The sequence below is a fragment of the Homo sapiens genome, chromosome 11 (assembly GCF_000001405.40).
Source record: "Homo sapiens chromosome 11, GRCh38.p14 Primary Assembly".
Taxonomy (NCBI): domain Eukaryota; kingdom Metazoa; phylum Chordata; class Mammalia; order Primates; family Hominidae; genus Homo; species Homo sapiens.
The window spans coordinates 58,000,683-58,266,367 of NC_000011.10; the positions used below are offsets into that span (position 1 = coordinate 58,000,683).

The 265,685-nt window shown below is 38.9% G+C and overlaps 7 protein-coding genes, 2 long non-coding RNA genes and 9 pseudogenes across 9 annotated transcripts, besides 4 other annotated features; 7 read left to right on the plus strand and 11 right to left on the minus strand.

The window, feature by feature from the left end:
* CYCSP26 (CYCS pseudogene 26) lies at positions 4,637–5,221 on the plus strand (annotated as a pseudogene).
* Positions 17,339–23,737, minus strand: LOC107984331 (uncharacterized). Its single transcript, XR_001748218.1, has 3 exons — positions 23,405–23,737; positions 22,158–22,342; positions 17,339–17,920 (listed from the first exon to the last, which is right to left on the minus strand). It is a non-coding gene; the product is annotated as an uncharacterized LOC107984331 (long non-coding RNA).
* Positions 23,199–180,934, plus strand: OR9Q1 (olfactory receptor family 9 subfamily Q member 1). The gene is made up of 3 exons (NM_001005212.4): positions 23,199–23,422; positions 55,188–55,265; positions 178,749–180,934. Exon 3 carries the CDS (start codon positions 178,763–178,765, stop codon positions 179,693–179,695), a length of 933 nt encoding a protein of 310 aa, NP_001005212.1. The 5' UTR covers positions 23,199–23,422; positions 55,188–55,265; positions 178,749–178,762; the 3' UTR covers positions 179,696–180,934.
* Positions 26,024–26,130, minus strand: RNU6-899P (RNA, U6 small nuclear 899, pseudogene; annotated as a pseudogene).
* OR6Q1 (olfactory receptor family 6 subfamily Q member 1) lies at positions 30,271–31,224 on the plus strand. Its single transcript, NM_001005186.2, has one exon. It carries the CDS (start codon positions 30,271–30,273, stop codon positions 31,222–31,224), a length of 954 nt encoding a protein of 317 aa, NP_001005186.2.
* Positions 40,026–40,978, minus strand: VN2R9P (vomeronasal 2 receptor 9, pseudogene; annotated as a pseudogene).
* On the minus strand, positions 46,456–57,253 carry LOC124902674 (uncharacterized). The gene is made up of 2 exons (XR_007062672.1): positions 57,001–57,253; positions 46,456–46,865 (listed from the first exon to the last, which is right to left on the minus strand). It is a non-coding gene; the product is annotated as an uncharacterized LOC124902674 (long non-coding RNA).
* Positions 57,350–58,030: an enhancer, noted in NCBI's record as "H3K27ac-H3K4me1 hESC enhancer chr11:57825504-57826184 (GRCh37/hg19 assembly coordinates)". NCBI's record gives its function as "activates a minimal SCP1, AML or CMV promoter by ChIP-STARR-seq in naive and primed H9 embryonic stem cells {active_cell/tissue: H9 hESC(naive and primed)}" and the evidence as "EXISTENCE:reporter gene assay evidence [ECO:0000049][PMID:30033119]".
* Positions 58,031–58,710: an enhancer, noted in NCBI's record as "H3K27ac-H3K4me1 hESC enhancer chr11:57826185-57826864 (GRCh37/hg19 assembly coordinates)". NCBI's record gives its function as "activates a minimal SCP1, AML or CMV promoter by ChIP-STARR-seq in naive H9 embryonic stem cells {active_cell/tissue: H9 hESC(naive)}" and the evidence as "EXISTENCE:reporter gene assay evidence [ECO:0000049][PMID:30033119]".
* Positions 58,335–58,629: a silencer, noted in NCBI's record as "tiled region #8721; K562 Repressive non-DNase unmatched - State 24:Quies". NCBI's record gives its function as "represses a minimal TATA promoter and a strong SV40 promoter by Sharpr-MPRA in K562 cells {active_cell/tissue: K562}" and the evidence as "EXISTENCE:reporter gene assay evidence [ECO:0000049][PMID:27701403]".
* Positions 66,383–66,882: an enhancer, noted in NCBI's record as "H3K4me1 hESC enhancer chr11:57834537-57835036 (GRCh37/hg19 assembly coordinates)". NCBI's record gives its function as "activates a minimal SCP1, AML or CMV promoter by ChIP-STARR-seq in naive H9 embryonic stem cells {active_cell/tissue: H9 hESC(naive)}" and the evidence as "EXISTENCE:reporter gene assay evidence [ECO:0000049][PMID:30033119]".
* On the minus strand, positions 71,506–72,951 carry LOC100421793 (tRNA methyltransferase 11 homolog (S. cerevisiae) pseudogene; annotated as a pseudogene).
* On the minus strand, positions 76,668–77,924 carry OR9L1P (olfactory receptor family 9 subfamily L member 1 pseudogene; annotated as a pseudogene).
* OR9I3P (olfactory receptor family 9 subfamily I member 3 pseudogene) lies at positions 108,038–108,979 on the minus strand (annotated as a pseudogene).
* On the minus strand, positions 116,060–124,848 carry OR9I1 (olfactory receptor family 9 subfamily I member 1). Its single transcript, NM_001005211.2, has 3 exons — positions 124,592–124,848; positions 123,756–123,957; positions 116,060–118,784 (listed from the first exon to the last, which is right to left on the minus strand). The coding sequence occupies exon 3, from the start codon at positions 118,760–118,762 to the stop codon at positions 117,818–117,820; it is 945 nt and encodes a 314-aa protein (NP_001005211.1). The 5' UTR covers positions 118,763–118,784; positions 123,756–123,957; positions 124,592–124,848; the 3' UTR covers positions 116,060–117,817.
* OR9I2P (olfactory receptor family 9 subfamily I member 2 pseudogene) lies at positions 144,167–144,652 on the plus strand (annotated as a pseudogene).
* Positions 170,408–171,040, plus strand: OR5BL1P (olfactory receptor family 5 subfamily BL member 1 pseudogene; annotated as a pseudogene).
* A 7,453-nt stretch (positions 180,935–188,387) lies between the features above and the next one.
* Positions 188,388–193,371, plus strand: OR9Q2 (olfactory receptor family 9 subfamily Q member 2). Its single transcript, NM_001005283.3, has 2 exons — positions 188,388–188,426; positions 189,637–193,371. The coding sequence occupies exon 2, from the start codon at positions 189,809–189,811 to the stop codon at positions 190,751–190,753; it is 945 nt and encodes a 314-aa protein (NP_001005283.1). The 5' UTR covers positions 188,388–188,426; positions 189,637–189,808; the 3' UTR covers positions 190,754–193,371.
* Positions 202,522–203,460, minus strand: OR1S2 (olfactory receptor family 1 subfamily S member 2). The gene has a single exon (NM_001004459.2). It carries the CDS (start codon positions 203,458–203,460, stop codon positions 202,522–202,524), a length of 939 nt encoding a protein of 312 aa, NP_001004459.2.
* OR1S1 (olfactory receptor family 1 subfamily S member 1) lies at positions 212,038–215,402 on the plus strand. Its single transcript, NM_001004458.4, has 2 exons — positions 212,038–212,155; positions 214,047–215,402. The coding sequence occupies exon 2, from the start codon at positions 214,102–214,104 to the stop codon at positions 215,038–215,040; it is 939 nt and encodes a 312-aa protein (NP_001004458.2). The 5' UTR covers positions 212,038–212,155; positions 214,047–214,101; the 3' UTR covers positions 215,041–215,402.
* An 11,797-nt stretch (positions 215,403–227,199) lies between these two features.
* Positions 227,200–228,236, minus strand: OR10Q1 (olfactory receptor family 10 subfamily Q member 1). Its single transcript, NM_001004471.2, has one exon. It carries the CDS (start codon positions 228,191–228,193, stop codon positions 227,234–227,236), a length of 960 nt encoding a protein of 319 aa, NP_001004471.1. The 5' UTR covers positions 228,194–228,236; the 3' UTR covers positions 227,200–227,233.
* A 12,924-nt stretch (positions 228,237–241,160) lies between these two features.
* EIF4A2P3 (eukaryotic translation initiation factor 4A2 pseudogene 3) lies at positions 241,161–242,447 on the minus strand (annotated as a pseudogene).

Below are 265,685 nucleotides of genomic sequence, written 5' to 3' on the forward strand. Positions count from 1 at the left end.
TCACCATGCCTGGCTACTTTTTTTGTATTTTTAGTAGAGATGGGGTTTCACCATGTTGGCTAGGCTGGCCTTGAACTCCTGACCTTAAGTGATCTGCCTGCCTAGGCCTCACAAATTCCTCGGATTACAGGCCTAACTCACCGTGCCCAGCCTTAAATGTTAATTTCTTCTGAAACACTCACAGACATAACCGGAATAACATTTGAACAAATATCTGGGCACCCCATAGCCCAGTCAAGCTGATACGTAAAATTAACAGTCACACCCTGATTTAAGGGTATTGAGGATTTGTTATCATCAGTTGCTATGGGGCCAGTTCCTCACTGTTTTCTGATGAATATCAGGTCAGAAAATCAAACTTGATATCCTTTACCTTATCTAGTACCTGTCTGCAGAAGACGTGCTGGCAGTATTTGTTGCATGTAAATAAACGTAGTTATAAATTGGAAGATCAGGTCTTCTGTAAGCTGACTAGGACAGATATCATGTGACTTCTCCAAGTGAGAAAACAGAGGCTGAAGCTGGGGCATACACTCCTTGGTTCTCCAATCCCACACACAATGAGATGGGGCTGCTGTGACATCATCTGACAATTCATATCCTGCTTTGACCTCTGCAAGTATTGAGATCAGTGAATCCCACCCAGCCCTCATCCCTGTGCCTCTAGACCATTGCTCTGAACTCTCTGATGCTATGCCACCACCTCAAAAGCATGCCCGCTCTGCAGCCTTCTGCCTGGAGGCAGCTCATCCTCCTGTTTTCCTGAACCACAGAGCTTTATTGTCATTGGTGCCCTGGAGTAAGTGGCAATTCAAGCTCCTCTAATTCTAAAATTAAAGCAAATTCCTGGCCCATTTTATATCTTTCGGGGTTATAACTGAGTTGGAAATTGCAGTAAACATGTAAGTGTTGAGTGTTAGCAATAGTGGAGAGGGAGTGGGCTTGAAGTCTGACCTAGGTTCAAGTCATAGCCATGCCATTAATTAGCTGCGTGATTCTGAGCAAGTTTCTTAACGTTTCCCTGCTTGATGTCTTCATTTGAAAGTGGATATAATAGTTCTTACCTTGCAGGGTGGTTTTGAGGGTTAGGATGGGAGTCCACTCTTCTTCCTGTTCCTATTTCTGAGTATTGAGCCATGTAAGGATGTGTGCTCTTCTAGGCTGGACCTGTCTCTTACTGCTTCTTACTGGTAAGAAAACAAAATGCTGCTGGTTCACTGGCCTGAGAAGCCTGACTCTCAGTTCACTGATTCTCTATCTTGAATTGCAGGTGGGTCCTTTTTTTTTTTTTGAGATACAGTCTCGCTGTGTCACCCAGGCTGGCATGCAGTGGCCGGATCTCAGCTCACTGCAAACTCTTCCTCTCAGGTTCAAGTGATTCTCATGCCTCAGCCTCCTGAGTAGCTGCCATTACAGGCGCCTGCCACCATGCCTGTCTAATTTTTGTATTTTTAGTACAGACGGGGTTTTGCCATGTTGGCCAGGCTGGTCTCGAGCTCCTGACCTTAAGTGATCCACCCACCTCAGCCTGCCAAAGTGCTGGAATTACAGGCATGAGCCACCACACCTGGCCAAGCACAGGTAGGGTCTGAATTTCAGTTTTCTAAGAAGGTCCCTTTAGGGTCATGATCAGAAAGCATCCCTGAAATGCCCCTAAGTTTCTGTGAGGAAGAAATGCTTAAGAGGGTGTTTGGGAGGTACCGGATGGGCTGTCTGCTCTCTACTTGCTGGATCATCTACTTTGCTTTAGAATCTTGCTTCTTTAGGCATTGTGTAAGGCTGAATAGTGGTCCTCCATTGAATTCTTAGATCCAATGAATCTGTTACTTTCCATGGCAAAAAGTGCTTTGCAGATGTAATTAAGGTTATAGAACTCAAGATAGAGAGATTGTCTTGGATTATCTAGGTGGGCTCAATATAATCTCTAGAGTCTTTAGAAGCAGAGAAATTTATCTGGTTAGAGTCAGAGAGAAGTGGTAGGGGAGGAAGCAAGAGAGATTAGGCAGAAAGAGAGGTCCTATAGGCGACAGCAGGCTTTCTAATCCTCAGCCCCTGATTGAGAGCATCCATTCAACACTGCAGGCATCTTTCAAGCAAAGGCAGAGAGAAGAACAGGGAGAAAAAAAATTCCTAGGGAAAACATTGAGAAAAGATAACCAGAGGGGGCTGAGACATGCATTCTCAGAGCACCCACCCCCTTCACCTACCTGCCATGAGGTAGAATAAATGCAGGAGTGAGGTAGAGGCAGAGATATTCTGGGAGGATGGAGCATCTATCCTGTCTTTTCCATGGAAATATAAGTATCTTGGGGTAGCAGAGGCGGGGAATGTAAGAAGGTGTGGAGAAGGGCGGGGGGTGGTCAACATTCTTCTTTAACATACATCAAAAAATTGTGTTTACATGTGGGTGTGTGGCTGGGGTGCTGCATTTCCTCCTCTTTTATGGAACATTTTTGTCTTAGTACTTGGATTATTGGAAACTTTCAGCAGCACCTGTGCAGGAAGAATGCCTAAGGCAGGAGGAAGGAAATGAGGATGATATTAAAGTGAAACAAAACATGAAGTTCTTGAATATGAGGTCATCTGGTCCAACCTCCTATTGTCTCTGCAAACTTCCTTGGCTCTGGGGTTGGGCATGCATGTCAGACGAAGGGAATAAGACCACCCTATCTCTCCAGCCACAGTGGTCGAGACTTAGGATAGTGCATCTGCCCCCTTTGGAAGCAGTGAGATGCCATCTCAGGACTCCCACTACTCCCACTACTACTGTGGGAGAAGTGTGCCCTTTTTTCCACTGGACTTATACAAATGAAAATTTAAGTCCAGAGCTGGTAACAGTCACTCTGCCACCAAGAGGAGAGGGCTTGTTGAGAGTGAAGCCCACATAGGGGTGGACAGAGCAGGGGGAAGGAGAAAAAATTGACCTTAGGAGTCTTGTTTACATGTTAGAATTCTTCAGTCATACTCACCCATCAATGAGAATGCTTGATTGAGCTTGAGTTGAGTTTTCTATTTGCAGTCAGAATATTCCTGATAGACATGGTTTCACTATGTAGATATAGGGAATGTGAGGACTAGAGTAGGGGAAGTGACATCTCCAATGACACATGTATAACAAGTAGGATTTGTCATCTCAGCCATTCACTTCTATGGAACCTCAGAATCAGGAAACCAGCTACATTCTGAATACATGGAGTTTGCACAGATAGCCCTGTAATCTATGCAACTTATTTCTGAATTCCCTCACAATTGGTTTTAAGGGCTGTTCCTGGTTGTCATATTCTCCTATTCTAGTACTTCTGGTAATAGCTGGAATTGAGTCAAACACTCTTACCATACAATTGAATTAACATGTTTAATTGACAGGGAACATAATATCTCTCTCACACACACACACACACCCCACCACATTTAATGAGTGATGCTTTACATCTGGAGAGAGGGCTACTATTTTTTTTTTTTTTTTGGTAGAGATGGGGTCTCACTATATTGCCCAGGCTGGTCTCAAACTCCTGGGCTCAACTGACCCACCTGCCTAGGCGTTCCAAAATGCTGGGATTATAGGTGTGAGCCACCATTCCCAGCTGAGATACTTTTTAGTCCAGATGTCACCATTTTCCTGTTTTGAAGATATGTCCCTGAATGCTCCCCATGGTCAATGTTGGTCATTCATTTATTTGGTTTGGTTCTTCCCTTTTTGCACTCTAATGGTACCAAATCCTGGAAGTGGAGAGGATATTCTTTTTGCTGATTTGCTACCTCTCTGTACCCACAGTATACATTTATTCACACAGGTGCTGGTATTGGAATCTGCTATGGAAACTCCTTTCTGAGAACCTTTAATGTATTCATTCATTCAACAATTATTGAATGCTCACTATGTGCTAGACACAAAGGTATGAACAACAAAGATGACTCTCAGACCTCACAGAAGGTTCCAGTACATTCCAGAGGGTCTGGGAGCTATGTTGTCTTTCTTGTAGCTTCTCTGGATTTACACAGCCTGTGGATTTATGTTGATAATTCTTTGCTTATTGTGTACAGGGTGAAGGTTGCTGGTAGGGAGGGAAACATCATTTCACTGGTGATAATCATCTTTCTGTTTTTAATCCTTCCCCCTGTCGGCTGGAGAGTCATTTCCTGTTCCCCTTTGTTTCTCCCTTCCTGTTGATCCGCTAAAGACCTCTCTACCCACTGACTCCTCTGGCCCCTTTGTAGTGCATTCTAGTACCAAGTGTATGCTAGCAGACTTAATACGTGCTGAACAGTGTACTAAGCGCCTTACACGCACCATTCGTTTAACCCTTACTACAACACTGTGAAGCTCTGCAGTTGTGTCTCAGAAGTGGATTTTTTCTAAGGTGAATTAACATCAAATATTTATTTCAATTTTATTCAATTTCACTCTATTAGTATTTGAATTCTGAATGTTCAGAATTAGATTTGGTTAATATTTAGCCTTGACTGCCTCTTAGATGCCTGGTGCTTCAGTAATATGCAATAGACAGAGACAACATTAAGCCTAAGGTGCATTCATACCACTGCTGACCTGGCCTGGCCACTTTGGGCATCAACATTATGAGCATGGTTGAGGTCTACACACTTCAATGATCTAACTTCAGGAATACCTACTGAGGAGAGCGGGACATCCGGCTTCTGAGTAGGAAGCTCCGTAATGCCAGCAATGAAAGAGAAAATTAAATATGGGTGATGTTGAGAAAGGCAAGATTTTTGTTCAGAAGTGTGCCCACTGCCACACCATGGAAAAGGGAGGCAAACACAAGACTGGGACTAATCTCCATGGTCTCTTCATGTGAAAGACAGATCAGGCTGTTGGATTCTGTTAACACAGACGCCAATAAGAACAAAGGCATCACCTGGAGAGAGGATGCACTGATGAAATATTTGGAGAATCCCAAGAAGTAGATATCTGGAACAAAAATGATCTTTGCTGGCATTAAGAAGGCAGAAAGAAGGCAGAAAGGGCAGATTTGATAGCTTATATAAAAAAAAAGCTACTATGAGTAATAATACATCACTGCCTCATTTATTACAAAACAGAAATGTCTCATGACTTTTTTATGTGTACCATAATTTAATAGATTACATACACCAGAATTCAGATCATGAATGACTGAAAAAACATTTTCATTGGGCAGTCCTGATTTAAAACTAAGATTGTCTTGTGGTTAAATTAATATGTTTGGGTTTTTTGAATTTTGTTTGTTTTGTTTTTTTTTTTGAGATGGAATTTTGCTCTTGCTGCCCAGGCTGGAGTGCGATGGCATGATCTTGGCTCACTGCAACCTCTACCTCCCGGGTTTAAGTGATTCTCTTGCCTCAGTCTCCTGAGTAGCTGGGATTACAGGTGTCTGCCACCACGCCCGGCTAATTTTTGTATTTTTAGTAGAGACAGGGTTTCACCATGTTGGCCAGGCTGGTATGAAACCTGGTATCAAACCTGTTGGCCAGGCTGGTATTAACCTCAAGTGATCTGCCTGCCTTGGCCTCCCAAAGTGCTGAGATTACAGATGTGAGCCACTGCACCTGGCCTCATTTGTCTCTTAAAGGCAAGGGCTGAAGATAATATAGCAATGTCTTTTTTATATTTTTGGCCTTAACTATGCCAATCTAATTAGAATTCACTGTATTTAAAATGGTTCCTTTTACTTATTGAAACACATTTTAGTGTGGTTTATGTGTAATATCAAATGAAGATTATTTAACTCTTCTCACATTTTATAGATGATCTATAAAGTCAGATGTCTTTAAAATAGTAGCAAGTTAAACTTCACTCTTGAATTCTTACTATCTAAGTCAGACTACATTATAATTTAAGATTGTCTTTAAACAGCCATCCAGGAACATAAAACTGTAGAACTACTGTGTATTTGTGATTGGGAATAGTGCTTTTGCCAACTTATAAGGATTAGAGTAGAGGAGATATACACAAATTTAAAAATTATGTGTGATCATAAGACTTAAGATAATTAAAAACAAAATCACAGATCAAAAAAACAAAAAACAAAAAAACCTACTGAGAGCCAGATCAAGATGGAGTAGTAAGTTCAAGAACTGCCTCCACTCTAGAAACATAGGCCTACTGAATAAAGTAAAAAGAGAAAACAGAAGGTGGCATAGTCAGGCCCAACTACAAGACAAGCGCTTTTGAAGATCCAGGCTGGCACAGAAACACAAACTGTGATCAGGGCTGCAAGGCTTGGTGGACTTGCTGGGTTTTGGATGCAGTGGCAGTCAGTGGTGGCAAAGGAGTCAAAAGTGTTCCCTGAGAGATGGGAAAGCAGAGGCAGGTTCTCAGCCACGGAGGCCCAGGGCTAAGGTGAGTTTCATGTCTCATCTCCTATCCTTATAGAAGGAGGCTGGAAATGAACATGTGCCAAGTGCTGAAGGAGCAGTGGCTTCCATCCAGCTCTAGACTGGGAGAGAAGGATGAGACAAAGCCTTGTGACCAAGAACTGAGTTGAGCTTCCCCTGTGACTCATCCTGGGATTGCCATGGCCCAGTGGTTCTGCAGGACTGTTCCTCTCACTGCCCTTACCAGAACTGAACCTGGATTGGAGACCCCCAAAGCTTTCAACAGGATAATTGAATATGGAGGTGGAGTAGGGGGAGTGAGAGGGAATGAAAAACAAAACGAAAAGAGCAAAATACTTCAAATTCCAAATGGGACTATAAACTAAATACAAAACTGAAGGAAAAAAGCTAATGCTAAAAAAAAGTCAACAAACTCTCTGGGCTCGGTGGCTCACGCCTGTAATCCCAGCACTTTAGGAGGCCGAGGCGGGCGAATCACTTGAGGCCAGGAGTTCAAAACAGCCTGGCCAACATGGCGAAACCCCGCCTCTACTAAATAAAAAAATTAGCCAGGCATGGTGGCGGGCGCCTGTAATCCCGGCTACTCGGGAGCCTGAGGCAGGAGAATCACTTGAACCGATGAGGTGGAGGTTGCAGCGAGCCGAGATCTCACCATTGCACTCCAGCCCTGGGTGATAAGAGCGAGACTCCGTCTCAAAAAAAAAAAAAAAAAAAAAAAAAAAAAAGTCAACAAACGAACAATCAACATGGATTCACTTCAGATAAAATTAATTTTACAGAATGATCAGATAAAACTTTAAAGTAAATGTATTGATTATTTCAAATAAATAAATGAAATCAAAACTTCCATTGAAAAATAAAAAATTTTGAAAAAAGAGGCTGAAAACAGAATGAGGAGATATGAAAAGGACCAATTAGAAAATCTGAACATTAAAAAATATAGTCATTGAAATAAAAAAATGTGGAGCCTTGAGTTAGAATGGCTGTTTGGCTACCTGTGCTTAATTTCACTATCATTCAAATGCATAGTAGAACTACAATAAAGGGATGAACAAACCAACAAGAATGGGGATAATAGGTGAAGAGACAATGGTAACAGTATTTTGGAATCTGGAAAGGAGATGGAAGAGTGGTAACTGATTAGTAGAACTGAGAAAGCCAGATCTTAAGTTATTACAGTCTCAGAAAGCTGAGAAAAATCCAGTTAATGCTGAGAGTCCTCTAAGTTTCATGAACTAGCACTTCTAGAAACCTCTAGACCTGGAGTAAAAGGCCCTGAGTAGCTGGGACTACAGGCAAGTGCCACCAGGCCTGGCTAATTGTTTTTTTTTTTTTTTTTTTTTTTGGTAGAGATGGTGTTTTGCCATGTTGCCCAGGGTGGTCTTGAACTCCTGAACTCAAGCGATCTGCCCACCTCAGTCTCCCAAAGTTCTAAGAGATTACATGCCTGAGCTATTGCGCCCGACCAAGATATTGTATTTATGAAGCAGACGGAATGTTAAAAATTCAGATAATCTTTTAAAAAAATAACATTTGGAAATTGAAAACATGATGGCAGAAATGAAAAAATTCAGTCAAAGTGCTGGAAGTCAAAGTTGAGGAATTTACCTAAAAATTAGAACAAAAATATATAGAGAGGAAAATAAGAGAGAGACACAAGAAAATTGGAGGATCAGTCCAGGAAATTTAACATATGAACAACACGAAGTTCTAGAGGAAAAGAACAGAAAAAGTACATGGCAAAAAATTAATAAAATAATTCAAGAAAATTTCCCAGATTAAAACACATGGATTTTGGATATTGAAAGGGGTTAGCAAATGCCCAGTAAAATGGATGATAATAGACCTACACCAAGGCATATCCTTGTGGAATTTCAGAACCTAGGGATAAAGAGAAGATGCTAACAGCTTTTAGAGGACAACACCACCACCACCACCAACACATATTCAGAGGACGAGGAATCAGAATGGCTTCTGTATTCCAACAAGAACACAGAAGACAGTGGAGCAATTCCTTTTACATTATAAATGGGAAGAATAGAATTCTACATTTAGACAGCCTATCAATAAAGTATAAATTTTCTAAAACTCAAAAAAACAATCAAAATCTCTACGGAAGAATATGCTCCACAAATATGAAATAGTAAACCAAGAAAGGGAAATAAATGGGATACAGGAAACATGAGATCTAATCCAGAAGAGAGGTGAAGGCAACCTCTAAAATGATGGTGATGAAGAATCTAAGGGTAGGTCTGAGGGGAATCGCTATGTACGAAGAATAAAAAGTAGTTCATATTAGGGCAAGTTTGAAACTTTTTGTCCAAGCAGAATGCAGTTTTTATCTGTGTTGTTCCAGAGTGAGCTGAAAGGCATTGTGAAAACTGAAGGAACCATTACTTTTACTGACAGTATCCACAATGATGAGGCTTTATGGCTGAGACAGAATAATAAGACAATAAAACATATGCCTTAATGTGAATGATTATACTAAAGTTTGATGTGTCTTTTTTTAATCATCAGCAAGGAGAAAGCCTTCATCAGAAGGAGAGAGCCATCTGATTTCCATAGGCTCCAATGCAGAAGAAAACATTAACTGATCTTAATCAAAGAAATATTCCTGTATATACAGATATGCCCATATATACATGCAATAACTCTAGAAGGATATACAGTATAATAATCTGATATTTACACTTTTGTTCCTTTTGAATTTTGTACTGTATGCATGTATTACTTATTCAAAAATTGAATACAATAAAAGTTTTTCTAAAAATTTAATTCAAATGCCCACAATTTTATTTTATTTTATTTTATTTTTATTTTTATTTTTTTAATTTTTATTATACTTTAAGTTTTAGGGTACATGTGCACACTGTGCAGGTTAGTTACATATGTATACATGTGCCATGCTGGTGTGCTGCACCCATTAACTCGTCATTTAGCATTAGGTATATCTCCTAATGCTATCCCTCACCCCTCCCCCCACCCCACAACAGTCCCCAGAGTGTGATGTTCCCCTTCCTGTGTCCCTGTGTTCTTATTGTTCAATTCCCACCTATGAGTGAGAATATGTGGTGTTTGGTTTTTGTTCTTGCGATAGTTTACTGAGAATGATGATTTCCAATTTCATCCATGTCCCTACAAAGGACATGAACTCGTCATTTTTTATGGCTGCATACTATTCCATGGTATATATGTGCCACATTTTCTTAATCCAGTCTATCATTGTTGGACATTTGGGTTGGTTCCAAGTCTTTGCTATTGTGAATAGTGCCGCGATAAACATATGTGTGCATGTGTCTTTATAGCAGCATGATTTGTAGTCCTTTGGGTATATACCCAGTAATGGGATGGCTGGGTCAAATGCTATTTCTAGTTCTAGATCCCTGAGGAATCGCCACACTGACTTCCACAATGGTTGAACTAGTTTACAGTCCCACCAACAGTGTAAAAGTGTTCCTATTTCTCCACATCCTCTCCAGCACCTGTTGTTTCCTGACTTTTTAATGATTGCCATTCTAACTGGTGTGAGATGGTATCTCATTGTGGTTTTGATTTGCATTTCTCTGATGGCCAGTGATGGTGAGCATTTTTTCATGTGTTTTTTGGCTGCATAAATGTCTTCTTTTGAGAAGTGTCTGTTCATGTCCTTTGCCCACTTTTTGATGGGGTTGTTTGTTTTTTTCTTGTAAGTTTGTTTGAGTTCATTGTAGATTCTGGATATTAGCCCTTTGTCAGATGAGTAGCTTGCAAAACTTTTCTCCCATTCTGTAGGTTGCCTGTTCAGTCTGATGGTAGTTTCTTTTGCTGTGCAGAAGCCCTTTAGTTTAATTAGATCCCATTTGTCAATTTTGGCTTTTGTTGCCATTGCTTTTGGTGTTTTAGACATGAAGTCCTTGCCCATGCCGATGTCCTGAATGGTAATGCCTAGGTTTTCTTCTAGGGTTTTTATGGTTTTAGGTCTAATATTTAAGTCTTTAATCCATCTTGAATTAATTTTTGTATAAGGTGTAAGGAAGGGATCCAGTTTCAGCTTTCTGCACATGGCTAGCCAGTTTTCCCAGCACCATTTATTAAATAGGGAATCCTTTCCCCATTTCTTGTTTTTCTCAGGTTTGTCAAAGATCAGATAGTTGTAGATATGCGGCGTTATTTCTGAGGGCTCTGTTCTGTTCCATTGATCTATATCTCTGTTTTGGTACCAGTACCATGCTGTTTTGGTGACTGTAGCCTTGTAGTATAGTTTGAAGTCAGGTAGCGTGATGCCTCCAGCTTTGTTCTTTTGGCTTAGGATTGACTTGGCGATGCAGGCTCTTTTTTGGTTCCATATGAACTTTAAAGTAGTTTTTTCCAATTCTGTGAAGAAAGTCATTGGTATCTTGATGGGGATGGCATTGAATCTATAAATTACCTTCAAATGCCCACAATTTTAAATGCATGTGTTTAGAAACAATAATTTTACTTGTAGGGATATATTGTACAGACAAAACCTCACATTTTCAAAATTATGTATATAAGGTCATTTAATACAGAATTAATAACAAAACAGTGGAAACAACTTTTACAAGGGACTTGTGAAGTAATAATTAATGTTCATCCATTCAATGGGACAGTATGAAGGCTTTTAGTAGATGATGAGGCTCATTATGTATTGATGTGAATATTTTGTCAAATGAACAAAAGCAAGATGAAGAAAAGTATGCAGAGTATGCCACATGTGTGTATAAAAGGAAGAAAAAACTTCTTGGGTGTGTGTCTCTCTGTGTGTGAAAATGTGCATCCATTTTCACATATATGCATAGAATAAAAGAATCAGAAAAGCTATCAGAAAAAATAAACATAATTGATAACATTGTTTGCCTTCGAGAAGAGAAACTGGGTGGCAAGAAGAAAAGTTGAACTTTTCATTGTTTACCCTGTTTAACCTTTGGCTTTGAACCATATGAATGTACTCCTTATTGAAAATTAGGCTGGGCGCGATGCCTCATGCCTGTAATCCTAGCACTTTGGGAGGCTGAGGCGGGCAGATCACTTGAGGTCAGGAGTTTGAGACCAGCCTGGCCAACATGGTGAAACCCCACCTCTTACTAAAAATGCAAAAAAATTAGCTGGGCATGGTGGCATGTACGCCTGTAGTCCCAGCGTCTCTGGAGGCTGAGGCAGGAGAATTGCTTGAACCTGGGAGGTGGACATTGCAGTGAGCCGAGATCGCACCACTACGCTTCAACCTGGGTGACAGAGCAAGACTCCATCTCAAATAAATAAATAAATAAATAAATAAGTTTTAAAATACATAATGAATGGGATGAACTCAACATCAGACACAGGAAAATAAATAATTAGAGAATTGGAAGGAAGAATATAAGAACTCACTGAGAATGCAATACAGAGTGTAGAAAAATGAAAACTATGCGAGAGGAGGTACAGCAGGGGAATGACAGACTGACAGCACACTTCTTATCATAATAACATATATTAGAAGATAATGGAATATTCACTTTGAAATACTGAAGGAAAAAGCTGTCAACCTAGAATTTTGCCATCAGCTAAACTATTATTCAAGAAAGAGGGTTAAATAAAATCATCTTTAGACATACAAATACTAAAAGATTTGTCACTACACAGTATAAGACTATAAGACTATTAAAATTTGTTTCAGAAACAGAAGCCTGCAGAAGATGTGGAATACAAGAAGCAAACTTCTCTCTCACCTCCAAAACAGTGGAGTTGTTCTAGTGAACACAGAGATTGATGAAAAGTGTTGGAAATCTTAATTAATGATTAGAGCCTAAGAATTATAACTTAAAAAACAATAATAATGCAGTGGAGAAGTTGTTCAAGGTAGGGGGGCACTTAAAGCGCAGTAAAGATCTTACTGCAGTTGGAAGAAATTAAATGTCTGTAAACATTGACAGAAAAATTTTTAGTTAAGTATGTCATTTAAAAAATTCAGTGTGGCTATTAAAATAATAGAAATAAAAGTTATGGCTTCCAAATCAGAATGGAATACACATTATCAAACAAAAGAAGGTAGAAAAGAGGAAAAACACAGGATGGTAAATAGAAAACACAAAATATGGTACTGTGATTAAGTCTAAATAAACGACTACATTAAAAAAGTGTAAATGGATCAGATTTATCTATTAAAAGAAGCAATCAAATGAACAAAAAAATGCAACTCTATGCTTTCTACAAGACACAGAATGAACGCACACACATACACACATATGGGCTGAATATAAAAAAATGGAAAATGATGGGAAGTCCTAGCCAGAGCAAACAAGCATGAGAAAGAAATAAAATATATTGAAATAGGAAAAGAAGAAGTCAACCTATCTTTCACTGATGATATTCCACCCTTCGAAAACTTTAAAGACTCTGCCAAAAGGCTCATCCTAGAATGGATACATAACTTCAGTAAAGTTTCAGGATACAAAATCAGTGTACAAAAAATCAGCAGCATTTCTATACACCAATAACATTCAACCTGAGAGTCAAGTCAAGAACATAATACTATTTACAGTAGTCACACACACACACACACACACAAATACTTAGGAATACATTTAACCAAGGAGATGAAAGATCTCTACAAGGAGAACTACAAACTCCAGCTGAAAGAAATCATAGGTGATATACACAAATGGAAAAACATTTAATGCTTTTGAGTTGGAAGAATCAATATTGTTAAAATGTCCATACTGCCCAAAGCAATCTACAGATTCAGTACGATTTCTATCAAACCACCAGTGTCATATTTCACAGAATTAGAAAAAACTAAAATAGTTCATATGGAGCCAAAAAAGAGCCTGAGTAACCAAAGCAATACTAAGCAAAAAGAACAAAGCTAGAGGCATCACATTACCTGACTTCAGACTATACTACAAGGCTATGGTAACCCAAACAGCATAGTACTGGTACAAAAACGGACACATACATTGTATTAGTCTGTTCTTGCACTTCTATAAAGACCTATCTGTGACTGGGTAATTTATAAAGAAAAGAGGTTTAATTGGTGTATGGTTCTGCAGGCTGTATAGGAAGCATGGCTGGGGAGGCCTCAGGAAACTTATAATCATGGTGGAAGGTGAAAGGAAAGCAGGCATATCCTACATGGCTGGAGCAGAAGGGAAAGAGAGGGGGACATTGCCACACACTTTTAAACAACCAGATCTCCTGAGATACTCACTCACTATCATGAGGACAGCAAGGGGGGGAATCTACCCCCAGGATCCAGTTACCTCCCACCAGGCCCCACCTCCAACCTTGGGGATTACAATTTGACATGAAATTTGGGCGGAGACACAAATGCAAACCATATCACACACCAATGAACAGAATAAAAAACTGGAAATAAAGCCATACGTCTTCAGCCATCTGATCATCAACAAATTGACAAAAATAAGCTAAGGAGAAAGGACTTCCTATTCAATAAATGGTGCTAGGATAGCTGGCTAGCCACATGCAGAAGAATGAAACTGGATCCTTACCTTTTGCCACATACAAAAATTATCTCAAGATGAATCCAAGATTTAATATGACACCTCAAACTATAAGAATCCTAGAAGAAAACCCGGAAAACACCATTCTGGACATCGGCCTTGGGAAAGAATTTATGGCTCAATCATGAAAAGCAATTGCAATAAAAATAAAAATTGGTAAGTGGGACCTAATTAAAGAGCACAGCAAAACAAACTATCAGGCAGAATAAACCCACAACCTACAGAATGAGAGGAAATTTTTGGAAACTATGCATTCAACAAAGGTCTAATATTCAGAGCCTACAAGGAATTTAATTCAACAAGCAAAAAACAAATAACCCCATCAAATGTGGGCACAGGCTGGGCGTGGTGGCTCACACCTGTAATCCCAGCACTTTGGGAGGCTGAGGTGGGTGGATCACGAGGTCAGGAGTTCAAGACCAGCCTGGCCAAGATGGTGAAACCCCGTCTCTACTAAAAATACAAAAATTAGCTGGGCATGGTGGTGGGCGCCTGTAATCCCAGCTACTTGGGAGGCTGAGGAAGATAATTTCTTGAACCCGGGAGGCGGAGGTTGTAGTGAGCCGAGTTCACGCCACTGCACTCCAGCCTGGGTGACACAGCGAGACTGTGTCAAAAAAATAAAAACAGTGGGCACAAGACATGAACAGACACTTATCAGAAGAATACATACAAGTGGCCAGTAAACATATAAAAAAATGTTCAACATCACTAACCAACAGACAGAAGCAAATCAAAACCACAGTGAGGCCAGGTTCAGGAGCTCATGCCTATAATTTCAGCACTTTGGGAGGCTGAGGCAGGAAGTTAGAGACCAGGCTGGGCACCATAGGAAGAATTCATCTTTACAAAAAATTTTTTAAAAAAATTAACCAGGTGTAATGGCATCTACCTGTAGTCCCAGGTACTTGGGAGGCTGAGATGGGAGGATCGCTTGACGCCAGGAGTTTGAGGCTGCAGTGAATCATGATCACACCACTGCACTCCAGCCTATGTGACAGAGTAAGACCTTGTCTCAAAACAACAACAACAACAACAAAAACACCAAAACCAGAAACCTCCCAAACCCCTGATAAGATACCATCTCATACCAGTTAGAATAGCTAATACTAGGTTGGTGCAAAAGTAGTTGTGGTTTTTGCCACTACTAATATTAAAAAGTCAAAAAATAACAGATGCTGATGAGGCTATGGAGAAAAGGAAACATTTATACACTGCTGGTGGGAATGTAAATTAGTTCAGCCACTGTGGAAAGCAGTTTGGAGATTTTTCACAGAACTAAAAAAAGAATTGTCATTTGATGCAGCAATCCCATTACTGAGTATATATCCAAAAGAAAAGAAATGGCTGGGCATGGTGGCTCACGTCTGTAATCCCAGCAATTTGAGAAGCCGAGGTGGGCAGATCACTTGAGGTCAGGAGTTCGAGACCAGCCTGGCCAACATGGTGAAACCCCATCTCTACACAAAAATTATCTGGGAGTGGTGGCGCATGCCTGTAGTATCAGCTACTCGGGAGGCTGAGGCAGGAGAATCGCTTGAACCGGGAGGTGGAGGTTGCAGTAAGCAGAGATTGTGTTATTGCACTCCAGCCTGGGTGACAGAGCAAGACTCTATCTCCTGAAAAAAACCACACACACACACAAAAAAAAAACCCCACAAAACAAAACAGAAAGCAAAAGAAAAGAAATAATTCTATCATGGCAGTATTCACAATAGCAGAGACATGGAATCAACCTAGGTACCCAACAACAGTGGATTGAATAAAGAAAATGTGATACACATGCACCGTGGAATACTACACAGCTATACAAAAGAATGAAATCATGTCCTTTGTAGCAACATGGATGCAGCTGGAAGCTATTATCCTAAGCAAATTAACACCGGAACAGGAATACTGCATATCGTCACTTTTAAGTGTAAGCTAAACAATGGGTATTCATGGACATAAAGATGGCGATAATAGACACTGGTGACTACTAAAGAAGGGAGGCATGGAGGAGGGATAAAGGGTTGCAAAACTATTTGATACTATGCTCACTACCTGGGTGGGGGATAAATTGTACTCCGAACCTCTGCATTATCCAATATACTCATGTAACAAACCTGCATGTGTACCCCTGAAACTAAAAAAAAAGTTGAAATTATAAAAACATTTAAAAGGAATAGTAAAAAAGAAAACCATGCATTCGTGTATAACACAAATACTAACAAAAAAGTTAATGTAGCAAAATTAACATAGGACAAAATAGTTCTTAAGGCAAAAAACATTTCAGGAATAAAGAGAGAAACCACACACACACAAATGTAACCACAGATCAAGAAGATATAACAATAATGAAATTACATGCTTCTAATACAATTATCATACATTGCAACACTGAAAGAAATGAAGTAAACGTTGACAGAATTATAAGGAGAAGGTCAAAAAACCATAGTAGGAGATAAACACAACTTACAAATCCAGCAGACAAAAATTAGAATGGCAATAGCAGCTTTGAATAATAAAATTAGCCAGTGTGATATATGTATATGTATATATCTAAAAACTTTACACTCAAGTGCATATGTTATTTTCAAGTATAGACAGAACCTTTGTAAAATTTGAACATGAAGGCAAAGAGGAAATCTCAACAACTTTCAAAGAATTGCTATCCTACTGATCACAATATCTTACCACACAATTAAATTAAAAATAATTTAAATGATAAAAAGTAGTTTAGCAATCCTACTCTCTTTCTCTTCTTACTTATCAGGAAACTGAAGAATGACACTCTGAATAACTCATGAATTAAAGAAGAAATAAATACCATATTAATAACATTTATAACAATAATATATAAATATTTGATCTAATTAAAGTGATGTCTACAGGTAAATATATAGCTTAATTGCATTTATTATAAACAAAAAATGAAAATAAATGTATGGTATTATATTAAAAATAGCTTTAAAAGAATAATGAAGCAATCTATGAAGGTGGAAGGAGGGAAATAATAAATATAAGAGCAAGAATTAATGAAATAGAAAATAAGATAGAAAACCAAAGTTTGTTTTTGGAAAAAAGGAAAACAATAAAATAGGCAAACCCTAGCAAGATTTACCACTAAATAAGAAAAGATATATGGGTAAGTAATATTAAGAACAAAAGCTTGGTCAACACACAGGATCTTAAATATCTTGAATATCTGGATTTATGAGAGGTGGCATTACCAATTGATGGAGAAGGATATTATCAATATGAAAAAAGCCCCTAAATTTAAATGTCTACTTCATAGCATACACAAAGATCAAGTCCAGTTACATTAAAGACTAAGTATAAAAATCAAAATCCAAGCATTTTTTAGAATACATTTTAGTCAAGGCGCAAAAGCACAAGCCATACAGGAAAAGATTTGTACATTTTACTACATAAAACTTAAAGATGTTAAATGAAAACAACAACAACAGCAAACTCAATATAAACAAAGTTAAAAGACTGGGAACATATTGATTATAAAACAAAGTATGAGTTTTTAGAAAACACAAATAATGTCTACAAATTATTAAAAAATGGTTAAAAACTACTGAATAGAAAACTGAAAGTGCATAAGAACGGGAATCCATTTGGCCAATAAACATTTGACAAGATGCCTAACCCACAGATGGCGGAAACTGTCAGAGGGTTGTAATTACATCGTGCTGGTTTTGTATGAGAAATTGGTAACTCTCAAACACTGCTGGTGGGAATATAGTTGGGGCAACCCCTTTGGAGAGTAATTCAGCATTGTTTAGTGATGTGAGATGTGTCCATTTAGGTCACCCTCAAGCAGCAGTTCTCAAACTTTAGCTTGATTCAGCATCACCCGGAGGGCTTGTTAAAGCATGTATTGCTAGACCCCACTCCTAGAGTTTCTGGTTCAGTAGGTCCGAGGAAGGAGTGGATTTGCATTTCCAACATGTTCCCAGGTGATGCTGCTGCTGCAGGCGACCACACTTTGAGAACCACTCCTTTAGACAGCCTTTTGCAGATGCGCACAATAAGACGAGTCATGAGAATGTTTATTGTGAGGAATAGTAGAAAATTAGACACATCTTCAATGCCTATTAATGAGAGAATGAATAAGTATACAGTTTTAAAAAATACAACAGAAGATACATGGAAATTAAAATGAATGAGCTAGAGCTGCAAGTATCAACATAAAAATATTAAAAACAACGCTCTAAGAAGAAAGCAAATTGCAAAGTGTAGAGGTTAATCCACTATGCCTATTTTAAAATATGCAAAATAAAATAAAATAATGTTCATGGATGACAAATAGTATGAATCATTTGTGAGCATGATAAATACTGAATTTACCATATTGGTTAATTTTGAGGAGGAGGGGAGGGTGCAAGGGTGATGGGACTGAAAACAAACAGAAGGCCTCAACTGTATCTACATTTTTATCTGTCTATCATCGATTTATCTATCTATCTTCACCATTATAATCATGATCATCATCATCTATTAATATATATATGTCTTTGTTTCTCTCAGTCTATCAATCATATTTTTACAAAAAAAGGATGTGGAATAATTATTGCCAAAAGTTAATAATTGATAAAGCTGGATAGCAGTAAACATTATATTATGTTCCTTCTTGTGTATAAAGTTGATTATTTCATGATAAAAATACAATGAAAAGAAATGCCTGCAAAAAATACTGTGCCAGACTCTGTTTCTGAATGCTGTTAAGGCTGAAAAACAACATGTTGAGATTGAGCCTCTACTGTGGAATGAGATTTATATATGATCTTGTAGACCTCATCATCATCATCATAATATATTAAAATTGGAAGTACAGTGAATGATTTCAAATCTCTTCTCAGAGGGGTGGTGAAGGTTCTTGGCTTTTTGTTCTAGTCTGTGTTCTTCCTTTGCCAGTGTTGGTTCTGTAGCCCCACTTCCTTTGCCAGTGGGGTTCTGTAGCCCCAACATTGGAGGTTGGGATATTTGATTCCTCGGGCAAGAGGAAAATAATAGGAATATGATCATTCAAAGCCTCTTTTATTACTTTCACACACACAGGAGAATTCTGCCTTTAATTGCTCAGTTTCTGAACTTTTGTGATGTGAAACTGGGACAACAGATAGAGTGGCAAAACTCAAGGAGCTATCAAGGCTGTACTGGTTTACACTGTAAAGCCAGAAAGACATAGTGTTCCAGAAAGGAGAGGAGAAAGGCAGGAACCAGTGGGGCCTGGGCTGGAGAGCAGAGGTTTGGAGTTTGCCTCTATTTCCTTTGTTCTCCAGGTGGCTGTTTCCCTCTGAATGTCCTTGGCCTGAAGACATGGTGTTCTTCCTAGTTGCTTTTGATCAGCCTTACATGTGAATGCAGAAGAGGATTTTTTAATTTTTAAATTTTTTTTATTTTTTAGATTTGCAGAGTGAGAGTCATTGACAGATTGGGTCAGAGCTGCAAAGAGGTTTTTCCATTGAGTGGGAATGCAGATACGGCACGGTTCAACATCCTTCCTGCCTAGAGCAGCCTGAAGTGTCGTGGTATAATGATCTTATGTCTACTGTCAGGTGGACAAAGCCCTCAACTTTGTTTCCTTATTTATCTCTAAGTACATCCTTGTCATGTAGTTTTATTTTCCTAATTTTAGAAAGGTAGCAGGTCTATGAAGAGGCTTATGTAGGATTCAAGTCCAAGTGTTAAAGCAAACTAAATATGGCCTGAGAAGGACTCTGTACTTCTATAGCTGAGTCCTCGTGGATGAGCTGTAACCTAGCGTAATAGATTACAGTGGAACAACAATTATATACAATTTTGTAGACCTCATCATCATAATATATAAAATTGAAAACCTAACTTACTAGTGTGCACCTGTAACAATAGCTGCGTGTTGGCTAATCCTAGCGGCCATACTTCAACCACTCACAGACTGTTGAATATTACTGCCTTCAAATAAGGCAAACGTCCAGCTGTAACCAATCTCACTGTTTCTCACTTCCGATTTCTGTATATCACTTTACCTTTTTTGTCTATACATTTGTTCTGATCACGAGGCACCCCTAGAGTCTCTGTGAATCTGCTGTGATTCTGGGGGCTACCCAATCCACGAATTGTTCATTGCTCAACTAAACTCCTTTAAATTTAATTCAGCTAAAGTTTTTCTTTTATCACAAGTCTGTGATGTTTTACACTGAGCAGTACTGCACTAGGCTTTTTGGGAATGCAGAAAATATAAGACATGGCCCTGTGGTAAAAGATCTTTATTGTTTAGTTGGGAAGACAAGATATTTGCACCTGATACATTAAGGCTGGACCCAAGTCATACAAAATCAAAGAAAATGATCCTATGCGTTGAAGATGTGTTAAAGAACAAGTCATCTATATTGCCTTTGGGCTTTGCCAGCTTTGGTCCAGCTGCCTTCTGTGATCAAACACAGTGGATACTCACCATCCTTGATGTTCTTTTTGCTTTATATTGAAATAACACTGTATTTCCCTTTTGGAGAAAACAATTGCCCAGCCTGTAAACAATCATCAAATGCCCCAGATTAACTCTTTGAAAGGAAGGCAATTTGGCACAGCAACATTCAGGTTAAAAGTGACCCTAAGTCACAGCCTCTATGGAATTGTGAGCTCCTTAAGGGTTGAAGCTGGTACTTCACATCTATATTGCACAGAGCCTGGCCCAGAGTGGCTACTCAGTAATGTCTGGTGTTATCATTGCAGATTATTTTCCAGAAGTGGGGGATAGGGGGCAGGTAGGTGGATGGTGATATCTGACCCACTCTATTGAGGAAGGCCTCACTGCATCTGTGATAAATCTGAACTCTATAGATTTCGTGTCACCATATTCTAGAGTAGTTTGGAGTCAGAGACCTTGGCAAAGAGTCTAGCTGTCACGGAATCTTCCCTGGTTGGCCCCTCATCCTCCACTCTGAGGCATCCGTCGTCCTAATCTACAGATTTGGAACTCCCACGTAGCTTCTGCATACCCTCTGGGACAAAGTTTTTCATAATTTATTATTTTCTTTTCTTTGTTGTCTGAGAGCTTTAAACCTCCATGGAGAAATGGTCCCATGGGTCACCCCTGGGAGAGTTACAGGCACATACGTGGAGTATGAGGCATCTTATAGCCAGCTACAATTCTTGTTACTTCTCTTTCCAGTTCAGCCAGTGGCAGATCTGTGCCCTCTACCTTTGGTTCAGAGAAACTGTGCTCCTTGAATTTGGGGTCTCTGTTCTTCAGTGGGATTCAATAACCTGTCCTGGCCACCAGTTCCAAGGTTCTGGGCATGCTTGGCCTTGGTGTTTCACCCAGAGAAGACACTAGGAAACTAGAGAAGCAGTGGGAGGCAGGTACGTGGCTCCTCTAGAGGCCTATATCCAAAGAGCATGCAAGGCGTGGTGTATGGAAGGAATGTTATCAATCAAATGGATACCAAATCTAGAGGTATGATTCCTGACTTTGGTATAGCCCAATCTTTTCTTCAGAGTTTTCCCAGTTTGTAATCTCATTTTTTGTTGTTCAAAACCTCTTTTTTTTTTTTAAAAAAAATTATTTATTTTATTTATTTTTGAGTCAGAGTCTCATTCTGTCACCCAGGCTGGAGTGCAGTGGTGTGATATCGGCTCACTGCAACCTCCACCTCCTGGGTTCAAGCAATTCTGCCTCAGCCTCCTGAGTAGCTGGGATTACCATGTGTATGCCATCATGCCTGGCTAGTTTTGGTATTTTTAGTAGAGACAGGGTTTCACCATGTTGGCCAGGCTGGTCTCGAACTCCTGACCTCAAGTGATCCACCCACCTCGGCCTCCCAAAGTGCTGGGGTTACAGGTATGAGCCACCACACCCGGCCCAAAAGCTCTTTTACAGAGTCATTGTGGTTTTAAATATCAATTCAGTTTTCAAGTGAGAAAATGGAGGCACACAGAATTCAACTGATTTGCTTAAGCTCTTATAGAGTAGGGGTGCCGAGGGACTTTGTGGGGTTTTAGTTCTCCTTCATCTCCATCTGCCTCCTCAAGCCACCTCAAACCTACAATCTAAACAAAATCAATTTGCTTTTGTTATTCCAGGGCAGCTTCATGACCATTCCCAGAGTCCCACCAGATGGCCATTCCCATGCTGTCCCTTTATTGAAATTCTGTGGTCATCGCATAGTCCATAAGCAATAGAAGCAAAAGAGTAAGCAGGTTTTACCAGAGTGTACCTTTAAAGTTTCAAAGAACCCGCACATCCACTATCTCATCAATTCACAGAATGTTCTGAGAGACAACAAGAATAGATATTATTGCTGCCTAGAGATTAAGAGCTAGAAGCTCAGAAAGCTTGATTCTCACCTTGGTTCCTGTCTGCTATAGTGGACTCTCTGGCTTGGTTTGGGTCTGGGGTCTCTGTCACATATATGGCTGGAGAAGCCTCCCACTTATTTTCTTATACCTCAGTTTCCCATTTGTTCCCATCATAGGCAGACTATATGTCAGTAGCTTTGAGGAACAGATTGTATCTGCTCAGTATTGAAGTCCTGGAATAATGAGAGAAGCGCCCAGTTAATTGATCAGATTTTATTTTAGGAATATCACCCTCCCTGGGGAGGTGGTATGATGGAAAGATGGTGGGCTCTGGAGTCAGACTGGGCTGGATTCTCATCTGGACTCTGTCACTTACTAGCTGGTTGAAGCAGGGATTTTGAGAGCCCCACATACTAGGTCCTTTCCTCTTCCCAGCTACCTGGCAACTAAGCAAACCTAGGGCTTGGTGGAACAGAGTTTGAAAACAGCTGATAGAGTACAGCTTTCCGGGAAATTTAGAATTAAATTCTGTAGCTAAGAAAAAGAAATTATATGTAGAAATCAATTCAATTTGCCTCCCACCCAAGGCCATGAGAGCAGGCTGCTCCAGATATACAAGACATCATTCCTGCAGGCATTGTCAGTCTTGTAGTCCGTTGACAGTAATTGCATGGACAACACCCAAATTGATTGACTTTTCTGTAAGTATTGTTGAACTTCCTTTTCCTTAAATTTCCTTAAAAACAGGTAGCTAGAAATGGAAAGGAAACTAAGTACGCTGCCAACGTACAATCAGGAGCATGCAGCCACCCTTTTATTACATCAGTATATATTTATTGCATGTAGACTACATGTCAGTGACTTTGGCATTAGCAACACAGTAATGAACAAACAAACAAAGGCACTATCTTCAAGGAGCTTCCTTTTGTGTGTGTGTGTGTGTGTGTGTGCGTGATGTTATAGACAAACAAATAAATATCTACCAGATGGCAATGAAGCTGTGACCCAAAAAATCAAACTGAGAAGAGGGTCAGAGAGTGAAAGGAACTGCGTTTTCAGATAGGTGGTCAGAAAGGGCCTCTCTGTTAAGGTGGCCCTTGTGCAGGGAATTGAAGAAGTGCAGGAGGATGCCACACAGAGATGGTAGAGGGAGCGAAAGGAGCAAAGGCCCTAACTTTCCCTTAATGATGTCTCCTTCCATCTTTAGTCCAGCCCAGCAATGTACATGTTATCCTTCCCGTTTGAAGATGAAGACACTGAGGCTCAGAAAGATCAAACGCCTTTCCCAAACTCACAGCTACGGCCTGACGGAGGTAGGGTCAAATGCAGCTCCACTGATTTCAGAGACGGTGCTGTTAACACAGGGGGCTGTCTGCATGTTGGAAAGTGAGATGTGCTGTTGCTGTCACGTTGCAGTGGGAGTGGGGAAGCAGGCTGTGATGAGCTAGACCCAAGAGGAATCAGAGAGCAGGTCTCCGGGCTTCATCCTGGGCATCTCCTAGCCCCGCTGTCTGTCTCATAACACCCACCCACTGCGCCTGCTCACCTCGGTTTGTTGGCTGTTTTTTTTTGAAATCATTTCCTGGATCTTAGTAAGTTTATTTTCCAGTTCCTTTCACTTTTTGGGACTAGGCCCCCAGATGCCAGGTGGAGAGAACTGAAAGAGGGAGAAATCCAGCGTTTCTCACCAGGCTTGTCACGTAGCTACACAAGCAAATAGCTACAGGAACCAAGTTTCAATTTTCGTGCATGGGCCTCAAACTGTTTTTCCATATTTGTTAGGGAAAATCTTGGCCAGGGAGCACCGTCTTTTGAGGACACCAAATTGGGCCAAGTTCCTGTGCGGCCTTTCTCCTTATTTAGTGATTGCCCCGTGTGACCCTCTCCTCTCTGGCTGACCTCTTTTTTCCTGCATGGCACTTGGTGGATAAAGTTCCCTGAACCTTGGAGAGGAAGCGGATGCTGTTAATAGCCCTGGGAGTGTGACTGTGCTTTGCAGCTCACTGGAGCCTGTGGGATATTCCTCCAGCCTTGGCGGGGCTCCGAGCTGCAGGGAAATTAACCTCAGAGTCAGGGCAGGGAGCCAGGGTTGCAGGCACGTTGTCATTGGGTGAAATGAGATGGCAGAGGAAAATGGCACGGTGTGGAGGCTTTTTTTGTCAGAAGCTCTGGGGTTTGGCTCTTCTCTGTGCCATGTAGTTCTTTGATCTTGCCCAAGTTTACTTACTGTCTCTCTGAGCCTTCAGTGATTTCAATTGCGTGAAAACCAAGACAAATAACACCTCTATATCAAGAATAGTTCATAGGATCATAGTACAATATTGTGGGGATTAAGCCAGATGGTATCAGCCCATCAGAATCTAGCCCATGGGAGGGGCTCCGTAAATGACCCTTTCTTTTTGAGACGGAGTCTTGCCCTGTCGCCAGGCTGGAGTGCAGTGGCGCGATCTCAGCTCACTGCAACCTCCGCCTCCCGGGTTCAAGAGATTCTCCTGCCTCAGCCTCCTGAGTAGCTGGGGTGCCCGCCGTGCTACTATAGGGTGTGTCCTACAGGCGCACGCCACCATGACCAGCTACTTTTTGTATTTTTGGTAGAGACGGGGTTTCACCGTGTTGGCCAGGATGGTCTTGATTTCTTGACCTTGTGATCCGCCCGCTCAGCCTCCCAAGGTGTTGGGATTGCAGGCGTGAGCCACTGCGCCCGGCCTCCTTTCTCCCTTTTTGGAGAGAAGCTCATCTTCCTACCAACACATGACCCGAAGACGTGTTGGGGCAGGGGGGAAGAGGAGTAGAATTTGGATGCTCTGGAACTCTCGCTCAGAAAGAGTTTCTCATTAGACTTGTCTCTGATGACTTCAATGATTCCATCAGATATTCATTCCGTTGGGTTAGGCATTGCCTCCCATCTAGGTTGCTTTCATTTGATTTCAGTTAGAAGGTGGTGGAGCTGAGATTTGAAGGCATCAGGTGGTCTAATGCCTGAATGTAGCCTTAACCACTGTGCTCTCCTGACTCTCTCCGTGGACCTCACAACCTCTTCTAACAATTCCTCTGGGCATATTACCTACTTCCACCTGTCTCTCCCCTGGCTTGCTGGGGTGCCTCCCCCTCCCTCTACTGCACTTGGTTTTGTCAGTTAAGGATTGCCTTCTTTCCACCGTCCCCCACCCTCAGTGTGATTTAATTGGGAAATTGTTTCTTGATCTTACCTGTCCTGTCTTCCTTGTATGCCAACTTCACTGCCCCCTACTTTGTTCTACCAGACACATTGCAATTAGCTCATCACATCTCTGTTCTAACCCTTGAGTACTTCTCTATCTTTCCTAAAAGACACAGTTCTTAAAAGGCAGGACTTGCAACTCATTTTGGGTTAGAGGCCTGATGCCTGGTACCATGCCTAGAACTCAGGGTCTCCTTGATGAATGCTTGAATGAGGAACTGGCAGGCATAGAACTGTGAGTAAACCACTTCACTGAGTTAACAAATTAATAGGTTCAAAAATTTCCAGGAGTTAGATAGTTGTGAAATTCTGTCTCTCAACCTTTTTATTTTTTCCCAACTTTTATATTCAATGGTACATGTGCAGGCTTGTTAAAAATATGGAACATGGCTGGGCATGGTGGCTCATGCCTGTAATCCCAGCACTGTGGGAGGTCGAGGTGAGTGGATCATTTGAGGTCAGGAGTTCGAGACCAGCCTGGCCAATATGGTGAAACCGTGTCTCTATTAAAAATACAAAAATTAGCTGGATATGGTGATGCGTGCCTGAAATCCCAGCTACTTGGGAGGCTGAGGGAGGAGAATCACTTGAACCTAGGAGGCGGAGGTTGCAGTGAGCCGAGATTGCACCACTGCACTCCAGCCTGGGCAACAAAGCAAGACTCTGTAACCAAAAAAAAAAAAAAAAAAAAAAAAAAGATATGGAATGCTTCACAAATTTGTGTGTCATTCTTGTTCAGGGGCCATGCTAATCTTCTCCGTGTCATTCCAATTTTAGTATATATGATGCCGAAGTGAGTACTATCTTAATCTTTTTAATGAATCAGTGTGAATTAATATACACTAGAGAAAGAAGTAATGAGACATTTAAAAATTATTTTATTCTTTTAACTCTTTGAATGTTGTTCTCCATATATCAATCCAATCTATTTGACAACTTGAATTCATTTCTTGAGTCTCTCAAAGAATGCAATTTGGTGTCAGGCAGTAGAGGAAGAACTGATGGCGATTCAAGCATTTTTCTAGAATCATTCAGTTTAGATTTTGGGTTTCTGATTTGGAATTCAAGAAAAGCTTCCCTTGCAGTTTGTTAATTAGCATTAGGGTAGGGGGAGCAGTAAGGACTCACTGGGCTTCTGTGCAGGTGCAATTGCCCACGCATGCCCAACCAAACCCTGGGTATCAGTTGTCCCCCGTCTCCCATTTCTCTGCAGAACAAGAGACAACAGATAATTTGAGGACAGTTTGGCTGCTTGGTGGTGGCAGAGGTGGTATGTGTGTCCATAAAGTAGGGTAACTACTGCTTGACACAGTAAAGTGGTGTTCTTTTTCGCTCATGTAACAGTCCTGTGTGAGTCTAGGGCAGGGATTGGCAAATTACAGCCCATGGTCCAAATCCAGCTTGTAGCCTGTTTGTGTATGGACCATGAGCTAAGAAAGGGTTTTACGTTTTAAAGAGTTGCAAAAACAAACAAAATAAACCCACAGAGAAGAATATGTGGCGGAAACTGCCTGTGGCTCATAAAGCTTAAACTATTTAAATCTGATCCTTTACAGAAAATATTGGGTAATCCCTGCTCCAGGAAGAAGTGAGTCGTTTTCTTCAGGGATCTAGGATCCTGCCAGCTGTTGGCTCTATGATGGGGAAAGAGATAGTGGGGAAACTGCTCCTGCTTCTTAAAAAAATCTCAGCCCACAGGTGAAATGCCTCATTGCCTAGATGCAAGGGGATAAAAAGCCGTCGGCTGTCCCTCTCTCCTTCTCTCTTATATCCTACTTCTTTACCCCTCCTTCAGCTTTTGAGAAACAAGAGCAGATCCTTTCAATGTAGCTAATCTGGGCCTGATACAAAGGCCACAGGTTCTGGCACTCTCTCTCTAAGCCATGGATCAGAGAGCTGAAAGTATTAAAAAATAATACCTGCTCTGTACCAGGCCCCAGGGTGGATGTCGGGGGGGCATCTGTACCAGGCCCCAGGGTGGATGCTGGGGCACCTGCTCTGTACCAGGCCCTGAGATAGATGCTTGTGGCCCTTGCTTTGTACCAGGCCCTGGGGCAGATGGTGGGAGAATCTGCTCTGTGCCAGGCCCCATGGTGATGCTGGAGAAACCTGGTCTGTACCAGGCCCCAGGGTGGATGCTGGGGGCACCTGCTCTGCATCAGGCCTCAGGATGGATGTTGGGGGTACCTGCTTTGTACCAGACCCTGGGGTAGATGCTGGGGGCATCTGTACCCTCCACCGTGGTTCCTAGGTCAGAGCAGGTGCCCTCTGCATTTGTTTGCTTGACCTGCATACAAGTTTGGAGGAATGAGATAAGGAAAAAGCCTTCCTAGTGAAGACAGGACTATCAAACCTGAGTCACAGATGAAAGGACAGGTAAGATTTAGAAAAATAGTAAGAATTTATAGATGACACAAGAGAGCTAGTAAATTGCAGACCCAGGGCTTGATCCCAGAGCTGTTTGACTCTAAATCTCATCCTCTCCATGACTATGAAAAATAATGAATTTTTCAGAGAATTTGACTGTGAAACTGTCTAACACCGTAAGTCAAGTCAAACTTCTAGAGCATCTGTGTGCAGTATCTCCACTGGGAAGGGTGATCATTGTTTGGAGGCTGCTACATTGTAAGTGAGGTTGCAAACGAGATAAATGGGTGGAAATTGCATCCTGAAATTTCCTTGAGCCAACAGAAGCATGAAGTGTCTGGGGCTGCAATGCAATTATGTGAGAGGAAGCCAATGTTTATAGACTTCCCACTGTGGGGATGTTAGGCATGGCGAAGACGCACGCAGAAATCTGAAAACTTTGGACTTGTTTATTTCTGATTTTTTATCTCTACATGCTTTCATTGCCAGGAATTCTGAAGCCAGAAGGAACTTGCTAATTATTTATAGGGGAAAGAGCAAGGGCTTTAGACCTTGGCAAACCTGGATTCAAATTCCAGTTCAGGAATCTGTGACTGTAGCAAAACACTATTTCTTTTTCTCCAAAGGGTCAGAAATAGTGAATAATTTGCCCAAGTTACACAACTAGGGTATAACTGCTTTATTTATGTTACTGCATAACAAAGCAGCCTAAAACTTAGTGGTTTAAACAGCAATCAGTTATTTAGCTCACAGATTTTTAATTTGGGGAGGGCTCAGAAGGGAAGGCTGGTGTCAGCTTGGCCAGCTCAACTGGGGGCTGAATGATCTATTTCTCAGACAGCTTATTCATCCGGCTGGTACGCTGCTGCTGGCTGTCAGTGGAAGCTTGGCCAGGCTGAGGCCTGAGGGACTTAGTTCCTCTCCACCTAGGCCTTTCCACAGGCTGGATAGGCTTCCTCACACTACTGTCACTGGGTTTCAAGAAGCAAGAAGAGGAAACTGGGGTTTCCAAGTCCCGGGCCTGGAACCTGGCACAGCATCACTTCCCCCTTATTCTGTTGTTAAGCAGTCACAGAACCCAGATTCAATGGGAATAGCCATAGACCTCACTTTTGGATGGGAAGAGTGTTCAAGAATTTGGGGCTGTATTTTAAAACTGGCACAAAAATGGAGATATTATATTTTCTCATTTAATTCTAAAATGAGATAGGAAGTAATCTCTTTGGAACTCTTGTATTATCTGTTTTTTAAAAAATGGGATTATTTAGTGATTCACTCATGGTCACATATTTCAAGTTGATATTGGAGCTTAAATTCAAACCCAGTGTGGATTCAAACCCAATTATGTTGATTCTATCTCTTAATAGTCATATTCAGTCTCCTACTGGCATTTCTGCAGTTAAAGTCACCATCACTCCATGCTATACTTGCAACAACCTCCTAACCCAGCCTTCCTGCCTCCTCCTTTTTTTTTTTTTTTTGACATTAAGTCTTGCTCTGTTGCCCAGGCTAGAGTGCAGTGGCATAATCTCAGCTCACTGCAACCTCTGCCTCCTGGATTCAAGTGATTCTCCTGCCTCAGCCTCTTGAGTAGCTGGGATTACAGGTGCCCACCACCACGCTGGGCTAACTTTTGTACTTTTAATAGAGACAGGGTTTCACAATGTTGGCCAGGCTGATCTTGAACACCCAACCTCAGGTGAGCTGCCTGCCTTAGACTCCCAAAGTGCTGGGATTACACATATGAGCCACCGGGCCCGGCCTCTGGCTCTTATCTTGTTCCCCTCCAAACCTGCCCCTTCTAAGGGGTAAAAAGAATAGCATTGCTTCTCTGCTTATAATTCTTAAAGTCTCCCTGTGACCTTTAGACTGAAGCTCAGCTTTTTCCTTTCCCTTAATTTGGTTGCTAGCCCTTCATGGTGTCCCAGCCTACTCCTCAGGCTCAGAAACAGTCATTTTCTCTCTGTATCTTATTCCAGGAGATGTCAACATGTAGATTTCCCCCTTGACATTTATTGACTCAAACATGATGCTAAGTGCTTTACAGGAATTATCTAACTTACATTTTCACAACAAATCTGTTAGGTTCTCTTTTATTTGAATCTAGGTATGCTTGCTTGGGAAATCAAGCTCTTGAACTCCATGGTAAACTGTCTCTACTTGAAGTTTCCCCAATGCACAATCTCCTCTCTGATGTCTGGAATTTTATACTTGTGATGTCTTCTCTCTATCTCTACCTTTTGTCTCACTAACTTATACTTCCTTTTCAGGTTCAGCTATAGACAGTCTTCCCTCCAGGAAGATTTCTCAAGACTGGTTGAGCTTCCCTGATATTTCTGCTCATAGTATCCTGCCTTATTCTTAGCCAGTGCATTTCATTTTGTACTAATATTATTTGTTTTCTCATGTCCCTCATGAACTGTGAATTCTTTGAGGGTAAGAACAGTGTGTTGACATCATGTTTCTCTTCTGAAGTGAAAGGCATTTTAGTACAACATCCTCCAACCTCACAGGTTCTCTTTGAGCTCTCATTGTCTATGAGGCTATGAGTTTGCTGAGCTCTCACTGCCACATATGCAACCATATACCAAAAACTGGACCCAGGTAACTGAATTTGTCATGATGGGCTTTGCTGGCATCCATGAAGCACACCTCCTCTTCTTCATACTCTTCCTCACCATGTACCTGTTCACCTTGGTGGAGAATTTGGCCATCATTTTAGTGGTGGGTTTGGACCACCGACTACGGAGACCCATGTATTTCTTCCTGACACACTTGTCCTGCCTTGAAATCTGGTACACTTCTGTTACAGTGCCCAAGATGCTGGCTGGTTTTATTGGGGTGGATGGTGGCAAGAATATCTCTTATGCTGATTGCCTATCCCAGCTCTTCATCTTCACCTTTCTTGGGGCAACTGAGTGTTTCCTACTGGCTGCCATGGCCTATGATCGTTATGTGGCCATTTGTATGCCTCTCCACTATGGGGCTTTTGTGTCCTGGGGCACCTGCATCCGTCTGGCAGCTGCCTGTTGGCTGGTAGGTTTCCTCACACCCATCTTGCCAATCTACCTCTTGTCTCAGCTAACATTTTATGGCCCAAATGTCATTGACCATTTCTCCTGTGATGCCTCACCCTTGCTAGCCTTGTCGTGCTCAGATGTCACTTGGAAGGAGACTGTGGATTTCCTGGTGTCTCTGGCTGTGCTACTGGCCTCCTCTATGGTCATTGCTGTGTCCTATGGCAACATCGTCTGGACACTGCTGCACATCCGCTCAGCTGCTGAGCGCTGGAAGGCCTTCTCTACCTGTGCAGCTCACCTGACTGTGGTGAGCCTCTTCTATGGCACTCTTTTCTTTATGTATGTCCAGACCAAGGTGACCTCCTCCATCAACTTCAACAAGGTGGTATCTGTCTTCTACTCTGTTGTCACGCCCATGCTCAATCCTCTCATCTACAGTCTTAGGAACAAGGAAGTGAAGGGAGCTCTGGGTCGAGTCTTTTCTCTCAACTTTTGGAAGGGACAGTGAGGAGGCAGGTGGGAACCCAGTTTCCTTGCCTTGGATATTTAAAAACAGGTTAGTCAATAACATTTAAGCTGAGACCAAATCAAGAATGCAGTTCCATTTATAACAGCCACAAAAAATACAATACCTAGGAATACAACTAACCAAGGAAGTGAAAGATATTTATAAGGGGAACCACAAAACACTGCTAAAAGAAATCAGAGATGACACAAACAAATGAAAAAACATCCCATGCTCACAGATTGGAAGAATCAATATCATTAAAATGGTCACACTGCCCAAAGCAATCCGCAGATTCAATGCTATTCCTATCAAACTATCAATGTCATTTTTCACAGAATTAGAAAAAACAATTCTAAAATTCATATGAAAGCAAAAAAGGAGCCCAAATTGCCAAAGCAATCCTAAGCAAAAAAAACCAAAAAAATAAATCTGGAGGCATTATATTATCTGACTTAAAACTATACTATAAGGCTACAGTAACCAAAACAGCATGGTGCTAGTACAGAAACAGACACATAGACCAATGGGACAGAATAGAAAACCCAGAAATAAAACTGTACATTGCTACCAACTGATCTTTGAAAAAGCTGACAAAAATAAGCAATGGAGAAAAGATTCCCTACTCAATAAATGGTGCTGGGAAAACTGGCTAGCCATATGCAGAAGACTGAAACTGAACCTCTACTTATCACCATATTCAAAAATTAAGATGGATTAAAGACTTAAATATAAGACCTCAAACTATAAAAAAATCCTGGAAGAAGACCTAGGAAATACCCTTCTGGACATTGGTCTTGGGAAAGAATTTATTACTAAGTTCTCAAAAGCAATTGCAATGAAAACAAAAATTAACAAGTGGGACTTAATTAAATAGCTTCTGCACAGTAAAATAAACTGTTGACATGACAAACAGGTAAACTACCAAATAAAAGAAAATATTCGCAAACTATGCATCTGACAAAGGTTTAATATCCAGAATCTATAAGGGACTTAAATCAACAAGAAAAAAACAATTAATCCCATTAAAAAGTGGGTAGAGGACATGAACAGACACTTATCAAAAGAAGATATCCAAGTTGTAAACAACCATATGAAAAAATTCTCATCATCACTAACCATCAGAGAAGTGCAAATGAAAACATAATGAGATATCATCTCATGCCAGTTAGAATGGCTATTATCAAAGAGTCAAAAAATAACAGATGTTGGAGAGGTTGCAGAGAAAAGGGAATGCTTATGCACTGTTGGTGAGAGTGCAAATTAGTTCAGCCACATGGAAAGCAGTTTGAAGATTTCTCAAAGAATGAAAAATAGAACTGCTATTCAAGCCAGCAATCCCATTACTAGGTATATACTCAAAGTAAAATAATCGTTCTATCAAAATGACACATGCACTTGTATGTTCATCATGACACTATTTGCAATAACAAAGAGATGGAATCAGTCTAGGTGTCTATCAATGGTAGATTGGATAAAGAAAATGCAATACATATACACCATGGAATACTATGCAGACATGAAAAAGAATGAAATTGTATTATATGCAGCAACATGGATGTAGTGGGAGGCCATTATCCTAAGCAAATTAATGCAGAAACTGAAAATCAAATATTTTGTTTTCTCACTTGTAAGTAGGAGCTAAATCTTGGGTACACATGAACATAAAGATGGGAATAAGAGATACTGGGGACCTCAAAAGGAGGGAGAGAGGGGAGGGGGCAATGGCTGAAAAACTGCCTGTTGGGTACTATGTTCCCATCTAGGTGACAGAATGAATAGAGTCCAAACCTTACCATCCCACAATATATCCTTGTGACAAATCTGCACATGTACCCCCTGAATCTAAAATAAAAATGGAAATTAAAAAAATAAAAGGACAGTGGTGAGGACTATGGAAGGGAGCTATGGTCTGAATAGTCAGGAGTTATGGACTATATATTAGATAAAGTAAAATGCTAAGTCTCTATAACAAGAGAGACTTAACTATAGTGTAGCTTAAAGAATGAAGGAGATTTTCTTTTTCTGGCAAGAGTCCACAGTGAGTGTTCCAGCCTGGTGGTGGCTCTGTTCAACTTTAAGGATGCAAGTTTATTCTATCTTGCAGGATCAACATCCCCTAGGATGTTGGCTAAGAAAGTTCTGCTGGCCAAATCCAGCTCAGCACTTGCTTTTTTTTTTTTTTTTTTTTTTTTTTAGACAGAGTCTTGCTCTGTCGGCCAGGCTAGAGGGAGTGCGGTGGCGTGATCTCGGCTCACTGCAAGCTCCGCCTCCCAGGTTCATGCCATTCTCCTGCTTCAGTCTCCCGAGTAGCTAGGACTACAGGGGCCCGCCACCATGCCTGGCTAATTTTTTTTATATTTTTAGTAGAAATGAGGCTTCACCGTATTAGCCAGGATGGTCTCGATCTTCTGACCTCGTGATCTGCCCACCTCGGCCTCCCAAAGTGCTGGGATTACAGGCTTGAGCCACTGCACCCGGCCAGCACTTGCTTTTTTAATTGCCTGTGAACTAATAATGATTTTTACATTTTTAAATGGTTGAAGACAAATTGAAAGAAGAATAATATTTCATGACACACAAACATTTGAATTTTATAAAATTCAAATTTCAGCGCCCATAAATCAAGCTTAATTAGAACATAGTCACACCTATATGTATCATCGGTGGTTGCTTTTGTGCTACAATGGCAGTAGTTGTGGCAGAAACCATTTGCCAACCCTTGTCTAGAGCCTTCTTGTTATTTACATGGTCAATACTGGGTCCCAGTGGGAAAGAAGGGTGAAGATAGAGCATGGAGGAGACACACTGTCTGTCTTAAGGTTTCTTTCTTTCCTTCCTTCCTTCCTTCCTTCCTTCCTTCCTTCTTCCTTCCCTCCCTCCTTTCTCCCTTCCTTCCTTCCTTCCTTCCTTCCTTCCTTGCTTCCTTCCTTCATTTTTTTTTTTTAGGGTCTCACTCTGTCACCCAGGCTGGAGTGTGGTGGTGCGATCTTGGCTCATTGCAACCTCCACCTCTTGGACTTAGGTAATCCTGCCACCTCGGCCTCCTGAGTAGCTGGGACTACAGGTGCACAGCATCAAACCTGGCTAATTTTTAAATTTCTTGTAGAGATGGGTTTCGCCAGGTTATTTTCCAGGCTGATCTCAAACTCCTGGGCTCAAGCGATCTGCCACCTTGGCCTCCCAAAGTATTGGGACTACAGGAATGAATTAAGATTTCTTGATTAGATGTAGCAGTCATCACTTCCTCTCACCTCTTTGGTGAGAAGTGAGCCTTAGGTCAAATCTAATTGCAAGGGTAGTAAAAATAGTCCATAGTTAGGTAGCCAGATGCCCAGTCACCATTTAATTATTGCAGAAAAAGAAAAAAAACAAATTGTGGTAGACAATCCACAGTTTTTGGCACAAACTAAGTCCCCAGAATAAAAGCTGATTTTTCATGTGGTCCATGCACTTAATCATTTTTTGTATCTATATTTGCTTATTTGATATATAGACTGCTCCCCTATGTCAGTTGGTATTTTGGAAATTGAAGGAGCTCTTTATGGCAGTGTCAACTCTTTTGAAGTAAGGCTTAAAAAGACAATTATAATTCAGGTATTTCTTTACATGTAGGTAGATGCACTTAAAAAGACATTTATAATAATCATTTCAATGTGGATTCCAGAAACTATAGAATATGGAAGAGGAAAATGTTGAGCTTGGGACTGAATTGGGGGAAAGACATATTTTCCTTAGGGGCCAGTAATGAGCATATTGCAATATGGTGCCCCTCATTGTCACAGTCTCCCTGAATAGGGTCTGACCTATCGCATTTTCCAAAGTTAACAGGAAGGGCACATTTTGAAAATCATTTCATTTATTGACTATTGTATCAAGAATGTGCTTTAGATTCTTTTGGATGACAGCAAGATGCAAAAACAATGCAGAGGTGAGAACCTTTCCAGATCAAATATAATAATCCATGTGAATGAAATACAAGTAGTATATGAACATACTTTATTTTATTATGTTTTGTGTTATTGTGCTTCACTGGTACTGGTTTTTTTTTTTTTTTACAAATTGAAGATTTGTAGCAATTCTGTGTTAAGTCTATTAGTGCCATTTTTTCAATAGCATGTGCTCACTTTGCTTCTTTGTGTCACATTTTAGTAATTCTCGCAACATTTTAAACTTTACTGTTATTATTATATGTGTCATAATGATCTATGAGTAGTGATTTTTGATGTCACTATTGTCATTGTTTTGGGGAGCTATGAACTGTGCACATATAGGACAGTGAACTTAACTGATAAATATGTGTGTTCCGACTGCTTCACTGAGTAAACATTTTCCTGTCTCATGCTGTTTACAGCATGGTTTACTGAATATTTTCAGCCTACTATTGAGACCTACTGCTCGGGAAAGAATAGTTCTTCCAAAATATTACTGCTCATTGACAATGCACCTGATGACACGAGAGTTCTGATGGAAATGTACAAGGAGATTCATGTTGTTTTCATACCTCCTAACATAACATCCATTCCATAGCCCATGGTACAAGTAGTTTTTGATTTCAAGTCTTATTTAGGACATACATTTGGTAAGGCTATAGCTGCCATAGATAGTGATTTCTCTGATGGATCTGGACAAAGTAAATTCAAAATCTTCTGGAAAGGATTGATCATTCTAGGTGCCATTAAGAGCACTCATGACTCATGGGAGGAGGTCAAAATATCAACATGATCAGGAGTTTGGAATAAGTTGATTCCAACCCTTATGGATGACTTTGAGGGGTTCAAGACTTTAGTGGAGGAAGTAATGGCAGATGTGGTGGAAACATCAAGAGAATTAGAATTAGAAGTGGAGCCTGAAGATGTGACTGAATTGCTGCAATCTCATGACAAAACGAATGGATGAAGAGTTGCTTCTTATGGGTGAGCAAAGAAAGTAGTTTCTTGAGATGGACTCTACTCCTGGTGAAGATGCTGTGAACATTGTTGAAATTACAATAAAAGGATTTAGAATATTCCATAAACTTAGTTGATAAAACACCATCAGGGCTTGAAAGAATTGACTTGAATTTTAAAAGTTCTACTGTGGGTAAAATAGTGTTAATTAGCATCATGTGTTACAGAGAAATTTTTCACAAAAAGAAGAGTCAATCAATACAGCAAACTTCATTGTTGTCTTGTTTTAATAAAGCCACCTCAATCATCAGCAACCACCACCCTGATTGGACAGCAGCCATCGATATTGAGGCAAGTCCCTCTATAAGCAAAAAGATTAAGATTCTCTGAAGGCTCAGATTATTGTTAGCATTTTTTTTAGCAATAAAGTATTTTTAAAATTAAGGTATGTACATTTTCTTAGACATAATGCTATTGCACACTTAATAGACTACACTATAGTGTAAACATACTTTTGTATGCACTGGGAAACTAAAAATTTGTGTGAGAGCTTGCTTTATTCACTTATTTCTGTGATCTGAAACCAAACCCACAATATGTCTGGGGTATGCCTGTAGACTTTCAGGCACCTGACCTGAGTAGATATGAACACAAAATGAGTTAGACTTTTAGGTTTCCGAACAAAATGGAAAGATGAAAAGAAAGCAAAACATACTGGGTTATGTAGTTTTCATTTATTGTAGCAGAAAAAATTCAAATTCCAACACAGGGAATGTTTTCTGAATTTTGAGAACTACTCTAAGGATAACTATATGGGAAGTGTCAGTAAAGTTTACCATTTTGAGCTTCTTAAAGAATAACTATATATATATATATATATATATATATATATATATATTTTTTTTTTTTTTTTTTTTTTTTTTTTTTTTTTTTTTTTTTTTTTTGAGACGGAGTCTCACTCAGTCGCCCAGGCTGGGATGCAGTGGCGCGATCTCGGCTCACTGCAAGCTCTGCCTTCTGGGTTCATGCCATTCTCCTGCCTCAGCCTCCCGAGTAGCTGGGACTACAGGTGGCTGCCACCACGCCTGGCTAATTTTTTTTGTTTTTTTTTTTTTTTTTTAGTAGAGACGGGGTTTTACCATGTTAGCCAGGATGGTCTCGAACTCCTGACCTCATGATCCGCCTGCCTCGGCCTCCCAAAGTGCTGGGATTACAGGCATGAGCTACCGCGCCCGGCCAGAATAACTATATTTTTGAGATAAATTACATAAAACGGTAAAAAGTCTGATGCATACCCATAGAAAGGATCCTAAACATATTAACGTGAATATTGCTTTAATAAAACTTGATACAAGTAATGAAACTGGGAAAAACCCAGTTTTGTGAATGTGATTATTTACATTACAAATTAAAACAATAACTCCCTTAAAAACCAGTCCTACCTACAAGAATTTGAGGTGCATGATATGTGCAGGTATTGATAGCTAAATTTTTAAAGCCACTACTAATGGCAGATCAATCTGCAATGAGATAAGCTATACAATCATGTTGTAGGAAATGCACATTTTTGTAAATAGGGAGTTTCTAAAAATATAGTTTCTTCTTTGGGGATATATCTATTATAGAGTGAAACATTGTCATATGAAGGATTAACCTAGCATAGATACTACTCCACTGTTACTCAGAGAATGTCACAGGGAGTAATTCTGGACAAATAAGACTTATTAAGATGGAATTCAGTAAGGAGTGATGCTTGTCTTACTCTGACCATTCTGGGTATTAGGATACTGATTTGTTAGGTAGAAACTACCTGGTAACCACCCTTGGGAAGGTCCTTTGACTTGGGACTTGGTGAGAATGACTGGATCTACACTTTGAAATCAGAACCCTACAGTTTTCTGTGAGCCATTACATCACCATTGTCAAAAGCTCTGGTATAACTCTCCTTCACTGACATTCTTCTGGTCTCTCTTTTATGGCTCCATGTTTTTCTTGTCCCTTGTACCTGTGCTGGGATTTCTATTTCGTTTTTCAGGGTTCTTAGTCTTTTTAGTTAGTCTCTTATTTTTCCATTTTTACATGCCAAGTCCTTAGCAACTGATTTTTAGGGTGTGTCTGTCAAAATGTTGGCTTTGGCTGTGGAATGCTACAGCTTTGTTCCTCTAAATTGAATCTTCTTCTTTATTTTTAAATTATTTATTTATTTATTTATTTTGAGACAGGGTCTCACTCTGATGCCCAGGCTGGAGTGCAGTGGCACAATCTTGGCTCACTGCAATCTCTGCCTCCCAGTTTCAAGTGATTCTCCTGCCTCAGCCTCCCAAGTAACTGGGACTATAGAAGCACACCACCTCACCCACCTAATTTTTGTATTTTTAGTAGAGATGGGCTTTCACCATTTGGCCAGGCTGCTCTCAAACTTGTGACCTCAGGTGATCCACCCGCCTTGGCCTCCCCAAGTTCTGGGATTACTAGCGTGAGCCACTGCGCCCGGCCTAAATGGAATCTTCTTCATATCCTTGCTTTCTTTGGTGGCTTCATTCTCATTGGTTCCAATAACATCTTTGGCCAGCCTTGTCAAGGTAGGATTTTCAGCACCTTTTGGTAGGAACTTAAAATGAATCTCATTGCCCAGAAATGTGGTTGCCTTGATACGTTGAGATATTTTGTGTAACGAGAGTAAAGCTCTGTTTCTCCCCAGGGAGCAACCCAGGAGCACTTTCATTTAATCAGTTGATGCCCAGTATTTTGTGGGCTTCTTTAGCATCCTCACACTCTCATGGAAGTGGAGAGGCTTCCTTTAGAGCAGACTTTGCATAGGTGGTCACTTCACTGGGTCTGTGACAGTCACCTGTCCTCATTTACTCCAAGGCAAGCAGCTACAGGTTATTTACTTATAAAACAGTTTCACAATAGATATGTTTAGTCCACTCCACTCAGGTTAGGTTGGTGATGGCAGATCACAAACTCTTTGCTAATAAGGATTATAGTTTAGCCTCTCTGAAGGTCCCTTCCAGGACATAGCTTAGAGCAAGTGTCCTGTAAAACTTTCAGTTATTTGGCAATAAATCAAGGTAAAGGTTTTGCCACTGGGTATGATTTTATTGATTTATTTAACAAATGCTTGTTTAGTGTTTGTTCTGTGCCAGGTACTTTCCTAAATGTTTTACTAAATTTATTACTCCTAAATTTATTAACACCTCATTGATAATATCATGAAGTCAGTGCTATTATTATCCTTCTTTATAGAGGAGAAAACTGAGGGACAGAGAAGCTAAGTAACTTGTCCAAAGTCACCCAGCAAAGTAGGTGGCAGAGCTAGGGCTTGAAACCTGTTCATTGACTCTTAACCTCTGTACAGTGATACCCTGAGTAAATTGGTTCCCTCTCCTGGCATCAGTTCCCTTATCTGTAAAAGGACAGAGTGGACTGGGTGACTTTAAATATCTACCTTTTGAATGTTTATCATGTGCTGAGATGTTTCATACAGTTTCTTGTTTTATCACAACAACCCGAAGATGAAGTCTTAGTCTCATTTTACATTGCAGCAAACTGAGGCTCAGAGAGGTGAGGTAACATGCTGAGGTTTATATAGCTATGACAGCAGGAGGACATGAACCAGGTCTGGCTGGCTCCACTCAACCACTCTACCTGTCTCCTCTCAAAGACCTTTTCCAATGCTAATTTTGCATAAGTTGATTCATTCATTTACCAATCACGTATTCTGTCTCCTCACTGTATGAGGTGCTGGCTGGGTGCTGAGAGGCCATAGAATGAATTAGACCAGATGCTTCTATCAAGGACAATATTATTTGCAAACATGTCTTCTCTCCCCTTGATAGAATGAAATATAAAATAGAAGCAGCTCAGGGACAGGGAGGGGTTCAGACCTGTGTGATGGGGCTCAGAAGAAGGCTCGTCCTCCTGGTGGGGAGTTCAGGAAGGCATCCCTGAGAAAGCCACGCTCCCTATGGTTCACTTCAGTTTTTCCCACTTGCGATGATGCCGGCCAAACATTTGGTCTTTTGTGTTCTTTTCAGGATGGAGAAGGATGATGTAGCATTTGGAAAAGAAGAGGGAGGACATGAGGCCTCCTGCTGATGCCAAGATGACAAAGACCTCCATGGCCATGGTGTCTTTGCTGTGGGCATGCATGTGGGCAGGTATGAAGGACACCCAGACACAGGAGCAGACAACATGCTGAGAGTGATATGCTTTGCTTCATTGAAGGTGTCAGGCAGCCGGCAGGTGGGGAAGGTCACCAGCAAGCTGACCAGATCTAGCAAACTCAAGTAGCCCAGTTCCAAGAGAAGTTCCAAGGAGCCTTTATCACACTTTACAGTCACTGTGGGCCAGGGTTCTGTAGAGTTTCACAGGCTGAGGGGGCCATCTGGTCACCCAGAGTGCACACAAGGCTGCCTGGGTCAGGGAACAGTGAGGATGGTGCTGAGGAGGACTGTCCCCGCCCACCCCCTAAGCTGGGTGTCTGCCTGGGTGGCATGGAAGGCTGCCACCACCACGATGGTCTTGGCCAGCACAGTGGATGTGCAGACCATGAAGGTGACCCCAAAATCTGCCTGGTGCACAGCACAAGTGATGGGGTCTGGGTGGCCAATGAACATGAAGGGGCAGAGGAAGCTGAGGGCCAAGGAGGACAGCAGGAGATAGCTGAGCTGGCAGTTGTTGGCTCGGATGATGGGAGTGTGGTGGTGTCAGACGAAGATGCCTAAGATGGCCAGGGCAAGGAGAAAGAGCAGGGCTGTGCAGACAGCCAACGCTGTGTCAAGGGGCTTGTGATAGAACAAGAAGTCAAGGGTTTTGGGGATGCACTCGCCCTTCTGCACATTGGGCCACTGGTTGTCAGAGCACTTCTGACATGCAACACTATCTGAAGGGAGAAAGAGAAACTGGGTCAGACAACAGAGTGGGGAAGCTTTTGGAAATTTTTCCGTGGTCAAGCAGTTCTACAACTTGTGATGGCTTATCTAGCAGGCTTTGGTGCATTTCAGTCTCAATTGGATGGGCCTTCCAGATTGTCTGATGTCCTCGGATTCAGGGCCAAAGACACAGATGGCAGAAATCCTGACAGCAGCTGCTTATCATGCATCAGACTATCATGAAATAACACTGAGACAACCACCTATGGAAGCTCCAACTCCTGTCTAGGATCCCTTTAAATTGACCAACCATTGTGGTAATGTTGTAATTCATAGCCACAGCTAATTAATTTACAGATTTATTCAGGCATCAGCCAATTTAGTTTAAGGAATGTTTATGGAGTGCTTAGTATGTACACAGATTCTCTTTTTAAACCGTGCTACCCTTCTCTAAATAACAATATTAACAAAACTTAACAGTTTTGTATTCCATAGTGATTTTAAGGATGTATTTTGTGGCCTGAGCCCTGGAATAGTCATTTATTCTTATTTGATCTCTTTCCTGGATGGTAATGCCTAGGTTTTCTTCTAGGGTTTTTATGGTTTTAGGTCTAACGTTTAAGTCTTTAATCCATCTTGAATTAATTTTTGTATAAGGTGTAAGGAAGGGATCCAGGTTCAGCTTTCTACATATGGCTAGCCAGTTTTCCCAGCACCATTTATTAAATAGGGAATCCTTTCCCCATTGCTTGTTTTTCTCAGGTTTGTCAAAGATCAGATAGTTGTAGATATGCGGCGTTATTTCTGATGGCTCTGTTCCGTTCCATTGATCTATATCACTGTTTTGGTACCAGTACCATGCTGTTTTGGTGACTGTAGCCTTGTAGTATAGTTTGAAGTCAGGTAGTGTGATGCCTCCAGCTTTGTTCTTTTGGCTTAGGATTGACTTGGCGATGCGGGCTCTTTTTTGTTTCCATATGAACTTTCAAGTAGTTTTTTCCAATTCTGTGAAGAAAGTCATTGGTAGCTTGATGGGGATGGCATTGAATCTATAAATGACCTTGGGCAGTATGGCCATTTTCACGATATTGATTCTTCCTACCCATTAGCATGGAATGTTCTTCCATTCGTTTGTATCCTCTTTTATTTCCTTGAGCAGTGGTTTGTAGTTCTCCTTGAAGAGGTCCTTCACATCCCTTGTAAGTTGGATTCCTAGGTATTTTATTCTCTTTGAAGCAATTGTAAATGGGAGTTCACTCATGATTTGGCTCTCTGTTTGTCTGTTATTGGTGTGTGAGAATGCTTGTGATTTTTGTACATTGATTTTATATCCTGAGACTTTGCTGAAGTTGCTTATCAGCTTAAGGAGATTTTGGGCTGAGACAATGGGGTTTTCTAGATATACAATCATGTCGTCTGCAAATAGGGACAATTTGATCTCTTTCCTTGATTTGGATATATTTGTAGGGTCCTAGATACTTTGATTCCATGTCTTCCTAGTGTCTAAGTTCAAGGATTTCTCATTTGTGTCATCCTCTCTTCAGCACCTGGTGGTTCCTTCTCAGCTTCATTCGGTGGAAACTTTCTCTTCAAAAGGGCAAAAGGTATTTCCAAAGTCTCTACTTTCCCAGGGAGAGTTTTGAAGAGACTTCATCCAAACCTGTGGCTTCAACAATTACCTGGATTCTGAACCTGGTCTTCCTGCTCCAATCTCCCTCCTTTGTCTATTTGTCTATTCATTTCCCCAAGACACACACTGAAATACACATTGCTTTTATACTGAAGTAGTTCAGAGGCTCCTCCCCATTTTCTATAGAATAGAGTCCATGCTCCAGAGTCCAGCAGGTAAAGTCCTCTATGATCTGACCACCTGCTTCCTATATCTTGCATCACAATTGATGCTGAAACCACTCTCAGCTCCTTATTGCTTTCATGCCTTTACTATAATAACTTCCTCCTTGGCCTGGAATATCCTTATTATGCTTCATTGCCTTTGAAACCTTGCTTGTTGTTTAAGGCCTGTGTCACATGCCACCCCTTGCATTGCCAAGTCTCCCTGCCTATTTGTTAGAATTAATTGTTCCAACGTGCTTTCACAGCTCGATGCTTGAATATTTATTTATTTATTACAGTATTGACTTCACTTTATAGTCTAGTTTCTTTATTGAGAGATGAGCTGTGCTAGGTGTAGGGGTCCAGTATCATTCTCTTTTAATATATCCTGAGCTCTGTGGGTCCAGGACCATGGCTTATTTGTTGTTGGTACCCTTGCACCCAGCACAGTGGTTGTATATGGTTGGTGCCAGTTGATATCTGTTGAATGAATGACATCTTAGTAAAATAAAGATTATGTCATTAGGGTAATTCTTTTTAAACATTTATGAAATGCCTACCATATGGCAAATGTTAAACTAAGTACAGGATTTGAACAAACTCATGGTTGATAAAAGAAAGAATGAATTTAATAGCCTCAAATGGCTTTAATGTAGCATCTAGGAAGGTCACATTGACATCTTCTTTTTGGTCTCGACTTCCCTGGACTTTTCCATTGAAGGAATTTCCTTGATGTGGACACAGCTTTCATCTGAAGTCTACTCTGGCTGATGGCTGGCCACCCTCTGACCAAGAACCAGCCTCCCTCCTTACCTGGTGACATTGCGATTTCTCTTCTGGGTCAGGGAAGGCTTTTGTAGCAGCATTTTGACTTCTCAAATAGGGTTGACTTCCTGGTTTCCACAGGACGTTTTTCGTTGCAGACAGAGGAAGGGACCTACACACAAGAGGTGGGAGAGTGGAGGGGAGAGAGTGCTGGGGAGACTGCAGGGGGAATTGAGCGACATCTGTGCAGTCAGGTCGTGGAGGAATAAGCCTCATCGTTTTCACTTACTAGGTCCCTCTCTCTCTTTCTTTCTCTTACTCCTTCCTTTATTAAACCCCTCTTTATCACGTTTTCCTTTTCTACTCTCTTTCATTTTCCTCTTTCTCCATTTCTTGCTCAGATAATTAAAAATGTGTTCCGTATATCAGGTACTGTACAGGGTGTTAGGGAAACAGTGATAGGTAAGAATAAGCTCTTCCGGATTTCGAGTGTGGTGGGAAAACAAGACATCTTGATGGTTGGAATTCTGGTTCTGCCCTTTATGGTTTGCGTGCCTTGGGCTTAACATCTCTAAGCTTCAGATTCCTCTTCAATAAAATGGAGATATAGATGGGGCATCCCTAATTTGAAAATCTGAAATCTGGAATGCTCCAAAATCCAAAACTTTTTGAGTGCCAACATGATGCCTCAAGTGGAAAATTCCACACCTGACTTGACATAAACAAACTTTGTTTCATGCATGATATAGTTAAAAATATTGTAAAAAATTACCTTCAGACTATGTGTATAAGTGGTATATGAAACATAAATGAATTTCATATTTAGACTTGGATCCTATCCCCAAGATATTTCCTTATGCATATGCAAATATTTCAAAATCTGAAAAAATCTGAAATCCAAAACACTTCTGGTCCCAAGCAATTCGGATAAGGGATACTCAAGTTGTAGTAATAATATGTATTTTTTGTTTGTTTGTTTTTTTGAGACAGGACCTCACTCTGTCACCCAGGCTGGAGTTCAGTGGCACAATCTTGGCTCACTGCAACCTCCGCCTCCCGGGTTCAAGCGATTCTCCTGCCTCAGCCTCCCAAGTAGCTGGGATTACAGATGCGTGCCACTACCGCCGGGCCAATTTTTGTATTTTTAGTAGAGACAGGGTTTCACCATATTGGCCAGGCTGGTCTCGAACTCCTGACCTCAAATGATCCATCTGTCTTGGCCTCCAAAAGTGCTGAGATCACAGACGTGAGCCACCACGCCTGGCCATAATGATATGTGCTTTGAAGGTGGTGTTGGGATTAAATAAGACAATGTAAGTGAAGTCCATATCATAGTGACCAGAATCATGAGTGCATGACAAGTGCTAGTGAGCTGGGATCATATTCCGAAGTGTTAACTGAAGAGTCTGTCTTTCACTCTAGGCTCATCAAATCCCTTTGTTTATATTTAAGGGACTAATTTTCCCCTAGCCCCAACAGAACTGGGTCATCCACAGTGAATCAGAAACAAAGACTACAAACACTACCTAAGCCTCAGCACCACTCTAGGGTTCCTTGAGTCCAGGGTGTCTAAACCTCAGCACTACTGACACAGGGGCTGGATAATTCTTTGTTATGGAGAACTGTCCTGTGCATCTTAGGGCATTTAGCAGCAACCTTGGCCCCTGCCCCACTGGATGCCAGCAGCACTCCCTCAAGTTGTGACAACCAAAACTGTCTCCATACATTGTCATTGTCCCATGAGAGGCAAAATCACTCCAAGTTGGGAGCAACTGAGATTCAGATCATGCTTGCAGAATGAATTTCCTTAGAAAGGTCTGATGCATGGATTCTGTGGTCTGAGGAAGGAGAAGCAAGAGAGAAGATAAGTACCTGGGCTGCGAGATACCTGAAACAGTACTGAGTGAAGATCTCAACAGGTGGGGTCAGCCCCTTGCCTGTGGGGCGACAATGCTAATTTCTTCCCTGGAACTCTATTCTGCTTCCTTGTTCATAAGCAACTTTGTTCCCTCCTCTCAGGGTGGGATGATTTGGACATTGAGGTGTGATAGTCATGGGAATAAAAAACCATATGCCTGACTAAGGTGAGACCAGTGGGAACAAGTTTGAAATCACGGAGAAAAGAGATAGAACGTATTATAGAACATATTATACCAGTTATAGTCATTTTCTTACTCTTATCATAGAGGTATGTGAAAAATGCTATTGTTGCTCAGTGAAGGGAGTGTTTAACCCTGCCTACACAAGTTAAAGGAAACTGCAGGAGGCATGATGATAGTTGAGATGTAACTGCACTTAAATTAGAATTTCTCAGCTGATCGTGGTGGCTCACACCTGTAATTCCAGCACTTTGGGAGGCTGAGGCGGGTGGATCGTCTGAGGTCAGGAGTTTGAGACCGACCTGGCCAACATGGTGAAACCCCGTCTCTACTAAAAATACAAAAAGTTAGCTGGGCGTGGTAGTGGGTGCATGTAATCCCAGCTACTCTGGAGGCTGAGGCAGGAGAATCACTTGAACCTGGGAGGCAGAGGTTGCAGTGAGCTGAGATCACGCCATTGCATTCCAGCCTGGGCAACAAGAGGGAAACTCCATCTTAAAAAAAAAGAAAAAAAAAGAATTTCTCCCTCTGGTGACCTTAGATACTTAGGGGTCTGGGAAAGGACTAATGGGATTCCATGGGTTATTTTCCACTGCTTAAAAAAGCTCAGCATCGATTGCCTATTTCTTGACATAAGTCTGCAAGGCTAAATCAGTAGTATCTCTAGGTATCTGGAGTTGACCATCTCAGGGTAAACTTGAATTGACAATTGTATCTAATTTGTTTTCCCATTTGCTCATTAGTTATCTTTGCCTTTAGCAAGGTCCCTAATTTTGGGAGCCAGGGAGTTTGGAAGGTTTTATTTACTGAACAGCCTCAAAGTTGTGTAAGTCAATAATCCACCCCTTTTTGACCCAGTATCCTAAGTGAGTTCAATATGACAAATACTCCTGGAGCTTGGGATGTGAGAGGTGCTGTGTGGTCTTGGTTCTTAGGGTTCTCTCAGCTCTAATCTTTAAGGGTCCTTCTGCCCAGACAATTGCGCTGTCATCCAACAGAAGCTCTTTTCCAGAAGGTGCTCTGAAGTCAAAGTGTCCAACAATGGCTGTCTGTCCTGACAGGTCTGGGAGAACATAGATGTTTTTAATGTCAAACGTTGTCAGCACTTCCCCATCTTTGGCGAAGAAAACCTCTTCTTGGGCTTTGGTGGTGAAGTTAACCTTTCAGGCATAATGGAGCACCTGAAAGAGGGATGGAAGATAACAGTAAAAAATTGATTAAGAGCAGCTGGGCACAGTCACTCATACCTGTAATCCCAGCACTTTGGGAGGCAGAGGCAGGCAGATCACGGGGTCAGGAGTTTCAGACCAGCCTGGCCAACATGGTGAAACCTCATCTCTACTAATGATACAAAAAAAAAAAAAAAAATTAGCTTGCCGTGATGGTGGGCACAAGTAATCTCAGCTACTCAGGAGGCTGAGGCAGAAGAATCGCTTGAACTCAGAAGGCGGAGGTTGCGGTGAGCCAAGATCTCACCACTGCACCCCAGCCTGGTGACAGAGAGAGACTCCGTCTCACATTAGGAGCCCTTCCTCCACATCACTGGACAGTTCTCCCATATCTATGCTTGTTTGTGCCTTGGAGGGAGGCATCTTATCTCTGCACACTTTATGAAAAAAGAGCTCTGTTTTCTCATGTTCCAAGTTTGTGTTAATCTATAGGGGCCAGGGTAGGGAAGTGAAAGACAAGATAATGGGGATCTGAAACACTAGATCTTGCCTAAGACTGCTTCACAGATAGGCTGGTCTTATGAATAGGAACCTATCCAGTTTTTTACAATCCATCCATACGAATTACTTAGCATCCTTCTTTGTGCCAGTTAGGATTGGTACCTAGGATAGAAAAACTCAGTCCTGCCTTCAAGGCACAAAGAAGTGTGGCTGATAAAAAAATGTGTTTTGACTAAAAGCAGATATGGATTTGCGAATTACCCTGATTTGATCATTACATATTGTATACATGTACTGAAATATCACACTGTATCTCATGAATATGAATGATTATTTCAATATATCAATTAGGCTGGCCATGGTGGCTCACGCCTGTAATCCCAGCACTTTAGCAGGCCGAGATCAGGAGTTTGAGACCAGCGTGGCCAACATGGTGAAACCCCACCTCTACTAAAAATACAAAAAAAAAAAAAAAAATAGCCGGGCATGGTGGCACATGCTGTAGCCCCAGCTACTTGGGAGGCTGAGACAGAAGAATTGCTTGAACCCTTGAACTCAGGAGGTGGAGGTTGCAGTCAGCTGAGATCGCACCACTGCACTCCAGCCTGGGCAATAGAGCAAGGACTCCATCTTAAAAAAAAAAATATATATATATATATTTTTTAGCAAGACTAATAAAAAAAGAGAGAAGAATCAAATAGACACAATAAAAAATGATAAAGGGGATATCACCACCGATCCCACAGAAATACAAACTGCCATCAGAGAATACTACAAACACCTCTACGCAAATAAACTAGAAAATCTAGAAGAAATGGATACATTCCTCGACACATACACTCTCCCAAGACTAAACCAGGAAGAAGTTGAATCTCTGAATAGACCAATAACAGGCTCTGAAATTGTGGCAATAATCAATAGTTTACCAACCAAAAAGAGTCCAGGACCAGATGGATTCACAGCCGAATTCTACCAGAGGTACAAGGAGGAACTGGTACCATTCCTTCTGAAACTATTCCAATCAATAGAAAAAGAGGGAATCCTCCCTAACTCATTTTATGAGGCCAGCATCATTCTGATACCAAAGCCGGGCAGAGACACAACCAAAAAAGAGAATTTTAGACCAATATCCTTGATGAACATTGATGCAAAAATCCTCAATAAAATACTGGCAAACCGAATCCAGCAGCACATCAAAAAGCTTATCCACCATGATCAAGTGGGCTTCATCCCTGGGATGCAAGGCTGGTTCAATATACGCAAATCAATAAATGTAATCCAGCATATAAACAGAGCCAAAGACAAAAACCACATGATTATCTCAATAGATGCAGAAAAAGCCTTTGACAAAATTCAACAACCCTTCATGCTAAAAACTCTCAATAAATTAGGTATTGATGGGACGTATTTCAAAATAATAAGAGCTATCTATGACAAACCCACAGCCAATATTATACTGAATGGGCAAAAACTGGAAGCATTCCCTTTGAAAACTGGCACAAGACAGGGATGCCCTCTCTCACCACTCCTATTCAACATAGTGTTGGAAGTTCTGGCCAGGGCAATCAGGCAGGAGAAGGAAATAAAGGGTATTCAATTAGGAAAAGAGAAAGTCAAATTGTCCCTGTTTGCAGACGACATGATTGTTTATCTAGAAAACCCCATCGTCTCAGCCCAAAATCTCCTTAAGCTGATAAGCAACTTCAGCAAAGTCTCAGGATACAAAATCAATGTACAAAAATCACAAGCATTCTTATACACCAACAACAGACAAACAGAGAGCCAAATCATGAGTGAACTCCCATTCACAATTGCTTCAAAGAGAATAAAATACCTAGGAATCCAACTTACAAGGGATGTGAAGGACCTCTTCAAGGAGAACTACAAACCACTGCTCAAGGAAATAAAAGAGGACACAAACAAATGGAAGAACATTCCATGCTCATGGGTAGGAAGAATCAGTATCGTGAAAATGGCCATACTGCCCAAGGTAATTTACAGATTCAATGCCATCCCCATCAAGCTACCAATGACTTTCTTCACAGAATTGGAAAAAACTACTTTAAAGTTCATATGGAACCAAAAGAGAGCCCGCATCGCCAAGTCAATCCTAAGCCAAAAGAACAAAGCTGGAGGCATCACACTACCTGACTTCAAACTATACTACAAGGCTACAGTAACCAAAACAGCATGGTGCTGGTACCAAAACAGAGATATAGATCAATGGAACGGAACAGAGCCCTCAGAAATAATGCCGCATATCTACAACTATCTGATCTTTGACAAACCTGAGAAAAACAAGCAATGGGGAAAGGATTCCCTATTTAATAAATGGTGCTGGGAAAACTGGCTAGCGATATGTAGAAAGCTGAAACTGGATCCCTTCCTTACACCTTATACAAAAATCAATTCAAGATGGATTAAAGATTTAAACGTTAGACCTAAAACCATAAAAACCCTAGAAGAAAACCTAGGCATTACCATTCAGGACATAGGCGTGGGCAAGGACTTCATGTCCAAAACACCAAAAGCAATGGCAACAAAAGCCAAAATTGACAAATGGGATCTAATTAAACTAAAGAGCTTCTGCACAGCAAAAGAAACTACCGTCAGAGTGAACAGGCAACCTACAACATGGTAGAAAATTTTCGCAACCTACTCATCTGACAAAGGGCTAACATCCAGAATCTACAATGAACTCAAACAAATTTACAAGAAAAAAACAAACAACCCCATCAAAAAGTGGGTGAAGGACATGAACAGACACTTCTCAAAAGAAGACATTTATGCAGCCAAAAAACACATGAAAAAATGCTCATCATCACTGGCCATCAGAGAAATGCAAATCAAAACCACTATGAGATATCATCTCACACCAGTTAGAATGGCAATCATTAAAAAGTCAGGAAACAACAGGTGCTGGAGAGGATGTGGAGAAATAGGAACACTTTTACACTGTTGGTGGGACTGTAAACTAGTTCAACCATTGTGGAAGTCAGTGTGGCGATTCCTCAGGGATCTAGAACTAGAAATACCATTTGACCCAGCCATCCCATTACTGGGTATATACCCAAATGACTATAAATCATGCTGCTATAAAGACACATGCACACGTATGTTTATTGCGGCATTATTCACAATAGCAAAGACTTGGAACCAAATGTCCAACAATGATAGACTGGATTAAGAAAATGTGGCACATATACACCATGGAATACTATGCAGCCATAAAAAATGATGAGTTCATGTCCTTTGTAGGGACATGGATGAAATTGGAAACCATCATTCTCAGTAAACTATCGCAAGAACAAAAAACCAAACACCGCATATTCTCACTCATAGGTGGGAATTGAACAATGAGATCACATGGACACAGGAAGGGGAATATCACACTCTGGGGACTGTGGTGGGGTCGGGGGAGAGGGGAGGGATAGCATTGGGAGATATACCTAATGCTAGATGACGAGTTAGTGGGTGCAGCGCACCAGCATGGCACATGTATATATATGTAACTAACCTGCACAATGTGCACATGTACCCTAAAACTTAAAGTATAATAATAATAAAAAAAAAGAAAAAAAGGAAAAAAAAAAAAAAAAGAAACTACCATCAGAGTGAACAAGCAACCTACAAAATGGGAGAAAATTTTCACAACCTACTCATCTGACAAAGGGCTAATATCCAGAATCTACAATGAACTCAAACAAATTTAGGAGAAAAAAACAAACAACCCCATCAAATAGTGGGCGAAGGACATGAACAGACACTTCTCAAAAGAAGACATTTATGCAGCCAAAAAACACATGAAAAAATGCTCATCATCACTGGCCATCAGAGAAATGCAAATCAAAACCACTATGAGATATCATCTCACACCAGTTAGAATGGCAATCATTAAAAAGTCAGGAAACAACAGGTGCTGGAGAGGATGTGGAGAAATAGGAACACTTTTACACTGTTGGTGGGACTGTAAACTAGTTCAACCATTGTGGAAGTCAGTGTGGCGATTCCTCAGGGATCTAGAACTAGAAATACCATTTGACCCAGCCATCCCATTACTGGGTATATACCCAAATGACTATAAATCATGCTGCTATAAAGACACATGCACACGTATGTTTATTGCGGCATTATTCACAATAGCAAAGACTTGGAACCAAATGTCCAACAATGATAGACTGGATTAAGAAAATGTGGCACATATACACCATGGAATACTATGCAGCCATAAAAAATGATGAGTTCATGTCCTTTGTAGGGACATGGATGAAATTGGAAACCATCATTCTCAGTAAACTATCGCAAGAACAAAAAACCAAACACCGCATATTCTCACTCATAGGTGGGAATTGAACAATGAGATCACATGGACACAGGAAGGGGAATATCACACTCTGGGGACTGTGGTGGGGTCGGGGGAGGGGGGAGGGATAGCATTGGGAGATATACCTAATGCTAGATGACGAGTTAGTGGGTGCAGCGCACCAGCATGGCACATGTATATATATGTAACTAACCTGCACAATGTGCACATGTACCCTAAAACTTAAAGTATAATAATAATAAAAAAAAAGAAAAAAAGGAAAAAAAAAAAAAAAAGAAACTACCATCAGAGTGAACAAGCAACCTACAAAATGGGAGAAAATTTTCACAACCTACTCATCTGACAAAGGGCTAATATCCAGAATCTACAATGAACTCAAACAAATTTAGGAGAAAAAAACAAACAACCCCATCAAATAGTGGGCGAAGGACATGAACAGACACTTCTCAAAAGAAGACATTTATGCAGCCAAAAAACACATGAAAAAATGCTCACCATCACTGGCCATCAGAGAAATGCAAATCAAAACCACAATGAGATACCATCTCACACTAGTTAGAATGGCAATCATTAAAAAGTCAGGAAACAACAGGTGCTGGAGAGGATGTGGAGAAATAGGAACACTTTTACACTGTTGGTGGGCCTGTAAACTAGTTCAACCATTGTGGAAGTCAGTGTGGCGATTCCTCAGGGATCTAGAACTAGAAATACCATTTGACCCAGCTATCCCATTACTGGGTATATACCCAAAGGACTATAAATCATGCTGCTATAAAGACACATGCACACGTATGCTATTGTGGCACTATTCACAATAGCAAAGACTTGGAACCAACCCAAATGTCCAACAATGATAGACTGGATTAAGAAAATGTGGCACATATTCACCGTGGAATACTATGTAGCCATAAAAAATGATGAGTTCATGTACTTTGCAGGGACATGGATGAAATTGGAAATCATCATTCTCAGTAAACTATCGCAAGGACAAAAAACCAAACACCACATGTTCTCACTCATAGGTGGGAATTGAACAATGAGAACACATGGACACAGGAAGGGGCACATCACACTCTGGGGCCTGTTGTGGGGTGGGGGGAGGGGGGAGGGATAGCATTAGGAGATATACCTAATGCTAAATGACGAGTTAATGGGTGCAGCACACCAGCATGGCACATGTATACATATGTCACTAACCTGCACATTGTGCACATGTACCCTAAAACTTAAAGTATAATAATAAAATTAAAAAATATATATATATATAAAATATATATATATATAAATTATATATATATAAAATATATATATAAAATAAAAATATTTAATTCACAGTAAAGCGGATATAAACTAAGAAGTATCTTTTCAGTGTATTCTAACTCTTCATGGCTGAGACACTCTTGGATTATGTGACTATCAAAACCCTGTCAACATTCTTTTTCGGAACAGCTTAAAAAGCAGAAAAGGGAGTTTGCACCAATATTTCCCCATCTCCTTCATCCTCCATCCCCCATCCCAACCACCAGTTCTGGGGATCTAATATCCACCATAGTGACTGTAGTTAATAATACAGTATTGTTTACTTGAAATTTGATAAGAAAGCAGATTTTGAGTGTCCTTATTTCCCCTCACCCTCCCACACAAATGGTGACTATGGGTGGTGATGGATGTGTTAATTAGTTTTATTATGGTAACCATTACACAATGTATATGCCTATCAAATCATCACATTGTGCCCCATGAATACATACAATTTTTATTTGTTAATTATACCTGAATAAAGCTGAAAAAGAAATAGTAGAAAAAGGAAGATAAGCAGAGTGCCTTCAGGAATCCCTCTAGTGACTTTAGATCCAGTGGTTTGATCTTCAAACATCTTTGGAAAAGGTGGGATTGGCTTTGATTTTGTAATTAGGAAAAGAGGTGGTCATCTTTTCCAGAAACCTGGAACTCTTTAAGAAGACATTTGAGGTTCTTTATAATAGAGCTCCTACCCGCCTTTCCAACCTTTCCTTCTACTGTTCTTTTCCATTGGCCATCCCATGCTTTGAATTAGCTATATCACTTTCCCACTCCTGCAAGTGCCATTTTTACCAATACCAATACCAATATTTTTGCATATTTATTACTCTTTCAACTACAATATAAACATCTTGAGGCAAGCACACATTTTGTACATTTCTGTATCCCTCATTACTCCAAGTGCATGAAAATACTTGTGCTTAGTATGTAAAGTGCATGAAAATACAAGTGCTTAGTAAATACTTGTGGCATAAAAATGCATGCGTTGAGGCCAGGTGTGGCGGCTCATGCCTGTGATCCCAGGCCGAGGTGGGCGGATCACTTGAGGTCAGAAGTTTTGAGACCAGCCTGGGCAACATGGTAAAACCCCATCTCTACTAAAAATACAAAAATTCGCCAGGCATGGTGGTGCGTGCCTGAAGTCCCAGTTACTTGGGAGGCTGAGGCAGAAGAATCACTTGAACCCAGGAGGTGGAGGTTGCAGTGAGCCAAGATCGCACCACTGCACTCCAGCCTGGGCGACAGAGCAAGACTTTGTCTCAAACAACAACAAGAACAACAAAACACAATTATTTTTGCACCAGTCAAATATATGTGTGTGTGTTGAACTGGGCTATGAAAATTCATAAGAACTAGAGGATGAAGTTTGAGCAAATGACTTGGTTGGGAGGAACTGGTTCTAGAGTCCTGAGCCAAGATTCCTGGTGACATTCCTCACTCTATCTGAATCAGTGATGTGACTTTGTAGATCTTGCTCTTTGTAGATCTTAACCTTCTCATCTGTAAAAAGGGGACCTACACCATAGGATTATCTTGAAAATTAAATGCATTAATACATAAAAGTGCTTAGCATATAACTCAACATAAAAAACACTAAAAAGGTGTTTACTGTTATTTTTCTTAGAGCCCTTAAGAACTTATACTACATAAGCACCGATGAAATTACCTAAAAGCCTTCTTAAAGAAGCTGAGCCTAGTTTGAAGATCTTTGCTATGGTTTGGATGTTTGTGTCTCCTCTAAAATTCATGTTGAAACTTAATTATCATTGTGGTGGTACTAAGAGGTGGGGCAGTTTCAGAGGTGATTAAGTCACCCTTATGAATGAATTAGTTCTTTGTAAAAGGGCTGGAGGAGGCTGGATGTGGTGGCTTACGTCTGTAATCCCAGCACTTTGGGAGGCTGAGGCAGAAGGATCACTTGAGACCAGGAGTTTGAGACTAGTCTGGGCACCATAGTGAAACCCCATGTTTGCAGAAAATACAAAAATGTAGCCAGGCATGGTGGCATGTGCCTGTAGTCCCAGCTACTCAGGAGGCTGAGGTAGGAGGATTGCCTGAGCCTGGGAGGTAGAGGCTGCAGTGAGCCATGATCGTACCACTGTACTCCAGCCTGGGCAACCGAGCGAGACTCTATCTCTAAAAAAAAAAAAATGCTGGAGGCAACTACTAACTTAGGCCCCTTTTGCCCTTCTACCTTCTATCTTCAGCCATGTAAGCACCAAGAAGACCCTTACCAGACACTGCATGCTGGTGCCTTGATCTTGGACTTCCCAGCCTCCTGAACTGTAAGCAATATATTTCTATTATTTATAAGTTACCCAGTCTGTGCTACTTTGTTATAGCAGCACAAATGGACTAAGACAACCTTCTTTTAATATTAAAAGGATTTTTGCTCTACTTTGACTTTATTTCTAAAACTTTGCATGGCTATTTGCAATATGTACTTAATGTTTAACAACTGGCTCTCTAAGAAAGGAAGCCAGTCTTTTTGGTGTTTGCTGATTTCCCTGGTGTAAATACTCCCACTATGGCTAGATTGAAGCTACCAGTGGTTTAACAATGACTTGCACAATTCCTGAAAATTTAACAGTTGACCTTCGCTGTCAGAGCCAGTTCTCTCTGTTGGACCTAGACCTCTGGTATCTTTAATAAGAGTCTTATGAATGCTATTAAGAGGCAGCTGTCATCATCTCCCTTCCTTCTGCTGGAGATTTTCTAGTCCACAGGTAGGCAAACTACTGCCTGTAGACTAAAGTTAGTCTGGCACCTGTTTTTCTGTGTGATGTGTGAATTAATAATGACTTTTACATTTTTAAGTAGTTGAAAAAAATTAAAAGAAGAGTAATACTTTATGATATATGGAAAATACATGAAACTCCTATTTCAGTGTTCATAAATAAAGTTTTGTTGAACACAGTCAGATTGATTTGTTTGTGGATTTTCTATGGCTGCATTTGCACTACAACAGCAGAGTTGAGTAGTTGTGATAGAGGCTGCATGGTTTGAAAATCTGAAAACATTTACTATCTGGCTCTTTACTGAGAAAATTTTTGACCCCTTATCTAGTCCATTAGTTGCTACTTTTCAAGAAAAATCTTATGCTTCACACTAATATATTAGGCAGAGAAAATAGAGCATCTCTGGTTGGTGTAGGCAGCTATGGGGTCCAGAGCCCCATCCCCAAGCCTCTCACTGCCTGAAGAAGTGTTCCATCAGTGGGGGCACCTAAGGCTCCCTGTAGAACTCTAAGGCTCCAAGAAGCACACTGTAAAAATTACTGATCTGTACCCACTTTCCTAAGGCTTCCATGGTTATACAATTCAGGTTTTTTTTTTTTTTTTTTTTTTTTTGAGATGGAGTCTCACTCTGTCACCCAAGCTGGAGTGCAGTGGTGCCATCTTGGCTCACTGCAACCCTGCCTCCCAGGTTCAAGTGATTCTCATGCCTCAGCCTCCTGAGTAGCTGGGACTATAGACAACGCCATTACACCTGGTTAATTTTTGTATTTTTAGTAGAGACAGAGTTTTACCATGTTGGCCAGGCTGGTCTTGAACTCCTGACGCTAAGTGATCCACCTGCTTCCCAAAGTGCTGGGATTACAGGTATGAGCCACTGTGCCCAGCCCAAGGTCTTTTTGATTAAAGTACCTAATGACCAGAGAGGAAAAAAGACCTCGAACACAGAGAAGGCTGATGACTAGGCCAAGCACTCAGACTCAGCTCTTCCTCTAGCTGAAAACCTAGTGTTCTTCTCTTGGTGTTGTTGGTTGAGGCCTTTGTCCTCTGAACTCTATTTCATCTCTTTGAGCTTGTTCTAGCATTACCTCTCTGACTACGAGGAAAACACCACCTCCCTTCCCTTCCTGTCCTTATCCCTGAGCAGCCCATGAAGAATGGGTGTCTGTGCTGGATTGGATGTTTTACATTGCAGATTTACCAGTTTTCTAACTTTGTGGTTAACTCTTTCCTACTGTGAATCTCATATGGTTTTTGTTGCATATCAGCATTGGCATGTAGTGACCTGGATGGCAGGACAGCTGTGTTCTCTTCCAGCTCTGCCTCCCCTTTTTGGTGATCTCCCTGCTTCGTGCTGGACCAGCAGATTTCTAAGGCCCTTGGCAGTTTTGATGTCATCACCATTATTAGCAGCAGCGTCACACCACCTGGAGAAAAGCTGTAGCCCATAACATGCATTAATCACCAGCCAGCATTTGTATGCATGATCTCTTATTTTCATAACAACCTACCACGTATATATTATTATACTCAATCTACATAGGAGAGAACTGAAGCTCAGGAAAGGTAAGTGACTAGGCCGCAGAGAAATCCCATATTGAGATTTGAGCCCATATCACTTTTGTTCTAAATTTGATGCTCCTTTCATTAGGCCACACTGCCTCTCTGCTAGTCTAAAGCTCACAGAAAGCTGGAATGGACAGGGACTGGGAAAGGCTTCTTGGCCACTCACCTGAGAAAGCCTGGCTTCCCATGCATTGGCATACGTGCCTCCCAGGAATGGTCCCTCTCTCTCAGAGCAGGACATCAAGTTCTGATAGGCAACCCACAGGGCTTTGGCTGCCAGGTAGGCTTGGTAAGTGGCAGTTAGATCAGGAAGTTTGAAGGCAGACAGGTGGGCAGTGGTCATGTTCTCCAGCCCTGTGCGATGCCAAGCCCCTTCTCTGGCACTTTGGATGGAAGCCCCTAATCCAGACCACCTGTATCCCTGCACTCCTCCCACAGCTTCCTCATCAGACTGTTGCCTGGCTACACGGCTGGGCGCAGCGCCAACAGGAAGTCCTTAAAGGCAGGTATTATTCCTAAGTGTATGGTCAGGCTCAAGCTGCCATTCAGCAACTCGTGGGCTTTGGGACCCAGCACCGAGGGGTTATATGTGAAGGAGGTGGAAAAGATCCACATCCTCCCATTCACATTGTTCTCCTGAAGGGCCCCCGCCAGGAGTCTGAAGTGAAAATGGTAGCAGTCACAGACAATGACGGTGGCAGCAGGGGTTTAGGCAATGACGGTGGCCATGCTGTTGATGCTGTCATCTACACTGCTGATCTTTGAGAAGGCCATGCAGCCACCCTCGCCCCCGATCTGCTTCTGCAGCTGCTGATCCAGCCACTCAAAGTTGCTGTTGTCATAACTGACCAGGCCTACTCAGGTCCAGTTAAAGTAACTCAAGAGCTTGGCCAGGACTCAAGGCTGGTGGGTGCTGCTGGGCACTGTGCGGAGGAAGGATGGGAACTGGAAACAGTTGGAAAACTGGGGGCGCTGAGATCCATGGCTGATCTGGGGGAAAGGAACAGAGCTGTACATTCCTGGCCTGAACACACTTGCTCAGGATCCACAAATGTTCTCACCAGCCTTGTAACTTGGCCTCATTTTTCCCTCTCTGGCTTTTATTTCTAATTATTATCTCACTGGCCTTTGATATATGCTGTTTCCAGGTCCTTCGAAAGCCTGTGGGCTCAGGCCTAAGAAACCAACTGACGTTTTTAGAAAGGAATGCAGCGGACTAAAGAATGCCAACATATCTTCCAGTGGGGGTGGGAGAAGCAGAGAGGTAAAGATGTGCTAACGGCTTTGTTTCTCTCTATACATTGTATAATTCTTGGCATTATTTGAAAGATAAAGGCTCAAGTGAATTAAAAGCTGTATAATTGTTAATAGAATAAAAACAAGATATATAAATTCCAAAGCAGCAGAAGGAAAATAATTGGAAAAAATGATCAAATTAAAAAAAATTCAGGGCCGGGCACAGTGGCTCATGCCTGTAATCCCAGCACTTTGGGAGGCTGAGGCGGGCAGATCAATTGAGGTCAGGAGTTCGAGACCAGCCTGGCCAGCATGGTGAAACCCTGTCTCTACTAAAAGTACAAAAATTAGCCGGGTGTGGTGGCGCATGCCTGTAATTCCAGTTACTTGAGGCAGAAGAATTGCTTGAACCCGGGAGACAGAGGTTGCAGTGAGTCAAGATTGCACCACTGCACTCCTGCCTGGGTGACTGAGTGAGGCTCTGTCTCAAAAAAAAAAAAAAAAAAAAAAAAAAAAAGGAAAGGGAGAAAGCATAAGAACTAGAAAACTAAATAAAAATCTCTATTATTTCTATTATTATAGTTTTATTAACAGAAAGCAATGACCCAGCATAATAAATAGAAATTATATAAGATGGCAGAATACCATCAAACCATATCAGCAGTCAGCTTAAATGATAGGTTACATTACCCTACTTACGAAGAGCGTGCTGTATTCTCTACTTGCCTGTCTTGACACACTCTCCAGGCTTCTCTGTAATAGCTCTGAGCTCCAGAAGGGCTGATCTTTGTGGATTGTGTCAAAGAGCTGCCCTGCCCTCTGCCTTCTGGTAGGAGACTTGCTGGGAGACTTGGGGTAGGGGGAAAGTGAGGTTGAGGTATTCATTTCTCCCTGCTTAGCCATGGGTGGGCAGTGGCTGCCTTCCTCAGCTCTGCTTCCTCTCCCAAGGATGGAAACAGCTTCCGACTGTGGCTGTCCTTCAGGTGTTTCACCATTATCCCTTCCCACTCCTTTGAAAGCAGCCCCTTCATCTGGGTTTTTCCTTTTCAAAGGTAAAGAGGGGAGAATTGAGCTCTCCTGTCATGGGGCAGCTGAGTAAAGATTTTGACTATAATAGATGGGAAATTTTCAAACTGGATAAAAATCAAGCCGGTTATTTGCTATTTAGAAGAAACACAAGTAAAGCAAAATAACAAGAAAATCTAATATCAGGGGATGGGTAACATAAAAATCTTAGGTGAGTCCACTTGACCTGGAGGCTCTCCAGCCCTCCTGCCTAAGGAAAGCTGGGAGGCTTTTGGAGCAGAGGGGAAGGGGTTGTCAGTGTAGAGTGTGATTTCTGGTGGGCAGACCTAGTGGGTGCCCATATGATGTATTAAGTTTTCTTTAACCTGTTTATCAGCAAAAAATATTTCAGGAGCTATGGTCAGGAGTTCGAGACTAGCCTGGCCAGCATGGCGAAACCCTGTCTCTGCTAAAAGTACAAAAAGTAGGGGGGTGTGGTGGCTCATGCTTGTAATTCCAGTTACTTGGAAGGCTGTGCTATGGTCAGTTGAATATTAAACTTAAGAAAGAGTCATGAAATTAAGAGAGCACTTTTTTTTTTTTGATAGAGGAGGATAAGAACAAAACACAGTGTGGCCTGTTTATTGAGGAGTCCCAAACCTGCCGTACAGCCTTCCCTGATCCCTGCTCCTCAAGCTGAGATCTAGTTCTTAATTCTTGGTTCATGCCAGCCCTGGGATCATCGCCTTTGTCACATCATTGCTGAACTCTTTCTACTTCAGACTGTTCGAGTTCATGCCTTTTCCTCTCCAATCAGATTCTAAGCAGGATCCATTCAATTTATCTTAGTTGTTGAGTGCATGAGTGAATGCCTGTTCTTTTCTCTTCTCTCCTGCTCATCTTCTTCCTGCTTTCCTTCCCCTACAGGCTCCTCAGGTCAGTGCAGGGGCTCACTGTCAGACTTTTCCCAGCCTACCATAAGGAAGCTGTCCTACCAGATATGTGCAGACAAGTTCTTTTACTTCAAAGTTTTTGGTGAGTCTTTGGCCCTATATTGGGCAAAATTACACAGAGGACGTGGGAGCCAGCTTTTCTCCAAAGTTAACTGCTCCTTCCAGGCTTGCATTGTATCATCATTATCACTAATAGCAATTCCAACTAACAGTCATTGAGGGTTTAAGTACCAGGCCCTGGTTATTCCATTGTTAATATCCACAATGACTCTAAGAGGCAAATACATTATCATTAACCTTTGTTACCTTCGTTTTGTAGATGAGGAATGTGAAGCTCAGACAGATGACTCAATTTGTCAAGGTCACATAATCAGTAACTAGCGTTTGTAAGATCCAGGTTTGCTGACTGTCAAGCCAGTGCCCTTCATTGTTTCTAGCTCTTCGGCTTCCCAGCCCACCTCTGTCCAGTGATCTCTGTTGGTGAGTTGTATGAAATGAGGTGGGTCCTTTGATTTTTAGGGACTCTGGGGTTTTGGAAAACCAGAGTCGGCAACAGCAAGGGCTATTGCAAAATGCTCAAGAATTTCTTAAGATGTAACACATTTGGAGCTCCCTTGGATTTTTAGCAAGTTAAAGGTAGCACTTAGCATATGTTAAGCATTGAGGTGCCAGCGGTGGTTACAATCTGCTCTGTAGCTTCAGAAATGTCTCGGTTCACACCCATTCAACAGATGCGATCTGAACAACAGCTACATGCCAGTTCGTATACTAATATGAGCAAAACCTACTTGCCAATCTCAAAGATCTCCTGGTGAGTGGTACGTGAGCAACAAGATGATGTCATAGTTTCAAGAAAGGGGAACTCACCCAGAAATGACTAGTATAGGTAGGAATGGTGCAGGCTTCCCAAAATCATTGCCAAGACCAGACACCACTTACTAAGAGTGAGAAATGTAACTTTCAACGTGACCAACATTGTGTTGGCTGGTCAGTGTATTCTCTCCCTACAGAAAGTGTCTATCTGAAGCCAAATTATTCTCAGAAGGATTATCCATAAGCCTAGCATTGTGGCACAAAGAAATAACTGGACCATTGTGGCTCTGAAGTCAGACCTGCCTAGACAAACAGAGTTTAGCTCGGCTGAGACATCCTCTCCCTTATAAAGGACGGAAACACCCACGTAGGTTGAGCCACTTTTTAGTTGATTGGGTTATCATCTATCTAGGAGAGAGACTCCCTTAGTTACATTCCAGTCCTAAGGATATGCCTGGCTCACCTCCCACATCTCCCCAGCATCAAGCCCAAGGGTCCTTTGTGAAGAGGTTAACCTCAGGCAATCTAAATTCGTTTTCCTAAGGATCAGCCTTGGAGGTCACACACTCCTAGGTCTAGATCCCCTAAAAATTGAACTCACTTAGGATGTAGGCATCTTCTCTCTAGCACTGTGGGGAGAATGGTCTTGGGTCTAATACTACCTGCTGTGCTGAATGAGAACTCAAAGCAGCCTGCAGGCATGGGGATTGTACTAATTTCATGCACTTCAGCTTTTTTAGTTAAGGCAATCAAGATCTTAAAAAAGTAACTTATTTTCATGCCTTTGTAAGACTTTTCATGTAAACAAAAAACTAGAAAAAGCAATCCTGTCAATTAGATGTCTTGAGGTTTGACTTAGAAGACATCATTCTAAGCCACTGTAACCTAACATTCTAATTTGGAGGCTTGAGGCTGCGTTGTTCTGCCCTGAGTTCTCTCAAGATAGGCCTTTTGAGAGCCATGTGGGTGCCCTGGAGTTATGGTTATATGAGTTCATGCTTGCCTTCTCTTCCAGAGTGCGAGCATCCCTGAGGATAGGGCTATGGCCTCACACGTGCCTCATGGTACATGTGGCTATAGCACAATTCTCTACACCACTGGTGGTGGTGTGCTCAGTAAACATTTGGAAATAGTAACCAGTACAAAAAGAGGGAGCAGTTTCATATAGGGCAGTTTCCCTACTATTTGCTTCTGTACTTTCTTTTTCCCCTGGAATCAAGGTCCCTGGGTTTTAATCTCAAAATACTATTTATTAGCTATGTGACTTTGGACAAGTAACATTTCTTCTCAGGTTCAATGTCATCATCTGCAAAATGGGACTAATTATAGTATCTATTTCATAGGGTTGTGAAGATTAAATGAGATAATAAAAGAAGATAATAGCAATAGGAAATACTGATATTGCACTTACTATAAGCCAGGCATTTTTCTAAATGTTTTACATGTATTAATTTATTTAATCTTAAGGATTTGAACACATGCAAAGGATCTAAAAATCACCTTTCTACTAGTAAATATCCAGTAAATGATAGATATAGTTATTATTAGAGTTACTCTCAGCCAATATTGCAGAAGAAAAAAAGCATGTGATAAACTCATTTCTACTAGGGTGTGACTGACTGACGATAGGTACATATCACTCCTCCTAGAGAATAAAGTGTTTGCATCTAACTGGATATTTTTAATTGTGGCATTTGAAGCCTCAGTGGAATTTACAAGGGAAGATATTTAATTTTTGGGGGGGTGAGTTTTAAAGGTCACAATCAGGCAGTCAGGTACCGTTCAGGCATGCCAAGGGAAATAAATATTCTTCACCTGGGAAATAATTTCATAAACATTGCCTCCCTGCCTAACAGATTTAATATATACTGAAGATCATACTGAAATCTAGGCAAATGTTTCAAAGAAACATCAAGAAATCCAGTGGAATGGTTTGTCACTTGTTCAACTTTCCAAATTTCTGGGAAGGCTGCAAAGGAGGAATGAGATGATCCTAGCCTGGGTTATAAATCTTAGATGCTGTCATCAGCCCTCAGATCATGGTTGGTTGGCGAGTGCAGGGCCTCCAGGGATTATTAATCCTGGGGATTCCAGCCTGTTTAAGACATCGATAGGACAATTATGGGAGTTTAGCCTAAGTTTGCCAAATTTTTATTTTGCCACAAAAAGTTAGTGATAAAACCACCATCTAAGGAGGGTTGGTGACCTCACACCAACATGCGCATACACTGTGTCATTTCTTTGTCATTCTGTTGCAAATCAGAGAAAGATAGCCGCAAACCAGCACTAGTCCATGGACCAGCATTCAGAAATGTTCTAGTCCAATACTCGTCTCCCGTTTTGTAGAAAGGGAGAATCCCAGGCCCAGGGAAGTAACCTTTTTGAGGTCATAGCTCTGATCTTTCTACCAGGCTGCACTTTGTCATTGTGTGCCCAGCCAGAGTATTTAAGTGGTTTTCTCTTTCCAGGCATGTCTCTCACCTGAGGGACTCTGTAGATGGAGAGCAGCTCAGACATGGGCTCTGACTCCAGGAAGGTCATCCCTCCAACCACGCCCAGGAGATGTTGCTGGGAGCCACAAGCATAGTTGGTTGTGGGTGGAAGCTGATTGGACAGCAGGGCCAGGGTGCTCCCCAGAGCCTGGATCCCTGAGATGCAGGAGTCATAAATCTGCAGTCCCACAGTGATGTCGGGCAGCCCCTTCTGCCTCAGCCACAGCAAAGAGAGGGGACTCAGGGCATTCAGGAAAAGGAGGACTTTGAATCTTAGAGAGGGTCAAGGACAGAAGGAGTTAGATTTGGCCAGTAGCATTCTAAAGAGCCACAAAAAACAGCCCCAGGGAGTCCCTCCTTGGGAGGAGCAAAGGAGAGGTGGGACTGAATGTAGATGTACATTTGCTTAAAGAAGCATTGGGGTAGGGGAGAATTCTAGAGATTTAGACACATACACACACACAACACACACGCACACAAGCAGATAGACTTAGAGAAAGGCTGCAGTTTCCTAGAGTTGGACAAGGAGACACACAGAGTGACAGGTGGGCAGATAGACACACACAGACTCATTGTAGTGCAAAGAGAGGCTGACAGCAATGGAGGCACATAAACAGCATCGGCTCTACAAACTCAGGCAGACACCTGACAGAGGGGCTATGGAGTGGACGGGACACGTAAACAGGAAGACACATGGACTGGGATAGGTTATTCAGATGCAGAAACAGTCAGATACACACAGAGACAGGCACTCTGATGTAGAAGAGATAAGGACACAGGTGACACAGACACATAGAGAGACTGGTAGTCACATACACAGGCAGACAGATGGGTGCAGGCCTAGGCAGACAGGCAGATATCTGCATAGACAGACAGAAGCAGAGAGTGATGAGTAGAGGCAAAAGACACACAGCACATGCCTTTGACAAAAACTCAGGCATGCCTTTGACAAAAACTCAGGAAGAAATAAGACAGACGTGGGGCAGGTGATGTAGGAGTCTAGCTAAATACTTCCTGGGCATCTTTTTGGAGAGGAACTGCTGGCTCACAGATTGAAGTCTGGTTCAAAACTAGTTAAGCCTTGGAAACAGTTCAGATATGCATGAAAGCTGAATTTGTGGGCTCATGTTGCTGACAAGGGTGGGTCTGGGGCTACCTTCTCTGTGAATGTGCCCATGAAGATACATCTTGCCTCTCATGGCTTTAGTTGCCGTGATTTTGAAAACACGCCCAGGCAGAAGTTGCTGGGCTCTGCTGTCCAGCAAATTTAAGGAGTGTTAGCATTGTGCAAAGGGGGGCATTGAGACCCAGAGAGAGAAAAGGCCTTGCTTGCAGTTGCTCAGCTGCTCAGAGAGAACTAGGACTAGAACAGACCCTCTAATGCTCAGGTGCGTGTTCCTACTGCCGGGTCTTGGCACCTGTGACAATGTCTTGAAGACACACAGCCTAGTGTGGATTCAGTCCCTCACTGTGGCTTCCACCAACTTACTTCTCACCCAACCCCCAAAGACTCTGAGGGAACTCACGGAGAGGGGCGCTGTCCTGGCCAAGGGTCTCCCTGTCAGGAGCCCTGTAGTGGGTATGACAGGTCTGGAGTCCCCAGCTGCCTACAGTGATTGGGAAGGTGGCTCCCTCCCCTCCCTCCCTCCCTCCTTCTCTCCCTCTCTCCCTCTCCAGGGATTAAAAAGCATGACCCACTGTCAGCATAGTGGCTGCTCCGGAGGCTGCTGGAACTTGACTTCTGTCTGGTCCAGCGCTGTGTGTAAGGGGTCGCAGCCCGGATGAACATATCTCCTTTGGTGGAGAAGGTGTCTGCAGGTCTGGACGTTGGCAGGTAGCTGGGGGTCCAGATAGTGTCCACCATGGACACTGTGAGAGCAAGACCACAAGGACCGCAGGATAGGACATGTGGATTGTCCTTCTCTGTGGGCCTTTGGCTGGGGGTCCTTTGTTGTCAGAGCGTCTGTGCCTGCTTCGTTTGCGAGGATCTAGGCACACCTGCTGGGGCTTCCATGGGACCCCAAAAAGAAGGAAATTGACTGTAGTTGAGCTCTCAGCCTTTGCCTTACATGGTGATATCTTCAGCGTTCTCCAGGTCTCCGAGACTTTCTTATTTCCCTGGACCCCCAGCAGCCCCCATCCTTGCCTCTAGCACCCTGTCAACTACTAATTTTCCTTACTTTCAGGCCGAAGTTGACTGGCAGAGACAGCCCCAGGGTATAGGAGTGGGAAGGATGCCCTTCCCATCCACACCTCTGTTCTTCTGGTGACCCTGCACCAGGGTCTGTGTTTATGAAGAAGTCAGACTTCCTGTCCCTGGGCCTCCTGGGCCCACACCCCATCATCTTCAAAGTCAGAAATAATCCGGTGATGCACAGGAGAGGCCGGGGGTCTCCAGGGAGAGGCTGTAAAACAAGCCAGCAAAGCAGGTTTCCCGAGTCTGTGGCTGAAGGCCCCCTCTCAGTCTCACCGGCACTGGGGAGTGTGTGCTGTCCATCGTGTCCACAGTGGGGCACAGGCTAAGGGAGGGCTGGCTGCAGGGTTCAGCTGTAATTTGTTTTTGGCTTGAATTCTTTTTTTTTTTTTTGAGACAGAGTCTCGTTCTGTCGCCCAGGCTGGAGTGCAGTGGCGTGATCCAAGCTCACTGCAAGTTCCATCTCCCGGGTTCACGCCATTCTCCTGCCTCAGCCTCCCGAGTAGCTGGGACTACAGGCGCCTGCCACCATGCCTGGCTAATTTTTTTGTGTGTGTTTTTAGTAGAGACAGGGTTTCACCGTGTTAGCCCGGGTGGTCTCCATCTCCTGACCCCATGATCCGCCCACCTCGGCCTCCCAAAGTGTTGGGATTATAGGCATGCGCCACCAAGCCCGGTCCTGTTTTTGGCTTGAATTCTATTCCCAAATCTGCTGCGAATTCTCGGAGTGATCTTGGGCAAATCACCTTCTCTTTTTGGGCCTCAGTTTCCCTCTCTGTGATGGGAAAATATTGGATTCAACTGTTTGCAAACTCTATTTCAATGGCAAAACCCTTTCATAACATACTGTACAGTGTGGATTGAAATAATGGACTCTGAGACAAACACAGTCAAGGTTCCAGAAAGGTCCAGTTGAGCACCTGAGGGCAGTAAGAGGAGGGCTGGTGCCAGGGCCTCAGAAGGCCAGTATTGGGATTGTAACAGTGGTACAGTGTACAAAGCCTCCTCCAACCTACTTTCCTATTTGGTCCTCATGATAGTCCACATACAGCAGGAATGCTCTTTCTCATTTTACAAGTGGGAAATGGAAGTGTGGAGAGGTGGGGTGATTTGCTCCAGGTCACACAGGCAGTAAAAAGGACTCGAGTCTCCTGGATCCTGCCCCAGACCTGCACTGACTTATAAGGTGGCCCTGCAGAAACGGGGAAGGGCATGCTCTGCAAGGGCCACCTGCCAACTTGCTGGATGAGGCATTGATGCAGCTGGGCTGCTGAGTGTTTTGAAGTATTTCCCTATGGGGGAGGGTAGGAGGACCATGCACCATGTCCTTTCTCACCCACGCTGCCTCACAGAGCAAGAGAGACAACCTGCCATGAGCTCCAATAAAGCCCAGGACACCCAGCCGGGCATGGTGGCTCACGCCTGTAATCCCAGGACTTTGGGAGGCCGAGGTGGGTGGATTACCTGAGTTCAGGAGTTCAAGACCAGCCTGATCAACATGTTAAACCCTGTCTCTACAAAAATACAAAAAAAAAAAAAAAATTAGCTGGACATGATGGTAGGTGCCTGTAAATCCAGCTACTCAGGAGACTGAGGCAGGAGAATCACTTGAACCTGGGAGGTGGAGGCTGTAGTGAGCTGAGGTTGTCATTGCACTCCAGTCTGGGTGACAGAGTGAGACTCTGTCTCAAAAAGAAAAAAAAAAAAGAAAAAAAAGGCCCGGGAAACCCAATGCCATGGTTTCCATGCCAGGTTGGTGGCTGAAGCCTGAAATTCCTCTGTTACACAGCAACCCTCCAACAGCCCACGGGAATGAGCCCATGCCATGTAGGAAGATCGTCTTAGCATGAACCCTCAGACACTTCCCAAGTTACACCAAAAATAGTCCCCAGGATTCAAATCCTGACCCAGGGCCAGATATTTAACATCTGTGGGTCTCACCTTTATCTCACATAAAATGGGAGTGATTGCCTTCCCTGCCCACTTGGCTGTTGAGAAGCTTCAGTGTGATCATTTAGGTCATCAAAAGAGCTTTTCCAATTTTCAAGTGCTGTGAATAATAAGAGGTGGTTATTCCAGGATTGGTAATTCAGTAACAACAGCATAGTGGTGTGAATAGCGGCTCTCAGGGGCACTCCAGAGAGCAGTTTGGTGGGGGGCAAGTGGGGAGATTATGGGCAGGGACTATACACTGGTTGGCCTGAAGGGAGCACCAGGGAGCGGGAAAAGTGCAGCGCTGGAGATTCGCATCCATGAATATAAATTGTCCAACACATTATTCTGCCCATGCCAGCCCCGAGAACATGTTCAGGAACCTCAGAAAGGGAGAGCAAATGGCCCAGGGGAAATTCTGCTTGTTAGTTCAGCCATGTGGGGACTGTCTCCGCCTGTGAGTGACAGTCCAGTGCCTCTAATGGCTGCTTGAAGGTTACCTGGGGGTGTCCACTCACAGGGATTTGCTTTGTGACTGTTACTCAAGTGAGTCCATGCCTCACACATGGGAGACTCCATGCCTCACACATGGGAGACTCCATGCCTCACCTGGAGTTAACACCCTGGATTTGTGGCCCTATTGTCCTTGCCAGCTTCATAGCAGACTTGAGGGCCAGTCTCGTAGCCTCTAAACTGTCTGGGAGGCCCCAGTGGGTGTTTCATATGTGGATGGAATGAGTTCACTGTCCCCTTCCTCTCTGCCTGTGACACCTGCAGTGTGCAAACCTCTGGAAGGAGGCATATTCTCTTTCTCAGCTACACCTGAGGAGGCTGGTTCTGCTTGGATTGTGGCTCTCTTGCCCTGAGTACTGGTTCCTTGCCCTGAGTACAAGGCTACCTAAATCTGCAAGATGTGAGAAGGATCTTTTCTTAGTTTCAGTCCTCACTGCATTTGGGCTCTGCTATGTCCCCTGAAGAAAGGGCTATACAAACTTTCTCCTCAGGCTGGGCGCCATGGCTCATGCTTATAATCCCAGCACTCTGGGAGGCTGAAGCACGAGAATTGCTTGAGCCCAGGAGTTTGAGACCAGCCTTGGCAACATGGTGAGATCTTGTCTCTGTGAAAAACTAAAAAATTAGGGTGCAGTGGTACATGCCTGTAGTCCTAGCTACGGGGGAAGCTGAGGTGGGAGATCGCTTGAGCCCAGGAGGTTGAGGCTGCAGTGAGTCAAGATGGCTCCACTGCATTCCAGCCTGTGTGACAGAGTGAGACCCTATCTCAAACAACAAAAAACCAAACCAAACCAAACCAAAACAAAACAAAACACCTCTCTCTCCAAACTCTGGGTCTTGTTTTATTAGCTGGGCCTTGCAGCAGAGCTGTGTGTCCCAGCATCACTCTTTTTTTAATTATTATTTTTATTTTGATTTGAGATGGCATCTTGCTCTGTCACCCAGGCTGGAGTGCAGTGGTGCCATCTCGGCTCACTGCAACCTCCACCTCCCAGGTTCAAACTATTCTCCTGCCTCAGCCTCCCGAGTAGCTGGGACTACAGGTGTACGCCACCATGCCTGCATAATTTTTGTATTTTTTTTTTTTTTAGTGGTGATGGGTGGGGGTTTCACCATGTTGGCCAGGCTGGTCTTGAACTCCTGACCTCAAGTGATCTGCTCGCCTTGGCCTCCCAAAGTGCTGGGATTACAGGTGTGAACCACCATGTCTGGCTCCAGTATCACTCTTAAAACTCTTGAAAACAATCACTTCAGATGTACATTATACTTTTCCCCCCTCTAATAGAAGCTTAAAAGTAGTCCTGGCGTGTACACCGTGTCACCCACCACCCCACACACTCCTAGGTGTCTGAGCAAAAATCTCCCCCATCCTACCTTGAGGTCCCAATGCTCATGCACATCAATTTATGCAAATTGGAACTCACTGGTCTCATGTGGTTGGTTTCCCGCAGGCTCCTCCAGGACCACCCTACTATTTAACAAAGAAAGGCAGCACTAACATTGGAACTTCAGACTTCAATGGCATAAATTCTGTGGACATGGTGGCCCTTGAACCACTCAACACAGATAGTAGAGCACATGAGTCATCTCTTGCCCTGTACAGGCACTGAGCCATGGCCACAGTGTCTTCACTATCAAGCTCTAGCCATAGATGATTGGGCACTGGGTTAGTTGAGGGGCTAAGAGACAGGATGTGCCTGCCTCACATTCCATCTGGGTGGACAGTAGGTTACTTTGTTTGTCCTCTGGGCCTCTTGAGAGAAGAATGCTAACCAGTTCCCTCTGTGTCAAAGAACCAGTCCAGCCCATTCCCTTCTGCTACCCACAGATGTCCCTAGTCTCATGGCTGACGCTGGCCTAGAAGTCATGGGTTGATCTTGTCAGGCAGGGATCACAGGGTTTCCTCAGTTCAGCTCCACAGACTTTCTGATCCAAACAAGGAGAAGTGAACTTCTTTTATTTCCAGGGGCCTAAGATGCTTTATATCCAGCAGCAATTGGGAGAAGAGAAACTCTTCTCTCTCTAAGGTCTGCCCTTGCCTTGTTCCCAAATGGGCTGCATATGTATTTCCTAAGACACTTAATTTTTCAAGAAGCCAGACAGGGGCTGGGCCTGTTGGCTCACGCCTGTAATCCCAGCACTTTTGGAGGCCAAGGCAGGCAGATCACTTGAGGCCAGGAGTTTGAGACCAGCCTTGCCAACATGGTAAAACCCCATCTCTACTAAAAATACAAAAATTAGCCAGGCGTGGTGGTGCATGCCTGTAGTCCCTGCTACTTCAGAGGCTGAGGCAGGAGAATTGCTTGAATCTGGGAGGCAGAGGTTGCAGTGAGCAGAGATGACGCCACTGCACTCCAGCCTGGAAGAAGACAGAGCATTAAAAAAAAAATAAAATAAAAATAAAGAAGCCAGCCAGACTTGTGTTTCTCCTAGGGGAAAGAGCCTAGCGAAGTAGAGTTTGCATTCCTTTGATTAAATCTACCCTGCAAAGGGCCAATGGCGTAAAAGGACTGGGATAAGAAGAGGGAAATGACCAAGGGCTGTGGATGAGCCTCACAACAACATACTACGAGAACAAACTTCTCCAGATATGAGTGGTGTTATGGTCTGAATGTTTGCATGCCACCCAAATTTATTTACTTATTTATTTAGAGATTTTTAGTAAGATTCACTAGTGGCAATGTAAATAAACTACAATCCAAAACAAAATTAGACAAATCTATCTAATAAATAAATTCATAACCATTACTACTTGCTTATAACATATCTGGCAGAGATGTTTAAAATGTCAACAATATTAATTTTTTGAGGGTGGAGGGTAGGAGGAGGGAGAGAAGCAGAAAAGATAACTATTGGGTACTGGGTCTAATTCCTGGGTGATGAAATAATCAGTACAACAGACCCTTACGACATGAGTTTACCTATGTAACAAAACTTCACATGTACAATTGCACTTAAAATAAAAGTTAAAAAAATTACTTTTCTTGTAGGTTAATTGTAAAAATATAACAGTTTTGAGTCAATCTCCATTAATACTTAAAGTACAAATATTTATTAAATGAGGTTCAAAAGACTTATAATACATACAACAAAAACATCTATAAAACAAAGACAACTTTAAAAGAATTGCTCAATTTACTTCGTAGTGTTTATTTTTTTCATGTAACACATTTTAAAATAGTATTTGTATCCATGTATTTTTGGATACATGAAATTCACATCTAGATGTCTATTCTATTAAATCATTATTCTTTCTTCAGTGTCAAATCTTAATTTTCATTTCTGGCTGGATTTTTCTTCTTTAGCAATACTTTTTGTTACCCCTTTACTATATTTCTCATGGAAGAAATTATGACCTTAGTATGTCAGAAAATGATCACTTAGCAGATGTGAATGCTGGTCCTGGTTTTCACATTTCTTCACATTTTCTGTTGTAATCAAGCACCTTGATGTGTGGCTGAAAAGCTTCTGCTTACAGTTGCTAATGAGCTTCAGACGGGTGTGGGGTTGTCATCTCTTCAGTGTATTCTGCTGTATATACTGGTAACCAATAGATTAGTCTTCCAAATAACATGAGAGTCTCAGCTGCAAAGTTTAGCAGGTCAAAAAGCATATTACTCGGATGATAACTCAAGGAAACAGGAATGTGGCTTCCTGGACATTTTTCTATCCCCTTTGATATTTCCTTCTGTGAACCTATTCTTCTTGCAGATGCTTTAATACCATATGGAGGATCAGTGATTACTGCATTAAAATATGTGCCATTCTCCAGGAAAGTTTAGATGTATCTGAAACCAGGACATTTAATATGGTCAATCATATTTGTCAAAATGTATTAGAGAAAGTATTACCTTCTCTAAACCATACTGACAAAGATTTGCCCTAATGTTTTCATCTGGTCCTCTCCATTTCTGGTTTTTCTTACCTGCCTTTCCTGAGCCATAAACTGTGTTGTAGTTGATGCCTGTCTCATATACATATGCATCGAAATGAGCAGATGCTATCAGGAGGCCTCCTGTTCCAGCAAATGGATCAAAATCAGTATCATTTTCTCTTTTCCATAATTAGTCACAATGAATGACAAACCGGCATCCATGCTTGTATTTCCAATAAAGTGTCTCATTTTGACAGTGTATGACTCAATAAGCTCTCTCTGTCCATCTGTGATCTATCTACTAAAATAAATATTATGCGAATTCTTAGGGATGCAGTTTGGGTCCAAACCATAATTCTCCAAAATATAGAATATATGTTGTGGCATCTTTAAATTTACAGAATTTAAATGGCAGAAATCCAACTGCTTTATTCATTTGACTTTTTCTTCTTATGTCAATGTTTTATTACATGTGTGAATCTTTATTTTATACACAGAGTATGAATATACAAATAGAACTTAGCACACACTGTACGTTTCGTTACATTTCTTGCAATACCTTCAGAAAGAATGCTAAGAATCCAAAATGGCGACTTTCTGTAAGTTTCCTGTCTGCAGGTGAACTGACCTCCAAAAAATGATAGCGAAGACTTTGTTTTTATTTTATTTTTTATTATACTTTAAGTTCTGGGATACATGTGCAGAACATGCAGGTTTGTTACATAGGTGTACATGTGCCATGGTGGTTTGCTGCACCCACCAACCTGTCATCTAGATTTTAAGCCCCTCATATATTAGGTATTTCTCCTAATGCTATCCCTCCCCTTGCCCCCCATGCCCTTACAGGCCCTGGTGTGTGATGTTTCCCTCCCTGTGTCCATGTGTTCTCATTGTTCAACACCTACTTATGAGTGAGAACATGCAGTGTTTGGTTTTCTATTCCTGTGTTAGTTTGCTGAGAATGATGTCTTCCAGCTTCATCCATGTCCTCGCAAAGGACATGAACTCATTCTTTTTTATGGCTGCATAGTAGTCCATGGTGTATATGTGCCACATTTTCTTTATCTAGTCTATCATTGATGGGCATTTGGGTTTGCTATTGTAAATTGTGTTGCAATAGTCTTTGCTATTATAAATAGTGCTGCAATAAACATATGTGTGCATGTGTCTTTAAAGTAGAATGATTTATCATCCTTTGGGTATATACACAGTAATGGGATTGTTGAGTCAAATGGTATTTCTAGTTCTAGATCCTTGAGGAATCACCACACTCTCCACTTCCTCTCCAGTATCTGTTGTTTCCTGACTTTTTAATGATTACCATTCTAATTGGTATGAGATGGTATCTCATTGTGGTTTTGATTTGCATTTCTCTAATGACCAGTGATGATGAGCTTGTTTTCATATGTTTGTTGGCCACATAAATATCTTCTTTTGAGAAGTGTGTTCATATCCTTTGCCCACTTTTTGATGGAGTTGTTTTTTTTTCTTGTAAATTTGTTTAAGTTCCTTGTAGATTCTGGATATTAGACTTTTGTCGGATGGATAGATTGCAACAATTTTCTCCCATTCTGTAGTTTGCCTTTTCACTCTGATGATATTTTCCTTTGCTGTGCAGAAGTTCTTTAGTTTAATTAGGTCCCATTTATCAATTTTGGCTTTTGTTACAATTGCTTTCGGTGTTTTAGTTATGAAGTCTTTGCCCATGCCTATGTCCTGAGTGGTATTGCCTAGGTTTTCTTCTAGGATTTTTTATGGTTTTAGGTTTTGCATTGAAGTCTTTAATCCATCTTAGTTAATTTTTGTATAAGGTGTAAGGAAGGGGTCCAGTTTCAGTTTTCTGCATATGGTTAACCAGTTTTCCCAACACTATTTATTTAATGGGGAATCCTTTCTCCATTTCTTGTTTTTGTCAGGTTTGTCAAAGATCAGATGGTTTTAGATGTGTGGTGTTATTTCTGAGGCCTCTGTTCTGTTCCTTTGGTCTGTATATCTGTTTTGGTACCAGTACCATGCTGTTTTGGTTACTGTAGCCTTGTAGTATAGTTTGAAGTCAGGTAGCATGATGCCTCTGGCTTTGTTCTTTTTGCTTAAGATTGTCTTGGCTCTACGGGATATTTTTTGCTTCCATATGAAATTTAAAGTAGTTTTTTTCTAATTCTGTGAAGAAAGTCAATGGTAGCTTGATGGGAGTAGCAATGATTCTATAAATTACCTTGGGCAGTATGGCCATTTTCATGATATTGATTCTTCCTATCCAGGAGCATAGAATGTTTTTCCATTTGTTTGTGTCCTCTGTCATTTCCTTGAGCAGTGGTTTTTAGTTCTCCTTGAAGAGGTCCTTCATGTCCCTTGTAAGTTGTATTCCTAGGGATTTTATTCTCTAGCGAAGACTTTATTAAAGCAGACAGAACTTCAGGAGCTGCCATGAGCAGCAGACACCTGTTTAGGGTGCACGGCAGCTGTGCCCCCCAAATCCATACATTGAAACCTGATCACCAACGTGATGGTGTTAGGAGGTGGAAATTTTGGGAGGTGCTTAGGTCATGATAGCAGAACCTTGATGAATGGAATTAGTTCCTTTCTGAAAGAGGCTTCAGGGAGCTGCTGGTCTCTTTCTTTGACTTGAAGGCACAGCGAGAAGGTGCCACCTATGAACAAGAAAGTGGGCCTTCACCAGACATGGAATCTGCTAGCACCTTGATCTTTGACTTCCTAGACTTCAGAACTATTAGAAGTAAACTTCTGTTGTTTAAAAGCCACCCAGTTTATGGCATTTTGTTACAGCAGCCTAAAGAGGCTAAGACAAGTGATGGCATGGGATGCAGGTAATTGCATCCAATGATCATGGGCCAGAATCAGTGTGATCCAGTCTCTTCTTTTAATAATTATGATTACTAAAGGAATCATCACTTACTATGTGCCAACCTCTGTACCAAGTACTGGATATGCATTAACTCAGGGATCAACAATCTATGACTCATAGTACAAATCTAGCCTGCTGCCTGTTATAAGTCTATTGCAATACAGTCACACTCGTTTGTTTATGTGTTGCCCCGTGGCTGCTTTCTCACTAGAATGGCAGACATGAGTACCTGTGAGAAAGATCATTTGGCCTGAAAAGCCTAAAATGTTTACTCTCTGGCCCTTTATGGAGAAAACTTTTTGGCCTCTGCTTTAAACCTAACTTTTAGTTTACAAGTAATTTTTTGTTGCTGAATAACAAATTACTACATTTAGCAGCTCAAAGCAACACAAATCTTATAATTTCCATGAGTCAAGAGTCAGCATAGAGGTTATCTGCTCATGGTCTTTCATGACTGAAATCAGGTTGTTGTGTGGGGCTTCAATCTCATCTGAGGCTCAAGGTCCTCCTCCAAACTCTTTCAGGTTGTTGGTTGAATTCATTTGCCTGCTGTTTGCATAGCTGTGGTGCCCATTTCCTGGCTAGCTGTCAGCCAGGGACTGACTTAGAAGCCACCATTAGGTCCTTGCCATGTGGCCACATCTCTCACAACAAGGCAGCTTACTCCTTCAAGACAAGCAGGAGAATGTGTCTTCTGCTTCAAATCTCTTTTATGGGCTCACTGACTTTTGGCTTATATTCTAAAGGTGAGATAATGACAGAACTTTGAGATACCCACCCAATATATAACTTTAGAATAGTTTTTAATTATTATTATTTCTTTTTTATAGAGACGAGGTCTCACTTTATTGCCAAGGCTGGTCTTGAACTCTTGGGCTCAAGTGATTCTCCTCCCTTGGCCTCCCAAAGTGCTGGGATTACAGGCATGAGACACCATGCCTAGCCTAAGAACAGTTTTAAAATCAATGAAACAATAATTTTAGGAAATGTTATAATTTTAGCTTACTAAACTGACTTTTTCACTATAGAATAAATGAATATATGTGAATCCCTACAGATCCCAAATCTTGAGTTATGCAAATAAAATAATTGAAATCTTCCCCTTTTAACACTTAGTGAAAATTTTCAGGATAAAGAGAATGACAGTTCTGACAAGAGAAGAGATGGGAAGGGAAAAACAGTAGTTCTGGAAACATTAGGTAAGGATGTTTGGACTTGGAGAGGAGTAGTGGAGTAGGGTGGACAAGATGACTTTAAAAGTCACTTCCAATGTTGAGATTTCTATAACTCTTGGAAAACAGGTTCCAGGAAGGTTCTGAGAGGCTTGGGATAGAGAATAGATTAAAAAAGGCAGACATGAATCAGGTGGAGGAGCAGGATGTTCACAAATGGGAAACAACTGATCTTGCAAGTTTGTCAAGGAGCTACTGGGGAAGTCACATCCTGCTCCTCCTTCAATAGCTTAAGGACTTTAAGAGGAGACTGGTCAAGAAGTTTCAGCTAGAGTTACAGCCTCTCAAAAACCCAGAAGTTACCTATGGCCTTTTTGAAGGCAACTTGTATATCCTTCTTTAGACTTTGGATCAAAAGTTCTAGCATAGGAATAAAGATGGTGCAAGTCATGATGCCAACTTGTCTTCTGTCAGTGATTTATCTGAGGTACTTCACATGTCTGAAGATGGGGATCCCAAAGGAAGGTCATAGCAGTTAGGTGGGAGGCACAAGTGGATGGATAAAATTATTGGCTTTGCCACTCGATGATTTCATCCTCAAAGCCCTGATGATTAGCAGGTAAGAGATCAGGATGACCCTAGTGCCAGCTATAATCATAAAAGCTGTCAAAGATCACAATAATTATCTTGCTGTTTCCTGAAGTATTTCAAATGAGCTTCAGCAGGGGCAGGATGTGACAGAATTTGATCTAATTGTCATCACAGAAGAAGCGGGCAAATGTGCAGATGGTGTTGAAAGTGGCTCCTGATAGTCCTCAGGTGTAGGCATTCACCACGTTCACCATCAAAACCCAGCATGTCAGCCAGGCATGGTGGCTCATGCCTGTAATCCCAGGACTTTAGGAGGCTGAGGTGGGCAGATCATTTGAGGCCAGGAGTTTGAGATCAGCCTGGTCAACATGGCAAAACCTCATCTTTACTGAAAATACAAAAATTAGCCAGGCATGGTGGTGCATGCCTGTAATTCCAGCTACCTGGGTGGCTGAGGCATGAGAAACGAGAATCGCTTGAACCCAGGAGGTGGAGGTTGCCGTGAGCTGAGATCGTGCCACTGCACTCCAGCCTGGGTGATGGAATGAGACTCTGAAAAAGAAAAACAACAACGACGACAACAACAAATCCCCACCAAAAAAAAACCCCAACATGTCTTGAAGTTCATGGCTTGTAGTGTGGGGCAGTGGGCTGCTTATGGTCATTGCTGTTGGCAGGAAACACTAAGTTCCTACACAAATGAAGAAAAAGGACCTCATTGCTTTTATTAGCGGCCATAGGAAATGGTTGTCTTGCCTGTGGCCAGAATGGCCAGGATCTGAGGCATGATGACTGAGGTATCCCAAAGGGTGACATTTGTTAGGAAGAAGTATATAGGGTGAAGAGATGCACATTCACTTGGGTCAGAATGACCCATTCCATATTTCTCAAAATAATGGCCAGGAAGCAACTGAGAAACACTAAGAACAAGGGCATTTCCAACTCTGGGTAATCAGTGAAGTTCATAAACCCATTCATAGAGATGAGATTCTTTTCAGTTGTAGGTTCACTATTGCTTGCTCTCTGAGATTGGAAATAGAATATTACCTCTAGAACTGTGGACAAGGTATTATTCTTCTACAGTAGTTATTGTGAGGATGTCCTAGGCATATCTCAACGAGAAAGTAAATGGTTGCCCTCTAGAAGACCCATCATTGGTATTTTCTCTTGAGCATCTCCTCTCTTTGAAAACATCGAATGGAGCTGATATGGAGCATTGTTCCTGGTTAAAATCCACCTGTTGGCTCATAACTGGAGTCTTCCACAAAGATGACAGGCTCTGAGAATCTCAGAATTGGAAAAGACTTGGCAAAGACATTCACCTTACAAGTGATGAAGCAAGGACAGAAACAGAATTCTTTTAACTCAATCTCATTTCTTTTTCCAGGAGACAGCACTGATCCTTGTAGACCATTTGACTGTTTTGTGATAGAGAACTCGAGGAAAGACTTCCCAAGGAACTCAAGTAAAGGGTGTTTATTCTACGTCAATGCATGTGAAAACTTCAGCTTCACAGAGGTTGAAGATGCAGGGTAGGTCCTACATCAGGAAGGCCCTAGAGACTACAGCAGAAGGAAGTCAAGGATCTTTGCTTTGGTGTACCACCGCAACCATCACTCAGTTGTACTCTGAGTTCTGAGTCTTTTTTTTTTTTTATCTTGCTGGTGTCATTTCTCTCAATTTTAGGGCTTTGCAAAAAGATTCCTTGGGCTCCTGAAGGAGTTATGGAATGGCTTGAGGAGATCCATTATTATCCAAGTAGTGAGTGAATGAAAAGCATTCTAAAATAAATTAAAATTATATACTTTTTAGAGTATTCATTAATCAGTAAATTGAATTTTTATATTGGTAGAGCTCTAAAATAGTTTGTAGGAGATTGCAAAAGTGGCCACAATACCTCGAAGCAACTCTCATCGAAAGACTGAATTTATCTCTCCATTTCTTGAAACTGTATGGTCTCATGACTTACTTTGATAGAGTGTGGTGGAAGTGATGTCATGCCAGTTGTAGCTCTAGGCCTCAAAAGGCTTTGAGCCTGCTGTTTTTGCATTTTTGGAATCATGAGAATGCCATGTGAATGAGCCTGGATAGCTTACTGGAGAACAGGAAACCATGAGAAAAGGCGCCCCAGTTGCCTCAGTTGTACCAGATGAAGTCATTATTGACCATTCAGGCTCATACATATTGACAATTCAGGCTCATACCTGGCAGAGAACTACAGGCAAATGAGCATATCCAACCAATATCAGCCAAGTCCCACTCAGACCAGAACTGCCCAGCTGAGCCAACACAAACTGCTGACTTGTAGAATAGTGAGTTAAGTGAATGGTTGTTGGTTAAACCCACTGTTTTTTAAGTTTTAAGTTACGCAGCAAAGAGTAATAAATACCTAGTTCTACAAAAACGATTTTCTTTTTCTAAAATGTCAACTTTTATTTTAGATACGGGGGTACATGTGCAGGCTTGTTACATGGGTATATTGCACCCAGGTAGTGAGCATAGCACCCAATAGGTAGTTTTTCAACCCACACCCTCTCCTCCCTTCCCCCACTAGTAGTCTGCAGTGTCTATTGTTCCATTGTTTATGTCCATGTGTGCTCAATGTTTAGCTCCCATTTATGCATGAGAATATGTGGTATTCAGTTTTTTGTTCCTGTGTTAATTTGCTTAGGATCATGGCTGCCTGCTGCATCCATGTTGCGGCAAGGGACATGATTTTATTCTTTCTTAGGGCTGCATAGGATTCCATGGTGCATATGTACCACATTAAAAAAATCCACTTCACTGTTGATGGGCACCCACATTGATTTCCTGTCTTTGTATTGTGCATAGTGCTGTAATGAACTTAGGAGTGTATGTGTCTTTTTGGTAGGACAATTTATATTCTTTTGGGTAGATACCTAATAGTGGGATTGCTGGCTTGAATGGTAGTTCTATTTTTAGTTCCTTAAGAAATCTCCAAACTGCTTTCCACTGTGGCTGAACTAATTTACATTTCCACCAACGCATATAAGCATTCCCTTTTTCCACAGCCTCACCGGCATTTGTTGTTTTTTGACTTTTTAATAATAACTATTCTGACTGGTGTGTGATGGTATCACATTGAGGTTTTTGATTTGCATTTCTCTGATGATTAGTGATGATTAGCATTTTTCCATACGTTTGTTGACTGCTCGTATGTGTCCATCTGAGAAATGTCGGCTCATGTCCTTGGACCATTTTTTAAAAATTATACTTTAAGTTCGGTTACACGTGCACCACCTGCAGGTTTGTCACATAGGTATACATGTGCCATGTTGGTTTGCTGCACCCATCAACTTGTCATTTACATTAGGTATTTCTCCTAATGCTATCCCTCCCCTTGTCCCCCACCCCCCGACAGGACCCAGTGTGTGATGTTCCCCGTCCTGTGTCCATGTGTTCTCGTTGTTCATCTCCCACCTATGAATGAGAACATGTGGTGTTTGGTTTTCTGTCCTTGTGATAGTTTGCTTAGAATGATGGTTTCCAGCTTCATCCATGTCCCTACAAAGGACATGAACTCATCCTTTTTTGTGGCTGCATAGTATTCCATGGTGTATATGTGCCACATTTTCTTAATCCAGTCTATCACTGAAAGACATTTGGGTTGGTTCCAAGTCTTTGCTATTGTGAATAGTGCTGCAATTAACATACATGTGCATGTGTCTTTATAGTAGCATGATTTATCATCCTTTGGGTATATACTCAGTAATGGGATTGCTGGGTGAAATGGTATTTCTACTTCTAGATCCTTGAGGAATCGCCACACTGTCTTCCACAGTGATTGAACTAATTTACACTCCCACCAGCAGTGTAAAAGTGTTCCTATTTCTCCATGTCCTCTCCAGCATCTGTTGTTCCTTGAGTTTTTAATGATCACCATTCTAACTGGTGTGAGATGTTATCTCATTGTGGTTTTGATTTGCATTTCTCTAATGACCAGTGATGATGAGCTTGTTTTCATATGTTTGTTGGCTGCATAAATGTCTTCTTTTGAGCAGTGTCTGTTCATATCCTTTGCCTACTTTTTGATGGGGTTGTTTGTTTTTTTCTTGTAAATTTGCCTAAGTTCTTTGTAGATTCTGGATATTAGCCCTTTGTCAGATGGGTAGATTGCAAAGATTTTTTCCCATTCTGTAGGTTGCCTGTTCACTCTGATGATAGTTTCTTTTTTTTTTTTTTTTTTACTTTTGTTGACTTTATTGATCTAAATAATATGCTATTAATGTAGTCAACATTTACATTGGCTTTCTTAAGATATTAGTTACAGTGTTGACTTAAATTGACCTTTCTATCAGATAAAATGATCAGGGCATTTTTAAGAAACATTTTGTATTGTTAAGTTAGGTCTTCTTCATTTATGCAGCCAAAAGACACATGAAAAAATGCTCATCATCACTGGCCATCAGAGAAATGCAAATCAAAACCACAATGAGATACCATCTCACACCAGTTAGAATGACAATCATTAAAAAGTCAGGAAACAACAGGTGCTGGAGAGGATGTGGAGAAATAGGAACATTTTTACACTGTTGGTGGGACTGTAAACTAGTTCAACCATTGTGGAAGTCGGTGTGGCAATTCCTCAGGGATCTAGAACTAGAAATAGCATTTGACCCAGCCATCCCATTACTGGGAATATACCCAAAGGACTATAAGACACATGCACAAGTATGTTTATTGTGGCACTATTTACAATAGCAAAGATTTGGAGCCAACCCAAATGTCCAACAATGATAGACTGGATTAAGAAAATGAGGCACATATACACCATGGAATACTATGCAGCCATAAAAAATGATGAGTTCATGTCCTTTGTAGGGACATGGATGAAATTGGAAATCATCATCCTCAGTAAACTATCGCAAGGACAAAAAACCAAATACCACATGTTCTCACTCACAGATGGGAATTGAACAATGAGAACACATGGACACAGGAAGGGGATCATCACACTCTGGGGCCTGTTGTGGGGTGGGGGGAGGGGGGAGGGATAGCTTTAGGAGATATACCTAATGCTAAATGACGAGTTAATGGGTGCAGCACACCAGCATGGCACATGTATGCATATGTAACTAACCTGCACATTGTGCACATGTACCCTAAAACTTAAAGTATAATAATAATAATAATAATAATAATAATAAAAAGTTAGGTCTTCTTTTTTTAAAATTTTATTATTATTATACTTTAAGTTTTAGGGTATATGTGCACAATGTGCAGGTTAGTTATATATGTGTACATGTGCCATGCTGGTGTGCTGCACCCATTAACTCGTCATTTAGCATTAGGTATATCTCCTAAAGCTATCCCTCCCCCCTTCCCCCACCCCACAACAGTCCCCAGAGTGTAATGATAGTTTCTTTTGCTATGCAGAAGCTCTTTAGTTTAATTAGATCCCATTTGTCTATTTTGGCTTTTGTTGCCATTGCTTTTGGTGTTTTAGTCATGAAGTCTTTGCCCATGCCTATGTCCTGAATGGTATCGCCTAGGTTTTCTTCTAGAGTTTTTACGGAGTTAAGTCTTACATTTAAGTCTTTAATCCATCTTTAATTTTTGTATATGGTGTAAGGAAGGGATCCAGTTTCAGTTTTCTGCATATGGCTAGCCAGTTTTCCCAGCACCATTTATTAAATAGGGAATCCTTTCCCCATTGCTTGTTTTTGCCTTTGACCATTTTTTAATGAGGTTATTTGTTTTCTGCTTGTTGATTTCTGTTCCTTATAAATTCTAAATATTAGCCCTTTGTCGATGTATATTTGTGAGTATTTCTCCCATTCTGTAGGTTTTCTGTTTACTGTGTAGATAGTTTCTTTTGCTGAGCAGAAGCTCTTTCATTTAATTAGGTCCCACTTGTCAATTTTTGGTTTAATTGCAGTTGTTTTGAGGACTGAGTCATAAATTCTTTCCCAAGGCCAGAGGGTATTTCCTAGGTTCTCTTCTAGATTTTTTTTTCTTAAATTTAAGGTCTTACATTTAAGTCTTTAATCCATCTTGAGTTAATTTTGTATATGCTGAAAGGTAAGGGTCCAGTTTCATTCTTCTGCATGTGGCTAGCCAGTTATCCCAGCACCATTTATCGAACAGGGAATCTTTTCCTCATTGCTTGTTTCTGTCGACTTTGTTGAAGATCACATGGTTGTAGGTGTGTGGATTTACTTCTGGGTTCACTATTCTGTTCCACTGGTCTATGTGTCTGGTTTTGTACCAGTACCATGCTGTTTTGGTTACTATAGCCTAATGGCATAGTTTGAAGTTGGGTAGTGTTATGTCTCCAGCTTTGTTCATTTTACATATGATTGCTTTGACCATTTGGTCTCTTTTTTCTTCCATATGAATTTTAGAATAGGTTTTTCTAATTCTGTGAAGAATGATGTTGATAGTTTGATAAGAATAGCATTGGATCTGTAGATCGCTTTGGGCTGTATGGCCACTTTAATGATATCGATTCTCCCAATCAATGAGCATAGAATGTTTTTCCATTTATTTGTGTCATCTATAATTTCTTTCAGGAGTGTTTTGTAGTTCTATTTGTAGAGCTCTTTCACCTCCTTTATTAGCGGTATTCCTTGGTATTTCATTTTCTTTGTGGTTATTATAAATGGGATTATGTTCTTAATTTGACTCCTAGCCTGGATATTATTAGACATGCTACTGATTTTTGTATATCCATTTTGTATCTTGAAACATTATTAAAATAGTTTATCAGTCCTATTAGCATTTGTACATCTTTAGATGTGCAAAGAACTGGTACCAATCCTGCTGAAGCTATTCTAAAAAATTGAGGAGGAGGGACTCCTCCATAACTGATTATATGAAGCTGGCATCAGCCTAATATCAAAATCTGACAGAGACTAAAGGGAAAAAGAAAACTTCAGGCCAATATCCCCTATGAATATGCATGCATAAATCCTCAAGCAAATACTAGCAAACTGAATTCAGCAGCACATCAAAAAGTTAATACACCATGATCAAATAGGCTTTATTCCTGGGTTGCAAGGCTGGTTCAACATACACAAATCAATAAATGTGATTCATCACATAAACAGAATGAAAGGCAAAAATCATATGATCATCTCAATAGATGCAGAAAAAGCTTTCTATAAAATGCAACATCCTTTCATGTTAGAAACCCTCGACAGACTAGGCATCAAAGGAACATACCTCAAAATAATAAGAGCCATCTTTAACAAACCCACAGCCAACATCACACTGAATGGGAAAAAGCTGGAACCATTCCCCTTGAGAACTGGAACAAGATAAGGATGCCCACTGTCACCATTCCTATTTAACACAGCACTGGAATTCCTAGCCAGAGCAATCAGGCAAGAGAAAGAGGTAAAAGGCATCCAAACAGGAAAAGAAGAAGTAAAACTATCTCTCTTCACTGATGATATGATTCTATACTTAGAAAACCCTAAAAACTATTTTCAAAAATAAAACAATGTAAGTCCATGTACGTTAAAGCAAATCACCTTGTATTGATTCTCTGATTATTAAGCATAATTATAATTTAATTATTTAATCAGTTTCTTAGTCACCTGCTTCTAATATTGTGTTAGAATTTTTCAGAATAACACATTTTTCTATATGGCCTTATTTCTGAAAACAGCTTTGTTGAGGTATAATTAATAGACAATAAAAACTATTTAATGTATTTGATGAGTTTGACATATACATACCTGTGAGACCATCACCACAATCAAGGCAATCAATGTATTAATCATCTCCAAAAGTTCCTTTTGTCTCTTGGTGAGAGTTTTTTGTTTTTTGATGGTAAAAATCCTTAACATAAAATCTACTCTTTTAACAAAATTTTAAATATCCAATATCATATTTTAAGTTGTAGCCACTCTCTTGTACAGCAGATTTCTATAAGTTATTCATCTTGTTTCTGAAACTTTATGCCCGTTGAGCAAAAACTCCTTATTTCCTCTCCCCCAAAACCTGGGCAAATACCTCTCTATTCTATGCTTCTATAAATTTGACTACTTTGGATATCTTATATAAGTGAAATCAAGTAGTATTATTTTTATTCTTTTTTAAAAAATTATGTGCACTCTCCCTCAAATTTGGATTTTATGTTTGATAAATATAAAACTAATAATCTTCAATGGGCTCTTTACTATAGACCATAATATTTTTAAAAATGTCATTGACATTGGGATGACATCAGTAAGATGGAAGAATGGATGGTCAAACACATGTATCCCCCACAATAACAAGAACCCCGCACCCATCCACAGGCAAAAGTGTTTCTGTGGGAGCCTTGGAATTTAGGTAGGAGGTTATAAAGCCCTGGTGGATCCTAGGATGGTCTGAGTGGAGACCAACACCCAGGTTGCAGACTTGCTTGGCTACAGCTCTGTTTGGTCTTGAACCTGCTATTGAAACAATTTACCAAGAGCTTCAGGAGGAATCATGCACACTAATGCCTTGGCAGACAGACAACACACAGACTGGGAGAAAATATTTGCAAATCATACATCATATCAAGGGCTAGATAATATCCAAAAACATAAGGAACTCAACTCAATAGCAAAAAACCAAATAACCCAATTAAAACATGGACAAAGGACCGAAATATACATTTCTCAAAAGAAGACATACAAATGACCAACAGATATGTGAAAAAATATTCATCATCGCTAATCATTAGGTAAATAAAAAGTGAAACCACAATGGAATATCACCTCGCACCTGTTAGAAAAGATATTAAAAAGATAAAAGATGAGTTTTGGTGAGGGTTTGGAGAAAGGGACCCCTTGTGCACTGTTGGTGGTAACGTAAATGAATACAGCCATTATGGAAAACAGTATCAGAAGTTTCTCAGAAAATGAAAAATAGAATTACTATGTAATCCAGCAATCTCATTTCTGGATATATAACCAAAGGAATTGAAATCAGTATCTTAAAAAAAATCTACCATCCCATGTTCATTGAATCATTCTTCACAATAGCTCAGATATGGAAACAACCTAAGTGTCCATCATCAAATAAATGGATACAGAAAATATGGTACATATATACAATGGAATACTATACAGCCCTAAAAAAGAAAAATAATTTAAAATTTGTGACGACATGAGTGAAACTTGAGGACGTTTATGCTAAGTGAAATAAGCTAGGCACAGAAACAAAAATACCACATTTGTATGTGGAATCTAAAAAGGTAAAATTCATAGAAATAGAGAGTAGAATAGTGATTATCAGAGGCTGGGAGAAGGGAGTAAATGGGGAAAAGGGAGATATTGATTTAAGAGTACAAAATTTCAGTTAGGAGGAATAAGATTTAGTGACCTATTGCACAGAATGGTGACTATAATGAATAATAATGCATCATAGATTTCAAAATTGCTTTAACAATAGATTTTAAATTTCACCACAAAGATGAAAAATATGTGAGGGAATGAATTTGTTCATTAGATTGGTTTAATAATTCTGCAGCATAAACATGTATCAAAACACCACATTGTACTCCAGAAATATATAATATATAAATTATTGTTAATCAATTGAAAATAAAGACTATCAGACAAGAAAAATAAAAAATGTCATTTTTGAAGTATAACATTCAGAAAAATTCATATCTATATGAATTTTTACAAATTTAATGCATCTAAATCAAGACTCAATACATCATCAATCTCTGAAACCTCTCTTGTGCACCCTTCCACTGATTATTCCCCCAATACTAATAGCATTGATTAGTTTACTTGCTTTTTTTCCTTTATATACCTGGAATCATACAGTATGAAGTCATTTGTGTCTAATTCCTCTCACTCAATGTTATGTTAGTGAGATTCATTCAGATGATTGTAGTAAACTATTATATTTTAAAATGGAAGCACTACTTTCTCATCATAGAGGTATTTAATAAGCTCTAAGTATATTTTGTTAAATGAAACGAAGGATATTCTTCTTAATTAATTTTTATCTTACTTTAAGTTCTGGGATACATGTGCAGAACGTGCAGGTTTGTTACATAGGTATATATGTGCCATGGTGGTTTGCTGCACCCATCAACTCGTCATCTAGATTTTAAGCCCAGCATGCATTAGCTATTTGTCCTAATGCTCTCCCTCCCCTTGCCCCCCACCCCCTGACAGGCCCCGGTGTGTGAGGTTCCCCTCCCTGTGTCCATATGTTCTCATTGTTCAACTCCCACTTATGAGTGAGAACACGTGTTGTTTGGTTTTCTGTTCCTGTGTTTGCTGAGAATGATAGCTTCCAGCTTCATCCATGTCCCTACAAAGGACATGAAGTCATTCTTTATTTTTTGAGATGGAGTCTCACTCTGTTACCTAGGTTGGAGTGTAGTGGTGTGATCTCGTTCACTGCAACCTCTGCCTCCTGGGTTCATGCAATTCTTGTGCCTCAGCCTCCCGAGTATCTGGGATTACAGGGGCACACCTGTAGAGGCCAGGCTGGTTTCGAACTCCTGACCTCAAATGATCCACCTGCCTTGGCCTCCCAAAGTGCTGGGAGTACAGGCATGAGCCACCGCACCCGGCCTGACATGAACTCATTCTTTTTGATGGCTGCATAGTATTCCATGGGGTATATGTGCCACATTTTCTTAATGCAGTCTATCATTGATGAGCATTTGGGTTGGCTCCAAGTCTTTCCTATTGTAAATAGTGCTGCAATAAACATATGTGTGCATGTGTCTTTATAGTAGAATGATTTATAATCCTTTGGGTATATACCCAGTAATGGGATTGCTGGGTCAAATGGTATTTCTGGTTCTAGATCCTTGAGGAATTGCCACACTGTCTTCCATAATAGGTGAACTAATTTACAGTCCCATCAATAGTGTAAAAGCATTCCTATTTCTCCACAGCCTCACCAGCATCTGTTGTTTCCTGACTTTTTAATAATTGCCATTCTAACTGGAATGAGATGGTATCTCATTGTGGTTTTGATTTGCATTTCTCCAATGACCAGTGACGATGAGCTTTTGTTTATAGGTTTGTTGGCCGCATAAGTGTCTTCTTTGGAGAAGTGTCTGTTCATATCCTTCACCCACTTTTTGATGGGATTGTTTGTTTTTTTTCTTGTAAATTTGTTTATGTTCCTTGTGGATTCTGGATATCAGACTTTTGTCAGAAGGGTAGCTTGCTAAAATTTTCTCTCATTCTGTAGGTTGCCTGTTCACTCTGATGATATTTTCTTTTGCTGTGCAGAAGCTCTTTAGTTTAATTAAATCCCATTTGTCAATTTGTCAATTTTGGCTTTTGTTGCAATTGCTTCTTTTTTTTTGTTTTTGAGACGGAGTTTCGCTCTTGTTGCTCAGGTTGGAATGCAATGTCATGATCTTGGCTCACTGCAACCTCCACCTCATGGGTTCAAGCGATTCTCCTGCCTCATCCTCCTGAGTAGCTGGGATTACAGGTGCCCGTCACCAGGCCCAGCTAATTTTTTTTATTTTTAGTAGAGATGGGGTTTCATCATGTTGGCCAGACTGATCTCGAAATCCTGACCTCAGGTGATTCACCCACCTCGGCTTCCCAAAGTGTTGGGATTACAAGCGTGAGCCACCATGCCCAGCCGTTGCAATTGGATTTAGTGTTTTAGTCGTTGAAGTCTTTTCCCATGCCTATGTCTTCAATAATATTGCCTAGGTTTTCTTCTAGGGTTTTTATGGTTTTGGGTTTTACATTTAAGTCTTTAATCTATCTTGAGTTAATTTTTGTACAAGGTGTAAGAAAGGGATCCAGTTTCAGTTTTTTGCATATGGCTAGCCAGTTTTCCCAGCACCGTTTATTACATAGGGAATCCTTTCCCCATTGCTTGATTTTTGTCGGGTTTGTCGAAGGTCAGATGGCTGTAGATGTGTATGTATGGTGTTAATTCTAAGGTCTCTGTTCTGTTCCATTGGTCTATATATCTGTTTTGGTACCAGTACCATGCTTTTTGATTACTGTAGCCTTGTAGTATAGTTTGAAGTCAGGCAGCATGATGCCTCCAGATTTGTTCTTTTTGCTTAGGATTGTCTTTGCTATGTGGGCTCTTTTTTGGTTCCATATGAAATTTAAAGTAGTTTTTTTCTAATTCTGTGAAGAAAGTCAACTGTTGCTTGATGGGGATAGCACTGAATCTATAAATTACTTTGGGCAGTATGACTATTGTTGTGATATTGATTCTTCCTATCCATGATCATGGAATGTTTTTACATTTGTTTGTGTCCTCTCTTATTTCCTTGAGCAGTGGTTTGTAGTTCTTGAAAAAGTCCTTCACATCCTTTGTAAGTTGGGTTCCTAGGTATTTGATTCTCTTTGTTGCAATTGTGAATGGGAGTTCAGTTATGATTTGGCTGTTTGTCTATTATTTGTGCATAGGATTGTTTGTGATTTTTGCACATTGATTTTGTATCCCGAGACTTTGCTGAAGTTACTTATCAGCTTAAGGAGATTTTGGGCTGAGATCATGGGATTTTCTAAATATACAATCATGTCATCTGCAAACAGAGACAATTCAACTTCCTCTCTTCCTATTTCAATACCCCTTATTTCTTTCTCTTGTCTGATTGCGCTGGTCAGAACTTTCAATACTATGTTGAATAGGAGTGGTGAGAGAGGGCATCCTTGTCTTGTGCCGGTTTTCAAAGGGAATGCTTCCGGCTTTTGCCCATTCAGTATGATATTGGCTGTGGTTTTGTCATAAATAGCTCTTATTATTTTGAGATACGTTCCATCAATACCTAGTTTACTGAGTGTTTTAGCATAAAGGGTGTTGAATTTTATCAAAGACCTTATCTGCTTCTATTGAGGTAATCATTTGGTTTTTGTCATTGGTTCTGTTTATGTGATGGATTACATTTATTGATTTGCATATGTTGAACCAGCCTTGCATCCCAGGTATGAAGTCGACTTGATCGTGGTGGATAAGCTTTTTGATGTGCTGCTGGATTTGGTTTGCCAGTATTTTATTGCAGATTTTTGCATCAATATTCACCAGGTACATTGCCCTGAAATTTTCTTTTTTTGTGGTGTGTCCAGATTTTGGTATCAGGATGATGTTGGCCTCATAAAATGAGTTAGGGAGGAGTCCCTGTTTTTCTATTGTTTGGAATAGTTTTAGAAGGAATGGTACCAGCTCCTTTTTGTACCTCTAGTAGAATTTGGTTGTGAATCCATCTGGTCCTGGGCATTTTTTCGTTGGTAGGCTATTAATTACTGCCTGAATTTCAGAACTTGTTATTGGTCTATTCAGGGATTCAACTTCTTTCTGGTTTAGTCTTTGGAGGGTGTATGTGTCCAGGAATTTATCCATTTCTTCTAGATTTTCTAGTTTATTTGCATAGAGGTATTTATAGCATTCTCTGATGGTAGTTTGTATTTCTGTGGGATCGGTGGTGATATCCCCTTTATCATATTACATTGTGTCTATTCGATTCCTCTTTTTTCTTCTTTATTAGTCTAGTGAGTAGTCCATCTATTTTGTTAATTTTTTTTAAAAAAAACAAGCTCCAGGATTCATTGATTTTTTGAAGGGTTTTTTGTTTCTCTGTGTCCTTCAGTTCTGCTCTGATCTTAGTTATTTCTTGCCTTCTGCTAGCTTTCGAATGTGTTTGCTCTTGCTTCTCTAGTTCTTTTAATCGTGATGTTAGGCTATTGATTTTAGATCTTTCCAGCTTTCTGTTGTAGGCATTTAGTGCTATAAATTCGCTTCTTAACACTAATTTGGCTGTGTTCCAGAGATTCTGGTATGTTGTCTCTTTGTTCTCACTGGTCTCAAAGAACTTATTTGTTTCTGCCTTAATTTTGTTATTTCCCCAGTAGTCATTCAGGAGCAGGTTGTTCAATTTCCATGTAGTTGTGTGGTTTTGAGTGATTTTCTTAATCCTGAGTTCTAATTTGGTTGTACTGTGGTCTGAGAGACTGTTTGTTATGATTTCTGCACTTTTGCATTTACTGAGGAGTGTTTTACTTCTAATTATGTGGTCAATTTTTGAATATGTGCAATGTGATGCTGAGAAGAATGTATATTCTGTTGATTTGGGGTGGAGAGTTCTGTAGATGTCTATTAGGCCCTCTTGGTGCAGAGCTGAGTTCAAGTCCTAAGTATTCTTGTTAATTTTCTGTCTTATTGATCTAATATTGACAGTGAGGTGTTAAAGTTTCCCAGTATTACTGTATGAGAATCTAAGTCTCTTTGTATGTCTCTAAGACTTGTTTTATGAATCTGTGTACTCCTGTATTGGGTGCATATATGTATTTAGGATAGTTGCTCTTCTTGTTGCATTGATCCCTTTACCATTATGTAATACCCTTCTTTGTCTTTTTTGATCTTTCTTGGTTTAAAGTCTGTTCTATCAGAGACTAGGATTGCAACCCTTGCCTTTTTTTTTTTGCTTTCCATTTGCTTGGTAAATATTCCTCCATCCCTTTATTTTGAGCCTATGTGTTTCTTTGCATGTGAGATGGATCTCCTGAATACAGCACGCCAATGGGTCTTGCCTCTTTATCCAATTTGCCAGTCTGTGTCTCTTAATTGGGGCATTTAGCCCATTTACATTTAAGGTTAATATTGTTATGTGTGAATTTGACCCTGTCATCATGATGCTAGCTGGTTATTTTGCACATTAGTTAATGCAGTTTCTTCATAGTGTCGTATATTTTTGTGTGTTTTTTAGAGCGGCTGGTACCAGTTTTTCCTTTCCACATTTAGTGCTTTTTAAATGAAGGATATTCTTAATTCTAATTTTTTTTTTTACACTGAACTGTAAAAAATTTTCAGCTTCTGTATTTTTGATGTGCAATTTTTTTGCTTTCCAGTTAGAATGTTTTTCATTAATTTTATAAGACATAATAATATATATTTTGAATGTTTCATCAAATTTAGATATGAAAAAATGATTGTTGCTATCAACTATTTTATTTTAATTCAAAATATAAGTTCATTCAATTAAAATTGGGAACTATATCAAAAGATACAGTTTTCTTGCTACAAGTCGATATATTCTAAGCCACAATTATGCATTTTCAGAATTACATGTCATGCACTGCTTTTGCTTCTTTTTTCGTTTCTCCTTTTTATACAGGGGATAAATTTTGATGCTTTCCAGTTTGCAAGATCAGTTTTCAATATTTGGAATTTGCTAATGTCTTCAAAATTTGAATGTTTTTGTGCTTTATTTACCACAATTTGTGACAAAAGACTAAAGATTTCTAACTGATTTTGAAGAAAATACAACTAGAATTTTGAGAAAATGTTCACGAGTGGATTCAATACTATTGTAGGTTAGTTACAGAGTCATATTTTAAAAGCTTAAACACTTCTCCGGTCCTGTGGATTAGAGGCAGGAAAGCAACAATGAGTTGCAGCACTGCCCTGCAGAAGGGTTTATTGTTTATTTTTGTTTTTTTTTGTATCTAATTTCATGTTGATAAAAAAATTTGGTAACTCAACTTCTCTAACTCTGTCTATTCTAAAAATGTTTGTAAATTTGAGCAATTATAGCTTCTATTTTGATGGAAAGACAATCATAACTTGTTTAGATGCACTTCAAAATTATGCATACCACACTGATTCCAAATATATGTATTTCATAGATTTCATAATTCAATAAAAATATTTTTTATCATGATGTTATATTTCACTGAAATTTGAATTTAAAATATTTACAAACTATGCATCTGACAGAGGACTAATATCCAGAATTTACAAGGGACTCAAACAGCTCAACAACAACAAAAATACCAAATAATTCCATTAAAAAGTGGGCTAAAAGCCTGAACAGACATTTTTCAAAGGAAAACATACAAATGACCAACAAGCATGTGAAAAAATGTTCAACATCACTAATCATCAGAGAAATGCAAATTAAAACCACAGTCAAATATTGTCTCATACCAGTCTGAATGGCCACTATTAAAAAGGCACACTTTGGGAGACCGAGGCAGGCAGATCACGAGGTCAGGAGATTGAGACCGTACTGGCTAACACGGTGAAACCTTGTCTCTACTTAAAATACAAAAAATTTGCTGGGCATGGTGGTGGGTGCCTGTAGTCCCAGCTACTCAGAAGGCTGAGGCAGGAGAATTGCTTGAACCCGGGAGGTGGAGGTTGCAGTGAGCCAAGATCACACCATTGCACTCCAGCCTGGATGACAGAGCGAGACTTCATCTCAAAAAAAAAAAAAAAAAAAAAAAAGACAAAAAATAACAGATATTGGCAAGGGTGCAGAGAAAAGGAAATGCTTATACACTATTAGTGTGAATGTAAATTAGCACAACCTCTAGAAAAATATATGAAGATTTCTCAAAGAACTAAAAATAGCACTATCATTTGATCTAGCAATCCCACTACTGGATATCTACCCAAAGGAAAAGAAATATTTACATCAAAAATATGCCTGCACTCATATGTTTATCACAGCACTATTCACAAAAACAAAGCTATGGAATAAACCTAAGTGTTCATTGACATATGACTGAACTAAAAATGTGGTATATATACACAAAGGAATACTACTCAGCCATAAAAAGGATGAAGTCATGTCTTTTGCAGTGACATGGATGGAACTGGAGGCCATTATCTTAAACTAAGCAAGTCAGTCACAGAAAGACAAATACTGAATGTTCTTACTTATAAATGGGAGATAAATAATGTGTACACATAGACATAGACTGTGGAATGATAGACATTGAGGACTTGGAAGGGTGGGTGTGGTGAGAGCAGAATGGATGATTGAAAATTACTTAGTACAAATTATTCAGGTGATATATACTCTAAAAGCCCCAATTTCACTGCTACACAATCTATCCACATAATGAAAATTACACATGTACCTTTTAAGTTTATATAATACCGCCCTCAAAATACATCTACAACAAAACAGTGTTGTTTCTAAGGTTGATGTTTTCCAGCTGAATTTAAATACTCACAATAATGTCAGATATTTTATCTCTGACAGAATGAACTTTCAACCACTTTACTTTGAATTGAATGCAAAAATCAAATTATTGGAATAACTTAAATGATTTTCTGTTTGAAACATTTAGTGATATGTTATATGACTGTCACCATTTCACTGTGTCCAAAATATTATTTTTGCTATTAGAACCAATATTTTACTAAGTATTGCTTTATTCTTTTTGAACACAAAAAATTGAAATTAAAAAATGAACAAAATTGCCTTTGATTTCAATGAAAAGTCATGGTTCACAGAATGACGTGTAAACACACCTGCTATAGTTGTGTTTTAAATCATTATCATCAGGCACAGTCTTTGAAAGCAAATCCTCATGCATCTTCAACAGATTTTTATCTTCTAGTTTTCAAATCCTCATGGACATTACTATTACTTCCACAAGGGATGATAGACTCTGACAAACATTTTGTGCAAAATACATGTTCGTCAATTTTGTTGAGTAACATGCACTTCTATCTCTTGAGTTTACTGCTATTGAGAGTATTTATTGCAAAATTACAAAAGGTTACCAAACAAAATATATTGCTGTGGCTTTGTATCATACAAAAACTGACCAAACCACTGTAGCAAGAGCTTTCAAACTACCCTCTAGATTTTCTACAGCAGGGCTTTTTAGTTCTTGTTTTCTGCACATTTTTCATTTATACCTAAAAGCCTGCCAATGGAAAACCTGTCAGCTTTGTGCATCTTCCATGCTATGGCATGGGCCATAATACAACTGGCTGGTACACCAGGTGGCTGCTAGGAGCAGCAGCATAGATATTCTCTTACTGCCACCCTAGACCACAGAAATTAGCCCTCCCTAGATCCTTGTGTCTGACATATACATATTTTTAATAGAGAGCATCTTGTGTGCTTGTATTAGTTCGTTCTCCTGTGGCTATGAAGAAATATTCGAGACTGGGTAATTTATAAAGGAAAGAGGTTTAATTGACTCACAGTTCTGCATGGCTGGGGAGGCCTCGTAAACTTATAATCATGGTGGAAGGGGAAGCAAACATGTCTTTTTTCATATGGCAGCAGGAGAGAGAGTGAGTGCTGCATGAAGGGAGAAACCCCTTATAAAACCATCAGATCTCATGAGAACTAGCTCACTATCATGAGAACAGGATGGGTGAAATCACCACCATGATTCAATGATCTCCACCTTGTCCCTCCCATGGCGAGTGGGGATTATGGGAACTACAATTCAAAATGAGATTTGAATGGGGACACAAAGCCAAACCATATCAGTGCTCTCTTAAGACAAGAGATTTTAGTCTGGAAAGAATCAGGAAAATCAAGATAAGATATGATTGATTTGTCATTTAGACTTAAATACGCATCAAAGTGACAACTCTGTTCCATGCATACATGTCTCACACCATACTAGGTCTCAGTGTGGTAGAAGCTGGAGGTATAAACTGAAAGTTACAAAACTAATAATAAAAAAAATGAAAAATTTGGGACAAATGTTACATTGACTGGAATGCCTGGACAACATATGTATTTAAAGACTATTCTGGAAAGCCATGAAATTGTAAATATACTTTTCCCTCCCTCTCTTTCTTTCTCCCTCATTTTCTCTCTCTCTCTCTTCCTTTCCCTTTTTTTTTTTTTTCAGGAGAACCAACTACCAAATACAGGTTTTCTGTTTTATGCTGACAGCACTTTATTGAGGTATAATTTACATACAGTAAAATACATTCATCTTACATGTATAGCTGAATGAATTTAAAAAATATGTATGCATGCATATCACCACCACACAGATCAAACTATTAAAGATTTCTGCACTCCAGAAAATCCCTTCCTGTCCCTGTCCAGACAATCATTCTTCCTCCACCCTCCACAGACAACCGCTATTCTGACATCTATGACTATAAATTAGTTTGCCTACTTAAGCTTCGTATAAATGAAATCATGGAGTATGTTCTCTTGTGTTTGGATTCTTTCTTCTTTTGGTAATATATAATGTTTTAATTTTTAGAGATGGAGTCTTGCTGTGTCACCCAGGCTGGAGTGCAGTGGCACTATCAGCTCACTGCAGCCTCTACCTCCTGGGCTTAAGTGATCCTCTCACCTCAGCCTCCTGAGTAGCTGGGACTATAGGCCTGCACCATACACACCGGGCTAATTTTATTTTTTTGAGACAGTCTCTTTTTTTTTTTTTTTTTTGAGGTGGAGTCTTGCTCTGTCACCCAGGCTGGAGTGCAGTGGCGCAATCTCGGCTCACTACAACCTACATCTTCCGGGTTCAAGCAATTCTCCTGCCTCAGCCTCCTGAGTAGATGAGATTCCAGTTGCCCATTACCATGGCTGGCTAATTTTTGTATTTGTACTAGAGACAGGGATTTACCATGTTAGCCAGGCTCGTCTCGAACTCCTGACCTCAAGTGATCCATCTGCCTTGGCCTCCCAAAGTGCTGGGATTAGAGGTGTGAGCCACTGTGCCCTGCCTAATTTTTAAATATTTTTTGTAGAGATGGGGGTCTCACCATGTTGCTCAGGTTGGTCTCAAACTCCCATCTTTAAACGATCCTCCATCTTGGCCTTCTAAAGTGCTGGGATTACAAGTGTGAGTCACTGCACCCGGCCTTGGCTTCTTTCATTCAACATAATATTTTTTGAGATTTGCCCATGTCGTTGTATGTATAAATATGAATATTCTACAGTTTGTTTATCCATTATTCTGTCCATACACATTTGGGTTGTCTTCAGTGTTGAGCTGTTGTGAATCAAGCTTCTGAGGACATTCTTATAAAAGCCTTTTTGAATGAGTATGTGCATTCATTTCTCTTGCATATATACTAAGGAAAGGGAATTACTGGGGCATAGGTTAGATGTGTATTTAACATTATAAGAAACTGGCAAATACTTTCCAATGTCATACAATTTTATATGGACCATGCCAAGTGTTGGAAGCCATACGAAGAAACTGTAACTCTCTATTGTTGTTGTAATGTCAAATGTAAAACCATTTTGGAAAATAGTTTGGCAGTTGCTTAAACATTTAAACATTTGTCTACCATAAAACCCTAGGTATTCCACTCCTAGCTATTTGCTCAAGACAAATAAGATGGCGTCATATATCCACACACAGACTTCTGCATGAATGTTCATAGCAGCCATGTTTGTATCAGGCAAAAATGTAAAACAATCTAAATGTTCATCAGCAGGTGAATGAGTAAACACATTCTGGTATATCCATTTAAGGAAATTCCATTCAGCAATCAAAAAGAACTAATGGTGCATGCAACAACATGGATAAATCCCAAGATAATTATGCTGAATAAAGCCAAACAAAGATGAGTTAATACTTTTGATTCAATTTGTGTAAAATTGTAAAAAATGCAGAGTGATCGACAATGACACAAAGCAGATAAGCGTTTGTAAGGAAATGGAGCATGGGAGAGAGATGGATTACCAAGTTGCATGAAGAAACTTTTTGGAGTGATGGATATGTCCTTTATGTTGATTACGGTAATTGTGTATATATGTGGCAAAACTCTTTATATCAATTAAATCTCAATAAAGCTAACTAAAAAAACAAGTTGAACATTGCTCTTTCCTCTTCTATTTTTTGAAGAAATATGTATAGAACTGGCATTTCTTCCTTAAATGTTTGAGAGAAATCATCTGCACCCGGGGTTTTTTATCCCGTCGTGGGGATGGAGTGGGAGTGAAGTGTTCTTAATTATAGATTCAATTTCTTTAACAGGATATATGACTCTTTAACAGATATGTGACTATTCAGATTCTATTTCTTCTTGTTTTAGTTTATGAAAGTTAACTTTATTAAGGAATTTGTTTCTTTTGACTTGTCAAATTTTTTTGTCATGCTAGTTACAATATCTCATATTTTATGATATCAATAGAATCTGTAGTAATGCCCTTTTTCATTTACATTATTGGTAGTTATGCCTTTTACTAATCTTTTCAAGGGACAAAAATTAACTTTGTTGGAGTTTTAAAAATCTATTTTTAGGCTGAGGCAGGAGAATGGCATGAACCCAGGAGGCGGAGCTTGCAGTGAGCCGAAATCACGTCACTGCACTCCAGCCTGGGCGACAGAGCGAGACTCCGTCTAAAATAAACAAATAAATAAATAAATAATCTATTTTTATTAGCAGCTTTGTTGAGGTATAATTGACATTCATCTGTTTTCTGTTTTATTGATGTCTTCTCGTTCTTATGTCTTCTTTGATTTTCTTTGGATTTAATTCGATTTTCTTTTTCTAGCTTCTTGAGTCGGAAGCTTGGATCATTGATTCTAGATTTTTCTTTCCTACTACAGTCATTTAGAATTCTAAACACTACTTTAGAATCATCCCATTAAGTTTCATGTTTATTTCACTAGTGTTGATTTTAAAGTATTTTCCTATTCCTATGCATGGTTTATTCATCCATGCATGAGTTATTTAGGAGTGTGTTGTTCAATTTCTTTTTGTTATTAATTACTTGTATTACTAGTTTCATACCATTGTGGTAAAATAACATATTTGGTTTGATTTCAATCCTTTGTGATTTATTAAACCTGACCAACATGTGATCCATTTTGGTGAATATTCTATATACACTTGAATGGAATTTGAAGTCTGCTGGTTTGGGATGTAGCATTTCCTATATATCAAATAGGTGAGGTTGCTTAATAGTGTTTTTCAAATCTTATTTATCCTAAATGATTTTTTGCCTACTCTTTCTATAAATTATATATTTCTATACATTATATATAATATATAAAATAATATAAAATATATAACATAATATAATATATAAAACATATAACATAATATATATAACATTATTTCTGTACATTATACCTTATTGTATTTTGAAGCTATGTTATTGGGTGCACAGATATGTAAGGTTGTTATGGTCCATCTGATAAATTCATCATCTTGTCATTATGAAATGTTTTTCTTTATCTCTGGTTATATTATTTGTTCCAAAGTCTCTTTTGTCTAACATTAATATAGGCACCCTGGCTTTCTTATGCTTAGTGTTTGTGTGGCATATAATTTTCCGTTCTTTTATTTTCAACCCATTTGTGTCCTTTTCCTTGAACTGTGTCCCTTGCAAGTAGCATATAGGTGGATCTTATTTTTAATAGTATGGCAGTCTTTGTCTTTTGGTTGATCGGCTTCATCCATTTACATCTAATGAAATTACTGATGTGACCCAGTTTAAGTTTTTTATCTGGGAATTTCCTTTCTATTTGTCACATTTTCTCTTTGTTTTCTTGTTTCTCTTTTCCTTTCTTTTGAATCAATCATGTTTTTTCCTTACTATTTTGTTTTAGCTTGTCTTTTGGCTTTTTAGCCATACTTGTTTGAATCATTTTTTAAAATAGCTGTGCTTAAGTTACAACATACATCCTTTTGGTGACTATCAACTACTCCCAAATTTAGTTACTTAAAATGACACACACTTATTGACTCGTAATATTTTGTAAATCACATTAGATGGGGTGCCTTAGTTTCTGTTCCACATAGTGTAGGCTGGTTACAAAGCTAGGTGGGCTGGGTTGGCTGGCTCTCCCACGCCAGGTAGTCTCTCATCCTTAAGAATGCTAACCCTTGGAGCAGCATTTCAAGAGAGTGAGAGCAGAAGCTGTAAGTCTTCTTGAAACCTTGGCTCAGAACTCATACAACATCACTTTGCCACATTTATTGTAGACTCTAACTCTCAATGGAAGGATCTCTAGACAGCATATGGCTATTTTTTGTTCATCCCATAGTGGCTGCTCTAAAAATGGCAACACATACCCTTAATTTATTATAGATTGCCTTGAGTTAATTTTATACCATTTCATGTTCAATGTAAAAACTTGCAATGGTATAATTCCGTTTACTTTTTCCCTTTGTCCTTTGTGCTATAATTGTCATATATGTTGCTTTTGTATGTGTTATAAACTTTATCATAAATTGTTATTTTAATTAGACATTCAGTAGTTCCTTAAAAATTTGAAAAAGCAGTATTTTATGTTACACATGTTTACGCTTTATGGTGTTTTTCCCCTTCCTATAGATAAAAGTGTTCATTTGCCACTATTTCTTTTATATTTATATTTATTTTCTGTATGTTTATATTTATATTGAATATTTCTTATAGTTTGTGTCTACTGAAACTATTTCTTTCAGCTTCAATTTATCTGAAGATGTCTATTTAGAATTCATTATTGAATTATATTTTTACAGAGTATAGAATTCTAGGTGGTCATCAATGGATGAATGGATGAAGAAAACATGGCATATATACACAACGGAATTTTATATGGCTGTTCATCCATATAAAAGAATGAAATTTTTTCATTTGCAGCAGCATGGATGGAACTGGAGAACGTTGTGTCAAGTGAAATAAGCCAGGCACAGAAAGATAACTATCACATTTTCTCATTCATATGTGGGAGCTAAAAAATTGGTATCATGGAGGTAGTGAGTTGAATGGTGGTGGTTATCAGAACCTGAGAAGTGTAGTGGGGTTGGAAGGAAAAGATGGGTTGGTTAATGGGTACAAAAATACAGTTAGATAGAATAATTAACTCCTAGTTTTTGATAACACAATAGAATGACTATACATATATTTATATTTTTATGAATAAATAAACATATATATAGTATTTATATATAAGAAAGAGTCTTGTTCTGTTCCTTAAGAAATCTTTATACTGTTTTCCATAGAGGTTGAACTAATTTACATTTTCACCAGCAGTGTGTAAGCATTCCTTTTTTGCCACATCCATGCCAACATTTATTGTTTTTTGACTTTTTAATAATGGCTATTCTGGCTCTGGTAAGGTGGTATCTCATTGTGGTTTTAATTTGCATTTGTCTAATGATTAGTGATGAACATTGTTTCATATGTTTGTTGGCTATTTGTATATCTTCTTTTGAGAAATGTCTATTCATGTCATTTGCTCACTTTTTGATGAGATTATTTACTTTTACTTCTTACTGATTTGAGTTCCGTGTAGATTCTAGTTATTAGTCCTTTGTTGGATACATAGTTTGTAAATATTTTCTCCCATTCTGTGGGTTGTCTGTTTACTCTGATGATTATTTCTTTTGCTGTACAGAGCGTTTTAGTTTAATTAGGTCCCATTTATCTATTCTTGTTTTGGTTGCATTTGGTTTTGGGGTCTTAGTCATAAATTCTTTGCCTAGGTCAATGTCCAGAACAGGTTTCCTAAGTTATCTTCCAAAATTTTTTTTTCTTTTGTAACAGAGTTTCATTCTTGTTGCCCAGGCTGGAGTGCAATGGCACAATCTCAGCTCACTGCAACTTCCGCCTCCCAGGTTCAAGAGATTCTCCTGCCTCAGCCTCCCGAGTAGCTGGGATTACAGGTGTGCACCACCACACCTGGCTAATTTTGTATTTTTAGTACAGACGGGGTTTCTTCATGTTGGTGAGGCTGGTCTCAAACTCCCCACCTCAGGTGATCCACCCCCCTTGGCTTCCCAAAGTGCTGGGATTACAGGTGTGAGCCACCACGCCCGGCCATCTTCCAGAATTTTTACAGTTTTGGATCTTAGATTTAAGTCTTTGATCCATAGACTATAGTTAGGTCTTTTGTTTTTTTTCTGATTTGGCTAGTGTATACTTTTTAATTAGATAATTTAATTCATTTACATTCAAGCTTACTATTGGTAAGTGAGGACTTCTGTCATTTTGTCAATTGCTTTCTGGTTGTTTTGTAGTTGTTTTGTATACCCTTTTTACCCTTTTTAACTTTTTTCCTCTCATTATTTATCTTTGCAGTTTAGTGTTTTTCTGTATTGATAAGGTTTGATTCCTTTCTCCTTCTGCTCTTTCTGTGAGTTTTATACTTTCATGTGTTTTCATGATGGTAGTTATTGTCCTTTCACTTCCAGATGTAGGACTCCTTAAGTATCTCTTGTAAGGCCAGCCTGGTGTTGATGAATTTCCTCAGTCTTTCCTTTCTTGAAAATATTTTATTTCTCTATCATTTCTGAAGCAAAGCTTTTCTGGGTATAGTATTCTTGGGTGGCAGGTTTTTTTTTTTCTTTCAGCATTTTGAGTATATCATTTCATTTTCTCTTGGCCTGCAAGGTTTCTTCTGAGAAGTCTTCTGTTAGTGGAACGGGGATTCCCTTATATGTGACTTGACATATTCTCTTCCTGTTTTTAGAATTCTCTTTGACTTTTTAAAGTTTCACTAAAATGTGCTCCAGAGAGGATCGGTTGGGTTGAATTTATTTAGGGACTTTTAAAGTTCCTGGATCTGGATGTTCATATCTCTCTCAAGACTTTGGAAATTTTCAGCTATTATTTCATTAAATAAGTTTTCTACACTTTCCCCCATCTCTTCTTCTTTAGCATCCATAGCATGTATATTTGTTCACTTAGCGGTGTCCCATAAGCCCTGGGAGTTTTCTTCACAAGTTCATAAATTCTTTCTTCTGCTTGATCTAATCTGTTGTTGAAGCTCTCACTTGTTTATTTGATTTGATTTCATTCACTGAATTCTTTGCATCTATATTAGTCCATTCTCACGTTGCTATAAGGGCATACCTGAGACTGGATAATTTATAAGGGAAAGAGGTTTAATTGACTCACAGTTCCACAGGGCTGGGGAGGCCTCAGGAAACTTACAATCATGGCAGAAAGGGAAGAAAACACGTCCTGCTTCACATGGCGGCAGCAAGGAGAAGTGCAGAGTGAAGAGGAGGAAGCCCCTTATAAAACTATCTGATCTCATGATAATTCACTCACCATCATGAGAATAGTATGGAGGTAACCGCCCCTGTGATTCAATTATTTCCTACTGGGTCCCTCCCACAACATGCGGTGATTATGGGAATTACAAGTTCAAGATGAGATTTGGGTGGGGATATAGGCAAATCATATCAGTATCCAATATTTCTTTTTCATTGTTTTTTATGACATCTATCTCTTTGTTAAATTTTTCACTCAGATCATGAATTATTTTCCTGATTTTGTTGAATTATATATTTATATTTTCTTGTATCTCACTGAATTTCACGAAGATTAATATTTTGTTTTTTTTTACATTTCATAAATTTCATTTTTTGAGATCTGCTAAGGGAAAATTATTGTGTTCCTTTAGAAGTGTCATGTTTTGTTTTTGTTTTTTACTTTTTAATGTTTCTCATGCTGCTACATTATCAGTGCATCTGGTGGAATAGTCACCTCTTTCAATTTACTGGAGTAGCTTTCATAAGGAAAGAATTATTACCATAGATGGGGCCTAGGATGTCAATTGGGCAGAGTGCATTGGCTTTTATTCTGGGTAAGCACAGTAGTGTGTTTTAGCAGCTTCTTCAGCTATAATCCATATTAGTAGTGTTTGTGAGTGTCTCAGTGGGTTAGACTTTGGGAATTTGTAGTAGCAGAGGTGTGGCTTTGCTGGGGGTGGGCTCACTGGACTGGTTCTCAGGCCAAGGGTGTGCATGGGCATGCACTGCATCAGTAGCATGGATACTTTTGGAGTAGTCATTTTGCACAAAATATTCTTTTCTACCAGGCCAGATTTCATTCAAACATGCATTGGCATCTAAGCCAAACTCAATTAATCAGAATCCTTCTCTGGGAATATTATTAGTGAAATACAATGTAGCCTAAAACACTTTACTATCTGAAGCCAAAAATATGAAAAAATATATACTGAGTAAAACTAAAATATATGAAGCTTGTATTTTGTACAAGGCCATGACCTGCCATATGAACTGAAGGAGTGGAGAAGAAAGAAAAGAAAGAAGCCCATGGATAAAGAGGAAGAAGGATAAGAGAGAGAGAAAGGCCAATTCTCAGTTGGATGGTAGTTTTTTTTTTTTTTAATGTAAAACATTCCCAGAACAGAAGTCTTCATTCCCTACCCCTAAAATTGCTTTTTCCCAAATCTTCTCCAGTACCATCTGAGGTATCCAAAAATAAGTGTATTTTGCCTATACAAAATAAGCTTTTGTACAGGCAAAACATAATAATTTCCCCGAATATGGGAGGAGTGATTTGTAGGAAATAAAATGAACAATAAAAAAGTAATCTGATTATTCATGATTTTTTGGAATGTTAATAATTGTAACCGCAGATAATCTCTAGGAGAGTCAGTATTGCTTAGCCAATGCAACACTTTTCTTTTATCTTTGATGGGCTCCTTTTAGTGAGGCAGGACTATGTGACTAGTTTTAACCAATGCACTGAAGCAGTAAATGTTCATGTGTGAATTTGTAGTTTTTTATCCTCTGCTCTGGTGATTGAGGAGATTGCATGTTCCGGACAGTATAGCTATTAAAATGGTGGGGCTTCTTTAATCCTGGGTGCCTGAATGGCTACATGAAGCAGATCCCCCTGTCAATTTGCCTGAGTCAAGCATTGTGAACAATAAATAACATATTTTTTTGGAGTCGATTGTTGCTGCAGAAAACCTAACCAATTCGGACTAATCCAAACTTACAAATTAATTTTCATCATCTTTAATTTTTATAACAATTCTTTCAAGTAGGAAATATTGTTCTTTTTTGATTTGAGGAAACTGATGTTCTGAGAAGGTAGATTTTTTTTTTTTGTAGTTTACAGAGTTATTAAATAGCAGAGAGGATACAAGTCCACTTTTATTATAAATTCTATGCATTTCTGCATCTACACCCCTGGTTAACCAGATATTATCTTTAAGAAATTGTGTAGAGAAGGTAAGATAGACACTAATAATACTTTATTACTCAACCATTTGAGTTGCCATGACATGCAAATGAAATGACGACAATGCTCTGTAAGATTTATTCTGAAGCAGCAATTAATTTATACCTTTATTGAGGTATAATTGATATACCAAAAACTGTACATATTTAATATATAAAATGTGATGAATTTGGTCATATGCTTACATATAAAACCACGACCAAAATCAAAATAACAAAAATATTCGCCACCTTCAAAAGTTTCCTTTTGTCCCTTTTCCTTTTTTTGTGGGAAGAACAATTACATGAGATCTACCCTCTTCATAAACTTTTAAGTTTACAAAACTTTATTGTTAACTATAGGCTCTAGGTTGTGCAGTAGATCTCTGGGACTTATTCATCTTTTTTAAGTGTAACTTCATATCCATTTTCCCTTCCCTTCATGCCTTGGCAACCACTATTGTATTTTCCGCTTCTATAAGTTTAAATATTTTAGATCCCTCATAAAAGTGGAATTATACAGTATTTTCTGTCTGTGACTTATTTGACTAAGCATATGTCTTCCAGGTTCATCATCTTGTAGCAAATGGTAAAATTTCCAGTTTAAGGCTGACTAATATTCTGTTTTTTTGTCTATACCACATTTGGTTTACCCATTCTGTTGATGGATGCTTGGATTGTTTCCATATCTAGGCTGTTGTGAGTAATGATGCAACGAATGTGGGAGTGCAGATCTTTCTTCGAGATCCTAATTTAAACTCTTTTGGATATATGTCCAGGAGTGGGACTGCTGGATCATTTGATAATTCTATTTTTAATTTTTTGAGGAAACTCTCTACTGTTTCCCATAGTGGCTGTACCATTTAACATCCCCACAAACATGTTCCACCCCCTTGGACACTGGAACACATCCAAGGGTTCCAATTTTTGTACTTTCTCACCAACATTTGCTATCTTTTTTTTTTTTTTAATAATGGTCTTCAAAATAGGTGTGAAGTGGTATCTCATTGTAGTTTTGATTTGCATTTCCCTTATGATTTAGTGATGCTGAGCACCTTTTAATATACCTGTTGGCTGTTTGTAGGTCTTCTTTGTATAGATATATATTCAGTTCCTTTGTCCATTTTTTAATTGTATTATTTATTTTATTACAATTGAGTTGCCGGAGTTCGATATATATTTTAGCAATTAACTTCTTATTAAACAGATGGCTTGCAAATATTTTTTCCCATTCTTTGGGTAGCTTTTTCACTCTGATGATTGTTTCCTTTGCTGTGCTGAAGGTATTTGGTTTGATGTAGTTCCACTCATCAATTTTGGATTTTTTTGTTTGTGTTTTTGGTGTCATTATCTATGAAATTACTGGCAAGACCAATGTCATGAAGCTTTTCTCCTATTTTGTTTAGGAGTTTTACAGTTTCAGGTCTTACATTTAAGTTTTTAATCTGTTTAGAGTTAATTTTTGTGTGTGCATAACGTAGGGTCCAGTGTCATTCTTTTGCATAGTGACATGCAGTTTTCTTAACACCAGTTATCGAAGAGACTGTCTTTTCCCTCATTGTGTATTCTCGGCACCTTTGTCAAAGATCAGTTGACCATATATGTGAGAGTTTATTTCTGGGCTGCCTATTCTGTTCCATTGATGTATATGTCTATTTTTATGTCAGTACAATACTGTTTGAATTACTATATTTTGAAATCAGGAAATGTGATGCCTCTGGCTTATTCTTCTTTATCAAGATTGCCTTAGCTATTCTAGGTATTTTATTGTTCCATATACAATTTCTATTTCTCTAAGAAATGCCATTGGGATTTTGATGGGAATAGCATTAAATTTGTAGATTGCTTTGGATAAAATGAATATTTTAGTAATATTAAGTTTTCCAATTAATGAATGTGGGATGTCTTTCTTTTTTTTTAAATTATACTTTACGTTCTAGGGTACATGTGCAGAATGTGCAGGTTTGTTATATATGTATATATGTGCCATGTTGGTTTGCTGCACCCATTAACTCGTCATTTACATTAGGTATTTCTCCTAATGCTATCCCTTCCCCATACCCCCACCCAATGACAGGCTCTGGGGTGTGATGTTCCCCACATTGTGTCCAAGTGTTCTTATTGTTCAATTCCCAGTATGAGTGAGAACATGCGGTGTTTGGTTTTCTGTCCTTGTGATAGTTTGCTCAGAATGATGGTTTCCAGCTTCATCCATGTACCTACAAAGGACATGAACTCATCCTTTTTTATGGCTGCATAGTATTCCATGGTGTATATGTGCCACATTTTCTTAATCCAGTCTATCATTGATGGACATTTGGGTAGGTTCCAAGTCTTTGCTATTGTGAATAGTGCCGTAATAAACTTACGTGTGCACGTGTCTTTATGGTAGCATGATTTGTAATCCTTTGGGTATATACCTAGCAATGGGATCTCTGGGTCAGTTGGTATTTCTGGTTCTAGATCCTTGAGGAATCACCACACTGTCTTCCATAATGGTTGAACTAGTTTACACTCGAATGTGGGATGTCTTTCTATTTATTTGTCTCTTCTTTAATTTCTTTCATAAATGTATAGTAGTTTTCAGTGTACCAGAAGCAGCAATATAGAAGAGAGTATTAAATGAAGCATTATGACCCTGTCCTCAGGAGTTCACCATCTGATGTGGACAATAATTACTTCTATAATCATAGAGGCTATTTTTACCTGAGAAAGTAGTATCAATTGAGACTACTTGCTACAGGTCTATCATTGTTGACTTTGCAGACCCTGGGAACAAGCCTGAGAGCAGTAATTGTCATGAGGCAGGCACTGTGTTTAGGAGGAGAAAAAAAGAAATTGGAGATTCAGAATCTAGAGAACTGTCACTTAAGAAGAAGATATTATAGTCCTGCAGATATTAGAAACCATTTAGGAAGACATTAGAGGAAGAGTAGCCAAAAGAAAGCACCCTTTCCCTATCTATTCTAATTTTTTCTGATTAGAAATTTCACTGAGTTCATAGGTTCTTTTCATTCACTTTATAGTGAGTTGGTAGGTTATCCATACCACAAAAAACCCTTATTCTCCAATTAGTACAATTTATAGCTATAATTTTCTACAAAGAGTAAAGTCAGTGTCAATGAGCACAGTAACAGAAGAATAAGTAAGGGCAACTAAGAAACCCAAGCATGGCTGAGTTGGGGAGTGGGAGGTTGGATATGGTAATCAGTTCGCTTATGACTATGCTACTTTTTATCTCTGTGATGCCAGAGAGTAGCCCTAGAATCCAGAAAGTTTGGGAGGGCTAAGGAGAGAGCGGGGAAGAAAAATGGAGGTAGAGGAAGTCATCCAAACCAACATCATGAAACTTGCATTTTCCTCTACAGGACAGGTAGTTCCTGCCCACTTACAGGCACTGAAGAAAACTACCTACTGTACATTGTTGAGGGAAATCACCATCTGGTGATGATGCCCACCAGAATATGAAGACCTGGAGAAAAGATGGGTCATGATGAAGGACCCTCATCAAAAGCTACATTCGTTGGAAATTGGAATTTACCAACGAGTTTTCCAAATGCAGCTTTTACATCTTTGTTCCTCAGACTGTAGATCAAGGGGTTCAACATAGGGATGATTACAGTGTAAAAGACAGACACTATCTTGTCTTCCTCTGAGGATTTGGCGGAGTTACTTCTCTGGTACATGAAGGCAAGTGTCCCAAAGAAGAGGACAACAGTGGTGAGATGGGAGGTGCAGGTGGAGAAGGTCTTGGCTTACCCACCTGCCGACTTCACCCTCAAAATGGCTCTGATAATGAGCATGTAGCAGATCAGGATAACCATGACATTGGCTAGGAACATGCATTTTGCACAAAGGAGAATGACAATCTCAGTTTGTGTCATGCTGCTGCAGGCGAGCTTCAGCAGGGGTGGGAGGTCACAGAAGAAGAAGTTGATCTGATTGTCACAACAGAAGGAGAGGGTGAAGGTGCACGTGGTATGCAGAATGGCCCCTGACACCCCACAGATGAAGGCACTGGCCAAAAAGACCCTGCAGGTACCTGGAGTCATGGTCATGTTACAGTGCAGTGGATTGCTAATGGCAACAAAGCGGTCATAGGCCATCACTGACAGCAGGTAACACTCTGTGCCTGCACATATGGTGAAGAAAGAGAACTGCACAGCACGGCAGCCATAGGAGATAACTGTCTTGTCTGTGGCCAGTGTGGCCAGAATCTGAGGGGTGATTACTGAGGCACAGCAGGCATCCAGGAAAGCAAGGTGGCTCAGGAAGAAGTACACGGGGGTGTGGAGTTGGGCATCCACTTGGATTAGAATGATCATCCCCCCATTCCCCAGAAAAGTGACAAGATAGAAACTGAGAAACACTAGGAAGAGTGGAACTGCCAGTTCAGGGTGATCTGTGAAGACTACAAGAATGAACTCTGTCACAGTGCTGAGATTTCTTTTGGCCATAGGCTCAATATAGCTGGTTCACCTGAAGAAGATAATGAAATTGAGATTCCAGAACTAAAGGTCTTTGCTTTCTTCAGCGTCAGATGTTAAGTAAATGTCCCAGCCTCTGCTCAGAGAGAAAAAAAGTATTTACCATCTTGAGTCCACAACTGGCAGTTACTATGGAGAGCTTTTATCTCTCTCTGCATCCCACCTGAAATTGGACCTTGGTGCAGTTTTTCTTCAAATTCACTTGCTTATTGTCTGGGATGTTTTCTTTAAGACCAGAGAATGTTAGACCATCAAGACTGGAAGGGACCAATATGGGGTCCCTCTGTGCTAGAATAATCTCCCCAAATTGTTATCTAGCTCAGGTGTGCATGAGGGCTGCCTCTATGTGGCTTCTTAGGCTGTGGCTGCATGACTCCAGGCAGGGCCATTCATACAGATGTCATGTGAATGGTGCCTCCAGGGTTGTCAGTGGCAGAGCTCTTTATGTGATGGAGGCTTTCTGTCCACTCTGCCTTTGGAAAATCTACTTGTTGAGTAAGCTAGATTGCTCTTTCTATACCTCCTACACATTAGTATTATGCTTGGCTCTGTGTGTTGGGTAAAACCAACTCTCTTCTAAGACAGATAGTGGTAATGCCCACTTTTATATAGTTTCTTCTTCTCCAAGTCAAACATTCCCAGTTATCCCAACAATTCCTTGTGAGCACTTTCGTAATCTATTTTTGCTCTCCTATGAACTATGTCATCACCTGCCTTGAGTTTCTTTTCTTGAGGGACCATGAAAGACAGTGATTCTGTGAAACCATTAGGTTTATGGAGCCTTTATTCTGTGTTAGACATTTCCACATTAATTTAGTGATTCCTCCCAATAATCCTGGAATAGCTCTTATGAGTTTCACTCTTGAAATGAATTATCTGAGGTTCAGGAAGTTAAGGTGACTTGTCAAAGAATAAATTGCAAGTGCTGAAGCCAAGATTTAAACCATTGTGTCATAACAGCAAGACATTTCTTGTTTTGCTATCCTACACTGGTCCTTCTCGACAGTACGCCTTCTACTTTAATTGTTACCTCTGTACTCTAGAGGTAGTTCATGGAAAGGGTTCATAGTGTTTGGTAAAATCAGTTTTCTATAGAAATCAGGCTGATTATTCCCTTTCTGGTAGTGGAAGTTCCTTTGTCAGCTACTGATTGTTCTGGACTGTGATCTCCAGGATGAAGTCCCTGGAGAGTGGGTGGAGTCGCCTCCATCAGCAATTGCAAGACTCACTGGGAGGCTGTCTGGAATCAGGTTTAGGGACTTGTTTGTGAAATATGGGGTCCTACCAGTCACAGAACTTCCACAGAATCCTTCAGGGCTGCCTACTGATTTTGAGCCTAGGGATTTCATGGCTCATGAGGCAAACCCAAAGTTCTGGTATTCCAGACTTGGAAAGAATACCAGATTCACCAAATTCCTAATAATTAACAACTCCACTAATGTGTGGAAATTGATGCATATAAAATCTACTGATGAGTGTTAGCATGGGCAAGGACAACCCTGGTTTCACCTATTGCTCCCACCTCCTTTAGCCTAATGGAGGTGGGTCTAATGGAAACTGAGAATGGAAGGGAGTCCTAGAGTACTGAATTTAAGGAGATGCTCAGGACCTTAAGAGCAGGAGTTTATGCATCTTTACTCCAGAGCACTGCTTTTACTGTGATTATTCTGTGCTTCAACTGTCTGCTCCTTTCTAATCCTCTGTCAAAGGAGTTTCCTATTGTTTTAAAACCTTCTCTGCTTTCTCATGAATTTGACTTATACATTGCTGTGGCTCATCACCTCATGGAGGTCCATCGCCTTTAGTTCTGTTGAAATAGAAAAATTATTTCAGGGTTTCTTAATTCAAATCTCTTCAAAAGAGATTTTGATTTATCCAGCTGCTTTTTTGGAGTGGCCAGTACATAAATTAGAACGTTGAAGGTATGTAGCCATCCTACATATTAACTCTCTACTGTGTTCAAAGGGACCATACATGACACAAAACATGGCTCATGCCTTCAGCCTGGGTTGCAGTTGGGGCTGACACAATGGCATCTCTTCTGGACTTGTCCTTATTGTGACCATGACTCATTTTGGAACTTTCTAGTATAGACATCTTGAATTCTCACTCCAATCTACTATCCTATTCTATGACTTAATAACTCTTCTTGAGGTAGCATTTTACATGATTATTTAGCCACGAGTCCTTTTTGGGGGGGGTGGGCATGGAAATTTTGAGGTATGTAATCTATGCTTCAGGACATGCTTGACTAGATGATCTTCCAGTACTGTTTCTGCTTTGTCTGTCTCTGAATCATAAGATTATAAATATGGGCCAGGTGTGGTGGCTCATGCCTGTAATCCCAGCACTTTTGGAGGCAGAGGCAGGTGGATCACCTGAGGTCAGGAGTTTGAGACCAGCCTGGCCACCATGGTGAAACTCTGTCTCTACTAAAAACACACACAAAAAATTAGCCAGGTGTGGTGGCCTGTGCTTGTAATCCCAATTACTTGGGAGGCTGAGGCAGGAGAATTTCTTGAACCCGGGAGGTGGAGGTTGCAGTGAGCTGAGGCCACACCACTGCCCTCTAGCCTAGGTGACAGAGTGAGACTTCGTCTCAAAGAAAAAAAAAAAGATTATAAATATGTTTCTTTGAGGCGCTTAGAAGATTACTTTAAGTGATTCAATATGGGAACTAAATAAACCACAGATTCAGATTTCTAAATAATCATATGCTTTACAAACTGATAGCTATGTCTCACTACCTATTAGGATTTATGTTGTTATGATTGGCCAACCACAGTACCTTTTTTTCCTAGAAGGGCCATACCTTTTAGTCCAGCCCTGGACATGTCCCGTTGGACTTGCATAACTTTGTTTATGCAGCCTGAGAATAGATGCTGTCATACTCTCTCTGATTGACCTCTTTTGCCTAGAGGGATGCATTCATCTGTCAGCTTTCTCCTGGAGAGTGGTAGCTACAACTTGCAATGTCCCAACCATGAACGTCAATGATTTTCTCAATGGGAAAACCTACACAATAAGAACATTCCTGGAAACCCCAAGCTTATCCGTTAGTTTCTGTGCCCATATATGTCTGATGCCCTACATTTGGATGTGGCATTATGTCAGGCAAGCATCTGAGTGACTTGTTTTTCCAGTGTTTAGGGATCACTCATTGTGCACATGGCTGTCAGAGTGGGCTCAGCAAATCCTGACACACTGGTAGTGGTGGCTCACTATGCTCCTCTCAACACTTGTTGAAAATACCCACGATCACCCTCAGAGACCCAGGACTTATGGACACACAGAACCCTAGAGTTGGAGAGGACCTTGGTGATGTGGTTCTGTGGTTTTCTAGCTATGTTCCTCAGCCTCAGCTCTGGAAGAGCTGTCTCAAGGAGACACAGCAGTGGGATGTGAAGGGAAGGCTCAGCAGGTGGGTGCTGCCATTTCAGCCTCAGAATTCTTATAAACAATGAGGTGCTTCATTTCATTTTGCTTAGAAGCAGGGCTCTACTGTTAAAGAAAATTTTAATGCACCTGGTCTACTATATTTTCTTCATTTTGCAAAAGAGAACAATGAAGTCCAGAGAAGTGACTTTCACCCAGTAAGTCAGAAAACATTCCCTCCCAAGTCAATCTTGATGGGACCTCAACACTAGTGTCCCATTTGGTGCCTCAGGAAAGGCAACAGATTCATGAAAGTACAAACCAGAACTAACAAGTCCAGGATGGGACCATGGGGGTGGGAGGACTGCTGCAGGACAGCCAGAGGCTAGGAGACACTTCCCAACTCATTACCCCCCTCATTGTACTCTCTCTTCCTGTAACAACCATTTCCACATTATCTTCTCAAAAGGTTCTTGTTGCAAATAGCTTTCTTACAAATATCACCAGTGGGGACAACCTACTCAGAGCTGGCTAGCTCATTCGCAGTTCATGCTTTGAGCAGTTGGTGATGGTGTTGTATAGGGGGGTAATAATATAACTCTATGCCAACTATTGTCCCCTGCACTTGACATATTTGTTCCTGATTATAGCCTCTGCAAAGTGTGCCTTTCTGTGCCTGTTTTATGGAAGACAGAACTGAAGGCTGGGGAAGATAAATAACTTATCTAAAAGGTCACACAGATAATGTTTAAATTATGTTCAAAAATTGGAAAGCACATTGAATAGTCTCTGGAATGTATTTTATTTCCAAGCATAATATAATTATAGAATTTACATTACCTCATAGGGAAAGAGCTGGTCCTTGTGCTCCTGTGAAGAGCTTCTGTGAAGAACTGTTAATATTTCTTCTGTTTCTGAGCAGGTCCAAGGAGAATGAGATTGCTGCTGTGAGAATCTGAAACCCACAAAAAATGCAATCACCAAATCTTCTTCTGGCCAATTTTATGCATATGCTAGAAACCCACCTTTGAACCCACCCCAGCAGGTAGCAGGGCCAACAGTACGCCTAGTTTTACACAGCATTGCTGGGTAAAATTCAGAGCCTTGGACCTCATAGGTCCTCCAGGTGCCCAGCTGTTTTGCCTTATTTCCCAAACAACCCAATTAAGACCATCTTGTTTCTGAATCACTGAATTTTCTGATCCAATTGTATCCTTGGGTGGTTTTATCATTTTGTCTACATCACCTAAGATGATGCTTATGTATGAAATTGGTAATGATAAATGAAAGAGAGACTCTCTCCTTTTCTCTGCAAGTCACTGTGATGATTTACCTCCCCTTAGTGGGGGTTGTGTGAGCCCAGTCTTGCCTGCAAACCATAAATTAATGAGTATGACAGGGCTTCCAACTTCTGGGAGAAGCCTGTTACCTTCAGTTAGAGCTGACTACAGGGATATTAAATCCTCCTTTCTCTTCATCTAGGTAGGCAAACATTGGGTCTGGGGATGAAAAGGCTCAGGAGGGTAAGTGGCAGACCCTGAATGATATACTTTCCCATGCTTCTCTGTTGCTCTTTGGGGAATGAGCACTGTCACCTTCATGCCACTTCCTTCAGAGTTAGAAAGAAATGAGATGATCCAGATCTATTAGATTGGTGCAAAATTAATTGTGGTTTAATACTTTGACACATTACAGATGAGGAAGCAGACCCAGAGGGGTTGTGTTGTATGTCTTGCTTGAGGTCACACAGCTTCTCCAATGCCAGCTAGAGGTTGTGTGGGATGGTCAGAGTGGTGGTGAAGGCAGTCAGGAGGAGGAAACTGGGACTTCCGGCTGCAATGGGTTTGAGCAGGTTGGTCTCATCTATTAGCCTGGATTCTAGGAAGCCTGGCTGAACTCCTCATAGGCTTGCCTGTCCACATGGCTTACCTGTCCGTACTATTCTGTGCGGAGCCTTAAGCACCAGGCATTCTTCAGTTTAATCACCTGCCTTCTAAATGTTCCCTGGGATAAGCGTTCAGTTGTACAGGATATTTAACTTTGACATAAAGAAAAGCTGCTTTGAGAATTGAAACTTGAAAATAGCTAAGAGAGTAGTTTTAAATATTCTCACCACAAAAATATTTATCATAATTAACAATAACATATGTATTGATATACGTATGCACTGTAGAACTGCTAAATCAAGCTAATTTACTTGCAATAACAAAAATGTTATTTATTGTGAGACTTTGGGTAAATAATTTAATTTCTCAGATCTAAAGCAAATAAAGCAATTCCTAATTCAAGAGGATATTGTACAAATTAAATAAAATGAATAAGATGTAGCCAAGCACTCATCTGGTATATGCATGTTATTAATAATTAGCTGGATTTAGTAGTTCTACAATGCATACATATATCAAAGCATGATGTTGTACACCACAGGTGCGTACAGTTTTTGTCAATTAAAAATAAAGAAAAGGAAGGCTGCTTTAATGGTGGAAAATCAGTCAAAACAACAGAGCAGGGAAAAGCCATAACTGAGGAGGAGTCTCCTAACTTCCCTTGAATCCCACTATGTTGTTGCCAAGGAAAGAGAGGTGTGTGCCACTGTCTGACATGGGCGTCGAACCCATGACTCAGGCTTCCATGCTAGTTTAGGGGTGCAATGGGGGTCTGCATATCTGTTTGTATTTTTAAATGAAATATAATACATATACAAAGAAGTACCTTAAAATGAATACAGTTTAATAAAAATCTTTAAAAACAAATACTCAGGCAATTGCTATCAGACAAAGATAAATAGAATACTTCCTCTCTCCAGAAGTTCCTATGAAGTTCTCCCCTTTCACAACTCCCCTTGCTCCTATATCTTGGCTGTGGTTATAACCATTTACTTGTGTGATTTAAAGCTTTGTCATATGTGTATATATCCCTATATTGTGACTTTGTTTAGCCTATTTTAAAAATTATATTGTTTCTAATTACTTTCTTTAATAAGATGAATGTTTCCTTCTCACATAAAAGAAGCCCGAGGATAGGCAGCCCAGGGCCCATAGGGTGGATTAAAAATGTCATCAGGGACTTAGGCTTCTCTTTTTCCCTGCTCTGCTGTTTTCTATGCATTGCTTTCATCTTTAAGGTCAACTTATGGTCCACAATAGCTGCCAGGGCTCCAGCCATCACATTCATTCCCCAGGCCAGAAGAAAGAAAAACCGAAGGAAAGTGTTTTGAGTTTTGTGCTATTACAACAATGCTTCATGAACATTCTGTACCCATATCCTAGTGTGCATGGGCAAGAGTTTCTCCAGTGTGTATAGCTAGGCCACTGGAATAGCTGGGTCACTGGTTATATATTTTTTATTTCTAAAGGATTGCCAAATTGTTTTATAAAGTTGTTAAACCCATTTATACTACTCATTTTTCATATCCTTGTCAACACAGTGGTATCATAGTTTTAAATTCTTGCTAACTTAGTGAACTTATTATGGTTTTAAGTATGCATTTCCTGATAAAATTCTTACGAGAATGATGCTTATTATTCTCATTTCCTAATGAGAATAAGCAGCTCTTCATACATTTAGTAGCTATTTGGATATTCTTCACCTTGGTCAACCTGGTTTTCTATTCTGAATCTCTTTTACATGTTCAGCTTCACAATGCTGATGGAAAATTTTTATTAGCTCAACATGGGTCAGGTGCTTATTTCTGAATCAGTCAACTACAAGATATTTGGTGAATTATTTTAATAAAATTGTTGTTTCCATATGGAGAGGCAATGAGGATCAACTTTTCATAAAATCAAAGCTGGGTAGAGGAGTTCATATATTCATAAAATAACATATTCACTTACAAATACATCCTTTTATTATTCTTGACTATGTGGGATATAGATACATGCACTCCACCTTTCCAGGTAAGTACTCGTTTGTTTTATTCCTTGGTGCAAAGGATTGAGTTATACATCTTCCTCAGTTCATTGCTTTCATTGACTTTTATCATCATTGGTTGGTGATCTATTTTGCTTTTGTCAGTGGCCATTAAATTCTAGCAAGGGTCCAGGGTTGACATCAGAAAGTGAGGGAAAGGGAAGAGAAGATAAGAGAGCAATCTATATTGAACATCTGATTAGTGCTTGGCTATTTCTTATTCATCATTTTATTTAATTTTTACAATATCCTCTTGAATTGGGAATTGTTATACTTGTTTTAGGTCTGCAAAATTAAATCATTTACCCAAAGTCTCATAATAAATCAGTGGTGGAATCAGGATTCTGATTCAAGCCTGACTCCATCCCTTGTCTACTGCTGTATACTCCGAGTACTCTTTGACTCATGAGGAAGTACTTCCTTAATTGCAAAATGGGAATTTTACATTAAACTATGTTTTTCCCATTTGCCATAGAGTTGCCAGAAGGCTCAAATAGGAACAAGCATGTACCATACAAATTCTTTCAAAAGGCTTTGGACTCAATAGTGAAGAAAACATTCTGTTCTCAAGGGTTTTACAGTCTGGTACAGGAGTCATGATTACTTCCCCTCTCACCAGATCTTCATTAGAGAAGGTAATATGGGGTTCAGTTGTCTTTCTATTTATCTGTTGGTGCTCTCTGATTTGCTCTTCCTGGAAATGGGTTGCTTGGTAGGAGAGAACTGTTCCTGAGACACGCAATAGGGTGAGGAGGAGAAGCAATGTACCATGGCCTTCAGAAATGAGAGAGCTTGAGGAGACATTCCCAAAGGTAGGATGGTTCATTTCATCTTGAAGATACCAAAGTAACATTAAAAAAAGGAACAACAAAACCAGTAAGGTACCAAGTGATAAGGAAAATTTCAAGTTCTATTGTTCTGGCCTGAGCAAGAAGGAAGACACTCTAAGCGGGTGACACAAGTCTCTTCTGAAGAGAGAAGTTCATTTCTCAAACTTCCTTCCCTTGGCCAGTTGGAGACTGAGTTTTTCCTTATACAATACTCCCTGCTTAGTGAGGTGATCAGTCCTTCATATTAAAAGAAAAAAAGGCCAATTTGTGCAATTCGCAGAGGTCCCCAGATATAATCTTTGACACAGAGATAAAAGTGGGATTGATGGGAGCAAAAACAAGAGGGAAAGGATGGCAAGCCCAGGCATGAGTTGAGAGAGTATTGGGTTGGAATGAAATAAACTCAAGACTCCTGGGATCTGAGATTCTATAAGTTGTGACATTAGAGAATATTAAGAGACTGCCCAGTGCTAAGGAATGGATTGAAAGTGGAAGAAGGGGATAAGAAGAAAGAACATGGAATTGCTGGAAACTAATTTCACCACAATTGTAGTTTTTCCTGTGTGCCTGGTGGTACCTATCTTCTGTCTTCTCTGTTTGTGGGTATAGGTTGCATATAGTAATGGTGCCTATTAGGATATATTCATATGGGAAGAAAGTGGACTAAAACAAGAATTCCTCTTACTTAGATCTACATGCTCAGGGACACCTGGAGTCTCCTAGCGACCTTTCTGAAGGCGTCTTTTACATCTTTGTTTCTTAAGCTGTAGATCAGAGGGTTCAGCATGGGGATGACCACTGTATAGAAGACAGACACGACTTTGTCTTCCTCCAGAGATTTGCCTGAGCCACTTTGCAGATACATGAAGATAAGGGCTCCAAAGAAAAGGGCCACAGCAGTGATGTGAGAGGCACATGTGGAGAAAGTCTTGGCCCTGCCACCTGAAGACTTCACTTTCAAAATGGTCTTGATGATGAGCAGATAGGAAATCAGGATGACGGAGGCATTGGCCAAAATCACAAAATTGCCAAAGAAGATGATGACAATCTCGATGTTTGCTGTGTCACTGCAGGCAAGCTTCAGCAGGGGTGGGAGGTCACAGAAGAAGAAGTTTATTTGATTGTCCTTACAGAAGGAGAGGGTGAAGGTGCAAGTGGTACGCAGGATGGCTCCTGACACCCCACAGACATAGGCTCCTACCACCAGGCTCCAGCAGAGCCTGGGATTCATGGCCACGGTATAGAGCAGTGGGTTGCGAATGGCAGCATAGCGATCATAGGCCATCACTGCCAGCAGAAAGCACTCTGTGCCTGCACAGATGGTGAATAAAAAGAACTGGGCAGCACAGTGGCCGTAGGAGATGACCGTTTTGCCTGTGGCCAATGTGGCTAGGATCTGAGGGGTGATGACTGAGGTGTAACAGGCATCCAGCAGGGAGAGGTGGCTCAGGAAGAAGTACATTGGGGTGTAGAGTTTGACATCTACTTGGATTAACATAATCATCCCCACATTCCCAAGAAGGGTGACTAGGTAGAAACTCAGAAACACCAGAAAGAGGGGAATCTCCAATTTGGGGTGGTCCATAAAGCCCATGAGAATGAATTCGGTTACTCTGGTGAGATTATTCTTGGCCATGGAGACAATGTGGACTGTTGGTCTGAGGATGATAATGAAATAAAAAGAATCTCAGAATTGAAGGACAGAATCTTTCCCTCTATGGTGGAAGTTTTGGTTTTAATTCTGGGTCTATTTGTAGAGTTTGTTTTTAAGAAATTCTGAAACTGGCTGATTTTCCTTGGGCATCTCTTGCATTTTATGGAACTGAGCCTTAAGCTGGTATTTCTGATTCAAACTAATCCTAGTTTACATTTGGAAATTTCTGTAAAGATAAGAGGCATACAATTCTTAGGTTTGGAAGAGACCTAGACAGTATCTGTTCCAGTCCCATCTGGGGCTGGAGTCTCACTTACCATATACCCACCACACGGTCACTCAGTTGCCGTATGAGCCTCCATCTGCAAACAGTTCCACCTGTTGATTCTCTTTTTGGACCTAGGGTTTCTCCTTCTGTACCTTTCACACACTGGCCTTAGTTTTACCCCTTCTAGATACAGCAATTTTAATCACTTCTTCTTATGAAAGCCTTTCACAAGTTGGAACTGATGAATCTGCTCTTCCTGCCCACCATTCCCTTATAGTACACATTGATATATTTTCCGTCTTACTATATAATTATTCAATGGGCAGTAAAAAAATTGCCTAGTCGAATAGTATTAGCTGATAACAAAAAGTCTTTCTTTCTACTTTAATCATCACCACCCCAGCTCAGGGGCCATCATCTTCAACATATTGCATTTTATATTTTTTAGTTACTTATACATCATGATTATAAATAATATGTTCAAACTCGTGGACTTGCTACTTTTTTATGACCTTGGGTAAGTTAACTAACCCCTTTGTGCCTCAACTTTTCATAAAATCAAAGTTGGGTAGAGTTTATACATTGTCCAAAATCAAAGTTCATACATTCATAAAATAACATATTCACCTATTTGTAACATAGAAAAATATGCTTATGTCATAGGGGTCTTTTAATTTTTTTAAGGAAAAGAAAATTTATTATCTTTTTTTGAATTTGAATATGTTTTTATTTTTTATTTTCATAGGTTTTTGGGGAACAGTTGATATTTGGTTCATGAATGAGTTCTTTAGTGGTGATTTGTGAGATTTTTGGTATATCCATCACCCGAGCAGTATACACTGAACTCAATTTGTAGCCTTTTAAGTATTAATAAGTTAATACCTGTAAGAAGTGTAGATCAGTACCCAGCACATAAAGCTAAATAATGTTGGCTACTTTTGTTGTTGCTATTATCATCAATTTTAGTTGGTAGCTATTGATTTTCTGTACTGAAACATAATCCATTTAACCCGCATGAACTTTGTTAATATTGCTATCTTTGTGTAATATATTTGTATCTTTATTTCAATACCATATATATATATATATATATATATACATATATTCTTGTTTTTTGACTGAGTAAATTTGACCTTCACTAAGTAAGATGAAGAAATTATTCCCTTGTTCTTTTCTCTCTTCTCCCTTCCACCCCCTTAACAAAAAAATCAGTCTTTTATCCCATTCATATGGGAATGCTTGCTAATTTAAGTCTTCTCTATATTTTGACTACGGGTTGATTCTACTATCAGTAATTTGTGTTTCTCTATTATGACTATGTACATGCCATACACAAAAAGACTAAATATTGTGATTGGATACACAGAAAAGGAAATGTCATTAAACTTCTGCTTCTGGGAGAATCTTTCAAACATCAAGTCAAATAAATGCTCCTTTCTTTTGATCTAACAAATTGGTTAAAATAATTATGTTTAGTTTGCTTTATATTTGAGTCATGGAAATTTTGCATTTCCTAAGATTTCCTGTTGCCATATGGTACAGATTTGAGTCACCTCGTAATACTGCATAATACCATGTTCCAAGTCCATCCAGGATACTCATTAAAATGCCTAAAGCCTTCCTTGGGAGAGTGTGCATGGAAGCCTAGGTTCCCATCTCTTTTTTTTCCCAAAGTCATCTCTACTCTCCCAGGACCTGCCAGAAACCTGGCAACAATCCTACTGGACAGGTGACATTAGTTTGTTTGTGTTTGAGAAGTGGAGATTGGAGAAATGAAACCATCCGTTGACCCACATGTAGAGGAGCCAGGATCCACAACCAAGTCTCCAGATTCCATTATCCTACACTGCTCCCCTTGAACCATTTGCCTGGCCTCCTTAATCTTACACCCCCAACTTCCTCAGGTTGGAATCTGCCAATTCAGAGTCCTTGAATCTAGAACTATGTTTGATGAAGCCATGAATATAGAAATTAGATTGTTAAGAAACTCTTTTCCTTGTAGCACAACTGGGAATTTTCTTTGCTGTGGCAACATGGGGATTGCTATTTTTGATAAAATCCATAGTAGTAAAAACTCATCATAATACCTCTTTCTACCTTCTTTCATACATTTTATATCCATAAATGTCTGTGATTGCCTCCACACCCCTGTAAAGTTGACTTGATTGATATTGTCATTATTTTGGCATTGAGACAACTGACAGAGGTTAATGACTTGTCCAAAAGTCAAATAATTAGCTATTTGCAGACTTGGGGATAACAGGCAGGTCCTCTGGCTTCCATGGGATCCCTTTTTTTACTTCTCTTTCACCTAAGGTCTAATTCCACTGGGACCTGCCAGGAAGAGGTTTTGAACTTGTGATGAGGCCCCATCTCTAGAATCATTGTGACTGCTTTATTCACTACATGGGTAGAGAGAGACAAGCAGCACACACTTTCATGAAAGGGCTCATGGTAGCTGTTCTTGGGTCTGGAGCTTACTTCAGCTCTAATCAGGGTCCTAGTGGGAGAGAGACATTGACAGATCACGTCAAACATGTCCCAGGGCTATTCCATCCACCTTGCTCCAGCAGCAGGGTCTGGGGACGAGTCAGCTTCTTTGGAAGGCCTTCATGGTATGGTTCAAGCTCTGTGGTTGTCACCTCTATGACAGGCACTCACTAGCTGAGTAAACTTCAAACGTTTATTTTCCCTTCAACATGGACTTCGCTTTCTATTCTATGAAATGGCAGAGCTAGGTTATATGACCACTGAATCTTTTGTTTCTCACAATCCATGATTTATATGTCTAGGTATTTAGGCTCTGTATCTACTAAATACTGAGTATATAAAGCAATGCAGGCACTATTTCAAGTGATTTATAGTTACTTAAACATAATATTTTGGGGCCTTAGGTAGAAAATTGAATGGCCTTTACTCCTCAGTTCCTGATAAACCATCATCATTGGTCAGGGCAAGGCTCTTCTTCATTTTATTTTATTTTATTATTTTTGTTAGTCCTGCCTCATTCTTACTCCTTCCCCTGTTCCTCTTAAGTGTGCACTCCAGTGTATTCAAAATACATATCCTTCTATGTTTATTCTTTTCATATTTATTTAGAAATATATGTATATTAAAATATAGTGGCTGTGGTGTGTTTTAAAATTTGTGTACATGATATTGTGACATAAATCTCATTTTTTAGCATACACCGTATTTTTGTGATTTGTTTATGTAATTGTGGTAAATTTTGTTTTTTTTTTCGGATTTTGTTATGGTCTTGCTTGGTATGCTTATAACATATTTTACTTATCAATTCTACTAGAGACTGTGAGTGCTTTGCATATATTATTTAATTCTGAAAGCAGCCCTTTAAGCAGATATTATGACCTTATTTTTACCAATGAGGAATTTAAATCTTTGGGAGATTAATTTGTCTAAAATTACCTCCAAGTGAAAGTAGAAGCAGAAGAGTTAGTTGATGGCAAATCCTCTGCTTTCAGCTATAAATTTGTTTTGTTGTCTCCCTCCATTTTCCTATATCTTTATAATCTATGGAAACAAAGAAATCTCCCTGCAGTTAATCAGAGCTTTTTTACCTTCAAATCATGAGATAACTTGGTTAATTTCAACACCTTTCTCAGTATCTACTTCTGAAATTGTTGTAGGTCATATTACATCTATCTCATGGCTAATTCCTGGGGGTCTCTCTGATTAGAGACACAATTGTTCAAGGCTCCTGACCAGAGATTAGGTGGCAGATTGTTGGGGTGCAGATGCAATCACACTGAGTTTGTGGCACATGCATGCAAGGCCTGTTTCATACATTAGCTCTAGTCCTTCCTGAAGCCCTCCAAGTTGGGTATAGCTATGACTATTTTATGGATGAACAAAGCAGAGTTCAGAGAAGTTAAGAAGGTTGTCCAACTTATTATACACCTAGGAAGGAACAGAACAGACATTTGAACCTAGGACATTCTAATTCCAAATTCTGTATTCTTTCCATCTTATCATGTTCTCTTTTTAGGGCATGAGAAAGACCCTTTATGCAGATCCAAGCCCCAAACCTTTAAAATCAAAGCGCCTCTCTAAAACCATTAGGCAAATACTCAACTTCTGTGGGCATCAAGTATAAAGATTGATGTTGGAGTTCTTTGTGGTCCATGTTTTTTCTTCTTTTTCTTTCTTTATAACTTGAGAGAGACTTAGTTGGACCATATCCCTCTTGATATACCCTTGGAAAACTGCTCAACCAATTGGAACCTCAATTTTTTCAATAATAAAATGAGAATATAGTAACGATTCTTGAAATAGAATGGATGTTTATCTAATATGGTAGAGCTTGCTTATTTTTCAGACAGGCAATTTCCAAAATATTTCCCAGAGGGAAAAATTTTAGGAGCAGACTGGTGACACCCAGTTTTGTGTGATCTTGTTTAAGAAGGAGATTGGGGTACCATCAGCTTGGGTGAGGCCAAGAGTAGAGAGAAACAACCAACTCCCCGAACCCAGGACAGTTTATGAAAGGGAAAGCAACGGTTTATGGCCAGTGACTCTTTTAAGAAAGCCTAGGAACATTTATAGGTTGATATTATTACTTGTGATATATTTAAATTATAATATGTGACATAAAAGAATATGTGACCTCTGGAGGGGATAGGGAAAAAGACTCCTCTAATTCAGGAGGAACCCTTTACAGAAGAGATGGTCCCTAACACTTGTACTTACTTTAACTTGGGATGTTCTCCATACTCTTCTTCATTTTCCTCCAAAGATTGAGTCCCTTGGGGAGGGTGAAGGAGCTCAACAAAGTTAATGTTTCTCACCTTACTGAAATCAGTGTCTTGAAATATTGTTGTTAACATTTGCTGAGCTCTTGCTCCAAGTCAGGTAGATGCTAAGCACTTTAAAGGCTTTTATTTCCTTTCAACTTGACAATAACATAATGAGAGAGAAATATTTTATTTTACAGATGAGGAAATGAAGGTTTAGAGACATTAGATGTTTTGCTTGAGGTTTCACAGCTAGAAAGAAAATATGTTTAAATTCTAACCCTGGTTCTCTGACCCCAGAGTTGGAGTGTTGAATCAACACGCTGTGCTGCTTTTCCTAATCCTGGCAACCATTTATCGAACATCTTCTCTGCGCTGATCACAATACTATGCATTGTAGACACATTAGTTCATATAATTCATACAATGATCCTACAAAAAAGGTATTATTTTGTCCTGGAAGAGACTAGGACTCGGAATAGTTAAGTACCTTGTCCAAGGTCACATGACTAGTCAATGAAAAAGCCTGGAGTCTAATCCAGGTCTGTCTTATTCCAAAGCCAGAGTCCTAGTACATATGACTAATTCTACTCCAGCATAATTACAGAAAGTAGAGTCATTTACAGGAAAATATCTTGTCTAAGCTCTGCAGTCTAGTACCACGCCTCCCACATGAAACTATTTATATTTTCTGAAATCTACTTAGTGACACAAAAGCCCAAAGAGATTAAAGCTGTAGATTCCCCCCTTACCCACCGCCCCCCCCCCAAAAAAAAGCTGATCCAGTCTTACTTGTATATTTCACATAAGAGCTGAAATCCCAGTCTGGTCATGGTCCTATCAGATGACAACTTCTGATGACAAAGGCAAGATTCTCTGCCCAGTTACACCTTCTCTAGTTTGTGTGGACCTTACTTCAGAGCCAAGGTAATAATTAAGTCTTAATTACCTGGTGGAATAATTCAGTTGGATTTATCTTGGCCTTGTAGTCAAGCTAAGCTAAGGTTGTTTAAGCATTTTGTAGAAAGCAGCTAAGATTGCTCAAATAGACGTATGTAGCTGACTGACTTTAGGTTTTCTTCTTACTAAGCAAACCAGTGGGATATTTAAATTGCCTTTGGGGATAGTTTTATGGGAGGGATGCAGTGATCTCAGTGGTTTTCCTTGAATCATGAATCAGGACCTGGGACAGCCCCTGGGACTCCAGAGAATAGCCGGCCCGGTCAGGGAGACCACACTTCAGCAGAGGCTCATTATCTCAGCTTCTGCACACTTCTGAGAGAATAAAAACAAATCTTATGGGAGCTCATGAAAACTCGTAAGCCTTGTTTGTCTCAAAGCTCAACTGCAGACTCTGCTGGGAATGAACTTGGTTTTTCTTTGCCACTGGCTCACCATTCCCAAAGTTACTCAGTGGTAATATCAGGACTGGAACTCAGATCTTAGGACTCCTGGTAAAGTTCTCTTTACAACACACTCATCCTTAGTCCTGATGTCAAGTCCCATATCAGGGGCTGAAACCTGGCTGCATTGTCTGCTCAGAATTTCAAGGAAGAGTGATTATTGGCTCAGGAAGGTATGAGTCTGGTGTGGTCTAAACATACTTCATTCATGTCTATACTGAGGAGCTTGTCAGCTCACCTTCCTTAAAGATCTATTTCCAGGGTTTCCATGGTCAACTCTCTAACCACTCCAGCTCTTGTCTCTTCCCTCGTCTCTGAAACCCATGATCTCTTTGTTAGAACCACATAATTTGGCACTGAACTCCACTTGTCTTACAGTGTTCATAGTTATTCTTTAGTGAATAGTCTCATCTCCTCTGCTGGATTGTGGGTTCCTGGAGAACCTATCTTTCTTCCTACTAATAACTTGGTTCCTGATTCAGTAGAACCTCTCTGTGTCCTATAAGCTTTCATCAGCTTTTTATTGTAGGATCAGAACTTTTCCAGCAGAAGAAATCTCAAAGAGGCCATGTGCTCTGTTTGCTTCTAAGTAACATGGCTGGGATAAAAAACCTTTGAAAATTAGCAAGCATTCAGGCGAACTAGGGTGGTTTTCATAATTGCAGATGCCAGATGCCAGTTGATACAAGAATATATTACAAAGAAGGGTGGCAGCCACAGATCAGGACTCCTGGCAGTTAGCACAAGAAATTCTACCTTCCAATACATTTTTGGACAATATTTATTATTTCCTATAATTAAATATCTATTGAAATAACTGTGTGGTAAGAGTATATGTAGTGTATTCTAATACTTCCTGGAATGGTATAGAAGGTAGAGTGGTAATTGGGACAGGGTGAAGGAATATGCCAGTAATAAGAATATTCCATTCAACATCCCCTGGGGAACTTGTAGAATGGGGTGACTATACAGTAGATATTACCTTCCTTCCTTTTGACACATTGGGGGATCTAGAGTGCTTTGATGTATAACATAATCATTACTATTGTTATCTTTAATATTGTTATTGTTATTGTTAAGCATTTCACCAGAGTCTTGCTCTGTCGCCCAGGCTGGAGTGCAATGGCATGATCTTGGCTCACTGCAACTCCACTTCCCGGGTTCAAGCGATTCTCTCACCTCTGCCTCCCTAGTAGCTAGGACTACAGGCATGTGCCACCACGCCCAGCTTATTTTTGTAGTTTTAGTAGAGACGGAGTTTCACCATGTTGGCCAGGCTGGTCTTGAATTCCTGACCTCGAGTGATCTGCCCGCCTCGGCCTCCAGAAGTGCTGGGATTACAGGCATGAGCCACCGTGCCCGGCCTCACTCCAGAACTTCTGTTTGGACTTTTGGGAAGAGATGCATCTTAGGTTAGCTTCCTTAAAAAAAGACCCGGGACAGAATTTTGGGCAAGTGCCTCACTGAGGGAGTGCTTGAAGGAGAAACCTGTAAGGGAGTGAATGAAACAGGAAATAGCTAAGCAAAGATGTAGGATGTAGTTTCAGCTGGAGGCTAGCTTTGGCCTGATTCTTAGAGTAACTCTGGAATGTGAATTATGCCATGGGCCTAGTTCTGCCTCCAGACAAGGGATTTGGCTTTTTGCAGCCCACACCAACCATCCATTGACTGTGGGCTGCCTCCAAGTGGTGTGACTTCCCAGGCATTCTGGGAAAAGTGGATCCCTTAGCTAATGGCAATTCTCCAGAGAAGGAGAGCTGTGAGCTCTTAGCAGCCAATACTCATAGCAGCTGCAGGTGGGTGTACTGATCTGTTAACTGGGATACTTAAAGATGCTCTTTTTTCCTGATAGAATTTTGAGTGTTTATATCTGGGGCTTCTGATGCCACTGAATGAGTGAAAATAGCCCAGAGAGAAGTTAAGAGAGGAAGAAAGGAAGACTGAGGTCTAATGAAGTTTGGACTTTTGGAAAACCCCAATGTCCAAGACTGCAGCCTGAGGATATTTGAATTTCTGAAGCAAGTCTTGCCTGGAGCTATCCAGATAAAGTGTTTTTGGTTACATCAACAAATTTCATTTTTTAATTTTTAAGTCAATTTTATTTGGCTTTCTACCATTTAAATTGAAAAAAATTTTTGACACTAACTCTGAAGTATTCATGGTTTTGTATGTTTGTATAGGCACTGGAATATCTAGAAGAATGTATACCAAACTGTCAAAATGAGCATCACTAGATATTATGAAAAGGGTATCACTTTCATAATCTTTGTGTAAGGATTTGTTAGAAAAATAATATATTAATAGAAAAAATATTTCAATATTTATAGTAGAATAGTAGGGGCAAACAGGTGAAAACAGCCAAGAAAAACTAAAAAAAAAAAAAAAAGAACAGTAGGAAGAGAGCAATTAACCTGCCTGATATAAAAGCTTACTATAAAGCTTTAATAATTAAAGCAATCTTTTTCAGATGTAAGAATTGGTAGATACATCAGTAGGACAAATGGCAAAGCTGAGAAACAAATCCAAGTATCCACGAGGAATTAGTATATAATAAAGGTGGTATTTTGCATTAGTGGAGAAAGAAATATTTATGGAATCATTGATAATGAAATGACTGGTTACGTATTTGAGAAGTTTGAACAGTATCTCACAGCTTATATCAAAACAAATGTCAGATCTATCGCGTTATAAAGAAAATATAAGTGAATCTTTGTCACTTTGTCATCACTCAGAGTGGGAAATTTACTTAACATTAAAAAAAAATTTTTGTGGAAGTGCCCATCAACAAGATGAATGGATAAAGAAAATGTGGAAATGTACTTTTTTAAACCTAAAAATACAGAAAGTTAGCATAAAGGCATATGTATGTGTCTACATAAAATGTTAAAAATTCCATATGTCAAAACATCGCATAAAAATAAAAAAGCAAATATAATACTAAAGTTTATGTGTCTGTAAAAATGTTAAAAATTTCATATGTCAAAACATCACATAAAAAAGGCAAATCAAATACTAAAAAGGTATTTATGACATACATGGAAAGCATGTCCTGTTAGATTTACTTCATACCATCTTAAATTCACTCGTTTCTTTTCATTTCCCACTATTCAGGTATTTTAGCTAGGTTATCCTTGGTTATGCTGCACTGTTAAATAACATAAAAATCTCAGTGCTTTAAAACAGCACAGATTTATTTCTTGCTCCAGGTACATATCTCTTACAGGTTTGCTTATCAGAGTATCTCAGGAACCCAGGTGGATCCACCATCTCCACGGCCCATCCACCATCTCAACGGTGGTGGTTGCCACAACGTCCGATTAAACCAACCACAAAGGGCCAGGCAGAGCAATTCGTGTGTGTGTGTGTGTGTGTGTGTGTGTGTGTGTGTGTAAGTAGAACACTAGCACTACCTCTCCTGGTGTCCCTCATCTCTGGACACTCCCACAATAGCCCCCTAAATGTCTTCCTGCTTTTACTCTTGCCTCTCTATAATCCATTTTTCTCATAGAATCAAGAGAAATTGTTTAAAACCTACATCAGATTCTGTAAGTTCCCTATTAAAAACCTTCCATTGGCTTCCCATTGCACTTAGACTCAAACCTGATATTTTTACTGCGGCCTATATGATTATCTGTGATCTACCCCCAACCTCCCTCTGGTTTTGATCTCCTACTGGTCTTCTATCTGTTTCTTGAGACCCCAGCATATTCTGGCCTCAGAGCCTTTGGATTTACTGTTCCTTCTGCCTGAAATGCTACTCACTCGAGAAGGTGCGCTTGTGTCTTCTTTTCATGCAGGTCTCAGTGTAAATACCCCATCACCAAGACCTTTTCTGACCTCCAGAAGTTCCCTTTCTCTGTCGCTACTCCAAATAGTTTCTGTCACAGCACCCTTCTCTATTTCTTTATAACATGACTCTCTCTGTTGCTGCCTATTAGAATATAAGCTATAAGAGGGCAGGGCTTTTTTTTTCTGTTTTTTTCAAATTATTTTTTGCTTATTTTTTCCTGGTATATATAAATACAGGTGAGTTTATTTTATTTTTGTTTTACTTTAAGTTCTGGGATACATATGCAGAATGTGCAGGTTTGTTACATAGGTATACCTGTGCCATGGTGCTTTGCCATACCCATCAACCCATCATATAGGTTTTAAGCCCCGCATGCATTAGGTATTTGTCCTAATGCTCTTCCTCGAGTCTGCCTTGTTCACTGCTGCATCTGTAGGGCCTAGAACAGCTCTTGGTTTACACTAGGCACTCAATAAATATTTGTTAAACAATGAGAGGAGAGAGCCTTAATGTTTCTACAATTCAATCAGAAAAGTTAAACACTTCAATAGAAAAACTGGCAAAATATAAGAGTGCTGAGTTTACAAAGAAATAGAAATGGCTAAATATATGAAAAAATTTAACATAGTAGGCAGGAAAAATTACAAAAAAAATGTAGTCATGAGATACTTTTTGCCTACATAATCATCAAATATTTGAAAGAAAATTATAATATTCATTATTAACAGGAGTGATGGCAAACATTTCCCTTCCTACACTGGAGTGCTGGGGAGCATCTTGAAGTCAGTTGGCTAATTCACATGAAGGCCCTTAAAAATAAAAGTGCCCTTTTCCTGGCTGGGTGTGGTGGCTTGTGCCTGTAATCCCAGCACTTTGGGAAGCCGAGGTGGATGGATTGCTTGAGGCTAGGAGTTCGAGACCAGCCTGGCCTACATGGCGAAACCCCATTTCTACTAAAAAATTACCAAAAAGTAAAACAGAAAACACAAGAAGAAAAATTAGCCAGGTGTGGTGGTACATGCCTGCTATGTTGGGAGGTTAAGTGGGAGAATAGCTTGAACCCAGGAGGTTGCAGTGAACTGAGATCACGCCACTGCACCCCAGCCCAGGTGACAGAGTAAGACTGTCTCAAAAAAAAAAAAATGCCCTTTTCCCCCATTGTTCTGTTTCTAGGAAATTACTCCTAGGGTAAAATCATTAATGTCTATAATCATTAATGTCTATAATAGGACATAATTATTAATGTCTATAAAGGATGTAATTATTAATATCTATAAAAATCTATAATCATGGTACTGTTATTTCATAATAAAAAATTGAAAATACCAAAGTGACCCAAATTACTTTGGTGCGGTAGGATATTTTGGATGTGAGGAGCCTGGAGTTTGAATGCTATAAACATCTCCCTGTGCACACATGTGCTTTTGGCTCTTAAATGCTGCAGGGCTAGAGCTCAGAAGGACCACTGATCTACATAGCAACCTGGGGAATTTCCCCTGAGTTAGGGGATTCAAACTCAGACCTCCACAAAGGTTCAGGGATGTAAATTATTCTCAGCTGGCCTGGGTGGGGAGCTGGCCTGTGTGGAAACCACCGTAAAGGACTGAAGGGTCTTCCTGGTGGACAGGACTGTGTCATCAGTGGTGGCTGTTAGTGTTAGACACAGCAAAATAGCAGGATGAGGAATATACATTTTTTGGGATATAAATTTTCTCCATCACATGTAAGGATAAGAAATATATATATCTTTATTAATAAGTCTTCTAAATTAAATGTGTCATAATTGCCTATCTGTTAAGATTAGAAGGATGTATATCACAGTGTCTTATATAATATTTATAACATTATATAACAATGTTTTATATAATTTTATAAATATAAAAGATTTTTTCGTTTGTGGAGGTTTCTCCTTTACCTAAGAGTTTTGAGCATTCTGACTACCCTTGAGTTTGTTCAACAGCATGTGGTATGTTAGAAGGAAATCTCACCAGCGTTACGGCAAGATTGGGGGTTAGTTTTTTCTTTTCCTGTGGTCACCTAGACTTTCAGGGTATGGAGTCTCAGAATATGGTGTTCAATGCCCCCAACACTCACGAGCTGTCCAATGAGGAGTCTCAATACTTTTCAGGGTATTGGGGTGGCTTATAGGCCTCTCCCACTTGAGAAACTTTATAACAGTTATTTTTCTTCTTATTAACTCACCCCAAGGGAACAGTATAAAAAGGCAATATAAACTTTGATTTCAATTTAAAAAAATACCTAGAGTAGAAAATTCTGGAAGGATATTAATAGTATTAATAGTGGCAAAACTGCAATTACTTTTGCACCAACCGAATGCTAGGTCCAGTTCTGAGTGTTTTATATGTATCATCTTCTTCAACTTTCTGACTATCCCAGGAGGTGGGCATATAGAAGTGATATAACTCACTTAAATCCACAAGGTAGAGCAATCTACTTGCAGAGCTTATGTTTTAAATAACTCTGTTCTAGTGTATTTCCTCCAACTGTTAACAGTGCTTGTTGGAATGGTTCAATGGTTTAAATTTCTTCTTTTAGACTTTGACATTGTCCAAATTTTCTATATGAAATAATTTGTATTTACAATCAGCTAAATTACACTAGGCCACACAGGATAGTGGTTAAGAGTAAGGAGTCTGGAGCCAGCCTCCCCTAGTTCCAGTCTCAGCTCTTCTTCTTACTACCTGTGTGACCATGAGTGGTTACTTCACCTTTCTGAGCCTCGGTTTCCTCAGTTGAGGCATAGAATAAAAATAGTATCTACCCTATAGGATTGTTGTAAAGACTCAATGAGTTAAACAGAGATAGAAAAAATATGATGTGCCAGACATTGCTCTGGGTACTTTATCTATAGTTAATTAAATATTAGCTGAATAAATGAGTGAGCAGATTGCTGGGACCTCACACAGTCACATTTCACTCAGGCTCTGTAAATGAGGTTGGTCAGAAAGGGTCACCTTGGGTTGATGACAACTCCTCAAAGAGCAGAACACAGAGGTATCTCCCTCATCCCCAGGGTGAGGTTGGATTATGGAGGAGGCCGCCAGACAAGATGAAGGTTGAGTGAGGAGAGATTGAGAAAGCAAACTTTGCAGAGGCCCTTTTCTGAAGATTTCTTTCCTCTGGGCATTGGAGAAGCCTAATTAGAAGCTTAGGGCTGATTAGAAACCCCAGTCAGTGGCAAATCCCTTTGCTCCAGTCTTCTAATTGCCTTCCTGGAGTGAAGGATCCAGTCTAGGATAGGGCAGAGCTCCAGCTCCTATTAATCCAGCTCCCCTGGATGCCAGGCCTGTGAGTTACAGGTGCTGAAGATGTCTATTTATCTGGGCCTCCAAAGCCCCACTTAGACACCACATTCTACCTGCGCTCAGCCCAGCCTTCCAGACTGGGGAAGGACCTTTTGGTCCTGCTGAAGGTGAGCATGGCCATAGTAGATCAGAGAGAAAATGCACTACAGACCAGACTGGAAATGTACTTGATAATCTGAACTTCAGTTTCCTCTAACATAAAATGGGTTTTTCTCTTTGTTTCTTTTTGTTTTGTTTTGTTTTGTTTTTGGTATTTCAGAGAATTTAATAGAGGAGATTGGTTACAGAATGAAAACACTGGAGGAGCAGAAGGGATAGATGAGCTCATGCAGAGATTAGCTGCAGCAGGAGGGCTGAAGGCATAAGGGGAGATGGTGTAACCAGAGTCCAGGCTCTCTGTGCCACAGACAGGCTGCTGCTGGATCTTCTCCCACTCCCTCTGGCGCTCAGGGTGGGGTCAAAGCTACATGTGATTTTCTGGGAGCACAATGTGCTGGGACTTAATACTTTCGCTTCTCCCTTGCAATAATGCGAGGCACTTAGCATCTTTGTGTCTTGGTTTCCTTATCTATAACATGGAACTGATAATGCCTTGCATACCTACTCCACGTGATTGTTTTCAGAATCAGAAGACATAGAAAGGTGAGATCACATGGAAAAGTGGGGAGGCTATTTACATGTAATTAGTTACATTGAGAAAGTGGAAGAGCAAGCAGCAACTCTTATTGAATTTCTAAGAAACTTGTAAAATGCTGGCAGGTGTTGGGAATGATTCAGCATGACGCCATTGACGTTATAGAGAGAGCTAGAAGCAACAGGTAGGGTCTAAAATAGAACAATCTCCTTTGTGGATGAGTAATTTCCCCATTTTTGGAATTGTTCAGTTCTCATAGGTGTAATTGGTCAGAAGGGGTCACTGCTAGCTCCGAGATCAGCCATCAGTGATACCAGAGAGGATATTTCTGCTCTGGGTGGCAGTGAAGCCTCAGATTCCTGCAGTTCAGAGTCCATCAAGCTACTTTCTGTGAGTGCTTGACTGAGCTTAATTGAGATCTCTCATTTAGAAGCTGATTGGCTGAGAAGCTCTAAGGAGGTTAGGGATGAAAGGGCCCCAGCCAGAATTAAGGAGGCCTGATGTCCATGCTCATGCTTTGCAAGGCTTGTTCTACCTAGGAATTTCCATCACTGAGGCTCTTCTCCCTAATCCCCCTTGAAAGAAGAGAATTTCATCTGCTTCCATCAGTGTCTGAGAGGCAGAGAGCACTAGTAGCTCTGGTCATCAGAACAGCTGTGCTAAGACTCTGAAAGGAGGAGCATCCCAGATGGCAGAGACAGCGCCTCACCAGGCTGTAGGAGACCTAGGCTCTAGTCATCCCCAACCTTTCCCATTGGCTCTTTGTATGTGGACAATCCCTCCTCATCTCAGGGACTCTCTTACCTCATCTCTAGGATGGGGCTGATGCTACTTTATCTTCCTGAAGGCAGGTGAGTGGAACTGTGACCTGTGGACTCTAAGTTCCAAGAGTCTACTGCATAGTTAGTCTTGAGAGCAGATGGGTCAGAGTGAGAAGGCACTGGGGAAGGAGAAGTGTAAGAGATTTAGGGTCAGCACTTGAGCAGACTTTATATGCCCTTCTAGAATTTTATTACAGGATTGCAAAATGAGGAAGAACCTCAAGATTCCAACTTTTCGTGTCTTTCTCTGTGACCTCCTGTCTTCAGGCAGGGCATCCATATCCCTATGGCAACTTGGTAAGGGATTTTGTGGTATGGTGGAAAGGGTCTAGGTCCCAATTCTGGCTGCTTTTCTTCCTAGCCATATGACACTTGGACATGTCAATTGACCTTTCTGATTCTCACTTTCTTCATCTGAAAATGGGCTGTATGGAGAATAAATGAAATAATGGGTGCATAATGTTCTAAAATATGGGATTATGGAAGTAATTTGTAATTTTTTGGGAGAGGGAATTCACATCTTCCCTATGTGCAACAGAACCAACCTTTGTTGAACACTCAATATGTCACCTCATTTCATCCCCACAACACTCCTGTGAGTTAAGTGATGTCATACCCATCTTATATATGAAAGAATTGGAATCCAGGGAGTTTAAGCAACTGGCTGGGAATTGACCCTGCTGTGATAGAGCTTCAAAGCATTCGGGCTCCTTGAGACCATGCTGGTTCTGCCTTTCTGCTATTTTCAGTGCAAATGTATTGCCAGAAAATATTTCTCTTATGTCTTTGTGAGTTTTTATTCAACTAGAAAATGGCCAACTAAAGTTTTTTTCCAAACAAGATTTTGAGGGAAACAGACTGCTCTTCAACAGAGGCTCTATTTTCATCTCTCGCTTGAACTACTTATCTACCTGAACACAGACAGCATGTGGGTGGAAGGAGCTGCTCTAGTTTTTCACCATTTAAACATTCTGAGTCCACTGAAGTCCACCCTGACACATTGAATAGCAGCCAAGGCATCTTGTACCTCATTCCTTTTCCCTCTTTCTTCTTTAAGTCAGCACAAGCAGATGATACCAGTTTGATTTTAGTGGCAGAGAGAGAATCACTGTCATCCTTGCCTGTTTAGTTCTATATATTTGTCACTACATCCACAGTGTCCAGAATAGTGCCTGGCACAGAGCAAATAGGCAAAGACTTTATACATCTTTGTTGCATAATTCCAGCCAAGAACACTGGCTACATAACTTTGGGTGCACTGCACAACCTTTATGACTCCCCATTTTTAAATAACTTTAAACCTGACCTGGAGGTTCTAAGTGGATTAGTTTTTTGAGCTATATAAATATTCTTCAGATCCATGGCTATATATTTCCCACAGTGTGTACTATTATCAAGCTGATCTCTGAGCACTTACTGAAATCCCTTGCAAGTGAACACTTTTCACTTTTAGAATCATCTTCCCATGCACTTTCTTGTTCAATCCACAGTAGCCTTTGGGTTCTTAGCCCAGTGCTTTCGCTGCCTGAAGACGACAGATGGGGCCTATTAAATCCTGCTGGACTTTCTCTTTCCTGAAAATCCCATTAGTTTTCTGAGGTGTAGTAGAGATTTTGGGGAGCATTAATAATTTAAAAGAGCAGACAATCTTGACATCTTTCTCCCTTAGCTTTTGGATAACCTACCATGGTTATCATAGGTAACTAATGTGGGGGAAAGATAACCCAGAGTTACAGACATCCACCAGGGGAGGTCTGTCTGGAAGTGAAATGTTTCTGTGCCTGAACAACAATTAGATAACAGATTGCTGAGAATGTTAAATGCTAATATTGCTCAATACTGTGGAGCATGGTGGGTTCATGATGGCGTTAAGGATGCACTTTCTTCCTGTGCATCCTTAAAACCCAGCAGTTTCAAATATTTGTAGGTTTTCAAAACAGGAAACTGTTGCTTCAGTCTTCTATTCATTTTCCCAGCAACTCAGTTGATCTAAATTGCCTGGGACCAAATATTTTCCTCTGAGGCCAAACGGATTCATGGTTCCTCTCCCTGCCTGGAGATTTTGAGGAGATACTGTTTGTTTTCCCTAATCTTAATCACTAGGAAATTGACTGGCGGTTCTATTGAGAATTACAAATCATTCATAACCAGTCTACGAATTTAGGCGATGTATCACATGGCAAGGTGCAACTGTTCTTGGAGAGAACCAAACTTCTAGCTCCTCTGAAGATGAGCGACCATTGGGCAACCTTAGTCTTTAAAATATTCCTCTGCCCATTGCAAAATGGACAGAGTTGAAGCTTAGAAGGATCACATTAATGTGTACTGTGAGTTAGGAGACCCTCTCCCAATCCCCCTTCAGACTATTCACTGTCTCAAAAGGAAAGCCTAGGTCATTATTTTGGGATTTTGGTTTACAAAGACTTCAGGAGCTGGCTGTAGTAGCACAGACCTGGAGACCTCCCTAAGTGTTTTCATTTTCTCGCTTGAGCATCTGCCTTTTTCTGTCATCCATAGATCAGTCTGATTTAGGTTGAACCACAGTTTATGCACTGTCTTTCCAGAACCCATTTGGCAAAGTCCTCTGGCGGCACTGTTATTGGGCTAATGCAGAGAGGGCTGATGATTCCGATTATTCTGACATGTGGCAAATGGGCAATTTTATTTTGTATTTATTTATTCATCAATACCTCTTTCCAAAAGAGATTTAAAGTGGCTTATAAAAATGCATAACATGTAGCAAGATAAAATAAATTAAAAATGAGGAGTAAGATTTGGGCAAAGGGAAAGTACAGGTGGGCAGACAATAACGAGGAGCTGGAAGCAAGGTTTGTTTCACGTGACTTTTATCCTGCAACTTAAATCTGTGCTGGAGATGATGGCCCTCCGGGGGTGCAGGCTCCCTGTTATAGTTTGATTCTGATGAGACCCCTGAGCATCTCTTCTACCCTCCCATCCCTGCAGATAAGACATGAAGAATAAAAATGATGCTACAAAGAGGAGAACAGGGGCAGTGTTTCCAACTCAGAATTGGGGTCATTTGCCAAAAAATTTATTTAACTTATATTACTTTCCTCCTTGCCCAAGTGTAAGAGGATAATATATGTAAAGCCACTAGAAAAGTCCTGGGCATAGAAAGGTACTCACTGCAGGGCATTATTAATAACTTTCATCATTTTCATAATAATGAGCCATGAGACAGTGGCTGGGTACATGACCCTGGAGCCTGACAGACCACAGTTCAAATCCCTGCCTAGGAATTTACCTAAACCAAGTTTCTTAATCTCTGCAAGCTCCTGTTTCCCAGTCTATAAATAGGGATAGGAAAAATATGTCCTGTGTTGGGGTATTGTGAGAAGTAAATGAGGCAGTTTATATAAAATACCTAGAACAGTATTTATCATACAGTGAATACTCTCTTAATGTCAGTCATTAATATTCATAGATACTCTTTTCCTCTGTCATTAGACTTTTAAGAGCAGAAGAGAGACCATTGTGTTATAGAACAGGATGCATCATTTGAGGTCTGTTAGTGCTGTCTTTTTATATGAGGATGCACATCAAGAGATGGGAGATACTTGCTTTAGTGGCAGCACCCACACTTGAATCCAGGCCTCCAGGTGCTGTTTCCAGCCTTCGTATCACATGCTCTCTCTGGCTCATCACCGTCAACTGCCATCCCCCAATCATGTCACTCTCCCCATAGGAAAATGCTTCCTCCTCCTTTCCCAGAGCAGAGACCTAAAAGTGTCTCTTAGAGCAATTGTAGATGAAATGGGTCTCCTGATTTGTGCCTCCCCAGCTGGGGCTGCCTGAGGCTGGGCAGGAGCGTCGTACTTCCTGGGCCAAAGTGATGGCCACAGTGTAAGCTAATGTTAAGCACAGTGAATTTGGAGACGTTTATTGACTGTGGTCTTGGGAAAGTAGCTTACCCACTTTGAGTCTTATTTTAGTCAGCAAAAAAGTAGGAATAAATTAAATTTAGGAGCAACTTAAAAACCTAGTGTTTGAAAGATACTTTTTGTAATAATTTTGGATATGAATTGTTTACTCTGTATTAAAAGTACAAAAGTAACATCTGAATGTTACTAGGCACACAGCATGCTGTTTCCATTAATTTAAATTGTATTTTTTCTTCTCATAGCACAGCTGTGCTGTTATTATTCCTTTTACAATCATACGTGTATTTTTATTATTTTTAATTGACAAAACTTGTATATATTTATGCAGTACAATGTGATGCTTTCATAAATGTGTAAAATTTGGAATGATTGAACAAGCTAATTAACATATCTATCACCTCACTTAGCATTTTTTGTGGTGAGACATTTAAAATGTACTCTTAACAATTTTGAAATATACATTATTAATAACTATAGTCACCATGCTGTACCATAGATTTCAAGAACTTATTCCTCCTAAGTGAAAGTTTGTACCCTTTGACCATCATGTCCCCATTTCACCCCCCAACCTCTGTAATGTGTGGTATATTTTCTAAGACACAAGAAGGAACCAAAACAAATTGAATTTACAATAGAGTAAGCTAAAGAAAGAGGGGAGACAGAAAGACAAAGCAGGGGTGGGGCCCTGGGAAGATGGGAGGAGGAAGGAAGAAAGGAAGAGGGTAAAAGGAAAAAGGAGGAAATTCAACAGAAAATGAAAAGAAAATAGCAAATATTAACAAAATCAAATTCTGGCCCATCAGAAAGAATAAGGGGGCAAACCTCTAGCACAAATAAATGATATTGGATAAAAAGGAGGATAATCTTATATACAGGGTTTTTTCCCTTTCACTTTTATTTTAAGTTCAGGTGTTCATGTGCAGCTGTTTTTTTTTTTTATTATACTTTAAGTTTTAGGGTACATGTGCACAATGTGCAGGTTTGTTACATAGGTATACATGTGCCATGTTGGTGTGCTGCACCCATTAACTCATTATTTAACATTAGGTATATCTCCTAATGCTATCCCTCCCCGCTCCCCCCACCCCACAACAGTCCCCAGTGTGTGATGTTCCCCTTCCTGTGTCTATGTGTTCTCATTGTTCAATTCCCATCTATGAGTGAGAACATGTGGTGTTTGGTTTTTTGTCTTTGCGATAGTTTGCTGAGAATGATGGTTTCCAGCTTCATCCATGTCCCAACAAAGGACATGAACTCATCATTTTTTATGGCTGCATAGTATTCCATGGTGTATATGTGCCACATTTTCTTAATCCAGTCTATCATTGTTGGACATTTGGGTTGGTTCCAAGTCTTTGCTATTGTGAATAGTGCTGCAATAAACATACGTGTGCATGTGTCTTTATAGCAGCAAGTTTTATAATCCTTTGGGTATATACCCAGTAATGGGATGGCTGGGTCAAATGCTATTTCTAGTTCTAGATCCCTGAGGAATCGCCACACTGACTTCCACAATGGTTGAACTAGTTTACAGTCCCACCAACAGTGTAAAAGTGTTCCTATTTCTCCACATCCTCTCCAGCACCTGTTGTTTCCTGACTTTTTAATGATCGCCATTCTAACTTGTGTGAGATGGTATCTCATTGTGGTTTTGATTTTTGCATTTCTCTGATGGCCAATGATGATGAGCATTTTTTCATGTGTCTTTTGGCTGCATAAATGTCTTCTTTCGAGAAGTGTCTGTTCATATCCTTCACCCGCTTTTTGATGGGGTTGTTTGTTTTTTTCTTGTAAATTTGTTTGAGTTCATTGTAGATTCTGGATATTAGCCCTTTGTCAGTTGTGTAGATTGCAAAAATTTTCTCCCATTCTGTAGGTTGCCTGTTCACTCTGATGGTGGTTTCTTTTGCTGTGCAGAAGCTCTTTAGTTTAATTAGATCCCATTTGTCAATTTTGGCTTTTGTTGCCATTGCTTTTGGTGTTTCAGACATGAAGTCCTTGCCCATGCCTATGTCCTGAATGGTATTGCCTAGGTTTTCTTCTAGGGTTTTTATGGTTTTAGGTCTAACATGTAAGTCTTTAATTCATCTTGAATTAATTTTTGTATAAGGTGTAAGGAAGGAATCCAGTTTCAGCTTTCTACATATGGCTAGCCAGTTTTCCCAGCACCATTTATTAAATAGGGAATCCTTTCCCCATTGCTTGTTTTTGTCAGGTTTGTCAAAGGTCAGATAGTTGTAGATATGCGGAATTATTTCTGAGGGCTCCGTTCTGTTCCATTGGTCTATATCTCTGTTTTGGTACCAGTACCATGCTGTGTTGGTTACTGTAGCCTTGTGGTATGGTTTGAAGTCAGGTAGCGTGATGCCTCCAGCTTTGTTCTTTTGGCTTAGGATTGACTTGGCAATGCGGGCTGTTTTTTGGTTCCATATGAACTTTAAAGTAGTTTTTTCCAATTCAGTGAAGAAAGTCATTGGTAGCTTGATGGGGATGGCATTGAATCTATAAATGACCTTGGGCAGTATGGCCATTTTCACGATACTGATTCTTCTTACCCATGAGCATGGAATGTTCTTCCATTTGTTTGTATCCTCTTTTATTTCATTGAGTAGTGGTTTGTAGTTCTCCTTGAAGAGGTCCTTCACATCCCTTGTAAGTTGGATTCCTAGGTATTTTATTCTCTTTGAAGCAATTGTGAATGGGAGTTCACTCATGATTTGGCTCTCTGTTTGTCTGTTATTGGTGTATAAGAACGCTTGTGATTTTTGCACATTGTTTTCTAGATATACAATCATGTCATCTGCAAACAGGGACAATTTGACTTCCTCTTTTCCTAATTGAATACCCTTTATTTCCTTCTCCTGCCTAATTGCCCTGGCCAGAACTTCCAACACTATGTTGAATAGGAGTGGTGAGAGAGGGCATCCCTGTCTTGTGCCAGTTTTCAAAGGAAATGCTTCCAGTTTTTGCCCATTCAGTATGATATTGGCTGTGGGTTTGTCATAGACAGCTCTTATTATTTTGACATATGTCCCATCAATACCTAATTTATTGAGAGGTTTTAGCATGAATGGTTGTTGAATTTTGTTAAAGGCCTTTTCTGCATCTATTGAGATAATCATATGGTTTTTGTCATTGGTTCTGTTTATATGCTGGATTACGTTTATTGATTTTCATATGTTGAACCAGCCTTGCATCCCAGGGATGAGGCCCACTTGATCATGGTGGATAAGCTTTTTGATGTGCTGCTGGATTCGGTTTGCCAGTGTTTTATTGAGGATTTTTGCATCAATGTTCGTCAGGGATGTGCAGCTGTTATTGTCAGTGTCTAGATGTTGACGCTGAGACTTGAGGTCAAGTAACTTGTACAAGGTCACACAAATAGAAATGCCTGAGTGTGAGTTTGGAACAAACTCTGTCTTCTGTGCCCATTTTCTTAGCCACTATATATATTTGTGGGATTCCAGCCTTACCTTTGTGCTGGGTGATCTTAGGTTGATTATTGAGCCTCTAGTATCTTAAGGACTTCTCTCTGTTATCAGAAGGCTAACACTTCTGAACAATGTTGCCTGGAACATGTCTCCCAAAGACCTGAAAACCTCCATATGTTTTGTAATCAGAGAAGGGTGGTCCATTGCTGGCAATTTATGTCTTTATTTTCTATTAGTTGTGGCCAAATGATGTATGCAAGTACATATGTACAGTTACCTGATTCCCAGAATTTCTGCTGAAATGTCACCTTTTCAGTGAGTCTTTTTGATGGTCTTAATATCCTTATCCTTACTTTGATACTTTTAATTCCTCATACTCTGCAGCATTTTTTTCACAGCACTTACCAACTTCCATCATGGTAGAAGAATATATTTCTTCTTTTTTGAACATATATATGCCAGGCTCCACGAGAATGAGCATGAAGGCAGGACCCTTTGTTTTGTTCCAAGCAACTAGAAAAGTGCCTGCTACATAGTAAGTTCTCAGTAGATTCTTATTAAATAAATAGATGAATATAGCCTCTTTTTCCCTTTGGCCAGGATGATTTACAGGAACTCCTTTTAAGAACATGGCGAATCATTGTTCTGGGAGAAGATCAGGGTAAGATTTGGCCTTAAGTATAGAAAAACAACCTAAATATTTACCCTATCAAGAATTCAGTGGGGGAAAAAACTCCCCCCAGTTGCTGAACATTATTCAAAAATTAGATCAGCTTTTGCCAAACATTGATCAAGGTTTTACTTTATTCTTTATCTAAAGTCCTATGAGATCTTTTTCAAATTCAGTTTTTGTTTCAAGGATGGAAAGAGGACAAGAAGAATCACCTCTGAAGTCCACATTCACTATGTTCATTACTCTAAATTATCAAGATTCAAAGGCACAGAGATAGTATTTTCCCAATACCTGGCGAGAACCCCATCTGTATTAGAATTCAAAACTCAGTGTGCTGGCTTTGTCTGTTAATGAGTTTTGCAGGCTAATTGTGGAATAGCTTGATTCATGTATCTCACTGATTGATAATGAAGTGGCATTAAAAAAACTAGGACAGATCCTTTGGAATAAGAGGAGAACTTGGAAACCAGGCCATGTTGCTTGGCAGGAACAGAGAGGAAGAGGCGACTTGGCAGGCAACAGGCTATAGAGGTCCTAACAGTGTTTGTTCTTTATGGCTCACTGTCTGGCATACAAATCCATTGTGCATATATGCACATCAGAAACAACCCTAAAGAAAGGTGGAGTTGATGTTGGAACTCCAGGTGGCTGTGGACTTAAGATTCCACAATGTATATGAACCTAAGAGCATGTCACTCATATTATCTCAGAATTTAGTAAAAATAATTCTAAGTGTGTGTCAGACCATGTGCAACATACTGTGTAAATTATGTCCTTTACAATAATATTATAACTTTGGCATTGTAATCCTCATTTAACCAAGAAGGAGGCTGAAATTCAGAAAGGTTAATTAAATTGCTCAAGGTCTGAAGGTATTCAAACCTACACCTTATTTCAAAGCCCATGTCTTTTATACTACACCACTAGGATTTCTTCAACAAAGTGCTTTTTTCCTCCACAGGAGGCTGATTAAGTTTTCTAATTTGGGACCTGTCAGAAGTTTTGGAAGTGCCTAAGGAAATGATGTCTAACCTAGGCTTTGCCTATTTACCAATTGTGAAATCTGGGTCACTTTACTTCTTTTGCCCTCATATTCTTCTGTCAAAAATAGGATTAACAATATGTGTTTCATGCAGGAACAGAAAACCAAACACTGCATGTCCTTACTTATAAGTGGGAGATGAACAATGAAAACACATGGACACAGGGAGGGAAACAACACATACTGGGGCCTGTTGGGGAAGGGCTGTAGGCGGGGGGGTGGCATTAGGAAAAAAAGCTAATGCTTGCTGGGCTTAATACCTAGGTGATGGGTTGATAGGTGCAGCAAACCACCATGACACACATTTACCTATGTAACAAGCTGGCACATCCTGCACATGTACCCCAGAACTTAACAAATAAAATAAAATAAAAATAAAAACAATATGTGCTTCGAAGGATTTCTGAAGGATCAAGTAAAATAAAGTTTGTGAAAATGTAAAGTGCTTTACAAATCTAAAAGATTATTATAATTAGTGAGCAGTGATCAAGTCAAGCCATTACTGCCTTAATTTATCTTTTATTTTATTTTATTATTATTATACTTTAAGTTTTAGGGTACATGTGCACAATGTACAGGTTTGTTACATATGTATACATGTGCCATGTTGGTGTGCTGCAACCATTAACTCGTCATTTAACATTAGGTATATCTCCTAATGCTATCCCTCCCCCCTCCCCCCACCCCACAACAGTCCCCGGTGTGTGATGTTCCCCTTCCTGTGTCCATGTGTTCTCATTGTTCAATTCCCACCTATGAGTGAGAAAATGCAGTGTTTGGTTTTTTGTCCTTGCGATAGTTTGCTGAGAATGATGGTCTCCAGATTCATCCATGTCCCTACAAAGGACATGAACTTATCATGGATTAAGAAAATGTGGCACATATACTCCATGGAATACTATGCAGCCATAAAAATTTATCTTTAATGAGACTTTATTATTATTATTTTTTAATTTCAGTGGATAACGTTGGCTTCATGGCAGAGAGTGGCACCACGGTGACAGAATTTTTTCTGAGGGGGTTCCGGTTGAAGGCAGAGCTGCAGATAGGTCTCTTCTTTGTGTTTCTGGTCATTTTTCTCATCACCATGGGGGGCAACCTGGGCATGATTGTGCTAATTTAATTCAGACTGACCCTCGGCTCCAGACTCCCATGTACTTCTTCCTCAGTCATCTTTCCTTCCTGGACATTTGCTACTCTTCTGTTATTGGTCCTCAGTTGCTTGAGACTTTGGGACTGATAAGATGATCATCACCTATGAGCGCTGTGCCAGCCAATTCTTCTTTTTCACACTCTGTGCTAGCATTGAGTGTTTCCTTTTGGCTGTGATGGCTTATGACCGGTACGTGGCTGTGTGTAACCCCCTCCTCTATGCCATAGTCATGACACCAAAGACCCGCCTGGCGCTGCTGGCCGGGGCATATTCTGGTGCCATAGTCAATTCTGTGATCTGCACTGGCTGCACCTTCTCTATCTCCTTCTCTAAGTCCAACCATGTAGACTTCTTTTTCTGTGACCTCCCACCCCTGCTGAAGCTTGCCTGTAGTGAAACCAGGCCACGGGAATGGGTAATCTACCTCTCAGCTTTTCTGGTCATCACAACCAGCATTTCAGTGATTCTTACATCGTACTTGTTCATCATTCAGTCTGTTCTGAAGATTCGTACAGCAGGTGGAAAGCCAAGACCTTCTCCACCTGTGCTTCTCACATGACTGCATTGACTCTCTTCTTTGGAACACTCATATTCATATACCTGAAAGGCAACATGGGCGAATCCCTTGAGGAAGACAAGATCGTGTCAATATTTTACACTGTGGTCATCCCCATGCTAAATCCAATGATCTACAGCCTGAGAAACAAAGACATGAAAGAGGCTCTGAAGAAAGTTTTCAACAGGATAAGGGTTTCCCAAGCAGAGTAACTCTTGAGCCCCATCAAGCCAGAAGTTTCTGCAAATCCTGCTCTGGGCTTTTGTCTCGTCCTCTTAACACATGAGCCAGATCTCATAATTACAAAGACATATTGAGGCAGAAAAAGTTGGATTTGGGTTCCAGTACTTTCTTTATTGGCTTTATGATGTAGAGCCAGAAATGATCCACTTTAGTTTTCTCATCAGTAAAAATTTCTGCTTTGCTATGGGTAAAGGTCAAGAGATCTTAAGCCAGGATCAAGGGAGAGGGAATCCCAAAAGGCTTTGTAAATAATAACATGCTACAAAATATAGATTTTTTTTCTTATCTGTCCTGCGTATTGTGGAGCATTTTCTCAGCTATTCGGATTTTTTTCTATTAAGCTCATTTTTGTGCCTAGCATGATTACAAAACAGTAACTCATTGTTTATATAGTAAGGGGCAGTCACATTTTTGGTTGTGGATCATAGTGTGGATATCAGCTTTGATGAAAGAAAACTTTTCTTAACATTCAGTCATACCCAATTTAGGATTTGTCATAGAAAATAAAAGCAACTAAACAGAAGAAGAAAAAATAAAGAAGGGAAAGGAGGTGTGTTAGCCTGCTTCCCAAGATGGCATAGAGGTCTCAGACACTGTGGAAAAAAGAAGGATGTAATGATTTGCATTAATTATTGGAAACAATTTGATCTTGATGTAGGGCTGAAGTGAGTCCCATATATAACTTTGTAATATTTCTCGATCACCAAAGGTCAGAAGCTCTATTTTATTTCTGAAGCATTGTTCATGGACCATCTGCCTCAATTAACTCAAGTTATTTCCTATTCTTCAGTAATGAAAACCATTATCTACTTTTATCTCCTTTAGGACATTTACTCTATTGTCAGAAGACAGATAACAATGAATCTGACTGCCACTTTTTAATGACTTCCTCATCTGCTAGAAATATTACCTGGGAAATATCTCCATGGAGACCTCACAATTTTATTCATCAATTCAGCAAATATATGCTATCTACTATGTATCAAATATTAAGTTTAGAATATTTTAAGTATGTATTATATCTACTATGTATCAAATATTAAGTTTAGAGTAATAAATAAGATAGATATGGTTCCTTCAGCATGGAGATTAGAACTTGGGATATAGATAATCAACCATTGCACAGTTAATTAATTAATTATTAATTTTTACAATTTTGCAAAGTGAAACAAAAGAAGCAGCACAGGGTGTTATTATGCTATATAATAGGGTTCCAGCCTAATTTGGTGTGGTCAGAAAAGGCTTCTGAGAGAAATTAACGTTTAAGCAGAGGCTTCAGGAATAAGTATGCCATAGTCATGGGTTGTGAAGACTCTTCTAGACAGAAAGAATTGCAAATGCAAAGGTCTGTGAAATGGGATGCCTTGAGGAACTGGGATTGGCTGTAGCATGAGGGAGCAGGGCTTAGTGTGAGATGCAACTGGCGAATTCCATAGAAACTGTCACAGAGCCTTGCAGATTTGCTTGGGGACTTGTGGACTTTATTTCAAAAGTAGAGTGCGAAATGATCAGATACGAATTTTTAAAAGATTCCTTTGGCTGCAGTGTGATGAGTGGAAAGGACGCTGGTGGTGGTGGAGTTGGAGGGAAATAGAACCACTTTGTCTATGAAACAACAGTTGGTGCATCCCAGTGCATGGCATTTGATTTCCATGCAATACTGTATGCTTCATTCTAGGACACATGTTATGTTAGAGAAAGCTAGCAGGTGCATGGCTTTGATGGTGGTTTAGGACTGATTCTTGGCAAAGTGGCAAAATTAGGGAAATATGTTTTTGGTGATGCCCACCTTTTCATTGGTCCACTCTTCCTTCCATAAAGTGTGACCTTTCTCAGGTAGACACAGGTATACACTATCTGTCCCTTCATCAAAATGATCATCAACTACTCCTTCTTAAGGGATCAGCATGTTTTCATTAACCTCCTACCCTGTGCCAGACTGTGTTTATGAGCTTAAGAAACCACCCCTTACTGGGCTGCTTCTGTGCTTAAAGGCAGGAAAAGTCTTCAAATGTAAAAACAAAGAAATGAGTAAAATGCTAGACAGTGGGGGTTTGCTATTTTTATAGTGGCAGGAAAAACCTCATACCCCTCCCAGTTTCTACTTTGTGAGTGGCAACCAATTTTGCCTATAAATGAGTGATCTTTGATACATCCCCAGTATTTTATGTTTATACAATTGCCTTATGTATGCACCAAGTGGATAAAAATAAAATGAAGTTTTAGTGTGTTTTAGGCAATTATCTTCTGATTAACGTAAAAAAACACTGGGGAATGGTGTATGTTGTATTGCTATTTACATATATTAATAAATGAATAAAAACATTCATAAATTACCTAATGTGTGTCAGATTCTGTGCTGAGTTTTCACTTATCTCATTTAAAGATTTCATTCTTAAAATAAAAAAGTCTCATTCTTAAAATAGATTCTACACATATTCTCTTAGAAATAGAATTCAGTCAGGAATTCTGGCATTGTTTTCTTTTTTTCCTTCTCACTTCTGAGTGTATTTCTTTTAAGAACTAGGCTTTGGAATTATACATTTTTAGCTATAATATTTTGGCCTCAATTTACCAACAATGATATTGGAAAGATGAAGAAAGCAGATCCTCAAAGTCTCAACTGACCCATTAAAATCAATTCACCAAGAGGCCAAAGTACTATGTTCTTGATCACTTAGAGCGACACCAAAACTTTAATTATGGATTTGTATTTTTCACATATATTAAGTTGATTGAGTGTAGGTGTAAATCTAAATTAACTAGATTATCAGCATGAGGGCATGGGTCTAGTGTAGAATGATGGAGTGTAAACCATACAACACGTAATCTAGGGCCTTTGGCAGAAGTGTGTATATATATATATATTTACTTTTTGTATATGGGAATGCATTTTGTCTGAGGGAGCCACAGTGCTTCAGATAAGAGCAAAAACAACCACACACAATTTTTCTTTTGTCATGAAGATCAATACAAGATGGATAGAAATACTTACCAGATTTCTTTTTTTCCTCCTTGCTCCAATTCTATTTGTCTAAGCTACAGGGAAGAGAAAATGCCATCAAAGCCATGTGCAAATGACCACAAGAACAGAGCTGCCCAAGCCCCAATGCCACCATCCCCATGGTTCTCCCATGCCTTTTTGGTGGCTATGGGGCTAAAGGGCAAAAAAGAAATGAAGCATGTTTGGTTTGAAGGTTTTTCCTGGTGATGGAATTCAAAAAAGGTAAGGCAGCTCTAGTTTTTGAATCTCATTTTGCCTGATGCTGAATTCAAACCTCAAACTAAATTTTCTCCTGAATCTTACTTAGATAGAGAATGTGGAGAGGATAAATCACCAGAGAAATTGGGGAAAGCCGATAGAAGTTGAAAAGAAAGTGGGCTGTCGGCTTCCCTGTAGCGGATCTGCGAAGTTGCTTGTGGAGATCAAGATGCTTCATGGACATTATACAATTCGTCCTTTTGGTCCTGTTGGGAAAGAAACTCTCAGCTATTTCCACTCATCTCTTCTTCAAAAATCGTGAGGTTTTCTGAAAATAGTTGAAAAGAACATTGTGTCTTTTTCTTTTTCTCAACATCTTTGTTCTTATTTAAAACATAATAGTGAAACACAAAAATAAAAAATGACAGCAAGAGCAGCAAAAAAGTGCTTTTGATCTTGTAATAGAATGAATATCTAAACTCTTTCTAATTCTACCCTTACTAAATATGCTTCTTTGGGTATTAAAACCCCTGAAAAAAGCATTGTAAAAATAGCCTGTTGACATCTGTTGTTTTATATATAGACAGAGCCTAAAATATTTCATTCATTAATTCAATAAATTAGCTCTTTATTGAGGAGCTACTATATGCTGGGAACTCTGTGTGGGTAGGGACTTTGCTCCTCACTGTATTCCTGGTGTGTCACTTAGGACTTGGCACATAGTTGGCACTTAACTAACTTAAAAAATTTCCTCTTGATTGTTTAAAGGCTTCTTTGGCAATAAAATACACATAACATGGAAACTTAAGTGGTTAAAAAAATTTACCATTTTAACCATGTAAGTACACAGTTTGGTGGCATTAAATATATTCATATTGTCTTGCAACCATCACCACTATCCTTCTCCAGAACTTTTTTCATCATCCCAAACTGAAACTCTGTACCCATTAACTCCCCATTTCTCTCTGCCCCCCTGCCACTGGCAATCACCATTCTAGTTCTGTTTCTATGGATTTGCTTCTTCTAAGTACTTCATAAAAGTGGAATCATATAATATTTGTGTTTCTGTGTCTGGCTTCTTTCATTTAACACAATGTTCTCAAGGTTCATGCATTTTGTAGCACATATCAGAACTCCACTGCTTTTTATAAATCAATAATAATCTATTGCATGGATATGCCATATTTTGTTTATCTGTTAATCTGTTGGTGGACACTTGGGTTGTTTCTACATTTTGGCTATTGTGAATGCTGTTGCTATAAATGTGGGTGAACAAAGATGTGTTCAAGTCCCTGTTTTCTATTCTTTTGCATAGTGTATACTACTTAAAAGTGGAATTGTTGGATCATATGGTAAATCTATGCTTAACTTTTTGAGGAACCACCTACTGTTTTTCACAGCAGCTGCACCGTTTTACATTCCCACTGGCAATATATAAGAGTTCTAAGTTTTTCACATGCTCAACACTTGTTTCCCATTTTTTTGGTAATAGCTATTCTAATGGGTATGAAATGGTATTTCACTGTGGTTTTGAATTGCATTACCTAATTACTAGTGATGTTGAACATCTTTCCATGTTCTTATTGGCCACTTATGTATCTTCTTGGAGAAATGTCTATTCAAGTTCTTTGCTCATATTTAGATTGGGTTGTTTGGGCCTGGTGTGGTAGCTCACTCCTATAATCCCAGTGTTGGGGGAGAACCACTGGTATCAAGCGATCCTCCTACCTTGGCCTCCCCAACCACTGGGCAATATGATGAGACCTTGCCTCTACAAAAAATAAAAATAAATTGGGTTGTTTGTTTATTGTTGAGTTGCATGAGTTCTTTGTATGTAGTCATGCACCACATAAGGATATTTCAATCAACGATGGATCACACATCAATGACGGTTCCATGAGGTTATAATGGAGCTGAAAATTTCTATCACCTGTGGATATTGTAAACATCCTAACATCACAGGACAACACATGACTCACATGTTCGTGGTGATGCTGGTGTAAACAAACCTACTGTACTATCAGCTATATAAAACTATAGCACATACAATTATGCAGAGTACATAATACTTGATAATTATAATAAAAGACTATGTTACTAGTTTACGTAGTTAATATACAAATGTGTTGTTATTTTAGAGTGTATTCCTTCTACTCACAGAAAGCAAGTTAACTCTAAAACAGCCCCAGGCAGGTCCTTCAGGAGGTATTCCAGAAGAAGGCATCATCATCGTGGGAGATGATAGCTCCGTGTATGTTATTGCCCCTGAAGACCTTCTAGTAAGACAAAATGTGCTTTTGGTATGATACCTAAAAAATCATTGCCACATCCAATGTCATGAAGCTTTTCCTCTGTGTTTTGTTCTAAGAGTTTTGTCATTTTAGCCTTTATGTTTAGGTATTTTATCCATTTTTAGTTCATTTTTGTATGGGTATGCCACATGCAAGTTAAGGACCCAACTTTATTCTTTTGCGTGGGTTATCCAGTTTCCCTAGCATCGTTTGTTGAAAAGGCACTCAACTAACTTTTACTGAGATCCTTAATACAATGAGAGGAGATGTCATATAAAAAGTCTCAGGATTAAGAGAAAAGAGCTCTCATACTCATTTTCAGGCCCAGCCTTCTTTCTCATCTATTATTGGTTCCTTTTTACCAGTGGGGCAAATGAAGCCTGGGATGGTTAAATAATTCCAGGTACCCTGCCCCAGGTACCACAGCTAAGTAGCAACTGTGTCTTAATGTTGCTTTTGAGAAGGTGGTGTTGCATCATTTGCTTTCATAGTTTACTTGGGGAAGGGGATGTTCCTCAGGGAAGGCAAATCCAAATCTGCAGAAGACGGAATGACAGTTTGAAAAACTGTCTTCAGTATGACTCTTGTTTCATAATACAAACAACATAAAGTAAAACTCCTCTGTTGAAAGCTTGTGGGGCTGTACAGATGTTAGAGTGCAAGCGTTGGATGAATGTGAACTAAAAATGCTGGGTAAACATAGGTCTAGTAGGTATTAGCTCATTACAAGTATGTGTACACAACCAGTCCTTACTGAGAAAAGACATTTCTAGATGATATAGCCAGTGAATTTAGGAATTTATGTCTTAGTTTTCGGCCCCCAGACCATTTTTTTTTTTAACCTTGCACACAGAATTACCCCAGGCTTAATAATAACTGCCTTGGTTCTGAAGTTACTCAGTCTCTCCAGTTGCTCTGGGTACTTAAATTTCTTTTCCAGTTACAACAATCTACTGTAGGTAAGGGAATTGGGGTAGAAAGACACTCCAAGACAGTTCAGATTGCATGTTTATAAGGAACCTTGACATAGAGATTATTGAGTTAACCAGACCATTGTTGCATTTCCCAGGAGCTCTGACAGGCCATGGGGAAATCCTCTCAGGCCAGGAGAACAGCGGTCCTGAGTTCCAGAAATTACAGATGGAGTAGTGATTCTACTCAATCTGTAACTGGTATTACAAGAGGATTGGTATGAGGACCCGGGGAGGTGCTGGTGGCAGCTAGTTCTGGAAGCCATTATGTGACTCAGGGATAGGTGGGATGAGAGGATAAAGAATAGAAACTAATGAAATGGCAGAATCAGAACATTTATTTTATTTTAAAGCTTTATTTATAATTCACAGATAATATTAGTATATATTTATGAAATTCAGGACATTTAAAATAAGCTAATAATGGAATTCTCTCCAGAAGGGCTGTTTCAATTTGCAGTGAATGAAAATGCTGGATACCCTATGATCTGACAGCACTTGGGAGCATTTGTTTTAAAATTTCATGGCCAATATTTACTTGGAAATTACCTCATTATTTTAGTTTGTATTTCTTTGATTATTAAAGAACTTCAGAATCATCTCATTTGTTTGCATCATTTATATTTCTTTTGTAAATTTTTTATGTGCTTTGTTGATTGATTTGTAACAGTAACTTGTACATTAGGAAAATCAGTCCTTTGTCTGTCATTTGTATTGCAAATATTTTCACAGATTTGCCTTTTGAGTTCATTTATGATGCTTTTAGGCTCCAAAAATGTTAAAATTTGATGTAGTTAGATTTATTCATTTTTTTCTTTTATAGCTTCTAGGTTTTCTATTGATATTAGAAAGGCCTTGTCTCCAAGATAATCAAATTATTTACCTTTTTTTTAGATTTGCTACAATTTCATTTTTTATGTCTCACATCTTGAATCAATCTTGAATTTATTTTGCACGCATGACAGTGCAAGTTTCCATCTCTCTGAGAGATTGCTGGGCAACATGTCTCCCTCTGGAATCCGAGCTCCAGGAGGGCGGGCACTTAGCTTGTGCTGCTTGCCAAAGTGATGCTGGTGCCTGGCACAGAGCCTGCCACCTGGTAGGCACTTAGTAAGCTCTTCTTCAATTAGTACATGATAACATTCTAGAAGATAGAGGGATGAGCTGAATCTAGCAGGAAGAAACCTTTATTTCTGGATTTTATCCTCTAAAAGAAATAGAAATAGAATAAAGCATGCCCAGAAAATGAAAACCAAGGTGGTGAAGGAAACAGAAACCAAATTAGAGGAGGCACTGGGGATGCTTACTTTGGAAAAAATTCAGTGAAGAAATCTCTTCTTTTGTTTAGTGTTAAGGAGATGGATGCCTTGGCTTTTAGAGTTTAAGAAAGAGCTCTGGAAGAAACTGTTCAAAGAGGGGATGGGTTGTCTTTGGAGTTGGTGAGTTCCCTTTCCCCGGGAGTGCTCAATTGTAGATACATGGTTTCTTGGGGACTGTTGTGGAAGATTCAAACATCAGGAGCCAAGCAAATGAGTGATATGGACTCAGGATAATTCAATAGGGAAGGGTGGGTCATGCTCTATAGGAGCAATGACCTCTCAGCTCTAACCAAGAGATGCCATGTGTTGCAAGAAATCTTTTTTTTTTTTTCCAAGAGAAATTTGAAAGTGAATTTAAAAAATGGAAAGTTTATTGATTTTTAAAACTTGGGTTTTAAACTCCTGATATGATGTCTGGATTTCTCTTTCAGCCCAGCAGTTTGCAATCTCTATCACAGATAAAAGTGGAATTGTATGTAGAAAGTAGCACAGTTTCTGGACTATATGACCTTTCAAACTTCTCTAACCTTGGCTCTCTGATTTCCTCAGCTGTATAAATGTAACAGAATATTAATAGTGTCACTATATCACTAGACTATGATTCAGCATATGAGAAGAGCAGATTGGATGGAGGAAGAATTAGGATTTGAGGGAAGGAAGGCTTTCTCTGGAATTACTCTGCTCTGTACAACCTATCATCATTTTGTGCCAATAAATATTAATTGTTGGTAATAATAGAGTGTAAGGGTCACATAAGCAAGTCTTAAGAGGAGAGAAAAGGCCAGAAAGCTGTATTTAAAGAAGTGACAATGGAGAGAGACAGAGAGGGAGAGAGCGAGAGAAGAAGAAGAAGAAGAAGGGGAGGAGGAAGGAGGAGGGGGAAGGAGGAGGAGGAGGAAGTTGAGAAGGAGGAAGAGGAGAAGGAGGAGGAGAAGGAGGAGGGGAAGGAGGAGGAGAAGGGGGAGGAGAAGGAGGAAGGAAAGCAACTTTGAACTGAAACTCCCTTGTGCATAAAGAAATTAAGAGTTTGAGAACTCTACTCTTAGCCCAGTGGCCTGGAGACACAAGGTCTTCTGCAGGCTGCCTTATCCACTAATAAGATTAAGTGTTTTGGCTTAGCAATAAAAATCAATGCAATGGATTTTTTTTTTTTTTTTGTCCTGTGATGAAGCTGAGAGAGTTGAAAAGGAATGGGAATTGTTACTGTTTCCCAATCCAACATTATTTTGTTGCATCTTTATAACTATTATTGGAGAGGGTTAAATGCACAGCCCAAGAGAGATGGCTTTCCTTCATTTAGTACAGTGGGGTGACTATAGTTAATAGAAATTAATCATACATTTCAAAATAACTAGAAGAGAAGATCTGAAACATTCCCAACACAAAGAAATGACAAATATTTGAGGTGATGACTATTGTAATTACACTGATTTGATCATTACACATTGTATGCATACACCAAAGTATCACATGTACCCCATTAATGTGTACAATTATTATATATCAATAGGAAAATTTAAAAAGAAAGTTTCCCAAGGTCACATAACATAGTCAGCAGCTGAGCTAGGATTGAATGTTGGCAGTTTGTCTTTAGAGGTGCATTCAGCCATTGTGAAGTTCACCTCCCACTACACTGGGCTTTTCCATCAGGGTGAGCTGTTAGGTGCTTGCTTCTCATTGCTTAGATGATAGTGATTTTAAGGTCCTGTATCAGCCAAGTTCTCTAAAGAAACAATGGAAAATATGTTTTTATCTATATACAGCATTTATATTTCTACCTACCTTCCTGCCTACCTACCTACCTGTCTACCTATCTATCTAGATTTATTTTAGAGAATTTGGCTCATATGATTGTGGGGGCTGGCAGTCTGAAATTTGCAGAGCAGGTGGCAGGCTGAAGACTCAGGGAAGAGATGGTGTTGTAGTTCTCAGTCTTAAGTTATGTAGAGGAAGAATTCATTATTTTTTGTGAGACCTTTCTCTTTTCCCTTAAGTTCTTCAACTTACGGGATGAGGCAGACCCACATTATAAAGAGTACTCTGCTTTACTCAAAGTCAACTGATTTAAATGTTAATCATAGCAGAAAAAAATACCTTGACGGCAATACTTAGGCTGGTATTTGGTTCAATAACTGGGCACCGTAGCGCAGCCAAGTTCATACAGAAAATGAACCACACAGGTACCTTGAAGATCGTGTGGTTTAGTACTTACTTTTAAGGAAGTGCTCACTCTCAGAGTCATGCAAGTGCAGGGTCAGTGCCTGAGAGTGAGAATCTCCTTAAATTTTGTGCTTACCTTGCCTCACCCTGGTCCTGGCCCTGCTTTCCATGAAAGATCCAAGATAGTGTCTTTAACTTGGGTCTTCTTCCAGTAGTACGAACTGGGAATCAGGAAGACCTGGATTTGATGCTGCCTCCATTATTCCTGTGAGATATTGAACAAGTGGCACAATCATTCTGAGCCTCAGTTTGCTTAACAGTGGAATAGGTATAATAACTTCACCTGCTTTCCAAGGATGTTGGGAGGTGACAGAATATCAGCTCAGACACAAGTGTGAAAAGTATGATTTGTTATGGCAAATTCTTTTTTTTTGATTAAAGCAGGATAATATTTTTTAGCATTTTTTATAATTTTGGCATATGAAATGGCCAAGTCTTGCTGTTCTTTTTCTTTTCCTTCCTTTTTTTTTTTTTTGAGATAGACTTGCTCTTTCACCCTGGCTGGAGTGCAGTGGTGCAGTCTTGGCTCAGTGCAACCTCCACCTCCCAGGTTAAACAATTCTCCTGCCTCAGCCTCCCGAGTAGCTGGGATTCCAGGCACCCACCATTGTGCCTGGTTAATTTTTGTACTTTTAGTAGATGTGGGGTTTTGCCATGTTGGCCAGACCAGTTTTGAACTGCTGACCTCAGGTGATCCACCCGCCTCGGCCTCCCAAAGTGCTAGGATTACAGGTGTGAGCCACTGTGACCAGCCAGTGTTGCCTATCTTTTGTGCATTTCTTGATGCTTCATCTTGATTTATAAAGCCTAGAAATTCAACAAAATAAAAAGCACAAGCCTGTCCCCAAGCCCTGTATAGAAGGAAGAAGACTGCCACTCATGAGCAGAACCATGAGACAGTGTGATCTGCTGCTACCTTGTGTGGGACAGTCCTTATGTCCATTCATTAAAACAGGGTAGAACATAGCTTCAAAACTACTTTGTTAGTAGTTCAAATTAAAAGTCGATGTGTAGGTAATAAAATAGGAGTTCTGTGATTGTATCTTTTCTCTAATTCAGAATGGTTTTCTTGGTTAGTGAGGTCTTAAAATATTAAGAAAAAATTACATCTTGTATGACTGTAATTGTATAGGTATTTTACTTTGGCCATATGGATTAAACATGTATTTTCTTTATGATAATAAACACATTATTTAGCAAATGGAACAACATTGTAATATCTCACAGATATATTGGAGACAAGATTCCCTGAGACTTCTTCTGTGTATTGATCTATACTCTCTCTTTCTGCTCTCTCTCTGTCTTTCTCTGTCACTTTGTATATCTATCCATATATTTGATAATTTTTGGCTCATTTCCTGGATAGTAGAGCCCTTTGCTAGACTTAGACTTTACATTTTGCCGTTTCAGTTGCAGAACAGTTTAATAAACTATTAGCACATGAGAACTAGGGAAAGGGTGTGGATGATGGAGAGCAGGAAAGTTTGAACTTTTTTATAAGATAATAAAGCATTTTTCTTAATAACCTGTGAGTCAACCTGATGCCTTGTAGCATATTGTTTCAGTTGGTCTTAGATCGAAGACCAAAATCCTGAACCTGGCTTGTAAGGCTCTAAGTAATCCAGCCCCAACCAACTGCTAGGCTTGCCTGGTACCATACTCTCCTTAGCCCTGCCCTGGCTTAAAGGCTCCTTCCAGTCATTCAAATACCTGAGTATGGCTAATTCCATCCTGTCCAGGGTCTGCTCAGGCCTCTTTGCACCGTCTACTCACTTTCCTACCAGGGTCGCTCCTACTGACATTCAGATCTCAGCTCACTTGCTCAGTAATCCTCCCAGGCCTTCCCTGAAGGGGTCTATGAACCTCTTATTATTGCTCGTAGCTTTATGTATCTCTCCTCTGTAGCACTTAGCATAAATGTAATTTTACATTTTTCAGTGATTAATATTCAATAACTGTCTATTTCCCCAATCGGATTGTAAACGTCATGAGGGCAAGAGCTGTGTCTCTTTTGCTCATCATTAAATCCTTATCCTCTAGTAGTAAAAATAATACCTGAGAAAAAGGAAAGAAGGAAGAAAAGAAGGAAGGAAAAGACAGAGGAAGGAAGGAAGGAAGGAAGGATGGAAGGAAGGATTATGGAGTGGTTGAGGTAGCCTCTGCTTAATGCTACACATCAGGCTTGTAAGTTCTGTTTGATGACCTGTAAGCCAAGTGAGGATAGCCCATCCTGTTCAGAAAGAACTGTATATTGCTGTTTCAATGACTAGAAGCCTCTACCAGCAGGTCCTTTCCTAATGAGGCTTGAAATACATATGGAATGTTTTTAAAGGACTCTGAGAACTTCATTTCCTGAAAACTGGAGAAGCAGACGTGAGCAGGGAGGTGCATTAGCTGATGCTTTTCTGAGCACTTCAGCTAAATGGCAGATGAGACTTTCTCCCACTCCTTAGGCTTCACTCCTTATTTGACACCTTCTCAGGCTCTCTTAGTCAGGGATTGTTGGCTATGGCAAATAGAAATCTATTCAAACTAGCTCAGCAGAGTGAGAGTTTTTTTGTAAAGCTAAAGTAGTCAATTTCAAGGATAAGGAAGCTGAACGGCTGTGAGGCCTCATGGGAACTAGACTCCAGGAGCTACTGGGAACCAAAGCTTCATTCTCATGTCTCTGGGGTATCAGGGTCCAACTCAGCTCTGCTTCACTCTGATTCTTTCCGTCCTTCTTTAAACTAACTTTCTCTGTTTCTATGGTGCCTCAACATGGCCACTAGCCCACAAACATACATAAGTAGTCAGTTCAAGTTCTCACCACCAGACTGACCATGGTACTTGTGTTTTTTGGTTAAAATTCTCCAGAGAATAAACTTGGGTCAACAGGCCAGCCACACTCTTGGGCAGATTTTCCACTGTACATTCAAATAAGGTCTGGGTCATGTGATATAAACATAGCCGCCTAGGTCTGCTTTTTTTTTTTTTTTTTTTTAACATATTTTTCATAGGAAGAGTTTTAAAAGAAGTGGGCTATTAGTCCTAATCATGTCTATTACACAGCAAGAGTCCAGGTCCTTGCTATATCACATATCTTTGAAGAGACTACCAATCCTTACCATAAGTCTCTTGAATGCCTCTACTTTCAGCAGTGGATACATCATAGCCAAAGGAAAGAAATGGGAACCTTATGACCAAGGTGGTTCCATCTTCCAGGCCATAGTTCACTGAAACAGGAGAGGCCACCTGACTCAAGATGGGCTAGTTTGAGACCCTTCTGCAGGAATTTGGAATTGGAACTATGAAAGACTGGTGTTTCTAAGGGGCTGGACTTGTACTATATACAATTGGGAACTGTGATTAGCCACATTCTGTCATGTGGACTGGGTTGCAAAGGAATCAATTCTTCAGGCATAGAGAAATATGAGGCTAATGTGCAGAGAGAAGCAGAAATGAGATATGAGGAAGGAACACTCCCTAGGTTCCTGATAGCTCTTCACAAATAAGTAGTGCTTTCTTAACTTGGCTGCATTTTTGCCAGTGGGTTATGTGAGATTCTTTCCAGTCCTTACAATAAGTCCCTTTTAAACATCTTACAGTCACTTGAGTTGGCTTCTGATACTTGCATCCAAATATCTTAACTAATATAAAAATCAGATGTATCAGGACTAACGTGTAAAATAAGACCTTCAGAAAAAAAAATGTGTTGTCATCTGAGACAATGATGGGAACAGTGGGGACTTCCCCGTCCTGAAACTGTCTCTTGGTATGTGCTGGCAAATAAATTGGTGAACTACCATCACCTGTTATTATCTGAGACTCAGATCACATACCTCCAGAAATGGAGATGTTAGGGGTCTTGGCTAAATATCAGGATATTAAGAGTATTGTTGCTTCTTGCAGGGTTTTGTAGAGAGCAACTAAATAGAAACAAATTCTTGTCTAGGACTTCCTCGTATGGGAAGATACAGAAGCCACCTAGCATCAGCTTACAGAATTACAGAAGTTAAAAAAAAAAACAGTCATTAGATTGATGGTAGCTTGGAGGGATTGAGAAAGCTTTAACAGATCTCACTCTTCCTGCAGGCAGCCAACCATGAGTCAATTCATGAAGTCCAATTCAGGGACTTTGAATTTTATTCAAAAGGACATTGGCAGCACAGGGAAAGAATATTTTGGCTTTGTGTGAAGAATTGACAAAAGAGAATTTGAAAGTATAACAGACAGACAAGTTTGAAAGTAATTGCCACAGTCTAAAACAATTTGATAGTCATCTGGTCTAGAATGATAGCAGTGAAGATGGAGGTCAGGTTCAAAATATTTTCTGGAGATAGATTTGAAAGGATTTACAGATGCATAGTGTAGCCCACTTAATTTTTAAAAGATACTCATACCAAATTACATCCCATCCAATGTTCTCTTCCTGCAATAAGATATTGATAGATGCCTCCGTCAAGAGATGGGGTCTATGATCTTTTCTCTTGAAACTGAGCAGATCTTAATAACTAGTTCAACCAGTAAAATGTTGCAGAAATGATGCTCTGTGACTGCTGAGGCTGGGCCATGAAAGGCAACATGGCTTCTGCCTGGCTCTCACTTTCACTTGGAATGTTTGCTTGTAGAACTCAGCCACCATTTTGTGAGGAAGCCTAGACTACATGAAGAGGCCATGTGTGGAGTGTTATGGTCAACAGCTCTGCTAGCCCCTCAGCTGTAGGCAGCACCAACTTTTAGACATGTGATTAAATGATCCTTCAGTTAATTCAACTTTCAATCCTTGGATATTTCAGTTGAGGCCTTGACATGTCCTAACTGAAATCCTGGATCTGAGAACCCATGAGTGATAATAAATGATTTTTGCAATTTTAAGCCACTAAGATTTGAGATAATTTATTACGAAGTGATAGATAACTACAGATTGAATGTGGGCTATAGGAGGAAAAAGTAAGTCTAAGATGATTCCAAGAATTTTGATCTGAATGAGTAGAATATTTGTTGTTGTTGTTGTTGTTGTTGTTGTTGTTGTTGTTAGAGGTAGAGTCTTGCTCTGTCACCCAGGCTGGAGTACAGTGGCATGATCATAGCTCACTGTAACCTCAAACTCCTGGGCTCAAGCCATTCTCTTGTCTCAGCCTCCCAAATTGCTAGGACCATAGTCATGTGCCACCATGCCTGGCTAATTTCAAAAAAAGATTTCTTGTTTTTGGTAGAGATGGGGTCTTGCTACATTGTCCAGCCTGATATATATATTTTTAAAGTGAAAACACGAGTTCTTCTTTGAATATGTGAAGTTTGAGATAGCTTTCCCTAGCACTCTCTGCTTTATCCACACTGGCCTTCTTGGTATCACTGAAATGTAGCAAGTTCACGCCCACCATAGTCTACAATAATGAAATCCTCAACAACCATTTTGTAATATATGACAGCGACTTCATGGTCACAAGTAGACCGAACAAGAGATTTCACTTAACTTAATCAAGCCAACTAGAGTAATCTCCTGGGAACTTGGAAGTGAATGGAGAGAGTTAAGAGTTCTAATTGAATACCCTTTATTTCTTTCTCTTGCCTGATTGCCCTGGCCAGAACTTCCAACTCTATGTTGAATAGGGGACACAGGGCGGGGAACATCACACACTGGGGGCCTGTCTGGGGTCGGGGGCTGGGGGAGGGATAGCATTAGGAGGAATACCTACTGTAAATGACGAGTTGATGGTGCAGCAAACCAACATGGCACATGTATACCTATGTAACAAACCTGCATGTTGTGCACATGTACCCTAGAACGTAAAGTATAAAAAAAAAAAAAAAAGAAAAGAGTTATATATGTGACTGAACCAAAAACATTTAAACTTGGGAACTGTGGGCTTAAATGTTCTACAAGGCAGAGTAGGTAGAAGGCTCTGATCTTCAGTGACAGAAAGAGACAGAGAGAGAGAGAAGAATGAGGCAATGGCGTAATAGATGGACAGAAAATACTGCCTGAATTCTCACGGGATTTCCAGTGGGAAATCTTCAGCCCAGCTGTAATCGTGGCTTGGCTTCTGGATACACATATCCTTATAATAAATTTCCTTTTGTTTTTGTTTTGCTCAGGCTTATTCTGTTTTTTTTTTTTTAGACAGAGCCTTACTCTGTCACCCAGGCTGGAGTGCAATGGCACTGTCTAGGCTCACTGCAACCTCTGCCTTCTGGGCTTAAGCGATTCTCCTGCATCAGCCTCCCAAGTAGCTAGGAGTACAGGTGCCTGGCTAATTTTTGTATTTTTAGTAGAGATGGGGTTTCGCTCTGTTAGCCAGGCTGGTCTCGAACTCCCGGCCTCAGGTGATCCTCCCACCTGGGTCTCCCAAAGTGCTGGGATTACAGGCGTGAGCCACCGCACCCGGCCCTCTGGTTGATTTTTGTTACTTGAAACTAGAGAGTCCAAACTGTTATATCCAATTAATCAGAACCTCCTTGTTTCTCCAGAAAGCAACAGCAAGCTCAAGGTTCCTCAAAATAGCATTGCTCAGAGCTTTCCTCGCCTCCTTAAAGCATGTATAGAGCTCCACGTAGGTGCTAATTGGCAACTGGATACTGATCACACTGACTTGGTTAAGGTGGCTAAATAGCTTACTCATGCCATTCCTGTGTGGAACCTTTTGATTTATATTTTAGAGAAACAAGAAAACAAAGGAGTTCTTGAAGAAGGTTCCTAACAGTTACACTCACCTTCTTTGTAACTGTGTAACATGCTAACATACCATTATTGTCATTCATTACGAGTAACAAGAAGTCATTATAAGTAAAAATGTCCTAACTTCTCTGAGAAAATCACCTTTCATCTTTTGGAAATGTTACGTTTTGTTTGAATGTATTATCTGTAATCATACATGGAAGGAGACTCGCTCTAATAATGGGTTTTCACAGTGTTGAAACTCAGGCTTTCTAACTTGCAACAGTAGCAAGGTTGTGGTTAATGAATCCATGCTGCTAAAATTGTTTCAGAGCGAGGAATAGGAGGGAGCCTTGTATTGGTGAAGCTGTCTATGCCACGCTATGGTAGTTGGAAGAAAACCTTTCTGGGTCTTTGGAAAAGGTAGGGCACTAAGGGAAGGGTGATTTTATTTTCTGACGCTGTAAAGAGCAGCAAAGGCAGAGGAGTGAGAACAATGTTCACTACAGTACCAGCTGGTAATACTAAGAAGGTTATTTAATACCTTCTTTCTGAAAAAATGTGACATAAGAAAAATGAAATAATAATTCATATATTTTGAGTGCTTCCTATATGCCAGGTGAGAGACTAATGACATCTCTGTAAAGTTGGTGGGTGTCAGGTGAGTGACCTTGGGTAACCTTCATCCCTCCTACCCCATGTCTTTGTTACTGTTTCAGCAGAATGGGGAGAATCACATATTCTCGGATCTTCGCAGAGCTCTTCTGAGGACAAAATGGAAGGGACATTGTTCTGAAAGGTCAAAGGTATCCTGTAAATATAAGAGCTTAGCAAGTTTTCTTTCTTTGTCTCTTTCTCTAGTAAGAAAGATGGGGTGGAAAGAAAGTGAGAGAGAAGCTTTGTTTGGAATTTACAGAGGGGTGAATCAGATAGGCAATAAATACAATAAGTACATCATATGTTATGTTAGAAGGTGACAATTCCTATGGTGAAAATGAAGCCAGGGTCAGAAGAATAGGGAATGTGCAATTTTAAGTATCTTGCTCAAATTTTAATTTTAAGGTTCAGCTCAAATGCCACTTCCTTGGAAATCATCTCCCCTGAATTTTATCCTGGTATGGGAATGATTGATTACATATATGGCTTACCTCTAACAGTAAAGTATAAAATTTTTGAAGGCAGGAAATATGTGTGTGTATCTGTGTGTGTATAAATTTCAGCCCTGGTCTCTAGACCACCTTTCTTAATCAAAAATGAGAAATGATTGAATGTGCAGATGGTCCCCACCTGTCCCCTTCCTGGCTCCACCTTTGTCAAAGGAGTTTCCTCCTGACCTTGCTCTCTTCCTTTTTCTTGTCTGGACATTTTGAGACTCATAAAAAATGCATGTGCAGATGCTAAGAATAATTACCACAATTTCTCAGCTGCAGAGAGCTGGTAAAGGTCATGCCAACTTGCTGTCTGTGCCAGTTGCTTCTCTGGGCAGTGCACTTGTCCTAGTTATTTTTCCCTAAGGTTTTCTTTGTGTTAAAGATTAAAGGACAAACTTGATGAAGTGCCTGATTCCAGGGAGGGCAAACTAGAGGCTACAATGGGCCTTGCCTTTTCCTAGGTGGATCAGTTTCCATTCTACCTATTCTAGGTAAATAGCTGGGCAGGGGGCCGTTCTCCCAGGACACAGCTGGCGAGGGTGGCAGAGCCTGTGATTCATGACATTATTCTGACTGAGGAAACTGGACCTTGGAAGATAAATGATTCCTCATGGGACAAGTCAGAACTAGAATTCAGGCTCCCTTAACCATTCTTAGCGATGGCCCAACTGGGTGTACAGCTTTTAGAAATGGAGATTGAAGAGAAACCTTCTCTTTTCCTACATGAAAGGGGCTATTTGCATATAAATAATCCCAATATCAGCAGTAATCTCTCCTTGGAGACCCACACTGGCCACGGATTGGCTATGACAGTGTTGGGGCAAAACAAACTAGTAGAGTCTTACGCTGGAGCCGGAGCCTGCAGACAGAGGATATTCCCCCACCTTGTCTCGGCTTGCAGGGGTTGGGGGGATGCGCATGTAGGGATTTATGGGAAGGGAAAGAGGAGGAGAAGAGAATGATAAAATTAAATCCTTCCACGTTCCTGTCTTTAGGTGGCCAAATTATGATTATTTCATATTGCTTTGAGGAGTTAATAAGAAAAACGGATGATGATATGGAAGGCCAGAGTGATAAGAGACTTACCTGGGACCACATAGCTAGTCAAGGATGGTGGTGGGGATGGGGCAGGCGGTGGGAATGAAGAACCACGTGTCTGGTTGCCCATGCGGTGCTCTTTTTCTATATCCTCACCTTAAGATTACAATCAGTGAAAGAGCAGGGGTCATGAGCAGACAGAGAACAATGAACAAGGAGGTAAAGAGATTCTTCAGGGAAAGGTGAGATGGGTTTCAGGTGAGGAAACTGATCAGGTTCACCTGGTCCACACCCATCCCAATGCTGCCAAAGCAAACCTTCTTTACTTGTCATGTGCACAGTGACTGTTTCACATTGACCTTGCTGCCCAGGTGCTTTCAGCAATATCAAACATTCTCTCGGTAGTCCAACACTAGAATTTTGCCATGGCTGCTCTTAATTAATGAGCAAAAAATTCTTGCATCGTCACTTGTCAAATTGAATTATAAAATAGTTCCTTGGTCGCATGCTTGTTTTTTCTGCTAGACTCTGAACTCCTTACTGTCCTTTGAACACACCAGGCATGGTCTCGCCTCAGAGCCCTTGCATTTGCTGTTCCCTCTGCTAGCATGCTATCCCTCCAGATGTCTGTATAACTTGCTCTCTTCTCTCTTGATTCCTTCAAATCTTTGCTCACTTATTACCTTTTAATGAGGCTTTCTCTGATAACCCTATTGAAAATAGCAACCTCCTTAACTTTCTTTTCTGCTGTATTTTTCTGCATAGCACACCACTATCTGATATAATATATGTTTTCCTTTTGTGTTATTTTCTGTCACTCCACAAGAATGCAAGCTCATAGGAGCAGGGTTCTCCCCTGTGCCCCCATGCCTAAAGCAGTCCCTGGAAGATAATAAGTGCCCAGTGAATATTTGTGGACTAAATGACAAGTGAGTGAATGTACTCCTGCAGGTTAGACACATACATCATGGTTCCTGGCATCTAACACACGCTTAATGCCTACAGAGTGAAAGATAAATTGTGTTTCTTCCAGAAGTTCTATTTAAAACTGTCCCTGATCATTTAATATTACCTCCTGTGGCTTCATGACTCCTTGATCCCTTTTGTGAAGGGACTGTTTAGGCAACAGTCTCTCCCACATTCAGAGCCCTCTAATAAATTCTGTAGACATTTACTGAGCTGTTCTCTGATTCCCCAAATAGACTAAGTTGGCTAATTGTTTGCTCCTGCAGTACCCTCTCTGCTGTTTTTTGGAAGCGCACAAACCACTTATTGTTACTTGTTTGATGTCTGTTTTCCCCAATGGGCCTTAAAGGTTTCAATAGGGCAGGATCCATGTGAAACTTGCTCCCTGCTGTTTCCTGCACTTCCAGTCCACTATCTGACACTCGTTGGACAGTAAATGAGTATTTATTGACTGAAGGGGCCAGGTATCGTTAGCAGTGCCAAGGAGGGATTAAAATATGTTCTTTGACCCCAGGCACTGGATTGAGTAATACTTTAAAGACATTTCCCGCTCCCAAGTACCTCAGTGAGCATATCTTTTGGGAAATTCCTTCATCTGAGGATTTGACATTTACAAAATTATGTACCTTCAAAAGTTATCAGATTGAACAAAGGAATTCTGCTGTTTATTCAGCACAGGAAAATGATAAACTGCTACCCAGGTTTCTCTACATTTACAAATTTCTTCTCCGATGTCTTTCAGCTTGCAGGAAAGAGGCAGAGACGGTGGGTCACCAAAAAGTCTCCTTGGACTAACCATATAACGATGATAATGATGATTGCTACTAACTTTTTTTATTGCAATAGATGGGATCTGGTTAAATACATTGAGTGCACAGCCTAGGATTCTCACATATTTTTGTTAGCATTTTATCAATTCCCATGATTTATATTTTTAGGTAGTCTCTTTCTTTTAAAGACTTAATTGGGGTTATTACAAAAATAACACATTTTTGTTACAATAAAATGAAAGGATACATGCAAAGTAAAAAAGGGAGAGTGGCTCCTTTCTTTTACCTCTGTTTCCCAATCTTCTCGCCCAGAAGTAACTCCTATTAGTTTCGTATGAAACTTTTTATACTCATCAAACATTTATTTACTTTTTGTATTTCAACAAAAATTGTATCATATTTTATATCATCTTCTGCAACTTGCCATTCTACTTTACAATTACGGATGTCACTGTAACTTGTTAATTGCAAGTATCTCTTCTTATTAAAGGCTGCAGATTATTCACTTATTTCCCTAATTTTTTCCAATAACAAACAATGTTGCAATAGACATCTTTGAATGTGACTGGTTATGTACTCATGCTCAGCCTCCTGATGATAAATGGTTAGAGGTGGAATTGCTCATGGATTTGGGTTAATTTAGTCAAGGTGGAGCCCCATTTCCCACAATTTTATTTTTTGCATAGTTTGGTTCACTGTGGACTGCGGGAAACATTTGGCATGAGATTCAAAAGGAGGAAAGAAATGAAGTCGGAACCATATTCTTTTCATGCTCTGAGGATCAGTGAAGGGGACCAGGAGTAGGGGGTGGGAGGACAGGGAGACTGCTTGATTTCACACATTATTTATTTGTATACATGTATGGCTTACAAGTACAATTTTGTTACATGCATAGATTGTATAGTGGTGAAGTCAGGGCTTTTAGGGTATCCATCACCTGAACAACATACATTGTAGCATTAAGTATTCTCATCATCTACCCGTTTCCCACTCCCTCACCCTTGCAGGTCTCCATTGTCTGTCATTCTACATTCTATGTCCATGTGTACACATTGGCTTCCTTATTACCTTCCACTTATAAGTGAGAATATGCAGTATTTGCAGCAATGTGGATGACACTGGAGGCCATTATCTCAAGTGAAATTAATCAGACACGTAATTAATTTTTAAATATAATATGCCAACTGTTAAAATATTATTTATTAGTTTCTTTACCCCTGAATTTGACACTTCATTTTCATACATTTCTATATTTACTCGAGTTTGTTTTTAGTACTTTTCTGTTACACAAATATATTTTAACTCTAAAGTATTATTTAACTCAATTTCTTTAATTTCTGAAACTTTGGGGTTTATTTTGGTATCTGATAGGGCAAAATATCTCATTATTCTTTTTCAAAAATTTCTTTACTTTTCTTATGTATCTTGGGTTCTAGATAAACTTTTAGATCAGCTTGTCGTGTTTTATCAATATATCAGTCATCTATTGCCATATTAACTTACTGGCTTAAAACAATAAGCATTTATTATTGCTTAATTTTTAGTTGCGTCTATGGGTCAACTGACTATAAAGTGACTAGTGCTTCTGGTTTTAGCTGGGTAGGCTCATGCATCTACGGTCAATTGTGGATCAGGTTGGGGCTTGGCAAGGTTTTCTCACGTATTTGGGGGTTGCCTGGCTGCAGGTAGTCCTTGGCTGAAACAAGTGTGCTTTCCTCTATGTGGTGTCTCATCCTCCAACGGGCTAGCCCAAGCTGTTCCCATGGCAATGGCAAAGGTCCAAGAGTCAAAATAGAAGTAGAAGTGTGCAAGGTCTCTTGAAGCCTAGTTTCAGAAATGGCACACCATCCCTTCAGCTGCATTTTTTTGGATGAAACCATAAAACCAGCAAATATTCAAGGGTGGGGAAATAGACTCTATCTCTTGAAGGGTGGAGCTGCCATCACATTGCAAAAGGCATTCAAAAGGGAGGCTGTTGACTGAATTCATCAATACAATCAACACGGCAACCAAATAACATTGGCAAAAATCTCCTTGAGAGTTTTATTGGACTTGAATTAAAATAATAGATTTCATTCCAAAAACTGACACATGATAAACACTCATCTACCCACCATCCAGATTTGTCAAATCTTAACATTTTGCTTTATGTGTGATTTCAAAAATAACTCAGTAAAGATATTCTTGAAATCCTTTGTGTTCCAGTCTCTGATCCTAGTCCTTTGTCCTCCTGCAGAGCTAACCACTACCCTGAATTTGCTGTTAACATTCCTACACATGCTTTTATGTTTTCACTCCATATTTGTGTCTCCAGAATAACCAACAGTTTATTTGTATTTATTTAAAAACTTGACATCTGTGGTACCATACTGTTCTTATATTCAAATTGCCAGCAATTTGTTCAACATGACGGCTTTGAGATTTACCCATATTGATATACGTAGCTTCAGGTCATATTTAATTTTTTTGTTGATCTGGTATGGGTGAAGCATTCCTTCTCATAATTTAAAATCACCTCTACAAACTGTGTTTTTCTCATTAATCAATTCTAGTGGCATTTATTTGTTGTTTTTTTTTTTCCAATGCCTCTTTTTTTTCCCTTTGGACTGGCAATAGGTTTGTCTATTGTATTGCAAGAATCCACCTCCTGGTTTATCAAATCCAATAAAAAATTTGTCTTATATGTTATTACTTTCTACTAAAAATTTTTAAAATTTATCTTTAGCTTCTTGTGGTTGTGTGTATATTTTATTTATTTTTTTGTAGTCCATATTGTCTAATACATGCATTTCCAGGCCTAGTTGTCCCCCTTAACTGTTGTTGCTAAAATTCACAGGTTTTAATAAGTACATATCAATGTCAATTATTTTTAAATAGTTTGCAATTTCAGGATGAGCCTCACATTATCTCAAGTGTAACTGAGCAGGCCATTTTAATGTGTCAAAATGACTGATACTCTTTTTAGCCTTTATTAATTTCTGTATGCCTTATATTGTGGTCAGACAATGTGTCTTGTATGATTAACACAAACTTGACTGACAGTTGATTGGATATTAAATTCTAAATGCAAAATAATTTTCTCTGATTTTTAAAGACATTTTTCTTTCCTCTGGCTTCCAGTATTCAGTAGAGTGGATGCCAAATTTGATGGCAGTCTTGTTCTCATATAGGTCACTTGCTTTGTTGTTTTTTCCCCCTCTCTAGAAACATGTAATGGATTCTTTTAATCCTTGAGTCCAGAAGTATGTTTTGTTCAGTACTGGTATTAGAATCTTGGTGAGCTCTTTGGATCTGAAGGCTTAAGATTTGTTTTTAAGCTCAAATAAATTTCCTCCTTTTTTCTTTTTAAATATTATCATCCTCTTTTTATATTCTCTTAGAACTTTTATTGAGCAGATATCTATCTTTTGTGCCTCTTAACTTTTTCATGGTTCTCTTTCCCCCTGGTGGCATTTTTTGCTTTAAACTCTGGGAAGCGTAGCAGGTTTATAATTTACAGTTTTAATACAGGTGTGCAACAAAAATAACTTCTTAAAATTTCATTTTAACTGAATTCAATCTTTTCCACTGAAGGTAAAATGAACCTTTTCCAAACCAAAGCAACTCACTTTCAGTTTTGAACATAGTACATTCAGGATTTAAACTGTCAATTCAAAATTTTTTCTCATTATCCCCCTTCTTCTTCTCCTTTTTGTTCCCCTCTTTTTCCAGGATGTGATGTAAATTCTCCAGGGCTTTACATATCATGCTGGCATCAGGACGGGACATTTAGTATAACTAATTTCCCTCTTCTCACTGTTCTCTGTAGAAAGAAAGCTGTTTTTTTTCTTTTTTTTTTCCTTTGGTTCTTATTGCCATTGCTCCTATCTGCTGCTGCCATCCATGATCAAGCCATGGATTCTCTTTTAAGAGACATACAGTCTGCATTCTCTTTTTATGGCCCTCAGACTCCTTTGGTTTTTGAACCCTCTCAGTGACTTTTAATATGGAGGTGTCAGGATTCTGTGAAATTATCTTTGTCCCTCTGCTTAGAAGTCTCCATCAACCATGTTGGTATGTTGCTTTGCTGCCATGGTGGATGCAGAGAATCTCTAGATGGCTTACCATAAATTATCCTAGGAAGTGAGGCATAAGTATCCCTTTTTTCAGATGCTTCTAAAAATGAGACGAGGACTTGTATCATTTACAGACCCCCTCACTCAGGTTTGGGGGGTACTGGGACATTGACTCCTTCTTAAGGATCCAGGCAACATCTACAATCTAACTGCGATATCCTCTGAACTCCTCTCCAGCCTACACATAACATTTTTTTTCAAGGAAGAAAACAACTCTTTATCATAGTGCAGATTTTATGCCCAATGGTATAAACTCTCTGCTTCCTTTCTTTCATGATTGCTATTATATTAAGATTCATTTTCAGGAATTCCAAAGAAATCCTTGTATCCTTCTACGTGGTGTCCCTTGCAATTAAAAGCTTTGCTGTCAAAATGATCATTTCTTTAATGCATTGTGATATGGTTTGACTGTGTCCCCACCCATATCTCATCTTGAATTGTAGCTTCCATAATTCCCATGTGTTATAGGAGGGACCCAGTGGAGATAATGAGTCATGGGGGTGGTTCCCCCATACTGTTCTCTTGGTAATGAATAAGTCTCATGAGATCTGATGGTTTTATAAGGGGAAACTCCTTTTGCTTGGTTCTCATTCTCTCTCTTGTCTGCCACCATGTAAGATGTGCCTTTCACCTTCTGCCATAATTGTGAGGCCTCCCCAGCCACGTGGAACTGTGTGTCCATTAAACTTTTTTTCTTTATAAATTACCCGGTCTTAGGTATGTCTTTATCAGCAGCATGAAAATGGACTAATATACATTAAAAATCTATTTAGAAGTTCAATTAGTTCCTTTATTCCATGATGTATCAAGCCCACACTTAAAGAAAAGCATGTGACAAGTAATCACTGCTTTCTGAATTATGGAGGTCAAACAAGGGCTATAAGGAACATGGAATATTGAGGGGTGGTGGTTTTGGGACTCATTGATGGGAAACTAGCACTTAGAATATTATTTGACTGAAATTGATCTTTGGAAATCCTAGATAGTAATAGATTTTCAGATGTGTCTATGATTATTTTGTGGGACTGTCAACCCTTGCTTTATGACACCATCACAACTCTCAAGATGTCTGGCAGAAGCTGGTGACTGCATATTGTAGAGGGTTTGACAAATGTAATCCAATGTATACACTTCACCTGCTCACTCTCCTTTTGTGCCTTCATCTATAGGTTTCACTCTCTGTGACCTCCATTGCTGCTGACCCTGAATTGGGTGATAGCTTCCTCCAGCAGCTGCTGATTTTTCACTTTGCTCTGTATATGATTCTGACCAGACTAGTTTTGATCCTGTTCTCTGACTTGTTCATCAGCAAGGCCATCTAAACACCTGCAAATCAGGTCTCTAGGCAAAGATTCCTCAACCTTTTTCTACCTTTGCCTCATGCAGAACTGCAGTTCGGTTGATTGTTGAGACTACAGCTTTGATCTATGTGTGCAGCAGTAGGCAAGTCCCTTACAGGGGAGAGGGCCGTGACCATGTTTTAGACTGTAGTGAACACCAGGCTGACCATTCCAATTTTATAGCCTGAGGAAAAAAAGGCAAAGGAGGCCCTGAGGAAAGGTCTTAATAAAGCCAAGTTGTTCTAATTACCTTCATAGCTCTGCAAAACATTCAACAACCTCCTCTGTTGTACTAACCATCTGGGCTCTCATTATCATTTGCAGGTGTTCATGCAAACTAGGCATGGAACCAGGCCCCCAGAGGTAGAGAATTTTCCAGCCAGAAGTTTTCCATAAAGTCCAGCTCTAGGGGAAGCAATGTAAGACAGAGGCTGAATATCAACAAAGAATTTCCATATTTTAATGGGGGAAAATATTGATAAATACTTGAAATTCCCTTATGTAATGACAGCGACAGGGAAGGCTAACATCCTTAGAACATTAACATTGAGCAAAATGGGATGAAAAGCTAATGAGGAGACAATTGCATAACAGATTTATGAGTACTGCCATCCAGACAAAGAATGCTTTGTTGTCTCTGAGGATATTTCCTGTATTTCCTTATATGATTAAAAATGTTATATTTTGTTTGAATGATTTGTAATTTTGTCCTTGAGTGAGAAATTATATGTGAAATGCATGGCATATTCCCTGGCACTCAGTGGGCACAGGGATGTTGGCTATTCCTGTGGTCATCACAATTATTATTAGTGTGTTCTATATTCATTAAAATCTAGACAGAAAGTTTTATAGCAATCTTAAAGTAACGGTTGTTATAAACTCTACGATGTCATTGAATGTGTGTAGATTCAGACCAGGAAGCAGAAGAATGATTAAATTTGGGAACTGTATGGGAAACACCATCCTGATTACTAACTATCAGGGTACATTAGTGAAGAGTGTTTTTATTTCCTCCCTTTATTTACTATTCTCCATGCCTTTTTGAGGTTGGTATTATTATTGCCAATTTGTAGATGAGGAAGTCAAAATACCAAGAGATTTTACATATTTCCCAAGATCCCTGGCTCCAGAAAGTGATGGAGCCAGGACTCAAACGCAGGCAATCTGACCCAGAACTCATACTTGTAAGATTTTTTTTAAAAAAATGTTGTGGGTACATAGTAGGTGTATATATTTATGGGGTACATGAGATATTTTGATACAGCCATGCAATGCATAATAATCACGTCAGGGTAAATGGGGTATCCATCATCTCAGCCATTTATTCTTTGTGTTACAAACAATCAAAGTATACTGTTTTAATTATTTTAAAATGTACAATTAAATTATTAGTGACTGTAGTCACCCTGTTGTGCTATCACATACTAGGTCTATTCATTCTATTATTTTGTACCCATTAACTATCCCTACTTTCCCCATATGCCCCAATACTTTTATCCAAAAATTATAATGATTTCTGTCTAGTAAACTATAAGTGGTAAAAAAAATTACTGGTTGGAAGGGACAAATAAAAAAATAAAAGCTGTTTACATTTAGGATTAAAGTACTCTTGGGTATGAAAAAATCATAATGGTCATGGTATTTTCTTTATTTTATTTTATTTTATTATTATTATACTTTAAGTTCTAGGGTACATGTGCACTATGTGCAGGTTTGTTACATATGTATACATGTGCCATGTTGGTGTACTGCACCCATTAACTCGTCATTTAGCATTAGATATAGCTCCTAATGCTATCCCTCCCCCCTCCCCCCACCCCACAACAGTCCCCAGTGTGTGATGTTCCCCTTCCTGTGTCCATGTGTTCTCGTTGTTCAATTCCCACCTATGAGTGAGAACATGCAGTGTTTGGTTTTTTGTCCTTGTGATAGTTTGCTGAGAATGATGATTTCCAGTTTCATCCATGTCCCTACAAAGGACATGAACTCATCATTTTTTATGGCTGCATAGTATTCCATGGTGTATATGTGCCACATTTTCTTAATCCAGTCTATCATTGTTGGACATTTGGGTTGGTTCCAAGTCTTTGCTATTGTGAATAGTGTCATGGTATTTTCTAAGAGCCACAGGGAACTCTGAGCTGAGAGCTTCTTCCTGGCCCCCTGAACCCCACCCCCTCAGCCAAAGGAGCAGATTCCTAACAAGTCATATTTTCTATCCCAGGTTGGGAGGGCATAGCAACATTTTACCAGGAGGGTTTCAGAATTGCTGTGGACCCACTGTTGCCATGTGCCTGCCGTTCTTCCTGTTTTCTAGTGGGAGCATTTATTGTGGTTATTCTGCCTGTTCACCAATACATTTTGGGTATTTGTGGGCAGACATATGACTTGTCTTTGTAGTTCATAATTCTGTAAACCAAGGGAAGCTGCACCTGGACCTGATGGAGATCATAAGATCCTAGACTTTGATCTTGATGTAATTTGTTGAAGTTTACAGGTCGGGGTTTGGGCAGCTTAGGGTGATGAAGAGTATATTTTGTATGTGATTTGAGAGGGTAGAATAAGAGTATTTATGGACAATAGGAATATTGGATCATTGTTCATAAAATAAACTTCACTCCTCTCCAACTGTGAGTAGGATAAACTCCCCTGCTCAGGGATGTTGAGCTTGACTATGTGGCTTGCTTTGTCTTGTGGGACATGAGTAGACCCGATGCAAGCAAAGACTTAAAATGTGCTTGTGTAATGGGGCTTTGTCTGCTTGTGATTCTGCCATTTTTAGAGGCATATGCCCTGCATAGCTTGCTGACCCAAATATGAAGAGAGACACATGAAACAGATTGTGAATCAAGCTGCAGCTTGGTCAAGTTAGCCGAGCCCAAGCCCAGCCTAAATAAGCTAAATCCTGTCTGGCCACAGACCTATGAGTGTGAGAATAAATGCTCATTGTTGTGTGCTACAACCTGGGGTGCTTATTACAACACAAGAGCTAACTAAGTACCCCATGGTCAAATACTTTTGAGAATTGTTGCATAATATACAGTTCATTTTGGAGATTTATAAAGGATATTATCATACTAAAATCTTCAAAAAATTTTCTAGTAAAGATAGTTGTTTAACTTCATTTAACCCAGCTTCTCAGACTTCTTTTAGCATTGAATCCTTATCTAGTATGTTAGAAGTTAAAAAAAAATAAAGTTTACTGCTGTTTGACTTAATTTTTCTCTATTAGAGAAAATTTTTCCCTTTGTTGAGGAAAGTATCTTAAAGGATATCTTCATAATGAAATTTAAGGACTTTCAGTGCAAGGTCTAAATTGAAACTCTTTAGAGCTTAAAGATTTAAGGCCAGGCGCAGTGGCTCATGCTTGTAATCTCAGAAATTTGGGAGGCTGAGGCAGGCAGATTACTTGAGCCCAGGAGTTCAAGACCAGCCTGGACAACACAGTGAAATCACGACTCTACTAGAAATAAAAACATTAGCTGGGCATGGTGGTGCACCCCTGTAATCCCAGCTACTAGGGTGGCTGAGGCATGAGAATTGCTTGAACCTGGGAGGCAGAGGTTGCAGTGACCTGAAATCACGCGACTGCACTCCAGCCTGGGCGACAGAGTGAGACTCTGTCTCAAAAAAAAAAAAAAAAAAAAAAGGAGATTTAGATTATTACGCACAACAATATATAAAAATTTTTAGCCTCTCAGTGGATTGGGTAGGATAGGGATTTGGAAGATTTTGGAACTGGGAAAAGAGAAATACAAACAAAAGATTTTCTCAGTGGAGAAAGCAGTGGAGTCAGATGGTAGCGGACAGTCTCAAGGTCAGGAGCAATGTCACTCACTGTCCCTGGAGTATCCCTTGGGCTCTCCTGCCCATATATGTGCTGACCCCCTTTCCTAAAGAGTTTTGCCCATCATTCTCCCACTCTCTCTTCTGTCCGAACTGACAAAGTCCACCTCCTCTGCGAAGCCCTCCCCAGTTTACCCTACCTGTAAGTAATCTTGCCCTAGTAACTTACCTGCTTCTTGATTGTTTACTACTATCCCCATAGTAGAGGGAATAGTATTCCCATAATACTACTATTCCCATAGTACTGTACCTACTCCTTGCTTAGGAGTTTAGTACTTGTTATCTTATAGAATGGATAAGAATCTCACCTATTAGGCTGCATGTTCCTCATAGGTAGGCATTGTGGTTTTTTTTTGTTTCATTTCACATCTCTTGCTCTCTTTTAGAACTCTTAGCACAGCGACGAGTCAATGTACCACATGGTTCCATTTTCTCTTGGTTATCATAATTGTCAAAGAGGGCAATTATTCTGTTTTTCCTTATCTTCCTTTTTTTTTTTGAATTGAGACATGTCAAAATTCAATGACTCAACAAAATGCCTATGAATTTGTGGCTAAAACAATACTATTGTGTCAAAGATGTAGAGAGCTGGCAAAAGCTATGCCAATAAGACAAACTTGCCAATTTCTCCTCTGAGCAACATCCCAGGCTTTTGTTTTCTCCATGTGTTCATTTGCATTTAAAGAAAAAAAAAGGGAAAGATTTTAATGAGGCACTTGACTCCCAGAGAGGGCAAACAGAAGACATGATGTGTCTTGCTGAGGTTTCTGTGTAGGGTACCCAGTTGGCCCTCCTGGGTAATGTGGAGCAAAGTCCTGTGCTTCCAAAGCACTCTTCTTCCAGATATGGCCACAGTGGTGAAGGTGGCAATGGGCATAACTTCTGACATTGTTCTGATGGAAGAAATTAAAGTTAGATACATCTAACTCCTCAAAGGACCATGCAGAACTAGGATTCAGGCCTTTTAAACCCCACTCAGTGGGTGCATGGCAGGGCTTTGAGAACCGTGACTGGGAAGAAAGTCTTTTCTCCTCCTATGTAGGTGCCTAGTGAGAAACCTACATGTGCAATAATTGCCTTTCCTTAGAGAACACTTTAGCCATTGATTGGAGACCTCAGAGCTTTTGTAGCAATTATTAGTGTCTTCTCCAAAGAGATTTGTGTTGGAGCTGGGAGCCCACAGGAAGAGGCTGTTCCCCAATCTCTGCTGTCCCTGCCTGGAATTGAACAAAAACCAGTGAAGAGTGCAACCTAATCAGATTTTGCAGATCTGGAAACACAAAGAATAAAACGGTGTCTTTGGCGGAAAAGAAGTGGCTAGAAGGATCTTGAGGATGGTAGGGTCCAGGGACTGACTTTCAGGCAGTGAAGTTATTATTGTCCCCATATTGATGCACACATTGTGTGTGCATGTGTGTGAGGAATGTAGGAGGGAAGAGGACACTGTGGCTCCAGGAGATTTGCTTAGCATTATAACTGAGCAAGTCTGGGAGGGCAACAAGAACCACCCAGACTTCCTGATGCTCAGCAGAATACTTTTGCCCCTACACCCTTAGGATTTCTCCAAGCAGTGGGTGAGAAATGACCTTTTAGACATTAAGGAAAAATAGTGGACAAAGAGAGAAGAGGACCTGCCAGGTAAAGATGTGGAATTCAGGTGAAGAAACTGACCTGGTTTTCTTGGTTCCTGCTCCATTCAGATCACCAGATCCAATTTCCTTTAATTATCATTTTTTTCCCAATAGGTCAGTCTGACACAATCATAGCTGCCAAAGTCTTATGCTTTAAAGGTGATCCAATGTCCTTTCTATCCTGTTGCACTACAACTCTGCCAAAGAACTTACTGTTAGCTCAAAAGCCTCTATCAGTCTTCAGATATTAATAGACTGCAGAGCTGGTATTTATGTTTGTTTAATTAATGATGGACACCTTCTGAGTAGAGGCTGTTGGAATAATCAGGTGATGCAGTAAAATCTTGCTATAAACTAAACAGAGATTCTGTGTACAGTTTTGTTTCTAATGGCCGTTCCACCACTTCTGAGCTGTGCAGCCTTGGGAATGATACTTAAGCCCTTTCTTTCTTGGTTTCTTTATCCGTAAAATGAGGATAAGAAAAGTTCCTACCTCATGTAGTGGTTGTGGGGATTAAATGAGTTAATATATAAATAATTTAGAATAGTGTTTATCTGTTTTCTATTATTAAGGACAATATCAGTTCTTATAAAAGCATTTTTGGTAAATGAAGAGGCTCTAATGAAGGTAACAGCTTTCTGCTAAGTAAGCACATTGTTAGGTTGAGGAAAAAAGTATAAACCCAAGAATGGCTTATGGGCTTCGTGACTGTTGATCAATTTTAGTGAGTTCTTAGACTTCGGGCATTTTCTGTTTTTAAACACTTTCACAAAAATAAAAGTAATTCATTGAACATGTGTATAGCACATTTCCCTTTGCAAGGTGCCTCATATATTATTTGGTAACTTTATTCCATGAGAAAATATTAAACCTTTACCATGTGCTGAGCTCCAGGAGCACGTGCTCTGACCAGGGAAGGCAGACAGGAGAGAACTTTCCTGTAGAAAGTGCGATCTGGGTTGAGGTTTGAAGGTAGGGTAAGAGTTGGCTAGGACTTGGAGGATGCAAAAGAGGTGTTCTAGGCAGAAGGGGTTTGTCCTGTTGAAAGTGCAGAGATGTAGGAGAACCTGGGGGAGATTAGAGAAGCTGCCAATAATTCAATACGTCTGGAGAGAAGCGTGAGAGGGTGAAGTGTGGCTGTGGGTATCAGGATTTAGAAGCAAGAAAGGAACATGAAGAAATAAGCAGAGGAGATCTCACAGAGGCATTTCCAACATGTGGAGGAGTCAAAATATTATCCCATCCCAGATTACAGTAATCTATTGCATATTTCAAAATAGAGGCAAATAATTTGCGTATTTCGAACTTTAAAAAGACAAATATTTAAGGTGGTGGACATCTAGTTACTCTGATTTGATCTTTACAAATTATATGGATGCGTTAAATTATCACAAGGACTCTCCAAAAATATCCTTTCCATGATGGGCACCGTGGCATGATTTTTAACAGGGGAATCAGATGTGATCAAATTAATGTCTTAGAATTATCACTCTGACCACAGTGAGGAGGAAGAATTTGGAAGAAGCAAATATATAGACAAGGAGAATAATTAGTTCCACGGATGTTGTTCTAATCCAGGTGACAGTTGGAGAGGATTTGATATCAGGGAGGAGTTGTGGTCACGGAGAAAAAGGGATAGAGTCCTGACACGGATATTACAATGGTAGGCAAGAGACCATGTGTCAACACTTGGTGGAGCAATAAGGAAGTTTCGGCTCAGAATGGCTATCTGGCTTGCAGAGCTCACACAGCTACTTAGCAATAGAGGTGCGAGAATGTGCACCCCTGTTCTGAGAATGTTTACCTGTATCTGTTTTGTCAACATGCTAAGATGACTCTATGCCACAGGACTTCGTTGATGGCAGGAGCTAAGATCAGTCATCTCTGAAGCCCTACATCACACCTGACATATTTTATATGTATATATTATATATATATTTATATATTATATATATTATATATTTATATATTATATATTTATATATAATATATATTTACATATAATATACATAATATATATTTTATATATTATAGAGAGAGAGAGAGAAAGAAAGAAAGAGAGAGAGAGAGAGAGAGAGAGACAGGCTCTCACTCTGTTGCCCAGGCTGGAGTGCAGTGGTGCCATCTCGGCTCACTGCCAAGATGGGAGCTTTGACCTCCCAGGCTCAAATGATTCTTGTGCCTCTCTCCCGAGTAGCTGGGATTACAGGTGCTCACCACCATGCATGGCTAATTTTTTTTGCATTTTTAGTAGAGATGGGGTTTCACCATGTTGGCCAGGCTGGTCTCGAACTCCTGGGCTCAAGTGATCCCACTGCCTCGCTTCCAAAGTGCTGATATTACAGGTGTGAGCCACAGCACCTGGCACACCTGGCATATTTTGTCCACAGTACATTTTCAATAAATGTGAACTACAAATACAGGTAAATCCTATTTGCACCTTCCTAACTTGCTTCCCATTCTACATGTCTCAGGGACCACTGGTGTCATGGCAGAGATGAACCTCACCTTGGTGACCGAGTTCCTCCTTATTGCATTCACTGAATATCCTGAATGGGCACTCCCTCTCTTCCTCTTGTTTTTATTTATGTATCTCATCACCGTATTGGGGAACTTAGAGATGATTATTCTGATCCTCATGGATCACCAGCTCCACGCTCCAATGTATTTCCTTCTGAGTCACCTCGCTTTCATGGACGTCTGCTACTCATCTATCACTGTCCCCCAGATGCTGGCAGTGCTGCTGGAGCATGGGGCAGCTTTATCTTACACACGCTGTGCTGCTCAGTTCTTTCTGTTCACCTTCTTTGGTTCCATCGACTGCTACCTCTTGGCCCTCATGGCCTATGACCGCTACTTGGCTGTGTGCCAGCCCCTGCTTTATGTCACCATCCTGACACAGCAGGCCCGCTTGAGTCTTGTGGCTGGGGCTTACGTTGCTGGTCTCATCAGTGCCTTGGTGCGGACAGTCTCAGCCTTCACTCTCTCCTTCTGTGGAACCAGTGAGATTGACTTTATTTTCTGTGACCTCCCTCCTCTGTTAAAGTTGACCTGTGGGGAGAGCTACACTCAAGAAGTGCTGATTATTATGTTTGCCATTTTTGTCATCCCTGCTTCCATGGTGGTGATCTTGGTGTCCTACCTGTTTATCATCGTGGCCATCATGGGGATCCCTGCTGGAAGCCAGGCCAAGACCTTCTCCACCTGCACCTCCCACCTCACTGCTGTGTCACTCTTCTTTGGTACCCTCATCTTCATGTACTTGAGAGGTAACTCAGATCAGTCTTCGGAGAAGAATCGGGTAGTGTCTGTGCTTTACACAGAGGTCATCCCCATGTTGAATCCCCTCATCTACAGCCTGAGGAACAAGGAAGTGAAGGAGGCCCTGAGAAAAATTCTCAATAGAGCCAAGTTGTCCTAACCATCTCCAAACTTGGAAAATCCCGAGAACCACCTACTCTGTAGTGTCAGAATTCTGGACGCTCATTATTTATAGCATGCTCAATGTTTAAATGAATATATTATGGTACTAGGTATAAAAAAGAACCAGAACTTTTAGCTCCAGGGAGAGGAAGGAAGACAAGGAAAAGTCAACCTGAAAAGAGATTGGAGTGGGAGTTTTGATTCCCAGGACAAGTGACAAAAGGATTTGAAATTAAAGCCTGTGCAATCCAAATATGGCACACTTCACCTGTCTGTGATTATAAGAGTAATTTTTTTTGCAAAATTTTTAATGAAAGATTTTCATCATATAGAAATGTTAAAAATAATATGTAGGAAGTTTCCTATACTCAGTACTGAGATTGTGTAATTGCTAATATTTGCTGTCTTTACTTGGTTACATAGATGTAATCTATCCGTGAGTTTATTCATCAATCAATTCACTCATCAAACCACCTTTTTTTGATTCATTTCAAGGTGAGTTCCGGACATCAGCATTAGTACCCTTTACTTCTATGCACTTCAGAATTATATCATCAATTAGGATTCAATATTTAGATTACATTTATTTTTAATGATCAAACTATGGTCGTTTGATGATCCAATTAGCAAAGCTGACCCTACTCAAGGTATGCCTTAATATTCTGGTAGTAGTTCTCAAGAAGGCCTCACACAAACTTTTAACAATGCCTACAATAACATGTCTGTCAATTGCTATCACCTCTGGATATATGCCCTGTTCTTTTTCTTCCTACCTATTACAGTTCTCTCTCGTCATATGGCATGACTAAAAATCCACTTAGCAAAGTTATACCATTCCCACTGCCCATAATGGCGTCTTCAGTGTCTGTATCATAGACATTGACTCTCTGTGTTCTGAAAGCTTTTTCCTTCAGGGAGGCAGAACATTGCTGCATTCCACATGGCGATAGGCAGGAGGGTGGTCCTCGCCTATCCTGGGTCCCTGCACTCTGCAGCAGCTCAGCCTGCATCCAAAGCCTCACAAAATCTGTCTGTTCTTAATCTTTACTTCTCTAATCACAGGGGACTTGTCTCAATCAAACCCAAGGCACTGGAAGAGAGCAGGCCCCATCTATTAATTTTTTTTCATTTAAACAAATTTTTATACCTGGAACTCAAACTTCTTTTCCTGTCTCCTGGATTACTAAAAAAAAAAAAAAAAAAAAAAATCCAAAACCAAAACAACAACAACAAAAAATCCAGGGTACCCTGTATGTGATTGATATAAACAATTGTGGAAAGGGAAAGGTGGGGAGAGGGTGACGGTATCTTACAAACCTAGGATGATTTTAAACTCAGCCAGACAAAAATGCTGTGTGAAACACAGAATTCCAGTTACAAGACTTTAAATGGGAAGAAGATATGTGAAAGGTGGGAGACTCAGCATGCAGGTAGCCAAAGGATATTCAATGGAAGGTGGCTTATAGTAAAATAAAACACATCTGAATCTTTAAAGACATTATATTTATTCTAGAAGACAGAATATTTTAAAGTACATATTGTAATTTTCACAAGAAATATTTTATCCCTTTAATAGTGTTTTGTCTGGTTGTGAAAACCCAGGCTTAAAATTTATAGCTTTACTAAGGGGGATGATTAATAAATAGTATATGTGTCAATTGTGTTACAGGTTGTGTAAAAAATGTTAAAGAAATGTTGGAAAGCTTGAATCAGTGATATGAAATTCCCTCCTGGTTGTGTCTGTGTGAATAAAAGCAGTATACTAAGGAATTATTTGCTGTCTTAGAATCTACCAGAAGTCAGGAAGTACACGATGAATGGAAAGGGGCTACTAAGAGAATAAGTTGCCAGGTAGAAGAAAAAAAATGAATGCCTCCTTCTGATTAAATTCTAAACAAGTATCTGCAGATTTATGTTCAAGAAGGAAGGGCTAAGTGAAAAGGCTGTAGGAACTAGTGGTCATGAAACCCCATGTTGTATACGGAACATCATCTACTTTTTAGTCTATAAATAGAGCTCAGGAAAAGTTAAAAAATGCTTTCCATTTAGGTATGGAAGATGAGTCGGGGTTCAATTATGACATTTTTAAGAAAAGTTGACAATAGGGAAGTTACCTGATTGTAAATAGGTGTGAATATTTCCTTACATTCTGCTATACCTTGTGTTGAACTCATCCAAATAAAAAACCTGTGGTTCTTTTTGTTCAGTTATTTTAATTCTGGAATGGAAATCCTACCATTTTTGACAACATGGATTAACCTAGAGGACGTTATGCTAAGTTAAATAAGCAAGTCACAGAAGGACAAATATTGCATGATTTATATATGAGGTGTCCAAAAATATTATGCTGGTGCAAAAGGAATTGCAGTTTTTGCCATTACTTTCAATGGCAAAACCACAATACCTTTTCACCAACCTAAGTCAAGCTCATAGAAGCAGAGAGTTGCATGGTGATTGCCTCAGCTGGGGAGAGGAAGAAATAGGGGAATTGTTCAATCAGCATAAAGTTTCAGTTATGCAAGATGAATAAGTTCTGGCCACCTGTTGTACAACATAATATCTATAGTTAACAATATATTGAATACTTTAAAACATGTTAAAAGGATAGATCTCATGCTAAATAGTCTTACCACCAAAAGACCAATCAAGCAACCAAACCAAAAATCACAAACCCAGAAAACAACAAAAAAGAAAACCCACAAAAGAACATTAGAAAATTTTTGGAGGTGACAGATATATGATATGTGTATGTCCAAACTCACCAAAATGTATATTAAATAACTGTATTTTTTTTGCATAGCAATTATACCTCAATAAAGCTTGAAAAAATCTGCTTTTGGAAATCTGCTTAAGGGAAATCCAGGTTACTCAAACCAGGAAACACCATCTACTGGGATGTTTTGAATGTGGCTATAGTACCTAAAAGGAGAATAACAAGGTCTTCCGAAGAGAAACCTTGGACATCCAGCTCACAAGGGAATAGCAATGGTAGCATCCATCTGCATCCTGCCTGGTCTCACACCAGGCGCTCAGGCCAGCTCCTCCCATTACCTTTCTCAAGTGTCTGCCAACACAGGGTGCCCTTCAAGCAGACCTTCACTATCAGGGGCCAGGTCCTCAGGAGCTGTCAAAGAAGGGACTTGTTGGTAGCATGACCTTTCTAGTGGGCTTCAGGAGGGCCTCCCACCATTTTCTGCCCCAAACATGAATGAGATATTCTGGGGACCACACTACTTGGTACAAGATGGGGAGAAGAAAAGCCACAGCTCTTACCTGGTAAGTGCGAGTTGGCAGATATTACTTTATTTTGGTTGCAGTGGATATGAGCAATATAGCACGATTTTTGAGTAGCCAAGAACGACCTGAGTCCATCTTAAATCCCTATTTTTTGTTTAAATTTCCTTTGCTTTAAATTAGTTGGCCTGACCTTTTCTTGGAGACTATAGGATATGATAGGAAATGTTGGGTGGTGATGGTCCCTGATCAGCTGAGTGTCCTTCCATAAAACAACTTCCTTGTTCTGTATCTCAATTTCTCCATCTGAAAAATGGGGGAGCAGGTTGATTAAGAGAATTATGAGTCCCTCTGTGGTCTCAGATTCTTTCTATCTAGGCTTTAGCCCTGTTAAATTTTAAATTATTTGAGAAGAGATTTCACATAAAGCATTGGCAGTCATCTCCTTCAGAGGGAGATGTCTGAGACCTGTCTCAGAGCATGGGTTACGATGGAGAGAGAGAGCACTTGAGAACCTGGAAACTGAGAATTATGGGAATGGCTAAGGCCAAGGAAGATGGAGTGTCCAGAGACAAACTTTCTGCATCTTACATTGGCCCTAGACGTCAGGCTTAAGCTTAAAAAATTATCAAGCAGCCATTGTCTTCCCAATGCCTTGTTCATGGCAGATAGGATGTAAACAGAAACTGTTTAGACTCTAGTGGCCGACATGCTTTTCACTCTGCCACCTGTTGCCTCCCTCAGCCACTGCTCAGCCAACATCTCTGTGGGGTTCCCTGAAGCACAGGTGCAGTGGGAATTTCTCTGATTCTTCTTACCATTGTGTGGTAAAAATCTGTTCTTTTGTGTTCACAGAACAGCATTCTCTCTTATCTGGGAAATGCTCCATTCTTTACTCTAACCATATGGGTCACGCAAGTACTCTATCTCCCTGTAGATCTCATCTTTCTGGTCTTCACTGACTGGAAACTGATTGACATTGGGCCAATCCTGGTACCCCATTTTTTTGCCACATAACATCTGGGTTCTTCCTTGGGATTTTTTCAAAGTTGGAACCTAAAAACGTGACTTTTCATCTTCTTTATGGCAAAAAAGCTAGAACATGTGAATAGTAGAAACAACTAGTGGGTATTTTTTTCTACTTTGTTGAAGAAAAGAACATTGAGTCAGAAACAATTATGGACAATAGAGAAATTCTTGGTGTCATGGGAGTTGTTCATCACAGTTGTGCTTGAGACTTAGCTGCATCCCTTCCTGCCCTCACCTTGTTTTGAGAATCATGTAGTGAATTCATCTATGGGTTCAAGCCATGTTACCTGCTGGGCAGAAACCCAGGGACTGTAAGTCATTCTTTCTTAGGGATTTCATTCTCCACATCTGTAAAATGAGAAGATGCACTGGATTCCAGAGTTCTTTCTGGCTTCATCATTCTGGAAAATTCAGACATAAAGGCTCTGAAAACACTTAGAGAAAACTTATAAGGGAAGCAATGGAGGACACTTACCTCAGGATTGCACACCTCTGAGAGGATTTGGAGGAAGCACAGATATGCATAGAAATGAATTAAGATTAATGCACTTAATTATTTGGTCATCTTTATTTGAGGCCCCTTCTATATTTAAGAGCAATAAGCGACCACTGGGTAAAGTGCTGATTAACAAGTTTGGCATTAAAAAGTCACAGACTGGGAATCAAATTAACTACTGATGTAATCATTAAACATCTTCCTATTTGGAAGCCTCAGCCTGTTCATCTGTCGATTGAAAAGCCTGGGTTATTTGACCTCTAATTTCCCCTTCAGTTCCAGCATCTTATGAGAGCCTAAAAAAAATTCCACAGTTCTACAATATGTAAAGTGAGGGCAGGGATAGCAATGATGAATTGAGAGGGGAATGTTTGCAGTAGGATAAGTCCTTCCAAAGTCCTTCTAAAGCAAATTTATAGGCACTAGGTGTTCCTCAGCCTTGAATTGGCATGAGATCCACCTAAGTCTGGATGGAGAAAGATCGTGAAGATGAATTTCAGGGCAAGAGCTGAAGATATGTTCTCCTTACATACTTCCTGGTTCCTCCAGGCCACAAGTCATGACTTCTTGGCTATAAGAAACACTTAAAGTAGTTCAAGAAAAGATCTTTTTGGAAGAAGAGAGGATTATCCCTTGAAATAAAGTCATCTTGGGTCTTTTTCTGGTCCAATCGGCTATGGCTAGAAAGGTAAGGCCAGCCCTTCACCAGTGGCCATGGTGATACTTCGTAGAAGGAGCGAGGGCCTGGTCAAGTGCCCCAAGAATTTTCTACCACAATCTATTCACTTTGAGACTTAGGTGTCATCTGTTAGCTGAGTTCCCTTCTTTCTGAAAAGCTAGAAGCTACATAGCTAGAAGGTACAGACATAGAAGGAAGAACCCCTCAATTATTCCCAAATGTGGAATTCAGCGACATCTTCATGAGAGTTTGCAATATACTACAGGAATTAGGAGTGCACCTTCTGGAGACAGACCACTTGGGTTAAACTCTAGCTCTACCACTTACTGTGGGACTATTGGTGGTCCACTTCAACAATCTGTGCTAAATTTTCTCATCTCCTTAAAATGAAGATAATAATGGTACCTCATTCATGGAATTGTTTTGTGGATTAAATGAATCTATCTATCTGTCTATCTATCTATCTATCTATCTATCTATCATCTATCATCTATCTCTATCATCTATTTTCTATCATCTACCTATTTATTATCTATCATCCATTTATCATCTATCAGCTGTCTACCTAATCATATATCTATGAATCTATCTATCTACTATCAACTATATCTATCATCTGATTTATCATCATCTATCATCTCTTAGAAGAGTGAATTGGCATACAGTAAGCAGCTAAGTTGGTCTTTGCTGTTGGATTTTCCTGTGGGATTTTCCTTTCCAAATTCTGCTCAGATCTATAGCTCTTAGAAAAAAAATCTCTAAACCTCTTTTACTTCAGCTTTATAGGCTCTAATACTCACAATATATGAAATTTTTATCTATACTCTGAGGTTCATTTTGCTTCTCTTCTGGGACTGGCCAAACAGTGACTGAACCATCTTAATAATCATTCTGATAGTGTTTTTTAATTAAAAAATTTAATTGACAAATAATAATTGTGTTTACTTATTTATAGGGTACAATGTAATGTTTTAGCCTATGTATGCATTATAGAATGATTCAGTGAAGTCACTTAAATAAGCCAGTTGTTTTAAGTTTGACTACAGCTTCCTGAAAGCAGGGCCTTGATGGCCTCACAGTCTATTTCATATGGGGTAGCAATAAGAGGGTTGTTGTAATTATATAGTAGAACTGCAGGGGGTCAGCCATTGGATCCACTTCACAATCAAAGAGAGAGACATTCTTTAAAGGGCAAGGTGGTTTCCTCTTCCATATTCCTGAGGGATCCGCCTGGAATTATGTTGCTTCCCCAGACTCCCTTCTAATTCTTTTCCCAGTAGGAGTGATTGCTCCTGGGGGAGCCAGTCAGAGACTTCAAGGAGCCAGATCCTGAGATGAAGTCATCAGGAGATGCTGTTTCTTGGAACAATTACTACTTTGCTATTTGGCATTTGGACAGTTTCTGAGCCTCTTTAGAGCTGTACTGCCTAAGGAGCATCCTTTCCTTAGAACTCTAGTTCTGTACGACGTTAATGAAAAAGAAGTTCTGCGCTCAAATTCTTTTGGGAAATGGTGGGTTAGGAAAAAGTTGATGAGGTTTCTTTTCTTATTTTTCTTTTTCTTTAACTTTTAAGTTCAGGGGTACATGTACAGGTTTGTTACAAAGATAAACTTGTGTCATGGGGGTTTGTTGTACAGATTATTTCATCACCCACGTATTAATCTTAATGGGTAACAACCCATTAGTTGTTTTTCCTGATCCTCTCCCTCCTCCCACCTTCCACCCTCCAACAGGCCCCAGTGTGTGTTGGTCCTCTCTATATGTTCATGTATTCTTATCATTTAGCTCCCACTTATAAGTGAGAATATGTGGTATTTGTTTTTCTGTTCCTGTATTAGTTTGCCAAGGTTTCTTAATTATAGGATTTTGTAGATCCTTTAATATGCTAATATATAATGTGATTTTCCATGTGAAGAATGTAGTATGCAGTGATCTCCAGATTTATGAGAACAGTGAACCTATTTTCCTGGAACGTCTACTTACGACACCTGGCAAAAGGTAAGGCCTTCAAAAGACAAGCCTTCCGGTATGGTTCTCAAATCTGCTACATGTTATAATCACCAGGGAATTTATGAAAATTACTGGTGTTCGGCTCCTACACTCAGGCATTCTGATTCAATTGTTAAGGGGTACAATCTGGGCCTTACGAGTTGCTTCCCAGGTGATTCTAATGTGCAGTGAAGATTGAGAACCACTGCCCTGGGGTCCTTTTGTCTAGTGCCATATTCCAGATAGGTTCAGTCAACTGAGCGTTGACCTGGTCCAAGTCATTGTTTTGCCACCAAGAAGCTCCAGAGTCCTTTCTGTATCTAGGTTTTTAAAATTGATAAGACAGGGAGACATCACATTCACCCTATCTTGGGTCTCCCATGAGGAAGAAAGGCACTGATAGGACTTTGGAGAAATCATGCTTTGCAAGAACATGTCTTTATTATTTTACTTTAGTTTATGGCAGGACACACAGAGGGGCAGGGAGGTCTAGAGGTCCCAATCCCAAGGCATTGGTGCCACAATTTTTGGAGATTAACTGTTTGGAAATCCCCTGGTATGCCTGTTCATAATGTAGATACTGCTCCCATGGCGGATGTACTGCATCTGCATCAATCTATGGAGGTGGGACACTGCTATTCACATTTTAAACAAGTTCTCTGGATAAATTCTTACACACACTGAAGTTTGAGAACTAGTGCTATGGTGGAGGGGTTGGTTACCATCAAGAATTTGCTCAGCTTGCCTGGTGGAAGTCTGTTCACAGCCCACCCACATTGGCCTCTCCAACATTTTATCTTATGACTCCCCACCTGCACCATTCTCTACTTCTGCCAAATGATGAACTTTCGAAGTCATCAATTACAGCATGTTTTGGCAATGGGGAGCAAAAGCTTATGCTTATAAAAAGCCTCCTTTGGGGATCAGTTCATAGCTGGCTATGGTGGCATTGTGTAAAACCCCTGACAAAACTCCCAATTGAGATATAGGAAACCTTCAAAGAAGTACATTTCTTTTGGTACAAGGCAGGAAGAACGCAAGACTAGGAGCCAGCTCCATCAGACCTTGCTGAGGGATGGGGCTTTGGAAGTTTGAAATTAAAGAGAAACTTTCAAAGGTATTAATTAGACACCTTGTTAGGAAGTCATATGAAGATAAGTCTCCTTCCCCTGGAGAATCACCTCAGGAACCAATTAGGGTGTAATACTGGGACAGCGAATATAAGAAGCACATCAGCAAGGTTTCATGATAGATTGGAAGCTCAGGGAGAAAGGCTGGTCCCCTAGTCTTGTTATCTCAAAGTAAGTCTAGAAAAATCTAAGGAAACACTAGTGTCAGGGATATATTGTTTTGTCAAGGGGTAGAGGAAAGAGAGAGACTCCTAGAAGTGAGACTAAAACACAGAAGTATTGGAAGTGACCCCATCTCATCAGGTTGCTATGATTATGGGGTTATCTGCAATTTTATTTACGGAAAGGGAACAAAGGCAAGGTAACTGAAGCCCAGAGAGGAAACGTGACTTGCCCAGGGTCTTACATGCAGTGTGGGTGAACTAGAAGCCAGGTGTCCTTTGGCTTGGCAGGTGATGGGCAGACAACACACTAAACAAAAGAGGAGGGCATTAGCAAAGTAGAATTCAGGTGAGGACAGTTTGTGTCCAGCTCATGACTTTCAGATCTAATTTGTTTTCTTTGTTATTCTCCTCAATGGGTCAGCTCAGTATTGGTCTGGCTGCTGGTACAACAGGTACTCAAACACTATCAAAGCCCTCCTTTACAGCCCTGTTCTAGAACTCCACTAAGGACCCCCAAATTTATTAATCCGAATTTCTCCAACAGCACTCAGACAACACAAGACTACAAAAATATTTCTGCTTTCAAATTTGGATGCTGTTTATTTTCAAGCTACTGTGTTTATTAGGGGCTTTGAGAACAACCAAACAAAGCTTATGGAGCTTTGTTAGGTGCCCAAAAAAACTTATGTTTGCTCTTTTGATTTCAAGGTCAATGCTTGAGTGTGTGTTTATGTGTGTGTATACACACCCTTAATAAGCCAGCCTACTCTAATTAGGATAACAGCTGTTTGTTAAACTTGCATGTTGTTAGACTGAGAATAGTAATATTCCTACAAGCAGAGCCCATTGCTGATTGCTAATAGATTTTTTTGTTTATATGTTTTTGTTCAGAGAATATAAATTTTCCTTCCTTAAAACATTCATTTAAAATTTTAATAGCCACCTTATATATGTGGAGTGCTTTTAGCTTTCCAATGTGCTTTTGCCTCTGTTTTAACCTACGCATTAATCTTATCTCATAAGCAGGGCAAGCATTATGATCCTCTTTTGGCAGAGGAGGAAATTGAGGTTCAGAGAGGTTAAGTGCCTTGTGTAAGATCAAACAGCTAATTGGGGACAGAGTTGCAAATACAAGCGCTGACTTGTAAGTCAGGAATCACTTGCTCTCTGTTCTTTCTATAATAGAAGCATTCATCACTTTTTATCTTATATTACAGTGAGCTCAATATCTGTCTATATCTATCTTCGACTGAAAAGTGTGTTGAAGTTGAGTGCCGACATGTAAGACATTCAATTTAAAGCTTTGTTACTTGAAATCATTTGAACTCCTCTTGAGCTGTCCCCTCATCTGGCTCTTGTCTTAGCCGTTGCAGGTGAACCACTGGATGGATGGCTGAAAGGAATTACACCGTAGTGACGGAGTTCTTCCTTACTGCATTTACTGAACATCTCCAGTGGAGGGTTCCTCTCTTCCTCATATTTTTGAGTTTCTATCTTGCCACTATGTTAGGGAACACAGGCATGATCCTCCTGATCCGTGGCGATCGTCGGCTCCACACCCCGATGTACTTCTTCCTCAGCCACCTTTCCTTGGTGGACATCTGCTACTCGTCCGCCATCATCCCTCAGATGCTGGCTGTGCTGTGGGAGCACGGCACAACCATCTCCCAGGCTCGCTGTGCAGCTCAGTTCTTCCTCTTCACCTTCTTTGCCTCCATCGACTGCTACCTTCTGGCCATCATGGCCTATGACCGCTACACGGCCGTGTGCCAGCCCCTGCTTTATGTCACCATCATAACCGAGAAGGCCCGCTGGGGCCTAGTCACTGGGGCTTACGTTGCTGGTTTTTTCAGTGCCTTTGTTCGAACGGTCACAGCCTTCACTCTCTCCTTTTGTGGAAACAATGAGATCAACTTCATTTTCTGTGACCTCCCTCCTCTATTAAAACTCTCCTGTGGGGACAGCTACACTCAGGAAGTGGTGATTATTGTGTTTGCTCTTTTCGTCATGCCTGCCTGTATCTTGGTGATCTTGGTATCCTACCTGTTTATCATTGTGGCCATCCTGCAGATCCACTCTGCTGGAGGCCGGGCCAAGACCTTCTCCACCTGCGCCTCCCACCTCACTGCCGTCGCTCTTTTCTTTGGCACCCTCATCTTCATGTACCTGCGAGACAACACAGGCCAGTCCTCCGAGGGAGACCGAGTGGTGTCTGTGCTCTACACGGTGGTGACCCCAATGCTGAATCCCCTTATCTATAGCCTGAGAAACAAGGAGGTAAAAGAGGCCACTAGGAAAGCCCTGAGCAAATCAAAGCCTGCTAGAAGACCCTAAATGGACCCTTGTGAAATATATCATTCCTTAGTTTCCCCATCTTTTCTGTCTTTTCTCAATAGCACCTTCTGGAGAGACTTTCCTAAATAACCCTATGCAAAATCGCACCTGAACTTCCCACCTCCACTTTCTGATTTATTATTCCATGTAATACTTATCATCATCTGACATATTAGATGTTATATGTGTTTGACATTTTCTAATGCTCACAACTAGAAAGTAAGCAACATGAGAGCAAATACTTTTTTATCTGAGCTTCATTTCTATATGTCCAGTTCCTAGCAAAGCACCTAGCATGTGAAAGGCACTCAATAAATATTTGTTGAGTGAATGAATCTCAGGTTCCATTGTCTACTTTTAAGTTGTAATTTCTTCAGTCATCAGTTTTCTTATCTGTCAAGTAGATTTATCTACCTTATAGGACTATGGTTTTGAGGATCCAATGCATAAATGGACAAGGATCGCCTCTGTCTTATTCACTAGTATCTGCAGAACACAGTGCATTGCCCAACACAATAAATACTTGATGAGTGAAGCAAGAATATTTGGAAAATTATAAAGCAGTCTACAAATACAACTGCTGTTTTGATCCAAAGGTATTTTCCAAATTTTGTCATTTATTCATTTATTCTTTCTTTTTTTATCTTCTTGTTTCTGTGATTTTTGAATAACAATGAGGAAAATAATAATAATAATAATAATAATAATAATAGCAAGTTACACTTATTAGGCATTATTATCTTCCAGGACTTACAATAAGTTTGCTACAGGAATTATTTGATTTAATTTACAGGACATCCCTATGAGGTAGGTTCTATTATTATCTCTGCTTTATAGGTAGGTGAGGCACTTGAGGCTTAGAGATGTTGAGTAATATTCTCAAGGTCGGCAAGCAAGTAGTTGGGTGGGGCTTCCACCCAGCTAGGCCTGAGCTCCTATCGGACACACACACTGTTGCTAGCTGTAATCTATTGCCTATTCTATATAATCACTCAACCGGAATTTATTGTTATTGCTCTTTTCTTTTTCCTTTTATCTGGTGAAGAAAAGGTAAAAGTCCAATCTGTTGGTGTAGATGGCAGTCAACAAAATTCATTTTATAGCCCCTATGTTCTAGGATTGTATAATGTGACTTTGTGTATATATGTGTGTGTGTGTGTATAGTTGTGCATGATAAAGTGAAGTGTGTAAACAGCAACTTCTGAATTTGAGGAATGTTTGTTTTAAGGAGATATAATAAATATTTTAGAAAGGAGATGGCTGGGCATATTTAGGAAAAGGTATAGGGAAAAAATGAACACCTATGGCCAAGAGGTTTGGGATCATATATCAGCTCTGGTAGAAATCATTTAAAAACTGCAGATTGGGGTGAAGGAATACCACAGAATGCCTCTTGATGTTCATTTTCCAAATATTAACTGTCATGCAAATATTTTCAGAGCACACCAACATCTGTGGTGGGTGTTAGACATATTTGTGTTGTGGAAAGAACTCAGAACTTGGCACCAAAGTGTCCAGTCTGCCACTTCTTAGCAGTGTGGCTTCAGATTAATTAGTGCCTTTCAGCCTGCTTCTCCTCTGTGAAATAATACTTACTAAGCACTTACTCTGGGACATGATTTACATGTATCTCATTTATTCTCACAATAACTTGGTATATTTGGATAATTGGAAGGCATTCGGTAATATTATAAACATTATTTAGTGTTATTAATTACTGTTATTAATTCATGTTAGTATGGTGCTTGTCCAGGCTCCACAGCCTAGTGAGTAGTGATGGGCAGAGGGACCCATAGCTGATCTCTGGGCCTCTTTATTGAAGAACTGTCTGGAACAGTCCCTCCTGGGCCCAGATTAGCTCTAAACCTGGACATTTCCAGGAGTCAAGTTCTCAAATAATTTTTTAACTTAATTCTTAAGCTAGTGCACACTTACCATATCCTAGGTACAATGCTAAAAGCTTTACATGAATCCTTTATTTTAGCCCTCCTAACAATGTTAATGAAAAGTAATTTTTATTGACCCCATTTAGCAAAACAAAAAAGAAAATCTAAGACTCAGAGATATTATGTGACTTGACCAAGTTATGTAGCAAGAAAGTGGCAGATGAGGGAGGTTCTGTTCTCAGGTCTCTGACTCCAAAGTACATACTCTTATCTGATAACTGCCCTTCTGCACTCTTTCTTCTCCTTCTCCCAGGCCCTAGTTCCTGGTTATAGTTTGCTTCAGAGGTTATCTGGATTTCAGTTGCATTCTTGATCTCCATGTTTGGTAGGTGTGGGCTGAGATGGGTGAGTTTGATGGACTCACATTATTGTGAAGTTCATGGAACTCATTTTGGCCCTCTTGTAGGCCAATGAGGAGAGTCTGGGGGAATCTATAACTCCCTCAGAAAGAGCAGGGTGGGCTCAGGTAAAGTATTGCCTTCAAAGCCCTTCCAGAATATCTCTTGGCTCAGAGTGCTTCAATAAATAGTTAATCGGCTTAGTGCCTCCAAGCAGGCACTAACCTTCCCTTCGGGTCTTCTTTTTCAGTCTTAAGTGATTACCTAAGGAATTAAATATTCCTTTCCAAACACTGATTATTGTTATTTATTACTATTAGCATTTACAAATATGGAATTGTACATATATACAATGTGTATTTACTTTGTTATTTTTGTTATATCTATCATTATTATCAAAAGACATCATTCAAAAGATGTATCTGAAATCCCTTCTAATTTACTAAAACTTTAAAATATAGTTTTATTGAGATTTGACATGCAATAAACTGTACATATTTAAAGTGTACAATTTGATAAGTTTTGACATGTATACACTCATGAAACCATCACCATAATCAAGATAATGAACATGTACATCACTTCCCAAGTTTCCTTATACCTACTACAATTTCTCCCATGTGCCCCTTCACATCATTCCCCATCTACACCCTCAGGCCACTACTGGTCTGCTTTTTGTCCTATACATTAGTTTGAATTTTATATAAATTTTATGTCAATGGACTCATATCTGACTTCTTCTACTTAGCATAATTATTTTGAGAATCATTAACATTGTTGTGTATATCAATAATTCATTTCACATTATTGCTGAGTATTATCACATTGTATACTATGTTTGTTTATTCATTCATCTATTTATGGGGATTTTAATTGTTTCCACTTTTTGGCTATTATAAGCAAACCTGCTGTGAATATTCATGAACAACCTTTGTATGGATATATACTTTCAGTTCTCTTAGGTACCTAAGGGTGAAGTGGTTGGATTACATAGTAGGCATATGTTTAATTTCTTAGGAAACAGCCAAACTGTTTTCAAAGTGGTTGTATCACTAAACATTCCCACCAACAGTGCTAACAGTGCATGAGAGTTCCAGTTCTTCCAAATCCTCACCAAAACTTAGCATGGTCAGTCTTTCTAATTTTTGTACTTTGTGGTAAGAACAGATAACAAGATATTTACCCTCTTAACAAATTTTGAGTTTAGTATGGTATTGTTAACCGTAAGGATGATGTTCTACAGCAAATCTCCAGAATTTATTCATCTTGCATAACTGGAACTTTATACCTATTGAACTACAATTCCTCATTCTTCCTGGCCCCAAGCCCCTGGCAACCACCATTCTATTTTTGCTTTTATGAGTTTGACTATTTTAGATACCTTAAAGTGAAATCATGTAGTATTTTTCTTTCTGTGACTGACTTATTTCACTTAGCATAATGTTTTCAAGGTTCATCTGTGTAGTTGCATATGGTAAGATTTCCTTTAAAAGATGAGTAATATTCTAATATATACAGTCATCCCTCAGTGTCCATCAGGGGATTTGTTCCAGGACCTTCCACAAATACCCAAATCTGCAGATGCTCAAGTCCCTGATATAAAATGATGTAATATTTGCATATAAACCTATGCACATCTTCTTGTATACTTTTTTTTTTTTTTTTTTTTTTTTTTTTTGAGACGGAGTCTCGCTCTGTCACCCAGGCCGGACTGCGGACTGCAGTGGCGCAATCTCGGCTCACTGCAAGCTCCGCTTCCCGGGTTCACGCCATTCTCCTGCCTCAGCCTCCCCAGTAGCTGGGACTACAGGCGCCCGCCACCGCGCCCGGCTAATTTTTTGTATTTTTAGTAGAGACGGGGTTTCACCTTGTTAGCCAGGATGGTCTCGATCTCCTGACCTCATGATCCACCCGCCTCGGCCTCCCAAAGTGCTGGGATTACAGGCGTGAGCCACCGCGCCCGGCTTCTTGTATACTTTAAATGATCTCTAGATTACTTATAATCCCTAATACAATGTAAATGCTATTCATAAGTGCTATTTAAATAGTTGTTATACTGTATTGTTTAAAAAATAATGACAAGAAAGAAGTCTATACACGTTCAGTACAGACACAATTGTTTTTCAACTATTTTGATCCAAGATTGGTTGAATCCATGACTGTGGAACCCACAGAGGCAGAGGGCTAACTGTACCACATTTTCTCTATCTCTTCATATGTCAGTGGACATTTAGGTTATTTCCACATCTCAGCTACTACGAATAATGCTTCAATGATCATGGGAGTACACACACACACACACACACACACACACATATATATATCTATATCTATATAGATATAGATATAGATATATTGGTTTCAATTCTTTTGGATAAATACTCAGAAGTATTGAATATTTATTGCTGAGTCATACGATAATTCTATCTTTAGTTTTTTGAGAAAACTTCATACTGTTTCCCATAGCAACTGCATCATCTTACATTTCCCACAACAGTGTACAAGGGTTCCAATTTCTCCATGTCCTCACAATCATTTATTTTTTTAAAAAAATAATAACCATCCTAACAGGTGTGAGATGATATCTCATTGTGGTTTGATTTGCATTCCCCTGTTGATGAGTGATGTTAAGCATCTTTTCATATACCTGTTGGTCAGTTGTATATCATTTTGGAAAAATACTATTCAGATCTTTTGCCCATTAAAATGTTTTTTTAATTTAAAAAGATTTATTGAATAAAGATTGTGTATATATATATATATATATATATATATATATATATATATGGTGTGTAATTTGATGACTTGGTAGATGCATTGTAATAATCATTACATTGTGTAATCATTATCACAAACAAATTAATCAACGCACCTATCACCACACATGCTGTATGTGAAATCTCCAGAACTTGTTCATTTTATAACTGAAAATTTGTTCCCTTTGATCAATATATTATTTTTCTCCACCTCCAGCCACTGGAAACTATTGTTCTCTGCTTCTATGAGTTGGACTTTTTTAGATTCCACATATCATTGATATCATACAGTATTTGCCTTTCTGTGTCTGGATTATTTTTCACTTAGCATAATATCCTCCAGGTTCATACATGTTGTCACAGATGCTGGTATTTTCTTCTTTTTTATAGCGATTAATAAATAATACTCCATTGTATATGTATACCACATTTCCTTTATCCATTCATCCATCTATAGACACAAGTGTTTTCTCTATCTTAGCCACGGTGACTAATGCTGCAATTAACATGAGAGTGCAGATATATTTTTGAGATACTGATTTCATTTTCTTTGGATAAAAACTCAGAAATGGAGTTGCTGGATTGTATACCAATTTACATTCCCACTAAAAATGAACAACTGTTTTTTTTTTTCTTCCACACCCTCTCCAACACTTATCTTTTGACTTTTTGAGAATAGCCATCCTAACATATGTGAGGTGATATTTCACTGTGGTTTTGATTTGCATTTTTCTGATGAATAGTGATGTTGAACATCTTTTCATATACCTGTTGGCCATTTTTATGTCTTCTTTGGACAAATGTGTATTTAGATCTTTTACCCGTCTTCTAATTCAATTACTTTTTTTTCCTATTGAGTTGTACAAGTTCCTGGTATATTTTAGATATTAATCCCTTATCAGATATATGATTTGCAAATATCTTCTCCAATTCCTTAGGTTGTCATTTTACTCTGTTGACTGTTTCCTTTGAAGAGAAGCAGCTTTAAAAAATTTGATGTGGTCTAACTTGTCTAGTTTTGCTTTTGTTGCCTGTGCGTTTGGTGTCATAGCTAAGAAAGTGTTGCCAAAACCAAAATCATGAACATTTTCCTCTGCATTTTCTCCTAAGAGTTTCAGGATTTACATTTATGTAAGTTTTTAATTCATGTTGGATTGATTTTTGTGTATGGTGTGTGATTAGCATCCAACTTCATTCCTTTGCATGTGGAAATCTGGCTTTCCCAATATCATTTGTTGAAGGCACTATAATTTCTCCACTGTGTATTCTTGGCGCCCTTGTCAAATATTGGTTGATCATATTTGGGTTTATTTCTGGGCTCTCTATTCAGTTCCATTTGTCTATATGTCTGTCTTTATGCTACTATATTTGTATCTTGCAAGCTTGCTAAACTCACTTATTAGTTTTAGTAGCTTCTTCTATTTATTCCTTTTGATTTTCTACATACACAATTGTGTTGTCTATGAATAAAAGCAGTTTTATCTCTTTCTTTCTAATTTGAATAGTTTTATTTCTTTTTCTTGCCTTATTGCACTGGCTAGAACTTCAAATACAATGTTAAACGGAAATGAGGAGAATGTAAATTTCTGTCCTATTGTTTATATTAGGGAATAATCTCTCATTTTCCCACCATTCCTTATGTAGATTTTTCACAGATGATCTTTTTCACATAAGGGAGTTCCCTTTGATTCCTGTTTTTTCTTTTCATAGTATTTTTCTTTTTAAAATCAGGAATGGATTTAGGATTTTCTGCATCTACTGAGCTGATAATCTAGTTTTGTTTTTGTTTATTAATATGATGGATAGCATTTTCTGATTTTTGAATGTTAAACCATTCTTGTAATTTGGGGGATAAACTACACTTGGTTACAGTATATTATTCTTTTCATTATCACAGTAAGTAGAAGATGTTCCTGATCATTCTAGGGTGGGTAAAATTGTCACAGATGGTATTACCTAAAACTGTATGCCAATTTTAAAAGAGGTTTGTAGTTCTGAGTCATTTACAATCCTCTGTTAAAAGGAGAATATATATAGAGGGACATATGCAAGTGGAAGGAAGACAGAGGAAAAGAAGACATTTGAAATTTTTTCATCTTCTGAAAAATCTGTTCTGAAGGAGGTAGTTTCATTTCGATTTCAATGCTGAGGATTCAGGACTGCTTGAGAGATAGCTAGGCATGATAGCTGCCTGAGTTGAAGAGAACAGATCAGAAAGTATGATTTCAGGAGTAATGGTTTGGGTCCTGTGTTATTTGAAACAGTTGCTCCTTCTTTTTTCTTGGACAAACTTTCACATTCTTCCTTTGTCTTCCTGACTACTAGTTTATTCTGTTTCTTAAATATTAGAGTCTACCAGGGCTTTGTCATTGACCTTGCTCTCTCTCTTAGTTGCTCCTTAGGTAATTTCACCAAGCCCTATGACTTTAAATACTTCTTTTATTTAAATAAAATAAAATAAAATTCTTTACCATGGCCTATAAGACTCAGCCTGTATGGGTTTCTAATTACCTCCATGACTATATGTGCTTCCACTCTCCTCACTCACTCTGCTCTAGCCATGGAGAATGCTGTCCATGCAGAATGCAAAACCTGTTCCCATAAGGATTTTAAACGTGCTCTTCCCTTTTATTGGAATGCGTCCCCAGGTCTCATGGTTCACTCCCTTATTCTATTCAGTTCTCTGTTCAAATATCTAACAGAGTCCTTCCCCAAGGCCTAAACTTCCTTTGCTATCATTAGCCACTCTCTGTTTCATTGTCCCCATACCTGCTTTACCTCTCATTGAATTCTTCTTACCACCTCATATTATATCAATGATGTATTTATTTATGTGTTCATTATCTGTCTTATGCACTATGAAGTAAGAGCCAAGGAAGCAACAGCATTGCCTCATTTCCTTTTGACTCTCAATAGGTATTAAAAAAAATTCTAGTGATCAGTAAGTAAATATTTGCTGACCCTTTATAGATGAGGTTTTACAAGTTATTCCCAGCCAATGTATAGATTTTTTTTGTGTGTGTTTCTAGGCAGTCCTCTTGCATTTGTGTTAGCTACAACGAGATGGCATGAGTTTCTGTTGATTTATTCATAACATCAAAAATTGGCTTTTCTCAGGTACAGCTAACACAAAAGAACAAGAATAGTGTAAAATTCAGTTGGCTGTGCTTTGCACAAAATCTTTATGTTTTCTTAATCTGATGACATTAATTATTGACCAAACATTGTCTTCACTTATCAAGTCTTAAAAATCATGTAAAATCATTTTTAAGTTAATTTTTCTTTTTAGGTTGAGAGTGCACTGAGGTCATGCACTGTGAATTATTCATTCTTTTAGTCCCAGATTCAGATCCTGACAAATAGAAAGTTCTCAATAAATGTTTCTTGAAAATGGCAAATTGGAGAATGATTCAGGGAAATAAAAGTATCTAGACATAGATTTACGCATTTCCTCTGTAAAGACTTGTCTGGATTTTTATAAAAGTTTGTGACTTTCTATTTTCTTACTCAATTCTGTTCTGTGTCCCAAATCTAATCCTAATTCATTTTCTTAGGCACACTCTCAATGTACATGTAAGTCTAAATCTGGCCCAAATTAACCTTTCTGTTACTCACTGCTGATGAAGTTCTACTTTCCAGCCTCCTATGGGACCTACACGCCAGAGATAAGAGGTTCAGCACAGGCCAACAGGGATGGGATCAGTTTAGACCAAATCACCTGAGTTTAACCCTAGTGGTCCTTATTCTATCAAATATGGACTAGATCTAACCAGAAGAAAGGCTGGGGGATGGGGAATCCCAGGTTCACCAACTAATGTTTATATAACTGAGAAAATTCTGGTACCATCTTAAGTATGATGGTTGAATAGGCAAGACAGTTCATATTCATTAAAATTTTAAAAAGTTTTTCCCTCTTCCTATAATGGTAATCATTGTAAAATGTTAAAGCAATACAGAATGTAATATGAATCATTTTATCTCATGACCCAAGCAAAACCACTGTTATGGTTATATATTACTGTGTACAAACCACTCCAAATGGGAGAAACTTAAAACAATAACAATCATCTTATGGTTGTCTTTTGGGTTCTAGGGGTTGGCTGGGCTTGGCTAGGTAGTTTTCACTTGGTCTCTCATGTGCCTTGTGGTTGGGGCTGAGGCTGGAATCACCTGAAAACTCACTCACATGTTGGTGACTGGGTAGGGAGACTCAAAGACTGTTGGACCAGTGCAGCTGGGACTCCTTGGACAACTCTCTTGAATTCTGTATAGTCTTTCCATATGGTCTGTCCAGCATGGTGACTTTAGGGTAGTGGGACTTCCATAGCAACTCAGAGCTCCAGAGGTCCATGTCCCGAGAGAGAGAGTGGGACAGGTGGAAGTGTGTCTTTGTCTGGGATGCTATAACAAATTTCCATGAACTTGGTGGCTTAAAAAACATTTATTTTTCATAGTTCTGAAGGCTGAAAGTCTGAGATGAGTGTGCTAGCCGGGATGGTCAGGTTCTGATGAGACCTCTCTTTTGGTTTCAGACTGTTGATTTCTTGATGTATTTCTCCATGTGGCAGAAATAGAATTCTCTGGGATCCCTTGTATAAAGGCACTAATAATTTATGAGGGCTTCATCCTCATGACCTACTCAGCTTTCAAAGGCTCCACCTCCTACTACCATCAGTTTGAGGGTTAGGATTTTAACACATGAATTTTGGGGGGAAACAAATATTTAGTCCATATCAAAGCTGAATTGGTTCTTCTAAGACAGCCTCAGAAATCATGCAACAGTACTAATGGGGTGCTCTATTGGTCAAAAAAGTACTCAAAACCAAGCTCAATGGTGAGGGTCATGGGCTCCACCTCTTGATGGAGAAGTGGTAGGGTACTTCAAGAGCACGTGGGATGGAAATATTGTGGCCATTTTTGGGAAATGCAATCTGCCACAACCACTTATATTTTGATGGCTCTCCTCTGAGGCATCTCTTTATGCAAATTCTGTTTTACAAAAAATGGGTTTTTATGATACATGCTGTTATAAAACTTTCTTTGTTCATATTAGACCAATTGCAAGATCACAGAAAAAAGAAGCTGAGAGATTAGCAACATGACTTGCCTTGCAGTGAATTAGCTGCAGAGTTGGTCTAGATTCCATGTCTCTTGATTACAAATCTGGGACCCTTTCTACTGCTCCACATGGAATAATGAAGGCAGAGTTCTGTGCTGTTCCATGTTGGAGCTACGGATGAAACAGGATGGGTATTGAGGTACTTGAGGAAGGCTAGAACTGTTGAGAGGTTTATTTGGTAGCCCATACAGAAGCAGGTGGGTTTTACATTTATAATGAAAACTAAAAGGAAGCATCAAAGTTTACGAGATAGCATGGAGAAAGGCAGGTGGCTGATTATACATTTCCTCTTAAATAGGTTGGATGATTCTAAGTTTAGAGAAGAACGGAAGTCAGCTTAGGCTGGGAAAAAATAAACTTAATTTGGCAGGGCAGGTAGGTCGGAGTTGGAAGCCAGGAAGGTGGGCAGTTAAAAAAAAGTATCACTTTGTTTTTAGTGTCTACTATATACTACATAGCTGTTGGGGACAGAGTCAGAACTCTAACTGATACATTTATACATAAACTCTGTGGTTTTCCACTGAAATAATTGAAGTCATCTGGAGTCATATTTCCTAAAACATATTTGTGCAATGCTAGTTCCGCGAACAACTGTGATGAATTGGGTTCTGTATGATGGAAATAATTGAATTTCAATTATTTCAAGTTTAGTCTTGAGAAATGCTGTGTACCATCTTACCCTCTTGGAGATTTACATGACAATGAAGGTTCTTGGAAGTTGTCCAGTTATTACATTGTGCTTCATATAACTCAGAGTTGCCAAAAATTATTTGACCATGGGAATCTTCATTGTTATAACCACTAAACATCTCACTGAATAGTACCTTAACAAAACAAACTTTGAGAAAAACTGACCTAAAGAAATGTAGATTAAAGAAAGAAGTAGTAATAACTGTCTTCAAAGCTACAAAGGCTAGACTGTAGGCACTCTATGCACCTGTGATAGTCTAGGTTATGAATAATTTGTACCAAAGTTTATAATAATATAGATTGTAATTAAGATGTGTTTTTAAATTAATTTTTTATTTATGCATAAATTTTTAATTTATCAATACATGTATTTTTATTGATAAATTGTCCTCCATAGTTATGGGGAACATCTTATATTTTGATACATTCATATAATGTGTAATAATCAAATTAGGGGATTAGGATATCCATAACCTTAAACATTTATCTTTTCTTTATGCTGGGAACATTGGAATTATTCTCTTTTAGCTATTTTGAAATATATAATAGATTACTGTTTACCATAGTGCCCCATAATGATTTATCAAACAATAGGTCTTATTTCTTCTATCTAACTGTATTGTTGTACCCATTAATCAACCTCTATTCAACTCCACTCCACTTCTCTGCTACTGGGCCCTGGTAACCACCAATCTACTCTCTAAGGATGCGTGTTATTCTTGTGACTTACCATGGCAGTTACAGATTTTGTTTCCAAGACAAGAGCTAAGTGGAAAAGCTCCAATCCCCTTAGAGGTTGGAATAGGAGACAGACATCTGCAAGTTCATCAAAAGTTGAACCGTCACAACTGTGTCATACACTCTGGGCTGAATCATTTATCTGATTATGTGGACTAAAAGAATGTAGATGTCCAGGGCATCAAAGGGAAGAAATTTTTCTATTGATGAGCTTTCTCAGGGCACCTTTCATATCCTTATTCCTCAAGCTGTAGATGAAGGGGTTCATCATGGGTGTCACCACAGTGAATAGGACAGCACCAATCTTATCAGTGTCCTCAGGGTGAGTGGAGGAGGGGAAAAAGTACACGCCTACAGTGGTTCCGTAGAACAGTAATGCAATTGTCAGGTGAGAGCCACAAGTGGAGAAGGCTTTCCACTTTCCCTGTGTGGATGATACTCCCAGGACAGCTCTGATGATGCAGACATAGGAGAAGAAGATGAGTACAAAGGGGAAGATGATAACTGATAAACCCACAATAAACAACACAAGCTCATTGATCATTGTATCTGAACAGGACAGTTTGAGCAGAGGGGCCAAGTCACAGAAGAAGTGTGGGAGAGTGTTGTGGTCACAGAAGAGCAATTGAATGAGCAGAAGGGTGTGTGTAAGAGCAATAATATTACTGAGGAACCACGAGATGACTGTGAGCAAAGTGCCGAACCTGGCCCGCATGAAAGTTGTATAGTTCAGAGGGTGGCAGATCGCCACAAAGTGGTCGAAGGCCATGGTCCCCAAAAGCAAATTGTCAGTGACGACAAACACAATAGAAAAGTACATCTGTGTGATGCAGCTCTCATAAGAGATGGATTGGCTGTTGGTTTGAATATTCACCAGCATTTTGGGGACTGAGTTGGAAATGGAGGAAATATCAGCAAAGGATAGGTAGGCAAGGAAGAGATACATGGGGGTGTGAAGGTATATATCCAAGCTGATAGCCACAATGATGAGCCCGTTCCCAACCACAGTGACCACATACATACTCAGGAAAAGCACAAAGAGGAGGTTTTGATGTTCAGCCTGGTTGGAGAGTCCCAGGAGAATGAATTCAGTGATGGTGGTTTGGTTTTCTTGATGCATATTTCTGCTGATCTGAAGAAAGGAACACAAAGTCTTCATACACCTACAAGAAAATTTAACATGGTGTCATTTGGCTGCAGCCATTACAGTAAGGCACTTCCTTTAAGCTGATGAGCAATAAAGCTTCTTCTGCTTATTAAGTGGAAGTGCTACTTAATAAGGAAGTATTTCAGCAGTGCAGAGATTTGGAAAATGCCACAGAAAAAGACAGGACATGGCAGATTCTTCTCAATGAACATGTTTTAAACTCTAACAGAATTCTGAATGTGATTTTCCCAGTTGGTTCTAAATGTAGGTTAAATCCCCCAAACTGAGGATCATAGGTGAGGCATACCCTATATTCTAGAGATGTTAGGTACATGTGCAGGAATTACTTAAAAGTTACCAAACTGGTCCCCAAATCATCTCCCTTGTTCAACTTTATGCCTTAAATCTAAGAAAGGAGAAATTTCAAGTCTCGTAAAAGTGAAGAGACTGGAGAAGGAAACACAACTAAGGGTTAGGAATGGCTATGGGAGTGTACACCATTGTGTGGGTGCTTCATCCCATTAACGCCGGGGGAGAACTCCAAAACAAGTGCTTTTGGAGAATAAGTACAAGTAGGAGCAATCAGGGTTTTACTTCATCTGTGGCTAGATATTAGCTTCAAGAAAATTTAGGGGGCACAGATACACTTAAAGACTTCTGTTTGCCTCTCATTTCTAAAGGTGAGGGGCTCACTGGATCAGGTCGTGATGGCAGGGTAGAGGGAAAAGATGGTGGTTAGTAGGGCAATCTGCATTTTCACCCATGACATGGCATAAATATGTGAATTTCCCATAGGACACGTGATGCTATAGGAGGTCATTGGAGTCAAGTCACCTTGTTGAGATTCCAATCCAGAGACAGCCTATTGGGGCAGAGGAGGCTGTAGCAATAAGAAACCATGAGGTGGGTCTCTTTTGAAAGAGAGATCTTAAAGAGATCAGGGACATAATTCATTGCCCTTGTCAGGGAACCGCATAATGGGGCAGTCTCCAAAAGGGAGCCTCTGACAATCCTCAAAATGATCTCAAGAGACACCATGCCTGCCACATATAAGGCACAAGCTGCTAGTATCTATGGCAACAGATATGAACACTTTTGCCTTTTTTCCCATCCCCATTCTTCCTCCCTGACCTGATAAAACTGAAAAAGAAGGAAAGACCAAAATGACTAAAACAACAACAACAATAGTAACAACAACGGTTTTGCGGGAAGAGAGGCCAAAGAGCAAGGGAAGAACATATGCTCCCACCTTTCCACTGTATGACCCAAGCTACACATCAGATCTGAACTTACAAGGTAGGACCCATGCTTTGAATTGATAGTGAAGCTGAAGTTTAAAATTGGGCTGGACTTGGTTTTTTAATACCTGGAAATGGGTCTTCAGTATCAAAGTTAAACATTTTTAAAACCTTAAGTGGCCAGAAAGGTAAACGGCTCTCACAAGGTGTCATCCAGGAGAAGGGAAGAGAGACTGGACCTAGTATGATTTTCCTTGTGATTTATTGGAAATAATTTCAGCTTGGGAACAAAGAGACATTTGTCCCTCTTTCTACTCTCCTAACATTGTCTCCCTCTCATTTTATCCCTCTCTTCTACCTATCTCCAACATCACTTATCTCTCAAAGATTTTCTTTCCATTCAGCATCCAGAAAAGAGGAAATCATGTCTGGAATTCCTGAAAACTGAAAGGCATTGGAGATTGAGGCAGAGATCTGAAGTTTCTTTGCTTCTGAAAAGCTTGGCTTAGAAATCAGAGAGGAGGAAAAACACATGCAGAAGGGAGAATCCACAACAAAACTGAAATGAGCTAAATAACTGGCAGGCATCTATATTGAAGATACAGACTGGCCTGTGGTTATCAAGCCCTGGGCTGGTTTGCACTTGACTAGAAGGGAGAATTGTATGTTTCTGAGTGACAATCTCTGATTTCTGCTTTCCATTCTACCTTTCCTACCCACCAGTAGTCCTGCATAAACTGTTCTGAGTTCTTAAGGTGGCTGCCTAGCTCGTCAAGACCAATGCTGGATTCTGAAGAGATTCACCTCTGAATGATGGTAAAAATCTCAGAAAGTTACTGGTTTCTAGACCCAGTGGCTTTCCTTATCCTTAGCAGAGTTGCAGGTGGAGACTCAGTAGCTCTTAGGTATTTTTCAGATTAAACTCTTCCTCCAAGCTTCCTTCCAAGATCTTAATAGAATCACGGTGCTGGGCTCACCTGGGACATTCAGGTCCTTCCCATCCCTTTGGGATAATATCCCTCAAGTGTTTTCCTCAAGACACAGTAATTTTTACATCCAAGTCTTGATGAGGTAAATGGGGAACAGACAGACAGCTCTGCTTTTTTTCCCTTGTTTTGTCTTCACATGCTCTTCCCGCTTGTGATTTCCTATCTGTAACTTAGTTGATTATTGCTCTTCACAGGGAGGGAGTTGTTTGCGCTGTCTTCTTCTCCCAGCGAAATGGTCAGCATTTTCAGAGTTCTTTTCTGTGTCTTCTCTAATGCTTAATGGTGGGAAACACTTAGGAAATACCTAGAGAATGGAGTTGAATTTTTTGACTAGAGATTATGAATCCAAAGGGATGTGATCTCTAGTGGATGGAAATAGGATGTGATCTTGGCATCAGTTGAATAAATGTTAGCATTGGAAATTGGAGACCCAGTGATTCAGCATTCAAGGCTCTTAATTGCAAACTAAAGACAAATGCTGGGTTTCTAATTTTGCAAATAAACATATTGAAATGATATGAGTGCTTCACAATACAATGGGAAGGATGGAAAAAGACATCCGGAAATGGACAGAATCAAGAGAGACTGCCCAGCCAGGGACTCAGGCAAAATTAATATATCCCTTCTTCCAATGCTTAGAGGTGACTCACAATATAGTACAATTATTTCTCACCCAAACTAAGAAAGTTGATCCCTTCTTCAATAGGAAAAAACTCAACCTATGGATTAAGTGTATCAATGAATAATATTTAAAATAATGGTGTAATAGAGATGGAAAAAGGCAAGTTATTCTATTTATGCACTAACATACAAAAATCAGTAGCACTTATATATGCTAGTAGTGAATTATCTGTAAAAGAAATAAGGCAAACAATTACATTTACAATAGCTACAAATGAAAAATAACTAGGAATAAACTTAACCAAGGAGGTGAAAGATTTCTACCCTGAAAACTATATAACTTTGATGAAAGAAACTGAGGAAGACACAAATAAATGGGATGATATCTTGTGTTCAAGGATTAGAAGAATGGATATTGTTAAAATAACCATACTATCCAAAGAGATCTACAGGTTTATTACGATCCTTATAAAAATTTCAATGACATTCTTCACAGAAGTAGAAAAAAATCCTAAAATTCATATGGAACCATAAAAAACCCCAAATTGACAAAGCAGTCCTGAACAAAACGAATAAAGCTGAAGGCACCACACTACCTGACTTCAAAATATGCTATAAAGCTGTAGCAACCAAAACAGCGTGGGATAAAACAGATACAGAGATCAGTGAAATAAAATATAAAGTGTGGAAATAAATTCAAGCACCTAAAGTCAATGGATTTTCAATAAAGATGCCAAGAACAACACATTGGGGCAAAGACAATAAATGGTGTTGGTAAAACTGGATATTCACATGGAGAAGAATGACATTAGACTCCTGTCTCTCACCATACACAAACATAAACTTAAAATAGAAGGAAGACATAAGTGTAAAACCATCATCTATGAAACTAACAGAAGAAAACATAGAGAAACACTTTGTAACATTGGGCTGGGCAAAAATTTTTAAAATAAGACCTCAAAATCTCAGGCATTAAAAACAAAAATAGAGAAATGGAGTTAAACTAAAAAAAATTTGCACAGCAAAGAAACTATTAACAAACTGAAGAGATAACCTACAAAATTTCAAAAAGTATTTGCAAACTATGCATCTGACAAGGGGTTATAATATAGACTATATAAGGAACTTAACAGCAAAAAACTAATTAAAAATGGGCAGATCTTAATACACGTTTCTCAAAAGAAAACATGGCCAAACGGATGTATAAAAAATGCTTAACATCATTAATCATCAGATAATTCCAAATCAAAATTATCTTGGGATATCTCCTTACTCTTATTAGAATGGCTATGTGTCAGAAGACAGAAGTAAACAAATGTTAGCGAGGATGTGGAGGAAAGGGTACACATACGCTTACACACTGTTGGTGGAATTGTAAAGTAGTACAGCCACTATGAAAAACAGAATGGGGTTTCCTCAAGAAATTAAAAATAGAACTACCATATGATCCAGCAATCCCACTACTAGGTATATATCCAAAGGAAATGAAATCTGTATGTTTAAAAAGGTCTGCATTCCCATGTTTATTGCCACACTATATACAATAGGCAAGATATAGAATCAACCTAAGTATTTAATAATGCATAAATGGGTAAAGAAAATGTGGTATATATACACAGTGGAATACCATTCAGCCATAAGAAAGAATGAAATTCCGTCATTTGTGACAACATGGATGAACCTGGAGAACATCATGTTAAGTGAAATAGGCCAGACATAGAAAGATATATAGCACATGATCTCACTTATATGTGAAATTCAAAAAAAATTGGCATTATAAAAGCAGAGAGTAGAACAGTTGTTACCAGAGACTGGAGAGGAAATGGGGGAGGGAAGGATAGGGAGAAGTTGGTCAATGGTTACAAAGTTACAATGAGATAGGAGGAATACATTCTAGTGTTCTATTGCACAGTAGGGTGACTCTAGTTAATAGTAAAATATTGTATATTACAAAATGGCTAGAAGAAATGCTTTTGAATGTTCTCATAACAAAGAAATGATAATTGCATGAAGTGATAGATATACTAACTACACTGATTGGATCATTATACAACATAGCTATGTATCAAAACATCATTGTACCCCATAAATATGGACAAATGCAATGTGCCAATTAAAAAATAAATAAAAAAATTTAAAAATAATGTGGTAATAGAGAAGAAAGAGAAGGCAAGTTATTATTTTTACCTATTAATTATCTATCTATATCTGTCACCTATTTATTTATATATCAATCTAGTCACAGCTAGAAAGGAAATATGGGTGGAATTGGAATCCTCATTTCTGCAACTTGTTCATGAGGAATATTTATGATTTCCTTAGTCTATTACTGTTGTAGTCTATTACTGTAGGTTCTTCTAGAAAGCAGAGCCTGAGCTGAGAATTTAAGTTTTGATATTCTGTTTGGAAGGTAAAACCCCAGGAAGATTTAGAGGGGGAGTTGAGGGACTTGAATCCAGAATAAGTGCAAAGGAATGCAATGAAATGCATTTCTGTGTCATTGTTCACAACGAAAGAGTCAGGGAACATTACTTATTAGATATGTTCACTCAGCATGTGGGATTCATATGGAAGGAGAAAGTATACCTGGGAGCAGTCCATGGAGGGGAGAAAGGAAGGTATATTGATTTTCTCTGTTTCTTCTCATCTAATTTCCCATCGACTTTCCTGAACTCCCAGATTGCATTATCTGGCCCATTGATGGCCACATAGGAAGGCAGAAACCATGTTCCTCAATATGGTTATTACTGTTGGTCCAGGAGAGGAGGAAAATTTTGTGTAGAAAGGGTTGGCACATAGGCTCAATGTCAGCGAGCTTGGAAAGAAGTAGCAGAGTTTGGGAGGTGCTTGGTGTCACTAGAAGAAGAGACAGTATAGGGTTTGTATTGAGTACAGTCCATTTCTTGTGTCACTCAGATCTACTCCTGCTCTCCCATTATTCCTAGATTCTGTGGTACAAGATGGTGACTGCTTTCCATGGTGATATGGTTTGGCTTTGTCACCACCCAACTCTCATCTTGAATTGTAACTTCCATAATTCTCACGGGTCGTGGGAAACTTCTCCCCATCCTTCCCTCCCCCATTTCCTCTCCAGTCTCTGGTAACCACTCTTCTACTCTCTGCTTCTATAATGCCAACTTTTTTTTAAAATTCCACATATAAGTGAGATCATGGGCTATATATCTTTCTGTGTCAGGCTTTTTTTACTTAACATAATGTTCCCCAGGTTCATCCATGGTGTCACAAAAGACAGAATTTTATTCTTTCTTATGGCTGAATGGTATTCTACTGTGTATATATACCACATCTTTATCTGTTTATGCATTATTAAATACTTAAGTTGACTCCATATCTTGCCTATTGTATATAGTGCGGCAATAAACATGGGAATGCAGAAATTTCTTTAATGTACAGATTTCATTTCCTTTGGATATATACCTAGTAGTGGGATTGCTGGATCATATGGTAGTTCTATTTTTAATTTCTTGAGGAAACCCCATTCTGTTTTTCATAGTGGCTGTACTATTTTACAATTCCACCAACAGTGTGTAAGCGTATGTATTCCCTTTCCTCCACATCCTTGCTAACACTTGTTTTCTCTTGTCTTCTGAGAAATAGCCATCCTAATAAGCGTGAGGAGATATCCCAAGATAATTTTGATTTGGAATCCTCCAATGATTAATGATGTTGAGCATTTTTTATATATCTGTTAGCCATGTCATCTTTTGAGAAATGTGTATTAAGATCTGCCCATTTTCAATTGGATATTTTTTTGCTGTTAAGTTCCTTATATAGTCTGTATTTTAACCCCTTGAGAGATGCATAGTTTGCAAATATTTTTTGAAATTTTGTAGATTATCTCTTCAATCTGTTAATAGTTTTCCTTGCTGTGCAAAATCTTTTTACTTTGATTTAACCTCATTTGTCTATTTCTGCTTGTAATGCCTGAGCTTTTGAGGTCTAATTTTAAAAATTTTTGCCCAGCCTAATGTTATGAAGTGTTTCTCTTTCTTCTGTTAGTTTCATAGATTATGGTTTTACATTTATGTCTTCCATCTATTTTAGGTTTATGTTTGTGTATGGTGAGAGATAGGAGTCTAGTGTCATTTTTCTGCATGTGAATATCTTGTTTTACCAACACAAGTTATTGTCTTCACCCCAGTGTGTTGTTCTTGGTGTCTTTATTGAAAATCCATTGGCTTTAGGTGGTTGAATTTATTTCTATGCTTTCTATTTTGTTTCACTGCTCTATGTGTCTGTTTTTATGCCAGCCCCATGCTGTTTTGGTTACTATAGCTTTATAGTATATTTTGACGTCAGGTAGTGTGATGCCTTCAGCTTTTTTTCTTTTTGTTCAGGACTGCTTTCTCAATTGGGGGTCTTTTATGGTTCCGTATGAATTTTAGGATTTTTTTCTATTTCTGTGAAGAATGTCATTGGAATTTTTATAAGGATAGTAATAAAAATCTGTAGATCTCTTTGGGTAGTATTGTTATTTTAACAATATCAATTCTTCTAATCCTTGAACACAAGATATCATTCCATATATTTGTGTCTTCTTCAGTTTATTTCATCAAAGTTGTACAGTCTTTTGGAGGAGAAATCTTTCCCTTCCTTGGTTAAGTTTATTCCTAGTTACTTTTTATTTGTAGCTATTGTATATGTAATTGTTTGCCTTATTTCTTTTACAGATAATTCACTACTAGCATATATAAATGTTACTTATTTTTGTATGTTAGTGCATAAATAAATAGAATAACTTGCCTTCTTCCTTCTCTATTACCCCATTATTTTAAATATTATTCATTGATACACTTAATCCATAGGTTGAGTTTTTTCCTATTGAAGAGGGAATCAACATTCTTAGCTTGAGTGAGAAATCAGTGTACTATATTGTGAGGCACCTCTAAGCATTGGAAGAAGGGATATATTAATTTTGCCTGAGTCCCTGACAGGGCAGTCTGTCTTGCTTCTGTCCATTTCTGGATGTCTTTTTCCATCCTTCCCATTGTATTGTGAAGCACTCAATATCATTTCAATATGTTTATTTGCAAAATTAGAAACCCAGCATTTGTCTTTAGTTTGCAATTAAGAGCTCTGAATGCTGAGTCATTGGGCCTCCAACTTTTTTTCCAACACTAACATTCATTTAACCGATGCCAAGGCCATACCCTATCTCCTTCCACTAGATATGACATCCCTTTGGATTCATAATCTCTAGTCAAAAAATTCAACTCCATTCTCTAGGTATTTCCTAAGTGTTTCCCACCATTAAGCATTAGAGAAGACACAGAAAAGAACTCTGAAAATGCTGACCATTTCGCTGGGAGAAGAAGACAGCGCAAACAACTCCCTCCCTGTGAAGAGCAATAATCAACTAAGTTACAGATAGGAAATCACAAGCGGGAAGAGCATGTGAAGACAAAACAAGGGAAAAAAAGCAGAGCTGTCTGTCTATTCCCCATTTACCTCATCAAGACTTGGATGTAAAAATTACTGTGTCTTGAGGAAAACACTTGAGGGGTATTATCCCAAAGGGATGAGAAGGACCTGAATGTCCCAGGTGAGCCCAGCACCGTGATTTTATTAAGATCTTGGAAGGAAGCTTGGAGGAAGAGTTTAATCTGAAAAATACCTAAGAGCTACTGAGTCTCCACCTGCAACTCTGCTAAGGATAAGGAAAGCCACTGGGTCTAGAAACCAGTAACTTTCTGAGATTTTTACCATCATTCAGAGGTGAATCTCTTCAGAATCCAGCATTGGTCTTGACCAGCTAGACAGTCACCTTAAGAATTCAGAACAATTTGTGCAGGACTACTGGTAAGTGGAAAGGTAGAACGGAAAGCAGAGATCAGAGATTGTCACTCAGAAACATACAGTTCCCTCTCTAGTCAAGCCCAAACCAGCCCAGGCCTTGGTAACCACAGGCCGGTCTGTATCTTCAATATAGATGCCTGCCAGTTATTTAGCTCATTTCAGTTTTGTTGTGGATTCTCCCTTCTGCATGTGTTTTCTCTTGTCTCTGATTTGTAAGCCAAGCATTTCAGGAGGAAAGAGACTTCAGATCTCTGCTTCAATCTCTAATGCCTTTCAGTTTTCAGGAATTTCAGAGACGAAGATTGTCTCTTTTCTGGCCTCTGAATGGAAAGAAAATCTTTGAGAGATAAGTGATGTTGGAGATAGGTAGAAGAGAGGGATAAAGTGAGAGGGAGACAAATGTCTCTTTGTTCCCAAGCTGATATTATTTCCAATAAATCACAAGGAAAATCATACTAGGTCCAGTCTCTCTTCCCTTCTCCTGGATGACACCTTGTGAGAGCCGTTTACCTTTCTGGCCACTTAAGGTTTTAAAAATGTTTAACTGATACTGAAGACCCATTTCCAGGTATTAAAAAACCAAGTCCAGCCCAATTTTAAACTTCAGCTTCACTATCAATTCAAAGCATGGGTCCTCCCTTGTGAGCTCAGATCTGATGTGTAGCTTGGGTCATACAGTGGAAAGGTGGGAGCATATGTTCTTCCCTTGCTCTTTGGCCTCTCTTCCCACAAACCCGTTGTTGTTACTATTGTTGTTGTTGTTTTAGTCATTTTGGTCTTTCCTTCTTTTTCAGTTTTATCAGGTCAAGGAGGAAGAACAGGAGTGGGAAAAAAGGCAAAAGTGTTCATATCTGTTGCCATAGATACTAGCAGCTTGTGCCTTATATGTGGCAGGCCTGGTGTCTCTTGAGACCATTTTGGGGTTCGTCAGGGGCTCCCGTTTGGGACTGCCTCATTATGCGGTTCCCTGACAAGGGCAATGAATTATGTCCCTGATCTCTTTAAGATCTCTCTTTCATAAGAGACCCACCTCATGGTTTCTTATTGCTACAGCCTCCTCTGCCCTGATAGGCTGTTTCTGGATTGGAATCTCAACAAGGTGACTTGACTCCAATGACCTCCTATAGCATCACGTGTCCTATGGGAAATTCACATATTTATGCCATGTCATGGGTGAAAATGCAGATTGCCCTACTAACCACCATCTTTTCCCTCTATCCCCACCATCTTTTCTCTTTACCCCTGCCATCGTAGCCTGATCCAGTGAGCCCCTTTAAAAGCAAGAGGCAAACAGAAGTCTTTAAGTGTATGTGTGCCCCCTAAATTTTCTTGAGGCTAATATGTAGCCACAGATGAAGTAAAACCCTGGTTGCTCCTTCTTGTACTCATTCTCCAAAAGCACTTGTTTTGGAGTTCTCCCCCGGCGTTAGTGGGATGAAGCACCAACACAATGGTGTACACTGCCATAGTGATTCCTAACCCTCAGTTGTGTTTACTTCCCCAAACTCTTCACTTTCACGAGACTTGAAATTTCTGTTTTCTTAGATTTAAAGGATAAAGGTGGTTTGGCAACCAGTTTGGTCATTTTTAAGTTAATTCTGCAGGTGTATATAACATGTTTAGAATATAGGGTATGCCTCATCTATGACCCTCAGTTTGCGGGATTTAAACTACATTTAGAACCAACTGGAAAAATCACATTCAGAATCCTGTTAGAGTTTAAAACAGTTTTTTTGAGAAGTTTCGGCCATGTCCTGTCTTTTTCTAAGGCATTTTCCAAATCTCTGCACTGCTGAAATACTTCCTTATTAAGTAGCACTTCCACTTAATAAGCAGAAGAAACTTTATTCAAGTGACTTACTGCAATGGCTGCAGCCAAATGATACCATGTTAGGTTTTCTTGTAGGAATATGAAGACTTTTAGTTCCTTTCTTCAGATCGGCAGAAATATGCATCAAGGAAACCAAACCACCATCACTGAATTCATTCTCCTGGGATTTTTCAAGCAGGATGAGCATCAAAACCTCCTCTTTGTGCTTTTCTTGGGTATGTACCTGGTCACTGTGATTGGGAACGGGCTCATCATTGTGGCTATCAGCTTGGATACGTACCTTCATACCCCCATGTATCTCTTCCTTGCCAATCTATCCTTTGCTGATATTTCCTCCATTTCCAACTCAGTCCCCAAAATGCTGGTGAATATTCAAACCAAGAGTCAATCCATCTCTTATGAGAGCTGCATCACACAGATGTACTTTTCTATTGTGTTTGTCGTCATTGACAATTTGCTCTTGGGGACCATGGCCTATGACCACTTTGTGGCGATCTGCCACCCTCTGAATTATACAATTCTCATGCGGCCCAGGTTCGGCATTTTGCTCACAGTCATCTCATGGTTCCTCAGTAATATTATTGCTCTGACACACACCCTTCTGCTCATTCAATTGCTCTTCTGTAACCACAACACTCTCCCACACTTCTTCTGTGACTTGGCCCCTCTGCTCAAACTGTCCTGTTCAGATACATTGATCAATGAGCTTGTGTTGTTTATTGTGGGTTTATCAGTTATCATCTTCCCCTTTACACTCAGCTTCTTTTCCTATGTCTGCATCATCAGAGCTGTCCTGAGAGTATCTTCCACACAGGGAAAGTGGAAAGCCTTCTCCACTTGTGGCTCTCACCTGACAGTTGTATTACTGTTCTACGGAACCATTGTAGGCGTGTACTTTTTCCCCTCCTCCACTCACCCTGAGGACACTGATAAGATTGGTGCTGTCCTATTCACTGTGGTGACACCCATGATAAACCCCTTCATCTACAGCTTGAGGAATAAGGATATGAAAGGTGCCCTGAGAAAGCTCATCAATAGAAAAATTTCTTCCCTTTGATGCCCTGGACCTCTACATTCTTTTAGTCCACATAATCAGATAAATGATTCAGCCCAGAGCGTATGGCACAGTTGTGATGGTTCAACTTTTGATGAACTTGCAGGTATCTGTCTCCTATTCCAACCTCTGAAGGGGTTGGAGCTTTTCCACTTAGCTCTTGTCTTGGAAACAAAACCTGTAACTGCCATGGTAAGTCACAAGAATAACACGCATCCTTAGAGAGTAGATTGGTGGTTACCAGGGCCCAGGGGTGGGAAGATGGAATGGAGGTGATGAGTTGTTGATTAATGGGTACAACAATACAGTTAGATAGAAGAAATAAGACCTATTGTTTGATAAATCATTAGGGGGACTATAGTAAACCATAATCTATTGTATATTTCAAAATAGCTAAAGGAGAATAATTCTACTGTTCCCAGCATAAAGAAAAGATAAATGTTTGAGGTGATGGATATCCCTATGCCCTAATTTGCTTATTATACATTATATGAGTTTATCAAAATATCACATTACCCAAAAATATGGGGGACAATGTGTCAATAAAAATACATGTATCAATAAATAAAAAATTTATGCATAAAAAATAAAAATTACTTTAAAAAACCCACATCTCACATCTTAATTACAATCTATATTACTATAGACTTTGGTATGAATTATTTTTCAAGTTGTAATGTTTATAATTGTAATGTCTCTTCATTTATTTGTTCAAGTCTTCTTATATGTTTTTAATGACATTTTATAGTTTTCTTTCTATTTTAAACATATAGATTATTAAGTTGTTCTTGAGTGTCTCATGATGTTTTTTGCTAAAGTAAATTTGTTTACAGATATGTAGGAAAAAGGGTAGAATTTATTTGTTATTATCATATTTCTGTACTAAACTCTTTTGTTAGTATAATAGTTCAAACTTGATTTTCTTTTGCCAGGAGAAAAATAGTAACATCAGCAAAATGATAATTTCAACCTTCATTTTTTAATATTTTGATTCCTTGTTTGTTTTTTCTGGTTTTATTTCATTGACTAGTATCTCCAGCAAAATTCTGTTTTAATGAGGGCTAATAAGCATACCAGTCAGACTTTAAGCTTTATTTTTTAAAAATATTTAATGTTATTTAAAGTATATATTGAATTTCACTAAATGCCTTTATAGTATCTATTGAGATTATTAGATTTTTAAAAAAGTGATTAATATGTAGTTACTCACATTAATTGACTTTCTAATATTACAGCAGCCTATGCTTTTAACATCTAATTTGGCTATAATGTATTATTCATTTGCTGCACTGTCAAATTTAGCTAGGTAATATTTATGTAATATTTTTACATCTATGGTGAGTCAGATTGGCTAATAGTTGTCCTTTTGGTAATAATATTCTTGCTAAGTTGTTACTATGGATATGATATAATTAATCATAATGAACTTGTTGGTTTACTGAAACTTTTGTAAACATGAAATAGTCTTTTTGATCCTATTTAATATTGCTATTATGAATTCCACTATGTCTGATACTAGTATTGTCAGATTTACTTTTTTGAAAAAGTTAGTACTTGCTTGGCTCTATCTCTGTCGATCCATTTATTTTAAGTACCTTAAGTGTGTCTCATGTTATGAACATGTATCTGGATTTTAACACATAATCTGAGCATTTCAGTCTTTTAACAAATAAATCTAAGCAATTCACATATATAGGGTTACTGATCCATTGGATTTATGTTTTCCATTTACTACATTTTATTTATTATTATTATTAATTAATTAAATTATTTTTTGAGACAAAGTCTTGCTCTGTGGCCCAGGCTGGAGCAGAGTGGCATGATCTTGGCTAACTGCAACGTCCACTTCCCTGGTTCAAGCAATTCCCCTGCCTCAGCATCCTGAGTAGTTGGGATTATAGGCACATGCCACCATGCCCTGCTAAATTTTTTTGTATTTTTAGTAGAAACGGGGTTTCACCATGTTGGCCAGACTGGTCTTGAACTCCTGACCTCAGCCAATCCGTTCGTTTCAGCCTCCCAAAATGCTGGGATTACAGTCGTGAGCCACCGTGCTCAGCCCATTTACTACATTTTAAAAACTATTTCATATTTCTTCTCTTGGCTATCACTAGATTGATGGAGTTTAATTTTCTTTTACCTCTTCTATCAGCTTGAAATATATTGATGTGATACATATTCTATTAGTGTTAAAGAAACATATTTTAAAGAACCATACATAAACCAATAACAATTAAATTCATGAATTATATTTCATTGTTTCAAACAGAATGAAATTTCAGAATACCATCTTTCTTCTCTTATTCTCTCTCTTCTATGTATGATTCAAATCATCTGGAATTTTAGTTCCAAATTATAATATTTTTGAATGTTATGGTTTGCATTTTAGAAATATTACCTTATCAATTTTATTAAGCTACACAAACACATTGTAGTATTTATTCAGAAGAAATTCAAGGTTTTTTTTGTTTACTATCCTTTCTTATGTTTTACATCTACTCTGACCAGACAAAAGAGAAAGACTTTGAAAAATCTCCTGAGCCTCGGACTGCATTTGATCTCTTCAGTGTTTATTAATGGAACATTTCTTAGGGTTCACTCTGTACCCTGTTCTGGCCTACATATTATAGGGAGTCATGATGACTAACATCCTGGTTCTATCCTTTAGAAGTTCACAGTTGATGTGCAGATATAATATGTGAACAGAAAGCAAGAGCTTGTAGGTACCGATATCAGGTGGAGACCAGTATAATGGGTGCCATCAGATATCAAGCATGGTAGGAAAAGTGCTACAGAAATTCAGAGAAGAGAGATATCTGTGGACTTGAGTAATAGTAAATATTTCATTGAGAAAGTGAACTAGAGCTATGCATTTGAAATGGGCAGGGTTTATACAGATGGGGAGACACAGAGAGGGATTTTGAAGTGGATGGATGTTATGGGTGGCGGGACCATGTATGATGTGTTCTGGGTTCAGTAAAGAGTCTAACATTGCTGAGGCTGAAGTTTATATAAATGAGTAAGAAACAAAGTTTTAAGGTAACTTGGGGCATGATCATGGCAAGTTTTTAATATCAGGATAAGGTGTTTGAATTTTCATTTGCCAATTCCTAACCAGATGCTTTCTAGTCACTCACAAAGTACACAATGTAGAGTGATTCCATGAACAGAGTCATAGAATCTAGAGCTGGAGGGCACCACAAAGTTCAACTAGAGTACTACTTATGGTAAAAATGAGTAAATTGATCCCCAGAGTGATGGGTGACTTGTTAATACCAGGTGATGAGCTTTGGCAGAACCAAAATGAAAACTCACTGGAAGATTTCCTAGTGCAGTGTTCCCTGGAGGCAGGTAGATGTAGCAGAAAGAGCAGAGACTTTGACGTGAGACAGAACTGGGTTTGAATTCCAGCTTTGCTATGTTCTGAGTATATGACCTTGGTCATGTGGCTTAACTCCTCATAGCCCCCTTTACCATATCAGTAAACTGGAGATGATGTTTGCACAACACCTAACTTGGTCTCTGATGAGGTAGGAGACCAGAAGGACATCTTTTCTGGTCACATCCTTGCTGATCAAAACAGGATCTGGTCCAGACAGGATAAAAGTGAAGAAACTGGCTGAACCCAGCAAATGGTGGCTACAGCAATCCCTAGCTGTCTTCATTGCTCATTAGCGTAAGACACTTTTACAGTGCCATGACTAGTTACAAATGTCATGGCAACAACCTTGGAAGTTAACACTCATTTCCATAGCAATGAGCCAGATGCAATGAGCCGTCTCTTTCCTAGAAAGTTCAAAATAACCTGCCTCTCAATTTGTATTAACCAGCCCCTTAATTAGCATTAAATTGAAAGTGGGTATAAGTGACTATAAATACAGTTACCAACAACTCATACTTTGTTGATCTGCGTGCATTACCTATGAGTTATCCCTGCTCAGCAAGGAGCAGTGCCATTCAATAAAGATTGCTGTCTAACCCATCAGCTTGCCCTTGAATCCTTTCCTTGGCAAAGCCAAGGACCCTCCCAGGCTAGGCCTGTCCTGCATCACTGGCACATAGTCAGTAGCTCATTAAATATTAACTTTTCTTTACTCCAGAGAGGTCAGCATACTAGGGAGGATAATTTAAGAGCTTGACAATCCTAGCCTCCTCTCTTAGCTGATTTGAGATAAACACTGACAACAAAATATCTCCAGAAAGGCCTGGTTAAGACAAAGGTGTGTTAGGCTCTGAGACAGTGAGGGATGGGGGTGGGGAGGAACTGAAATATGCGGGTCAGTCAGAAAATCATCTAATGATAAGTGCCCATTTTAGGTGTTAAGCTCAAAAGAGAGAGAGAGAGAACGAGAGAGAGGGAGAGAAGGAGATATTAAAACCAAGCTTACAATGGATAAAGAAATTTGGTTAACAAATAGATATTAAAACCAAGCTCACAATGGATAAAGAAATTTGGTTAACAAATTTTGCTGGATTCATATAATGGACTATTACTTAGAAATACAAAAGAATGAACTGCAGCAACACAAAGCAACCTGTATAAATCTCAGAAACGTTATGTTAAGTGAAAGAAGGCAAACTCAGAAGAATGCATACTGTATTACTTCATTTCTAGAAATTCTTAAATGGACAAATCTCATCTTTGTGATGGAAGTCAGAATAGTGGTTGATCAAGGCAGGAAGGAGAATTGATTGGAAAGGGAAATGGGAGTTTTCCAGAATGATGAAAATATTTCATTATTGAATACATCAAACAGAACCAATGAAGATCTGTGCATTTTAGTGTATGTTATTTACACTTCAATTAAAATACTAATAAGAACAAAAGAAGCCTACCATTTTCTTCATTTTGTTTCAGGTAGAGTTTGACTCTACTATAACATCAGAGTCAGCGTAAAATCGTTTTCTGCCTTACATATTTTTTTCAGATAAGTGGAGGTTGGGATGTTGTCTTTCTTGGGATTCTCCAGGGAGAATTAGGGAGGCAGAGTGGAGCCAAGGATGCTCTTACCTATGATAATGTCCGCAGTGAAGCTGTCATCCTCGCAGACAGACAGTCTAACAGGAAGTGAATGCACAGACATTGGACAGGACAGGAACATCCAGACATGTGGCAGTTTCTCAGGAGTAAGAGGACCCAGGAAAGAACACGCCAGTTGGAGGCACTTATGTATTATAACCATAAGGACTATCTGCTGGAGGCGTGGGGCCTGGTATGTGAGTGTGGAAGGTAGTTGGCAATTTAGATATTTTGGAGCCAAGATTACTAAGAGGACCTCATCAGTCATAGAAAGAAATATAAATCTCTCTTGTAGAATGCACAGAAGGACTTATCAAAATGTATCTCAAATCAGGCATTTGGCATTTCTTACATCACGGTCTTCTTGCATATATTATTCTTCTTTAGAGAAAAATAAGATTGACTTATAGCTATGTCCATTTTCCCAATTGTCTGTAAATTTTTGAAAGCAGATATATCATGTTTTTGTCAATGAACACCAAACATATAATCCAGTTTCTGAAATATGACATGGCCTCTTCTCCATTCAAATTTACTATCCCTCAACATTCTCTACCTTGTCCTAAACACTTGCCCCAATTTCCTGCTTGTTTTTATAGCCCTTGTGTATTTATTTATTTATTTATTTATCTTTTTTCCTCTCATGAACATTAGATCCATGGAATCAGAGACTTTGGCAAATAGTATATTTTGTTGAATTATTTGTTTAAAAATTAGTAAGTGAGGCCGGGCACGGTGGCTCACGCCTGTAATCCCAGCACTTTGGGAGGCCAAGGTGGGCGAATCATTAGGGCAGGAGAGCGAGAACATCCTGGCTAACACGGTGAAACCCCGTCTCTACTAAAAATACAAAAAAATAGCTGGGCGTGGTGGCAGGCACCTGTAGTCCCAGCTACCTGGGAGGCTGAGGCAGGAGAATGGCGTGAACCCGGGAGGCAGAGCTTTTAGTGAGGCGAGATCGCGCCACTGCACTCCAGTCTGGGTGACAGAGCGAGACTCCATCTCAAAAACAAACAACAAACAAACAAACAAACAAACAACAACAAAATTAGTAAGTGAATGTACAAAAGAAGTATTTATTGAAAGAATTGTTGTATTATGGCATAAATGGGTCTTCATAAAATAGTTTCTTACAGATCATCAAATGTGTGTTCTGTGGTCTCTGGGGATGGTTATCCCCTATCCCAATTGTGCCCCATCTCTTTTGAATAACGTATTTTCCCCAATACTATGAGTGTCATACTTTTCCCTTCTAATGAAAGCTAAATTGAAACCAAAAAGAGGCAATTAGGACAGTTCTCAAGTTGGAACTAGTGGGCAGAGATAGGCCCAAGCCATAATCACCATCACATTTCAAACTTCTAGTGATTTTCATCAGATCCTCTAATTTTACAATGTGGTTTTTCAAAGTCATTGCTGAATGAGAATGAGAAAGAGAGAGAGAGAGAGAGAGAGAGAGAGAGAAAGAGACAGAGAGAGAAGAGGATGGAAGTTGGAGGACATCACTATAAAATTATCTGTTGAGATTCTTGATGGTACAGGTTATTTTTGACTCATCCAATAGTCACAAAACAAAATGCCCAGAATGTGCTGTTGTATAATAACTTTTCTCAATCAACCATTTCCTTATTTAGTCACCTCTCCATCTACACTCATTAGATCTAATTAGACAACACAGATATGCAGAAACATACATTCATGCTATGGTTTCCTAGATCGTCAAAATGTGGGTATGAGAAATCAGAATTCTTGGGAAATTTCAAAACTATAAATTATCCTTAAAATATTTTCAATATTATTTATACTCTTTACTCATTATTATAGATATCTAGAATTTATTTAATAATTATAAATATCAGGGTTATATTATATACAGCATATAGTAGGTGATAGCAAATAACCAAGCCCTGGGAAACTCACTGTGAACATTATTAGGTGGTATTTAAATAACCAAACATTCATATCTCCCAGGCAGGTAAACTGCACTACATAGATTCCCAGTTCCAGATGCAATTTAAATATTTATTTGCTTCCAAAACGTATTATTTCTTGCAACACCACTCATATTTGCATAAAATATCCTAGGCGTATAAGCTTAGTAATAATATTCATTTTACTTGTAAGAATGACTCACTGTTAACAGCAGACAGAGCCATGAACACACACATGAAAATAGCCACAAGCAAGACTGACTGATTAGGCAGTAACTGCTTCTCCGCTAATGCTCTTGTACTGATTTTGGAAACGAAGACTTAGCCTTTGACTCTGCATGTGTCATCACTTTCTGCTCTTGCTTTACCTTTGGCATGAGTGGATTCCTCCGAATCAGTAACGTCTCTATGTTAACTGTTACGATTTAGTTCTTGCAGGAGAATTTTAATTTTTTTCTGATTTTTCTTGATTTCTCAACTACTTTTTCTCAGAGTTTGGATTTTAAAAATATATATATTTTTTGAGAAATGCTGAGAAGGAATCTCACATCAGCATTTTACTTCCACCACTGTGTCTGACCCTTCATTCACCTATTAAACAATCAGAAGAGAGATGAAGAAATCCAGTGTCACAACATACCTGTGATGCTTTTGTAGTGTATTCTGGCTTCAAGGTGCTTATTGTTTAGTAGTGGGGGACATATTTTCAAATAATTATACTGCCTGATAAAATGTATTTTAATAAAATTCCAATGAGAGAGACATAGAAAGAGAATGTCAGTAGAGGGAGAGGTTACTTTCTTGGCAAATACTTCTCTGTAAGACAATTAACACTAACGACACATTCACATACCCAAATGGCTGGATGAAGGGAATGAGCAGGGTTTTGAAAGGAGCAGAATTTTTAAAGAAGTGGTGAACCTGCAGGGGAGGAAAGCTAAGCTACTCTTGCGAGTTCTGTCTTCTACTTATGCTACCTACAGGCTACCTTGATATGAGGGGATCATCATTTCCCAAAAGAAACATCACTGATTAACATTTCTGTCCCATCATCTGACTCGTGGTGTACTGTTATTTCATTCAATATTCTCATTCTAGAATGTAACAATTTCAATGAAAGACTCGTATAAAGGAATAATTTTTCAGTAAGGAAAAGGAGCTCTTCCATGTACATTGAAGCATTTCTTCACAATAGCTATAACATAAGATTAACCTAAGTGTTCACCAGTAGAAAAGTGGATGAGGAAAATTAAATCTTGTCATTTGTGACAACATGGATAAATCTGGAGGATATCACATTAACTGAAATAAGACAGTCACAGAAAGACAAATACTGCAGGATCTCATATATGTAATGTAAAAAGGTTGAACTAACAGAAACAGAGTAAAAAGATGGTTACCAGAGGCTTGGGGTGACAGGATTGGGGAGATGTTTGTCAAATGACATAAAATTGTAGTTAGACAAGAGAAATAAGTTCAAGAGATCTATTGTATATCATGGTGTCTACAGTTAATTATACCTTATTGTGTATTTGAAAATGGCTGAGAATAGATTTTAAGTATTCTCACCTCAAAAATAATGTGTCTGGAATAATTCATATGTTAAATAGCTTTATTTAGTCATTTGACAATGCCTACATATATTAAAACATTATGCTGTATGCCACAAATATATACAATTTTTACTTGTCAACTAAAAAATAAAAAAAGAAAAAATAAGAAAGGGGAACTCACTCTATTCATCTAGAATATGTATAGGAAGGTAACTGGGAGAACCCAATAATTCAATTTGAAAGGTTGAATCAACCCTCTTTTCAAGTGTAATATTTTACCCTCTTCTTTTTGAGTTCCAGGTTAATTTTATGAATGACTTGTGACATTAAATAAAGAATGAAAGAAGGTATGAAAATTCAGTTTCAAACTTCTCTTTTGTTGGCATTCCAGACAGTGCCTAGCACAATGTATACAAATAATTGATTCATTATGTTCTGATGTGACTTGGCCTGGATAGGTTGACATGCAATCTGCTAACTAGAGAGTTTATTTTCTTCTCCAGCATTTACAGTGGTCTTCACTACTTCCCTCCATCTGCAGTTTTGCTTTCCAGTTTCAGCTGCAGTCTGAAAATATTAAATAGAAAATTTCAGAAATAATCAATTTATAAGTTTAAAATTGTCTGACTTTCTGAGTAGTGTGACAAAATCTCTTGTCATCTTATTCTGTCCTGTCTGGGATGTGAATTATCTCTCTGTCCAGTGTATCCACACTGTATAACATTTTATGCTTCTGAAATCCAACCATGGACATCGTCATAGCTTGATGATCCAAGATCACCCCAAGCAGATGATCCTTTTTCTGGCCATCAGAAAGTCAATAGTAGCCAGATGTTGTGTTATAATGCCTGTGTTATTTACCTCATTTCATCTAATCACATAGGCATGATATCACCTCACATCATTATGAAGGGTGAGGAGTACTGTACATTAAGATATTTTGAGAGAGAGAGAGAGAAACCACGTTCACATAACTTTTATTATAGTATATTGTTATAATTGTTCTATTTTATTGTTGCTGTTGTTAATCTCTTACTGCGGCTAATTTATAAGCTAAATTTTATTGTAAGTATGTATGTGTAGGTAAAAAACATAGTAGGTATAGGATTTGATACTATCTATGGTTTCAGATGTTCTCCGGGGGTCTTGGAAGTACTCCCTTTGGATAAGAGAGGACTACTGTACTTAGAAGCTGTATTAGTCCATTCTTATGCAGCCATAAATACACTACCTGAGACGGGGTAATTTATAAACAAAAGAGGTTTAATTGAATCACAGTTCCACACTGCTGAGGAGACCCCAGGAAACTTACAATCATGGTGGAAGGTGAAGGGAAAGCAAAGCACATGTTACATTGCTGCAGGCAAGAGAGTGTGCACAGGGGAAACTGCCACTTTTAAAATCATCAGATCTGGTGAGAACTCCCTCACTATCATGAGAACAGCATGGGGGAAACCGCCTCCATGATCCAATCACCTCCCACCAGTTCCCTGTCCCCTGCACATAGGGATTACAATTCGAGATGAGATTTGGGTGGGGACACAGAGCCAAACCATATCAAAAGCAAGGCATTTCTAATGTATTGTTAAATCCAATGACTGTCCCCAGAATATGTAACACTTTATAGTTCTTCTCCTTATCATTGTGTGAAATCAGGTTAAAAATTAGGAGTTCCAAAAGCAATTTCAAAGGGAAAAAGAAGTACCCCAACCCCCACCAAAATAATCCTAATCTAGAAAAAATATAAAAAGTGGATCTGAACTATGATGATGGGAGGTTTATATGCCAAATAAACCTACATGAACCTCAGATTCCTTCTAGAAATTATATTTCTGATTATAAGAGGAACACAATCTTATTTTGGAAATCAGGGAAAATTAATAAAGAGGAAAACTAGAAAATTCATAATTCTACGTCACAGATAACAACTGTTAACTTTTTGGCGTATTTCTATTCCTCATTATGCATGTACGTATTTTTATAAAATTGGGCTTTTATGGTAAATACAGGCTTGAATCTTGATTTTATTACTTACAGGTATAATGATAAACATTGCCCTTTATTACTAAATATTAGTGATTTTAGTATGCTGTGTTTCTGTATCCAATATTGTTGGAAATTAGATTTTAATCACTTTTCATGTTATAAATGTAAGAAACACACTTATATTTTGTTTTGTTTGACATCCTGTTAATTTTCTGAGGTTATGTTTTTAGAATAAGAATTCCAAAATTAAAGAATAGAAACTTTTCATGGGTTTTGGTAAACGTAACCACATGGGATTCAAAAAGTTTATAACAATTTCTTTTTCTTTTCTTTTTTTTTTTGAGTTGGAGTCTTGCTCTGTTGCCAGGCTGTAGTGCTGTGGCATGATCTCGGCTCACTGCAACCTCCGACTCCCTGGTTCAAGCGATTCTCCTGCCTCAGCCTCGCAAGTAGCTGGGATTACAGGCACATGCCACCACGCCCAGATAACTTTTGTTTTTTTAGTAGAGACGGGGTTTCACTACGTTGGCCAGGATGGTCTCGAACTCCTGACCTTGTGATCCGCCTGCCTTGGCCTCCCAAACTGCTGGGATTACAGGCGCGAGCCACTGCGCCCCACCAGGTTATAACAATTTCTTAGGTCAGTTTAATATCCACTGGCAGATATCTTCACTCTCTTCCTGTAGCTGCTAATTAAAATCAGCTTATGATCTGGATCCAGACCCTCACCTGATAGATTGCACCCTCCCTCAGCTCTTATGGGAGAGGTAATTGCTTGTAAGAACTATCCCTGGAGTCCTCTGGGCCTGGCTGTTCCTCAGGGTGTAAATGAGAAGGTTGAGCTGTGTGGTGTCCACTGTGAATACCATAAAGGGAAGTGGATTTTACCTGAGGGTTTATTTGGGGTTGGAACACAACCCCATGTACATGAAGAGGTAACAGCCATTCTGCTGCAAAACTATGCTGAGGTAGGAGTAGTGCCATAGTAGTGCTACCTGCTCAGTGGATCTGTGAGCAGCAGCCCTCATGAAGGTGTAGGAGGTCGTGAGGAAGGTGGAACAGCAAAGACTAGTGTGAGAGCCACCAGCACAGAGGGCTCATGCAGGCAGGGCTGGCATAGACCAGAGGTAATTCTCCATACCCTAGCAAGGCTGGTACATAGTAGGTGATTAGTCAATGAAAGAAAATTCCTAGCCCCTTTCTGGCATGAAGAAAATGAAAGCAACCAGTTGGGATGTATGGTGCAAAGGAAATTAATGCATTAAGTAAGCTATTGTTTGTCATATACTGATACCCAAAACAATAATAAAATGTGTTTATTTGAGCAAAATATGTCTTTATGAATATTCCTTACTTAAGGCAACTTTCACAGGGTAAATTACATCATCTCCCCAGGAGGCAGCATGCCTATCAGCCTTTATTCACAGTATGTATGGGGTGTTCCTAATATGGCAATTGACATAGGTGAGCTGCAAATCCTTAAAGTAGAGCTAAGTAAACTAGCATTCCTACGCTGTAAGTTCTGTCCAAATTTTCATATCTTAGTCAAAGCACTTCAGAAAAATGAGCATGAATTGTGAACTTGGGGCAAATATGGCAAAAAAGAAACATCAAGTGCACAGTGTGAGAAAGTACTACAGTTCTGTGTCATTTAGAGTTCTTTGACACAGCAACAGACAGACACCCAGCCCAGTGCCCCTAAGCCTTCAGTTGGCGTCAGAGGCTGCTTTACGGATAATGGCACTCCTCAGAGCACCTTTGACATCCTTGTTCCTAAGGCTGTAAAGCAAAGGGTTGAGTAAGGGGGTGACAAAGGTGTAGACCAACGCGATTTGGCTGTCCTCATCCTCTGAGGTGCTGGACCGAGGACGCAGGTACACGAGGCTGCAGCAGCCATACTGCAGCAGGACCACGGTGAGGTGGAAGGAGCAGGTGGAGAAGGCCCGGCGGCGGCCCTCGGCAGAACGGATGCTCAGGATGGCACAGGTGATGAACACGTAGGAGACGCAGATGAGCAGGAAGGGGATGGTCAGCACGAGGATGCTCACGACATAGAGGACAGCCTGGTGCACGCGGATGTCAGCGCAGGCCAGGCGCAGGACGGGAGGCACATCGCAGAGGAAGTGGTTGATTTCCTGGTGGTGGCCGCAAAAGGGCAGGGTGAAGATTAAGGCGGTGAGCTGCAGGGAGGGGAAGAGGGCCAGGCCCAGGGCCCCACCCAGCATCTGCGTGCACAGCTCGCGGGTCATGATGAGGGTGTAGTGCAGCGGGTGGCAGATAGCCACATAGCGGTCATAGGCCATGATCGCCAAGAGGAAACAGTCCGTGCTGCCGAGGGTGACAAAGAAGAACATTTGGGCCCCACATCCAGCCAACGAAATGGGCTTCTGGGCCCCCAAAATGTTGGAAAGCATCAAGGGTACTACCACGGTGGTGTAGCAGAGTTCCAGGAAAGACAGGTTGGACAGGAAGAAATACATCGGGGTGCGGAGGGTGCTGTGTGTGCACACCACCCAGATGATGGCTGTGTTGCCACAGAGGATCATCAAGTAGAGGAGGAGGAAGAGAAGGAAGAGAAGAACCTGGAATTCAGTGGCTGTGGTGAACGCACGGAACACAAACTCAGTGGGCTCAGACTGGTTGAAGACAAGTTTCCCCACAGGCATGTCTTATGCAAAAGAATAGGACGCGCTGAGCTCTTCTTGGCTGAGTTGCTTTATTTCTTTTTTTTCTTTTTGAGACGGAGTCTCGCTCTGTCGCCCAGGCTGGAGTGCAGTGGCGGGATCTCGGCTCACTGCAAGCTCCGCCTCCCGGGTTCACGCCATTCTCCTGCCTCAGCCTCCCAAGTAGCTGGGACTACAGGCGCCTGCCACTACGCCCGGCTAATTTTTTTGTATTTTTTTAAGTAGAGACCGGGTTTCACCGTTTTAGCCGGGATGGTCTCGATCTCCTGACCTCGTGATCCGCCCGCCTCGGCCTCCCAAAGTGCTGGGATTACAGGCGTGAGCCACCGCGCCCGGCCGCTTTATTTCTTTAGTAAAAGCAGGAGTGTACAATTTTATTTGGAATTAACTATTTAGTAGCTAGTTTCCAATCACGGTGCATGAGAATGAATTCACGATATAGGGTTTGGTATACTTTTCCTTGGAAATCCTCATGAATGGGATAGACAGTCATCTGCAGAAATTCCTGGGGGCAAGACATGTAGACACATGTAGATGTTCCTTGTGAAATATCTCCCCCCACCCCGATATTTTCAATCCAATTGATAAGACTTAATTATTTTGCTTGTATTTAATTACAGTGAAGAGTTGTATGGTTGCACATATTTTAAAATTAGATAAATGAATTTGTCTTTTACTTTTTTCAGTAAGCACTCTCATTGAAATATAACATACATGTGGAGGAATTCACAAATCCTAAGTGTGAAGCTTGATTTGTTTATTTATTTTAACATCGTAAATACGCCAGTATAACCACTACAAAGATTAAGAAATAGAACGATTCCAGTGACCTACAAACATCCTTCATGTTCTCAGTCTTTATGCTTCACAAAAGTAACCACTTTTTGACTTTTATCATTACAGATTGATGTAACTATGTTTCAACTTATATATGAAATGCTAAAGCATGTACTTTATTGTAACTGGCTTCAACATTATGTCTGCAAAGGTTATTCTTGTTGTTCTGAATCAATCCTTTGTTCTTTCCATTGCTTTATGGCTATAAGTTATTCACTTTACATTCAGTTATTTTGACTCCACATACAAGTAGGAAAACACCCATTGTTACAATCTTTTCTGATATGTACTCTTCATATATTTCCTCTCTTTTGAACATTTTATCTAAATTTCCAACAGGAAGCTAAACTTTTGGACTCAAATAGTTTCAAATGAAAGGGAAGTGAACAGAGTCAGGTTAAAATTAAAGTGGAGCTTCCTGAGATAAGAAAAGACAATGAGGAAACTAAAAATGCAATAGCACAATTGAATTATGCATTAACATAATCAAGAGAATAAGAAAGACCTTTGCAAGCATCTGGGAAGTTAAAAATACCTGTGAATTAAGCACTTTCAGGTTAGACTACAACTTTATTTTTAATACAAAAATTTAAGAGACAATACAAAATATCTACAGAATTTTAAGAAAAACAAATTGGAGTGAAAGAATTCTGTATCAAAGCCTTAGTGATTTATGTTCAAAAGCAACAGAAAGACTTTCTCAGATTTGGAAGGGCTTAGGAATTATTTCATTCTAAATATAATTTTAAAAATCCCTCAACAAAGACTATGAGTTGCTGCATGATTAATCAGAGTAATCAGAACATATACTTTAAGGTTGGGAAAGTTGTAATGTAAAATAATATGCTTTGGAAAAGCAAATAATAAAATATGTATTTAATATTAAATAGTGCAAATATTGTTAAAAGCAAAAAAGAATTGCTGAGAATAATTTTTAAAGATGTGCATAATATAAAATATGAAAACTAAAATAATTATGTATATTTAAAACCACAATTTATATAATAGAAAAACTGATAGGGAGGGATGGGAGAAATGAAAATATGCTAATTTCCTAAACCTATGTACAAAAAGACTCCATAAATATTTTATTTAGATGTGACTAGAGAAATTAGTCACAACCATATATATCCAAACACATATTTCAAACATATTTCTGAATAATAATCATCAATAGAATAAAAACCAGCATATCCATTCCAAATGATCAGAAGATTTTAAAAAAGTAAATATAGCATAGAGAACAAAAGAAACAAAGAAAACTGTGAGCAAGCTTACAAGATAAAATAGGTTAAAGTAAACTGAGAAAAGCAAATATTTATGAAAATAAATCTAAATGGGGTTTATGTTCTAGTAGAGACAGCCTCATATTCACAAATGAAAAAAATTCAATCACATATGAATATAGTGACATAGAAAGGCTAGCATCCACTTTTGTTTAGCACTGTATTTTAGAACTTAACCAATGCAATAAAATTTAAAAAGATGCAGATTTGGTTGTCTAACCAAAAACACAACAGAATAAATTGAAGAAGTTAGGACGAATAAGATAGTCTTCATGGTGTTTAGTTCCAAATGAAATATAATAGAGAGTCTTTTAACTAATCGTCACTTAACTGATGTATCTGATAAGTCAATACTCCTCATTTTCTCTGTACAACATACTATATGCTAAACCTGACACTCTGAACACAGGAGATCTGAGCTTGCTCTCCACAATGTATAAACATTCCTACACCCAGAAGTTGACTTGCATGTATGTAAATTGGTTGGATTTTGCACACCCTGCTTATATCATGTGCATTTATTTTTGTACTTATGTAATTTTATTAAATATTACAAAATCAAATAAAGTGTTATTGTGAATATATATTTAATGAAAATTAATAATTCAATGCTTGAGAAATACTTGATAATTACAAGTTGCTAATAATTGCTGTGGAATAAGGTGTGAGCCAGACCATTATAATAGGCAAGGAGGGAAAGTAATAACATTTTGAATAATTTTATATTCATATTTGATATGAATCTAATTTTCACTTTATGTTAAAAAAGCTAAAACTGGAATTAATACATGATCCAGGCAAGAAAGCTTTTGACTTCAGGTAATACAAACTCAGTGTAAGCCTCTTGACTCTATATCAAAAGGTTGATGAATAAATGTCCACTCATATCATTTAAATCAAAGTAAAATCATTAAGGTAATTATGTAATTTATGCTTTGAATCACAGCACACTCTTCCTTTCTTTTTTTAAATCAATGATACTGTTAGAAAATGTTCTTCTCCCCCAAAACAACCAAACTTAATGAATGAATAAATGATAAATAACACACCAGTGAAGAAACAATAAATAACAAGTAGAATGATTTGAAGAAAACTACTAAATTTTGCACATATGTGCCTGGATGGAAAAACTCACTCAATATTTTGACGTTAATTGACTCTGAAATAATGTATTGATTCTATGCAAATCCTATCAAAATCCCTAGAAAAACAAGCAAGTAAAAATACAAAAAAAGTTGAAAAGAGTGAAACAACAGAGTGAAACTTTTATCACATTACATTAAGATGTGTAACAAACAAGTTATAAAATATGTTATATATTATCATATCATAAATCACAATGGTACTTGTAGAGCACTACAGATCCTGAATAATTGAATAGGAAGACTCACTAATAATGGCTAGCTGTTCTGTTGCACTTATTGTGTCAGACATTATTCTATGCACTTTACATTTATTAACTCATTTCATAATGGCCCTCTATAAAAGGGTTTTTATAACTATTTTACAGATGAAGAAGTTGATGCACAGGGAGGTTAACTACCTTACCCAAGATCACACAGATAGTAGGTGTTGGAATGGGAATTTAAACATAAGTAGACTGACTCCAGGGTCTCTTTCCTTCATCACTTTATTATAATATATTGTCACTATCTACTACGTGCATTAAGTTTCATTATCTGTAAAATAGAAGTGAAAATACACTTACCTACCTTCTCAGGTTGTGAGACTTGAACAAATTATTCTGTGAAAGTACTTAGAACAGTCCCAGCACAGAGTACACATTCAATGTGAAGTATATTAAATATTTTTACCATTTCAAATCAATTAGAAAGGATCAATTTCCTAATATGGCATTAGGACAATGAGGGAATCATTTTGGAAGTTAACCCTAATGCATAGACATTATGGATCCTTACAGAAAATGTATAAAGATTAAATGTTTCGCCGGGCATGGTGGCTCATGCCTGTAATCCCAGCACTTTGGGAGGCCGAGGCGGGCGGATCACAAGGTCAAGAGATCGAGACCATCCAGGCCAACATGGTGAAACCCCGTCTCTACTAAAAATACAAAAATTAGCTGGGTGTGGTGGCACGCGCCTGTAATCCCAGCTACTCAGGAGTCTGAGGCAGGAGAATCACTTGAACCTGGGAGGTGGAGGTTGCAGTGAGCCGAGATCTGGCCACTGCACTCCAGCCTGGTGACAGAGCAGACTCCGTCTCAAAAAAAAAAAAAAAAAAAAAGTTTCAAAATTTATTTCTAATGGACTTAGGTTTCAAATATTTTTAAAAGTAAAAGAAAACTAGAAGAGAGTGTAGATTAACTGTTTTTCAGATTTCAGGGTAGATAAACATTTATAACCAAATGAGGAAAGGGCAGAGTACAAAAAAATGTTGATATTGCAACAGAATAAAAATGTTAAAGTTTTGTAGGCAAAAACACAATAAGCAAATTGAATAGCAAGTGACAATTCAGATAAAAAACCTATCAGAAAAACAAATAATGGAAATTCAAAAAAGAAACATGCAAAAGCAAACAAATATATACAAATTGTTTTGTATATATTCAAATAAATATACAATTAAAGAAAATGGAATCCTCTTTTCTGTTTATCAACTAATAGCAATGGAAAAATGATAATTCCTTGTGTTATTAAAGTTGCAAGGAGAGATGTATTCCCAAATATGCTGGTGAAAGTATAAATTGCTGTAAAAATTTGTGAAATACAATTTGGTAATATAGTGAAAGACTTGAAGAAATGCATGCACTTTGATTCAGCAATATTGCTTTACAAATTTATTCTTATAAACTAAACATGCTCATAAAATCATTGACAAGAATGTTTGTCATCGTTTTCATTATAATAGTAAAAAATCATATCAACCTAAATATCAATTTAGAATGCTTAAATTAATTGTAGTCTATTAATTTTGTGGAACAATGTGTAATTGTCTAAAAATGACATTGTGGAAAAATAAGCAGATTGGGAAGGTTCATAAAAAAGCAGATTATAAAACAGCATTATATCATGATTTACTTAAAAGATAATTATATCATTCATAAAAAATAGAACCTACTTCAAAATATTAACAATGGGTATTGCTAGGTGGGTGGGATTGTGGATCTTTTTGCTTATGGCTTTCTGTTTTTACAAATTTTATAATGAGCATACACAATTTTGCAATCATATAATAAATTAAAAGTCTACTTTTATCCTTTGGTATCTGAACTAGTGTTGGCAAGGAAGGATGGTAGTGTCAGTCACATGGATTTTGAAGTTAGATATGGGTGTGAAACCCAGTTTCTTCACTTACTAATTTAATTTTTGCATTGACCACATTACTTGATGAGCCTTGGTTCCCTAATGTATAATTGAGGATATGAATATGGATCCTTATAAAAAATTTATGAAGGTTAAATGTTTCAAATATGTACTATTTCTGAGACATAGTTCCAATGAATGTACCTGCACTTCTGCCTCTTTTCTTGCAGTGATGTGTTTCTCTCAGGTATTTATTTACTCTTCAGTTCTTATCTTTTCCAGAGTAGAGAGTGAGGCGCCTCCTAGATCTCGCAGTTGCTCTGCTAGACCTTAAATAAGAAGAAGAGTAAGAGAGAAAAGGAAGAACAAAATGGAAGTGAGATTTCAGTAGAAAATTTGTAATTATATATCGTCAAAACCAAATCAGAGGCCGGGCGCGGTGGCTCACACCTGTAATCCCAGCACGTTGGGAGGCTGAGGCGGGCAGATCACGAGGTCGGGAGATCGAGACCATACTGGCCAACATGGTGAAACCCCGTCTCTACTAAAATACAAAAAATTAGCTGGGCGTGGTGGTGCATGCCTGTAGTCCCAGCTACTCGGGAGGCTGAGGCAGGGGAATCGCTTGAACCTGCGAGGCGGAGGTCGCAGTAAGCCGAGATCGAGCCATTGCACTCCATTAGACTCCGTCTAAACAAACAAACAAACAAACAAACACCAAACAAACAAAAAAACAAATAAGATAGTTTTTGACCCAGAAAGGCATTTAAAAATGATTCTATCTTACTAAGACGTGAACATCAAATGATCAATATTGGGAGCAGCCAATATTTGGTGAAAAACATAAGCTGTCAATAAAGCAAAACATGTAGCATTGGGAGAGCTCAATGTGTGCTAAAATATCACAATGGAGCGGTTGCAAGGAAAAATCAGCACACATGTTCAATGTGAGGCTATAACCTATTAAAAACCAAACACATCAGAATTTATACTTACAAAGTAGTGTTTTCCTTTCCAGTGGTCACTTTCAAAGGCTTTGGACTTCAATGATTTTACCTTATTCAAACCATTTCTGGGGCTCCTTTGGGAATTATTTTCAAAGTCCCTATATATTTTCTTGAATATTATCAGTTGTGACATATATTCACACTTGGATGACACATTTGCTTTTTTTCTTAGTAGCAAGACATTTGATATGCAGTGAGATGAAATACAGTGAAGTAACTGGGTAGTTATATTCTGCACTCTGGAGTTTGATCAAAATAGAAATTGGTGAGAAGCTAATGTTATTGTGTGGTAGAAACACACATTTCCTCCCAGCTTTTCATGAAATGTAATAATAAGTATTATCATTATTTTTAGGTTAATCATTCCAGATGTGTGATATAATCTTTGTATACATTTCTATCTTATTGAAGTATTTAACTAGAATTAATTGATTCTGTCATGCAATTTCAACTCTGTTGGCCATTTATCTTGAAGTAACCTGTCCATTGGCATGAATGGAATATATGACATTTTCATTTATGTCAACATTTTTATCTGGAGAATGGGTGAGGGGTTGGTGGCACCTGAAAGTTCTTAATAGAAATATTTCCTGGACCCATCCCTTATTTCATTTCTAAAAGATCTCTGTGCATATATACTACATTTCCTTTATCTCTTCATCTGTTGATGGACACATGGGTTAATTCCATTTCTTGGATACTGTGAATAATGCTGCAATGAACACAGGAGTACAGATATATTTTGGAATTCTGCTTTCATTTCCTTTGGATATATACCCAGTAGTGGAATTGCTGGATCATAAGGTAGTTCTATTTTAATATTTTGAGGAATCTCCATACTATTTTGCATTTGTCAAATTAAAAAACAATAGAAGAGCTCTGTGCAAATAAATTTCTGTCTTCTGGATCTGCATCACCCTATAGTATGGCATGAAACATTAAAAATTTTATCACCTAAAAGGCCATGCAAATATATAAGCAGTATTTATTATTCTCATTATTCTGTTACCCTCCCCAAAGTTGTCAGAGAAATTTTCAACCTTGTCATCCTCAGCATCCACAGAATTCACTGATTTCTTGGTGCCCTTATTGCTTCCCTGACAGCTTATGCTTAAAACAACAAACTCCTGGCAATGCCTGTTTGATAAAAATTTCAGTCAGGGTTATATTTGGGCTCCATAAAGTCAAGGATGTCTGTCTTGTTTATGACTGTATCCTCATCATATTTGAACTAATTTGAAGTTAAATCTCATGTCTTTTAAACTTTCTTTCAAAGCCAATATTCAGTGGCTCCTTCTATAACCCAATTAGCCTATTTAATTGTTTTAGCCCCACACAAATTGGGGTTTTTCTCAGTCCAGTCTTTATATTTTTGTTTACTACATGCAACAAAGAAGAACCTAGGTGGGATGGATTCAGCTGATAAACAGTTGGTAGGAAGCACAGCAGTTAAGCAGTTGATACACTTGTTGAACCAATAAGTTTGATAATATTGAGAAACTCATCTAGGTAGGAGTTATCTCTCAGTGGCTGATGGGCAGTGTTGCAATGTGTAATCTATGTGTACTACTAATACATAAACATTTACATATAAAACTGAAGGACTTTTGAAAATGTCAGGGAGCCATGGAACCATAGAAAAGCCCAGTCAAATATGTTAAATGCATGCTCATTTAGAAAAAATATATAAAATAGAAACTCTATATCTTTAAGGGAACTCAAGACGCACTTAATTCTATCCCCTTATGTCTTTCATGCGAAAACTCAGGCTTACCAAGATTAAGCCTTGTCCAAAAGCATGTGCTACATATAGGCATACCTGAGGCCAGATTTCAGATTCTATTGTATTAGTTAGCGGAGAGTGGAGCACATAGATGTGCCTTCAATATATCCTTTTCATCTACACTGAACTTAGTTAAAAGCATGCAAACAGCTATGCAGAAAGGGCACATTAGTATGATTCTTGCTGCATAGTGGAAACACATGCCCAAGCTTAGTCTAGTGCTATGCACACAAGTAAGGGAGACAATGCCATTTGTAGAATAATTTAATAACTCCTCAATATTTTTCTTACCCAAGTTATTTTCTCTAATGGCACTCACCGCTGTGCCATTCCTAGTTGATCACACATTTAGGAGACATTTGATCTCTCAACAAGAATCTGAGTCCTGGATTTGTAATTTACCAGTTTTAGAACTATGGATGAAATTATGACTCTCTATGAATCTCAGGTTTATACTGACAGAGAGTATAATATAGTTACTCTACAGTGTTATTGTGAGGATTAACAGTAAGGCTTATTAAGTGCACTGCCTGATTTCTAGTAGGTATTCTTTTATCATTCTCCTTGTTGCATTCGCAGCCCTATGTTTATTAACCAATATTCAGTTCCTTGCCATGATCTCTCTTGCTCTGAGGACTCTGCATCATCTACCCCCTTCACCTTGGACATTGTTCTCTTCCATGCTTCTACTCTTCCTTCAGAGCTCAGTTCAAGTGTCATCTTTCCCTGATCTTCATTTTTCCACATCTCAGTGATAGGTGCTTCTTCTATGAACTTCCAGAAAAACCTCTCCTCATCTTGACTCTACAGCCACTGTACCTTATTAATAAATTAACCAAGCAGGCAAATATTGAGTATTTGTTAGGAACTCAAGTCTTGGGCTCAGCTATGTGGAAGAGAATTATGAGGCATGATTACCAATTTCAGCTTTGCAAGAGAACACAATGCATAAGAGAATTTAAACATTCTCTGAGGAGCTCATTTCTAAATTGTGTTCCTTACAACATAAATTTTTCATGATGTCCCAGAAATAAAAGTCTTTGTGTCAAATCTGAAAACATTCACACTTTTTCTGATATTAACAATGCACTTAGCTCAATGTTTTGTGAAGTCCTGATGTAAAGCAGCCAGCCTACTTTTACCTGAAGAAATTCCCAGCTCCATTTTACCATAGAATACAATTTTTTTCACATAACACCAGGAAGCTGCTTATGATTTAATGATGTTGCTTGAAAAAAAGGAGTTCCATGCCATGTTCTTCAGGATCGTCCTACAGAAAGAACACTGATAGAAAAGGCAAAAGACTTGAATTCCATCCTTGCTTTACATTTATTAGGCATGCGATGCTAGGAAATTCAACCATTTATCAGAGTTCCCTTTTCTGTATCTGTAAAAGTGGATAGTAATCCTTACTCTGATAATTCATTTGTTGTCCACAAAAATTCAATATTGATGTATATGAACCAGTTACAAAGCATTATAAAATGTGTGTTTTTATTATTATTTTTAGAAAAAAGTCAAAATCAAACTAATAAAAAGGTCTTTTAGGGCGTTTCCTTACCACTTTGAAATTTGCTTCATTCCATCAGCCACCTAACCAAATTCACTTATGAGCTGGTTAACATTTTGCTGAGGTGCTAAGAATTCCTGCTATAGATGATGAAAGAAGCTCTCCCAGAGAGATTCTGTCTATCTTCTTACAGGGAATAATGGAATGAGGGTCCATGAGTTTCATGTTGTCAGCATTTCCTGGAAATGACAAGCAGACAGTATATGATACCCTCATAGTATTTGGATGACAATGGGGAAGTTTCCTTTGTATGCTGATATTCAGGAGAAGAATCACATCTTCGAAATTTGGGTTAAGGATGGAGTAGGGTGAGAGGGACCTCCTTCGGAAGAGTGATACTATGGAATAATCACACTTCAAGTCCTGAATGAGAAGTCTTGCATCTTCTCAATGATAGAAAACAGACTCTGATAGATTTACTCAGAGTCCAGTCTTGCCGAATTTGGTCAGATTATTTAGTATCCTTTATGAAATCTCTTTAAAATTAATGAGCCTCCAAAGAGGTGGAATTTCCCCAGTGGTTCCTCTTAAACTGAACCCAACTAGAGAAAATATTGGAAAAAATTTCCAGTGTCTATCAACTAAGGCAAGGTTTCCAGGCAGCTCTTTTCTGTGGTCACTGTAGAAAATTGTTGTCTGGGGATTTCAAGTGTGTATTCTCATTCCTTTCCTCTACCCAACAGAGACTTACTGATGTTGTATTCGAGAAAAATTTTTCCAGTGAGTTGTTGAAGGCAGACATTCATTGCAACTTGAGCTCATGAAATGTGTAATGAACTAACTCAACAGCAGGTTACGCATCTGGGATTCTAGGGTCTAGTCATGGCTCTGCCATTAGTAACTGTTGACCTCAGGCAAGTAGGAAAGCTCTTTTATGAGATTTTTCATTTGTGATATGAAACTTGGTATTACATGGACCTCATGGGTCTTTCTATTTCTAATATTCTATAAATTATGCATTTTATTACAGTTTTAAATTGGTATATAATTATACATATTCAGAGAGTACATGTGATATTTTGATGCATGTACACAATGTGTAATATCAAGTCAGGGTAATTAGGATATTCATTGCCTCAAGTATTTATCATTTCTTAGTGTTGGGAAATATTTCAAATCTTCTCTTTTAGCTATTTTGAAATATAAAATAAATACTTGTTAACTATAGTAATTCTACTGTGCTTTCAAACCCCACAACATATTCCTTCTCACTAGCTGTATTTTTATAACTGTTAATGAATCTCTCTTCATTGCCACTCCCTCATGTTCTTCCTTGTTTCTGGTAACCATCATTCTACACTCTTATCTTCATGAGATCAGCTTTTTTAGCTCTACAAATAAGTGAGAACATAACATGTTTTTTTTTTTTTTGTGCCTGGTTTATTTTACTTAACGTAATAGCCTCCATAGTTCCATCCATATTGCTTCAAATGACACGATTTCATTCCTCTTCCAATAGCTGAACAGTACCCCACTGTGTATATATGCCACATTTTCTTTATATATTTATACATTAATGAACACTTAAGTTGAATCCATATCTTGGCTATTGTGAATAGTGCTGCAATAAACATGGGAATGCAGATATCTCTTTGCTATACTGATTTTTTTTTATTTTTGTTGTGCACCCAGCAGTGGGATTTCTGGATTATATGGTAGTTCTACTTTTAGTTTTTTGAGGAACTTCCATATTGGCTGTACTAATTTACATTTCTACCAATGGTTTAGAGTGTTCCCCTTTCCCCCATCCTTGCCAGTATCTGTATTTTTTCTTTTTGATAACAGCCATTTTAATTGGGGTGAGATAATATCTCATTGTGGTTTTGATTTGCTTTTCCCTTATGATTAGTGCTGTTCAGCATTTTTGCATATACTTGTTGTCCATTAGTATATTTTCTTCTGAGAAATGTCTATTCAGATCATTTGGCCATTGTTTCATTGGATTAACTGTTTTCTTGCTGTTGAGTTGTTAAAGTTGCTTATGTATATTCTGGTTATTAATGCCTTGTCAGATGTATAGTTTGCAAATATTTTCTTGCATTCCGGTACTCTTTTGAGTTGATTGTTTTCGTTATCATGCAGAAGCTTTTTAGTTTGATGTAATCTCATCTATTTTTGCTTTGATTGTCTGTGCTTTTGAGGTCTCCATAAAATCTTTACCCAGAACAATGTTGTGAAGCATTTGTCCAATGTTTTCTTCTAGTAGTTTCATAGTTTCAGGTCTTACATTAAGTATTTAATCCATTTTGATTTAATTTTTGAAAGTGATGAGAGATAGAGGACTAGTTTCATTATGTTGAATATGGATATACAGTTTTCTTAGCACCATTTATTGAAAGGGCATCCTTTCCCCATTGTAGGATCTTGGCATCTTTGTTAAAAATGAGTTGGATGTAAATGCATAGATTTATTTCTGGATTTTCCGTTCTGCTCCATTGGTCTATGTGTTTGTTTTTATGTCAATCTCTCTCATCCTGTTTTGAGTATTATAGTTTTATGGTATATTGTGAAGTCAGGTAATGTGATGGCTCCAACATTGTTCTTTTTGCTCAGGATTACTTTGGCTCTTCAGGGTCTTTATCAGCTCCATATACATTTTAGATTTTTTTCTCTTTCTGTGAAGAATGTCATTAGTATTTTGATGGGGATTTTGCTGAATCTATAAATCATTTTGGGCAGTATGGGCATTTGACAATATTAATCTTCCCATCCATGAGCATGAGATAGCTTTCCATTTTTTTGTTTCCTCTTCAATGTCCTTCATCAGTGTTTTGTGGTTTTTTTTTAAAGTGAATTTACAATTTATTTAACATTCAAACTTCATTAAGACATGGGCAATATGGCAATTTTACTGGGGATTAAGCCCAAACTAGGATGATTGCTTGCTGGGGGTTAGCAGCAGGGTGCAGTTCACGCTTAGCACTAATTAAATGTTTTATTGAATAATTACAATATCAGACAAAATGAATTCAAATGGTTTCTAAAAAGTCAATTTTACAGGCCTTTCTACTCAGGCTAATGAAAAACACAATAAAGGCAGATATGCTAGTTTAACATAATTTACTGATTTTATACAGCACTTATATCTTTTAGTCCACAAGTATATTACTAAATGATAGAGAACATCTACTACAATCATTTCTACAGAACTAGGAAATAAATTTCTAAGAAAGAAAGTTTTTACAGACACCATCTTTTATACCCACCCTAATAGTCTAACATTAAAGAGGATAAAGCCAATGACTTTCCTCACAAGAGCTCATGACTAATGTCGCCCCATGATCTGTTTTGAGCATTGAGATAAGACTCAAATATTCCCAAAGAAAGAAGCACAATGCATGTTGTGGTTGCCTATTTGGCAACAGTGAGCACTGCATCCTGAACTATCTCATCCCAGGAATTAAATAAAGTTAGTCACATTCATGGGCATTTCTTCCACTGTATTATTGTAGAAAGTCTCAATGTCATGAAGAATTATTTTGTCCTCTTCAGTAACAAAATTTATAGCCACACCTCTGCCAATTCTGTGAATACAGTTTTCATTATTGGTAGTTAGATCATAGTTTATAACCAAAGACACTTGTTGCACATCAGTCTCGTGAACCATCAAGCCAGTAGTGATCAGAACACCACTTGACTCTGATCAGAATTCCCTCATGATAACATCTCTCTCCTTCTGGTCCATGTCACCATGCAGAACAGAAATTATGAAGTCTCTGGCATGCATTTTCTCAGTCAGCCAGTCCACCTCATACCTTGCATTACCTTGCATTGGGAAAAATGACAGCCTGCATAATAGTCAGTGTCTCGTACAAGTCACAAAGTGTAGTCAACTTCCATTCCTCTCTTTCAACATTAATGTAAAACTGTTTGATTCCTTCTTCCTTTTTCACCAGAATTTAAACTGGATCTCTCATGAATTTTTTTGGTCACTTCCAACACATCAGTTGGCATTGTGGCAGAAAGCAACACAACCTGAATACTTCTATTTAATTTTTGGAAAATCTCATAGATTTCATCCTTAAACCCTCAGCTCAACATTTCATCTGCATCATCCAAAACAAACATTTTGATCCACCTTGGAGAAAAATATCTTATGTTTAGCATATCAAACACTCTCCATGGTGTACTAGCAACAGTATGTGGTGCTTCTGCCTACAGTTTTTGCATTTAATTTTGAACATTTGTTCCACCAATACAGGCACGACAAGTTTCTCCCATATAGTCTCCAAGTGCCAGAATTACGTTTTGGATCTTTAATACAAGGAACAATAGCTCTGGGCTGAATAGCTGGAGGCTTCTCAAAACCACAAACATGGAATACCCCTAAAAGAGACTCCTTTAAATTCATACTATCAAAGTTAACAATCTCATTTCAGTTGCTCTTGATGACAACATTGGATCCATTCCCTTTGGGCTGCCATGTTTTCTGTTATAATCCATGGAGTCACTAGACATGATACAAAGAACAACTCAGCCTGACTGAAAAGCATTTTGTATTTTTTATTATAGAGATCTTTCACTTCTTTGGTTAAGTTTATTCTTAAGTATTTTTTTAAGGTAGCTACTGTATATGGAATTGCTTTCTTGATTTCTTTTCCAGAGCGTTTGCTATTGATGTATAGAAATATTACTGATTTTTCTATGCTAATTTTGCAGCCTGCAAATTTACTGAATTCATTTATCAGCTCTAACAGTTTTTTGGTGGAATCCTTAGGTTTTTCAAAATATAAGATAAGGTCATCTTCAAATAAGGATAATCTGAATTCTTCCTTTCCAATTTGGATGCCCCTTATTTCATCCTCTTGCCTAATTGCTTTGGCTAGGACTTCCATTATTACTTTGAGGAGGAGTGGTGAAAGTAGACATTTTTGTCTTATTCCAAACGTTAGAGGAAAAGCTTTGTTTTTCCTTGTTCAGTATGATATTAGCATGGGTTTGTCTTATATAACCTTCATTGTTTTGAGGTATGTTCCTTCTACACCTAGGTTGTTGAATGTTTTTATCACGAAGGGATGTTGAATTTTGTCAAATGCCTTTTCATTGTTTGTTGAAATAATCATATGGTTTTGTTCTTGAATCTGTTAATGTGATGTATCACATTTATGAATTTGTGTACGTTGAACTATCTTTGCATTCCTGGGATGATTCTCACTTGATCAGGGTAAATGATCTTAATGTGTTCTTGAATTCAGTTTGCTAGCATTTTGTTGGTTTTTACAACTATGTTCATCAGGGATATTGGCCGGTAGTTTTATGTTTTGTGTGCGTGTGTGTCTCCTTGCCTGGTTTTGCTATCAGGGCAATGCTGGCCTCATGGAATGATTTTGGAAGTATTCCTTCTTCTTTGACTTTCTGGAATAGTTTGAGTAGGATTGGTAATTAGTTCTTCATTAAGTGTTCTGTAGAATTGAGCAGTGAAGCCATCTAGCCATCGGCTTTTCTCTGACGGGGGACTTGTTATTACTGATTCAGTCTTGTTACTCACTAACATGTTATTTATTTATTTATTTATTTATTTATTTATTTATTTTTAACATTCTTGACATGTTCAAATTTCCTGTTTCTCCATGGTTAAATCTTGGTAGGTTGAATTTGTCCAGGACCTTATTTATTTTCCTTTAAGGTTTTACAATTTATTGGTTATGGTTGTTCATAATAGACTCTAATGATCTTTTTGTTTCTATGGTATTAGTTGCAATGGCTTCTTTTTCTTCTTAGATTTTGTTTGAGTCTTCTCTCTTTTTTTAGTCTAGCTAAAAATGTGTTGATTTTGTTTATTTTTTTTTAAAAACAACTTTTTCTTTCATTTATCTTTTGTATTTTTTAAAGTCTCAATTTCACTGATTTCTGCTCTGCTCTTTATTTCTTTTTTCTCCTAATTGTAAGTTTGTTTTGTTTTTGCTCTTTTAGTTCCTTGAGGCACATCACTAGCTTGTTTATGTGAAGTCTTTCTAGTTTTTTGATGTAGGCATTGATTACTATAAACTTTCCTCTTATATGCTTTTGTTCTATTCCATAGGTTTTGGTACATTGTGTTTCCATTTTTGTTTGTCTCAGGAGGTTTTCAATTTCATTATTAATTTCTTCATTAAGCCATTTGTTGTTCAGGAGTATGTTTAATTTACATGAATATGTATAATTTCCAACTGTTATTGATTTCCTATATAATTTCCTTTTGTTATTGATTTTTAGCTTCATTCCATTCTGGTTAGAAAAAACACTTGACATGATGTTGATTTTGTAAAATTTGTTAAGACTTGTTTTGTGATACATGTTCTATCCTGGAAAATGTTTTATGTGCTGTTGAGAAAAATGTGTATTCTGCAGCTGTTGGATGGAAGGTTCTGTAAATGTTTGTTAGGTGCATTTCATCTAGAGCAGGGGTCCCCAACTCCAGTACTGGTTTGTGGCCTGTTAGGAACCAGGATGCACAGCAGGAGGCGAGCAGCAGGCAAGCAAGTGAAGCCTTGTCTGTCTTTACAGCCTCTCCCATTGTTTGCATTACAGCCTGAACTTCACCTTCTGTCAGATAAGAAGCAGCATTAGATTCTCACAGGAGTGCCAGCCCTATCTTGAACTGGGCATGTGAGGGATCTAGGTTGTGTGCTCCATATGAGAATCTAATGCCTGATGATCTGAGGTAGAGCTGAGGTGGTGATGCTAGCTCTAGGGAGCAGCTCCCAATACAGATTAACATTAGTAGAGAGGTTTGACTGCACAGAGACCGTAATAAATAAATTACTTGCAGACTCATATCAAAACCCTGTAAGTGAGTAGCAAGTGACAATTAAGTTGCACCCGGTCTCAGCCTTTATAGTGGCAAGTGAGTTGGAAAAAAGTGCACAATAAATGTAATGCACTTGAATCATCCTGAAATCACCCTCCCCAACCTCAGTCCGTGGAAAAGTTGTCTTTCATGAGACTGGTTTCTGGTGACAAAAAGATTGGAAACTGCTGGTCTAGAGTGTAGTTTCTAGATTGCTGAAAGTGGAGAGTTGAAATCCCCTACTATTATTGTATTGCAGTTAACTCTACCTTTAGGTCTTTTAATGTTTGTTTTATTTATTTGGGTGCCCCAGTGTTCAACACACATATATTTACAATTGGTGTATCCTCTTGCCATATAAACTGCTTTTACATTATTTAATGATCTTTGTCTTTTTAAAACCATTCTTGTCTTAAAAGTGTATTCTCTTTAAGTATAGCTACTCCTGATATTTTTGGTTTCCATTTATATAAAATATCTTCTTTTAATTCCTTCATTTTCAGTCTGTGTATGTCTTTATAGGTGAAGTGAGTTTCTTGTACACAGTGTATAGTTGGGTCTTGTTTGTCAATCAGTTCAGCCACTCTATGTCTTTCATTAGTGAATTAATCCATTTACATTCATAGTTATTATTGATAGCATTTATTACTGATTTTTCTGGTTACTTATTTTCTTTTGGGATTCTCTCTTTCCTTTTTCCTGTCTTACTGTCTTCCTTTGTGGGTAATTATTTTCTCTAGTAGTATGTTTTGATTCTATGCAATTTCTATTATAGGTTTTTGCTTTCTGGTTACCATGAGGCTTAAAAAATTATCTCATAGTTATGACAGGTTATTTTATATTGATAAGGACTTTGATCACAAAAAGTATCAAAAACAAACTCTACACTTGAATATCATCCCTCTACATTTTGACTTTTTGATGTTTCGACTTACATCCTCTTTAAGTCTCTTATTTTCTTTTATTTTTTGAGTCAGGGACTCACTGTGTCATCTAGGCTGGAGTACAGTGGTGTGATCATGGCTCACTGCAGCCTCAAACTCCTGGGTTCAAGCAACCCTCCCACCTCATCTTCCCAATTAGCTGGGACTACAGGCACAAGCTACCATGCCCAGTTAATTATTTTTATCTTTTATTGAGATAGCATTTTGCTATATTCCCAAGGCTTGTCTTGAACTCATTGCCTCAAATGATCTTCCTGCCTTGGCCTCCCAAAATGTGGGGATTGCAGGCATGCACCAGCGTGCTCACCTTAAATTTAGATTTTTTATATTGCCTGTCTCTTATCTAACTGTTGAAGATTTTTTTTTTAGTAGTTTGTCTTTTAGTTTTCATACTTGAGATTTAAGTGGTTTACAGAGACCGAATAGCCAAAGCAATCCTAAGCGAAAAGAACAAAGCTGGAGGCATCATGCTACCAGACTTAAAACTGTGCTATAGGGCTATAGTAATCAAAACAGCATGGTTTTTGTACAAAAACAGACACACACACCAATAGAACACACCAGAGAACAGAGAAATAGGGCAGCACACCTACAATTATCTGATCTTCAACAAACGTGACAAAAACAAGCAATGGGGAAAGTATTCTCTTTCTAATAAATGGTGCTGGGATAACAGGCTAGCCATATGCAGAAGATTGAAACTGGACCTCTTCCTTACACCATATACAAATTTTAACTCGAGATAGATTAAAAACTTAAATGTAAAATCCAAAACTAAAAACCCTGGAAGACAACCTAAGCAATACCATTCTGGATATAGAAACAGACTAAACAGTGTAAGAGTTCATGACAAAGAGGTCAAAGGCAATTGCAACAAGAGTAAAAAAAAATGACAAGTGGGATCTAATTAAACTGAAGAGCTTCTGCACAGAAATAGAAACTATCAGCAGAGTAAACAGACAAACTACAGAACAGGAGAAAGTATTCACAAACTATGTGTCCAACAAAAATCTAATATCAAGCATCCATAAGGAAGTTAAATAAATTTACAAGAAAAAAATAACCCCATTAAAAAGTGAGCAAAGGACACGAACAAGCACTTTTCAGAAGAAGACACACATGTGAGCAACAGTCATATGAAAAAAGCTCAACATCACTGATCATTAGATAAATGTAAGTCATACTACAATGAGATACCATCTCACACCAGTCACAATGCCTGTTATTAAAAAGTCAAAAGATAACAGATGCTGGTGAGGTTATGGAGAAAAAGGAACGTGTATACACCGTTAATCAAAGTGTAAATTAGTTCAACCATTGTGGAAGACAGCATGGTGACTCCTGAAAGACCCGAAGATGGAAATACCATTTGACCCAGCAATCCTGTTACTGGGTATATACCCTAAGGAATATAAAACATTCTATCATAAGGACATATGCATGCATATATTCATCACAGCACTAGTCACGATAGCAAATCTAAATGCCTATCAATGGTAGGTTGGATAAAGAAAATGTGGTATATATACACCATGGAATACTATGCAGCCATAAAAAAGAATGAGATTATGTTCTTTGCAGGAATTCAGATGGAGCTGGAAGCCATTATCCTTAGAAAACTAATGCAGGAACAGAAAATCAAATACCACATATTCTTAGTTATAAGTGGGAGCTAAATGATGAACACATACAGAAGAAAAACACACGTGGGTCTATTGGAGACAGGAAGGTGGGAGGAGGGAGAGTATCAGGAAAAATACCTAATGGGTACTAGGTTTAATGCCTGTGTGATGAAATAATCTGTACAGCAAACCCCCAGGGCACAAATTTACTTATATAACAAACCTGCACATGTATCCTTGAAATAAAAAATTAAAGTAAAAAAGTAGAAATCTTAGAAATAAAGAATACAATAGTAAATGAAAAACTTGATGAAACAAAGAAAAGAATTAGTGACCTTCAAGGCAGAACATATAAAATTAGCCAATCAGCAGATCAGAAAGAAAAAAAGAATTTTAAAAAGTGAAGGAGGTCTGCAAGAATTATGGGATACCACCAAGTGAACAAACCTCTACATAACTGAAATTCCCAAAGAAAATGAGAGAGAAAAAGATCTTGAAAGCATATTTAATAAAATTATGGTTGAAAACTTCCCAAATCTAGAGAAAGACAACAGCATCCAGTAAAAAGAAGCTCAGAAGTCAGCAATCAAATTCTACCCAAAGAGTAATTATCTAAGTGAAAATTAATGACAAAGATAATACTCAAAGCAGGAAGAAAAAAGAAACAATCAGCACAATTAACAGAGCCTCAGTAAGACTTTTAGCAGATTTTTCAGCAGAAATCCTGCAAGCCAGGAGAGATTAGGGTGCTATATTCAAATTGCTGAAGAAAAAAAAAAAAAACTACCAACCAAGAATATTGGACCCAGAATAGCTATCCTTCAAACATGAAGGAAAGATAGAGTGTCCAAGACAAAAAAATGAAAATAAATAAAAAAGCTGAGGGAATTTATGAATACCAGACATGTCTTATAAGAAATACTAAAAAGAATTCTTCAGTCTGAAAGAAATGGTTGCTAACATGTACAAGTAAATGTCTGAAGTTATAAAACTCATGGGTAAAAGAAAATGGACAAATTCAGGATACTCTAATACTGTAATTTTGGTAAGCAAACCACTTTTTAAAATCTATTTTTCTTTTAAGTTCAGGGGTACATGCATGTGCAGGTTTTTACATAGGTAAACTTGTGTCATGGGGGTTTGTTGTACAGATGATTTTATTACCCAAGTATTAAGCCTAGTACCCATTAGTTATTTTTCCTGCTCCTCTCCCTCCTTTCATCTTTCACTCTCCCAAATTCCCCAGTGTGTGTTGTTCTTCTCTGTGTGTCCATGTGTTCTCATTATTAGCTTCCATTTATAAGTGAGAACATGTGGTATTTGGTTTTCTGGTTCCTGTGTTAGTTGGCCAAGAATAATGGCCTCCAGCTCCATCCAGGTTCCTGCAAAGAACACGATCTCATTGTTTTGTATGGCTGCATAGTATTCCATCATGTATATGTACCATATTTTCTCTATACAGTCTATAATTGATAGGCATTTAGGTTGATTCAATGTCTTTGCTATTGTGAATAGTGCTGTGATGAACATATGCATGCATATATCCTTATGATAGAATGTTTTATGTTCCTTTGGGTATATACCCAGTAACAGGACTGCTTGATCAAAAAATATTTCCGTCTTTGGGTCTTTCAGGAATCACCACGCTGTCTTCCATAATGAAACTAACTTACACTTTCACTAACAGTGTATACACGTTCCTTTTTCTCCATAACCTCACCAGCATCTGTTATCTTTTGACTTTTTAATAACAGGCATTGTGACTGGTGTGAGATGGTATCTCATTGTAGTATGACTTACATTTATCTAATGATCAGTGATGTTGAGCTTTTTTCATATGACTGTTGCTCACATGTGTGTCTTCTTCTGAAAAGTGCTTGTTCGTGTCCTTTGCTCACTTTTTAATGGGGTTATTTTTTTCTTGTAAATTTATTTAACTTCCTTATGGATGCTTGATATTAGATTTTTGTTGGACACATAGTTTGTGAATACTTTCTCCTGTTCTGTAGTTTGTCTGTTTACTCTGCTGTTTCTATTTCTGTGCAGAAGCTCTTCAGTTTAATTAGATCCCACTTGTCATTTTTTTTTTTTACTTTTGTTGCAATTGCTTTTGACCTCTTTGTCATGAACTCTTACACTGTTTAGTCTGTTTCTATATCCAGAATGGTATTGCTTAGGTCATCTTCCAGGGTTTTTATAGTTTGGGTTTTACATTTAACTCATTAATACATCTTGAGTTAAAATTTTATATGGTGTAAAGAAGAGGTCCAGTTTCAATATTCTGCATATGGCTAGCCTGTTATCCCAGCGCCATTTATTAAAAAGGAAATACTTCCCCAATGCTTGTTGTTGCCAGGTTTGTCAAAGATCAGATAGTTGTAGGTGCGCAGCCCTATTTCTGTGTTCTCTATTGTGTTCCATTGGTGTATGTGTCTGTTTTTGTATGAGTACCATACAAAAGTACCATACTAGTTAAGTGCACAAGTAGCCTATATTTAGATGTGTTTTGCTTTTCTCTAAATCTCTTGATAAATCTCTAGCTTCATTCAGCAGAATTAGTAATGACAAGTTCGAAATGCATAATCAAGCATGTTCCACAGTAATTGCAAAGACAAATTGTTTCAAGCTCAGTAGCATGAAGCCTGCTGTGGTCAGTGATTCTAAGGCAGTGGTAATAGCTAATAACATTGCTGATTTTTTGAATAATTAATCTATATGAGGCCCTTTCAATCATTTTAAATATATTACAAACCATGGCACCAAACAAGGTTACTTTAAGATGTCAGTAAAGACAGAAAAAAGAAAAGGATCAGGGACTGAGCCCTGGTGCATATCAACATTTGGGTGTCAGAACAGTAATGAGAGTCTAGCCAAGAATATTGAGAGGATAAAAATGAAGAGAGGGAATTTAAAATGCCATCAATATGCTAATGATTTCTAAATTTGTTGGTAGTTATAGCTCTTCTGAACTCTTGAGCTAAATATTTAAAAGATATTTCAAATGCAACATACCCAAAACATAATTCTTAAATTTCTCCACTACATTTGATTTTCTCACATGATTCTTCATTTTAGTAAGTGACATCTCATTCTACTTTCTTAGATCAAAAAAAGTTTTAGAGTTACACTTGACTCTTCTGTTTTACTTATGCCCCATATCTAGTCTGTATAAAATTGTACTCAATTTACCTTCAAAATATATCCAGAATATAATTACAGTCATCTCTCAGTGTCCCTGGGGGATTAGTTCCATTAAACACCGAAGGTATCGACATCTGTTGATGCTCAAGTGTCTTATATAAAATGGTGTGGTATTAGCATATGTTTTCCAAAATTACTTTTTGTGGGTACATGGTAGGTGTACATATCTGTGGGGTACTTGAGATTTTGCAACAGGCATGCAATGTGAAATAAGCCCACCATGGAGAATGGGGTATCCATCTCCTCAAGCATTCATCCTTTGAGTTATAAATAATCAAATCACACTTTATAAGTTATTCAAAATGTACAATGTGGTTATTATTGATTATGGACACCCTGTTGTACTATCAAATAGTAGGTCTTATTCATTATTTCTAACTTTCTTTTTGTACCCCTTAATGATCTCCATCTCCCCACCTCAACCCCCAACTATACTTACCAGCCTCTGGTAACCATCCTTCTCCTCTCTATGTCTGTGAGATCAATCGTTTTGTTTCTAGATCCAGCAAATAAGTGAGAACATGCAATGTTTGTATTCCTGTGCCTGACTTATTTCACTTAACATAATGATCTCCAGTTCTATACAGGTTGGAAATGACTGGATCTCATTCTTTTTTGTGGCTGAATAATACCCCATTGTGTATATGTACCACATTTTCTTTTATCCATTAATCCATTTATGGGCACTTAGGTGGCATCCAAATCTTAGCTATTATAAACATTCCTGCAATAAACATGGGAGTGCAGATATCTCTTTGATATACTGATTTTCTTTCTTTTGGGTATATATCCAGCGGTGGGATTTCTGGACCATGTGGTAGCTCAATTTTTAGCTTTTGAGGAAACTCCAAACTGTTTTCCAAAGGTGGTTGTACTAATTTACTTTCCCATCAACAGTGTACTAGAGTTCCCTTTTCTCCACATCCTCACCAGCATTTGTTACTGTCTTTTGGATATAAGTCATTTTAACTGGGGTGAGATGATGCCTCATTGTTGTTTTGATTTGCATTTTTCTGATGATGAATTATGTTGAACATCTTTTCATATGCATGTTTGCCATTTGTATGTCTTCTTTTGAGAAATGTCTATTCAAATCTTTTACCCATTTTTAAAATTGGATTATTAGATTTTTTTCCTACAGAGTTGTTTGAGCTCCTTATATATTCTGGTTATTAATCCATTGTCAGATGGGTAGTTTGCAAACATTTTCTTCTAGTCTATGGGTTGTCTCTTCACTTTGTTGATTGTATGCTTTGCCGTGCAGAAGCTTTTTAACTTGATGTGATCCCATTTATCCATTTTTGCTTTGGGTACCTTTGCTTGTGAGGTACTGCTTAAGAAATTTTTCCCAGACCAATGTCCTGAGGAATTTCCCCAATGTTTTCTTGCAGTAGTTTCATAGTATGAGGTCTTTAATCCATTTTGATTTGATTTTTGAATATGGTGAGAGTTAAGGGTTTCATTCTTCTGCATATGTCTATCTAGTTGTCCCAACACCATTTATTGAAGAGTCTGTCTTTTCCCCAATGTATATTCTTGGCACCTTTGTTGAAAATGAGTTCACTGTAGGCGTGTGGATTTGTTTCTGGGTTCTCTGTTTTGTTCCTTTAATCTCTGTGTCTGTTTTTATTGCCAGTACCATGCTGTTCTGGTTACTATAGCTCTGTAGTATAATTTGAATTCAGCTAATGTAATTACTCCAGTTTTGTTATTTTTGCTTAGAAAAGCTTTGGCTATTCTGGGTCTTTTGTGGTTCCATATAAATTTTAAAACAGTTTTTTTCTATTTCTGTGGGGAATGTTATTGGTATTTCATGGGGATTGCATTGAATCTGTAGACTGCATTAGGTAGTATGAACATTTTAACAATATTGTTTCTTCCAATCCATGAACATGGAATATTTTTCCATTTTTTGTTGTCCTTGTCCATTTTTTTAATCAGTGTTTCATAGTTTTTATTATAGGAATCTTTCACTTCTTTCAATAACTTAATTCCTAGGTATTTAATTTTATTCATGGCTATTGTAAGTGGGATTACTTTTAAAATTTCTTTCTCAGATTGTTCACTGTTGACATATGGAAATGTTACTGATATTTATATGTTGATTCTATATCCTGCAACTTTAATGAATTTATTTATCGGTTCTAATGGTTTTCTTGTGGAGTTCTTAGGTTTTATCCAAACATAAAATTATGTCATCTGCAAACAAGGATAATTTGACTTCTTACATTCCAATTTGTATCCCTTTATATCATTCTCTTGTCTGATTACTCTAGCTAGGACTTCTAGTACTATGTTGAATAACAGTGGTGTAAGTGGGCATCCTCGTTCTAGATCTTAGTGGGACAGCTTTGAGTTTTATTCACTCAGTATGATACTGTCTATAGGTCTGTCATATATGGTTGGTAATTTAGGTAATTTCTCATCCTTTACTCCCTTCTCACCCTCCCACCTTTCTAAGTCTCCAATGTCTATTATTCCACTCTCTATATCCATATGTACACACTATTTAGCTTCTACTTACAAGTGAGAACATGTAGCATTTGACTTTTTATTTCTGAGTAATTTAAGATAACGGCCTCCAGTTCCATCCATGTTGGTGCAAAAGTCATGATTTTATTTTTTTAATGGCTGAGTAGTGTTCCATGGCATACATATGCCATTTTTTCTTTATCCAGTCATCCATGGATGGACACTTATACTGAGTCCCTGTCTTTGCTATTGTGAACACTGCTTCAATAGACATACAAGTGCAAGTGTCTTTTTGATATAATGATTTCTTTTCCTTTGAATATATACACAGTAGTGGAATTGCTAATTCAAATGGTAGATCTATTTTTTGTTCTTTGAGAAATCTCCAAACTGCTTTTCATACAGGTTGAACTAATTTACATTCCCACTAACAGTGTATAAGTGTTCCCTCTTCTCTGCATCCTCACCAACATCTGTTATTTTTGACTTTTTAATAATAGCTATTTTGACTAATTGAAGATAGTATCTCATTGTGGTTTTAATTTGCATTTCTCTGATGATTAATCATGTTGAGCATTCTTTTCATATGCTTCTTGGCCATTTGTATGTCTTTTTTGAAAAATGTCTGTTTATGTCCTTTGCCCATGTTTTATGGTGTTATTTGTTTTCTTGTTTACTTGTTTCAGTTCCTTGTTGATTCTGGATATTAGTCTTTTATCAGATGCATAATTTGCAAATATTTCCCCCAATTCTGTAGGTTGTCTGTTAATCCCACTAATATCTATCTTTTAAGTGTAGCATTTAGGGCATTTACATTCAAGGTTCATATTAATATATTAGTTTTTTTTCCTATCATAATGTTAATTGACACCTACCTGCTTTGCAGTCTCACTTGTACTGCTTTGCAGTTTCACTTTATATGACCTATGAATTTTATAGTTTAATGTGTTTTTATGGTGGCAAGCATCAATCTTTCATTCTCATGCTTAGAGCTGCTTTGAGCATTTCTTGTAGGCCTGGGCTAGTGATGACAAATTCTCTTAGCATTTGCTTATCTTTGAAATACCTTAATTCTCCTTGATTTCTGAAGCTTATTCTACCAGGAAACAAAATTCACAGTTGACGGGGTTTTTTTTTTTTTTTTTTTCATTAAGAAGTCTGAAAATGGGACTCCAATCTCTTCTGGCTTCTAAGGTTTCTACTGAGACGTCCGCTCTCGGTTTGATGGGATTTTCTTTATAGGTGACTAAATGCTTTTCTCTTGCTGATCGTAGGGTCTTTTCCTTCACTTTGACTTTAAATGGTCTGATGACTATGTATCTTGATGAAATCCTTCTTGCAATGTATTTGCTTGATGTTCTCTGATCCTCTTGTATTTGGATATCTAAATCTCTGTCAAGACTAGGCAAGTTTTCCTCAATTATTTCCTTAAATGGGTTTTTCAAATTTTTTACTTTTTCTTCTCTCTTACGAATACCTATGACTCATAGGTTTGAACATTTCATGTAATCTCATACTTCTTGAAGGCTTTGTTCATTTTCAAATTCCTTTTTCAATTTTTTTTCTCCAGCTGAGTTAGTTTGAAAGTCTTGTCTTCAAGCTCTGAGATTATTCATTCTGCTTGGTATAGTCAATTGTTAAAGCTTTTAAAGTATATTTTTTAATTCTTTCAACAATTTTTTCATTTCCAGAAGTTCTTTTTTTAAAACTATCTTTATGGTAAATTTTTCATGCACATCCTGAGTTGATTTTTTTATTTTTGTGTTGGTTTTATAACTTTCTTTTGAATTTCATTGCACTTCTTTAAAATAAATATGTTAAATTCTTCACCTGGTATTTCAAAGATTTCATTTTGGTTAGGATGAATTGCTAGAGAGTTAGTGTGATCCTTTGCGAGTGTAGTGACACCATGATTATTCATATTTCCAGAATCTTCTCATCTGGAAAAACTATCACTTCTTTCTTTCCTTATCACACCCCTGTCCTAGCTCTTGGGACACTCAGATTGGTCAGACAACTCTGTCTATCTCCAGTCTGCAGTGTAGGCAAAAGCCACAAAAGATTCCTGCCCCACAATTCACTGCTAAAATGTCTTCAGTGTGGAACCTCCTTTTTCAATCCAAAACACACAGCTTTTTTGTTCTCCTACTCCATTCTGCAGAAACGCTACCACTCTTGTCTAGAAAGGGGTAAGGGGTCCTGTATTTCATGCAAGCCCGAACCTGGGGGACACACTGCCACTGTGGATGCTGTTACCCCTAATAGCCTTAAAAAGGCTGTCTTCTAGCACCCCTGTCTCAATTTTCTGTGGAAGCAGCTTTGCCTGTGTCTGCAGCAGTGAGAGGGTGGGAAGGAGAAGGAGAAATCCCCCTCTTTACACCTGGACTGGAACATTGAGGCTGCTTGGCTGGGGAGATGGAACTACACTCTTCCTTCGCAGAGCTGAGCACAGTGCCCACATCTCTGCTGGAAGTGGTACAATCATTCACAGTCCAAAAGTAGTGAGCTCTCAGGCACAGAAAAGCATATATTCTGTTTCCTTTGTTCCAACAGGTGATATTTTGGTGCACTGCGCTCTCCCTTTCCTTAGGAGCAGCACTCCCCAAGAGCTAGACCACTGGGACTCCTACATCTCCCCCTGGGTCCAGCCAGCCCTGAGTGACTGCCACAGTTATAGTGCTTGGGAATGTCTGTGGAGGCTCCAGTTATGTGGAGACACAAGAGCTGAGGTTCTCTGAGCAGGACATAGTCTCCGGATGGCTGCACCCCCAGTATGGTGCCCCACCACTGCTGTTTGGGTATGAGGGCAGAGTGAGTGACCCTGTATGAGTTGATAGTCTGGTGTAATGCTTTCAGTAAGTTTCCAAATCACTGCCCATACCAGTATCTGTATTCAGGAGGGCAGAAGAGTTCTCTGATAGTTTAGATATTGATGGTCTGCTGCAGGGGAAAGGGGAGCCAAAACATTCCCAACTATCCTTTCAATGAAATACTAACTCTCTTGGTGTTCCTAGCTTATCTCTGCCAGCCTCTTGTTCCCATCTTTTTTTGTGCTCCGGCTTCTTGCCCTGAGCTCTCTGCTAGGCTCTGGCACTTTCCCTTTGATTTTTGGTTTCAGTTCTGATGATTCAGTTGTAATTTTGGTCTTTTTTCTTACTAGGTATAAAGTTTGCAAGTATATTTTCTCATTCTGTATGTTATCTCTCTCTCTTTTTAAATTTCAATTTGTGGTTGGTTGGATCCACAATATGGAACCTGAGGAAATGTAAGACTGTCTATACTTGCCTAGATTGTTACAATAGATGCGTAAAAAGATTCTGATTCAATATTTCTCTAAAATAGTATATTTTCTACTTTGCAGGCGGGGTGATTCATTTAACATGTAAGTCTGATAGTGCTATTCCTCTGCTCAAATCCTTTCAGTGTCTTTGAATCTTACTTAGAGTAAAATCAAAGTCCTTACTTTGGCCTATAAATTCCTGTGATCTTGACTCTGTGTTATTTTTGACATCATCTCTGACCACACCACCTTCTGCTGCCCTACCTTTCACTTAGTGCCTCAAGCAACACAGCTTCCCTGCAGTTTTGTGAGGAGCAACAGAGCCTACTGATAATGATTAAGATGACACATTGTCTGGGTTTGATCCCTGGCTGGACCTCTTACTAGTTTTGTTACCATGGAAAATTATTTAACTTCTCCGTGCATGAGTTTCCTTATCTATAAGTTGGATATAATAATAATATCTCCCTCCTAATGTTTTGGTAAGGATAAAATGAGTCAAACCATGCAAGCTATCGGTACATGTTAGCTATCATCACCATTATTATTATCATTACCACCAATACCACTACCATTATTATCCCCATCATCATCATATAAGCATCAACACCATCAACATTATTATCATTATCAGTTGCCATGACCATCATCACCACCACGAACACCATCATTATCATCAATCACCATCCTCATCACCATCATTATCATCAATCACCATCATCATCTGTCACTACATTACCATAAGGATTCTTCCCCTCCTCATTTTCTACAGTAGCAGCAGTATTGAGCATGTCAACACACTCTTACTTTAAAGAATCTGTATTTGCTCTTTGCTCTGCCTGAAATGGTTTTCTGACAGATGTTCATATGTCTTGTTTTTTGCACTTTCATCTCTCTGCTCAATGATTCAGAATTCCTTATATATTTTGGATTAACCCCTTATTTGACATATATTGCAAATATATTATCTCCTTCTGTAAACTTTCTCTCTCTTTCTGAAATATTTCCAATCCAAGGTTGGTTGAATATGCAATGTGGAACCTGTGGGAATGGATGGTCAACTATACTTGCCTAGATTGCTACAATAGATGTATATTGCCTCATCCAAGAAGGAATCCCATGTAACTCTTCATAAAAAAAATTTTGACTTTCTGTGCTCCTCTTATTTTTTCTTATTTTTCTTCACATCATATAAAACAACCGACAGATTCTGTCATTAATTACCTATTTTATTTTCTGTACTTGGGACTTTGTTTTACCACTGAATTTACAGAGTCTACAACAACGCTTTTCTTAAGAGGTACACAGCATTTACATTAAATATTTATTTAAATAATTTATGAATCCTCATTGTCTTTTATATGTTCTCATATTTTTAAAAAATTTATTTTGTTTTTATTTTAGTATTTCAATAGCTTTAGGGGTACAAGTGGTTTTTGATTACATGGATGAATTGTACAGTGGTAAAGTCTGAAATTTTAGTGCACCTGTCACCTGAGTGGTATACATTGTATCCAATATAGTTTTTCTCTTTCACCGCTCCCACCCTCTTCCCCTCTGAGTCTCCAATGCCTGTTATACCGTCCTGTATGCCTTTGTGTACCCACAGTTTAGCTCCCACTTATAAGTAAGATTACATGATATTTGGTTTTCCATTCCCGAGTTACTTCATTTAGAATAATGCCCTCCAGTTCCATCAAAGTTGCTGCATAAGACATTATTTTATTTTTCTTTTGTGGCTGAGTAGTATTCCACAGTGTGTATGTACTACATTTTCCTTATTCACTCCTTGGTTGATGGGCACTTAAGTTGACTCCCTATCTTTGGAACTGTGAATTGTGCTGCAATAAACATAGATGCGCGGGTGTCTTTTTGATATAATGACTTATTTTCCTTTGGGTATATGCCCGGTAGTGAAATTGCTGGATAAAATGGTAGATATACTTTTAGATTTTTGAGAAATCTCCATACTGTTTCCCATAAAGGTTGTATTAACTTACATTCCCACCAGCAGTGTGTAAGCTTTCCCTTTTCACCACATCTACACAAACAACTATTGTTTTTTGACTTTTTACTAATGCTCATTCTGGCTGGGGTAAGGTGGTATCTCACTATGGTTTTAATTTGCATTTCCCTGATGATTAATGATGTTGAGTATTTTTATTCAGATGTTATTTAGCCATTTGTATATCTTCCTTTGAGAAATGTCTATTTATGTCATTTGCCTACCTTTTAATGGAATTATTTGTTAAACTCTCTCATATTTCAATAGCCCTATGTGTCTGGCTGTATTCTGTGGGATTTCTCAATCTTGGTTTCAATTTGCTGATTTTCATTTCATGTAAGTTGTTTTGTCACATGTTTGTGCCACCTATTAAACTTTTTTTAAAGGCTATTTTTTATTTCTATTATTTCCTTTTGTTTCCATATTGGTCTATTTCTAACTCATAATTAATTTTTTCTCCATAGACTCCTGTTCTTGTTATACAGATGTTATTTGTTTCTTTATCTTGTTATAAATTTATTATATTTTCAATCCTTTTTGCTTGCTTAAACTTCATGTCACATTTTTCATTATTAACTTTTTTTGCTTTTGTTTGTTGTGAAATATTTGCTTATTTATTCAAATTGACACAATTTATTCAAATTGTACATATTTGTGGGGTAGAGAGTAATATTTTAATACAGGTATACAATGTTTAATGATAAAATCAAGTTAATTAGTATATCCATTATATCAAACATTTATCATTTCTTTGTGTCGGAAACATTCAGAATTCTCTTTAGCCATTTAAAAATATGAAATAATTTTTTGTTAACTGTAGTCCCCCTATAATGCTGTAGAACACTAGAACTTATTTCTCCAATCTAGGTGTACTTTTGTATTCATTAACTATCCTCCTTCTATCCTATCCTCACTCTACCCTTACCAGGCTCTAATAACCACAATTCTACTCACTATTTAGATGAGGTAAAATTATTTATCTTCTACATATGAATAAGAACATGCAATATTTATGTTTCTGCGCCTAACATTTTACTTAACATAATGTTTTTCAAGCTCATCCACATTGCCACAAGTGAGAGGATTTTAATATTTTTATGACTGAATATTATCCCATTGTGTATTTTTACCTTGAACACTTAGGTTGATTCCATACCTTGGGTATTATGAATAGTGCTGAGGTGAACGTAGGGGTGCAGATGTTTCTTTGTTATACTGATTTACTTTCCTTTGGATAAATATCAAATAGTGAGATTGTTGGATCACGTGATATTTCAATTTTTTGTTTTTTACCTTTATTTTTAGTTGACATGTAATAAGTGTACACAATTATGGAATACAGAGTGATATTTTAATACACATATATGATGTGTATTGATCAAATCAGGGTAATTAGCATATCTGTCACCTTGAACATTTATTTTATTGTGTTGTAAACATTCAACATTCTCTCTTATAGCTTTTAAAATATATATGCTAAATTAATTTTAACCATATATACCCTATAGTGTTACAGAACATTAGAATTTATTCCACCCATCTAGCTGTAATTTTGTATTCATTCACAAATCTCTCCTATCTTCTGAACTTGTCTACCCTTCCCAACCTCAAATAACCATAGTTTTACTTTCTACTTCTATGAGCTCAATTTTGTTTCAGTTTCTACATATGAGTGAGAATGTGCAGTATTTACTTTATTGTGTCTGACATTTCAATTAACATATTGTCCCCTGGGTTCATTCATGTTGCTGCGGATGACAGAATTTCATTATTTTTTACGGCTGAATACTATTCTATTGTTTATATATCCCACATTTTCATCATCCATTCATTTGTAGATGGATATTTCACTTCATTCCATACCTTCACTACTGTGAATAGATCTGCACTAAACATGGCACTGCAGGTATCTCTTTGATATTCTGATTTATCTTCCTTTGGAGAATGACCCAGTAGTGGCTTTCTGGATCATGTGGTAGTTCTACTTTTAGTTTTCACAGAAACGTCAATACTCTTTTTAATAATAGCTGTACTAATTTACACTTTTACCAATGGTGTATAAGAATTTTCTTTTTTCTGCATCGTTGCTAGCAGTTTTTTTTTATTATTATACTTTAAGTTCTAGGGTACATGTGCACAACGTGCAGGTTACATATGTATACACGTGCCATGTTGGTGTGCTGTGCCCAATAACTCGACATTTACATTAGGTATATCTCCTAATGCTATCCCTCCCCCCTCCCCCTGTCCCACAACAGGCCCCAGGGTGTTATGTTCCCCACCCCGTGACCAAGTGTTCTCATTGTTCAATTCCCACCTATGAGTGAGAACGTGCGGTGTTTGGTTTTTTTGTCCTTGCGATAGTTTGCTGAGAGTGATGGTTTCCAGCTTCATCCATGTCCCTACAAAGGACATGAACTCATCGTTTTTTATGGCTGCATAGTATTCCATGGTGTATGTGTGCCACATTTTCTTAATCCAGTCTATCATCGATGGACATTTGGGTTGGTTCCAAATAAGAATAGTGCTGCAATAAACATACATGTGCATGTGTCTTTATAGTAGCATGATTTATAATCCTTTGGGTATATACTCGGTAATGGGATGGCTGGGTCAAATGGTATTTCTAGTTCTAGATCCTTGAGGAATCGCCACACTGTCTTCCACAATGGTTGAACTAGTTTACAGTTCCACCAACAGTGTAAAAGTGTTCCTATTTCTCCACATCCTCTCCAGCACCTGTTGTTTCCTGACTTTTTAATGATCGCCATTCTAACTGGTGTGAGATGGTATCTCATTGTGGTTTTGATTTGCATTTCTCTGATGGCCAGTGATGATGAGCATTTTTTCATGTGTCTTTTGGCTGCATAAATGTCTTCTTTTGAGAAGCGTCTGTTCATATGCTTCACCCACTTTTTGATGGGGTTTTTTTTTCTTGTAAATTTGTTTGAGTTCATTGTAGATTCTGGATATTAGTCCTTTGCCAGATGAGTAGCTTGCAAAAATTTTCTCCCATTCTGTAGGTTGTCTGTTCACTCTGATGGTAGTTTCCTTTGCTGTGCAGAAGTTCTTTAGTTTAATTAGATCCCATTTGTCAATTTTGGCTTTTGTTGCCATTGCTTTTGGTGTTTTAGACATGAAGTCTTTGCACATGCCTATGTCCTGAATGGTATTGCCTAGGTTTTCTTCTAGTGTTTTTATGGTTTTAGGTCTAACATTTAAGTCTTTAATCCATCTTGAGTTAATTTTTGTAAAAGGTGTAAGGAAGGGATCCAGTTTCAGCTTTCTACATATGGCTAGCCAGTTTTCCCAGCACCATTTATTAAACAGGGGATCATTTCCCCATTTCTTGTTTTTGTCAGGTTTGTCAAAGATCAGATGGTTGTAGATGTGTGGTATTATTTCTGAGGTCTCTGTTCTGTTCCATTGGTCTATTTCTTATTTTATGTCTTTATAATAGCCGTTCTAACTGGGGTGAGATGGTATCTCCTTGTGGCTTTGATTTGCATTTACCTGATGAATAATAATGTTGAGCATTTTTTTCATATACCTGTTGGTCATTTTTATGTTTTCTTTTGAGAAATGTCTTTTCAGATGTTTTTGCCCATTTTAAAATTGGATTCTTTGTTTTGATTTTTCTTTCTGCTGTTCAGTTGTTTAAATTTTTTGTGTATTATGGATGTTAGTCCCTCTCTGGATGAATAGTTTGCAAATATATTTTCCCATTCTGCAGACTGTCTCTTCATTTTGTTGGTTGTTTTCTTTCCTGTGCAGAAGCTTTTTAGTTTGATATAGTCTAATTTGCCTATTCTTGTTTATATTGCCTATGCTTTTGAAGTCTTACACACAAAATCTTTGGCTAGACTAATGTCCTGAAGAGTTTCTCCTATGTTTTCTTATAGCTTTTTTAGTTTCATGTTTTAAATTTGCATTGTTAATCTGTTTTGAATTGACTTTTGCATATGGTTAAGAGATGAATCTAGTTTCATTTTTCTGCATATAGGTATCCAGTTTTCTCTGCATCATTTGTTAAAGAGACTGTCCTTTCCCCAGTGTATGTTCTTGGCAACTGTATAAAATATTGGTTTGCTGAAAATACATGGATTAATTTCTGAGTTCTCTGTTCTGCTCCTTAATCTATATAGCTGCTTTTATGCTAGTATGAGTGTTTTTGTTACTATAGCTTTGTAGTATATTTTAAAGTTAGGTAGTGTGATGCTAATATGATAGTGTTTTTGTTACTATAGCTTTGTAGCATATTTTAAAGTTAGGTAGTGTGATGCCTCCAGCTTTGTGATTTTTGCTCAGTATTTCTTTGGCTATTTAGACTTTTTGTGGTTACCCATGAATTTGATATTGTTTTCTCAATTTCTGTGAAGAATGCCATGGGTATTTGATAGAAACTGCACTGAATCTGTAGATTGTTTTAGGTAATATGGTCATTTTAACAATATTGATTTTCCAATCCATAAACTTGGGGTGTCTTTCCATTTTTTTGTGTCCTCTTCAATTTCTTTCATCATTGTTTTGTACTTTTTATTGTAGAGATATTTTACTTCCTTTGTTAAGTATATTCTTAGGTATTTTTTAGGAGTAGTTATTATAAATGGGATTGCTTTTTTGCTTTTTTTCTAGCTAGTTTGTTATTAGTGTGTGGAAGTAAACACCAAGTGGTTTTTGTATGTGTATTTTGCACCCTGAGTCTTTACTGAAATTTGTTCATCAGTTCTAAGACTATTTTGATGAAGTCTTTAGGTTTTTTAAAAATATATAAGATTATGTCATTTGCAAAGATGGACAATTTGACTTCCCCCTTTTCAATCTGGACGCACTTTGTTTCTTTTTCTTGCCTTATTGCTCTGTCTAGGACTCCAGTACTTTGTTAAATAAGAGTGGTAGAAGTGGGTATCCTTGTTCCAGTTCTTAGAGGAAGGCTTTCAACTTTTACCATTTGGTACGAGGTTAACCATGAGTTTTTAATATATAGCCTTATTGTATTGAGGAATGTTCCTTCTATACCTGATTTGTTTAGAGTTTTTATCCTGAAGGGATGTTGAATGTGGGAAAACAAACCGAGAAGACAAATGATTTCTCATCAGAAATAATGGGAACCAGAAGAAAATTAAATCACATCTTTAAAATTGTTAAAGAAAAAAGATAATTATAATATTCATAAATTTAAGGTTAAAATGTAAAATGCTATTTTAAAATTTATTTGAAAATGATTAACTATTTAGAACAAAAATAACAATTTATGATGGAATTTATAAGTGAAATATCATATATTAAGAGCACAAATATGGGAGGGCAGTAAATGTAATTATACTTTAAAAAGTCTCATGCATATTTGCGGGAGTGGTATCATAATAATTTGTGGTAGGCTGTGGTAAGAATGCAGCCGCAAAATAAAATGAAAAAATATAGCTAAAAAGCCAACATAGCAGAAAAAAATTCTCTATAAATTCAAAAAGAGGTTGGAAAGGAGAAACCAAAGAACAAAGAAAAGAAGGAGTAAATAAAAAACATATGGGAAGATGGTATATACACGCTCCAATAAGAGCAAGTTAAAAAGAAAAAGTATGAATTACATGCTATTTACAAGAGGCACACCTTACATATGAGAAAAAAGTTACAAATAAAAGGGAAGAGCAATAAGTATCACGCAAATATAAGTATAGACAAGACAATGCAGCTATTAAGACAAAGTAGAATTCTGGATCAGACAGATTATCAGCAATTAAAAAGAGCATTGCTTAATGATAAAAATGGTTAATTTATCAGCAAGATAGAACAAATCTTAATATACTTACATCTAATAATAGATTCAAAATATAGAAAATAAAAATTGTTAGAGCTAATGGGAGGGATGGACAAATCCATAATAACAGTTGTGGATTTAAGCCCATCTCCTTCAGTAATTGGTAAGACAAGTAGATAAAAATATGCATAGATATTGAAGATTAGAACCACACTATTCGCTAACCTGACTTAATGGATTTCACTCAACATCCACAGGACACACGTGGGATGTCAGAATGAAACATATGTTGTGCCATAAAACAAATCTTAAAGATAAAATTTACAATCCAGGCTCAAAATTGAGGATCTTGTACTTAGCATCAACTCCATATTTACATGAGAATAGACACCTCCATTCAAAAGGGTGAGAAACAGGAGGCACAATGCAGTCACTATTCCGTAGCAATTTTGAATCCAATTTGGCACATTATTGGTATCCTCCACTCTGGCAGCAGAGAATCTTCCTTTATTACAGCTCAATTATGTTCCCTAGGACTGGTTTCCTGATCCATAGTTATGTACAGATACAATAGTCCCCCCTTACCTTGTCCAAGGGGGATACAGTCCACGACTCCTGCAGTAGATGCCTGAAGCTGTGGATAGTACTGAACTCTATACATAGTAACAGATGGGTAGTGTATTCAATGTGGATATGCTGAACAAAGGGAGGGACGATTCATTTCCCAGGTGGGATAGAGCAGGATGGCTTGGAATTTCAACACTTTACTCCGGACAGGACACAATTTAAAACTTACAAATTGCTCATTTCTGGAATTTTCTATTTAATATTTTTATATTGCATTGACCGCGGGTAACTGCAACTGTGGAAAGTAAACCTGCAGGTAAGTGGAACCTACTATATTGGTTTCACTGTCAGGGTCTGTTTTCTGAGAACTCTCCCATTTATATAAAAAACAGAGATAATAGTCTTAATGAGCTTTTTGAAGATTGATAGAATATGTATTTCTGGCACACAGGAAGCACTTAATATTATCTATTACTAATAACTAGTATTTGAAAATATAAATTTGAGGCTGAATAATATCTTTTTACATAGTAATTGTTTAACCAATACTTTATTATAGGAGAAGTGGATTAATTTCTTTCTTTTCTTTTCTTTTCTTTTCTTTTCTTTTTTTTTTTGAGACCGAGGGAGTCTCGCTCTGTCCCCTAGGCTGGAGTGCAATGACGCAATCTCAGCTCACGGCAACCTCCGCCTCCTGGATTCAAGCGGTTCTCCTGCCTCAGCCCCTCAAGTAGCTGGGATTACAGGCACACGCCACCATGCCAGGCTAATTTTTGTACTTTTAGTAGAGATGGGGTTTCACCATGTTGGCCAGGCTGGTCTCAAACTCTTAACTTCATGATCTGCCCACCTCAGCCTCCCAAAGTCCTGGGATTATAGGCATGAGCCACCGCAACTGGCCTATTTTCATTTTTATGTATGATGCTATAATAAACAACAAATTTGTTCTGATTGTTCTCTGTTTGACCCTGGTTCTCTAGGTTTTTGTCTGCCTTTCCCTGTGCCCTAGGAGACTGACTTCTGTGGACTGATTCACCCAGTCTCCCCTCCCTTCTTGCTGCCAGTTGAGTTTGGTCCATGGAGACAGGGCAAGAAATGGAAGATTTTGAG

Coding starts and splice junctions, on each gene's coding strand:
- OR6Q1 (NM_001005186.2), top strand. CDS start 30,271: ATGCAACCATATACCAAAAACTGGACCCAGGTAACTGAATTTGTCATG.
- OR9I1 (NM_001005211.2), bottom strand. CDS start 118,762: ATGGCCAAGAATAATCTCACCAGAGTAACCGAATTCATTCTCATGGGC.
- OR9Q1 (NM_001005212.4), top strand. CDS start 178,763: ATGGCAGAGATGAACCTCACCTTGGTGACCGAGTTCCTCCTTATTGCA.
- OR9Q2 (NM_001005283.3), top strand. CDS start 189,809: ATGGCTGAAAGGAATTACACCGTAGTGACGGAGTTCTTCCTTACTGCA.
- OR1S2 (NM_001004459.2), bottom strand. CDS start 203,460: ATGCATCAAGAAAACCAAACCACCATCACTGAATTCATTCTCCTGGGA.
- OR1S1 (NM_001004458.4), top strand. CDS start 214,102: ATGCATCAAGGAAACCAAACCACCATCACTGAATTCATTCTCCTGGGA.
- OR10Q1 (NM_001004471.2), bottom strand. CDS start 228,193: ATGCCTGTGGGGAAACTTGTCTTCAACCAGTCTGAGCCCACTGAGTTT.